Source organism: Phyllobates terribilis, unplaced genomic scaffold (assembly GCF_046119375.1).
Source record: "Phyllobates terribilis strain yellow unplaced genomic scaffold, ASM4611937v1 Scaffold_348__1_contigs__length_1988982, whole genome shotgun sequence".
Lineage (NCBI taxonomy): Eukaryota > Metazoa > Chordata > Amphibia > Anura > Dendrobatidae > Phyllobates > Phyllobates terribilis.
The window spans coordinates 1,691,614-1,979,971 of NW_027363108.1; the positions used below are offsets into that span (position 1 = coordinate 1,691,614).

The following is a 288,358-nucleotide window of genomic DNA, read 5'->3' on the forward strand; positions in this document are numbered from 1 at the left end:
CTCGCTTAAGACTTCACCTTGGGTGATATGGACACCCGGTTATGGAAACGCCGTGACCTCTACAGACTAAAGCTTCTTGTAAATATGTTATTGTATTATTGTTATACCCTGCATTTATGTTTCTTTAAAAATGTGTTTAGTCCCGGAGTACTAAAGTTTACTAGGGGGGAATGTGGCACCCCAGGGGTCTGGTTGCCACAGTAATAGAAATATTATGTCTGAGAACAAGTGGGAGGTTTCTCTGGTCAGGAGCCCTAAGCATGCAACACTGCCCACCCAGACCTGGGAGGGAAGGAATCTGCCCTTATAAACTGGGTCTGGGGCAGGATTAGGTGAGTCAGAGCCTGCAGAACAAGCAGAGCAGTCAGAGCCTAGTAAGTGAAGTCCCAGACAGAGACGCAGTCAGGTCTGGAGGACAGCAGACACAGGGAAAGCAAGAACTAGAAGATCTGTAGGAGCAGGAGCGAGTGCCAGAGGCTGGAAGCTAGATAGCTCGCCTTGGCTGAAGACACTAAACCCGGACACGGAGTCCGAGGCTGTGGGGACATCCAGGTCCAGCAGCAGAATCCAACCGGCAGGGGATTCCATGTCCTCTGGCCATAGAAGCCCGGAGGCACGGTCACAAGCAAGGGACCAGCACCGCCATCCAGGAGCGGAGGCTAACAGAAGACCTCAAGTCACCGGCCATACGGGTGAGCACCACACGGTATACTCAGGGACGTGGGCTACTTCTACCCGCACACAACAAGGTAGCCAGGAAAGAGTGCAGATAGACGAGGAGGCCTACAACTCCACCTGGCCAGGGGAAGATCCTGCTAGCTCTCAGACTGACCAGGCCTCTACTGCTAGCCAGTACTCCCGGGAGGGTCTGCTTTATACCATCAGTAAAGACCCTGAACTGCACCACACGTCTCTGTGTTTCATTGCCGCACCAGCACCATTAGTACTGGGACGCTCACACCATCACTCCCATCATCCACACTAGCTGCCCTGAGGCAATACTTCTCCCGTGGGGAGTTATCCCATACTTGGCTGCGCATACAACATCAGCCTCAGCGGTCTGCAGCGCAGCAGCAGTCCCCAATGACCGCAATCCACGGGTGGCGTAGTCGGACATTTGTTATTGCACTGAGACTGCCACTGGTTTGACCGCCCTGGGCACGGACCGGGTCACAGCCATGGAAGACTACAACCCCCAGAGATCCGGCTCCGGGTATCCCCTGCACAGCACAGGCCCAGCGGGCGCGTCACAATCACTGATATCAAACGATTCCTGTAACTGTCAATGAGACTTCTGCACCTCTCGACGGGTATTTTGGCCCACTCCTCATGAGCAAACTGCTCCAGTAGTTTCGTGTTTGAAGGTTGCCTTTTCCAGACGGCATGTTTCAGCTCTTTCTAAAGATGCTCAATAGGGTTTAGGTCAGAGCTCATAGAAGGCCACTTCAGAATAGTCCAATGTTTTCCTCTTAGACATTCTTGGGTCTATTTAGCTGTGTTTTGGGTCATTATCCTGTTGCAAGAATCATGACCTGTGACTGAGACCAAGCTTTCTGACACTGGGCAGCACATTTCTCTCTAGAATCCCTTGATCGACTTGAGATTTCATTGTACCCTGCACAGATTCAAGACATCCTGTGCCAGATGCAGCAAAGCAGCCCCAAACATAACAGAGCCTCCTCCATGTTTAACAGTAGGGACAGTGTTCTTTTATTGATATGCTTCAAGGGGTTGTCCACTACTATGGAAAATAGCCCAATGTATTTTTATGATGAACAGAAGCTTCTTTGTAATTACCTTCCTCTGCTGTTTCTGCCTGTGAGCAACGCTATCACTGGCCACTCACAGGCAGCATGTGACCCCCGCTGAGGTCTTGTCAAGTGAGGTGTGACTTAGCGCTGGGATCCCTGCGGTGGCTGCTGGGTTGTGGGCAGGGTTACCCCCGCGTCACACTCTGCATCCACCACTTGCTTTCCCAATGAATGGGGAGAGGGAGAGCACGCGGTGGATGCCGGGTGTGATGCGCGGGGTAACCCCGCCCACAACCCAGCAGCCACCATGGACCGCAGAAGAGGGACCCTCGGCTGCAGCCTGAACTTGTCAGCGCCGACTGCAGCTGGGGGTCACGTGATGCCTGTGAGCAGCCAGTGATAGCGCCGCTCACAGGCAGCAACAGCAGAGTAAGGTATTTACAAAGAAGCTTCTATTCATCATAAAAATACATTGGACTATTTTCAATAGTAGTGGACAATCCCTTTAATTTTTCTGTCCGTGAACATAGACATCTGTCGATGGGACATTCTCCCATTAGTTTTGTGGCTTGTCAGCATGTAGTTTGGCAAATTCCAGTCTGGCTTTTTTATGACTTTTTTTTCAACAATGATGTTCTCCTTGGTCGTCACCCATGAAGTCCACTTTGGATCAAACAACGACGAATGGTGCGATCTGACACTGATGTTCCTTAAGCTTGAAGTTCACCTTTAATCTCTTTAGAAGTTATCCAAGGCTCTTTTGTTACCATTCGTATTATCCGTCTCTTTCATTTATCATCAATTTTCCTCCTGCGGCAACGTCCAGGGAGGTTGGCTACAGTCCCATGGATCTTAAATTTCTGAATAATATGTGCAACTGTAGTCACAGGCATATCAAGCTGCTTGGAGATGGTCTTATAACCTTTACCTTTAACATGCTTGTCTATAAATTTCTTTCTAATCTCCTGAGACAACTCTTTCCTTTGCTTCCTTTGGTCCATGTTGAGTGTGTTACACACCATGTCACCAAACAGCACAGTGAGTATCTGTAACCCTATATACAGGCCCACTGGCTGATCATAAGATTGTAGACACCTGTGATGCTAATTAGTGGACACAACTTCATTTAACATGTCCCTTTTGTCACATTATTTTCAGGGGTACTATCATTTCTGTCCAGGCCTAATTCAAACGTTTATTTTTTTTTTGAATTCTGTGGAAGCAGGGTTGAAAAGCAATGACTGACTTTCATTTGCTCATTTTCATAGATTTTTAATTTATTATTACTTTTGTCAGATTAAAGTTATTTCTGAGACCATTGTGGGTTTTTCTTTCATTAAACGAGGGGTACCAACAATTTTGACCACGTGTGTATATAAGGATAAGAGCATTTATTGTACAGTTTGTGGCCACCACTAGCTGGTCACTAAATTGTTATTTGTACCTGCTGTGTGTTTGGCTGCATGTCCAGACAATTGGTTTTGGAATACTGGCACTATTCTAATCACCTACTGGTCACTGAGGTGACCTACCTCATCTCTGTTGATATTTGTTATTGGCGTTTTTAGGAGATTTTTATTGAGGTTTTTTAATCAATTCTAATAAAAATATATTTTTAATTAGTCCAATTACTGCTTTTCTTGACTTAAATCTGTTTGGGCATCTACCCCTTGCTTTTTTGACTATATTTTATGCATCATAGATACAGTCATTACATTAGTAGACACATAATTACCGCCCTTGTATTTCAGTTTGCTTCATATTGTGGCAGCCGTGGATCATAAAAATGAGAACTGACATATACAACTACCTGAGTGCTATAAAATAAAGACACAAGGAGACAGAGCATTAATTTTAAACATTTTATTAAATAAAATGTTTACCCCTACCTAAAGCCAATGATCCAGAAGAAGGCAAAAAACCTGGACACGTTCAGCCAATGTGTGTCACAGGGAAAAAATTCCTTCTTGACCCCGAGAAAAGGCGATCAGTTCAAGAACCCTGGACCAAGGCCATACTACAACTAACTAACTGATATATAGAGCAATGACTCGTTTCCGGAGAGCAGATCTTCTTTGTCCTGGTAACACGCCTCACCTCTCCTTATCAGATCGGACTCTGAGCTTATAGCTTGTCTACGTTGATCTCCTCTGTAAAAATACAGAACACTATCCCCCACAAACACTAACCCCCACAAACACTACCCCCCACAAACACTACCCACCACAAACACTACACCCCACAAACACTACACCCCACAAACACTAGTCCTTCGGATACAGACATAGGGCAGTTATATCATATCAGGTCCCTTATACAATTAGGTTAGACAGCAGACACCTATGTAATATGATGTCATGATGCACTGATTCCAGAATTAGATCTATATAATCAGTAAATAATGACCTCATAAGACAACAAATATTATCTACAGACATATTAAATGATTAACACTTAATAATCCCGTGGCTCTTGTTAGATTCTTCAGTCTTCTTTCCAGGATCCAGATATTCTTCCTGGTAAGAAAAAAAAATAATACAAGACGGATCAGGCAAAGACCCATAGAAAATCGGTCATATATATATATTGTACTTTATGCCCCCTTTTCTTTGTATTTTTAAATTTTGATGTAGATACTTAAAATAGTGCAAAAAGATTTAATTTAAAAAAAATTGTGGAAAATGTATATATATGTAAAATAAAGAGTAAAATAAATAACTATATGTCCCCCAATGTATCTACACCAACCTCTCTCCCATGTGGGGGAATAAGGGTAGATTTTTTTTGCCTCAAAAATCTAAAATTAAAGTGACAGAACCACCACCAGCAATCTGTGCCAGCCACAGATACCACTGGAACTGTCACTGACCAAAGTAGCTTCTGTAGTGTCTCCATCTGAGGTGCCATCTTGTTACTGACCTCTGTGATAGCCCCAGGGATGTCCCCATGTTTGCTGCATAGAACTCTCAGTGTCCAACATTCCGCTGTGTGACCTCACAAAGAACCTTCATCACCCAAGTCTAGAGATTCTGCCAGCAAGGACTGGAGAAAGCTAGAACCTTACAGCCACAATCTGTAGACTTGGAGGATCGATGTCCATGTTGGCGCTAAGTTCACTAACAAATCCCTGTAAAGTTTCTCATTTACCTGTATCCTCAATCCAGGAACTTCCAATCTCCTCGTCTCATCTCCTGAAATGAGAATCTGTGTCCTCGATCCTGGATCCTCTGCTCTCCTTGTCTTCATCTCTTGAAATGAGCATTTGCCCCTTGAACACCCGTTTATATAGACCCACAGTCATTGTGACATCATGCTGTGAGGTAACAATGGCCTCCTGGATTTGATGATGTCACATATGACCATGAATGATATCTCCATAGGTATTAATTAATATTAATAACAAGTAGTAATAATATGGCAGATCACATTGGTTAGCATCAAGGCTGGAGGAGCAGGACGAATAAGGAAAAGTTCCCAAAAGTAAAATGCATTTACTGCGACTGCAAAAAATAAATAACTTTATATTACTTCAAATTTAATTAAATGCTAGGCTCTATGACAACACTACACTGTTACCATAGGAACAAAGACCTATAGCCCATAGCAACCAGTCCAATTCCAGCTTTAGTGTATTTAAGGCCTGAAATCAAGAACATTGAGTGTTTTGTTTGCTGGTGATACATCTAGCAATGGACAAATGACAGGTAAGAGCAGAAATCATTGTCTATGAGAGAAACCATTCCCATTGTTACACATTTTCACACATTTTGTAGGTGCAGGAACTATGGACATTCCAGTTTTTGTGAAACAACAACTCCCAGCATTCACAGGATAAATATGAACAAAAGTTCAAGAATTGCTTTTTATTTCTTTCATGACATTCGCCGTGCGGTATAAGCAGGGCAGGCTCCAGGTTTTCGTGGGCCCTGGGCGAAAGAGCCTCAGTGGGCCCCTTTATCACATACCACGATTCATGACGCACAGATGCCACAGAAAAATATATATATAATACAATGCCGAAGATTTCACTTCTTACATTACATGACCGATATCTATTGTAAATTCTACAATAGCTCAGAAACCAGAGAATCGCTGCATACAGAATACTGGCCCCCATAAAATGCTCCATACAGGATATTGGCCCCCATATAACGCTCCATACAGGATACTGTCCCCCTTATTACAATCCTACAGGATACTGGCTCCCATATAACACTCCATACAGGATACGGTCCCCATATAACGCTCCATACAGAATACTGGCCCCCATATAACGCTCCATGCAGGATGTGCCACCATATAATGCTCCATGCAGGCTGTGCCCCCACATAATGCTTCATGCAGACTGTTCCTATCACATAATACCTCATGCAAGCTGTTCCCACCACATAATGCCCCACGCAGGCTATTCCCCCCTTATAATACCCCATGCAGGATGTCACCCCTCTTATAATGTCCCATGCAGGATGTCACCCCGCTTATAATGCCCCATTCATTATGTCACCCCCCCTTATAATGCCCCATGCAGGATGTCACCCTCGCTTATAATGCCCCATACATTATGTCACCACCCCCATATAATGCCCTATGCAGGATGTCACTTCCCCAATGTAATGTCCCATGCAGTATGTCACTCCCCCCATATAATGCCCCATGAAGAATGTAACTTACCCCCCTTTGAATGCCCCATACAGGATGTCACCTCTCCCCCCTCTTATAATGCCCCACGCAGGATGTCACACCCCCCTCCCTTATAATGTCCCATGCAGGATGTCACTCACCCCCCTTATAATGCCCCATGCAGGATGTCACAGCATCCCCCCTTTTAATTCCCCATGCAGGATGTCACACCCCCCCTTATACTGCCCCATGCAGGATGTCACCCCCCCTTCCTTATAATGCCCCATGCAGGATGTCACACCCCCCTCCCTTATAATGCCCCATGCCTCCATACATTAAAAAAAAATAATCAAATACTCACCTCACTTCTTCTCACCTGCTGCCGCTGCTCTGAACTCCAGCGTCGCCGGCGTCTTCCCACTCTGCGCTGTGATGGCTCAGGAAAGAGCGCGGTGAAAAGATGTCACCGCACCCTCTGACCTGAGACATCACAGTGCAGCAGCCGCGAAGAGACTGGAGCGGCTGCGGAGGAACGGGGACAGATAAGTGATGAGCCGCAGGCTGTAGGGGCCCTGAGGCCATGAGCAAGCGCGGGGGGAGCGGGCGCTGACACCGCTCTCCTCCTCTCACAGGTCCCATAGCGCGGCACGGTGCTAGACGGCGAGTGGGCCCCCCCCCCCGCCTGCTCAGGGCAGCGGCACTTGCCCGTGTGCGCCAGGTGCTGACGCCAGCACAGGGTATAAGTGATATGATGACTTTATTCTGTAGGTCAGTTCGATTACAGCGATACCAGATTAATATAAGATTTTTAATGTTTTCCTGCTTTTGCACAATTAAAACATTTATTTTTGGGTACATAATATTTTATTGAACCCTTTTTATTCAGCAGTATGCATAACATAGCGCCATACACTCATCCTACTATTCTGGATCAACATTGGACCAATTTTTTATACGCTAGTATGACTCCAGCCTTAAGTTTCCAAACTGATAGCCCTATAAGAGATCACTTTATTGAGCTCTGTCCAGTTTGCCTTATATACCGTATTTTTTGGACCATAAGACGCACTTTTTTCCCCCAATTTATGGGGGTGCGTCTTATGGTCTGAATATACTGTTTCGTGATGTGGAGGCGGCTGGGGTTGCGGCAACGACGGGGGCTGCAGCAGCTGGGGTGGCGATGGAATTGTGTTACCCAGTAACGGGCGGTGGCAGCAGCATGCTTGTGGGCGCAGCCATGAATTCACTACGTTCACACTAGACATCAGGAGGTGGGCGGTCTCAAGTCCAGATCGCGCGCTGCAATGATGTTACAAAGAGGCAGGGCCGGGGCAACACAGAACAGCACAGCGCGCAGTCATCACCGACCCTGCCTCTTTGTAACGTCACTGCAGCGCTTGATCAGGATGAGAGGCCGCCCACCTCCTGATTTCGAGCATGGCCATAGTGAATTCATGGCTGTGCCCACAAATATTCTGCTGCCGCCGCTCATTACTGGGTAAATTCGCTCCATCGCTGCCACAGACCCCTCCGCTGCCACAGCCTCCTCCGCTGCCACAGCCCCCTGCCGCCACAGCCCCCTCCTGCCACTGCCCCTTTCAGCCCCAGACGCCTCCGCTGCCACAGCCCCAGCCCCCTCCTGCCACAGCCCCCTCCGCCGCCACAGCCCCCTCCGCTGCCCCAGCCACCTCCGCTGCCACAGCCCCAGCCGCCTCCGCTGCCCCAGCCCCAGCTGCCTTCACTGCCCCAGCCACAGCCCCCTCCGCCGCTGCAGCCCCAGCTCCCTCCACCTCCGCTGCCACAGCCCCAGCCGCCAGCACTGCCACAGCCCCAGCCACCTCCGCTGCCACAGCCCCAGCCGCCTACATTGCCAAAGCTGCCTACACTGCCACAGCCCCCTCTGCAGCCCTGGCTCCCTCCGGCTCCACTGCTACAGCCCCAGCCGCCTCCGCAGCCCCAGCCGCCTCCGCTGCCGCAGCCCCAGCCACCTCCACTGCCACAGACCCAGCCCCCTCTGCAGCCCCAACCGCCTCCGCCCGCTGCCACAGCCCCAGCCACCTCAGCTGCCACAGCTCCCTCCGCAGCCCCAGCCACCTCTGCTGCCGCAGCCTCCAGCCAGTGTGACCCCGCTCCTTGCCTATCGTGGGTCCAGAATGAGAGGCAAGCATTATAATGTAGAAGTAAAATATAAAGTAAAGTGAAAAAGCACATGACATAAAACATTGTACTACTCCTGTGGTAAACTATAACTCCCAGCATGCCATAAGAGCTGATGGACTTGCTGGAAGTTATAGTTCTCCTCAGAGCAACCACATGACAAATATGTGGTGAACTATAACTCCCAGCATGGCAAAAGAGCTGTAGGACATGCTGCGAGTTATAGTGCCCCTCAAAGTCAACCACAATACCTGTGGGATCTTAAAGAGGACATACCATACATGGCTGAATACAGCCAGTACATGATACAAGCAACCAGTGGATCGAGCAGCATACTGGCTGTATGACTTCAGCCACATTTGTTTTTTGGCGTTTCTTCCTGCGTGTGTGTACAGTTAGACCACTCAGTCATTGACAGCAGGAGAGGAGAAGCCAAAGGACGGTATGTTTTCCTCTGCCGCAGCATTTCAGACGGAAGACTGAAACATACCATATCAGCCTTACGTCGTACATCCGGTGTCTGATACATTCTGCCTGATCCACGGGCAGCATGCATCAGCTATCGCAATCCAAAAAAGTTTTTTTTTCTCTATTTTCCACCTCTAAAACCTTGGTGCGTCTTATGGTCCGGTGCGTCTTATAGTCCAAAAAATACGGTGCTTCCTGCTGACATCAACTGATAGACCTGTATGAGAATGTTAGGACAGGTCTGGGCATGTACGTTGGAATATTTCCAATATATAATGCATTAATATTATAAGTGAATAGGCTTTGCATGTATAACTTAAAATATAAACGTGTCAGGTAAATTCGGAGTTCATGTTTGGAATCAGCGCATTCAATTTAGTGTAAATCACAATAAATCAAAATATTTCTCTCTTAGTAGCAAAATCATTGTTGACATGCACTTACTTTTCTAATGTGGTCACTAATCATTAATACAATAACCTTAGCAATCCAGATAATAGATTATCTGCATGAAGATGGGGTGCCTAAAAGTTTAAAGAAACTCCAGAAGGAGATCAACTTGCCTCATTATCTTTTTACGAATACCTACAACTTAGGCACACATAATGGACCCAGTCAACCACGACAAAGGATGTTAATACACAATCACTTTATCACAGATATGATCATATCTGTGAACCACACACATGGTTTAATTTCTACTAAATATTAACAACTTCGGTGACCTTGCATAGATGAGAACCCTCTGACAGTTAAAGGTTTATTCTCATCTCCAAGATCATAACTCAAAGTGTATTAGGTGTAATAATAATATTAGCAAATTCCTCAAATTATAAATGTAGTATAGTTCTTCTGATTCACTATGTTGCTTACCCCATGCACAGATCATTGCAACATCTTAGGTATCCATGTGTCACGCAAGATGTGGAAAAAACCTACTGCAACACAAAGGCAAGAAGGAAAGGAAGTCCAGATTCTAGGGAAAGGGGGGAAGTGGAGACCTCCTAGGTTGATCTATCATAACCATGTATTCCCTAACCTCCTTGTATTGGCTTTTCACCAATCGCCGCACATGTGCCTTGCCCTGTCTTTCCCTGGCATATGGATAAGGCTACGGAAGGGAGGAGATGAGCACTAGTTGATCTCAATTAATCACTATAGACAACAGAAGTAGACAAACAGGGGGAAATTACTTAGCTTTAGACGAACTCCAGACAAATTCGCACACGTTCTCAAGCTCCAAACAGCAAAAAGTACTGCTCTTGCTAAAGCCTTCACAAGTTGTAATGAATACACAGCAGATATTTATACAGCCAGGCAGGGTGTTAATTAGCGAGAGGAAGGTAGCCGCTGGGTCCTAGAGACAGAGTCTAAGAAAATGTCTGTAAAGCCAAACAGGAGGAGAGCGGACCCTTCCCGCGAGGGCTCACAATCTACAAAGGATAGGTGAGGATACAGTAGATGAGGGTAGAGCTGGTCATGCAGCAGTATGGTGCAAAGAAGGTTACTGCAGGTTGTAGGCTTGTCGGAAGAGGTGGGACTTCAGGTTCCTTTTGAAGGTTTCCAAGGTAGGCAAGAGTCTTTTATGATTGGATAGAGAGTTCCAGAGTAGGAGGGATGCATGGGATAAAGTTTGTGTGCGATTGTGGGAAGAGAAGAGAAGAAGTCCTTTTTTTGCGAAGTCCAGTTCTGATGAGAATTTCTTAGTTACCTCTATTTGCTACTTAAGAGCTTCCTTTTTAGGGTGCCAACCACCATGTGAGGTAGGGGACAATATAGAATAGGGAGAGAGTAGGGAATAATAGACACTTTCCTTCCCAGTTTTTTCCAAATACTGCAGGTTGGTGGTATCACCCTACTAGCTTAGCACATGTAGGGTATCCATGCATGTGTATCTGTATCATTTCTTGACCCTAATGGGAAGCTAAGTGCCTAATCTCATTCTTGATCTAGACCCCCCTGACATAACTAATAAATAATGGTAAAATATCTTTGCCCAATCATTTTCTTGTTCTATACCCCATTAATATATATAACTGTGATGTACCTCTGAGACCATCGGCCTCTTTAGAGTACCACTGTGTGTTTATAAAAATATCAGGGTATATCCCATTTGTTTAGAGTGATCCGTGACCATGTGTCTTCTTGGGGGTTTGAAGGAGCAATAAAAAATATGTGTCCCTTCACGTGGATCTCCATTTTCCAGCTGCAAACCATATAGCAGGGCATGCGTCTGAAGCACACCTGTTTATCCCGCATCACAACATGCCTGAGGAGCAGAATATACAGTCGGTACGGAAAGTATTCAGACCCCTTTAAATATTTCACTTTGTTTCATTGCAGCCATTTTATAAGTTTTAAAAAGTTCATTTTTTTTCTCATTAAAGTACACTCTGTACCCCATCTTGACTGAAAAAAAAAACTGAAATGTAGAAATTTTTACAAATTTATTAAAAAAAACAAAAGCTGAAATATCACATGGTCATAAGTATTCAGACCCTTTGCTCAGACACTCATATTTAAGTCACATGGTGTCCATTTCCTTGTGATCCTCCTTGAGAGGGTTCTACTCCTTGTGCGGTAGCGCTATTCATCTGTTATGTTCTGCTACCAGAGCTAAGGAAAGAGAGGAGATCTGTCCCTACGATAGAACTCAGCTGAATCCCTACGATGTAACAGGGAACATGATCCTGCGATCAGACCTGCTAAAGTCCTAAGCTAGTCTGTACGGAGACCTATAGATGTGGGGAAGGAATCCCTACAAGTACTAAGGACTGGGAGGAAAATGGGACACCTCCTAACAGAAATAGTAGCAGACAGACGAACAAACAAAATATATAGAACATAGAGGTCCGTAGACCAAGCAAACTAACAGAGTTAGATACAGAGCACAGGCTAGCTAGAATGTAGTTATACAATGAAGTCCAGCAAAGCCAGAAGGGCGGAGCAGGATTAAATAGGCCAACAAGGTCATGTGACCAGCAAAGGAAAAAACCTAAGAGCAAGGTTCTAACAGTACCCCCCCTTCTAAGAGGATCCTCCGGATCCCCTAGGACCAGGCTTATCAGGAAATCTCCTGTGAAACGCTCTGATAAGTGTGGACGCGGAAACATCATCCGACCTCACCCAAGAGTTGTCCTCGGGTCCGAAACCTTTCCAGGCCACAAGATACTGCAAACTACCTCTATACCGTCTAGAGTTAAGGATGCGAGAAATTTCATATTCCCCGTCCTCCACCACCGGAGGAACAGAGGCAGAGGCGTCACAATCCGATACAACCGCTTTTTTCAACAGAGAGACATGAAATACCGGATTAATTCTCCAGGAGGTAGGAACTAGAGATGAGCGTTGTTCTACTCGAACTGTTCGCCAATCTCAAATTCGAGCTGTTTTGGGCGGTGTTCGAGCCGTTCGGCGAACACGAACAATTTGAGAAAAATTCGGCTGTTCGAGGTTATGTTCGATAACTGTTCGTGCACCAAAATCATAACTGGATTTTTTCTCAGTAATGATGAAAATTAATGTTAATACGCAGTTTGAGTGTACAGCGGGGTGGGGGGAGGGGCAGGGGATGGATCTCTGCAGGAACAATGAAGATCTCCATTTTTTTTTCTCTTTCCCGCATTTACAGTGGGGAGGTGCAATCTGTCAGCCTATCAGCAGCGCACACACGGAGCGAAGTGCTTTTTTTCACACAAGCAAGGGCATGTGTCATTGGCAGTGTATGTCACATGTCCTTGCCCTATAAGACCAAGCCATTTTCCCCGTCGCCACCATTTTCTCACTGCTGCAGCTGCGTGTTAGACGGCACCGCTGTTGCTGTGTGCGCTATACCTTGTTAATTTCAAGCCAATTTTCGCACAAATATACAGATAGCTTGGGAGTAGGGAATAGTTGTGATTGCAGTCCTTTTAAGGACTAGGTTACAGCATTTCCTACGACTTTTATCAGGCAGGTCTGTGCTCTTAAATAGATAGGTTGTGGGAGTAAAGACTAATTGTAATTGCAGTCCTTTTCAGGACTAGGTTACATCAGTTCCTATCAGTTTTTGCCAGGCAGGTCTGTGCCAGTGCTGTGCAAGTTTTTTTCACAGCATTTGGCTGAATCTAGCAAAGCTAATCCTTTTTGGCCTATTGCAGAGTGTGTTAGTCAGTGGAGTAGCCTATCTGTGTTGCAAGATATACCACCTGTGTATAGAATACCAATTTTTTTACTGCACCTAGTGAAGTAAAATCTTTTGGGCATAGCATCATTCTATTAGTCGATTTATACTGACCTCCATCAGGTTGCAAACTGAATCTAATTTTTTTCTGCATCTAGCTCTGAAAAGATATTTGGCCTTCTAGCAGTGTGTGGGACTTGTTCTATTAGTCCACCTATACTGACCTCCATCAGGTTGCAAACTGAATATATTTTTTTCTGCATCTACCTCTGAAAAAATATTGGGCTTCTAGCTGTGTGTGGGACTTGTTGTATTAGTCCATCTATACTGACCTCCATCAGGTTGCAAACTGAATATATTTTTTTCTGCATCTACCTCTGAAAAAATATTGGGCTTCTAGCTGTGTGTGGGTCTTGTTCTATTAATCCATCTATACAGACCCCCATCAGGTTGCAAACTGAATATAATTTTTTTCTGCATCTAGCTCTGAAAAAATATTTGGCCTTCTAGCAGTGTGTGGGACTTGTTCTATTAGTCCACCTATACTGACCTCCATCAGGTTGCAAATTCAAAATAATTTTTTGTATGCATCTAGCTCTGAAAAAATATTTGGCCTTCTAGCAGTGTGTGGGACTTTCTCTGTTAGTCCATCTATACTGACCTCCATCAGGTTGCAAATTAAAAATAATTTTTATCTGCATCTACAGTACATCTGAAAAATATTTGGGCTTCTAGCTGTGTGTGGGACTTGTTGTATTAGTCCATCTATACTGACCTCCATCAGGTTGCAAACTGAATATATTTTTTTCTGCATCTACCTCTGAAAAAATATTGGACTTCTAGCTGTGTGTGGGTCTTGTTCTATTAATCCATCTATACAGACCTCCATCAGGTTGCAAACTGAATATAAATTTTTTCTGCATCTAGCTCTGAAAAAATATTTGGCCTTCTAGCAGTGTGTGGGACTTGTTCTATTAGTCCACCTATACTGACCTCCATCAGGTTGAAAACTGAATATATTTTTTTCTGCATCTACCTCTGAAAAAATATTGGGCTTCTAGCTGTGTGTGGGACTTGTTGTATTAGTCCATCTATACTGACCTCCATCAGGTTGCAAATTGAATATAATTTTTTTCTGCATCTAACCCAGCCAATAGTTTTGGCCTAATACCACAGTTTGGCCACTCAGCTCTGCTCGGTTACCATCCATTGTTTTTTTGTGCAAACAACTCCAGAGTTGTGAATTAGTTAACCACCAAAATGAGTGGAAAAAGGCCTGCTGCTGGTGGAAAGGGGAATAGGCGTGTTGGGAAGGGGAAAAAAGGTTGTGTCCATGGGGTAGGTGTTAAAGCAACAGTAACATCTGCAGAAGAAAGACCATCTTCCAGCCAAACTAAAATGTCTACTTCTTTTAGCGGACAATGTGATAAGATCCCTTTCTTACGGCCACGCCAATCGCTACAAATTCCAGATGAGGCACAAAAACAGCAGGTGCTTCAACGGATATCAAGTGCTCCTTTAAGTGGGCTCTCCTCCACATCAACTTCAATATCACAAATACTCCAGTCCTCAAAGGTGTCACCCCAATCGCACTTGCTTCCTCATAGCTCCCAAATCTCCAGCTGCCCGTCTGAGTATGAGGTAGAACAGATGGTTGAGTCTGCAGAGCTGTTTACTCATACTATAGCCTGGGAATCAGAGGTCGACTCCAGCGCTTCTGTGAATCCAGACGAGGAAATGATCTGAACTGATGCCCAGAATCTTTATGAGTCGGATCCAGGACCAGACGCAGAAGGTTCTGACCATAATGTAGACCCTCATTCCCAAACTGTAACTCCTGTTGGTGGAGACAATGAGGAAGACGATGATAAGACTCAAATACCTGATTGGAGCGACAACTTTAGTTTTTTGTCAGGGCAGGAACAGGTTGGCTCTGAGGACGACGGGTGTGATAACGCACAGGGTGATGATGATGAGGTTGGAGATCCCACTTACTGTCAACCCACAGTCAGCCAAGAGATGAGGTCAGCAGAGGAGGTGGAGGAAGATGCTAGTGACGACGAGGTCAGGTTGCGCCTTCCTGGACAGAGACGTAGTACTGGAAGCACGTCAACAACTGCATCCTCAAACACAACTCTGCCTCTCACCACAAGTCGTGGTGGCTCTTCAGGTCGCATGGGTGCTAAGCCTTGCATAGCCTGGGCATTTTTTCAGATCGATAAAGATGACCCAACTCGTGTTATCTGTAACATTTGGCAGCAAAAGCTAAGTAGAGGCCAAAAAATACATAGTTTGAGTACTTCATGCATGAACCGGCACATGTACATGAAGCATAAGTTGCAGTGGGAAGCTCAGTGTGCTACAATGCGGCCTAGCCGGCCGGGCCAACCACCGTCTGCCATATCTTGTGCATCCGCGGCCTCTTCATCCTCTGTGACTGGGGGGACAGCAGTCACACCTGTTTTGGGGCGCAGACCTGCCACCTCTTTACCCGCAACAGCCAGCGTGATTGGCAGGTCATCATTTTCTTTGGAGGTGGGAACACCAGCTGGTGTTGAGCACTGTCCGACATCGATAGCACCACCTTTGGATCAAGGCAACCTAACATGTCCGCCTGCATCTTCCTCACAGACCGGCAGTTTGCCGGGGACACCCTTATCAACCCCGTCTAAGCACAATAGCCAGCCCTCGGTCCCTCAGATGTGGACAAGTAAAAGACCATTTCCTCCTAGCCATGAGAAAGCTAAGAGGTTGAATTTCACCATCTGCAAGCTCTTGGCTACAGAAATGCTGCCTTTCCGCCTGGTGGACACAGAGGATTTTCGAGACCTTATGTCCGTCGCAGTGCCCCAGTACCAGATGCACAGTCGGCACTACTTCTCAAAGAAAGGTGTGCCTGCGCTCCACCAGCATGTCGCACACAACATCACCGCTTCTTTGAGAAACTCTGTGTGTGACAGGGTGCATTTCACCACAGACACTTGGACGAGTAGGCATGGACAGGGGCGTTACATGTCGCTGACTGGGCACTGGGTAACTATGGTGACAGCAGGACAAGGGGCTGCTGTCCAAGTCTTGCCGTCCCCACGAGTTGTGCGTCAATCCTCTTTATGTCAAAGTTCCTCCACTGCTTCTGCCTCCTCAACCTCCTCTCGGTCTTCCACCTGCACCCAAAGCCTGTCTGGTCATGCCACAAGCTTTCTAACTGCGCAGAAGGGATCCTGCACACCTCCTTACTATGCTGGCAGTAGGGCTCAACGTCATCAGGCGGTTTTTACATTGAAATGTCTGGGAAATGTGAGTCAAACAGCTGAGGAGTTGTGGTCAGCTCTGGAGAACCAATTTCATGAATGGTTGTCTCCACTGGACCTGAAACCAGGGAAGGCCGTGTGCGACAATGCTGCAAACCTGGGTGCGGCCCTTCGCCGGGGCAATGTCACACACGTGCCTTGTATGGCTCACGTGTTGAACCTGGTTGTCCAGCAATTTTTAGCCCACTATCCCAGACTAGATGGCCTTCTGCAGAGGGCACGGTCGCTGTGTGCTCACTTCCGCCGTTCGCATCCCGCAGCTCAGCGACTTACATCTCTACAGAAGTCGTTGGGCCTGCCACTTCACCGGCTAAAATGCGATGTTCCTACCCGGTGGAATTCAACTCTGCACATGTTGCAGCGACTGTGGCAGCACCGACAAGCCCTGGTGCAATACGTTCTGACGTATAGCCTGGGCCAACGAGATTCAGAGGTGGGGCAAATCACGCTGGAGGAGTGGTCTCAGATCAGGGACCTATGCACCCTTCTGCACAGTTTTGAAATGGCGACGAAGATGTTTAGTGCTGACGATGCCATTATCAGCATGACTATTCCGGTGATTTACATGCTGGAGCACATGTTAAACAGAATTCGGAGTCAGGTGGTGGCACAAGAGGAGGTGGAGGAAGTAGAGGAGGAGGAGTTGTATGCGGAAGGGCTAACATCTGCAAGGTCCAGACGGTCGGCAGCACCAAGGCGGCAGGCATGTGAGGGTGGGGGAGATGGTTTTACCAGGGCGCATGGTGGCAGCCAAACTAGTGAGGAAGGTGCAGGAGCCCAGGAAGAAGTGGAGGACGAACTGATGGAAGACTCATCAGATGAGGGAGACCTTGATCACATTTCTGTTGTGCGAGGTTGGGGGGAGAGGACAGAGGAAGGAAGCATGATTGTTACCTCGCCACCAACACAACAGGGACTTGGTGCTCCTGGATGCGCAACACACATGAGTGCCTTCTTGCTGCACTACCTGCAACATGACCCTCGAATTGTGAGAATTAGAAATAATCCTGACTACTGGGTTGCCACACTGTTAGATCCCCGGTACAAAAGTAAATTTGCAGAAATTATTCCTGCCATAGAAAGGGATGCATGCATGCAGGAGTATCAGCAGAGACTGTTGCAGAATCTTACATGTGCTTTTCCACAAAATACCAGTGGTGCACGTAGTGAATCTCACAGTTCCAACTTGCCAACCGTGGGACCGTCAAGTGTTCAGCACTCAAACCGTAACAGAACCACAGTATCTGCTGGTAACATCAATTTTGCGGAATCATTTCACCACTTTTTTAGCCCATCCTTTGCAAGGCCACAGGAGACAAGAAGTCTGACACATAGTCAACGCCTAGAGACGATGGTACAGGAGTATCTCCAAGTAAACATTGAAGCCACGACTGTGTCACTGGACCCTTGCTCTTTTTGGGCTTCCAATCTGGATAAATGGCCGGAGCTAGCCACTTACGCCTTGGAGATCTTGTCATGCCCCGCAGCCAGCGTTCTGTCTGAACGTGTGTTCAGCGCTGCTGGTGGTGTGCTGACAGATAAGCGCACGCGGCTCTCCACTGATAATGTAGACAGACTCACGTTCATAAAGATGAACAAATCATGGATCCGAAACGACTTTTCTACCCCTGTGTCATCCTGGGGAGAGTAAAAGCTTGATGATTGGTTAAAATCACCCTACCAACCGTTTTAAGCTTTCAAATTACTAATCATGTTTATCTGTATCTTGACTGGAAAATAATTTGGGCTTTGTAGCAGTGTGCAGCACTGATCCTATTAGGCCATCTATACTAAAGCTTCACCAGATTTAAAATTAAAAATAATTTTTAGCTGCATCTAGCCCGGAAAATAATTTTGGGGCTCCGAGATGCGCAAGACACATAAGTGCCTTCTTGCTGCACTACCTGCAGCATGACCCTCATATTGTCAGAATTCGAAGTAATCATGACTACTGGGTTGCCACACTCTTAGATCCCCCAAACTTTTCGATCAACCTTTTCATTTTAATAAAGACCAAAAAAATGGTCATTTTTGAAATTATAAGCATTAGCAGGTTGTTAGAAACTGAAATCAAACAGTTTTCAACTCAAAACTTTATTCTAGGTGATGTTACATTTTCACATAGGACCCCTTGTTCGAAAGGAGCTTCTGAACTCTCTCATCCATTGAATTTGTCAGGTTTTGGATGGTTTCTGCTTCAATTGTTTTGCATGAGGACAGAATACCCTCCCAGAGATGTTGCTTAGATGTGAACTGCCTCCCGCCATCATAGACACTCCTTTTAATGATGCTCCAAAGGTTCTGAATGGGGTAGAGGTCAGGGGAGCATGGGGGTCACACCATAAGTTTGTCCCCTTTTATGCCCATATCAGCCAGAGATGCAGATGTTTTATGTGCAGCATGAGATGGTGCATTATCATGCAGAAAAATGATCTTGCTGTGAAATACACGGTTCTTCTTCTTGAACCATGGCAGGAAGTGCTGTTTGAGAAAATCCACATACATTATGGAGTTCATCTTTAGCGCCTTCAGGGATCCTAAAGGGGCCGACAATCTCTCTCCCCATGATTCCAGCCCAAAACATTACTCCACCTCCTCCTTGTTGGCGCTGTAGCCGTGTTTGCGTGGGGTGTCCATCAACCAGCCATCCTCCACTCCATCCATCTGGACCATCGAGCGCTGCACGGCACTCATCCGTGAACAAAACTGTTTTGAAATCAGTCTTCATGTAATGTTTGGCCCACTGGAGCCGTTTCTGCTTGTGTGAAGTGGATAGAGGAGGTCGACAGGATGGCGTATGCACAGCTGCAAACCTCTGAAGGACCCTGCATCTTGTTGTTCGGGGGACGTTGGAGGCACAAGCAGCTTCAAAAACTTGTCTGCTGCTATGACAAGGCTTTTTTGCCGCTGCTCTTTCAACCTGACGTAATTGCCTGTAGGAAAGAGTCCTCAATTTGCCCTTATCAGCACGCACACGTGTGTACTGTGAATCAGCTACATACTTCTTGATTGCCAAGACACTTCATCCTGATCATCGCACAATGTTGATTGTAGTCATGCCTTGACCTAAACACTCCACAATTTGTTGCTTCTCAGCAGCCGACACATCCTTTTTCTTTCCCATTTTGGCAGAAAATGTAGGCTGCTTAATAATGTGAGAGAGCCTTCTTAAGTAGTCTTGCCTTTCATTGGACACACCTGCCAAACTAATTAGCACAGGTGTCTGCAATTGCTTACAGTGATATAAAGAGCCCTGACACACATCACCATCAATGAGTTTAACTGACAAACAAACAAATTCTTCCCTTATCACTCCTAAACACTTTTTGCATAATAATTTGGAACGCAGTGTACATGTGCTTTTCCACAAAACACCAGCGGTTCACGTAGTGAATCTTACAGTTCTAACTTGCCAACCGTGGTCTGTATGGAGTTGTTCAATAAAGGGCCCAAAATTAAGATAACATAGATGGGAGAGGTCTCTATGAATAGAAATTCCTAAGTATTTGATACCCTGTGAGGGACAGGCAAAGGGAAAGTTGGACTGGATGGAATCCTATATGGATTTGGGGAGGGAGACATCGAGGGCCTCAGACTTCGCTGCATTGATTTTAAAATTTGACCATGTAACAAAGTGATCTATTTCAGCCATAACAGCATGGATGGATATATGTGATTGAGTGATATATACTAGGACATCATCAGCAAATAGAGAGCACTTGTACTCGGTGCCTCCCACCTCAATCCACCTAATATTGGGGTTATGGCGACACTAGGATGTATAAGAGAGGGGACAGAGGACATCCCTGCCTTGTCCCATTGGTGATTGTGAAAGGTGATGAAAATGTTCTGACGCACCCCCTGGGCCTTGGGACACCCGGAGCCGGACCCTTTTTGGTGGATGCTGGTGGTTGTAGTCTTCGTGGCGGCGACCCGGTTCCGTGGCTCAGGGCGGTCAAACCAGTGGCGGAACTATTTATGTGGTTTTGATGTTTAAATGTACGACTACGCCACCCGTGGATTGCGGTCAGAGTGAACCGCAGCTACAGGGCAGACCGCTGAGGCTGGTGTTGTGGGTGCAGCAGAGCGTAGCATAACTCCCCACGGGAGGAGTATAGCCTCAGGGCAGTGTATGCGGAGGATGGGGGTGATGGTGCAGGGCAGCAGCAGTAACGACACGGAGTCAGTGATGCAGTTCAGGGCCTTTACTCACAGTTCTTATTATCCAGACCACGTCTGCAGGTAACGGCTGCCCACGTCGTGCTGTGCTCACCAGGTGAGGGGCTCAGACAACTCCCAGATAACTTTGGAGCACTTCACAGGACCCCCTTTGTGTGTCCTTTGTCTGGCCTTTCTTACCAACACTTCTGTCCGGCTGCCTCGGGCCTCCTCTTGGTAAACTTGGCGCCAGTTTCCCTGACCCTATGTGGTGCCTTCCTAGCGGGTGTAGCGAGGGGCTGCGCCACATAAAATGTCAGAGCCTCCGGTTTCTAGCTGAGGGTCGTTTCCTGCCTCCACTAGTTCGGGGACCGGTCTCCCCCTTTGGCCTGACCCCTCCACGCAGGTGGATTCGGGCGTGCGGTGGCGACTCGCCTGTCCGCACTCCTGGGATCCCTTCATTCCTCGTTCCTGGAGCCTTCTCCGCTCCTCTTCCTTCCTTCTCCCTCTTCCAGGCCTGGGCCTCTGTTACTAGGCCCGCCTCCGGAGCAGAGCTCATGCAGAGCCCCTGCTCCCTGCCACTTCTGCTCAGACTTCTCTGCACTGAACTAAGATGGTGCCCACCTTTTATACTCCCTTCTCAATGCACCCAGGAACTGCTTCCTCCCTGCTCCTGCACTACCGGGTTCCCCTTCCTCAGTGTTCCCTCCCCCCACTCCAGCCAGGGACAGGGACTGTCGTGCCCATCTCAGGGGCATATTGGTCGCCCTGCCCCATGGCAATGTGGTGTAATGCATGCAGGTGTCGGGTCCTGATCCACACTCCATCCTTACCTGAGAGTGAGATATCACACCTCTGGGTGAGGTGCAATACGTCTGTAGCAACCGAGCCCTCAGGGTGCTACAGTTCCATTTATCTTCAGCCTAGGTGACGTATTGTGATACAGGGCCGTGATTTTTGCTATAAAAGGGTCCCCTAGACCCCTACCCCAAGCTTTTTAAGAGAATCATATATGGCGTGCCAGGAGACTCTATGGAATGCTTTCTCAGCATCCAACGAGAGTATCTAATTACAAATTTTTAACTGCATCTAGCCCAGGAAATACTTTGTGCCTAGTAGCAGTGTCTGCTAGTCAGTGGATTATCCCGGCTGTTAAGCAAGCTACACCACCTGTAGTTTGGACACTTAATTTTTTCAAAGGAAATGCTTCGGGACCACGGGATACTCAGTGAAGAGCATCAGGAGGCACCCCAAGGCATAGGGGCTGGGACTGGCAGTAGGATGCCTTGCGGTGGACAGCCGAGCTCGATCCTTATAAAAGCTTTTTAACTGCAGCAGCTTTAGTGGACGCTACTGAAGCTGGAATTACGCGGCTGCTGGCATGAGACTTGCCCTCCAATAGATCCTTGTAAATGGATTTAAAGTGTATTCATTCAAATTAGAGAGACAATTTAAATTAAAAAGCTTAGAGCTGCCTCCACCACAGGGGGGCTCGCTCGACCCACCAGCGGACAGGCACCAGTATTGGGAGAGGGGGGCTAGCCGTCAGGGTTCACCGCGGCTCTGGCACAAACCCGGCGACACGGAGGTGGCTCGGACAGGAGCGGACTGAACGTGTCGGCTTCTCACTTTTTGGATTTTAGAAGGGCATGACATGCCTATATCTGTGTCTCCCCCTCCTTTTACTCCTCCACCTCTTTTCTTTTCGCATGACTATATGTACTTGTCACTTTTCCATGTGTTAGTTGTGTCTTCTGAGCAGTTTGTCAGCTTTTGGACACCTTTGAAGGTGTTTTCTATGTGTTTCTATGTGTTTTTGTTTGCCTGCCATTGGTTTTAACGGTGTTCGAAGGTGTTCGACGAACAGTTCAACGAACAGTTCGGTAAACACACGGGTGTTCGACGAACCGAACCGAACTCGAACACTACGGGGGTGGCTCAACACTACTCTTGAAGCTCATCAAGAGAATGCCAAGAGTGTGCAAAGCAGTCATCAAAGCAAGTGTGAGGTCTTATTTTGCAGGATGAGCTGTACTTATAAATGACACCATTCATTTACCACATAGTACTAGAAAACGGGAAAAAAATTCCAAGTGCAGTAAAAGTACGAAAAACAAAAGCCTGACATTGTTTTTCTGGGAACGGTTTTAATGGCGTACATTGTGTGGTAAAAACGACCTGGTAATAGGATCCTACTCCACAGTGTGATTACAGCAAGACCAAACTTCTCCATTAGTTTTGGCAAAAGAAAAAAACTTTTTTTGATTGTGTCACCATTTTTCCTGAGACCCATAACATATTCATTTTTCAGGTTGATGGAGCTGTGTGGGGGCTTATTTTTTGAAGGGCAAGAGGACTTTATTGATAACATTTTGGGACTATTAGAAAATAGTTACTTATCTGGTGGGGACCACCTATGTGAATATTGTCCAGTTCTAATCGGACTCTATTTAACTTAACATTTTGAGACACATATGACATGGTCATCGCTTCTTACAGGATTTTCTGCAGTATTGTGGCGAACGAAAAAATGCAATTTTGGCTTTTTGAATTTTTCCCTGTCTTTACTGATCAGGTTTTTTTTTTTATAGATTGTATTCCTCTGGAATAGATCATACCACAAATGTGTATATTTTTATTATCTTTATTTTTAGTGGGAGGTGAGTTCAACGTGTGGGGTTTTAATATATATATATCTATATAGGTTCTTCAAAGTAGCCACCTTTTGCTTTGATGACTGCTTTGCACACTCTTGGCATTCTCTTGATGAGCTTCAAGAGGTAGTCACCGGAAATGGTTTTCACTTCACAGGTGTGCCCTGTCAGGTTTAATAAGTGGGATTTCTTGCCTTATAAATGGGGTTGGGACCATCAGTTGTGTTGTGCAGAAGTCTGGTGGATACACAGCTGATAGTCCTACTGAATAGACTGTTAGAATTTGTATTATGGCAAGAAAAAATCAGCTAAGTAAAGAAAAACGAGTGGCCATCATTACTCTAAGAATTGAAGGTCAGTCAGTCCGAAAAATTGGGAAAACTTTGAAAGTGTCCCCAAGTGCAGTTGCAAAAACCATCAAGCGCTACAAAGAAACTCGCTCATATGAGGACCGCCCCAGGAAAAGGAAGACCAAGAGTCACCTCTGCTTCTGAGGATGAGTTATCCGAGTCACCAGCCTCAGAAATCGCAGGTTAACAGCAGCTCAGATTAGAGACCAGGTCAATGCCACAGCAGACACATCTCTACAACAACTGTTGAGAGGAGACTTTGTGCAGCAGGCCTTCATGGTAAAATAGCTGCTAGGAAACCACTGCTAAGGACAGGCAACAAGCAGAAGAGACTTGTTTGGGCTAAAGAACACAAGGAATGGACATTAGACCAGTGGAAATCTGTGCTTTGGTCTGATGAGTCCAAATTTGAGATCTTTGGTTCCAACCACCGTGTCTTTGTGCGACGCAGAAAAGGTGAACGGATGGACTCTACATGCCTGGTTCCCACCGTGAAGCATGGAGGAGGAGGTGTGATGGTGTGGGGGTGCTTTGCTGGTGACACTGTTCGGGATTTATTCAAAATTGAAGGCATACTGAACCAGCATGGCTACCACAGCATCTTGCAGCGGCATGCTATTCCATCCGGTTTGCGTTTAGTTGGACCATCATTTATTTTTCAACAGGACAATGACCCCAAACACACCTCTAGGCTGTGTAAGGGCTATTTGACCAAGAAAGAGAGTGATGGGGTGCTACGCCAGATGACCTTGCCTCAACAGTCACCAGACCTGAACCCAATCGAGATGGTTTGGGGTGAGCTGGACCGCAGAGTGAAGGCAAAAGGGCCAACAAGTGCTAAGCATCTCTGGGAACTCCTTCAAGATTGTTGGAAGACCATTTCCGGTAACTTCCTCTTGAAGCACATCAAGAGAATGCCAAGAGTGTGCAAACCAGTCATCAAAGCAAAAGGTGGCTACTTTGAAGAACCTAGAATATAAGACACTAGATGGTGGCCCGATTCTAACGCTTCGGGTATTCTAGAATATGTATGCGGCCGACCGGGCGTAATTAGCAGAGCGGTGTTTAAATTTGGCGCAATAATCGCTGATTGGTCGCAGCCGGCAACCGCGACCAATCAGCAAAGCTGTGTTTAAATTTGGCGGCAATATCGGTGATTGGTCGCGGGCGGCGGCCGGGACCAATCTGCGAACCGTGTTAGTGAGGACTGGAGAGCATGTTTAAATTTGGCGCCAATCTCGCTGATTGGTCGCGGTCGCCCGGTGGCCGCGACCAATCAGCAGAGCGGCGTTTAAATTTTCCTTCCATATCGCTGATTGGTCGCGGGCGTTGACCGTGACCAATCAGCATCATATTAGTGAGGACCGGGGAGCGGCGCTGCTTGTGCGGCTACTTCCGCTGCGAGAAGCCGGGAGATGAGCGACTGCTCGCAGCAGAAGCATCCCAACCGGCGGCGCCGCTCCCCGGTCCTCCGTTCAGCTAGCGGCCGGGAGATGAGCGCCTCGCGCCAGTCATCTCCCTGCTGCATCGCCGCTGACCTCCGTGCGGCAGATGAGCCGCTAACGGCCGCCATCTTTTTCTCAAATCCCGCGTCGCAGATTGGCAGCGGCCGGACCAATCAGCGACGCGGGATTTCCTGGACAGACAGACAGACAGACGGGATAAGACGATTATATATATATAGATATAGATATTTTCAGTTGTTTCACATTTTTTTGTTACGTATATAAATCTACATGTGTTAATTCATAGTTTTGATGCCTTCAGTGTGAATGTACAATTTTCATAGTTATGAAAATACAGAAAAATCTTTAAATGAGAAGGTGTGTCCAAACTTTTGGTCTGTACTGTGTGTGTGTATATATATATATATACACAAACACACAGTACAGACCAAAAGTTTGCACACACCTTCTCATTTAAAGATTTTTCTGTATTTTCATGACTATGAAAATTGGAAATTCACACTGAAGGCATCAAAACTATGAATTAACACATGTGGAATTATATACTTGACAAAAGTGTGAAACAGCTGAAAATATGTCTTATATTCTAGGTTCTTCAAAATAGCCACCTTTTGCTTTAATGACTGCTTTGCACACTCTTGGCATTCTCTTGATGAGCTTCAAGAGATAGTCTTCCAACAATCTTGAAGGAGTTCCCAGAGATGCTTAGCACTTGTTGGCCCTTTTGCCTTCACTCTGCGGTCCAGCTCACCCCAAACCATCTAGATTGGGTTCAGGTTTGGTGACTGTGGAGGCCAGGTCATCTGGCGTAGCACCCCATAGCCCTTACACAGCCTGGAGGTGTGTTTGGGGTCATTGTCCTGTTGAAAAATAAATGATGGTCCAAGTAAACACAAACAGGATGGAATAGCATGCCGCTGCAAGATGCTGTGGTAGCCATGCTGGCTTAGTATGCCTTCAATTTTGAAAAAATCCCCAACAGTGTCACCAGCAAAGCATGCCCACACCATCACACCTCCTCCTCCATGCTTCACGTTGGGAACCAGGCATGTAGAGTCCATCCGTTCACCTTTTCTGCGTCGCACAAAGACACGGTGGTTGGAACCAAAGATCTCAAATTTGGACTCATCAGACCAAAGTACAGATTTCCACTGGTCTAATGTCCATTCCTTGTGTTCTTTAACCCAAACAAGTCTCTTCTGCTTGTTGCCTGTCCTTAGCAGTGGTTTCCTAGCAGCTATTACACCATGAAGGCCTGCTGCACAAAGTCTCCTCTTAACAGTTGTTGTAGAGATGTGTCTGCTGTGGCATTGACCTGGTCTCTAGTCTGAGCTGCTGTTAACCAGCGATTTCTGAGGCTGGTGACTCGGATAAACTTATCCTCAGAAGCAGAGGTGACTCTTGGTCTTCCTTTCCTGGGGCGGTCCTCATGTCAGCCAGTTTCTTTGTAGCGCTTGATGGTTTTTGCAACTGCACTTGGGGACACTTTGAAAGTTTTCCCAATTTTTCGCACTGACTGACCTTCATTTCTTAAAGTAATGATGGCCACTCGTTTTTCTTTACTTAGAATTTACATTATGGTAAGAAAAAAGCAGCTAACAGTCTATTCAGTAGGACTATCAGCTGTGTATCCACCAGACTTCTGCACAACACAACTGATGGTCACAACCCCATTTATAAGGCAAGAAATCCCACTTATTAAACCTGACAGGGCACACCTGTGAAGTGAAAACCATTTCCGGTGACTACCTCTTGAAGCTCATCAAGAGAATGCCAAGAGTGTGCAAAGCAGTCATCAAAGCAAAAGGTGGCTACGTTGAAGATATATTGATGATATTTTCAGTTGTTTCACACTTTTTTGTTAAGTATATAATTCCACATGTGTTAATTCATAGTTTTGATGCCTTCAGTGTGAATGTACAATTTTCATAGTCATGAAAATACAGAAAAATCGTTAAATGAGAAGGTGTGTTCAAACTTTTGGTCTGTACTGCATATATATATATATATATATATATATATATATATATATATATATATACAGTGCCTACAAGTAGTATTCAACCCCCTGCAGATTTAGCTGGTTTGATAAGATGCAAATAAGTTAGAGCCTTCAAACTGCAAACGAGAGTAGGTTTTATGAACAGAAGCATAAATCTTACAAACCAAAAAGTTATGTTGCTCAGTTGAATTTTATTAAATTTTAAACATAAAAGTGTGGGTCAATTATTATTCAACCCCTATGTTTAATATTTTGTGGAATAACCCTTGTTTGCAATTACAGCTAATAATCGTCTTTTATAAGACCTGATCAGGCCGGCACAGATCTGTGGAGTTATCTTGGCCCACTCCTCCATGCAGATCTTCTCCAAGTTATCTAGGTTCTTTGGGTGTCTGATGTGGACTTTATTCTTGAGCTCCTTCCACAAGTTTTCAATTGGGTTAAGGTCAGGAGACTGACTAGGCCACTCCAACACCTTGACTTTTTCCCTCTTGAACCAGGCCTTGGTTTTCTTGGCTGTGTGCTTTGGGTCGTTGTCTTGTTGGAAGATGAAATTACGACCCATCTTAAGATCCTTGATGGAGGAGCGGAGGTTCTTGGCCAAAATCTCCAGGTAGGCCATGCTATCCATCTTCCCATGAATGCGGACCAGATGGCCAGGCCCCTTGGCTGAGAAACAGCCCCACAGCATGATGCTGCCACCACCATGCTTGACTGTAGGGATGGTATTCTTGGGGTCGTATGCAGTGCCATCCAGTCTCCAAACATCACGTGTGTGGTTGGCACCAAAGATCTCGATCTTGGTCTCATCAGACCATAGAACCTTGAACCAGTCTGTCTCAGAGTCCTCCAAGTGATCATGAGCAAACTGTAGACGAGCCTTGACATGACGCTTTGAAAGTAAAGGTACCTTACGGGCTCGTCTGGAACGGAGACCATTGCGGTGGAGTACGTTACTTATGGTATTGACTGAAACCAATGTCCCCACTGCCATGAGATCTTCCCGGAGCTCCTTCCTTGTTGTCCTTGGGTTAGCCTTGACTCTTCGGACAAGCCTGGCCTCGGCACGGGAGGACACTTTCAAAGGCTGTCCAGGCCGTGGAAGGCTAACAGTAGTTCCATAAGCCTTCCCCTTACGGATGATGCTCCCAACAGTGGAGACAGGTAGGCCCAACTCCTTGGAAAGGGTTTTGTACCACTTGCCAGCCTTGTGACCCTCCACGATCTTGTCTCTGATGGCCTTGGAATGCTCCTATGTCTTTCCCATGTTGACCATGTCTGAGTGCTGTTCACAAGTTTGGGGAGGGTCTTAAATAGTCAGAAAAGGCTGGCAAAAGAGATCTTTAATCCACACATGTGAAGCTCATTATTCTTGGTGCCTGAACTACTTCTTAATACTTTAGGGGGACCAAACAGAATTCTTGTGGTTTGAGGGGTTGAATAATAAATGACACTCTGAATTAACTTTTAACGTTTTTAAAAAAAAAAAAAAAAAAAAAAAAAATTTGCTGCAGTGCATTTCCCACTTCCAGGCTGATCTACAGTACAAATGTCACAATGCCAAGTTAATTCCGCATGTGTCAACCAGCTAAATCTGCAGGGGGTTGAATACTACTTGTAGGCACTGTATATATATATATATAAATATATTCCTGCTCAAATAACACATCCTAGATCGGAAAAACACACTACAGGCTGATCCAACTTTGATGTAATGTCCTTTAAACAATTCAAAATGAGGCTCAGTATTGTGTGTGGCCTCCACGTGCCTGTATGACCTCCCTACAAAGCCTGGGCATGCTCCTGATGAGATTGCGGATGGTCTCCTGTGGGATCTCCTCCCAGACCTTGACTAAAGCATCCGCCAACTCCTGGACAGTCTGTGGTGCAATGTGACGTTGGTGGATGGAGCGAGACATGATGTCCCAGATGTGCTCAATCGGATTCAGCTCTGGGGAACAGGCGGGCCAGTCCATAGCTTCAATGCCTTCATCGTGCAGGAACTGCTGACACACCCCAGCAAGAAATGCCACCCCACACCATTACTGACCCACTGCCAAATCTGTGAAGAGCACAGGGAGCCAGTGGCGACTTTGCCAATCCTGGTGTTCTGTGGCAAATGCCAAGCATCCTGCATGATGTTGGGCTGTGAGCACAACCCCCATCTGTGGATGTCGGGCCCTCATACCACCCTCATGGAGTCGGTTTCTAACCGTTTGTGCAGACACATGCACATTTGTGGCTGGCTGGAGGTCATTTTGCAGGGCTCTGGCAGTGCTCCTCCTGTTCCTCCTTACACAAAGGCGGAGGTAGCGGTCCTGCTGCTGGGTTGTTGCCCTCCTACGGCCCCCTCCACATCGCCTGGTAGCGTCTCCAGCCTCTGGACACTACACTGACAGAGACAGCAAACCTTCTTGCCACAGCTCTCATTGATGTGCCATCCTGGATGAGCTGCACTACCTGAGCATCTTCTGTGGGTTGTAGAGTCCGTCTCATGCTACTACGAGTGTGAAAGCACAACCAACATTCAAAAGTGACAAAAACATCAACCAGAAAGCACTGGTACTGAGATATGGTCTGTGGTCCCCACCTGCAGAACCACTCCTTTATTGAGGGTGTCTTGATAATTGCCAATAATTGCCATCTATTGTCTATTCCATTTGCATAACAGCATGTGAAATTGATTGTCAATCAGTGTCGCTTCCTAAGTGGACAGTTTGATTTCACAGAAGTTTGATTTACTTGGAGTTTTATTCTGTTGTCTAAGTGTTCCCTTTATTTATTTGAGCAGTATATATCTATTTATTCTAAAAAAATTACTGCAGCGTTCATGCTATTTATTACGACTCAGTTAACTTTGTGACTAACTATACAGCATCAAAAATACCAAAAAGCTTAAATCTCCAATGGAAACCGATAGCATCAGTGAGAACACGGCCTAAGCGTAATCTATAGGGAGAGGAGGTCATTATTCACTCCAGTTTCCTGTGGCCCCTCTGGCGTAGAGGTTGCTGCACGGTAGACTGCATTATGTGTTAAAGAGGAAAAACACTTTTAGTTAGCGGGATGGGGGTCAATAGTGGCACTCTGTCAGTTGAGGATTGCTCCCAATATCTGGTTGTGTTTCCTGAGAAGAGGCCAGAAGAGGTCAGAAGAGGACAGAAGAGGACTTACTGCACCTTAAGATCCCTAGGGGGAAAGGGATGGCCAAAGGCCAGAAAAGACAACAATTGACCCTACAGCAAAAAGGAAGAAGCAGAACCAGACCAACATCCGCCATTACATCAACTGTTATTTGAGAGGAAAGAGGAACATCATGGGGACCTCTCTGCCAATAACATCATACGGCAATACCGGCTGGTAAGTATAAATCCACCAAAGTAATAATAGCAGGAAAGTAGTAATACTGTAGGTATAGGGCAGTATTAATAGTGATAGGAAAGAGGAATAATACTGTAATAAGATAGCACAATGTTAATAACCATATCAAATAGTTAGATTTATAAAAACAAATTAAAATAACTCCAGTAGTACAATAATTAGTGTAATATTATATAACTTGTAATAACATTATTAGGTTTGATCTGGGGTCCTAGGACTGATCGCCTTTTCCCGGGGTCAAGAAGGAATTTTTCCACTGTGACACAAATTGGCTGAAGGTGTCCTGGGGTTTTTGCCTTCTTCTGGATCAACAGCTTAGGCATAGGGATTTTAGTAATACCATTATCAGAATCACAAGAATAATAAAAAAAAAATTGAATTTAAATTTCTTTAATTAGTTTTATAAGTTACAATTAATTGCATTAATGCAATAATAATAAATAGTAAAAATGGTGGTAATAATAATAATACAAAAAACTATTCCCAGTTACTAAGTTAGTGTAGTGTTAGTGTAGGGACCCATCTGAAGAGGTCGCCTTGATGTTGGCAGATGGGCTCGCACAATTTGCTCAAAATGTGCGCTAAGAACCTCATATTTCTATTTACAGGAGATCTAGCAATAATACCATTCAGGAGATAGATATCTGTGTACACACATTTTGTTATATACTTTTGTGCAGCACACCGTGCAGGTATACAGGTACAAGGCGATAGTGTTACAGTGATAATATAACTCAGTCTTAAGGATAAAATGCTGATAACTACAGATCCTGGAAACACATTCGAAACTAGACCTTGTAAGTAACTGGTTCCCAGCTAGTGGTGAATATGTATAGGGCAGTCCGGTACCAAGACCTGCTCTATAGGACACATTATCATCAGGCAGGTCGTGTCAGGGCTCTTCCAAGATCTTAGTAACAAAGAACTCAGATACATAATGTCTGGAAACACATCAACACCCATAAGCGAGAGTGTGCCACAACAGCAGCATAACTCCAAAATACATGTGAAACAGGAGACAAATGGAGCTTTTTAAATGCAAATAGAAAAATTCTTTATTAAATACATATTTGTATTTTAATGTACTTTACATGACTTTTTACAATCAAGTGTGGTTAGAGGAGAACAGACACTCTGATGAGTAACCAGCCAAGGGTAGTGAGGGTATAGATATATTAAAGTGCAAAATTGTATAAAAGTTCATAAACGCACAAGTCCACATATAGAGCAAACTGGCACAGGAAGAACCTTTTAAATATATGTAACCTGTAGAGAGGGGCAGACAATGCTGCTAAATGCCTCACGAATGGCCAGAGCCAAGCAGCAAAAACTAGTAACCCTTATAAGGTAGAGTGCCAAGGATGTCACTGAAATTGGACTTATGGTAAGTCACTTACCCAGAGGCTGGAGACCCCCCCCAATGGGATGGAAAAGGTGCCGTTGCAGCTTCCCAATGCGCGTTTCGTGTTGACCGTGCGTTGCTTTTTCAAGGGAAGGTACTAGAATTGCCCCTCTAGGACCTTCAAGTAACCGTAACAACCGGTCACATCGAATGTCATGTGACCGGCTACAGTCCAATGGCACTGCTTAGAAAGGCGCATGTGCGTCCGGCAGGCCATGACCCCCCGCCGCACTCCCAGCGGTCAAGCCCGCAATGTGCGCACACCGCAGACAGTCAGCCGAGCCAGCTGCCGCAGTGCGCGCGCGGGCATAGAGACACCGAGAGGTGGCAGGGGGACGCGACCCCAGGAGGAGCATGCGCTCCACAGCGCCACCAATGGTAAGCAAACAAGAAAATTATCCATGTAGTGTAGTTATACTGACAGTGCATAACCAACCTGAACCCCATAAATATTAAAGGTGGAACGAATAAACAAAAACAAATAAGAAGAACATCAATTTTTAATTTGTTCTACAAAAGGGGGAGGAGACAGGTGTCAATCTTGAACATTTATCCAAGAAGAATGGTTTATGTCCCACCTCAGAAACGATCATCCCAGAGGTGATGTGCATTGTAGAATATGATACTAAGATGCTTGCAAAGGCCAATAATCGGAGACAAAAAAGGATCCTAAATAAAATACATATTACAAAAATTAATATAAACCCTCATAAAGAACCAATATATAAAATGGGGCAGTAACACAGACAAAGCAAACACCAAATCCACAAATGACAAAAAATGAGAATTGAGAAAAAGAAAAAAAGGGGGATAAAATAAAACCCTAAAAGAAAATATGGGGTAGGAGGGGTTAAAGAAAGGGGAAACAGAACTGAAGCAGAAAAAAAGGGAAAAGCAGGGGAAATAACATAATAACAAAATTGGACAATTCTTTAATCCTTAAGAAAACAAAGAGGTCATCTAGAGGAAAGAGGCAAAACTAAGACTCATTGAGGCCCTTGGGGGCCATGGTGTCAAGCGTAACGATCCATCGTGCAAGAAGTTTTTTTTTTATTGCCACCTCTTATCCCAAGGTGTATCAAATCGTTACCCCTAATCATGAGGGATCGAGGGTCGCAGTTGTGGAATTCTTTAAAATGACGGGGAATCGTTTTAAGTTTCGAGGCATCGGTCACATGCCTCGCCGCATTAATGTCCCTAACGTGTTCGCGGACCCTGACTGAGTTCTCTGGAGGTGAGTCCCACATAGATGAAGCATAATAGATCACATTGCTGCTACTACACAAGATCCAATGTAGGCTCTTAAATTGTCGGTCACCTCCAGCAGAGTCAAAGGTCTTGCAGCGAAGTACATTCGTGCAGGCCAGGCAGTGGCCACAGGGGTAGCACCCCAGTGTGGTTTTGAAGGATGACAAAAACATACTGTTAGGAGGAACATAATGGCTCCTGACTATAAGATCGCTTAAATTGCGAGACCTTCTGGGTGTCAGACGGCTGCTCACCCAAGTGGTGAGCCAGACATGGTTCCGCACTCAGGATAGGCCAGTGTTTCATTAAAATTGCCCGCATATTATTCCACTCGCTATTAAATGTGGAAATAAAACGAATTTTGTCTTTCCCCGTGTCCTTTCTTCTACGTTGGTATAATAATTGGGATCTTGGGGTTGTTTTAGCCCTGGCATATCCTCTCTTGATAAAATGACGGCTATAGCCACGTTGTATAAATCGGGTCTGGAGGTCCTTTGCCTGTGCCTCAAACAGTTGGTTGGAGTAACATATCGGCTTCACCCGGAGGAACTGTCCAACCTGGATGGACCTTATGGTGGCGGGATCATGGGCAGCCGAAGCATGAATAAGAGCATTGACTGCTGTTGTTTTTCTAAAGAGGTCAGTCTGGACAGACGACAGAGAGTCGACTCCAAGGCTGACGTCCAAGAAATCAATTTTCGTTGAGTGGTATTTATATGTTAAACGAATGTTTAAATTGTTTTGAGTTAGTCTGTTCATGAAAGTCCAAAGCTGCTGCGCCGTACCTTTCCACAAAAACAAAATATCGTCAATATACAGGTGCCAGCACAGCACATGGTCAGTGACCCACACCCCCTCGCCACCAAAGATGTGTCTCTCCCATGAACTCAAGAAGAGATTGGCATACGAGGGGGCGCAGGCCGCACCCATGGCCGTACCGCGCCTCTGCAGGTAAAACAGGTTTTAAAAGTAAAAAAAATTGTGGTAAGTATAAAGCGCAGCAGCTCAAGGATAAACCCGCACAAAGGGCCGTCCAGGTCGGAGGCACCCCGGAAAAGGCGGACAGCCTACAAAACCAACATCATGTTCAATGCAAGTATATAGTGTCTCCACATCAGCAGTGACAAAAAGAGTATTATCATCCACAAAGATGCCGTCAAACCTAGTAAGGACGTCCGTCGTGTCATTGATAAATGAGGGCAAGGTCTCAACCAGAAGCAGCAAGATCTGCGGCAGAAGTGTGGCTGAATAACAGTCCTGCTCCTGCCTCAGCCGCCGACAGAGGAGCCAACCCTGATCCTGGCAGCTTAATCCATTGTATGACACAGTAGGGGGCTTCCACAGCATTTAGGCACTTTAGACAGGAGAGATCATGGTGCCGATGAGTTTTTATGGCAGCCGAGATCTAACAATGGACCCCATGACGGACATCTTACTGCTCCTATTAGACCCCGGCTGTGAAAAGGTCTATGAGGACACCGGTCAGACTTATGTCGCCTGCTCTGCACATATTAGAAATACCTAGGGCTGATTAGTTTGCCATTTGTAAATCTGATCCAGCAGCGCTGGGCTACCACTGACGTGATCAGGGCTATTGAGCTCCTAGATTGGGCAGAGGAGTTCAGTCTTCAGAAGGAGCTGGCCGAGGAGAGCGGAGCAACTTGCATGGGGCTGCTGCACAAGAAGCAACTCACAAAGTGGAAATTTACCCGGAGACGCGGTGCCCGGGCTGTGATCTGTCATGCAGGCTGCATAGTCGCTGCCTCCTAGGACCAGAACTTCACCCCTAACAGGCACAGCAGAGCTCGGGCAGCTGCAAGAGAACAGAGAGCAGCTGGTTAGTAACTGCTGCGTCTCCTGCAGCTCAGATAAGAGCCGTACAGAGCGGGGGTTCAGTAATTATGAATACGGGAAGTGTCTGCCCCTCACATGCCCTATATGGGGCCTCCAGAGGTAAAGTCTCCCCTGTAACCAGCGCTTCCTCCCACCTTCTCTGCTGGCATGCTCCATTGCTTAAAGGGGATGTCTGAAGAAAACAAGTTATCACTTACCCACAGGCTTGGTGATTACTTACTGATCGTGCGGTCTGACCGCTGCGAACTATCATCTGATCGGGAAGGAGTGGAAAGTCATGGATCAACTGCAGCTCCATTCATTCTCTATGGGGCTCCGGAAAAGCCGAGCTCAGCGCTTGGACGCCACATAGGGAATGAATGGAGTGGATCCTGGAGTAATAACATGTCCTCCTCTCCTCAGCTTTCTGTCTGTGTAAGTGGCTCAGCCCTTGTCTCCCCTTCTGCACTGGCTTCTGTGCTGATCCCTGTGGACTTTCTCCTATGAGGAAGAGGAAACCCCTCTGCCCTTCTGCTCTCAGAAATGCTCCGGAAATGCTCCGGACTTTTTCCTGAGCGTTTCTGCATCTCCCTGGCAGAAAAAACGCATGCGGATTTTACATGCGTTTTTCCTGCCAGGGACAAGCGCAAGTGAACCGTTTTTCACATGCATTTCCACATGTGGGTTGTCAAGCGCTTTCCAAGCGATTTTAGCATCACTTGGAAAGTGCTTGAAAACTTGGTCACACTATATAAATCCATGCAACCGGCATGGATTTATATAGTGTGACCAAGTTAATAGTTGAAAACAAATATTATAAATGGTAAAAAAAAACAAAAACCAACATTATACTTACCTCCACTGCGTCCGGTCTCTTGTACGTCTCGCGGTGGTGTGAAAGGACCTTCCATGACGTCATTTAGTCATGTGACAGGTCACGCGACCGCCGACGTCAGCGGTCGCGTGACCCGTCACATGACTAAATGACATCATGTCAGGTCCTTTTAGACCATCGTGAGCCGTACAAGAGACCGGACGCAGCAGAGAAAAGACCGGGGGCCATCAGAAAGTAAGTATAATGTATTTTTTTATTTTAAAATTATTATTATTTTTTTTTTTCTACAGGCACCATGGTACCTGGGGCTGGAGGAGAGTCTCCTCTTCTCCAGACCCGGGTACCATCCGCACATTGAATCGCTTAATGTCCGCATGTGCACATGTAGTCATCGGATATTAAGCGATTCAATGCAAGTCAATGGTGCCGAAAACGCCGCGATTACGCAAAATAATAGGTAGTGCTGCAGATTTTTCTGCACTGATAATCCACAGCGGAAATCTCTGCAGCATGTGCGCAGCACATGCGGTTTATCATTGGGGAACATTGCAGACCTTCTACCAAGCGTTTTTTTAAGCGTTTCTGCAGCAGAATTGCCGCTGCGGAAATGCTTAAAAACAGCATAGTGGGCACCCACCTACCACAGGATTGTGCAGCGTAAACCAAGGTAGTCCAAGGACCACAGGAGAGGGCAAGCCCTCTAGCACATAACAGTCAATAACTTTTGAGTGCAAGGCCCCTACCTGTAGATGTAGCACACGAACGACAAGAGTAAAATAGCCCTAGCTCAAGGGTGCAGAGTCAATGGCGATTATGGGTGTTGATCTAGAAAATTGATGAGGTTTGATGTCCTGATTGAACTTAGAATCGATCAAACTAATCCCCGCCCCACTGTCAAAAAAGTCAGAAATTACCACCATACTTTTGCCAAGATGGATCTTGAACGGTAAAAAAAATTGTGACCTACCCAGAGAGGAAATAAGTACACCCCCGAGTTACCAATTCCCCCCGCAACTCGGGCACCTTAGTTTTCTGGTGGGTGTTTAGGAAAAGCACACACACACGCACACACACACACACATACATACATACACACACACACACACACACTCACTCACCATCCGCCGACTCCATTCCTCCTGCCTGCTCTGACTTCTCCATTGCAGCACTGCAGGCCGGGCGCGCACTGCGTGACGTCAGAGCTAGGAGACACGGCTGCACACAGGGCCGTGTCTCATAGCAGTGACGAGGCCGGGCCAGCACAGGGAAGTTAACTGCTGCAGTGCTGGCCCGGCCGATGAAGAAGTAGCGGCGGCAGCTGCTGGGGGAGTGGTCCAGGGCCCCCCCTCCCGCCACTGCTACCGGTATGTGCCGCGGCAGCCCGCACATATAATGAGGGCAATCCGGCATTAGACACCCCGCCCGGAGCCGCGGGCCCACTGCAGGCTCGGGGCCCCGGGCGGTAGCCCGGATTGCCCTCATTATAATCCGCCTATGCTCATGACACTCCACAAACAAATCTCTCCTAAAGGTTCTAGGCACAAACAACCTCCCATGGGGAGTGTTAGATGGGGCATCATCTTGAGCTTTCAGAATCCCATCTTTCAAAACGAAGTCCAATGCCGCCACCACAACTCCTTTCTGTAAAATGCTCTACTCCTCCTCGGCACCAACCGTAGGAGAAAAGCTGCGAGATAAAGCATCGGCTTTAACATTCTTAGTACCAGGGATATAAGTAACAGAAAAATTAAACCGAGAAAAAAAAAGTGCCCACCTAGCTTGACAGGCATTCAAGCGCTTGACAGCATCCAGATAGATCAAATTCTTATGATCTGTGAAAACCTGAATAGGAAATCTAGCACCTTCCAAAAAATTACGCCAATGTTCAAACGCGAGCTTAATAGCCAGCAACTCCTGATTTCCAACATCATAATTCAGTTCGGTTTCCGAAATTTTTTTCGAAAAAAATGCACAAGGATGTACTCCATCCCTGTTCTCCTGAGACAAAACTGCACCGACCCCCACCGATGAAGCATCGACCTCGACCAAAAAAGACTTGGTCTCATCAGGCTGCATAAGGATAGGGGCGGAACTGAACCTCTCCTTGAGATACACAAATGCTTCAATGGCCTCAGTAGTCCACTGGACCGTATTCGCACCTTTCCTGGTGAGTTCGGTCAGAGGCTTAACAATTACAGAAAAATTCTTAATGAATTTCCTGTAATAATTGGCGAAACCCAAAAATCTCTGTATAGATTTCAAACCAATAGGACTAGGCCATTCATGCACAGCCTGAACCTTCACCGGGTCCATCTCAAAGCCCTCGCTGGAGACAATGTAGCCCTAAAAACTCTTGGCATTCTCTTGATGAGCTTCAAGAGGTAGTCACCGGAAATGGTCTTCCAACAATCTTGAAGGAGTTCCCAGAGATGCTTAGCACTTGTTGGCCCTTTTGCCTTTACTCTGCGGTCCAGCTCACCCCAAACCGTCTCGATTGGGTTCAGGTCTGGTGACTGTGGAGGCCAGGTCATCAGGCGTAGCACCCCATCACTCTCCTTCTTGGTCAAATAGCCCTTACACAGCCTGGAGGTGTGTTTGGGGTCATTGTCCTGTTGAAAAATAAATGATGGTCCAACTAAATGCAAACCGGATGGAATAGCATGCCACTGTAAGATGCTGTAGTAGCCATGCTGGTTCAGCATGCCTTCAATTTTGAATAAATCCCCAACAGTGTCACCACCAAAGCACCCCCACACCATCACACCTCCTCCTCCATGTTTCATGGTGGGAACCAGACATGTAGAGTCCATCCGTTCACCTTTTCTGCGTCGCACAAAGACACGGTGGTTGGAAACGAAGAACTCAAATTTGGACTCATCAGACCAAAGCACAGATTTCCACTGGTCTAATGTCCATTCCTTGTGTTCTTTAGCCCAAACAAGTCTCTTCTGCTTGTTGCCCGTCCTTAGCAGTGGTTTCCTAGCAGCTATTTTACCATGAAGGCCTGCTGCACAAAGTCTCCTCGTAACAGTTGTAGAGATTTGTCTGCTGCTAGAACTCTGTGTGGCATTGACCTGGTCTCTAATCTGAGCTGCTGTTAACCTGCGATTTCTGAGGCTGGTGACTCGGATAAACTTAACCTTAGAAGCAGAGGTGACTCTTAGTCTTCCTTTCCTGGGGCGGTCCTCATGTGAGCCAGTTTCTTTTTAGCGCTTGATGGTTTTTGCAACTGCACTTGGGGACACTTTCAAAGTTTGCCCAATTTTTCACACTGACTGACCTTCATTTCTTAAAGTAATGATGGCCACTTGTTTTTCTTTACTTAGCTGCTTTTTTCTTGCCATAATACAAATTCAAACAGTTTATTCAGTAGGACTATCAGCTGTGTATTCACCTGACTTCTGCACAACACAACTGATGGTCGCAACCCCTTTTATAAGGCAAGAAATCCCACTTATTAAACCTGACAGGGCACACCTGTGAAGTGAAAACCATTTCCGGTGACTACCTCTTGAAGCTCATCAAGAGAATGACAAGAGTGTGCAAAGCATTCATCAAAGCAAAAGGTGGCTACTTTGAAGAACCTAGAATATAAGACATATTTTTAGTTGTTTCACACTTTTTTGTTAAGTATGTAATTCCACATGTGTTAATTCATAGTTTTGATGCCTTCAGTGTGAATGTACAATCTTCATAGTCATGAAAATACAGAAAAATCTTTAAATGAGGTGTGTCCACACTTTTGGTCTGTACTGTAATATATATATATATATATATATATATATATATATATATATATATATATATATATTGTAATGCAGCGGCTTGCGGCATTACTGTAGTGGTCCAGGGAGTGTGTTTTGACTGACCATGTACCTCCCCCTCAGGTGACTGATCACATGACTGTGACTGACATCATCACAGGTCCTGTGTGCACAGAAGGATATATAAATCCTGCTGGTTTGAAACAGAGCAGAGTGTGAGGCCTAGTGTGGCCTGAAGAGAGAGCCAGGTCTGGTGAAGCCTGGTGAAGCCTCATGTAGTCCTGGAGGGCGAAGGCTGGATCCCTGGGTGTGTGTGGGATGCCAGTAGCCTTGGACGGAGTGAGGCCTGGTGAGGCAAGAAGACTCGTCCTTGTGTATGGGACTCTACTAGCCTGAAGGCAAAGGCTGGATCCCTGGGTTTGAGGATACCAGGAGCCTTGGAAGGCAAGAAGCAGCTGACACCAGACAAAGGTAAAGCGGTGTGTTATATGGACATTTGTGGCGCCCTGCTACGCATTGGTGCCACAGATCCCAGAGGGGTGCATGGACAGATTTCTCCACAAGAGGTCCTTACAGCATACACACACCTCCATACTACCACCTCAGACCACCAGAGGGAACCCAGATAGGGATATAAATACGGAGGGTGGAGTTAGGCAGCTCAGAACAGAGTTCCTGCTCAGAGTCAGAGAGAGACAGTTCTCAGTCAGTTTCTAGTTCAGACTCAGTGAACTCAGAAAGCTCAGAATAGTGAGCCTAAGGCGTGCCGACGCCACAAGAGCGGTGAAGAAGCAGCCAGCCAGCTGCTAGTGTGTAGCCTAGTGAGGGCCCCGAGTAGGCTGAAGGCTAGTAGAGTGGGTAGCATTGGGGGCAGAGGAGCTTTACCAGCTCACCCCAGAAAACATATACCAGACACCGGGTCCGCGTCTACAGGGCCATATATTCCCCTGTAGAGACAACCGGAATCCCCTGGAAGACTTCAGGTCCCAGGATCACCCAAGAGCTGATACGTACCAGAGCCAGGAGACGCGAAGGCCCCTCAAGTAGGGAGTGTGGACTCCAAGAGAAGGCCCTACAACAAGGTCAGCCGGTGCAGGACAGAGAACAAGTTAGGCCTAGCTCCAGGCAGGTCAGAAACTTACCAAGCAAAGGCAAGAAACAGGTGGCCCTTCACCAGCTCACTGGGGAGAGTCCTGATATGCACCCCTCACCCTACAGTGCTCCGGATTGTGCCTTGAATACCACCAGTAAAAGGTACTGAAGTGACTATCGTGTGTGTCCCTGTTCTTACTCTGACCTGGCTGGGTCCCCTCTGTCCTGCAACCCTTGCTTCCACTCTGCCCTGAGGCCCTGCTCCACCTGTGGGGGAGCCATACCATCTTAGCTGCCAGAACACTGGCCTCAGAGGACTGCTGCAGCGCTGGTGGTCCTCACCAGAAACCACAGGTGGTGTCACGAACTTTCATTATCCCCTTTTTTAGAAGAGACCCCAGGGTACGGGCCCGGGAGCTGACTACCGCGACATCCCCTAACACCAGGCATCAAGGCCCGGGCGCCGAGTCGTCCCCATCCCCTGGGTGCTACATGCTCTTGAAACTGGCGTGACGAACAGGATTGCGTGCCCGCGGCAACGGAGGAAGTTGTGCCCGTTGCCACCGGGTACTGTGCACCTTTAACAATAAACTGTATATTGACTGTGGCGAAGATTGCCGCCATTGTTACGTCACCACGCAAGAAGAAGGGCGTAACCGCGGAAAACTTGGAGGCATACGTGGAGAAGCGCGCGAAGCCCGAGACACGCCCCACGCACTGACGCAGCGTCAGGTCCTGGCAGGAAGCCCCAGCGAGCGCTCTGACGGAGGACATAAAGTGACGCAAGGTCCTAGCGAAAGACCGTCACCTGTGGAGCTGCGGCCTACAGAAAAGAAGGTAGGCCACGGTTCGCTAGGGGGACGCCAGGATGTCGCAGCAGCAGCCAGACTCCGGGGCCCAGGCTGACAGCCCCGATAACCCACCCGCGGGCACCGCCGCGCAAGACGGAGCAGCCGCTCCATCACCAGGGCCTGTAGCCCCTATCGTACCCATGACCCTACCGTACATACCTTGAGCGAAGTGGCTCCCCCAGTGTAGCGGCAAACCAGACACCCTGTCTGGATTCAAGCGGAAATATGCAGCACACTGGACATGTACTCTATAACGGGCAAACAAAGAGCCTCTGTTGTTTTGGGACAATTGACGGGTGCTGCGGAGAGGGAAGTAGAGACTTGGTCGGCCGCAGACCAGGAGTCAGTGTCCGCCATCTTTAAAAAGCTACAGACTGTCTTTGAGGACCGCACTGAGACAGACCTCCGGATGAGGTTCTACAACTGCTCTCAGAAACCGGAGGACAGTGTTCGGGACTATGCCTGCCGTTTACAAGGGGCCCTGCGAGCTCTGAAACAGGTTAGTCCAACCAGCATAACTGATGAAAGTAAAATGCTAAAAGAACAGTTTGTCCGGGGGCTGAGGTCCCAAGAGGAGAGCAGGACTGTGCGTTGGTGGTCCTTGGATCATCCAGATGCTACCTTTGACACCCTTAAGAACATGGCTATAAAGGGACTGCAACCCCTGGAAACAGCAGATACTGCTATCCAACGTTACCAGGGTAGGGCCACTCCAACGCCCGTAGCATCCACCTTTTCCCTGCTGGCCACTGAAGCCAAAGTGCAAGCAGCACCCCCTAGTGAGCTGGACAGTCTGCGCTCAGAAGTGTGCCAGCTGACTAAAAACCTGGCCACTGTGATGAGTGCCCTGCAGCTACGGATGGAGCCTGAGACGGAGGGAAGGATCCTGCTAGCCGACTGCCCTGAGGATGTCCCCTGGATGAGAGGGAGGAGGAGGATGCCGCCGCCCCGGAGGAGGACAACGCCGCCCCGGAGGAGGACAATGCCACCCCGTGGAAGGACCAACAACCAGCGCCACCCTCAACGAGAGTTTGTCTGCCACCGCTGCCAGAAGGCAGGCCACACAGTGCGCAATTGTCCTTTAAACAAGCAAACCCTGGGTCCGAGGGCCAACACCCAGGAATAGACTCAACAGGCCCCTCAGACTGGCACAGCAGGTTCGTGGGAGGAAGACCTTTCCTGTCCACAATCCTGGACAGCATTGCGATACCTGCCCTGCTGGACACTGGATCTCAGGTAACCATAATGCTTGATGCCCTTTACAAGAGATTCTGGTCCATGGACAATCTCCAACCTCCAGATCCAGATCTCTCCGTTTATGCCTCCAACGGCCTCCCTCTTAACCAAGTTGGGGTTAAGGATGTGGCGGAAAAGGTGGGGAGAGTGGAGCTGAAGGACCAGGGACTCATTGTAGTAGAGACTATCTCTGATGAGAATGGACTGTATATGGTACTAGGCACTAACATTGTTGGTAACTGTTTGGAGGAAGTGTTGTTTTTGCTCCAACAGCTCGCTAACGCTGCCAGACCCGGGCTTGAGGAGAGTGATCCAGAAAGAGATCCGAGCCCTGATGCACCAGCAGCAAGTAAAGCTATCCGGTGGTGAGATTGGTAATGTGCGGGTAACAGACCCGATACCCATTGTGATTCCCCCAATGAGTGAAATGCTTATTTGGTGTAGAGCAGCATTAGGTCTCAAAGGAGAGAGCTACCAGGCGGTAGTAGAATCCCTTAGCTCAAAGCACAGACCTACACTCTTAACTGCCAGAGGGGTAGTGGATGTACGCAATGGGAGGGTGCCCATCCGTCTTCTCAACTATGGGGAAGACGAGGTCAGATTACCACGTTATGCCACTGTTGCCAAGTTACACGCTGTAAATAACAACTCCATTCACATGGTGGAGTCCTTAACCTCCCCAGACCAAGTGGAGGATAATGACCCGGCAACCCAGGTGGAGGATTGGTGTCAACAGATCCATGTTGGGACAGACACCATGCCTGTGTCATGGTACATAGTTTTCCCTGTCCTGCATTTCTGTATAAAATGTCATGATGTGATGTAAGTACCCATGGCCTTTCCCAGATCTTTGTTCCTCAACCATAATTTAACTTGGGCTTGTGTCAACACCGCTAGAGGACTCCCCATTGTTCTCTTAAGCAGGGGGAGAACTCACAGTACACATCTTTATAGACACATCGGAGCCATGCCATGGACTAAACCATCGACTAGGAGGGGGGAAACCTCTCCTCCCCAACCCTTGGGCTGTTCCCGGTAGCCCAAGACAATGGACTTATGCGTGACCAGTGTTGTGCTGGGAGATCTCTGGAGGAAGAAGAGTGGGGGCTCTTAGCTGCGGCAAGACCTCATGCCCATTGGTGATTGTGGACTTATTATGGACCTTAGGAATAACATGGATTTTTGATTTGGTATGCTGCCCGCCTTAATAAACCCCGTTGGATCGTTCTTAGTCCGGTGGTCTCTTCTTGCTCTGCCGCATACCCCGTCACAGCCTGCCCACGAGAAACAGGGGGTACACCGGGTGGTACAGGAATACGCACAGGTATTCTGCAAGCACCCACCCATCAAAGAAAGTTACAGGCCTATACCTCCAGCACACTACTAGAAAGCCAAGGAGATGTTGCATGACATGAAGAAGGCAGGGGTAGTAAGGGATAGTTGTAGTCCCTGCCCAGCTCCCCTAGTGCTAGTCAGGAAGAAGGACGGAAGCATGTAAATGTGTGTAGATTACAGACAAGTAAATCGCGTTACACATAAGGATGCATACCCTTTACCACGTATAGAGGAATCCCTGGCTGCCTTGTAGTCTGCAAATTATTTTTCCACCCTTGACCTCACTAGTGGGTACAGGCAAGTAGCTGTGTCTGAGGAGGATCGGAAGAAGACAGCCTTCACCACCCCGATGGGAATCTGCGAATTCAACAGTATGCCGTTTGGACTCTGCAATGCCCCCGGAACATTCCAGAGATTGATGGAGTGCTGCCTGGGACACCGCAACTTCGAGACAGTGTTACTATACCTGGATGACGTGATAGTGTACTCCAAGACGTATGAGGACCACTTGAAGCACCTGGCCTTAGGTATTTGAGTTGCTGTCCCGGTATGGGATGAAGCTGAAGCCCTCAAAATGCCACCTGCTCAAGAGAAAGGTACAGTACCTGGGGCACATTGTCAGTCCAGAAGGAGTAGCACCAGACCCGGAGAAGGTCACTGCCATCCAGAAATGGCCAGAGCCGAAGAACCTCAAGGAGGTGCGTCAGTTCCTGGGACTAGTAGGATACTACCGGAGGTTTGTGAAAGATTACATCAAGAAAGCAGCGCCTCTGCAAGACCTCCTGGTAGTACAGTCCCCCAAAGGCAGAAATCCCCCGTTCCACTGGGGTAAAGAGCAAGCTGAATTATTCAAAGAGATGAAGGAGATCCTGACTGGCGAAGAGATCCTAGCCTACCCTGACTACAGCCAACCATTCCTGCTGTATACTGATGCCAGCAATGAAGGATTAGGAGCTGTCCTAAGTCAGAAGCAGAATGGGCAAGAGAAAGTGATCGCATACGCAAGTAGGAAGCTCCGTCCGACTGAGAGGAACCCAGAGAACTATAGCAGCTTCATGTTAGAGTTCCTGGCCCTGGTCTGGGCCATCACTGAACGGTTCAAGCACTACTTAGCCTCCAGCAAGTTCACTGCCTACACTGACAATAACCCCTTGACCCATCTTGAAACAGCCAAGCTAGGAGTCATGGAGCAACGGTGGATGGCTCGGCTGTCAAACTACCAATTCACAATAAAGTACCGGGCGGGCCGCAAGAATTCCAACGCCGATGCCCTGTCTAGGATGCCTCACCAGTCAGACACTGAAGAAGAAGTCGATGACCAGGAAGAGATTGAACTACCTGCCTTTCACCGGAATGGGATGATCCACGAGCAACGAGCCTCCATGTGGCAGCATGGAAGACGTTAAACCCTTTGCCTCACCACAGCTGGAAAGAGACCCAGGACAGCGACCCGGTTGTCAGCCGTATTAAGGAGCTGATAACCCAAGAAGGTTCCTCCCTGGAGTAGGATGCATCTCTTCAAGCAAAACAGCTCTGGATCGGGAGAAGCTGTGCCGGATGTATGTCAACCCAAAGACCCATGAGATGGTATGACAGATAGTGGTCCCCAAGACAGACATCTGTGACGCCCTCCCTGAGCGAAGGGTTTACTCGGTACCAGGCCAATGTATGTTGGTGGTGGGATGTCGTCGTGGCCGTGACCCGATCCGTGCCCAGGGCTGTCACATGAACAATGGGCTTATTTGAGTAGTAAAGTTTGACTACGACACCTGTGGTGTCTGGTGAAGGCCACCAGCACTGCAGCAGTCCTCTGAGGCCGGAGTTATGGCAGCGGTGTTGGTATAGCTCCCCACAGGTGGAGCTAGGCTTCAGGGCAGAGTTTGTGGAACAGTGTGGAGGGAATGGTGGGTGCGGTGCCGCTCAATAAAGACAGATGGAGGCAGTAGATGAAGTCATCCCGGTCTTTTACTCACGTTAATGAATGGGGCAGCTGCAAAGCTTCACTCTGCCTCTTGCGGCGCGCTGAGGCCACCAGGTAGGGGTTCGGCATTCTACGGGTAGATCAGGAGCACCTATCAAGACCCCGCTCCAGAATGTTCCTTTTTGGTAGTAAGTTCTCCCACTGAGTCCTTTCCTGACAGTATGTGATGTGAACGTGGTGTAAGGCTGGGTCCCACTGGATAAACGCAGGTGGTGAGTTACAGGTGGCGACTCCGCTCCGTCTGTATCCCCATGGGAAACCTCTCAGCCTCCGGACTTCTCCAACAGTGACATAAAGTACAAAGTCAGATATCGGGGGCCGGTCACCCCTTTTGCGGCAGGAGTCCCTCTGACTAGGCCAGAGTGAAGAATACAGGTGGCGGCTCTGCTCCATCCGTATCCCCCTGGGATCCTTTTGCTTGTGGAGCCTCTCTCCTCTGCTCCCCTCCAAGGCCTTCTTAGTTCAGGACCCTGACCAGGGTAGAGTGCTCTAGTTACCTCCACCCTGCCCCTCGTCTCAAGGCCAGAGAGCGAGGGCCGTGACTCTTCAGCCAGCTACAGACACTTGCTGAGCCCCAACTGAAGAACTCACAATCAAAGACCTTGAACTTAAGATAGCTGGCTATTTTATATGCTCCTATTAAGTGCTTCAGTAAGTGTGTCCTCCACCCTCACAAACTACATGGTTCCCCCTCACTTTGGTTCTCCCCATCTCCACTATCCTGGCCCGGGGCAGCACCCTGGTGCTATATGGCCCCGTACAGAACTGGAGTGGTGTAGTGTTGAATGCGAAGGTGGGGTCCTGTGTGATGCTCCATCCTTACCTGTAGGAGGAGATACCACACCTCTTTATGAGGTGCAGTACCTCTGTGGCAACCAAACCCTCAGGGGCGCCACACATCCAGATGGTGTTGGAGGCCTACCGCGATCAGGCGGGACACTTTGGCTGGAAAAAGCTAGAGACCCTGCTGAATTGTCGATTCTACTGGGTGGGAATGCGCAGCTCCATTGAGAGGTGGTGCCGAAACTGTGGACCCTGTAGCCTCAGAACAAAAGACTACAGCAGTCAGAAGGCTCCCCTGCACCCCATCAAGACGACTCGGCCCTTAGAGATTGTGGCCCTGGACCATGTCAAGCTGGCACCCAGCAGGTCAGGGTACTCCTATGCCCTGACCATGGTGGATCACTACTCACGTTTCCTGGTGGTCGCCCCCGTCAAAGACCTGACGGCAGAGACAGCAGCAAAGACGTTCCAAGCGTATTTCTGCAGACCCCATGGATACCCTGAGCAGGTGCTGACGGACCAAGGCCCGGCCTTTGAGGCCGAGCTGTTCAAACAGTTCTGCCATCTGTATGGGTGTAAAAAGATAAGAACTACACCGTACCACCCCCAAGCCTATGGTCTCTGTGAAAAGATGAACAACATCGTCATCGACCTGCTGAAGACCTTACCACTTGAGGAGAGAAATCAGTGGCCAGACCTACTACCTGACCTGGTAGATCTGTACAATCACATACCTGTAAGTTCCACCAATTGCACTCCAGCCTATCTCATGCGAGCAAGACCAGGAAAGTTGCCTATGAACCTGGAGCTTGGTGTTGTAGAACCAGAAGCAGATGTAACCACTGAGGACTGGGACACGTCCAGACAGGAGCAGTACAGAAGAGTGTCGAATACAGTCTCACTCGGGTGAGAGACAAGCAGGAAGCCCAATACAATAGAGGTGCACCAGCAGAACCCTTCACACCTGGAGAGGTAGTGTTAAAAAGAAAGAGAAGAAACCACAAACTTGATGACCAGTGGGAGAGAGAACCCTACACTGTGTTGAATTCAAGATTTGATTATAAAAAGACTTGTCTGATTAGCAAAGATGGGGGAAGAACAACTGCAACGATATCTAGAGACCACCTGAAGTTGTGTCCAGACCTGCTAAAGCCCCAAGAAGAAGTGCCGCTTATCATACCGGAGGAGCCTAAAGAAGCAGTAATACGCACTGAATTAGGAGATTTCCCGGCAGATTGGCCTCAACTAGAAGGAGCATTGATAATACCTGTGCTCCACTTCTTCCAACAGCCAGAAGGTCTGTGACGCCTCGCTTCCTGGCCCTACCCTGAGAGATGGGGGTACTCGGAACCGGGCCTCCTGGTGTACGGTGGATGCAGTCATGGCCTAGGCCCGGTCCGTGCCCAGGGTCGTCACAGTAAAAATAAGGGCCAGGAGGGACGGTGGTAATCGAGTGGATGTAATGACTACGCCACCTGTGGGGCCTGGTGATTCGCCACCAGCGCTGCGGCAGTCTTCTGAGGCGCGATGTCGTGGCAGCAGAAGATGGTACTACTCCCCACAGGCGGAGCAGGGCCTCAGGGCAGAGAAGACGGATCAGGGGGGTCGTAGTGGGTAGTGCGGTGTGGTGTGGCGCTGAAATGAGGAACCGGAGGCAATGGATGCAGTCTTCCAAACTTTACTCTCGTTGTTAGGTGTCAGCTGCAAGGCTTCTCCTTGCTCCTCACGGCACGCTGCGGCCACCAGGAAGGGGTTCAGCACACTCCGGGTAGTTCGGGTGCATCAATCAGGACCCCCTGCACCAGAGTGTTCCTAGACCTTCCCACTAGGTCCTCTCCTGTCCGTATGTGGTGCGTGTTACAAGGCTGGGTCTCCCTCTGGCTATACACAGAACAAGGGTATGTGTGGCGACTCCGCTCCGTCCGTTACCCGGCGGGATCCTCTAAGCCTCCGGGCTTTTCTGACTAGGACATGAAGTAGCAAAGCCAGATATCGGGGGCCGGTACCCCTTTTGCTGCAGGAGTCCCTCTGACTTGGCCAGAATAGTGAGGACAGGTGGCATATGCCGCTCCGTATGCATCCCCCTGGGATCCTTTTGCCTGTGGAGCTTGTCTCCTCTGCTCCCCTCCAGGCCTTCTTAGGTAGGGACCTTGACCGGGTAGAGACAGCCTTTAACTCTAGCCCGCTCCTCGCCTCAAGGCCAGAGAACGAGGACCATGTATCTTCAATCAGCTGCAGGTTCCACCGGAAAGCCACGTTCAGTGATGAAGACCACAATCAAAGGACCATGAACCTAAGATGGTCGATGATTAAATATGATTGAATGAGTTCAACCGGGCGCCACATTCCCCCCTGGTGAAACACAGCACGTCCGCGGGCTGAAAAGAGAGCAAAGCATTGGTATAGACTTTTTAAATTTTTGCTTAACAGTAAAACCATCTTCCCTTTATGGGAGGCTCAATTCTTCAACGTTGCAATAATATATATACAATATAAATATAGAAAAATATTAAGTGACAGTTCTGTAGAAAACATTGTAGAATAGAGTCAGTTCAGCAGCATGAGGGACCTGTCCCAAACCCTAAACGTAGGCCCTGGGGTGGCTGCAGGGCATGGAGATGCTGGGTTGGACCTCCAGGAGAGCCACTGCAGACAGGTTTTGCTTCCGAGGTCTGAGGTAGTAGTAGAGCGGTCTTGCATAAAACCAATAGGGAGCACCTAAAGAGATGCAGAGCTATTTACAAAGTGAGTCTGTCTACTGCTTAGTGTCCGCAGGGACAAATGTCTCTTTAAACCAGGAGGAAAAACAAAATAACAACTTAAAACAGTAACTTAGTCAACAGGGAAGTACATCCTCCGGGGCTGCTCAGAAACGGTATCCCCACTTAGGAAAAGGCTCATTCTTGCCACCTGAGCCTGACCGGTCCTCTGTGGGCAGGGGAGCGGGGGCATCCCCTTTGAACACCCTGTGGACGTCCAGGGCGTACTACCCACGCTCCCTGTGGTGGCGGGTGTAGGACACCAAGTCGCCCGGGTAGAGGTTCCGGTCAGGGTGGCCTTGCTCCAGTTGTGGCTCGACGTCCCGCCGATTCACGAAAATGTCCCGGTGGAACTGGGAGCTGCGAATGAAGCCCCATCCGGCCTCCTGGTGGAATCTGACTATCAGGCCTTCCTCCCGGGGGCTTGGACGGGTGGCCTCTGCCTGGCAGGCCTGTGACTTTGAGGCCTTGGTCCGCACCTCCAGGCGCTCACAGCGGACCTCTGTTTGGCGTCGCTCTTTATCAAATTGGAGGAGCTGCCTTCTGCACATCTCCTCCCTCCTCCGCGCTGCAGCCCGGGTCTCCTGGGGAAGCCCATCAGGTCCCCCCCCCTGGTTGTCCCAGGCCATCTCTTCTGCCGCCGGGCAGGTGACCAGGGGCGCGGGTAGCGGCGTCAGCAGGGGTTGCTGCTGGTCCTCGACCAGTACGGACCAGTCCGGGTTGGAGCTGGGAGTCTCCTCAGTAAGGGCAGGAGGTTGGCCGGGAGTCGGGAGACACAGCAGGCCTCCGGTGGTGGCGGTAACTTGGGCCTCCAGCTCCGGAGCTAGAAGCTGCTCCCACTGGATGGCGCCCGGGGACAAGGGTGCCGGCAGGATACTCAGGAGAGGTACAGTACGCCCTGCGCCTGGGACAGGGATTTCTTGCTTACCCGCTCCTGGGCTGCACGAGGCCTCCTGGGTTTCCTCTGTCTGGGCTATGGTTCCGCTGGACAGGCTTGCAGAGCTCTGGTGGCGGGCCCAAATCATGCGGAGCACCTCCTCTCGCCACTCTCCAGAGACCAATCGTTGCGCCTCTGCGATCCTCCTGGTGAGGTCCTGCGCTTCCTCGCGGAGGAACTCGGCTTCCTCCGGGGTCAAGTGGATTCCTCCCATGCCACGGAAGGTAGCAGCTTGTGGGCCAGCGCTGGAGGTTTCGGGAGAAATCTCCTCGGCGGCGTCCATCACTGCTGCAGGGTGCGGCGAGTCTCGGATTGTTGCGGCCACACCTCGTTGTTGCCTTCGTCTCCTCCTCTTTTCGGGGCGGCTGGCTGACAGGCACTCCCAGGGACATCCCATCTGCTTTGATGGACATTACCTTGCGGAGTGTCTCCACTGCAGGGGGCGGTCTGCACTTCAGAGTCCCTCTGACTAGGCCAGAATAGTGAGGATAGATGGCGTATGCCGCTCCGTCTGCATCCCCCTGGGATCCTTTTGCCTGTGGAGCTTGTCTCCTCTGCTCCCCTCCAGGCCTTCTTAGGTAGGGACCTTGACCGGGTAGAGACAGCCTTTAACTCTAGCCCGCTCCTCGCCTCAAGGCCAGAGAACGAGGACCGTGTATCTTCAATCAGCTGCAGGTTCCACCGGAAAGCCACGTTCAGTGATGAAGACCACAATCAAAGGACCATGAACCTAAGATGGCCGTTGATTAAATATGATTGAATGAGTGTAACCTAAAGTGCGTCCTCCACCCTCACCCACTACATGGTCCCCCCTATCTTTTGGTTCCCCCCATGTCCTCTCTCCCGGCTGGGGCAGCACTATGGTGCCTTAAAACCCCCCTCAGGACAGGAGTGGTGTAGTGTTGAATGGATGGCTGAGTCCTGAGAGGTGCTCCACCCTTACCTCAGAGAGGAGATACCACACCTCAGTCTGAGGTGCAGTACCCCTGTGGCGACTGAACCGTCAGGGGCACCACAGACCCTCCACAGCAAGTTGAACCTTTAAGTGCTGCAGAAGAGCCAGCTCCAGAAGAATCCCCGGGTGAAGGATCCCCGGCAGGAGAAGAGCAAGAAGGCCCAGCCAATGCTACACTTGCCAGGCCCAGAGAGAGGTTAAGGCAGATTTACAATTCCATCACATGTAGAGCAAACCGGGTAGCTGAAAATACAGATACCACACAGGCCACTGCACTACGCAGATAAACACGTAACACGAGAGGTCAACCCCCTATCAAATATACTGAATAGTTAAACTTCTGACAAGTGTAGATAGTTACCTCTGGGGTATTGTATAATATTGTATTATATTATATTGTGTGTCATATTGTGTCTTTTCCTATGTATGCATATTAACTTATATTTTTCCCTAATGGACAATTCAAGTGATATGGACACTTACCCCATTTACTTCCCATTACCCGTATGGGTACTTAAGAACTCTGTGGCTGAGGACTTTGTGCAGCCCAAAGACTTTTGCCTGTAAATATTTGCACTCCCTGGAGTGCCCCTTTGAGCAACCTCTCCGGAAGAGACTTGGACTTTCAAGGTTGCTTATTGCCCTGTATATATCTATTTATTACTTACCTATGTTTATATGCAATGTTTAAGAACTGAGCCTCCCATAAAGGGAAGAATTGTTATGGTTATTGTTATTGTTTATAAAATTTACTTCAGCCCGGGAGTGCTGAGCTTTGCTAGGGGAAAATGTGGCGCCCTGCTACGCATTGGTGCCACAGATCCCAGAGGGGTGCATGGACGGATTTCTCCACAAGAGGCCCTTACAGCATACACACACCTCCACCCTACCACCTCAGACCACCAGAGGGAGCCCGGATAGGGATATATATACGGAGGGTGGAGTTAGGCAGCTCAGAACAGAGTCCCTGCTCAGAGTCAGAGAGGGACAGTTCTCAGTCAGTTTCTAGTTCAGACTCAGTGAACTCAGAAAGCTCAGAATAGTGAGCCTAAGGTGTGCCGACGCCGTAAGAGCAGTGAAGAAGCAGCCAGCTAGCTGCTAGTGTGTAGCCTAGTGAGGGCCCCAAGTAGGCCAAAGGCTAGTGGAGTGAGTAGCATTGGGGGCAGAGGAGCTTTACCAGCTCACCCCAGAAAACATATACCGGACACCGGGTCCGCATCTACAGGGCCATATATTCCCCTGTAGAGACAACCCGGAATCCCCTGGAAGACTTCAGGTCCCAGGATCACCCAAGAGCTGATATGTACCAGAGCTAGGAGACACGAAGGCCCCGCATGCAGGGAGTGTGGACTCCAAGAGAAGGCCCTACAACAAAGTCAGCCGGTGCAGGACAGAGAACAAGTTAGGCCTAGCTCCAGGCAGGTCAGAAACTTACCAAGCAAAGGCAAGAGACAGGAGGCCCTACACCCGCTCACTGGGGAGAGTCCTGATATGCACCCCTCACCCTACAGTGCTCTGGATTGTGCCTTTAATACCACCAGTAAAAGGTACTGAAGTGACTATCGTGTGTGTCCCTGTTCTTACTCTGACCCGGCTGGGTCCCCTCTGTCCTGCAACCCCTGCTTCCACGCTGCCCTGAGGCCATGCTCCACCTGTGGGGAGCCATACCATCTTAGCTGCCAGAACACTGGCCTCAGAGGACTGCTGCAGCGCTGGTGGTCCTCACCAGAAACCACAGGTGGCATCACGAACTTTCATTATCCCCTTTTTTAGAAGAGACCCCAGGGTACGGGCCCAGGAGCCGACTACCGCGACATCCCCTAACACCAGGCATCAAGGCCCGGGCGCCGAGTCGTCCCCATCCCCTGGGTGCTACGTGCTCTTCAAACTGATATAGTTACTTTGCTGAAGGCTGTAACTTGAGCCAAGTGAGCATGTCTGCCACTGGAAAGGTCTCCTGGATGTTATGTGTATAACCATGCCGGTGAGCCACTGAGATGGACTATGTTATGTGCAGTTATGAAGTGTAATAAACTTCTGGATGTCGTGTTACTGGAAAACGTGGCATGTATGCTTTAATTGACCCGGTGAAGCGAGTGTCCCCCAGCGGGATGAATAGCGCTACTGTGACACCCCAGGGGTCTGGTTGCCACAGTGATAGAGATATTACGTCTGAGAGCAGGTGGGAGGTCTCTTGGTCAGGGATCCTATGCATACCACACCTCCTGCCCAGTCCTGGGAGGGGAAGAACTTCCCCTATATAAACCTAGGGCTGAGGCAGGGTGAGTGAGTAGAGAAGAAGTAGAGACAGAGAAGAGAAGCAGATCTAGGAAAAGAACATCAGGAGCTCTGTGGGAGCAGTGCTATAAGGAGTCAGGGGCTGGCAGCTGCAGAGCTCGCCCTGACTGGGAAGCTATCACCGGACCCGGAGTCCGAGGCTGTGGGGACTAATCTTTACCCAGCAGCAGAAACCGCCCGGCAGGGGATTTCAGGTCCTCTGGCCAAGAAACCCGAAGGCACGGTCACACACGTGGGACCAGCACCGCCGTCGTGGAGCGGACGCCACTAGAAGGCCCCGAGTCACCGGCCACACGGGTGAGCACCACACAGTACACTCAGGGACATGGGCTACTTATACCCGCCTCTAGCAAGGTAGCCAGAAGAGTACAGTCAGTTTGGGAGGCCTACAACTCCGCCTGGCCAGGGGAGATCCCATCTGCTCAAGGACTGACCAGGCCCCGTTCGCTAGCCAGTACTCCGGGGGGGTCTATCTTTATCACCAGTAAAGACCCTGAACTACACCGCATCGTCTCTGAGTGATTCCTGCTCCCCCATCATCCACGTCGGCTGCCCTGAGGCCATACCCCTCCCGTTGGGGGTGATACTATCACGCTGCACAATCCTTCCACCGGCCTCAGCGGTCTGCCCTGCAGCGGCAGCTCCTTCGCTGCATTCAACGGGTGGCGTAGTCGTCCAACACCTACCGCTAATACAACGCTACTTAGTCTGACTCCCTGGGCACGGACCGGGTCACCGCCACGAGACTACAACCCTCAACAGATCCGGCTCCGGGTAAGCTCCTGCATTCGCAACGCTGTGCGACACAGGCCCAGGGGTGCGTCACTACCTTACATGAGATTATATATATAATCTCATGTAAGGTAGCGCTATTCATCCCCCAGTAGCGTTGGACGGAGTGAGGCCTGGTGAGGCAAGAAGCCTCGTCCCTGTGTATGGGACTCTACTAGCCTGAAGGCGAAGGCTGGATCCCTTATATACATACAAATGTACCATACACATGAAAAAAATAATAAGACATACTCATCATATCGTTATATGCATACTCATACTCACTTAGCGCTTGTCAAAAAACACTCCTAAAGTGAGCTTTCACTCAATAAAAAAGACTAAAGTTTGTAGTGCATTTAATATTTAACTTTTGTCTTTTAGGTTACAGATGAAAAAATGCAGAAAAAAATGTTAAATAAGAAAACTTGCTGGTTGCTGTCCACTATGCTGATAGCGCATTGTCACAGCATGGGTTGCAAGTGACGCGCCCCCTGGGCCATGTTGTTAGGGATACCCGGAGCCGGATCAGATGGGGGTTGTAGTCTCCGAGTGGCTGTGACCCGGTCCGTGCCCAGGGTGTCAAACTCAGTGTGCGGCAGTCCTGGTAGTTGTTGTTTCTGTGTCGACTACGCCACCCGTTGATTTGCGGTCAAAAGGCCGCCGCTGCAGGATGGTCCGCTGAGGCTGGTGGTGTGTGTGCAGCTGTGGTAGTATAACCCCCAACGGGAGGGGTATAGCCTCAGGGGGTCAGACGTGGAGGATGGTGGTTGTGAAGGTGCAGCAAGGAGACTCAGAGGCATAAAATGCAGTTCCAGGGTTTTACATACTGGTGTTGCTCGGGTCACTGTGTACAGCAGTGACCACCCAAGCCGTGCTGCGTCCACCAGGTGCGGGACTCGGTCAACTCCCGGGCAATTCCGGAGCGTGGTCCTGAGCTCCTTTCTGACTCTCCCTTCCTCTGGCCGTTCCCACCAGGGATCCACTTTTGGCCGGCTCCCTCGGGTCTCTTGGTGGTCAAGCCTCCTCTGGGCTCCCTGACCCTATGCTTGGTATGCCTTTCTAGTGGATTTGGTGAGGGTCGTGGCAGATCCTGCCCACGACCTCCGGTTCCTGGCTAAGGTGTGCTGTAGCCTCCGCCAGCTTGGGATCCGGTACCCTTTTGCCGACCCTTCACCCTTTTGTCCTTATTCTGGGATCTTGGGGTCCCCTCTCGTCCTGCGCCTCTGGGTCTCTCTTCCTTCTCCTCTGCTCTGCTTCTCAGGCTCTCAGACAGACTGTCTGACTGACTCACAGGCTGACTGACTGACTGACCCTGATCTAAGATGGTTCCCACCTTATATACTCCCTCTATGTGTGAGCTCAGGTGACCAGCACCCAATGAGCTCCTAGCTTTACCCAGGCTGCTCCCCCTATCTGCCCCTACACTACTGGGATGTTCCACCCCCCTCCCACTCCAGCCGGGGACAGACGCTGTCGTACCTGCACATATACTGGTGGGAGTACCGTTGTTCTGTCCCCCGGAAATGGGATGTATGTAGTGCATGCAGCCTACTAGCTCAGTTCCACACTCCATCCTTACCCGGGAGTGGAATACCACACCTCTGGGTTGAGGTGCAATACCCCTGTAGCAGCCGAATCCTCAGGGTGCTACACAAGCACCAGGACAAGACAAGTATGTCCCCCCCTAACTATGAACCATCAGCACTCCTTGAGTCCTTTCCAAAAGCCCAGTATTGCACATGTATTGCAATTAAAGGAAAATACTGATGTAATTATACTTTGCATTTTTATCTCTTAATTTTTTTCTACTTTTTGCTGAAATCAGATCTCAAATTTTAAAAATATAAAACTTTATACATTATTTTATTTGATTGCTTTTTATTTTCTTATTATATTTTTTATGTAACAATTTTATTACATTAGCCTTATTCCTAACCCTAACCATAATCCTAATCCTATCCTTAACCCTATTCCTAACTTGATCCCTAACCCCAGCATTAAGCCTAGCTCAAGCCCTAACCATAAGCCTAATCCTAAACCAGTCCCTTGCCTTACTTGTAACACAAGTTCGGGTGAGAAAAAATGTAAAACTATAAACGCAGCTCTAAGTAATAAATGAAGACAGTATTGAGCGGCAAAGCGAATGCCCAACCAACACTACTTATGCAGAGCACAGAAGAAGAGATGAGTTTGCCATGAGCGGCTGCTGCTCTCTACATAAGCAAAGATGGAAATTACAATGCTTATTATAATGAAATGAGCTTTATCATATAAGTTTCTGCCTATGCAGAGCACAACAGCCTATGTCAAACTCATCTCGAGTGCTTCACTCTACATAGGCAGAGACTGAGACAACAGAAACTCAGTAGCGAATGAATGAACATTGGTTATATGCACTGCACATGATTATAGCTGTCTCCAATAATTAGCTGCTCATTTCCTTTCATCTTGATCACTGCTTATACATAGCACTGAAGTCGAAATGAGTTTATCATAGACTTTTGCGCTCTGCATAGGCAGCAATCAAAACAAACATTATTGCACTTAGCCTTATCATTTCAGCCGCTGCTTATGTTGAGTACAGGAGTGGATTAGAAACTCATTTTGCTTGCTTTGTTCGCAGCCACTCGATGCAAATAAAGTAGAGCTCTCAACTCTTTCTCAATAAATACAATGGTCAGATATTTAGTTCATTGATTTTCATGTGGATAAATAATACAGCATATTGTTAAAATGGGCCCTAAAATCCTAAAATTATCTGTGAGATAATACTGAAGTGATGGAAAATAGAAAAAATAAAGTTTAAATCAACTAATTAAAAACAGTAGAACAGAAACAGATTTAATTTTATTACAACCCTTGTATCAAACTGATACAGTCCAATACTTATACTGTAGCATACACCTTGGAATCTTATTGGTCAGTTACTGATCACATGACCAGTGCCATCCAGGTGCCCGTGCGCTCAGTTGACAGTTGAGGAAAGTGACAGTTGAGGAGTTGACTGGTGATAGTGAAGAAGCTGTCTAGGATTGTGAGCAAAACGTTAATATGGAGAAAGAGGAGGTTGAAGGGAGGAAGAGAGTGAGGAAAAGAAGACATTTGGACTCATCGGCTGATGAGGAGTCTTCAATCAAAAAACCCCAAATGAAGGGAAATAAGAGGAAGAAACCAGACTCAGGACGGAAGATGTTTCCCACCCCAGAAATGGAGCGAGTGGATGAAGACGTCATTGCCCAGAGTGAAGAACTGAAGAAGAGAAGACATTTGGACTCATCGGCTGATGAGAAGTCTTCAATCAAGAAGCCCAAAGTGAAGGGAAAAAAGAGGAAGAAACCAGACTCAGGACGGAAGATGTCTCCCACCCCAGAGATGGAGCGAGTGGATGAAGACGTCATTGCCCAGAGTAAAGGACCGAAGAACAGAAGAATCAGCCTGGACTGTTCAGAGGAAGGAAAGACACCATCAATCCAGGCTAATAGCCAGAAGAAAGAAGACGTGGGAGGCTCAGGTAAGTAGAGAAATGTAACTAATAATTATAAGGAACATTATTGTACATGTTTATACCTCCACATGTAATCCAGGGATAAAGTCAGCAAAATGATTCCAAATCTACCTTTATAATGAAAAATTATCAAAAACAGTTTTATATTAGAGCAGATGATTACAGGGGTTGTAGGCAGTTTACCAATACAAAGTGGTCAGAGTTATCTGTTCCCAAATCATGGTGAAATGTTCTTATCATTGTGTAATGTTCAGGTTCAGTGCTGATGAGATTTACCACAATACATGGAAACTGCTGACACCTTTTTAAAGGGAATCTGTCAGAAGTTTTTTTTACCCTATCTGAGAGCAGCATGAAATAGGGACAGAGACTACTCATTGGGCTACATGGTATAATTTTGATAAAATCACAGTTTTATCTGCTACCGATTTACCAGTTCTCTGAATGCTGAGCTCTGCATAACCCTGCTAACAACACTACGCGGAAGCTTTCTGCATGTGTACCCCATGCATAGGAAGAAAGCTCCCGATCAGTGGTGGGGGGCGGGTTATACATAACTCATGAATATGGATGACTACCTGGCAGCAGTCCTCTAGAGATAATCTCCTGCTGATAAAGCTGTGATTTTATCAAAGCTTCAGTAAGCAGCCCAATAAGTGACACATTTATCTCTATATATTATATATCTATACAGTATATCTCTATATACTGTATATTATAGCTCAGATTACTTGTCAAAACCTTGGAGACATAGTCCCTTTAAATGCCGCAGTGCCTGAAATAAAATAAAAACACATACCTCCTGGACAGTTATGCCAAATTACTTTTTATTTTTTTCTGGACAGCTTATCAAACAATCATGGACGGACAATATTTTGACAGACACATTGGAAAACCATAATAAATCATTACGATTATAAGCGACACATGTCTACAGCCCATAATTCTGATAATAACATCAGCTGCTTTATCTGTACACTGTAAAATAATGACAATTACAGTCAAAATAATCTGTATAAGTTTCTTCAAAAAAATCATGGGCACCTTACTTTTTTTTACGAACAGGTCTAAAAAAGTGTCCTATTTTTTAAGGACAGTCCTGGAATTTCTGGACGGTTGGCAACTCTGCTCCTGCAATGGCGCTATTCCAACGTTGTTGGCGCTGAGGAAAATATGAAGTGTTTTTACTTTATTTGTTGCACTCTAGCATTTCAGAGGAGGTTGACCAGTAGAGGAAAACCCCTTAAGTGACTCTCTCTGCAGAAAACTGTCCCAAAAGTTGCCAAATTTGTGCAAATGTTAGAATATTGCAATCTCCTTCTCTACTCCCCTCTTATCTCCTCTTCCCACAATCGCATACAAGATTTCTCCCGTGCATCCCCCCTACTCTGGAACGCTCTACCCCAACATATCAGACTGTCGCCTACCGGGAAACCTTCAAAGGAACCTGAAGACCCTCCTCTACTGACAAGCCTACAACCTGCAGTAACCCTCGCTCCACCATACTGCTGCGCGACCAGCTCTACCCTCACCTACTGTATCCTCACCCACCCCTTGTAGACTGTGAGCCCTCGCGGGCAGGGTCCTCTCTCCTCCTGGACCAGTCGCCGACTTGTATTATTCAAGATTATTGTACTTGTCTTTACTATGTATACACCATCTCACATGTAAAGTGCCATGGATTCAATGGCGCTATAATAATAAATAATAATAATAATCCTAGTGATAATTGTAGAGGATTGTCCATCTCTTAGGAGGTTTATTTCATGAGCATTGCAGTTTCTCCTCAGCACCATACGCCGTACATTTAGAAATTCTTGTGTACCTGCTGTAGCGGATGTGCCATGTCTGCGTTATCCGCCATATTGAGGTCTTCTCCTATATGGTTCCTGTAATGCAGACCACATCATCCATATTGCTAGATTCTCATCAATTGTCCTTGATGCCATCTCCTGACAGCAGTGGTGGATCAGTGACATAGAGCTGCAGTCCCCTGATGTATAATGCAGAGTCTCAGAGCCTCATTTATCAAACGGTTCATTACATTGTCTTTGTTGTCCATAGCAACCAACCAGAGCTCAGCTTTCATTTCTCAACCTGCTTTGGTAAAAGGAAAGCTGATCTCTGATTGGTTGTTATGGGCAAAATACTCACTCCTACTGTAAGGCTGTGTGCACACGTTGTGTTTTTGCTGCGTTTCTTTTCAGTGCAGATTTGTCACAAAACCTGAAGAGTTTCCTGATGCCAGCAAAATGAATGAGAATCCTGAAGTCTCATGCACACGTTGCTTTTTTGTGACGTAACCCCTTCACGTCGCAGATAATTTCCGTTTTTGTGCTTCCATTTTTCCTCCCTTTCTTCCCAGAGCCATAACTATTTTTCTGTCCACACTTGCGTATAAGGGCTTGTTTTTTGTGGTACTAGTTTTACTTCTGAATGAGACCATTCATTTTACCACTAGTGTACTCGAAAATGGGAAACAATTCCAAATGCAGTGAAATTGTGGAAAAAACGCAATTTGGACATTGCTTTTTGGGAATTGTTTTCATGGTGTACCTTTTGTAGTAAAAATTTCCTTGCAGTATTATTCTCCTCATCAATGCAATTACAGCGATACCCAACACATCCAATTTTTTTAGGGGTGAAAAAAAAATAAAAATTATGGGTTGTCGTCATTTTCCGAGACCACTAACATTTTGATTTTTCAGTCGATGGAGCTGTCTGATGACTTTTTTTGCGATGTAAGAAGACATTGTTATTAATACCATTTTGTGATCAATGTCACTTTTTTGATCGCTTGTTACAGCATTTTTTGTGGAATTGCAGAGACTAAAAAAATGAAACCACATATGTGTATTTTTTATTTTAATCTCTTTACTTTCAATGGGGGAAAGAGGTGATTTGAATTTTTATTTTATTTTTTTTTATTTGACCAACTAATAGCATATCAAACAAAGGGTGAATAAATATTATTTCCATATAAAACCCTTAAAATGTAACCTTAATTAAAGATAATTACAATTATCCATAGAAACAAATATTCCGAAGATCAAAGTGAAAAATAATAAATGTGCAAAACTAGTGATATAAAAATACAAAAGTATATGGATGATACACAATATACTGTATCAATGGGAACTAGTCTGCTCCTTTTGTCACCTATGATGACCCTTCCTGACCGCAAGGCTTGGCACCCTAAAATATAGTACGACAATGACGCCCCACTCACAAGTCGTCTATCCCTCAAAGTACCTATAAGTGTAATCAACAGTGAGCAATAGATAAGGGCACCTTGGCGTCAGAGGATTACAGCGGGGGACACTTAGGACAGGTGAGTACATGGATTTTATTATTTTATTCTTGTTATAGGAGGAGGGGGATGAGTATGCACTCCATGCTACATACAGGGAATACCAATTACAAAATGTCCATATATGATAAATTGCATAAAATAATATTATACATTATATGATTAAATTTAAAATGCATATACGAAATCTTAATGTCATAACTTCATTGACCCCACTGAATAATATCAATATAATTTTATTTTTAATAAATATAGACCAAAAAAAGGATATATTGCACAAACAAGTATTATATTAAGTCTAAAGATTTAATGCTTAGATTATATATACCTATGTGCAAAAAAACTATTGTTCATCCAATGGATATAACCCAAGAAATATGCATAATGCATGTTATATATAAGTCTGCATGTCCAAACGTAATTCCACTGTTAATGCACAAAAATCTGCTATTTATAAAATGGATTTTATCCAAAAAATGCATTGTGCATGTTATATATATGCATGTGCATATCCATATATATTTAAATTATTTACGCAAAAATACAAATGTATGTATGTAAGGAACTATACATATCCAAACCACATGGTGAACAGTAAAAGTGATCACCATGTAATATCAAATGTCATAATGCAAAAAATAATCAAAGAGCAATAAGATCATAGTAAGTTTCATTTGTGCATATGAATAGGTACTGACCAGAGGCACATCATCACCCCCTCCACCTGCTCCAACGCACGTTTCGCTACCGCTTCATCAGGGAGTGAGGTGGAGGAGGAAGGGGCGATGTTTTATAGGGGGATTACAGCTGTGGTTACTTACAAATCAAGGGTGCCATGTTACCAGGCTCCATTACTGTCCCTCGCGTCCAGATAGCTGTCCTGTCTGCGACCGGATGTGCATCACCGAAGCGCGACCAAAGGTCGCAGTTCAATGACCAGACCCCAGTATCGGGCGCGAGAGCACACCGGAGCATGCGCAGTGTGGCGCACAGCAACCCTGCAGCCATAGTAGAAAAGGCCAAAAGTGTGGGTCAACATCAAAGCCGAAATATAATGAGAATAGCAAAATAGAACTGTATGAAATACAGAAAAAGATCTCTATATAATATAGTTAATGTGCGCACACACAATATTATGCCATATATAATGTGTATATGTCAAAGTGTATAAACACACTATAAACTCTCACCATGTATATGATACAGGTGAATAATTTGCTTAAATACTCTGTGCAGCACATGCGTAATATAACACACAGCGCCAGCGCAGCCAGGGTAAATCAGAGCAAAGATGGAGACAAAAAACCATAATAAAGTATGACTGTATGTATTAAAATGTTGATTCTTGTACGAACCCACAAAAATATGACATCTACAAATGAATATATCTAATTACCTTGTGTATGTATAGAGGTAAATGAATATACTAGCAGCTATTTATATGTGATAATTTAATATCCTTAATTCAATGTATAAGTGTATGTAAGTGATAGTTATATATGTGTATATACGAAAATTAAAAAAGCATAAAATATAATAAGAATATATATATGAAAAAGAGACGTGATCATGATAGAGAGGATAATACAAAAAATATATATCCAATGTTATACTTAGTGACGGAATTCATGTGAAACTGTATGGCTGTTTGGGCGATGATGATGATACAAAGAGTCCTCCAGTCTGAAAGAGATAATAAAAATTAGTATCCACATATATCCCATAAAAATACCTCCACAAACTCATAAACTACCATTTATATATACAATAAAACTAATAATACATGTATATATTATATTATTCAATCAAATCCACTATGACTATATAAATTATATGATTCGATTGATAATAAGGACAAGACACTGAAGATGAGAATATACCAAAAAATCCAAGTGTATATGTAGCACCCTGAGGATTCGGCTGCTACAGGGGTATTGCACCTCAAGCCAGAGGTGTGATATTCCACTCCCGGGTAAGGATGGAGTGTGGAACTGAGCTCAGTTAGCTGCATACACTACATACATCCCATTTCCGAGGGACAGACCGATGGTACTCCCACTAGGTATATGTGCAGGTACGACAGTGTCTGTCCCTGGCTGGAGTGGGAGGGGGGTGGAACATCCCAGTAGTGTAGGGGCAGATAGGGGGAGCAGTCTGGGTAAGGCTAGGAGCTCATTGGGTGCTGGTCACCTGAGCTCACACATAGAGGGAGTATATAAGGTGGGAACCATCTTAGATCAGGGTCAGTCAGTCAGTCAGTCAGTTCAGCCTGAGGAGAAGCCGAGCAGAGGAGCTCAGCCAGGAGGGCTGACAGGGAGCTGTGGCTCCTGCTGGGCCCAGCTCCAGGGCCAGGCTTGTAGTGGAGGAGGAAGAAGAAAGGCCCAGAGACGCAGAGCCAGAGGGAACCCTGAGATCCCAGAATTAAGCCAAAAGGGTGAAGGGTTGGCAGAAGAGGGCACCGGATCCCAAGCTGGCGGAGGCAAAAGTAACCCTTAGCCAGGAACCGGAGGTCGTGGTCAAGCTTTGCCACGACCCTCACCACATCCACCAGGAAGGTACACCAAGAGTAGGGTCAGGAAAGCCAGAGAAGGTTTTGCCACCAGGAGGCCCAAGGGAACCGGACAAAGGTGGATCCCTGGTGGGGACGGCCAGCAGAGAGAGAAAGAGAAGGGAGCTCAGGACCACGCTCCGGAACTGCCTGGGGGTTAGCCGAGTCCCACACCTGGTGAATGCAGCATGGCTCGGGTGGTCACTCAAGGCCAGAGTGACTGAAGGAACACCAGTGAGTAAAAACCCTGAAACTGCATCTCACGTCTCTGACTCTCCTTTCTGCACTATCACTACCCCCATCATCCGCACCAGCTGCCCTGAGGCCATACCCCTCCCGTTGGGGGTTATACCACCATCGCTGCACCCATACTACCGGCCTCAGCGGACTGTTCTGCAGCGGCGGCCTTGTGACCGCAAATCAACGGGTGGCGTAGTCGACACTTAACAACATCTACAAAGACTGCCACACACTTAGTTTGACACCCTGGGCACGGACCGGGTCACCGCCACGAGGACTACTACCCCTGTCAGATCCGGCTCCGGGTATCCCCTGAACATGGCCCAGGGGGCGCGTCATATACTTAAAGAAAACTCGAAAAACCCCACTGTTCGTTTAAACCTCTGAGGGTCATACTTCTTCGAGTGGTGATCCATTTACATTCAATCTGGGCCAGTTTTTTGGCTAGATTTTCCCTCCTAATCCCAGGATACAGATGGTCAATCCCTTTGACACGTAAGAGATGCCATTGATGAGGGTGGCAATCCCGAAAGTGTCTCGCCAAAGGTTTAAGTTTAGAAATAGCACCCACCTCATCTTGAGAAATTTTCTCGCTGCTCTAATATGTTTGATGTGTTACAAAGTACGTACCCTCAGCTCCTGAGTTAACATATCAATATACAAGAGTCCACAGGAACATGTGGCTTGGTAGATGACCATAGATGTTCTACAATTGATGAAATGCAGGATCTTGTAAATCTGCTCACCCATCGAATCCTGAAAGGTATCTGTTTTTTCAATATATCTGCCCACTTTGCAGTTGCCACACTTCCATGTGCCCCATTTGGGGCCCTTTGAGGCAAAGATATATGAAGACGTATCATGTACATGATGATTATGAACCAATATATCACGTAGTGTCTTATTACATTTAGCCGTAATAAATGGACGATTTGATAGAAAAGGAATTATTGTCTGATCCTGTTGGAGAATTGGCCAAAATTTGGAGATGATATTGGTCATCTCCTTCCACCTTGAATGATAATTCTTGATTGATCGAACATGCCCATAAGATTCCTTTTTCCTTTTAGTAATGAGAAGAGATTGTCTATTGGTGTGTTTGGCCCGATAGTAGGCCTGTTGAATATTTTACATTTTGTTCCCACGATGTAATATCACATGCCTGCTCTTCAAAAGCTTTGTCTTGGTCACAAATACGATGTGCCCTAATAAATTGCCGGTCGGTATTGCCCGTATTACATGTGCCAGATGTGATTTGGCATGCAAGAAAGCATTGACACTTCTTGCAATAAATATTTGTATGCAACTGTCCATGGTCATCAACACGAATATCCAAATCCAGAAAATCACTTTTCTTTAGCTCAATGTGATGGGTTAGTTTAATATTCCATGCATTTGTCATTGAGATGTTTTAAGAATTTTTCAAGTTCCTCACAGGAGCCCTGCCAACTAAACAACACATCGTCTATGAATCTCATCCAAGATATCACTGATGCCAATGACTTATGTTCAATGTTTTGGATGTATTCACGCTCCCAAAATCTCAAGAAGAGATTGACGTAAGACAGAGGCATATCTAGGTGGGGCGCAGTCGGTTCGATGTGTCTTCTTTGCCGGCGGCTGCGTTCTGCCACCCCCCGGACTGGGAGTCGGCAGTTCTCTGAGCAGAGACCGCGCTCAGAGTAGCTGCATTGTGCCGGCTCCCAGCGCTGAAGCTCTGACCTCAGGTCATGTGATCACGCTGCTGATGTCGCTCGCCGGTGGGCAGCTGCAGAGGCGGCCATTGGTGAAAACTGCTCTGTGCTTCAGAGCTGAAGACACCGAAGATGGAATGGAAGTGAAGATTCATTGTGGGGGGTGATTTATAGTATGGCTGACGGCTGATTTGCTGTGGGGGGTGATTTATGCTAAGGCTGGGGGGGTGATTTACTATAGGGGGTGATTTATGCTAAGGCTGGGGGGTGATTTACTATAGGGGGTGATTTATGGTATGGCTGGGGGGTGATTTATGGTATGGTTAGGGGGTGATTTACTATTGGGGGTGATTTATACTATGGCTAGGGAGTGCCATACTATGGGGGTTGATTTATGGTGTTGCTAGGCTGTGATTTACTATGGAGGTGACAAAGGGTATGCTGGAGGGTGATTTATGACATGGCTGGGGCAAGATTTACTATGGGGGGAGATTTATTGTATGGCTGGGGGAAAATTTATTGTATGGGTGGGGGGATTTACAATGGGGGGTGATTTATGGTATGGCTTGGGGGTGACTTACTATGGAGGGTGATTTATAGAATGACTAGGGGTGATGGGCGGCACGGTGGCGCAGTGGTTAGCACTGCAGCCTTGCAGTGCTGGGGTCCTGGGTTCAAATCCCACCAAGGACAACATCTGCAAGGAGTTTGTATGTTCTCCCCTTGTTTGCGTGGGTTTCCTCCGGGTTCTCTGGTTTCCTCCCACACTCCAAAGACATACCGATAGGGAATTTAGATTGTGAGCCCCGATGGGGACAGTGACAATAATGTACTGTATGTAAAACGCTGGGGAATGTTAGTGCTATATAAAAATAAAAAGATTTTAAAAAAAGAAGATTATTTACTATGAGGGGGGGGGTGATTTACTATAGGGGGTGATTTTTGGTATGGCTAGGGTGTAATTTACTATTGGGGGTGATTTATTGTATGGCTGTAGGGTGATTTACTATGGGGGGTGATTTACCATGGGGGTAATTTACTATACAGGGTGATTTATGGTATCGCTGAGGGGTGATTTACTATAGGGGGTGATTTATGGTATGGATTGGGGGTGATTTACTTTGGGGATAATTTATGGTATGGCTTGTGGTGATTTACAATGGGGGGTGATTTACTATAGGGGGTAATATATGGTATGGCTAGGGGAAGATCTGTGGCATGGCTAGGGGTGATTTACTATGGGGATGATTTATGGTACGGCTGGGGGATGATTTACTATAGGCAGTGATTTATGGTATGGCTGAGAGTGATTTACTATGAGGGGTGATTTATGGTATGGCTGAGAGTGATTTACTATGAGGGGTGATTTACTATAGAGAGTGATTTTTGGTATGGCTAGGGGTGACTTAATATGGGAGGTGATTTATGGTATGGCTGTGGGGTGATTTACTATGGGGGTGATTTACCATGGGGGAGTGATTTATGGTATGGCAGGGGGTGATTTACTATAGGGAGTAATTTATAGTATGGCTTGGGGGTGATTTATAATATGACTGGGGGTGATTTACTATAGAGGGTGATTTTTGGTATGGCTAGGGGTGACTTAATATGGGAGGTGATTTATGGTATGGCTGTGGGGTGATTTACTATGGGGGTGATTTACTATGGGGAGTGATTTATGGTATGGCAGGGGGTGATTTACTATAGGGGCTAATTTATAGTATGGCTTGGGGGTGATTTATAATATGACTGGGGGTGATTTACTATAGGGGAAGATTTATTGTATTTATGGGGGAGATTTATTGTTTGGCTGGGGGCAATATACTATGATGGGTGATTTATGGTATGGCTGGGGGGTGATTTACTATGGGGGTGATTTATGGTATGGCTGAGTTGTGCTTTACTATAGGGAATGATTTATGCTATGGCTGGAGGTCATTTATGGTATGACTAGTGGTTGATTTACTAAGGGGATGATTTATGTTATGTCTTGGGGGTGACTTATTAGGGGGGGTGGTTTATGGAATGGCTAGGGGTGATTTAATATGGGAGGTAATTTAGGCTATGGTTGGGGGGATGATTTACTATAGTGGTTGATTTATGGTATGGCTAGGAGGTGATTTATTATGGGGGGTGATTTATGGCATGGCTGGGGAGTAATTTACTATGGGGGGTGATTTATGGTATGGCTAGGGGGTGATTTACTATAGGGGGTGATTTATGGTATGGCTGGGGGGGGGATTTATTATGGGGGGTGATTTGTGGTATGGCTAAGGGGTGATTTACTATAGGCGATGATTTATTGTATGGCTGGGGGATGATTTACTATGGGGCGTGATTTATGGTATGCTTGGAGGTAATTTACTATGGGGGTGATTTATGGCATGCTTGGAGGTAATTTACTATGGGGGTGATTTATAATATGGCTGGGGGTGATTTACTCTAGGGGATGATTTATGCTATGGCTGGGGGGGTGATTTACTATAGAAGTGATTTATGGTATTGGCTGGAGGGTGATTTACTATGGGGGGGATTTATGGTATGGCTGGGGGGTTATTTACAATAGAGGGTGATTTATGTATGGCTCGGGGGTGATTTACAATAGGGGTGAATTATGCTATGGCTGGGGGGTGGTTTACAATAGAGGGTGATTTATGGTATGACTAGGGGGTGATTTACTATGGGGGTGGTGATTTATGCTATGGAGGGGGAGGTGATTTAATATAGGAGGTGATTTATGTTATGGCTAGGGGGCGATTTACTATGGGTGGTGATTTATGGTATGGCTAGGCGGTGATTTACTATGGGTGATGATTTATGTTATGACTGAGGATTGATTTATGGTATGACTGAGGAGTGATTGATGGTATGGCTGGGGGGTGATTTATGGTATGACTGTGGGGTGATTTATGGTATGGCTGGGGGGTGATTTACTATGGGGGTAATTTACTATTTAAGGTCATTTATGGTATGACTGGGGGTTGATTTACTATGGTGGGTGATTTATGGTATGGCTGGAGGGTGATTTACTATGAGGGGTGATATATGGTATGGCTGGGGAGGTGATTTACTATAGAGGGTGATTTATGCTATGGCTGGGGGGTGATTTACTATAGGGGGGTTATTTATGGTATGACTGGGGCTGATTTATGGTGTGTCAGGGGAGCAGGGCCGGCTCCAGGTTTTTCTGGGCCCCGGGCGAAAGAGTCTCACTGGGCCCCTTTAACACATACCATGATTCATGATGCAGAGATACGGCGGAGAAATATACATATATAGTACAATGCAAAGATTTCACTTCTTACATTACATGAGTAATATCGATTGTAAATTCCACAATAGCTCAGAAACCGGTGAATCGCTCCACACAGAATACTGTCCCCCATATAACGCTCCATACAGAATACTGGCCCCCATATAAGGCCCCATACGGAATACTGGCCCCCATATAAGGCCCCATACGGAATACTGGCCCCCATATAAGGCCCCATATGGAATACTGGCCCCCATATAAGGCCCCATAAGGAATACTGGCCCCCATATAAGGCCCCATACGGAATACTGGCCCCCATATAAGGCCCCATACGGAATACTGGCCCCCATATAAGGCTCCATGCGGAATACTGACCCCCATATAAGGCTCCATGCGGAATACTGGCCCCCATATAAGGCTCCATGCGGAATACTGGCCCCCATATAAGGCTCCATGCAGAATACTGGCCCCCATATAAGGCTCCATGCGGAATACTGGCCCCCATATAAGGCTCCATACGGAATAGTGGCCCCCATATAAGGCTCCATACGGAATACTGGCCCCCATATAAGGCTCCGTACAGAATACTGGCCCCCATATAACGCTCCATACAGGATACTGGTCCCCTTATAAAGCTCCATACAGGATACTGGCCCCCATATAACGCTCCATACAGGATATTGGTCCCCTTATAAAACTCCATACAGGATACTGGCCCCCATATAACGCTCCATACAGGATACCGGTCCCCATATAACGCTCCATACAGGATACCGGTCCCCTTTTAACGCTCCATACAGGATACTGGTCCCCATATAATGCTGCATGCAGGCTGTTACCCCCCACATAATGCCCCATACAGGCTGTCCCCCCCTTATAATGCTCCATGCAGGCTGTTACCCCCCCCCCTTATAATGCACTATGCAGGCTGTTCCCCACCTTATAATGCCCCATACAGGCTGTCCCCCCCTCTTTATAATGCCCCATGCAGGATGTCACCCCCCCTCTTTATAATGCCTCATGCAGGATGTCACCCCCCCTCTTTATAATGCCTCATGCAGGATGTCACCCCCCCTCTTTATAATGCCTCATGCAGGATGCCCCCCCCCTTTCTTTATAATGCTCCATGGAGGATGCCACCCCCTCCCCCCCTTTCTCTTTATACTGCCCCATGCCTCCATACATTAAAAAAAAAAAAATCAAATACTCACCTCCCTTCTCCTCACCTGCTACCTGCTGCCCGCTGCCCGCTGCTCGGGTCCGAACTCCAGCGTTGTCAGCGTCTTCCCGCTCAGCACTCCCTGTGACGGCTCAGGGGAGGGCGCGGTGTAAAGACGTCACCGCGTCCTCTGACCTTAGACGTCACAGGGAGCGCAGAGCAGGAAGACAGCTGATCTGCGGAGGCACGGGGAGAGGTAAGTATCCAGCTGCCGGGGCCCTGAGCAAGCGGCGGAGAAGGGCGGGCGCTGACACCGCTCTCCTCCGCCCATAGCCCAGCGGGGTGCGCGACCGCCAGTGGGCCCCTCTGCCTGCTCAGGGCCCCGGCATTTGCCCGGGTGCGCCGGGTGCTGACGCCGGCCCTGCAGGGGAGGATTTACTATGGGGGTGATTTATGGAATGGCTGGGGGGTGATTTATGGTATTGCTGGCGGGTGATTTACTATAGGGGCGTGATTTATGGTATGGCTGGGGGGTGATTTATGGTATAGCTTGGGGGTGATTTACTATGGTGGGTGATTTATGGTTTGGCTGAGGGGTGATTTATAATATGACTGGGGTGCTTTACTATAGGGGATTATTTATGATATGGCTAGGGTGTAATTTACTATTAGGGGGTGATTTATAGTATTGCTGGGCAGTGATTTATGGAATGGCTAGGGGTGATTTACTAAGGGGGTGATTTATGATATGGCTGGGGGGTGATTTACTATGGGGGTGATTTATGGTATGGCTGGGGGGTGATTTACTATAGTGGGTGATTTATAGTATGGCTTGGGGTGACTTAATATGGGGGGTGACTTATGGTATGACTGATGGGTGATTTATCGTGTGGTTGGGGGTGACTTACTATTGGGGTGATTTATGGAATGGCTATGGGTGATTTACTATGGGAGATGATTTATGCTATGGCTGGGGAGGTGATTTACTATAGGGGGTGATTGGTGCTATGGCTGGGGGGGTGATTAACTATAGGGGGGTGATTTATGGTATGACTAAGGGGTGATTTATGGTATGGCTGAGTGGTGATTTACTATGGGGGTGATTTATGGTTTGGCTGGGGGTGATTTACTATAGGAGATGATTTATGGTATGGCTGGGGGGTGATTTACTATGGGGGGTGATTTACTATGGGGGGTGAATTACTATGGGGGAGTGATTTATGGTATGGCTGGGGAGTGATTTACAATGGGGGTGATTTATGGTATGGCTGGGGGTGATTTATGGTATGGCTGGGGGGTGATTTACTATAGGGGGTGATTTATAGTATTCCTGGGGGGTGATTTACTATGGGGGTGATGTATAATATGACTGAGGGTGATTTACTATAGGGGATGATTTTTGGTATGGCTAGGACGTAATTTACTATTGGGGGGGAGATTTATTGTATGGCTTGGGGGTGACTTTCTATGGGGGTTGACTTATGCTATGGCTGGGGGGGGTGATTTACTATGGGGGGTGATTTATAGTATTCCTGGGGGGTGATTTACTATGGGGGTTATTTATAATATGACTGAGGGTGATTTACTATAGGGGATGGTTTTTGGTATGGCTAGGACGTAATTTACTATTGGGGGGGTGATTTATTGTATGGCTGGGGGGTGATTTACTATGGAGGATGATTTATAGTATGGCTGGGGGGTGATATACTATGGGGTGATTTATGCTATTGCTGGGGGGGTGGATTTACTATAGGGGGGTGTTTTATGGTATTGATGGGGTCATTTATGGTATGACTAGGAGGTGATTTACTATGGGCATGATTTATGGTATGGCTTGGGGGTGACTTTCTATGGGGGTTGACTTATGCTGTGGCTGGGGGGGTGATTTACTATGGGGGCTGATTTATGGTATGCTGGGGGGTGATTTACTATGGGAGGTGATTTATAGTAGGGCTGGGGGGTGATTTACTATGGGGGGTGATTTATGGTATGGCTGAGTTGTGATTTATTATAGGGGATGATTTATGGTATGATTGGGGGGTGATATACTATGGGGGTGATTTATGCTATGGCTTGGGGGGTGATTTATGCTATGGCTAAGGCTGATTTACTATGGGGGTGATTTATAATATGACTGGGGGTGATTTACTATAGGGGATGGTTTTTGGTATGGCTAGGACGTAATTTACTATTGGGGGGGTGATTTATTGTATGGCTGGGGGGTGATTTACTATGGAGGATGATTTATAGTATGGCTGGGGGGTGATATACTATGGGGTGATTTATGCTATTGCTGGGGGGGTGGATTTACTATAGGGGGGTGTTTTATGGTATTGATGGGGTCATTTATGGTATGACTAGGAGGTGATTTACTATGGGCATGATTTATGGTATGGCTTGGGGGTGACTTTCTATGGGGGTTGACTTATGCTGTGGCTGGGGGGGTGATTTACTATGGGGGCTGATTTATGGTATGCTGGGGGGTGATTTACTATGGGAGGTGATTTATAGTAGGGCTGGGGGGTGATTTACTATGGGGGGTGATTTATGGTATGGCTGAGTTGTGATTTATTATAGGGGATGATTTATGGTATGATTGGGGGGTGATATACTATGGGGGTGATTTATGCTATGGCTTGGGGGGTGATTTATGCTATGGCTAAGGCTGATTTACTATGGGGGTGATTTATAATATGACTGGGGGTGATTTACTATAGGGGATGATTTATTGTATGGCTAGGGAGTAATTTAGTATTGGGGGTGATTTATTGTATGGCTGGGGGGTGATTTACTATGGGGAGTGATTTATGGTGTGGCTGGGGGGTGATTTACTATAGGGGGTGATTTATGATATGGCTGGGGGGTGATTTACTAGGGGGGTGATTTATGGTTTTGGCTGGCGAGTGATTTACTATGGGGGGTGATTTATGCTATGGCTGGGGGGTGATTTACTATGGAGGGTGATTTACTATAGGGGGTGATTCATGATATGGCTGGGGTGATTTACTATAGGGGGAGATTTATTATATTTAAGAGGGAGATTTATTGTTTGGTTGGGAGTGATATACTATGATGGGTGATTTATGGCATGGCTGGGGGGTGATTTATGATATGGCTGGGGGAAGATTTACTATGGGGGGAGATTTATTGTATGGCTGGGGGAAGATTTAGTGTGGGGGATGATTTATTGTATGGGTGGGGGGGATTTACAATGGGGGGTGATTTATGGAATCACTAGGGGTGACTTACTATGGGGGGGTGATTTATGCTATGGCTGGGGAGGTGATTTACTATAGGAGGTGATTTCTAGTATGGCTAGGGGGTGATTTACTATGGGAGGTGATTGATGGTATGACTGAGGGGTGATTTATGGTATGGCTGGGGGATGATTTACTATGAGAGGTGATTTATGGTATGGCTGGGGGATGATTTACTATGAGGGGTGATTTATGGTATGGCTGGGGGATGATTTACTATGAAGGGTGATTTACTATAGGGGGTGATTTATGCTATGACTAAGGGGTGATTAACTATGGGGATGATTTATTGTATGGCGGGGGGATGATTTACTATGGGGGTGTTTTATGCTATGGCTGCGGGGTGATTTACTATGGGGGTTATTTATGGTATGGCTGGGGCTGATTTATGGTATGGCTAGGGGTGATTTCCTATGAGCGGTGATTTATTGTATGGCGGGGGGATGATTTACTATGGGGGTGATTTATGTCATGGCTGCGGGGTGATTTAATATGGGGGTTATTTATGGTATGGCTGGGGCTGATTTATGGTATGGCTAGGGGTGATTTCCTATGAGGGGTTATTTATTGTATGGCTGGGGGATAATTTACTATGAGGAGTGATTTACTATAGAGGGTGATTTATTTTATGGCTAGTGAGTGACTTACTATGGGGGGGTGATTAATGGAATGGCTAGCGGTGATTTACTATGGGGGGTGATTTATGGTCTGGCTGGGGGGTGATTTACTATGGGGGTGATTTATGGTATGGCTGGGGGTTGATTTACTATGGGAGGTGATTTATGGTATGGCTGGGGGATGATTTACTATGGGGAGTAATTTACTATGAGGTAGTGATTTATGGTATGGCTGGGGGGTGATTTACTATGGGGGTGATTTATGGTATGGCTGGAGGGTGATTTACTATAGGGGTGATTTATAGTATGGCTGGGGGGTGATTTACTATGGGGGTGATTTATGCTATGGCTGCGGGGTGATTTACTATGGGGGTTATTTATGGTATGGCTAGGGGTGATTTCCTATGAGGGGTAATTTATTGTATGGCTGGGGGATGATTTACTATGAGGGGTGGTTTACTATAGAGGGTGATTTATTTTATGGCTAGTGAGTGACTTACTATGGGGGGTGATTTATGGTCTGGCTGGGGGGTGATTTACTATAGGAGGTGATTTATGGTATGGCTGGGGAGTGATTTATGGTATGGCTGGGGAGTGATTTATGGTATGGCTGGGGGGTGATTTACTATGGAGGTACTTTACTATAGAAGTTGATTCATGTTATGGCTGGGGAGTGATTTATGTTATGGCTGGGGAGTGATTTATTGTATGGCTGGGGGGTGATTTACTATAAGGGGTGATGTACTATGAGGGGTGATTTACTATAGAGGGTGATTTATGGTATGGCTGGGTGCTAATTTATGGTAAGGCTGGGGGGTGATTTACTATAGGGGATGATTTATGGAATCGCTGAGGGGTGATTTACTATGGGGGGTCATTTATAATATGGCTGGGTGTGATTTACTCTGGGAGGTGATTTATGGTATGGCTGGGGGCAGATTTATGATATGGCTGGGGGGTGATTTAGCATAGGAGATGATTTATGGAATGGCTGAGGGGTGATTTACTATGGGGGGTGATTTATAATATGGCTGGGGGTGATTTACTATAGGGGGTAATTTATGGTATGGCTGGGGGAGATCTATGGTATGGCTAGGGGATGATTTACTATGGGGGTTGATTTATAGTATGGCTGGGGGTGATTTACTATGGGATTGATTTATGGTATGGCTGGGGGATGATTTACTATGGGATTGATTTATGGTATGGCTGGGGCGAAATTTACTATGGGGAGTGATTTATAATATGGCTGGGGGTGATTTACTATAGAGGATGATTTATGGTATGGCTAGGGCGTAATTTACTATGGGGGGTGCTTTATAGTATGGCTGGGGGGTGATTTACTATGGGGGTTGATTTATAGTATGGCTGAGGGGTGATTTACTATGGGAGTGATTTATGGTATGGCTGGGGGGTAATTTACTATGGGGGGTGATTTATAATATGGCTGGGGGTGATTTACTATAGAGGATGACTTATGGTATGGCTAGGGCGTAATTTACTAGGGGGGGTGATTTATGGTATGGCTGGGGGGTGATTTACTATGAGGCGTGATTCATGGTATGGCTGGAGGGTCATTTATGGTATGACTAGAAGGTGATTTACTATGGGGGGATTTAAGGTATGGCTGGGGGTTGATTTACAATCGGGGGTGATTTATGGTATGGCTTGGGGATGACTTACTATGGGTGGTTATTTATGGAATGGTTAGGGGTGATTTATGCTATGGCTGGGTAGGTGATTTACTATGGGTGGTGATAGATGGTATGACTGAGGGGTGATTTATGGTATGGCTGGGCGATAATTTACTATGAGGGTTGATTTATGGTATGGCTGTGGGATGATTTACTATAAAGGGTGATTTACTATAGGGGGTGATTTATGCTATGATTAAGGGTTGATTAACTATGGTGGTGATTTATTGCTTGGCGGGGGGGTTGATTTACTATGGGGGTGATTTATGGTATGGTTGGGGGTGATTTATGGTATGGCTGGGGAGTGATCTATGTTATGGCTGGGGAGTGATTTATGGTATGGCTGGGGGGTGATTTACTATAAGGGGTGATGTACTATGAGGGGTGATTTACTATAGAGGGTGATTTATGGTAGGGCTGGGGAGTGATTTACTCTGGGAGGTGATTTACAGTATGGCTGTGGGGTGATTTACTATGAGGGGTGATTTATGGTCTGGCTGGGGGGTGATTTAGTATAGGAGGTGATTTATGGTATGGCTGGGGGTGATTTACTATGGGGGTAATTTACTATAGAAGGTGATTCATGGTATGGCTGGGGAGTGATTTATGGTATGGCTGGGGGTGATTTACTATAAGGGGTGATGTACTATGAGGGGTGATTTACTATAGAGGGTGATTTATGGTATGGCTGGGGGGTGATTTACTCTGGGAGGTGATTTATGGTTTGGCTGGGGGCTGATTTATGGTATGGCTGGGGGGTGATTTACTTATAGGGGATGATTTATGGAATGGCTGAGCGGTGATTTACTATGGGGGGTGATTTATAATATGGCTGGGGGCGATTTACTATAGGGGTGATTCATGGTATGGCTAGGGGGTTATTTATGCTCTGGCTGGGGGGTGATTTACTATAGGGGGGCGATTTATGTTATGGCTGGGGGGAGATCTATGGTATGGCTAGGGGGTGATTTACTATGGGGGGTGATTTATAGTATGGCTGGGGGGTTATTTACTATGGGAGTGATTTATGGTATGGCTGGGGGGTAATTTACTATAGGGGGTGATTTATAATATGGCTGGGGGTGATTTACTACAGAGGATGATTTGTGGTATGGCTAGGGTGTAATTTACTATGGGGGGTGATTTATAGTATGGCTGGGGGGTGATTTACTATGGGAGCGATTTATGGTATGGCTGGGGGGTGATTTACTATGAGGGGTAATTTATGGTATGTCTAGAGGGTGATTTACTATGGGGGTGATTTATGGTATGGCTGGGGGGTGAATTACTATAGAGGGTGATTTATGGTATGGCTAGGGGTGATTTACTATGGGGGTGATTTATGGTAGGTCTAGAGGGTGATTTACTATGGGGGTGATTTATGGTATGGCTGGGGGGTGAATTACTATAGAGGGTGATTTATGGTATGGCTAGGGGTGATTTACTATGGGGGTCATTTATGGTATGTCTAGAGGGTGATTTACTATGGGGGTCATTTATGGTATGTCTAGAGGGTGATTTACTATGGGGGTGATTTATGGTATGGCTGGGGGGTGAATTACTATAGAGGTTGATTTATGGTATGGCTAGGGGTGATTTACTATGGGGGTGATTTATGGTATGTCTAGGGGTGATTTACTATGGGGGTGATTTATGGTATGGCTGGGGCGTGATTTATGGTTTGTCAGGGGGGATTTACTATGGGGTGATTTTTGGTATTGCTAGGGGGTGATTTACTATGGGGGTAATTTATGGTATGGCTGGGGGGTGATTTACTATGGGGGGTGATTTATAATATGACTGGGGGTCATTTACTATGGGAGGTGATTTATATTATGGCTGGGGGTGATTTATAGTATGGCTGGGAGGTGATTTACTATGAGGGGTGATTTATGGTATGGCTGGGGGGTGATTTATAGTATAGCTGGGATGTGATTTACTATGAGGGGTGATTTATGGTATGGCTGGGGGGTGATTTACTATGGGAGGTGATTTATAGTAGGGCTGGGGGGTGATTTACTATGGGGGGTGATTTATGGTATGGCTGAGTTGTGATTTACTATAAGGGATGATTTATGGTATGATTGGGGGGTGATATACTATGGGGGGTGATTTATGCTATGGCTTGGGGGGTGATTTATGCTATGGCTGGGGCTGATTTACTATGGGGGTGATTTATAATATGACTGGGGGTGATTTACTATAGGGGATGATTTATTGTATGGCTAGGGAGTAATTTAGTATTGGGGGTGATTTATTGCATGGCTGGGGGGTGATTTACTATAGGGAGTGATTTATGGTATGGCTGGGGGGTGATTTACTATAGGGGGTGATTTATGATATGGCTGGGGTGATTTACTAGGGGGGTGATTTATGGTTTTGGCTGGCGAGTGATTTACTATGGGGGGTGATTTATGCTATGGCTGGGGGGTGATTTACTATGGAGGGTGATTTATTTTAGGGGGTGATTCATGATATGGCTGGGGTGATTTACTATAGGGGGAGATTTATTATATTTAAGGGGGAGATTTATGGTTTGGTTGGGGGCGATATACTATGATGGGTGATTTATGGCATGGCTGGGGGGTGATTTATGATATGGCTGGGGGAAGATTTACTATGGGGGGGAGATTTATTGTATGGCTGGGGGAAGATTTAGTGTGGGGGATGATTTATTGTATGGGTGGGGGGGATTTACAATGGGGGGTGATTTATGGAATGACTAGGGGTGACTTACTATGGGGGGGTGATTTATGCAATGGCTGGGGAGGTGATTTACTATAGGAGGTGATTTATATTATGGCTAGGGGGTGATTTACTATGGGAGGTGATTGATGGTATGACTGAGGGGTGATTTATGGTATAGCTGGGGGATGCTTTACTATGAAGGGTGATTTACTATAGGGGGTGATTTATGCTATAACTAAGGGCTGATTAACTATGGGGATGATTTAATGTATGGCGGGGGAATGATTTACTATGGGGGTGTTTTATGCTATGGCTGCGGGGTGATTTACTATGGGGGTTATTTATCGTATGGCTGGGGGTGATTTATGGTATGGCTAGGGGTGATTTCCTATCAGGGGTGATTTATTGTGTGGCGGGGGGATGATTTACTATGGGGGTGATTTATGGCATGGCTGCGGGGTGATTTAATATGGGGGTTATTTATGGTATGGTTTGGGGTGATTTATGGTATGGCTGGGGGATAATTTACTATGAGGGGTGATTTACTATAGAGGGTGATTTATGGCTAGTGAGTGACTTACTATGGGTGGGTGATTAAGGGAATGGCTAGCGGTGATTTACTATGGGGGGTGATTTATGGTCTGGCTAGGGGGTTGATTTACTATGGGAGGTGATTTATGGTATGGCTGGGGGATGATTAACTATGGGGAGTAATTTACTATGGGGGAGTGATTTATGGTATGGCTGGGGGGTGATTTACTATGAGAGATGATTTATGGTATGGCTGGGGGATGATTAACTATGGGGAGTAATTTACTATGGGGGGTGATTTATGGTATGGCTGGGGGGTGATTTACTATGGGGGGTGATTTATGGTATGGCTGGGGGGTGATTTACTATGGGAGGTGATTTATAGTAGGGCTGGGGGGTGATTTAGTATGGGGGGTGATTTATGGTATGGCTGAGTTGTGATTTACTATAGGGGATGATTTATGGTATGATTGGGGGGTGATATACTATGGGGGGTGATTTATGCTATGGCTGGGGCTGATTTACTATGGGGGTGATTTATAATATGACTGGGGGTGATTTACTATAGGGGATGATTTATTGTATGGCTAGGGAGTAAGTTAGTATTGGGGGTGATTTATTGTATGGCTGGGGGGTGATTTACTATGGGGAGTGATTTATGGTATGGCTGGGGGGTGATTTACTATAGAGGGTGATTTATGATATGGCTGGGGGGTGATTTACTAGGGGGGTGATTTATGGTTTTGGCTGGCGAGTGATTTACTATGGGGGGTGATTTATGCTATGGCTGGGGGGTGATTTACTATGGAGGGTGATTTACTATAGGGGGTGATTCATGATATGGCTGGGGTGATTTACTATAGGGGGAGATTTATTATATTTAAGGGGGAGATTTATTGTTTGGTTGGGGGCGATATACTATGATGGGTGATTTATGGCATGGCTAGGGGATGATTTATGATATGGCTGGGGGAAGATTTACTATGGGGGGGAGATTTATTGTATGGCTGGGGGAAGATTTAGTGTGGGGGATGATTTATTGTATGGGTGGGGGGGATTGACAATGGGGGGTGATTTATGGAATGACTAGGGGTGACTTACTATGGGGGGGTGATTTATGCTATGGCTGGGGAGGTGATTTACTATAGGAGGTGTAACGGGTCTGGGAGGCGGAACCTCTGAGCTACTATACAAGGGGGCAGCCCTTGTAAGAGAGCGGGTGGCAGTCTCTGGATGAACGGACAGGGAGATACGGCAAGTGATCAGGGCAGTCTCTGGGTAAAGGGTAGGTACGACCTGTGATGGCAGAGCCTCCGGGTAGGCTAGCGGGCAGATGGTAGATGTGTGCTCCCAGGTGAGCAAGCGAGAGTCTCTGGAATAACAGGTGGTCACGGCACGTGACGGCGGAGCCTCCGGGCTGGCAAGCAGGCAGGTAACGGAGAAGCGCTCCCAGGTGAGCGGGCAAGAGTCTCTGAAGTAGCTGATGGTCACAGCACGTGACAACGGAGCCTCCGGGCTGGCAAGCAGGCAGGTAACGGAGAAGCGCTCCCAGGTGAGCGGACAAGAGTCTGAAGTAGCTGATGGTCACAGCACGTGACAACGGAGCCTCCGGGCTGGCAAGCAGGCAGGTAACGGAGAAGCGCTCCCAGGTGAGCGGGCAAGCTGGTCCATAGACAGACTGACCGGGGTTGTAAGGCAGACCGTCGGACCTCAGGAAAGTAGGCAGGTAGCTGATGTGCGCTCCCAGGTGAGCGGGCAGGCTGGTCCTTTAGACAGACTGACAGGAGTAGTAAGGCAGACCGTCGGACCTCAGACTGGCAGACAGGTAACAAGTATTCAGGCAGGAATCAGGCAGGTAACTGGCAGGAAACTGAGGGCTGAAGCACAGGTGAGACACAGGTGCAAACAACATTGCTCGGGCACCTCCATTTTGGAGGAGGTGCCTTATATATGATGAAGTCCTCCGGCCATTGGCCGGGGACTCCTTAGGACGGCGCGCGCGGCCCCTTTAAGAGGAGGGGAGCGCGCGCGCGCGCGCCCTAAGCACAGGGGCCGGGAAGGAGCGCGCGCTGAGAGCAGAGCGGGAGGAGGACGCCGGGAAGGAGCGCGCGCTGACAGCAGAGCGGGGAGAGGACGCCGGGCACGGAGCAGAGCGGTGAGGGGAGCAGCGTCCCTGCCTAGCAGAGGGCAGGGACGCCAGCGCTACAGTACCCCCCCCTTTAGGCCCCCCCTTTTTTAGGCCAGACAGAAATTTAGCTAGGATGAGAGGGGCATGGATGTTCTCCCGGGGCTCCCACGTTCTCTCCTCAGGACCAAACCCCTTCCAATCTACCAGAAAAAAGGTCTTTCCTCTTACCCTTTTGGTGGCAAGAATGTTCTCTACCTCAAACTCGTCCACAGCAGAAACCGGAGCAGGAGGCGTACCTGTAGACTTGGAAAAAGAGTTAAGTACCACAGGTTTGAGGAGAGATACATGGAAGGAGTTAGGGATCCGTAAGTTGGCCGGGAGTTTCAATTTATAGGCCACCGGGTTGATCTGACTGATGACCTCCAGTGGGCCGATGAACCGAGGCCCTAACTTATAGGAAGGGATCTTGAGCCGGACATATTTGGACGAGAGCCAGACTTTATCCCCAGGACGGAATTGAGGAGGGTCCAGACGTTTTTTGTCAGCGTGTCTTTTGATACGCTCGGAAGACTGAAGGAGTGCGGATCGGGTACTCTCCCAAATGGAGGAAAATTTGCTAACGAGAGATTCCGCAGCCGGGTTGTCCACCGAGGTGGAGACAGGAAAAGGAATCCGAGGATGCTGACCAAAGACTACAAAAAACGGGGATTTGGAGGAGGATTCGCTCTCGTGATTATTGTAAGAGAACTCGGCCCATGGTAGGAGATCCACCCAGTCAGAATGGTGGGCATTAACGAAGTGCCGGAGGTAACTGGTCAGGTTCTGATTGATCCGCTCCACTTGACCATTGGACTGTGGGTGGTAAGCGGAAGAGAAGTCCAGGGAGACGTCTAGTAGTTTACAAGTGGCTCTCCAGAAGCGTGAGGTGAACTGTACCCCACGATCCGACACGATGTGGAGGGGCAGGCCATGAAAACGGAAGATGTGACGAATAAAGTCTCTAGCTAGCTCGGGTGCAGACGGGAGGCCTGGCAGGGGAACGAAATGAGCCATCTTGGAGAAGCGGTCAGCGACCACCCAAATGACCGTACAACCGGCAGAGAGTGGGAGGTCAGTTATGAAGTCCATTGCAATATGCTGCCAGGGGGCAGCAGGTACTGGGAGCGGAAGGAGGCGACCGGCTGGCAGATGTCTCGGAACCTTGTTGCGGGCGCAGGACACACAGGCAGAAACAAAGTCTATTACATCCTTGTGCAGGGTAGGCCACCAGTAGTGCCGGGAAATAAGCTGGAGGGTCTTCTTCTGACCAGCGTGGCCAGCCAGTTTAGACGAGTGACCCCAGTGAAGGATCTTCTCCCGATCAGGTACTGATACGAACGTCTTTCCGGGAGGAAGACGATTTAGACTCACGGGAGCCACCTGCATTACTCTGGCGGGATCGATGATGTGTTTCGGATCTTCCTCGAGATCAGATACCAGAAAGGATCGAGACAAGGCGTCCGCCTTGACGTTTTTGTCAGCCGGGCGAAAATGAAGGACAAAATCAAAACGAGCAAAAAACAAGGACCACCGGGCTTGGCGCGGGTTAAGTCTCTGGGCATGCTGGAGATAAGCCAAGTTCTTGTGGTCAGTGTAAATTATTACCGGGTGAAGAGCCCCCTCAAGCAGGTAACGCCACTCCTCCAATGCCAGTTTGATGGCCAATAACTCTCGATCTCCTATGGAATAATTGCGCTCTGAGGAGGAGAAGAGTTTAGAGAAGAAGCCGCAAGTTACCATCCTCCCGGAAGAAGATTTTTGAGTAAGAACCGCTCCAGCTCCAGAGGAGGAGGCGTCCACTTCCAGGAAGAACTGCTTGTTGCCGTCCGGGCGATGCAGCAGCGGGGCGGAAGAGAAGGCCTGTTTTAAGGAAAGAAAGGCTTCTTCTGCTTCGGGCGGCCACTCTTTGGGATTAGTACCCTTACGGGTGAGCGCGGAAATTGGGGCAGTCCGGGAAGAGAAGTGTGGTATGAAGAGGCGGTAGTAGTTGGCGAAGCCCAGGAACCGCTGAATGGCCTTCAGCCCCTCCGGTCGAGGCCATTTCTCGATGGCAGACAGTTTCTCTGGATCCATTCGTAGGCCGGTCTGAGAAATAATGTAGCCCAAAAACGGAAGCGAGGTCTGCTCAAAGAGGCACTTCTCGTATTTAGCGAAGAGGTGATTCTGCCTGAGCCTGAGCAGGACCTGACGAACGTCCCTCCGGTGAGTCTGGAGATCCGGAGAGAAGACCAAGATGTCGTCCAGGTACACCACTACGCAGGAGTAGAGAAGGTCCCGGAAGATGTCATTGACCAACTCTTGAAAAACGTCAGGAGCGTTACAGAGACCAAAGGGCATTACCAGGTATTCATAGTGGCCGTCCCGGGTGTTGAATGCCGTCTTCCATTCATCCCCTTGACGGATACGAACCAGGTTGTACGCCCCACGGAGGTCTAGTTTGGTGAAGATTCTAGCCCCCCTCAGACGATCAAATAATTCTGGAATGAGCGGAAGGGGGTACTTATTCTTCACCGTGATCTGGTTTAGGCCTCTATAGTCTATACAGGGACGGAGAGAGCCGTCCTTCTTTTTAACGAAAAAGAAGCCTGCTCCCGCCGGGGAGGTAGATTTCCGGATGAATCCCCTGGCCAGATTCTCCTCAATATATTCGGACATCGACCGGGTCTCAGCAGCGGATAAAGGATAAATACGCCCACGGGGAGGAGTAGTACCGGGTAACAGGTCGATGGGACAGTCGTATGGTCTATGAGGGGGTAATGTCTCTGCCTCCTTTTTATTAAAGACATTAGCATAAGACCAATAAGGAATTGGAAGTCCAGGTAGATTAGCTGGGGTAGGAGAGGGACGGACGGGATGGACGGGAACCAGGCAGGTCTTATGACAGTCTTGTCCCCAGCGAAGGACTTCTCCGGTTTGCCAGTCAAGCACGGGTGCATGTCTCTGGAGCCAAGGCAGACCTAGCAAGAGGGCGTGAGAGAGTCCAGGCAGAACATGAAAGGAGATACTCTCAGAATGCAGCATTCCCACCTGCAGAGTAATGGATTCGGTGATGAGTTGGATGGGGCGTGGTAAGAGCCCCCCATCCACGGCAGCCACAGACAAGGGTACAGCCAGAGGTTTGGTGGGGATGCGGTATTTCTCTACCAGGGACTGTGAAATAAGATTCCCGGCTGCTCCAGAGTCCAGTTGGGCTAGTTCGAAATAACGGTTCTCCCCGTAGACGATTGAAACTGACAACAGCAGGGATGGAGAGGATTTATTCTTGTCTAGGTGGACCTCTCTGAGCGAACCTAGACACAGGCGTTTCCCGACCTTTCCGGGCAGGCACGGATCTGGTGCTCCTTACTGCCACAGTAGAAGCAGGTCCCCTCGGCACGGCGTAAGTCCTGACGGGTCTTGACCATCTTGGTCTGGTCGACCTGCATAGGCTCAGGAGGGTGTACCTGGTTAGAGACAGAAGGAGTGACGGGTTTCTGAAAAGTAGGAGCTAGACGTGGTAACCTCCTCTCACGGGTGACCTCTCTGGCACGCTCCTGGAACCGTAGGTCAATCCGGGTGGCAAGAGTTATTAAGTCATCGAGAGTGGTAGGAGTGTCCCGACCGGCAAGTTCATCTTTAATACGGCCGGACAGACCCACCCAGAAGACGGAAACCAGAGCGTCGTTATCCCAGGTCAGCTCCGAGGCAAGGGTACGGAACCGTATGGCATATTGGCCCACGGTGAGACTCCCCTGACGGAGGCGTAGCAACGATGATGCAGATGAGGTCTTCCGTCCGGGTTCGTCGAAGACTTTCCGGAAAGCCGTGAGAAAAGCAGGCAAGTTGGACACCAGGGGGTCTCCTCTCTCCCATAGAGGATTTAGCCAGGCCAGGGCCTCCCCGGTGAGATGGGACATGATGAAGGCAATTTTGGCCCGGTCGAAGTTAAACTGGTAGGACAAATGTTCAAAATGCAGGGTGCACTGATTTAAGAAGCCCCGAGCCTGGACGGAGTCGCCTCCGAAGCGAGGAGGTGCAGAAAGCCGGGGTCCGGGGTAGGATACCATGGTATTAGTGGGCAGCGGAGCTGCCGGATTGCAAGATATGGCACTGGCGGAGGTTGTTGGTGGATCAGACAGAGTGTTCAGGCGAGTATTAACATTCCGCAGGTGACCCAGGATGGCCTCCTGTTGGGACCTCTGACGGGACAGTTCAAGACAGAGGTCCGAGAGCGAGGGAGCTTGGGTGCCACCGGGTTCCATGGCCCGAGCAAACTGTAACGGGTCTGGGAGGCGGAACCTCTGAGCTACTATACAAGGGGGCAGCCCTTGTAAGGGAGCGGGTGGCAGTCTCTGGATGAACGGACAGGGAGATACGGCAAGTGATCAGGGCAGTCTCTGGGTAAAGGGTAGGTACGACCTGTGATGGCAGAGCCTCCGGGTAGGCTAGCGGGCAGATGGTAGATATGTGCTCCCAGGTGAGCAAGCGAGAGTCTCTGGAATAACAGGTGGTCACGGCACGTGACGGCGGAGCCTCCGGGCTGGCAAGCAGGCAGGTAACGGAGAAGCGCTCCCAGGTGAGCGGGCAAGAGTCTCTGAAGTAGCTGATGGTCACAGCACGTGACAACGGAGCCTCCGGGCTGGCAAGCAGGCAGGTAACGGAGAAGCGCTCCCAGGTGAGCGGACAAGAGTCTGAAGTAGCTGATGGTCACAGCACGTGACAACGGAGCCTCCGAGCTGGCAAGCAGGCAGGTAACGGAGAAGCGCTCCCAGGTGAGCGGGCAAGCTGGTCCATAGACAGACTGACCGGGTTTGTAAGGCAGACCGTCGGACCTCAGGAAAGTAGGCAGGTAGCTGATGTGCGCTCCCAGGTGAGCGGGCAGGCTGGTCCTTTAGACAGACTGACAGGAGTAGTAAGGCAGACCGTTGGACCTCAGACTGGCAGACAGGTAACAAGTATTCAGGCAGGAATCAGGCAGGTAACTGGCAGGAAACTGGCAGGTAACTGACAGGAAACTGGCAACGGGACCTGAGGGCTGAAGCACAGGTGAGACACAGGTGCAAACAACATTGTTCGGGCACCTCCATTTTGGAGGAGGTGCCTTATATATGATGAAGTCCTCCGGCCATTGGCCGGGGACTCCTTAGGACGGCGCGCGCGGCCCCTTTAAGAGGAGGGGAGCGCGCGCGCGCGCGCCCTAAGCACAGGGGCCGGGAAGGAGCGCGCGCTGAGAGCAGAGCGGGAGGAGGACGCCGGGAAGGAGCGCGCGCTGACAGCAGAGCGGGGAGAGGACGCCGGGCACGGAGCAGAGCGGTGAGGGGAGCAGCGTCCCTGCCTAGCAGAGGGCAGGGACGCCAGCGCTACAGGAGGTGATTTCTAGTATGGCTAGGGGGTGATTTACTATGGGAGGTGATTGATGGTATGACTGAGGGGTGATTTATGGTATGGCTGGGGGATGATTTACTATGAGGGGTGATTTATGGTATGGCTGGGGGATGATTTACTATGAAGGGTGATTTACTATAGGGGGTGATTTATGCTATAACTAAGGGCTGAATAACTATGGGGATGATTTAATGTATGGCAGGGGAATGATTTACTATGGGGGTGTTTTATGCTATGGCTGCGGGGTGATTTACTATGGGGGTTATTTATCATATGGCTGGGGGTGATTTATGGTATGGTTAGGGGTGATTTCCTATGAGGGGTGATTTATTGTATGGCGGGGGGATGATTTACTATGGGGGTGATTTATGGCATGGCTGCGGGGTGATTTAATATGGGGGTTATTTATGGTATGGTTGGGGGTGATTTATGGTATGGCTAGGGGTGATTTCCTATGAGGGGTTATTTATTGTATGGCTGGTGGATAATTTACTATGAGGGGTGATTTACTATAGAGGGTGATTTATTTTATGGCTAGTGAGTGATTTACTATGGGGGGTGATTTATGGTATGGCTGGGGGGTGATTTACTATGGGGGTGATTTATGCTATGGCTGCGAGGTGATTTACTATGGGGGTTATTTATGGTATGGCTACGGGTGATTTACTATGAAGGGTGATTTATGGTAAGGCGGGGGGATGATTTACTATGGGGGTGATTTATGGTATGGCTGGGGGTGATTTCCTATGAGGGGTGATTTATTGTATGGCTGGGCGATGATTTAATATGCGGGGTGATTTACTATAGAGGGTGATTTATTTCATGGCTAGTGAGTGACTTACTATGGGGGGTGATTTATGGTCTGGCTGGGGAGTGATTTATGGTATGGCTGGGGAGTGATTTATGGTATGGCTGGGTGGTGATTTACTATGGAGGTAATTTATTATAGAAGTTGATTCATGTTATGGCTGGGGAGTGATTTATGGTATGGCTGGGAAGTGATTTATGGTATGGCTGGGGGGTGATTTACTATAAGGGGTGATGTACTATGAGGGGTGATTTACTATAGGGGATGATTTATGGAATCGCTGAGGGTTGATTTACTATGGGGGGTTATTTATAATATGGCTGAGGGGTGATTTACTCTGGGAGGTGATTTATGGTATGGCTGGGGGGTGATTTAGTATAGGAGATGATTTATGGAATGGCTGAGGGGTGATTTACTATGGGGGGTGATTTATAGTATGGCTGAGGGGTGATTTACTATGGGAGTGATTTATGGTATGGCTGGGGGGTAATTTACTATGGGGGGTGATTTATAATATGGCTGGGGGTGATTTACTACAGAGGATGATTTATGGTATGGCTAGGGCGTAATTTACTATGGGGGGTGATTTATGGTATGGCTGGGGGGTGATTTACTATGAGGCGTGATTCATGGTATGGCTGGAGGGTCATTTATGGTATGACTAGATGGTGATTTACTATGGGGGGGATTTAAGGTATGGCTGGGGGTTGATTTACAATGGGGGGTGATTTATGGTATGGCTTGGGGATGACTTACTATGGGTGGTTATTTATGGAATGGTTAGGGGTGATTTACTATGGGGGGGTGATTTATGCTATGGCTGGGGAGGTGATTTACTATGGGTGGTGATAGATGGTATGACTGAGGGGTGATTTATGGTATGGCTGGGGGATGATTTACTATGAGGGGTGATTTATGGTATGGCTGGGGGATGATTTACTATAGGGGGTGATTTATGCTATGATTAAGGGTTGATTAACTATGGTGGTGATTTATTGTATGGTGGGGGTGATTTACTATGGGGGTGATTTATGGTATGGTTGGGGTGATTTATGGTTTGGCTGGGGAGTGATTTATGTTATGGCTGGGGAGTGATTTATGGTATGGCTGGGGGGTGATTTACTATAAGGGGTGATGTACTATGAGGGGTGATTTACTATAGAGGGTGATTTATGGTATGGCTGGGGAGTGATTTACTCTGGGAGGTGATTTATAATATGACTGGGGGTGATTTACCATAGAGTATGATTTATGGTATGGCTAGGGCTTAATTTAGTATTGGGGGTGATTTATTGTATGGCTGAGGGGTGATTTACTATGAGGGGTGATTTATGGTCTGGCTGGGGGGTGATTTACTATTGGGGGTGATTTATAATATAACTGGGGGTGATTTACTATAGAGTATGATTTATGGTATGGCTAGGGCTTAATTTAGTATTGGGGGTGATTTATTGTATGGCTGAGGGGTGATTTACTATGGGGACTGATTTTTGGTATTGATAGGGGGGATTTACTCTAGGCAGTGATTTATGATATGCCTGGAGGTGACTTACTATGGGGGTTGATTTATGGTATGGGTGAAGGGTGATTTATGGTATGGCTGGGGGGTGATTTACTATGAGGGGTGATTTATGGTATGGCTGGGGGATGATTTACTATGAGGGGTGATTTATGGTATGGCTGAGGGGTGATTTATGGTATGGCTGGGGGGTGATTTACTATGGGGGGTGATTTATGGTATGGCTGGGGGATGATTTACTATGAGGGGTGATTTATGGTATGGCTGGGGGGTGATTTACTATGGGGGGTGATTTATGGTATGGCTTGGGGGTGATTTACAATGGGGAGTGATTTATGGTATGACTGGGGATGATTTATGGTATGGTTGGGGGGTGATATACTATATGGGGGTGATTTATGGTATGGCTGGGGGGTGATTTATGGTATGGCTGGGGGTGATTTATGGTATGGCTGGGGGTTGATTTACTATGGGCGGTGATTTATGGTATGGCTTGGGGATGACTTACTATGGGTGGTTATTTATGGAATGGTTAGGGGTGATTTACTCTGGGAGGGTGATTTATGCTATGGCTGGGGAGGTGATTTACTATGGGTGGTGATAGATGGTATGACTGAGGGGTGATTTATGGTATGGCTGGGGGATGATTTACTATGAGGGGTGATTTATGGTATGGCTGGGGGATGATTTACTATGAAGGGTGATTTACTATAGGGGGTGATTTATGCTATGATTAAGGGTTGATTAACTATGGTGGTGATTTATTGTATGGTGGGGGTGATTTACTATGGGGGTGATTTATGGTATGGTTGGGGTGATTTATGGTTTGGCTGGGGAGTGATTTATGTTATGGCTGGGGAGTGATTTATGGTATGGCTGGGGGGTGATTTACTATAAGGGGTGATGTACTATGAGGGGTGATTTATGGTATGGCTGGGGGATGATTTACTATAGGGGGTGATTTATGCTATGATTAAGGGTTGATTAACTATGGTGGTGATTTATTGTATGGTGGGGGTGATTTACTATGGGGGTGATTTATGGTATGGTTGGGGTGATTTATGGTTTGGCTGGGGAGTGATTTATGTTATGGCTGGGGAGTGATTTATGGTATGGCTGGGGGGTGATTTACTATAAGGGTTGATGTACTATGAGGGGTGATTTACTATAGAGGGTGATTTATGGTATGGCTGGGAAGTGATTTACTCTGGGAGGTGATTTACAGTATGGCTGGGGGGTGATTTACTATGAGGGGTGATTTATGGTCTGGCTGGGGGGTGATTTACTATGGGGGGTGATTTATAATATGACTGGGGTGATTTACTATAGAGTATGATTTATGGTATGGCTAGGGCTTAATTTAGTATTGGGGGTGATTTATTGTATGGCTGAGGGGTGATTTACTATGGGGACTGATTTTTGGTATTGATAGGGGGGATTTACTCTAGGCAGTGATTTATGATATGTCTGGAGGTGACTTACTATGGGGGTTGATTTATGGTATGGGTGAAGGGTGATTTATGGTATGGCTGGGGGGTGATTTACTATGAGGGGTGATTTATGGTATGGGTGAAGGGTGATTTATGGTATGGCTGGGGGGTGATTTACTATGAGGGGTGATTTATGGTATGGCTGGGGGATGATTTACTATGAGGGGTGATTTATGGTATGGCTGGGGGGTGATTTACTATGGGGGGTGATTTATGGTATGGCTTGGGGGTGATTTACAATGGGGAGTGATTTATGGTATGGCTGGGGGGTGATTTACTATGGGGGGTGATTTATGGTATGGCTGGGGGATGATTTACTATGAGGGGTGATTTATGGTATGGCTGGGGGGTGATTTACTATGGGGGGTGATTTATGGTATGGCTTGGGGGTGATTTACAATGGGGAGTGATTTATGGTATGACTGGGGATGATTTATGGTATGGTTGGGGGGTGATATACTATATGGGGGTGATTTATGGTATGGCTGGGGGTGATTTATGGTATGGCTGGGGGTTGATTTACTATGGGCGGTGATTTATGGTAGGGCTGGGGGGTGATTTATGGTATGTCTGGGGGGTGATTTACTATAGGGGATGATTTATGGTATGGCTAGGGCATAATTTTGTATTGGGAAGATTTATTGTATGGATGGGGTTTGATATAATATGGGGAGGTGATTTATGGTATGTCTTTGGGGTGATTTACTATGGGAGATGATTTATGGTATGGCTGGGGGTGATTTACCATGAGGGGTGATTTATGGTATGGCTGGGGGGTGATTTACTATGGGGGGTGATTTATGGTATGGCTTGGGGGTGATTTACAATGGGGAGTGATTTATGGTATGACTGGGGATGATTTATGGTATGGTTGGGGGGTGATATACTATATGGGGGTGATTTATGGTATGGCTGGGGGGTGATTTATGGTATGGCTGGGGGTGATTTATGGTATGGCTGGGGGTTGATTTACTATGGGCGGTGATTTATGGTATGGCTTGGGGATGACTTACTATGGGTGGTTATTTATGGAATGGTTAGGGGTGATTTACTCTGGGGGGGTGATTTATGCTATGGCTGGGGAGGTGATTTACTATGGGTGGTGATAGATGGTATGACTGAGGGGTGATTTATGGTATGGCTGGGGGATGATTTACTATGAGGGGTGATTTATGGTATGGCTGGGGGATGATTTACTATGAAGGGTGATTTACTATAGGGGGTGATTTATGCTATGATTAAGGGTTGATTAACTATGGTGGTGATTTATTGTATGGTGGGGGTGATTTACTATGGGGGTGATTTATGGTATGGTTGGGGTGATTTATGGTTTGGCTGGGGAGTGATTTATGTTATGGCTGGGGAGTGATTTATGGTATGGCTGGGGGGTGATTTACTATGGAGGTAATTTACTATAGAAGTTGATTCATGTTATGGCTGGGGAGTGATTTATGTTATGGCTGGGGAGTGATTTATTGTATGGCTGGGGGGTGATTTACTATAAGGGGTGATGTACTATGAGGGGTGATTTACTATAGAGGGTGATTTATGGTATGGCTGGGAAGTGATTTACTCTGGGAGGTGATTTACAGTATGGCTGGGGGGTGATTTACTATGAGGGGTGATTTATGGTCTGGCTGGGGGGTGATTTACTATGGGGGGTGATTTATAATATGACTGGGGTGATTTACTATAGAGTATGATTTATGGTATGGCTAGGGCTTAATTTAGTATTGGGGGTGATTTATTGTATGGCTGAGGGGTGATTTACTATGGGGACTGATTTTTGGTAATGATAGGGGGGATTTACTCTAGGCAGTGATTTATGATATGTCTGGAGGTGACTTACTATGGGGGTTGATTTATGGTATGGGTGAAGGGTGATTTATGGTATGGCTGGGGGGTGATTTACTATGAGGGGTGATTTATGGTATGGCTGGGGGATGATTTACTATGAGGGGTGATTTATGGTATGACTGAGGGGTGATTTATGGTATGGCTGGGGGGTGATTTACTATGGGGGGTGATTTATGGTATGGCTGGGGGATGATTTACTATGAGGGGTGATTTATGGTATGGCTGGGGGGTGATTTACTATGGGGGGTGATTTATGGTATGGCTTGGGGGTGATTTACAATGAGGAGTGATTTATGGTATGACTGGGGATGATTTATGGTATGGTTGGGGGGTGATATACTATATGGGGGTGATTTATGGTATGGCTGGGGGTGATTTATGGTATGTCTGGGGGGTGATTTACTATAGGGGATGATTTATGGTATGGCTAGGGCATAATTTTGTATTGGGAAGATTTATTGTATGGATGGGGTTTGATATAATATGGGGAGGTGATTTATGGTATGTCTTTGGGGTGATTTACTATGGGAGATGATTTATGGTATGGCTGGGGGTGATTTACCATGGGGGTAATTTACTATACAGGGTGATTTATGTTATGACTAGGGGTTGATTTACTATGGAGGTGATTTATGGTATGGCTGTGGGGTGATTTACTATAGGGGGTGATTTATGATATGGCTGGGTGTGTGATTTACTAGGAGGGTGATTTATGGTATGGCTGGGGGGTGATTTACTTTGGGGGGTGATTTTTAGTATGACTGGGGGGTGATTTACTACAGGGGTTGATTTATGATATGGCTGGGGGTGATTTACTATAGGGGGAGATTTATTGTATTTATGGGGGGAGATTTATTGTTTGGCAGGGGGCGATATACCATGATGGGTGATTTATGATATGGCTGGGGGAAGATTTACTATGGGGGGAGATTTATTGTATGGCTGGGGGGAGATTTATTGTATGGCTGGGGAAGATTTAGTGTGGGGTAAGATTTATTGTGTGGGTGGGGGGGATTTAGTGTGGGGGGAGGGTGGGGAAGATTTTGTGTGTGGGTGATTGGTGCGGACACAGAATGGGGAGAATGGGTGCGTACACAATATGGGGAGCGAAAGAGGTGAATGTATACGGACACATCATGGGGAGCGAGGGTGATGTGTGCAGACACAGTATGGGGAATTGGGGGTGTGTGTGAGGGTAAATATATGAGGTGACAGTATGGTTAGCAGTGGGATGTGAGAGAAGACAGTATGAGGAGGAGGGGGAAATAATGGGTGGAGAAAAGTGAGAGTGGACACAGAATAGAGACTGAGTAGTGTTGGGGGTATAGTATGGGGGGACAGTGTAAGGGCACAGCCAGGAAGGGACAGAAAGTCAAGGAGGGGGAGTGTGATGAGGGGGCACAGTATAGACACTGGGTCCTATAGGGGGGACACCGTGTGAGAGGGCAGTGTGAAGCGGAGGCCCAGTATGGTAAGGGGAGGGCAATGTGGAGGACATGTAGCATAAGAGGGGCACTGTGGGGGTGATATTTTGTGCAGGGAATATAGTGAGGGGCAATTATTTATTCAGGGGTTCAGCGTAGGGCAGATATTTTTATTCAGGAGCATCTGCTATCTTTAAGGGCATTGTGTGGGGATGTGCTGCAGAAGACCGGAGAAGATGAAAGTCTACAGAGACCAGCTGTGGATGAGAAAACTCATCATGGCGTTTGGTCAAGATGAAGAAGAAAGAACGATTCCAGAGACAACGTCATCTATCAGGTACCTGGATGTAAATGTTTTTTGTGATACTGACTAATTCTCATATTTTTATTTGTTAGAAGCATTAAAGGGGTTATTTAAGTTTGTGATGAGTCTGCAGTCATTCTATGTTACTGCAGACTTCTGACTTCTCACAGTGCGCACTGCACATTATCAGGATTCTCTCGTGCCGGCGATTTGTATACTTGCGGTCAGATGCCGACTAAACATGTGTAGCACCCTGAGGATTCGGCTGCTACAGGGGTATTGCACCTCAACCCAGAGGTGTGATATTCCACTCCCGGGTAAGGATGGAGTGTGGATCTGAGCTCGGTAGGCTGCATGCACTACACACATCCCATTTCCGAGGAGCAGACCGACGGTACTCCCACTTAGAAATGTGCAGGTACGACCGAGTCTGTTCCTGGCTGGAGTGGGAGGGGGGTGGTACATCCCAAGTAGTGTAGGGGCAGATAGGGGGAGCAGCCTGGGTAAAGATAGGAGCTCATTGGGTGCTGGTCACCTGAGCTCACACATAGAGGGTGTATATAAGGTGGGCACCAACTAAGAACAGGGTCAGTTGCAGAGAGAAAGTCAGGAGCGGAGGAGAAGAGAGACCCAGAGTGAGAGAGGAGAGAGAGAGACCCAGAGGGGGAACCAGAAGAAAAGGACTCCAAGAACCCAACTTAAATCCCCGGGTGAAGAGTCGGCACAGGGTACCGGAACCCAAGCTGGTGGGGGTAAAAACACTCCCCAGCCAGAGACCGGAGACCGTGGGCAGCGTTTGCCACGGTCACCCACCACATCCACCACGAAGGCATACCACAAGGAGGGTCAGGGAACCCAAGGCCAAGGGTCTCCCAACAGAAGGCCCGAGGGAGCTGGACCTGGGTGGATCAATAGTGGGGACGGCCAGAGAAAGGACTGAAGGAGAGCTCAGGGTCACGCTCCGGACTTATTTGGGAGTTGGCTGGATCCAGAACCTGGTGGACGCAGCACGGCTCGGGAGGTCACTCGAAGCTGGAGTGACCAGAACATCAGCAGTGAGTAAACATCCTAAACTGCATAACCCGACTCTGTCTCTGATTGCCGTCTGCACTGCATCACCACAACTCCCATCCTCTGCACCTGATCCCCCTGAGGCTATACCCCACCCGTTGGGGGTTATACCACCAAAGCTGCACCTACACCACCAGCCTCAGCGGACCCTGCTGCAGCGGCGGCCACAGTGACCGCAACACAACGGGTGGCGTAGTCGACAATAAAGAACTTATAACATCTGTATGACTGCCACATACAACTGAGTTTGACACCCTGGGCACGGACCGGGTCACAGCCACTCGGAAGACTACAACTCCCACCTGATCCGGCTCCGGATATTCCCACTAACGAATATGGCCCAGGGGGCGCGTCACATGCGTGGCCTCACTCAATGACAACGAATTGAGCGATGCCGGACACGTCTAATCGGAATGTGGCCAGACATGTACAAATCACATACTTGTTCAAGGCAGAATCCTAAAAGTGTGCAGTGCATGTGCTGTGAGAATTCAGAAGCATGCAGTCACATAGAGTGACTGCAGACTTTAATCTCAAACCTGGACAAGCCCTTTAATTATACAATGAAGACTTGTAGCCAATCCTAACTGTGTGTAATATACTCGCTGTCAGGATTCAGCTCTGCTTGCAGCTGCCAGCAGCCATCACATGGATACCTCACTCATATGCGATTTTCATACTTACAGTCATGTGACAACTCGCTTCTCTTTCTGGTTCTCTCAGTTTTTCACTGAACATTGAGAGAATTAGGCAGAACAGCTCATCAGCACGTGACTAAGTGTGCAAATCGCATATGTGCTTGGGGGGAGGGGGGCGCCAAACTGAACTGTTACCCCGGGTGCCAGAAAGCCTAGATACACCTCTGTGGAAGATGAGGCCCAAGCGCCCATTGCCACTTCTCTCTTCTGTAGGTAATAGTGACCTTTGAATACAAAATAATTATGTAACAAAACATATTCCAAAAGAATCATGAGAAAATCCACAAGAGATTCATCCAAACGCAGTCTGATAGCAAAAACCTAGTAGAGGATAATCCATATTCATGTGAAATTCAAGTATATAATGATTCTACATCACGTGATGAGAAACATATCCAAATCAATATGAATATTATCCAATCTCTGTTAAACTTCTGTACTGTCTTTGATGAAAGATGGAAGTTCCATAGCAATAGGTTTTAGATAGTAATCCAAGAATCTAGAAATTGGTTCAGATAGACTCCCATTGCCGGAGACAATGGGGCGTCCCGGAGGGTCTTGAAGACTCTTATGGACCTTGGAGAGCAAGTGTAGGGTGGGAACAGAAGGTTCGTCCACCCGTAATATGATAACAGCGGGATTGAATAAATATCATAACATATCAATGATACTAGTCATCTCCTATTGTCCTCTAGGATGACCCTTCCTGACCACAGGGGTTGGCACCTTCGAATTTGTACAACAATCAGGCCTGGCGCCAGCACCCTGTGTACCCGGGCAAGTTCCGAGCCCTGAGCAGGCGGGGGGGGGCCCACTCGACTTCGGGGCACCCTGCTGCACTATGGGACCCGTGAGCGGAGGAGAGTGCTTACTCAGGGCCCCGGCAGCCGGCACAATACTTACCCCTTTCCGTGCCTCCGCAGCAGCTCCAGTCTCTTCCGCGTACTCTGACTGTGATGTCTCAGGACAGAGGGCGTGGACACACAGTGACATCTTTCCACCGTGCCTTCTCCTGAACCGTCACAGCGGGAAGATGCCGGCAACGCTGGAGTCCAGAGCTGAGCAGCGGCAGCAGGTGAGAAATGAGGTGTGTACTTGGGGCATTATAAGGGGGGGTGACATAATGCATGGGGCATTATAAGTGGGGGGTGACTTAATGCATGGGGCATTATATGGGGGGAACAGCATGCATGCGGCATTATAAGGGGGAACAGCCTGCGTGGGGCATTATGTGGGGGGGACAGCCTGCATGAGGCATTATATAGGGGGAACAACCTGCATGGAGCTTTATGTGGGGGCACAGCCAGCATGGAGCGTTATATGAGGGCCAGTATTCTGTATGGAGCATTATATGTGGACCAGTATCCTGTATGGAGCATTATAAGGGGGCCAGTATCCGTATGGAATGTTATATTGGGGCCAGTATTCTGTATGGAGCATTTTATGGGGGCCAATATTGTATGGAGCGATACACCGGTTTCTGAGCTATTGTGGAATTTACTATAGATATCGCTCATGTAATGTAAGTGAATTATTTGGCCTTGTACTATATATACAGTATATATTTCTCTGCGGTATCTGTGCATCATGAATCGTGGCATGTGTTAAAGGGGCCCACTGAGACTCTTTCGCCCAGGGCCGACAAAAACTTGGAGCCCGCCCTGACGACAATGAAGCCTCCACTCACAAGTCGTCTATCCCTAAAAGTTCCTGAACACCAATAGAGAGGGATAGCACAGGGCTAGTAGTATGATAGTAACAGGATTATAAATATATATATATATATATATATATATATATATATATATATAAATCATCCACTGTAACCACATAGAAACAATGTCTGCAGGGTATGAAAACAATATATAATATAAGACTAAGAGACAATCTCGAGTCCAAAATATGCAGAAAGGTCAGCAAGGCAGCAATATAATATTGAATATGCTTCAATGTCGATATACAGTGGGTACGGAAAGTATTCAGACCCCTTTACATTTTTCACTCTTTGTTTCATTGCAGCCATTTGGTAAATTCTAAAAAGTTCATTTTTTTATCATTAAAGTACACTCTGCACCCCATCTTGACTGAAAAAAAACAGAAATGTAGAAATTTTTGCAAATGTATTAAGAAAGAAAAACTGAAATATCACGTGGTCATGAGTATTCAGACCCTTTGCTCAGACACTCATATTTAAGTCACATGCTGTCCATTTCCTTGTGATCCTCCTTGAGATGGTTCTACTCCTTCATTGGAGTCCAGCTGTGTTTAATTAAACTGTTAGGACTTGATTTGGAAAGGCACACACCTGTCTATATAAGACCTCACAGCTCACAGTGCATGTCAGACCAAATGAGAATCATGAGCTCAAAGCAACTGCCCAAGGAAGTCAGAGACAGAATTGTGGCAAGACACAGATCTGGCCAAGGTTACAAAAGAATTTCTGCATTACTCAAGGTTCTTAAGAGCACAGTGGCCTCCATAATCCTTAAATGGAATACGTTTGGGACCACCAGAAGTCTTCCTAGACCTGGCCGTCCAGCCAAACTGAGCAATCGTGGGAGAAGAGTCTTGGTGAGAGAGGTAAGGAAGAACTCCAAGAACACTGGGGCTGAGCTCCAGAGATGTAATAGGGATATGGGAGAAAGTTCCAAAAAGTCAACTATCACTGCAGCCCTCCACCAGTTGGCCCTTTATGGCACAGTGGTCCGACGGAAGCCTCTCCTCAGTGCAAGACATATGAAAGCTCGCATAGAGTTTGCTCAAAATCACATGAGGGGCTCCCTGACTATGAGAAATAAGATTCTCTGGTCTGATGAGATGAAGATAGAACTTTTTGGTGATAATTCTGAGCAGTATGTGTGGAGAAAACCAGGCACTGCTCATCACCTGCCCAATACAATCCCAACAGTGAAACTGTCACGGGTGTGTTGCCACGAAGATCGTCACGAGTACACAGCCTGACTTCTCGCAGCTGACTTGTTGGTGCTTTGTGTTTCTCGGCAGTGAGGGAGTTAATTCTCTCTCTCTCTCTGGGCTAGATGAGGTCCAGCCTCGCCCAGCTGCAATCAATACTTCTGTAGTGAGACTCCTTCATATACCTGCTGGTCTGTTTGGGAGGTGTCGGTGAAAGCATTTCATGCAGACTGACAGAGCGGATCGTGGTGTTTGGAGTTGCTGAGATAAGTGTATTTGGAAGTGTTTTTTCCCTTTCCTCGCTTTATCATTTATCTCCTTTCCCGTTGGTTTTCCCTCTGTTGTAGTTGAGAAGTTGTTTGTATGCAAGGTGGTTTTGGTTTTTCCCTTGTACTGTCTCGTTCGTCTAAATACTGTGTTTGGGCATATTATTTCTTGTTCCCTTTGGTTGTGATCGGGGTCCTTCTCAGGACTAGATTACTGAGGTGCAGGGATCTTCAGGAGGTAGGGGTTACGCTGGCGGCCTGGACCTCTGTACCTTTAACAGTACCTCCAGGTTGAGGGATTAGTCAGGGCCCCAGCTTAGGGTCAGCTTAGGCCCCCTACCTCCAGTATACAGAGACAGCGTGACATTTTCACCGACCCACTTAGTTTTTCTCTAGCTACTATGGATCCAGTAGCCGGTCTAGCTCGGCAATTGCAGAGTTTGTCCATGGAGCTGGCGGACGTTAGGTCCAAGGTTTGGCATCCTCAGGAGCAAGCCGGACCAGAACCTAAAGTAGCTCTCCCTGACAGGTTCACTGGGGGGCGGGACAAGTTTTTTGTTTTCCGGGAGGCATGCAAGTTGTACTTTCGGCTGCGGCCTCGGTCATCGGGGAGTGAAGAACAAAGGGTGGGAATTGTCATCTCGCTCCTACAAGGGGACCCACAATCTTGGGCGTTCTCTCTTCCCCCGGGTTCCCCGGCTCTCCAGTCAGTGGATAGGTTTTTCGCTGCCCTGGGACTCGTATATGATGACCCAGATCAGATCTCCCTTGCTGAGTCTAAGTTACGTAGGATCCAGCAGGGAGATCGTCCGGCGGAGGAATTCTGTTCGGAGTTCCGTAGGTGGGCCACGGACACCCAGTGGAATGACCCGGCTCTTAGGAGCCAGTTTTGTCATGGTTTATCCGACAAATTACAGGATGTGTTGGCACAGTATGACTCTCCCGTGTCTCTGGAAGCCGCTATGGCCCTCGCTATTCGCGTGGACAGACGGCTTCGGGAGAGGTGCGGGATAACTCTACCCCCTGTGATGACTCCACCTCCTACAAGGTCCCCTCATATGGTGGTTCCCCTGGTCAGTCCAGAGGAGCCTATGCAATTAGGAGGGACATCATTTCGGGGGAGGGGACCGGTGGTGCGCCATAAGGCAGGAAGGTGTTTCTTCTGCGGGAGAAAGGGACATTTTATTGGGGGGTGTCCATCCCGTCCCTTGCAGAGTGAAGAGTCGTCGGAAAACTGTTGATCCCAGGTTGTGTGGTGGACGGCAATCTGGGAGTAGGTATTTCGTCCCTAGGTTCGTCTCAGTTTCTCGTACCGGCGGAGGTGGTGGTGGGTACGAGAACTGAGAGGATATCTGTTCTTCTGGATAGTGGGGCCGGGGCTAATCTGGTTGATGCTCGGTTTGCCCGGGTTCAAGGTATGCGGTTGAGTGAGTTGGCTAAACCCATCCCCATATTCTCGATCGATGCCAGGCCTCTCGGGCAGGGAAGTTTTTTGCAAGTTGTGCATGACGTAAAACTTCAAGTGGGGGCAATACATAAAGAACTGTTGTCTTGCTACGTGTTGGAGGGTCTTCCCACTCCTATTGTGTTGGGCCTTCCTTGGTTAGCTAAGCATAACCCGGTTATTAATTGGCAAACCAGGGAGATAAGCCAATGGAGTAAATTCTGTAATAAAAACTGCATGAACACGGTCATTGGTGCGGTTACTCCTTGGGTCTTACCTCCATTTCTGGCGGACTTTGAGGATGTATTCTCGGAGAAAGGGTGTCAGGAACTACCTCCTCATCGCGTGTATGACTGTTCTGTAAAACTGCTCCCTGAGGCCAAGTTACCTAAAGCTAGGTTGTATAACCTTTCTGGTCCTGAGAGGCAGGCCATGAAGGATTATATCTCAGAAAGTCTGGCTAAGGGGCATATTAGACCTTCATCTTCACCGGTGGCTGCGGGGTTCTTCTTTGTTAAGAAGAAAGATGGAGGCCTACGCCCTTGCCTGGATTTCCGTGAACTTAATCGGATTACGGTCCGAGATCCGTATCCGCTCCCACTTATTCCCGATCTCTTTAATCAGATCGTGGGCGCCAAATGGTTTTCTAAGTTGGATCTCAGGGGGGCGTACAATCTGATTAGGATGAAGGAGGGGGATGAGTGGAAGACGGCGTTTAACACTCCGGAGGGGCATTATGAGAACCTTGTCATGCCATTCGGTCTGACTAATGCCCCGGCGGTGTTCCAACACTTTGTTAATGACATTTTTCGCCGCTTGGTGGGACAGTTTGTTGTCATATATCTGGATGATATCCTAATTTACTCGCCGGATCTGGTGTCTCATCAGGAGCACGTTAGGCAGGTGTTACAGATCTTGCGGGATAATAAACTGTATGCCAAGTGGGAAAAGTGTGTGTTCGCCGTACAGGAACTCCAGTTTTTAGGCTTCCTGGTTTCAGCGTCCGGTTTTCGTATGGACCCTGGGAAAGTGCGGGCAGTTCTTGAGTGGGATCGGCCAGAGAATCTTAAGGCACTACAACGTTTCCTGGGGTTTGCTAATTATTACCGGAAGTTCATTCGTAATTTCTCGTCCATGGTTAAGCCTCTCACTGACATGACTAAAAAGGGGACGGATTTTTCTAGGTGGTCTGACAAGGCTTGTCAAGCATTCTCCTCTTTGAAAAAATGTTTTGCCTCGGCGCCCATACTCATTCAACCTGATGCGTCTCAGCCATTCATTGTAGAGGTAGACGCTTCCGAGGTAGGGGTGGGAGCAGTATTGTCACAGGGTTCGTCCCCTGGTAAGTGGCATCCGTGCGCCTTTTTCTCTAAAAAATTGTCGTCCGCTGAGAGGAATTACGATGTCGGCAATAGGGAACTCTTGGCCATTAAGTTAGCTTTTGAGGAGTGGCGCCATTTTCTGGAGGGGGCAGTTCATCCGGTCACCGTCATCACCGATCACAAGAACCTGCTATATCTGGAGTCCGCGAAACGTCTGAATCCCAGACAAGCTAGGTGGTCATTGTTTTTTACCAGGTTTAATTTTGTCGTTACATATCGTCCTGGGTCAAAAAATGTAAAGGCGGATGCCTTATCTCGTAGTTTCCCGGGGGCCGGGAATACGGACGACCCGATTCCTATCCTTCAGGAGGGGGTGGTGGTTTCGGCAGTATGCTCTGAGCTGGAGGAGGAGGTATTGGAGGCTCAGGGGGACGCCCCTGTTGGACCTCCAGGGAGATTGTTTGTTCCAGATCAGTTGCGACAAAAGGTGATCGAGGCACACCATAACTCAGTTTTTGCAGGACACCCGGGGAGTAAAGCAACTGTGGATCTCCTCTCGCGTCGGTTTTGGTGGCCTAATTTACATAAGGAGGTGGTAACTTTTGTCGCGTCCTGTGGGGTTTGTGCGCGCTCTAAGACCTCACATACCCGTCCGTCTGGGGCCCTCTTACCTTTGAAGATCCCGGAGCGTCCTTGGACTCATCTGTCTATGGACTTTATTACGGACCTCCCTCCGTCTTCGGGTAAAACGGTCATACTCGTTGTAGTGGACAGGTTCAGCAAGATGGCACATTTTATCGCTCTTCCGGCTCTCCCTAATGCTAAAACTCTTGCGCAGGTGTTCATTGGGAGATTGTGAGGCTTCACGGGGTACCCTCCGAGGTGGTGTCTGATCGGGGGTCTCTGTTTGTGTCTAAGTTCTGGAAGGCGTTTTGTGCACGGCGGGGGATGCAGTTGTCATTCTCATCGGCTTTTCATCCTCAGACCAATGGTCAGACGGAACGTATGAACCAGAGCTTGGAGACATATCTCCGGTGTTTTGTGTCAGAGAACCAGGAGGACTGGGCTTCTTTCTTACCTCTGGCAGAGTTTGCTCTTAATAATAGGCGGAGCGAGTCCACTGGTAAGTCCCCGTTTTTTGGGGCATATGGTTTTCACCCCCAGTTTTGTACTTTCAGTGGGGGGGGCTCTTCGGGGGTTCCTGAGGAGGAACGATTTTCCTCATCACTCGCTTCAGTATGGAGAGGGGTGCTGAAGAATCTGAATACTATGGGGAACCGATACAAACGTATGGCTGATAGGAGGAGAGTGTCTGGTCCGGACCTAAGTGTGAACGATCGGGTATGGTTGTCTACCAGGAATATAAAACTTAAGGTTCCCTCCTGGAAACTGGGTCCCAGGTTCATCGGGCCGTACAGAATCAGTTCTATTATTAATCCGGTGGCATTCCGTCTTGACCTCCCCCCTACGTTTAAAATTCACAACGTGTTTCACAGATCATTGCTTAAGAGGTATGTGGCGCCGGTGGTACCGTCACTTTTACCTCCCCCTCCAGTGGTTGTCAATGGTAACTTGGAGTTCCAGGTATCGAGGGTCATTGATTCACGCTTTAATCGTCGGTCCCTTCAGTACCTGGTTCATTGGAAGGGGTATGGTCCTGAGGAGAGGATGTGGGTTCCTGCGTCGGATATTAACGCAGACCGATTAGTTCGGGCCTTCCACACGACTCACCCGGATAAACCTGGCCCTGAGGGTCCGGAGGCCCCTCGTAGAAGGGGGGGTACTGTCACGGGTGTGTTGCCACGAAGATCGTCACGAGTACACAGCCTGACTTCTCGCAGCTGACTTGTTGGTGCTTTGTGTTTCTCGGCAGTGAGGGAGTTAATTCTCTCTCTCTCTCTGGGCTAGATGAGGTCCAGCCTCGCCCAGCTGCAATCAATACTTCTGTAGTGAGACTCCTTCATATACCTGCTGGTCTGTTTGGGAGGTGTCGGTGAAAGCATTTCATGCAGACTGACAGAGCGGATCGTGGTGTTTGGAGTTGCTGAGATAAGTGTATTTGGAAGTGTTTTTTCCCTTTCCTCGCTTTATCATTTATCTCCTTTCCCGTTGGTTTTCCCTCTGTTGTAGTTGAGAAGTTGTTTGTATGCAAGGTGGTTTTGGTTTTTCCCTTGTACTGTCTCGTTCGTCTAAATACTGTGTTTGGGCATATTATTTCTTGTTCCCTTTGGTTGTGATCGGGGTCCTTCTCAGGACTAGATTACTGAGGTGCAGGGATCTTCAGGAGGTAGGGGTTACGCTGGCGGCCTGGACCTCTGTACCTTTAACAGTACCTCCAGGTTGAGGGATTAGTCAGGGCCCCAGCTTAGGGTCAGCTTAGGCCCCCTACCTCCAGTATACAGAGACAGCGTGACAGAAACATGGTGGTGGCAGCATCATGCTATGGGGTGTTTTTCAGCTGCAGGGACAGGACGACTGGTTGCAATTGAAGGAAACATGAATGCAGTCAAGTACAGAGATATCCTCTTCCAGAGTGCTCTGGACCTCAGACTTGGCCGAAGTCCAACAAGATAATGACCCTAAGCACACAGCTAAAATAACAAAGGAGTGGCTTCAGAACAACTCTGTGACCATTCTTGACTGGCCCAGCCAGAGCCCTGACCTAAACCCAATTGAGCATCTCTGGAGAGACCTGAAAATGGCTGTCCACCAATGTTCATCATCCAACCTGACAGAACTGGAGAGGATCTGCAAGGAAGAATGGCAGAGGATCCCTAAATCCAGGTGTGAAAAACTTGTTGCATCATTCCCAAGAAGACTCATGGCTGTACTAGCTCAAAAGGGTGCTTTTACTCAATACTGAGCAAAGGGTCTGAATACTTATGACCATGTGATATTTCAGTTTTTCTTTTTAATAAATTTGCAAAAATTTCTACATTTCTGTTTTTTTCAGACATGATGGGGTGCAGAGTGTACTTTAATAAGAAAAAAAAATGAACTTTTTAGAATTTACCAAATGGCTGCAATGAAACAAAGAGTGAAAAATTTAAAGAGGTCTGAATACTTTCTGTACCCACTGTATATACAAGATATTACATCTCACAAATATGCCCATTGATTCATATGTAAATTCTTAGCCCTTGACCTCAAACGAGAAGTTATCCTGAACTCAGATAGAAGTCACAGACATCTGTTGTCTTCTGCTATGCGCTGCGCACATACGGTGCATAGCAGTGACGTTCAAAGGCCGCCGGCCAATCAAAGCCGCACGCGTCAGCGTTCGGCCACTGATAGGCCGGCGGACATTGAACGTCACTGCTACGCGCCGGGCGCTGATGTCAGTGCGCAGCGCATTGCAGTGATCTGAAGAGGCCTCTGGCCGGCGGGCTGCAGCCAGCGAGCAGCCTCTGATCGGTCGGCTGCCCTGTAGAAGACCACACCGACATGAAGCTGCAGAGGACGTGGGGAGCACAGGAAGGTATTTTTATTTTAATGAATGGGCAGGGTAGTGAGTGAATGGGGGGGGGGTGATTCTATGTAGGGGCACATGATGGGGAGAGAGATGCTATATAGGGGCACATGATGGGGAGAGAGATGCTATATAGGGGCACATGATGGGGAGAGAGATGCTATATAGGGGCACATGATGGGGAGGGAGATGCTATATAGGGGCACATGATGGGGAGGGAGATGCTATATAGGGGCACATGATGGGGAGGGAGATGCTATATAGGGCACATGATGGGGAGGGAGATGCTATATAGGGGCACATGATGGGGAGGGAGATGCTATATAGGGGCACATGATGGGGAGGGAGATGCTATATAGGGGCACATGATGGGGAGGGAGATGCTATATAGGGGCACATGATGGGGAGGGAGATGCTATATAGGGGCACATGATGGGGAGGGAGATGCTATATAGGGGCACATGATGGGGAGGGAGATGCTATATAGGGGCACATGATGGGGAGGGAAATGCTATATAGGGCACATGATGGGGAGGGAGATGCTATATAGGGGCACATGATGGGAAGGGAGGTGCTATATAGGGGCACATGATGGGGAGGGAGATGCTATATAGGGGCACATGATGGGGAGGGAGATGCTATATAGGGGCACATGAGGGAGATGATGCTATATAGGGGCACATGAGGGAGATGATGCTATATAGGGGCACATGAAGGAGAGGATGCTATATAGGGGCACATGAGGGAGAGGATGCTATATAGGGGCACATGATGGAGATGATGCTATATAGAGGCACATGAGGGAGAGGATGCTATATAGGGGCACATGAGGGAGTGGATGCTATATAGGGGCACATGAAGGAGATGATGCTATATAAGGGCACATGAGGGAGATGATGCTATATAGGGGCACATGAGGGAGATGATGCTATATAGGGGCACATGAGGGAGATGATGCTATATAGGGGCACATGAAGGAGATGATGCCATATAGGGGCACATGAGGGAGAGGATGCTATATAGGGGCACATGATGGAGATGATGCTATATAGAGGCACATGAGGGAGAGGATGCTACATAGGGGCACATGAGGGAGAGGATACTATATAGGGGCACATGAAGGAGATGATGCTATATAAGGGCACATGAGGGAGATGATGCTACATAGGGGCACATGAGGGAGAGGATACTATATAGGGGCACATGAAGGAGATGATGCTATATAGGGGCACATGAGGGAGATGATGCTATATAGGGGCACATGAGGGAGATGATGCTACATAGGGGCACATGAGGGAGTGGATGCTATATAGGGGCACATGAGGGAGACGATGATATATAGGGGCACATGATGGGGAGGGAGGTACTATATAGGGGCACATGATGGGGAGGGAGGTACTATATAGGGGCACATGAGGGAGATGATGCTATATAATGGCACATGAGGGAGATGATGCTACATAGGGGCACATGATGGGGAGGGAGATGATGCTACATAGGGGCACATGAGGGAGACGATGCTATATAGGGGCACATGTTGGGATGGGAGGTGCTATATAGGGGCACATGAGGGAGATGATGCTATATAAGTGCACATGAGGGAGATGATGCTACATAGGGGCACATGAAGGAGATGATGCTATATAGGGGCACATGATGGGGAGGGAGGTGCTATATAGGGGCACATGAGGGAGATGATGCTATATAGGGGCACATGAGGGAGAGGATGCTATATAGGGGCACATGAGGGAGATGATGCTATATAGGGGCACATGAGGGAGAGGATGCTATATGGGGCACATGAGGGAGAGGATGTTATACAGGGGCACATGAGGGAGATGATGCTATATAGGGGCACATGAGGGAGATGATGCTACATAGGGGCACATGCGGGAGTGGATGCTATATAGGGGCACATGAGGGAGACGATGCTATATAGGGGCATATGATGGGGAGGGAGGTGCTATATAGGGGCACATGAGGGAGATGATGCTATATAAGGGCACATGAGGGAGATGATGCTACATAGGGGCACATGAAGGAGAGGATGCTATATAGGGGCACATGAGGGAGATGATGCTATATAGGGGCACATGAGGGAGATGATGCTATAAAGGGGCACATGAGGGAGTGGATGCTATATAGGGGCACATGAGGGAGACGATACTATATGGGGCACATGAGGGAGAGGATGCTATATAGAGACACATGAGGGAGATGATGCTATATAGGGGCACATGAGGGAGATGACGCTACATAGGGGCACATGAGGGAGATGATGCTATATAGGGGCACATGAGGGAGAGGATGCTATATAGGGGCACATGAGGGAGAGGATGCTATATAGGGGCACATGTTGGGATGGGAGGTGCTATATAGGGGCACATGAGGGAGATGATGCTACATAGGGGCACATGAAGGAGAGGATGCTATATAGGGGCACATGAGGGAGAGGATGCTATATAGGGGCACATGAGGGAAATGATGCTATATAGGGGCACATGAGGGAGAGGATGTTATATAGGGGCACATGAGGGAGAGGAGGCTATATGGGGCACATGAGGGAGATGATGCTATATAGGGGCACATGAGGGAGATGATGCTATATAGGGGCACATGAGGGAGATGATGCTATATAGGGGCACATGAAGGAGATGATGCTATATAGGGGCACATGAGGGAGAGGATGCTATATAGGGGCACATGAGGGAGAGGATGCTATATAGAGGAACATGAGGGAGAGGATGCTACATAGGGGCACATGAGGGAGTGGATGCTATATAGGGGCACATGAAGGAGATGATGCTATATAAGGGCACATAGAATCATAGAATCATAGAATGGTAGAGTTGGAAGGGACCTCCTGGGTCATCTGGTCCAACCCCCTGCTCAAAGCAGGATTCACTAAATCATCTCAGACAGATGTCTGTCCAGCCTCTGTTTGAAGACATCCCTTGAAGGGGAACTCACCACCTCTCGTGGCAGCCTGTTCCACTCATTAATCACCCTAACTGTCAAAAAGTTTTTTCTAATATCTAATCTGTGTCTCCTCCCATTTAGTTTCATCCCATTGCTTCTAGTCTTTCCTTGTGCAAATGAGAATAAAGATGATCCTTCTACAATGTGACAGCCCTTGACATATTTGTAGACAGCTATTAAGTCTCCTCTCAGTCTTCTTTTTTGCAAGCTAAACATTCCCAAATCCTGCAACCGTTCCTCATAGGACATGGTTTGCAGACCAGTCACCATTCTGGTCGCTCTTCTCTGAACTTGCTCCAGTTTGTCTATGTCTTTTTTAAAATGTGGTGCCCAAAACTGTACACAGTATTCCAGATGAGGTCTGACCAAAGAGGAGTAAAGACCAATAATGACTTCACGTGATCTAGACTGTATGCTTCTGTTAATACATCCCAGAATTGTATTTGCCTTTTTTGCTGCTGCATCACACTGTTGACTCATGTTCAGTCTATGATCTATTAGTATACCTAAGTCTTTTTCACATGTACTGTTGTTTAGCTCTATTCCTCCCATTCTGTATATGCTTTTTTCATTTTTATTGCCCAGATGTAGTACTTTGCATTTTTCCCTGTTAAAAACATGAGGGAGATGATGCTATATAGGGGCACATGAGGGAGATGATGCTATATAGGGGCACATGAGGGAGATGATGCTATATAGGGGCACATGAAGGAGATGATGCTATATAGGGGCACATGAGGGAGAGGATGCTATATAGGGGCACATGATGGAGATGATGCTATATAGAGGCACATGAGGGAGAGGATGCTACATAGGGGCACATAAGGGAGAGGATACTATATAGGGGCACATGAAGGAGATGATGCTATATAAGGGCACATGAGGGAGATGATGCTACATAGGGGCACATGAGGGAGAGGATACTATATAGGGGCACATGAAGGAGATGATGCTATATAGGGGCACATGAGGGAGATGATGCTATATAGGGGCACATGAGGGAGATGATGCTACATAGGGGCACATGATGGAGACGATGATATATAGGGGCACATGATGGGGAGGGAGGTACTATATAGGGGCACATGATGGGGAGGGAGGTACTATATAGGGGCACATGAGGGAGATGATGCTATATAATGGCACATGAGGGAGATGATGCTACATAGGGGCACATGATGGGGAGGGAGATGATGCTACATAGGGGCACATGAGGGAGACGATGCTATATAGGGGCACATGTTGGGATGGGAGGTGCTATATAGGGGCACATGAGGGAGATGATGCTATATAAGTGCACATGAGGGAGATGATGCTACATAGGGGCACATGAAGGAGATGATGCTATATAGGGGCACATGATGGGGAGGGAGGTGCTATATAGGGGCACATGAGGGAGATGATGCTATATAGGGGCACATGAGGGAGAGGATGCTATATAGGGGCACATGAGGGAGATGATGCTATATAGGGGCACATGAGGGAGAGGATGCTATATGGGGCACATGAGGGAGAGGATGTTATATAGGGGCACATGAGGGAGATGATGCTATATAGGGGCACATGAGGGAGTGGATGCTATATAGGGGCAAATGACGGAGATGATGCTATATAGGGGCACATGAGGGAGATGATGCTATATAGGGGCACATGAGGGAGATGATGCTACATAGGGGCACATGCGGGAGTGGATGCTATATAGGGGCACATGAGGGAGACGATGCTATATAGGGGCATATGATGGGGAGGGAGGTGCTATATAGGGGCACATGAGGGAGATGATGCTATATAAGGGCACATGAGGGAGATGATGCTACATAGGGGCACATGAAGGAGAGGATGCTATATAGAGGCACATGAGGGAGATGATGCTATATAGGGGCACATGAGGGAGATGATGCTATAAAGGGGCACATGAGGGAGTGGATGCTATATAGGGGCACATGAGGGAGACGATGCTATATAGGGGCACATGAGGGAGACGATACTATATGGGGCACATGAGGGAGAGGATGCTATATAGAGACACATGAGGGAGATGATGCTATATAGGGGCACATGAGGGAGATGATGCTATATAGGGGCACATGAGGGAGATGATGCTATATAGGGGCACATGAGGGAGAGGATGCTATATAGGGGCACAAGAGGGAGAGGATGCTATATAGGGGCACATGTTGGGATGGGAGGTGCTATATAGGGGCACATGAGGGAGATGATGCTACATAGGGGCACATGAAGGAGAGGATGCTATATAGGGGCACATGAGGGAGAGGATGCTATATAGGGGCACATGATGGGGAGGGAGGTGCTATATAGGGGCACATGAGGGAGATGATGCTATATAGGGGCACATGAGGGAAATGATGCTATATAGGGGCACATGAGGGAGAGGATGTTATATAGGGGCACATGAGGGAGAGGAGGCTATATGGGGCACATGAGGGAGAGGATGCTATATAGAGGCACATGAGGGAGATGATGCTATATAGGGGCACATGAGGGAAATGATGCTATATAGGGGCACATGAGGGAGAGGATGTTATATAGGGGCACATGAGGGAGATGATGCTATATAGGGGCACATGAGGGAAATGATGCTATATAGGGGCACATGAGGGAGAGGATGTTATATAGGGGCACATGAGGGAGAGGATGCTATATAGGGGCACATGAGGGAGAGGATGGTATATAGGGGCACATGAGGGAGTTGATGCTATATAGGGGCACATGAGGGAGAGGATGCTATATAGGGGCACATGAGGGAGAGGATGCTATATGGGGCACATGAGGGAGATGATGCTATATAGGGGCACATGAGGGAGATGATGCTATATAGGGGCACATGAGGGAGATGACGCTACATAGGGGCACATGAGGGAGAGGATACTATATAGGGGCACATGAGGGAGAGGATGCTATATAGGGGCACATGAGGGAGAGGATGGTATATAGGGGCACATGAGGGAGTTGATGCTATATAGGGGCACATGAGGGAGAGGATGCTATATAGGGGCACATGAGGGAGAGGATGCTATATGGGGCACATGAGGGAGAGGATGCTATATAGAGGCACATGAGGGAGATGATGCTATATAGGGGCACATGCGGGAGATGACGCTACATAGGGGCACATGAGGGAGAGGATACTATATAGGGGCACATGAGGGAGATGATGCTATATAGGGGCACATGAGGGAGATGACGCTACATAGGGGCACATGAGGGAGAGGATACTATATAGGGGCACATGAGGGAGATGATGCTATATAGGGGCACATGAGGGAGAGGATGCTATATAGGGGCACATGAGGGAGAGGATGGTATATAGGGGCACATGAGGGAGTTGATGCTATATAGGGGCACATGAGGGAGAGGATGCTATATAGGGGCACATGAGGGAGAGGATGCTATATGGGGCACATGAGGGAGAGGATGCTATATAGAGGCACATGAGGGAGAGGATGCTATATAGGGGCACATGTTGGGATGGGAGGTGCTATATAGGGGCACATGAGGGAGATGATGCTATATAAGGGCTCATGAGGGAGATGATGCTACATAGGGGCACATGAAGGAGAGGATGCTATATAGAGGCACATGAGGGAGAGGATGCTATATAGGGGCACATGTTGGGATGGGAGGTGCTATATAGGGGCACATGAGGGAGATGATGCTATATAAGGGCTCATGAGGGAGATGATGCTATATAGGGGCACATGAGGGAGAGGATGCTATATAGGGGCACATGAGGGAGAGGATGCTATATAGGGGCACATGAGGGAGAGGATGCTATATAGGGGCACATGTTGGGATGGGAGGTGCTATATAGGGGCACATGAGGGAGATGATGCTATATAAGGGCTCATGAGGGAGATGATGCTACATAGGGGCACATGAAGGAGAGGATGATATATAGGGGCACATGAGGGAGAGGATGCTATATAGGGGCACATGAGGGAAATGATGCTATATAGGGGCACATGAGGGAGAGGATGCTATATAGGGGCACATGAGGGAGAGGAGGCTATATGGGGCACATGAGGGAGAGGATGCTATATAGGGGCACATGAGGGAGATGATGCTATATAGGGGCACATGAGGGAGATGACGCTACATAGGGGCACATGAGGGAGAGGATACTATATAGGGGCACCTGAGGGAGATGATGCTATATAGGGGCACATGAGGGAGAGAATGCTATATAGGGGCACATGAGGGAGAGGATGGTATATAGGGGCACATGAGGGAGAGGATACTATATAGGGGCACATGAGGGAGATGATGCTATATAGGGGCACATGAGGGAGATGACGCTACATAGGGGCACATGAGGGAGAGGATACTATATACGGGCACATGAGGGAGATGATGCTATATAGGGGCACATGAGGGAGAGGATGCTATATAGGGGCACATGAGGGAGAGGATGGTATATAGGGGCACATGAGGGAGTTGATGCTATATAGGGGCACATGAGGGAGAGGATGCTATATAGGGGCACATGAGGGAGAGGATGCTATATGGGGCACATGAGGGAGAGGATGCTATATAGGGGCACATGAGGGAGAGGATGCTATATAGGGGCACATGAGGGAGATGACGCTACATAGGGGCACATGAGGGAGAGGATACTATATAGGGGCACATGAGGGAGAGGATGCTATATAGGGGCAAATGAGGGAGAGGATGCTATATAGGGGCACATGAGGGAGATGATGCTATATAGGGGCACATGAGGGAGATGATGCTATATAGGGGCACATGAGGGAGATGATGCTATATAGGGGCACATGAGGGAGAAGATGCTATATATGGGCACATGAGGGAGAGGATACTATATAGGGGCACATGAGGGAGATGATGCTATATAGGGGCACATGAGGGAGAGAATGCTATATAGGGGCACATGAGGGAGAGAATGCTATATAGGGGCACATGAGGGAGAGGATGCTATATAGGGGCACATGAGGGAGTTGATGCTATATAGGGGCACATGAGGGAGAGGATGCTATATAGGGGCACGTGAGGGAGAGGATGCTATATGGGGCACGTGAGGGAGAGGATGCTATATAGAGGCACATGAGGGCGATGATGCTATATAGGGGCACATGAGGGAGATGACGCTACATAGGGGCACATGAGGGAGATGATGCTATATAGGGGCACATGAGGGAGAGAATGCTATATAGGGGCACATGAGGGAGAGAATGCTATATAGGGGCACATGAGGGAGAGGATGCTATATAGGGGCACATGAGGGAGTTGATGCTATATAGGGGCACATGAGGGAGAGGATGCTATATAGGGGCACATGAGGGAGAGGAGGCTATATGGGGCACATGAGGGAGAGGATGCTATATAGGGGCACATGAGGGAGATGATGCTATATAGGGGCACATGAGGGAGATGACGCTACATAGGGGCACATGAGGGAGAGGATACTATATAGGGGCACATGAGGGAGATGATGCTATATAGGGGCACATGAGGGAGAGAATGCTATATAGGGGCACATGAGGGAGAGGATGGTATATAGGGGCACATGAGGGAGAGGATACTATATAGGGGCACATGAGGGAGATGATGCTATATAGGGGCACATGAGGGAGATGACGCTACATAGGGGCACATGAGGGAGAGGATACTATATACGGGCACATGAGGGAGATGATGCTATATAGGGGCACATGAGGGAGAGGATGCTATATAGGGGCACATGAGGGAGAGGATGGTATATAGGGGCACATGAGGGAGTTGATGCTATATAGGGGCACATGAGGGAGAGGATGCTATATAGGGGCACATGAGGGAGAGGATGCTATATGGGGCACATGAGGGAGAGGATGCTATATAGGGGCACATGAGGGAGAGGATGCTATATAGGGGCACATGAGGGAGATGACGCTACATAGGGGCACATGAGGGAGAGGATACTATATAGGGGCACATGAGGGAGAGGATGCTATATAGGGGCAAATGAGGGAGAGGATGCTATATAGGGGCACATGAGGGAGATGATGCTATATAGGGGCACATGAGGGAGATGATGCTATATAGGGGCACATGAGGGAGATGATGCTATATAGGGGCACATGAGGGAGAAGATGCTATATATGGGCACATGAGGGAGAGGATACTATATAGGGGCACATGAGGGAGATGATGCTATATAGGGGCACATGAGGGAGAGAATGCTATATAGGGGCACATGAGGGAGAGAATGCTATATAGGGGCACATGAGGGAGAGGATGCTATATAGGGGCACATGAGGGAGTTGATGCTATATAGGGGCACATGAGGGAGAGGATGCTATATAGGGGCACGTGAGGGAGAGGATGCTATATGGGGCACGTGAGGGAGAGGATGCTATATAGAGGCACATGAGGGCGATGATGCTATATAGGGGCACATGAGGGAGATGACGCTACATAGGGGCACATGAGGGAGATGATGCTATATAGGGGCACATGAGGGAGAGAATGCTATATAGGGGCACATGAGGGAGAGAATGCTATATAGGGGCACATGAGGGAGAGGATGCTATATAGGGGCACATGAGGGAGTTGATGCTATATAGGGGCACATGAGGGAGAGGATGCTATATAGGGGCACATGAGGGAGAGGATGCTATATGGGGCACATGAGGGAGAGGATGCTATATAGAGGCACATGAGGGAGATGATGCTATATAGGGGCACATGAGGGAGATGACGCTACATAGGGGCACATGAGGGAGAGGATGCTATATAGGGGCACATGAGGGAGATGACGCTACATAGGGGCACATGAGGGAGATGATGCTATATGGGGCACATGAGGGAGATGATGCTATATAGGGGCAAATGAGGGAGAGGATGCTATATAGGGGCACATGAGGGAGATGATGCTATATAGGGGCACATGAGGGAGATGATGCTATATAGGGGCACATGAGGGAGATGATGCTATATAGGGGCACATGAGGGAGAAGATGCTACATAGGGGCACATGAGGGAGAGGATGCTATATAGGGGCACATGAGGGAGAGGATGCTATATAGGGGCACATGAGGGAGAGGTTGCTATATAGGGGCACATGAGGGTGATGATGCTATATAGAGGCATATGAGGGAGATGATGCTATATAAGGGCACATGAGGGAGATGATGCTATATAGGGGCACATGCGGGAGATGACGCTACATAGGGGCACATGAGGGAGAGGATACTATATAGGGGCACATGAGGGAGATGATGCTATATAGGGGCACATGAGGGAGATGACGCTACATAGGGGCACATGAGGGAGAGGATGCTATATAGGGGCACATGAGGGAGAGGATGCTATATAGGGGCACATGAGGGAGAGGATGGTATATAGGGGCACATGAGGGAGTTGATGCTATATAGGGGCACATGAGGGAGAGGATGCTATATAGGGGCACATGAGGGAGAGGATGCTATATGGGGCACATGAGGGAGAGGATGCTATATAGAGGCACATGAGGGAGAGGATGCTATATAGGGGCACATGTTGGGATGGGAGGTGCTATATAGGGGCACATGAGGGAGATGATGCTATATAAGGGCTCATGAGGGAGATGATGCTACATAGGGGCACATGAAGGAGAGGATGCTATATAGGGGCACATGAGGGAGAGGATGCTATATAGGGGCACATGAGGGAGAGGATGCTATATAGGGGCACATGAGGGAGAGGATGCTATATAGGGGCACATGTTGGGATGGGAGGTGCTACATAGGGGCACATGAGGGAGATGATGCTATATAAGGGCTCATGAGGGAGATGATGCTACATAGGGGCACATGAAGGAGAGGATGCTATATAGGGGCACATGAGGGAGAGGATGCTATATAGGGGCACATGAGGGAAATGATGCTATATAGGGGCACATGAGGGAGAGGATGCTATATAGGGGCACATGAGGGAGAGGAGGCTATATGGGGCACATGAGGGAGAGGATGCTATATAGGGGCACATGAGGGAGATGATGCTATATAGGGGCACATGAGGGAGATGACGCTACATAGGGGCACATGAGGGAGAGGATACTATATAGGGGCACATGAGGGAGATGATGCTATATAGGGGCACATGAGGGAGAGAATGCTATATAGGGGCACATGAGGGAGAGGATGGTATATAGGGGCACATGAGGGAGAGGATACTATATAGGGGCACATGAGGGAGATGATGCTATATAGGGGCACATGAGGGAGATGACGCTACATAGGGGCACATGAGGGAGAGGATACTATATACGGGCACATGAGGGAGATGATGCTATATAGGGGCACATGAGGGAGAGGATGCTATATAGGGGCACATGAGGGAGAGGATGGTATATAGGGGCACATGAGGGAGTTGATGCTATATAGGGGCACATGAGGGAGAGGATGCTATATAGGGGCACATGAGGGAGAGGATGCTATATGGGGCACATGAGGGAGAGGATGCTATATAGGGGCACATGAGGGAGATGATGCTATATAGGGGCACATGAGGGAGATGACGCTACATAGGGGCACATGAGGGAGAGGATACTATATAGGGGCACATGAGGGAGAGGATGCTATATAGGGGCAAATGAGGGAGAGGATGCTATATAGGGGCACATGAGGGAGATGATGCTATATAGGGGCACATGAGGGAGATGATGCTATATAGGGGCACATGAGGGAGATGATGCTATATAGGGGCACATGAGGGAGAAGATGCTATATATGGGCACATGAGGGAGAGGATACTATATAGGGGCACATGAGGGAGATGATGCTATATAGGGGCACATGAGGGAGAGAATGCTATATAGGGGCACATGAGGGAGAGAATGCTATATAGGGGCACATGAGGGAGAGGATGCTATATAGGGGCACATGAGGGAGTTGATGCTATATAGGGGCACATGAGGGAGAGGATGCTATATAGGGGCACATGAGGGAGAGGATGCTATATGGGGCACATGAGGGAGAGGATGCTATATAGAGGCACATGAGGGCGATGATGCTATATAGGGGCACATGAGGGAGATGACGCTACATAGGGGCACATGAGGGAGATGATGCTATATAGGGGCACATGAGGGAGAGAATGCTATATAGGGGCACATGAGGGAGAGAATGCTATATAGGGGCACATGAGGGAGAGGATGCTATATAGGGGCACATGAGGGAGTTGATGCTATATAGGGGCACATGAGGGAGAGGATGCTATATAGGGGCACATGAGGGAGAGGATGCTATATGGGGCACATGAGGGAGAGGATGCTATATAGAGGCACATGAGGGAGATGATGCTATATAGGGGCACATGAGGGAGATGACGCTACATAGGGGCACATGAGGGAGAGGATGCTATATAGGGGCACATGAGGGAGAGGATACTATATAGGGGCACATGAGGGAGAAGATGCTATATGGGGCACATGAGGGAGATGATGCTATATAGGGGAAAATGAGGGAGAGGATGCTATATAGGGGCACATGAGGGAGATGATGCTATATAGGGGCACATGAGGGAGATGATGCTATATAGGGGCACATGAGGGAGATGATGCTATATAGGGGCACATGAGGGAGAAGATGCTACATAGGGGCACATGAGGGAGAGGATGCTATATAGGGGCACATGAGGGAGAGGATGCTATATAGAGGCACATGAGGGCGATGATGCTATATAGGGGCACATGAGGGAGATGACGCTACATAGGGGCACATGAGGGAGAAGATGCTACATAGGGGCACATGAGGGAGAGGATGCTATATAGGGGCACATGAGGGAGAGGATGCTATATAGGGGCACATGAGGGAGAGGTTGCTATATAGGGGCACATGAGGGTGATGATGCTATATAGAGGCATATGAGGGAGATGATGCTATATAAGGGCACATGAGGGAGAGGATGCTATATAGGGGCACATGATTGGGAGGGACAGGATGCTACGTAGGAGTCCATGATGAGGGGGGAGAAGATGGTAATATGTGGTCTGATCATAGTGTGACGGTATTTGTCCCCTTCTATGTGGTATTATTGGTCTTGGTATAGGAGTTTACGTTGTGTTTGGAGGATTCACTTGTTCTCTCTCATATCAATAAGTATAAGATCCTTTATTTTCAATAGAGATTAATTACATTGACATTTAACCCCTCCCTGTCCTGTGTCTATTACACAATAGCAAATATGCACTTAGAGAGGTTCTCCAGTGGAAACACATAATCGCTTATCCTAAGGCCACATTCACACGTTCAGTATTTGGTCAGGATTTTACATCAATATTTGTCAGCCAAAACCATGAGTGGGTGATAAATACAGACGTGGTGACGTGATTCTATTATACTTTTCCTCTGATTGTTCCTATCCTGGTTTTGGCTTACAAATAAGTGATGAAAAAATTCTGTGAACGTGACCTAAAAGTTATTGATTGGTGGGGGTCTGACTGCTGGGACCTGCACCTATCTGCAGAATGTAAAGTTTTTCTCCCCATTAGACTGGAGCTCATGGGCAACTCGACCACCGATCCATTCATTCCCTCAGTGGCTGCGAGCTCTGCTCTTGTTTTTTTCTGGAAGCCCCAAAGAGAATAAATGGAGCTGCGGTCAGATATCCCACATGCAGCTCCATTTTAAAATGGACATAAAAGTGTCCTGTCAGGGATAAAAGTTCCCCATTCTTCAGATCGGTGCGGTTTCCAATGGTCGGATTCCACCGATCAATAAGATATCTCCTACCTAACCTGTGAATTGGTGATAACTTGTTTTCATCAAAGAACCCCTGTAATATAAACTACCAGAATTGTACATCCCAGTTATAATGATGCACAGTAGATGTGCAGGAGCTGCCTGTGTTTTACAGGCGACGCTCCACTATAACAGGGGTAACGGATAACAGGTATTTGCATATAGCTGTAGGGTGGGTCCTTAGAGTCAATTTTCCCTGTGGGCCCCAGACACCCTAGTCCGACCGTGCGCATGTTTCACCCCCACCCTATCAAATGCCCTCGCACTGGTCGACTGCAGGTGTCTTGTTCTAGTGATCATGAGGGTCCCAGAAAAGGTGATAAGTAGAGAATGGATAATTTATTCAAGTGAAGTTGAATTTTACAAAAATCAGTATTCTTTTCCATATTTTTGTAGCTTGTAGGAATTCAGCAAAATGGTGGCCACCATCTTGTTGAACTGTACAGGGGCGACAAAAGGTTAAAAAACGAATGTCTCTGCTACTCATTCTCTCCCGTACGGTCCTCAACACCTCTACTTACCATCAACGTGCACTGACGCCTCTTCACACTAGGTTGGGAGTAGACCCTGGATGTCCCTGTGTCTGAAAGTCCTGGTCTAGAGCGCTCATCGTAAGATCGTGGCGCATGTCTTAACATCATGACTTGCTTCGTGACTCTAGACCAGAACTTCCAGCTGCGAGTAGGCCCGGGAAATTCCTTCGCACATGCAAGGACATCCCAGGCCTAGTCACGGCCAGAAGTCCTGTCTTAGTGTGAAGATGACCGGATTCCATCAGTGCACTCTGGTGGTAAGGAGCAGCGACAAGGACCTTGCGGGGGACAGAGAGCAGGAAAGGTGAGAAGTGAGGTGAGTATTAGTTTTTTGGGTTCTTTTTTTCTACATCTTACCTTTACTATGCTTTGGGAGTCTTTCCACACCCCAGTACTCCAGAGCTTAATAAAGGAAATTGAATTTGAGGAGTATAAATTCACTGTAAATCGAATGTCCTGGTAAAATCTATGCGATTTGTCGCTAGTGATAAGTGTCATTATGGAAAAACCCTTTAAATGTTCATATTGTTCAACCTAATCACAACCAAGTGTATAATGGAAATGGAATTATTTTATGACTTCTCCTCTTTAACAGACAAAACTATGTCAGATTGATTACATGAATACTAAGTTTCTTACTAATAAAATCCATTAAGACAATTTATAAAATGAAGTACAAGCTTTACTTAGAACAGAAGATTTCCTCAGTCTAAATAATGTCCTGTAAATGTTAGATTTATTGTAATATTTCCTATTTTTCTCCCCTGATAGGATGCAGCGGTGTTCGGCCATCCAGCTCCAGCACAATCTCTCATTCCATCAAAGAGAGATTATTATTCCACCATGTGCTCGGCATCGGAAGCTTTGGAAAGGTCCTGATGGCGGAAGATACTTTAACCCGCCAAGAATTTGCTATTAAGATCATCAGCAAAAGAGCCCTGCTAGCCGGAGGTGATAGGCTGGATGTCATGGTGGAGAGGCGAGTTCTTCAGCTGGCATCTGGAAGCCCCTTCCTCGTCCACGCGGACTTTGGATTCCAGACCAAGGTAGAATTGTGACTACTTAGTGGCCACTTCTCTTATGTTGATGACCTATTTGCCTAAATAGGAGCTATCCTGCTGTACCAGGAGCGACCACTAAACCTTGTTTGCTCTGTACACTGTTTACATCCGGCTTTTGGCAGAGATGGTAGCAGCTGATCGGACCCCCACAAAACTGATATTAATGACCTATTCTAAGGATAGGTACATCATAAGAGTGGAAAACCCCTTTAACAAATGTCACTGCATGCACTACAAGCTTCACTGCTCAATGGACAATACCTCTGCCAGGGACAAACTCTACAGAGGTGATGTACGGGGTATTAATGTTCAGAGCAAAATGGTTCTGTATAATCTTGAATGTGGCTAAGCTGAAATACCAGGCGCAGCTCATGGGCAGAAATACTTTTTTTCTGGAAGAAAAGCAAGTCTTTTTCCTAACCTGAACAACCCCTTTATCCCCATAAAGAAGGAGCAGAGGCTGTAAGAGAGCAGCAATTTTCATTTTTTTTTTCATCTCTGCAGTCTTAGGCTGCGTGCCCACTATGCGTTTTTCAAGCATTTTTGCCGCAGAATTTCCACAGCGAAAACGCTTAAACGCTTGGTTATACGTGCCCCATGGTCCCCAATAATAATCCGCATGTGCTGTGCATGTCCATTAATTTTGCGGACACGCAGCGTAATTGCCGCCATTGACTTGCATTGAATCGCTTAATATCCGTGTCAGCACATTTGCACACACGGATATTAAGCGTTTCAATGTGCGGATGGTACCCGGGGCTGGAGAAGAGGAGACTCTCCTCCAGACCCGGGTACCATAGAACCTGTAAAAAAAAAAGAATTTAAAATTAAAAAAATAAAGATCATACTCACCTTCTGATGTCCCCCGGCCTCCTCAGCGATGCGCCCGGTCTCTTGCTCGCCTTGCGGTGGTGTGAGGACCTGTCAAATGACTCAATGACGTAATCGCAGGTCCTTTCACACTACCGCGAGACACCGGGGAGACCGGACGGAGCGGAGAAAACACCAGGGGCCATCGGAAGGTAAGTATAATCATTATTTTTTATTTTTTACCATTCCTATTCTTTTTTTTAACTATTACTTGGTCACAATATATAAATCCATGCCGGTTGCCTGGATTTATATAGTGTGACAAAGTTGTCAAGCACTTTCCAAGTGATGCTAAAATCGCTTGGAAAAGCGCTTGATAACCCGCATGCAGAAATGCATGGAAAAATGCTTGACAAACTCTTCTACCTGGCGGGAAAAACGCATGTAAAATCCGCATGCATTTTTCCTGCCAGGGAGAAGTGGAAAAAATATGCAGCATTTCTGCATCATGGGCACATAACCTAAAAGTGCAACTTTTCTATACTTCTATCACTATAGCTGTTTGAAAGTCTATATTTAATTTTGCATGACGTGTTGTATTTTTAATTGCACCATTTTAGAGTGCACATATTGTACTGGATAACATTTATTCATTTTCTAGGGTTGGATTGAAAAAAATAGCAAGTATGTTAGTATTTTGGGGGTTTTATGCTACTTACATAATATGTTAACTTTATTCTCAGGGTCTTTAGGATTATGGAAAAAACTGATTTATATAATTTTTATGTTTTGCTACATTAACATAGTGAAAAAATAAAACCAAACAAAAAAACAAACAAATATTTTTTGTGTTGCTGTTTTACAAGACTCATTGCTTTGTTGTTGTTATTAACATAGCTGTTTTTTTCTGCATAGCCTGGACTTTACTTTAGTATTAGGGTATGTGCACACGATGCAGAAATGAAGCAGAAAATTTCTGCATCATTTCTGCATCTCCCTGGCAGAAAAAACGCATGCCGATTGTGCATGCGTTTTTCCTGCAGAATACATGCGGATCCACATGCAGATCCACATGCGTTTCCGCATGCAGATTGACAAGCGCTTTCCAGGCGATTTTAGCATCACCTAGAAAGTGCTTGACAACTAGGTCACACTATATAAATCCATGCAAACAGCATGGATTTATATAGTGTGACCCGAGAGAGTGTATATACTTACCTCCGATGGCCCGCGCTGTCCTGCTTTACAAAGTTCCCGGCTGCCGGCAACTTTGAATTGAAAGACCTGCCGACATCAGCGTCACGTGACCCGTCACATGACTCTGACGTCCGCGCAGGTCCTACAACTCACTGCAAGTGCCGGGAACCAAGCGGGAGCGCTGTGCGGGCCGACAGAAGGTAAGAATACATTTATTTTTTATTTTATTCTTTTTTTTACAGCTTTTTTAATGGTACCTGGGTGTGGATGAGACTCTCCTCTCCTCCACACCCGGGTACCATCCGCATATTAGAACGCGCCAATAGCGCAAGTACAGATGCTGTCTTGCGGAATTGGCGCGTTCTAATGCAAGTCAATGGCGGCGAAATCGCCGCGTTTCCGCAAAATTAATTGACATGCTGCGGATTTTTGACCGCAGCGTTCACGCTGCGGAAAAATCCGCATCATGGGCACAGCACATGCGGATTTCCATTGGGGAACATTGCTTCCCTTCTACCATGCGTTTTTCATGCGTTTCCGCGGCGTTTACGCAACTGCAAAAACGCCGCGGAAACGCATGAAATACGCATCGTGTGAACTCAGCCTTATTATAAAGTACACAGGACTTTATAACTGTCTTTTAGGCTAAGTGCCCACGATGCAGAAATGCTCCGGATTTTTCCTGAGCGTTTCTGCATCTCCCTGGCAGAAAAAACACATGCGGATTGTACATGCGGATTTTACATGCGTTTTTCCTGCCAGGGACAAGCGTATGTGAAGCGTTTTTCACATGCGATTTCGCATGCGGGTTGTCGAGCGCTTTCCAAGCGATTTTAGCATCACTTGGAAAGTGCTTGACAGCTTGGTCACACTATATAAATCGATGCAACTGTCATTGATTTTTATATAGTGTGACCAAGTTAGTTAAAACAAAGAATAAAAATGGTAAAAAAACAAACAAAAACATATACTCATCTTCCGATGGCCCCCGGTCTCCTTATCCGATGCGTCCAGTCTCCCCGGTGTCTCGCGGTTGTGTAAAAGGACCTTCCATCTTCCATGACGTCATTTAGTCATGTGACAGGTCACGCGACTGTCAACGTCAGCGTGGGAGCCAGGACGCATCGCTATGGAGACCGGGGCCCATCGGAAGGTGAGTATAATGTATTTTTTTATTTTAAATTCTTTTTTTTTTGCAGGTACTATGTTACCCGGGTCTGGATGAGAGTCTCCTTTTCTCCAGACCCGGGTACCATTCACACATTGAATCGCTTAATATCCGCATGTACACATGTAGTCATGCGGATATTAAGCGATTCAATGCAAGTCAATGGCGGCAAAATCGCCGCGATTCCGCGAAATAATTGGCAGTGCTGCGGATTTTTCGGCAATGATAATCCGCAGCGGAAATTTCCGCAGCATGTGCACAGCACAAGCAGATTATCATTGGGGAACATTGCAGACTTTCTACCAAGCGTTTTTTAAGCGTTTCTGCTGCGGAAATGCGTAAAAAACGCATAGTGGTCATACAGCCTCATTCCACTTTTTGGGAAACAGAATGCACAGAAAACAGCTACTGTATAGCAGCTTTATACAAAACAGAGAGATAACATTATGTCCTTGATTCATCATTGCCTTTACGTCTGTTTTTTGTCTGGTTTTGCCCCTTCTTTTGTTTGAACTCAATTCTTCACTTTATTAGCGCCTTTTTTGAAGTCTATTTTATATGAGCTTGCCTGCTTTTCCACTTTTTTTTGCCAGAGTTTAGTGATTCCAGATGATTTTATCTAAATCATCAATTGTGAAGTCGCAAATATGACACAGCCTTCATTTCAGTCCCCCTTGGCGTATTTTTTGAGAAAGCCAGTTTTTTGGCCAAATTTTTGGGCCAATTTGCAATTTGTGTGATTTTTGAGGCCAAAAAGTTGCAAAAACAGTTCAAGGCAGAAACAAGACTATTTTTGACTTTTCACCAAATTCTTTAATCGTGTGCGCCATTTTGAAGAATTTAGCACCAAAATCAGCAACAAATACGGCAAGACAAGACAGGAAAGTGATTAAAAAAATGCAAATTATGAATCTGGGCCTATGTATCAATCAAGGTGAGGGAAGGAATAAGTGTACAACAACGGGAAGAATAGGGGGAGCCCAACAACTAGGGCAAGGAGGAGTGGAGACCCCTATGCAGATCTAATATCACCCTGCCTACCCTATCGTCCCTATATAGGTTCTGCACATATCGCTGAGCAGGAACCTGAGCCCTGAATGTCCCTAGAGCTAGGCCCTAGATAGGGAGGGGACAGGGTGAGCACTAGTCAGGCCCCACTACAAACTAAAGACAACAAGGTAAACAAACAAAGGGGATACAATTAGCTTGAGCAGACAGCAGAAAGATAACACCAACTGTCCCCCAAGAGCACCAAAAATGAGATTGGCTGACTGCTAGTACTCCAAGCCTGTACAGAGGTACATAGTGCCATCACTGGCGAGTCTCTGGAGAAACTGAGAGTTTTTAACTACCAAGCAAGGGTGTGTCAATCAGCAGCAGAAGGTGGAGGTCGCTGCTGGGTCCTGAAGGGCGAAGGATATAACTATACTGCAGAGATGAGAGGATTAAGAAGGTGTCTGCAATGCCAAGCGCAGTGACCTTCTACAGCTGGATCCAGAGCGACTGTCTGTCACACCTGACACATCCGTGACACTATGTCTATAATTAAATGAAAAATAATTATTACCAAACATTGGTTGAAACAAGAATTTCTAAATTTATTAATATATTCTATATCATGGTTTAGAATTTTATGGGTCGCAGCAGTTAAACCACCTTTTTATTGAGTGACTACATATCTTTGCAATATACTTTAACTTTCTTGGATGGAAACCCCCTTAAAGTACTGAATTGTGTATTTGCCTTTACTGTATAATAAATGAGAATGTTCCATGTTACAGATGAATGTTTTTCTTGGTATGGAATTCATGAGCTGCGGGGACTTTTACCAACTTCTACACAGGAAGGGGCCGCTTGACATCACCAGTGCCAGGTAATGTGTTAAAGGAGTTGTCCGGTCTCAGAAGAAAAGTCAGCAATCACTCTACATGATGGCAGACTGCCAAATCGTGTAAGTGTGCAATGCCCATACATAGAGTGACTGCAGACTTTTCTTCTGAGACCAGATAACCTCTTAAAAAAACCCTCTAAGTTACGTTGTATATAAAAGGGCAGTTAGATACTGTAGGTCACAGTGTTACTTCCACTCCTGACATGTCAGGTCCTGACTCCTGAGATTTTCTCTACTTCTGAATGTGGAAATACTTTATAACAGTCAAGAGCTCAGATTCATTCTCATTGTTGTGTAAAGTATCTGAAATGAAAATGCTTAGAATAATGAAAGAAAATTGTCCAATGACAGAATAATATAGAATGATGCTCCTATTGACTAATATCAATTCCTAAGTTTACTATTTATGGGATCTGATACTTATTAATTTTCTCCTTGTCAGATTTTATGCCGCCGAACTAGTGTGTGGGATCCAGTTCCTCCATTCTAAGGGCGTCATCCACAGGTAATGTAGTCAGTGTGAGGGTATGTGCACACGATGCAGAAATGAAGCAGAAAATTTCTGCATCATTTCTGCATCTCCCTGGCAGAAAAAACGCATGCAGATTGTGCATGCGTTTTTCCTGCAGAATACATGCGGATCCACATGCAGATTCACATGCGTTTCCGCATGCAGATTGACAAGCGCTTTCCAGGCGATTTTAGCATCACCTGGAAAGTGCTTGACAACTAGGTCACACTATATAAATCCATGCAAACAGCATGGATTTATATAGTGTGACCCGAGAGAGTGTATATACTTACCTCCGATGGCCCGCGCTGTCCTGCTTTACAAAGTTCCCGGCTGCCGGCAACTTTGAATTGAAAGACCTGCCGACATCAGCGTCACGTGACCCGTCACATGACTCTGACGTCCGCGCAGGTCCTACAACTCACTGCAAGTGCCGGGAACCAAGCGGGAGCGCTGTGCGGGCCGACAGAAGGTAAGAATACATTTATTTTTTATTTTATTCTTTTTTTACAGCTTTTTTAATGGTACCTGGGTGTGGATGAGACTCTCCTCTCCTCCACACTCGGGTACCATCCGCATATTAGAACGCGCCAATAGCGCAAGTACAGATGCTGTCTTGCGGAATTGGCGCGTTCTAATGTAAGTCAATGGCGGCGAAATCGCCGCGTTTCCGCAAAATTAATTGACATGCTGCGGATTTTTGACCGCAGCGTTCACGCTGCGGAAAAATCCGCATCATGGGCACAGCACATGCAGATTTCCATTGGGGAACATTGCTTCCCTTCTACCATGCGTTTTTCATGCGTTTCCGCGGCGTTTATGCAACTGCAAAAACGCCGCGGAAACACATGAAATACGCATCGTGTGAACTCAGCCTGAGGCTGGGTCACACCAGCGTATATTCTCTCCAAATCGGGCATGCTGCGATCGGTCCGAGGAGAAAATCGGACATGTACACGGGCCCATAGAATAATATTGGTCAAAGTGCTATCCGATGTTTTGTCAGATCACACTCTTTCCAAAAATACGGTCATGTGTACAAGCCCTTAAAGCTTGGCTGCACTCAGCTCCTAAACCCTGGTGATCCGCAGACTGATGTCCTGTAACTGGGGTCTAGTAGTCCTATCTGGTATCACTGTCTGGAAGCTGCAGCTGAGCGGCCGTCACATATAATACAATGATCCCTACAGTGATACAGTTAGGGCATACTGTAAAGGAGTTCTCAAATGAGGAAAGTGCAGCAGGAAGAGAAAATATGTTTATTCACGAATGTCATCATATGACCACCGATATAAGGACACTTACTTTATACTCAGGTTACTTTTATTTTTTCTTTCAGAGACCTAAAGCCCGAGAACATCCTGGTGGCTGATACGGGCCACATTAAGATCACGGATTACGGTCTCGCACTTGAAAACATGCATGGAGACCGAACAGCCACCGGTTTCGCTGGGACCATGGGTTACATGGCTCCTGAGGTGAGAATAGAATGTTTTTATTTTTTGTGTTTATAAGGTCTTTGGATACTTTCACATTGATGAGCTTTATTTAGGCTAGTTCATCAATATAAAATCATTGGGGGACCGATCACACTGATTAGCTGTTCTTATCTCTGACTGCAACCTGATGTAATCAGAGCAGAACATCGCACCTCTGTACTGTATATTGGTCAGGACCGAGATCTGTAGATCAGTCCGTGTTCATTTCAGTAGGGGCTAATATGTAATACCAGCAGCTGCCACTAACCAGTAAACGGAGCTGTGACCTCTGTTTATTCGTTATTTTCAACCACCGGCGGAGGAGATAACAGCTAATCAGTGGGACTGCCGGGTGTTCCACCAATCTTATATTGATGACCTGTTCTGATCAACAATATAAAAGTAACCCCTTCATGACATATGGCATACATGTTGGTCATATGTCATGTCCCTGCCTTTGATGCGGGGTCGCACGCCGAGCCCGCATCTTTTCCGGCTGATGATGGCTGATTTAATTGGAGATTGTGATTTTAACTATACATAGCAGTGCATCAGCAATCAGACAGTCGCAGCTTTAATTCCCCTAAAGAGACTAATAAATACAGTAAAAAGTAAAAAATGTTTTTACAAACATGAGGAAACTAAAAAACACAGAAAAGTTCAAATCACCCACCCATTTGCCCCATTAAAAATAAAAAAAACATTAAAAAAGTAAAAATACACATATCTGGTATTGCTGTGTTGGTAAAAGTCCGATCACTCTGCAACATTTTAATAAAATGCAATAAGAGGTGATCAAAACATTGTATCTACCTCAAAATGGTATCAGTAAAAATTTAATCACGTTTAGTATCTGCGTAATTGTACTGACCTCGATAATCATTTTGCCAGATCAGATTTATAGTGAACATGCTAAATAAAATAAAATGTAAAAAAAAATATTGAAATTGAACTTTTTTTGCAATTTTAATACATTTGATTTTTTTTTTACCACTTTCAAGTGCATCACATGATAAAATCAATGGTGTCCTTCAAAAGTACAACTCGTCCCGCAATAAACAAGCCCTCATATGGTTATGTAGATAAAAAATAAAGCTATTGTAAGAAGGGGGCGAAAAAATGAAAAATCACCCAGGGTGAAGAGGTAAAAGTCTGAGCCAGTAATACACTGAGCTGAGTGTTGTGTGTGCCATCACAATCATACAGATTACATTCATTCTGATTTTTAATAACCTTTATTAATTTAATTTATGGCGCATAATTATGAGAGATACTTTTTGTCTCTTGATTAAGTAATAAGACTTCCTGTCATTTACTGTAGAATCACATAATAATATGAGTGACATATAAGTACGGTGACATACAAGAGGTAGCACTACTAATAATGCTTCTCTATGGCAGATCCTGGACATGGAGGAGTATAACGCCGGAGTAGACTGGTATTCGTTTGGAGTCATCTTAAACGAAATGCTGACCAGTGAGTGTAATTACCATCCAACACTCTTTGATGAATCTTCCTCCGGCGCCAAGGACATCATTGAACAGCTCCTCCAGGAAGATCCTGTCCAGCGATTAGGAGTCAATAGTAACATCCGAGAACACCCCTTCTTCCAGCGAATCGATTGGGTCTCAGTGGAAGCCCTTAGGATGGCCCCACCATACATCCCTGTAGTAAGTGAATGTACAGAATTGTTACATGGATCTGAATAAGATACTCTCCCACAAGCTTCCACGCTTTGGGCTCTGTGATACATTATGTTTAAGGTCAGGGTTGGAAAATGATTTAGACAGCGCTAATCTTTACATTACTATTATAGACGACTGGGCTGGTTGGACTATTTAATTTATTAGTGTGCATATCTAGTCTATAGTATTGTACTTCTTTCAGACTCTTGCAGGTTATATGCAAATAAATAACTAGTCATATGTTCTGTCAGGTGCAAGCCATTTAATCTGGCAAAGCATTGCAAAGGGATCTGCAGCTGTAGCTAAAGAAGAAGATTCTTGGCTAAAAATAAATTTAAATGAGCTCTCCATAAGGACCAGTTCACAAAATTTTGATAACTTTTCAGGCAAACCTGGAAGTGCATCTAAAGAAGATTAGTTTACATTTTTCAATAATAATTCTCCTTTTTATAGTCTCCACTGGTGATTTTGACTAGAAGAAAAAATAAAACAAAAAATATGAACACATTTTTTAAAAACAAATGACTGATGGAGCTAGACCAATTTGGAAAGAGTCTGTTAACAGGTCAAAGTGTTCAGAGTTGAAGTAATAAGTACAGATTGTACTTATTTAGAAACTTCTCGTACTACCTGCACATAATTCTGCATCCTATGCATGATGAGACAGAAGTATGATTGGTCATAGAGATGATTAGTGGCACTGCAGCTCTTTGAAGTGACTCGACTGGAGCTGCAATACTCATGGTGCTGGTGTTGTCTCTAAGATATTTTATTTACATTTGAAAACATTCATTTAATATTGAGCCATTTTTTTCAATACTTCAAGTCAAGACTGTTTTGATTAGTCACCAAGTTCACCATTACTTTTTTCTGTATCTTTTCTATAGCCAACTAAGCCTAAACCCAGATTCCGTGCTTTTAAGCTTGACAAGATCCAAGCGGCAGAGGCTGCATTATCTATAACACCAAAGGACCAGGCCATGTTCAGAGGGTTTTCATTTGTCAACTAGAAAACCCTCAACAAGACACCAGCTCAATAATCTCAGAGCAAGCTGTGTACCTGAGCTTCCAGAAGACCATGGAGAGAAGACCAGAAGATAGGACGTCCAACATCATCAGGAACCTCCACATAGATATATCTATAAATGATAAGTGTAGGTAAATATAAGAAAGGATAAGTATAGGTAAATATAAGTAAGAAAATATAAGTAAGGATAAGTGTAGGTGCAAGAGGATAAGTATAGGAAAAAAATAATAAGTCTAAGTAAGATAGAATAACTATAGGTAAGTATTGGTAAGAAAGTATAAGTATAGGTAAATATAGGTAAGAAAGAATAAATATAGGCATCTATAAGTAAGAAAGTATAAGTATTGGTAAGAAGAAAGGATAAGTGTAGACAAAAAAGGATTTAAAATAGGCAAGAAGGTATATTTATAGGTTAAAAAGGATAAGCATATGTAAGTATAGGTAAAGAAGAATAAGTTTAGATAAAAAAGGATAAATATAGGCAAAAAACGAAGCATAGGTAAGTTTAGGAAATAAAAGGATTAGTATAGATAAAAAAGTGTAGGTAAGATAAGTATAGGTAAAAAAGGATAAGAATAAGTAATGAAGAAGTATATTTAAAATTTAATAAAAAAAGATAAGTATAGGTAAAAGAGGAGAATTATAAGTGGGAAAGGATTAGAATAGGTAAAAAAGGATAAGTGCTGATAAAAAGGGATAAATATATTTAGCATTCAATAAAAAATAAAAAAGGATAAGCATAGTTAAGTAAAGTATATGTAAGAAAGGATAAGCATAGGTATGTAATAAGTATAGGTAAACCCCAATTCCCAAAAATCGACCAGTGTAGTGTGCCCTTGGTTAGACATAAGCATTAAAGGTTAGACATAAGCATTAAATAGCCTAGATATAAAGATAAGATAGACATATATGTGTTAGATTCATATAAAATATTCCATGTAAAGGTGTGACAGGGTCCCATCCAGAGCTGACACTGCAGTGAACCAGGGACTAGCCGATCGCCACTGCTTGGGATCAGGAAGGAATTTTTCCCCACACATGGGGTTGTTTTGCCTTCCTCTGGTTCATATACTTTTTATGCAGTAAATCCTTTAAATGGCACTGGATGAAAAATGTAACTAAATTTGATAATAGATGAGAATAAAAATAAATTAATAAACTCTATTCATTGTGTCTGTGTCTTCTTTATATTCTATTCATTCCGCTGTGACTAATTTAATTTTTGACTGCTGTAGTGAATATGCACATGGCAAGGAATTTAGAGTTAATTCAACTTTTTTTTTGTGGGGAGTTGGGTCACATGATCTCGCTGCCGATTCTTTCCCATCATGACAGTGATGTTATGGCCATCTGTCATATGGCTTTCCCGAACTAATGTCACTGCCCCAATATGCACCACATCATCAACCACATGTTGTACATGAGTTACGTGCATGCTGCTAGGTTTAGATTGGGGTGAGACAGGTCTCATGAATTCTTGGAATCCTGGGATAACAGTTACTCAGAGCGTCCATACATTGCAGCTTTCTCAGGCATAAGATGTATTCACTTGCTGGCACAGACACACTTGACAGAGTCCTCATGATCAGGTGAACAGTAGAATTTAATATAGAAGCACAGCCAGTACAAATCAAGTCCTTCTTCAACATTAAACAGCTTCTTCACAAAGGCACAGAAATCAACAGCATTCTTTATAGTACAGTGAGATGGAGGAGGGGGGAGGGTTTGGTGAGGGAGATGATCCCTGTGACACAATTCCTTCCAGTCTTTATCTTCTTGCCCGATGATAGACTTCCTCAGCTAGCAGTACAATGTGATTCTGACCTTTTCCCAGCTTCACTCTGTACTGGAATCTTGATCCATTATGGTTCACTTGCCTGAACTTCTGTGAGAGACAGATCACACACCACTCATCCCTTTGGTTGCTGCCAGAATAGTAAACAAGTTCCCCACAATCGCCCTGGGGATCTGCTAACCACTCCCTGTTTCCTGTGACTGTGTTAACCCCTCTAGTTGCTGGATGCTTCTGAAGCAAACCACTTCCTGTCCCTGTGATTGTGTTAACTCTTCTAGTTGCTGGATGCTTTTGAAGCAAAAGCACTACTTCACACATGGGATAGGGCTAACATCATCAGCTACTGCTCTGTAACCCCAGTATAGTCTCCTCCACTAAATTCCCTGCATATCACAGTTCATGTTGAGAACGGTCATATTCCTTAGTCACTGTACTTACCCCACAGTCGCTCCAAACTGTGCACCATTTCAGTAGCCTCCAGCCCATCACATATGGAAAGGTGGACCTGGTGCAAGGGGATGTAATGGGAATCTATAATATAACTCTGCAAGTGTCCCTCTGTCTGAAACCTCTATAGACTGCGCATGCGTGATGTGCAGTCTGGCTCCAGACAGAAGAACGCATAGAGCCGTTACAGGTAAGAGGAGTGTATGGCACTGGAGATCACGGTATGAGTGGACACTGAACGAATACCGCGATCTCCGGCGCCATACTTACATATTTACCTGACCGGGAAGAGTGTTGCCGCGGTGCCTCTCTTCTCGCCGGACACCGTGGCAAGAGTGAAGGAGTCGGCGTATGCGCATAGCGCTATCCGGCGCCATTTTACTGAAGACACATTTGCAGTGTGTCTTCAGCAAAATGGCGCTGGACAGCGTGGTATGGGCATGCACATACTCCGGCGCTCACTCCTCCCCTGGCCTCCAGCAGAACATGACACTGCAACACTGGAGAACAGGGAAGAAAGGTGAGTATAAGTGTTTTTTTTGTATGTGTGCAGCGTGAAAGGGATGAGGGGTGCCATACATACCCGGATTGGGGTGTGAGGGGGCCACACATACCAGGATTGGGGGATGAGGGGTACGATACATACCAGGATTGGGGAATGAGGGGACCATGCATACCAGGATTGGGGGTTGAGGGGTACCATGCATACCAGGATTGGGGGATGAGGGGTACCATGCATACCAGGATTGGGGGATGAGGGGTACCATGCATACCAGGATTGGGGGGTGAGGGGTGCCATGTATAACAGCATTGGGGATGAGGAGTACCATACATACCAGGATAGGAATGTGGGGTACCATGCATACCAGGATGATGGATGGGGTGCCATGCATGCCAGGATGAGGGGTACCATGCATACCAGGATGAGGGGTACCATGCATACCAGGATGAGGGGTACCATGCATACCAGGATGAGGGGTACCATGCATACCAGTATTGGGGGTGAGGGGATGATGCATACCAGGATTGAGGGGTGAGTGGACCATGTATACCAAGATTGGGGGATGAAGGGTACCATGTATACTAGGATTGGGGGATGAGAGGGGCCATGCATACCAGGATTGGGGGTGAGGGGTGCCATACATACCAGTATTGGGGGGTGAAGGGTGCCATGCATACCAGCATTGGGGATGAGGAGTACCATACATACCAGGATAGGAATGCGGGGTACCATGCATACCAGGATGATGGATGGGGTGCCATGCATACCAGGATGAGGGGTACCATGCATACCAGAATAGGGATGAGAGGTACCATGCATACCAGAATCGGAATATGTGGTGCCATGCATACCAGGATTGGGGGATGAGGAGTGCCATGCATACCAGGATAGGGATGAGGGGGCCATACATGCCAGGATTGGTGATGTGGGAGCCATGCATACCAGGATGAGTGGTTGGGTGCCATGCATATCAGGATTGGAGGATGAGGAGGCCATACATACCAGCATTGGAGGATGAGGGGTGCCATACATACCAGAATTGGGATGTGGGGTACCATGCATACCAGGATGAGGGATGGGGAGCCATGCATACCAGGATGAGGGATGGGGTGCCATGCATACCAGGATGAGGGATGGGGTGCCATGCATACCAGGATGAGGGATGGGGTGCCATGCAAACTCGGATGAGCGGTACTATGCATACCAGAATAGGGATGAGGGGTACCATACATACCAGGATAGGAATGCAGGGTACCATGCATACCAGGATTGAGGGATGAGGAGGCCATACATACAAGAATTGGGATGAGGGGTGCCATGTATACTAGGATGAGGGGTACCATGCATACCAGAATAGGGATGAGGGGTACCATGCATACCAGGATTGAGGAATGAGGAGGCCATACATACCAGAATTGGGATGAGGGGTGCCATGTATACCAGGTTGAGGGGTACCATACATACCAGAATAGGGATGCGAGGTACCATGCATACCAGGATGAGGGATGGGGTGCCATGCATACCAGGATGAGGGGTACCATACATACCAGGATAGGGATGAGTAGTGCCATACATACCAGGATTTTGGATGAGGGGTACCATGCATACCAGTATTCGAGATGAGGAAGCCATGCATACCAGGATGAGGTATTGGGTACCATACATATCAGGATTGGGGATGAGGGGTGCCATGCATAACAGGATTGGGGATGAAGGGTGCCATGCATACCAGGATTGGGGATGAAGGGTGCCATGCATACCTGGATTGGGGATGAAGGGTGCCATGCATACCAGGATTGGGGGTGAGGGGTGCCATGCATACCAGGATTGGGGATGAGGGTGCCATGCATACCAAAATTAGTGGTGAGGGGTGTCATGCATACAAGGATAGGAATAAGGCGTGCCATGCATACCAGGATAGGGATGAGGGCAGCACATAACAGGATGGAGGAACAGGATTGGGGAGCACAAATACCAGGATGGGGGCAGCACATACCAGCATGGGAGACCATATATTAATAAAAAAATGCTCACCACCCGGGCGTAGAACGGGCTCAATAGGTAGTAGAATATATTAGTGCAGCAAGAAAGGTATTCTGTGGTTATAGATGGAAAAAGGAGGTATAGTGGTGGGATAAAGATGATGGGAATGGAATACCACAATGTAAAGTTATAATTATGGTAAACTGAACTGGCAACATGACTTCAAACCTGAAAGCCAATGAGAGGCATGTGCCCAGGATAATGGTACCAGAAAAAACATCAAATCAAGAGAAAATGCATTGAAATAACTTTCAACACAAAAACATTTCAGGCTAAGAATTTCTTAACTCATAGAAAACCCCTTTAAGCATTAAACAGTCTAGTAAAAGGGTATTTCCAACATAAATAGTTATTGCCTATCCACAGGATATGTCATCACTGTCTGATAGATGCACTCCAATTTACTATGAATAGAAAGATGATCGTGCATATTCGTGGTCTTCTTAATTGATTTACATGGGAGTTACGGAAAAAAATATAAAAGCAGGAGAGGGAACACCCATTCTGAAAAAAAGGTGTGGAGTACAAATGTGAAAACGGCATTTGTCAGACATTTATGGCATATTCTATGGACACAACTGTCTAAGATGGGAATACACCTTAAGAGTGGATCTGTTAGTCATGTCTTTTAAAGCTGATGAGACTGGTGTGCTTACCATGTAAATCAATATCAAAATGGCTGTCTAATTCTGAAATTTAAAACAGCATTTTATGAGTCCAGCTAGACCTAGACTCATAAAAACTCATTTTCAAATTAGGCAGGAAAGCTTTCATATAGCATCATACAGCCTGTCTTAAAATGATATTCAAAGTCTAAGATAATGTATTCAGAATGTATCACGAAATTTGGTGACAGGTCCACTTTAACTTCTTTTATTTACTCCTTTTCCAAGTATATTTATGTAAAATTTTATGCCAACACTTCACGTAGCCTTCCTCTTGACACTGAAGTAGTTAAACCTCTCTGAACTGTTGTTAGGCCAAGCTAAGGGGTTCGCTTCAGTGGTTCAGTCAGTAGAGTAGAGGGGGAACTTAGTGCCCTGATCAAGCCTTGAGTGTTATAGAGCTTGTTCCTGGCATAATTCCTTGTGGGCTGCAGTACCTGTAACCAGCCACAAGATGCCACTGTCCTGGGTGCAGATGTCAGGTTGAGTCAGCTAGCAGTGTTACAGGCAGTGATGGGGTTAATGCTGTCTGATGGCAGCCCACAGAGGGTGGGCACATTAGGAAAATCCCTGCTTAGTTCCAAGAAGCAGGAAGTGATGGGCCAGAAAGAGTTAGGACAGTGAACTGTACGGGCAGCCTAACTATATGGTGGCTGCTAGGGTAGACGGGAGCTCCATACCCTCAGACAGTGGGATCACCAGTGCAAAGGTCTCCCTGCGCAACAGTCCTGTTAGCCGGCCGGAGAAACTCAACAGAGATATTGAGGACCCGGGGCACTTCTAGTCTGCAGGTAGCAGAGGAAGATAAATAGGACTCCAGGCTAAGACGTGGGGGAGATATCAGATCCAGAACACTGTTGGTATTGCAGAAGAGTCTCTTGGGCTAGAGATAGAGTCACAGAGACGCTTCACTCAAAGAGAGAACCAGGGCTGAAGATGTTGCTGTAACGGGTCTGGGAGGTGGAACCTCTGAGCTACTATACAAAGGGGCAGTCCTTGTAAGGAAGCAGGTGGCTCCCAGGGAAGGCGGGCAGGTAGTCACGGCAAGTGACAGGGACAGTCTCTGGTTAGAAGGGCAGGAGGATACGGCAAGTGACAGGGACAGTCTCTGGGTTGAAGAGCAGGAGGACACGGCAAGTGACGGGGACAGTCTCTTGACAGACGGGTGGTCACGGCCTGTGACGGCAGAGCCTCCAGGTAGGCTAGCAGGCAAGTAGCAGATGTGTGCTCCCAGGTGAGCAGGCGAGAGTCTCTGGACAAGCAGGAGGTCACGGCAAGTGACGGCAGAGCCTCCAGGTAGGCTAGCAGGCAGGTGGCCGATGTGCGCTCCCAGGTGAGCGGGCAAGAGTCTCTGGACAGGCAGGTGGTCACTGCACGTGACGGCGGAGCCTCCAGGTAGGCTAGCAGGCAGGTAGCAGGTAAGCGCTGCCAGGTGAGTGGGGAAGAGTCTCTGGACAGGCAGGTGGTCACGGCACGTGACGGCGGAGCCTCCAGGTAGGTTAGCAGGCAGGTAGCAGGTGAGCGCTCCCAGGTGAGCGGGCAAGAGTCTCTGGACAGGCAGGTGATCACAGCACATGACGGCGGAGCCTCCAGGTAGGCTAGCAGGCAGGTAACAGGTGAGCGTTCCCAGGTGAGCAGGCAGACAGATCCATAGACAGACTGGCAGGGCTGGTAGGCAGACTGTCGGACCGCAGGTAGATAAGAAACAGGCAGGAATCTGGCAGGTGACTGGCAGGTAACGGGACCTGAGGGCTGAAGCAGAGTTGAAAGGCATTGTAACAACATTGCTCGGGCACCTCCATCTTGGAAGAGGTGCCTTATATATGGAGAGGTCCTCCGGCCATCGGCCGGGGACTCCTTAGGGCGGCGCGCGCGGCCCCTTTAAGAGAGGGGGAGCGCGCGCGCGCCCTAAGCACAGTGACCGGGGAGGAGCGCGCGCTGCCAGCAGAGCAGGAGGAAGATGCCGGGCACGGAGCGGAGAGGTGAGGGGAATAGCGTCCCTGCCTAGCAGGAGGCAGGGACGCCGACGCTACAGTTGCCAGTGCCTGTGAGGGAGATAATAACCTGTCGGGCCTTATCCATTATATCTGCCTGTAAATATTGTACATATTCCTCTTCCCCAAGTAAAGTCACAGTTATGGTTATGAACATCGTATCCTCTGAATTTATTGCTGCCCTGGTCCCAGAAGAGAAATGCCTGGAGACAGCCATGATCGGATGGCTTGAAGTAAGTGGAGAGCACCACATACACAGCAACACTTCAGAGGGAGGACACGTATTGTCTGTAGGGTGCCAGAGCGAGCAGGGTCTACAGCTCGCCCACGACTACCTCGCTGAGGCACCCTACATTTGGCGAAGTCGGCAGGATGTGAGCTCCTCGCATGAAGAAAACGGGGAAGAGCCGACGAAGAACACTGAGGAGAAAGTGTTGGAAGACATGCGGCCCAAGATGGCGGCCCGAAGCATGGATTCCAAGATGGTGACAGTGGCGGTAAAGTCTAGGAGAAGAACCCCCTATCGTGGGAGTGGACGTCACCGGAGAGCATGAAAAGATGTCCAGCCCCTACGAGTTCTGGCCCAAAGAAGGATGGGCCCAGCAGTGAAGATGCGTCCCAGAATGGGACGTCCAGTGAAGAAGAGGGCGCGGCACAAAACGAAGTCCGGCCCAGTGAGTACCAGCGCGCCCAGAAATTGGGCACGGCTGAAGGCGGAGCTGCTGACAGTTAGGTGTGACGCGATGGTCGCATCAGAAGGCCAGCCCAGAAAGAGGAGGAGTTGGACGCGCAGGACGCGCGTCATCAGCGAGCGACCAGCACCATTTTCGTCCCAGCGCATGTTATGATCTGCTACAAGCACTAAGGAAAGACAGGAGATCTGTCCCTACAATAGAACTAAACTGGATCCCTACGATGTAACGGGGAACCTGATCCTGCGATCAGACCCGCTAAAGTCCTCGGCTAGTCTGTACGAAGACCTATAGATGCAAGCGAGGGATCCCTACAAGAACTAGGGACTGGGATAAAGTTGGACACCTCCTAGCAGAAATTGTAGCAGTAAAAGACAAACACACAACATAGAACATAGAGGTCAGAAGACCTAGCAAAACTAACAGAGAAAGGTAACAGAGTACCAAGCTAGCTCAAGAGTAGAAAATACAATGAAGTCCAGCAAGGCCAGGAGGGCGGAGCCGGAGTAAATAGGCAAAAATGGTCATGTGACCAGCAAACTAGAAAAAACCTAACAGGAGAGTTCTAACAGCGCATGAGAGGTAAGGAGCTGGGGACGATATCAGTTGTGATGACACACCGTGTTTACGAGCCAAGAGCCCAGCCTGTATTGAGAATGAGCATTGGCGGTGATGATGAAGAGATGGAAGGCATGAGCGGTGAGAGTCAATATGGGGACCCGTATGCAGTGGACGAGTACTGGCGGGGACTTGGAGTCTTTTGTCTGCCCTGGGGACCTGATCACCGCGATCAAGTAGTTCCAGACATATTACCATTCCCAGTTATTGTGGCTCAGCCTAAATGGAGGCACTCAGCGTACACCGCTCCAGGGACTGGAGCGTCCATGACCTCTCTAGAATACCAAGAAGAGGTGTGTCCCACTGCAGAAGTTATGCAAGCCTCAGCTCCATCCTGTTCAGTAAGGCCGGACGCAAGCCAGCAACTATTGCATGCTGCTCAGTTGCCAACCCAAAAAAGCTGCGGTGAATTCCTCAGTAGCATAGAGCGGTGGTATGCTGAGGGGAGGAAGATGGTAGAGGAGCTTCAGGAAGGACTTTGGGCCTTGACTTCACTCTGGGAGTCTGATGCAGATGTGCAGGTAGTTCCAGTGATAACTTCAGCTGGAAGTGGCTTGGTTCTGCCTGAGAGGAGTCTGGAAGAAAATGGAGAAATTCTGTGAGACACCTGAGCAGTGACCAAGGTGCCCTCTGGGCAGTTGCAGTTACTCGATTCATCCAGCAGGCTATTTTGAGGGGTCGAGTTTCGAGGAACCCCTAGTTAAAGGTTGAAGACCAGTCGAGTCTCAGGAAACGAAGTTTAAGGCGCCTCGCCTTTGTTATTCTAGGAAGGACTGTTGATACCTTCTTGGCCAGAAGGCCTGTGTGTTTTCTCTTTCTGAAAAGGAATCAGAGGGACTGTTTGAGATACCCTCGAGGCCAGGTGGGCCTGTAGTAGCAGCAGACAGTTGAAGGTTGGTTTGCGCCTTTTTCTGCTGGAATTTGCAACGCTGAGGCACACCTTGATGATGGCTATCTTCTAAACCTAAGAGACTTGCGGCCTAGCGGGAAGAACCGGTGACCCCCACTAAGGCCAAGAAGAGAGAGACTCACGGGGTGTTCCCTGTGACCGTGTGCCTCAGAATGCAGCCTTCAAAGGAGATTGAAGGCTATTAGTGGGTGACTTGTCTTAAAAAATATGGACATGAACATTGCGTTTCCAGGGTCCTTACCAAGAAGGACCAGTATTGTTGAGCAAGAGTCAAGTGTTATAACAATGGACTGTCCTGAATTTCAGTTCCGGGGCCCTTAACCGAGAAGGGCCGGTCTCCTTCCCAAGAAGAAGACTTCAGGACCAGTCTTGTAGTAAAATGTTTTAGTAATATAGTAATGTGATATGATGCCATAAATGCTGATCTGTATTGATTGTTTAGTGTGGTCGGGGACGACCAACATTAAAGTGTGGGGGAATGTAATAGTGGGGAAGGATGTAGCCTTCCTCTTGACAATGAAGTAGTTAAACCTCTCTGAACTGTTGTTAGGCCAAGCTAAGGGGTTAGCTTCAGTGGTTCAGTCAGTAGAGTACAGGGGGGACTTAGTGCCCTGATCAAGCCTTGAGTGTTATAGAGCTTGTTCCTGGCATAATTCCTTGTGGGCTGCAGTACCTGTAACCAGCCACAAGACGCCACGGTGATATTGAGGACCCGGGGCACTTCTAGTCTGCAGGTAGCAGAGGAAGATAAATAGGACTCCAGGCTAAGACGTGGGGGAGATATCAGATCCGGAACACTGTTGGTATTGCAGAAGAGTCTCTTGGGCTAGAAATAGAGTCACAGAGATGCTTCACTCAAAGAGGGAACCAGGGCTGAAGATGTTACCAGTGCCTGTGAGGGAGATAATAACCTGTCGGGCCTTATCCATTATATCTGCCTGTAAATATTGTACATATTCCTCTTCCCCAAGTAAAGTCACAGTTATGGTTATGAACATCGTGTCCTCTGAATTTATTGCTGCCCTGGTCCCAGAAGAGAAATGCCTGGAGACAGCTGCGATCGGATGGCTTGAAGTAAGTGGAGAGCACCACATACACAGCCACACTTCAGAGGGAGGACACGTATTGCCTGTAGGGTGCCAGAGCGAGCAGGGGCTACAGCTCGCCCACGACTACCTCGCTGAGGCACCTTACACATAAATTATTTATTCTGATGGTGAGTGGTATCTGGAGGTTTGGTCCATGGTGGGTAATAGATACAGTATACATCACAGGAGGGGCTTCTGCTACTGCTGTGGGTGGGACCGGAGGGCAGAGTACGCCGATACCATCCACAAAGTAGGATGTAATCATTTATTTTATGCACCGCAGCATTAAGTAGTGCCGGCAGTCAGCACAGAGCGCTGTGATCCCCGGCCCAAGCACTGCAGTCCCCAGGAACCTGCCCGGGGGAAGGAGAAAAGGAAATCTTGGGCCGTAAATGGCCTGCGAGCTGATGGTTCCCCACCACTGCCCTAATACATCATTTGGAGAGGGGTTGCCTTATTTTTAAAATCCCAGTAATGTATGATGTAAATGAAATATAGTGTTAAATAGTGTATATAACCAGGTCTTCATTGTACTCTGGAGTTTGTTTTTGCCATGATTCTACATTTTCTGAACCCTGGAAATATACAATTGCTGCAAAACATAGTAAAGTAGCCCAAAAGATAAAAAAAGCCAGCTAACCCATCATTTCTACAACTGTTGTAGGGCATACTGGTTTTACACTTTCTGTTTTTAGTCAGAGTAAAGGCAGCCATACACCTTAGATAGATGTCAGTGAAAGGGAATCTGTCACCAGGTCTTTGCTTCCCCATCTAAGAGCATTATAATACAGGGACAGAGAAGCTGATTCTAGTGATGTATCACTTACTGCGCTGCTTATTGCAGTGGATAAAATCACAGTTTTATCTGCTGCAGATCTATCAGGTCTCTGAATGCTGAGCTGTGTATTACCCCGCCCACACCACTGATTGCCAGCTTTCTGTGTACACTGTGCATAGGCAGAAAGCAGCAGCCAATCAGTGGAGTGGCCGGGGCTATACACAGCTCATGAATGTTGAGGACTACGTGGCAGCAGGTTTACTAGTCTTCTAGTGATAATCTGCTGAGAACTCCATAATTTTATAAAAACTACAGCAAACAGCCCATTCCATCACTGGAATTAGGGTCTCTGGTCCTACATTATGCTGCTGTCAGATTAAATGATAAAAGTCTGGTGACAGATTCCCTTTAAACACTTCTTTGATTGACAGTTATCATCACTCACTAGTCCCCCATATGCATGCACTCCTGGAGCGGACAAGCGTGCACTTGTACAGCTGAACATGAGAATAAGCCGCTGCCAAGGTCTTCAGGATTATTTTGTCTCCTGTGAAAAGGAAAGATTCTGCATGCTGAAATCCAGCGCACCCGATCCGTATTTCCTACAGTATCTGTCATCGATGGAAATTATATAGCCTGCAGGTATGGGCTCATTAATATTATTTTCCCAATTGTAGAGGAAATTAATACAAATGTCATCTAAGTTTCTTCTTAATATTTAAAGAACTCATGTCTCATTTTTTTGATTGATGAGTCATTTTGTTGCATTAGTCATTTAGATCGTTCTCAGTTAGCAGCTCATGAGGAACCCCTGCCCCCTTTACAAGCCCCTCATCAGCCGCTGAGATAAACATACTTTTGATTACTGGTGAACAGACAGATTAGAAAACTAGTTAAATGGCCTGTGCATTACTTTATTTATACTTTAAAACTGGGTATACTGGATTTAAAATAATATAAATATATATATATATATATATATATATATATATATATATATATATATATATATATATATATATATATATATATATATATATATATATATATATATATATAATGAAAAAATAGATATTCAACTACCTGACCCCTGCCATTTCTCCACCCTGCTGACTGCGTATCTTGCTGTAGAGCCACTGCAGACAGTCAGCAGCCACTGACTGAATGTCAATGTTGCAGCCAATCTGAACCAGGAAGAAACAGGGGATCTGTATGGGTAGGTCTGTGAAGGAGCGGTCTTGTAGTTGAGTATCTATTTATTTTCTTCATATTTTCAGACCACAATAGGCTTATTTTTAAAAAATAAAACTATATAGAAGACAACCTGTAGCATAGTGAGATAATCCAAGTGGTTCCAACTTTTTGTGACTTGCTTGTTGTGGTTGTGTGGCACCCCAGGGGTCTGGTTGCCACAGTGGTAGAAATACCATGTCTGAGAGCGAGCATGGGTTTTCCTGGTCAGGAGCAATACTGCATGCCACACCTCCTGCACCAGTCCAGGGAGGGGAGGAACCTGCCCTTTATAAACTGGATCTGGGGTGGTGTTAGGGAGTCTAGTTCCAGAGGAAGGGACAGAGCAGCAGCAAGGAGCTCTGTAGGAGCCAGGAGCTGAAGGCCAGGGATTGGAGCTGATAGAGCTCATCCTGGCAGAAGACGCAGAGAACCGAACACCGGAGTCCGAGGCTGTGGGGATATCTACATCCAGCAGCAGAAACCACCTGGCAGGGGATTTCAGGTCCTCTGGCCATAGAAAGCCCGGAGGCTCAGTTACACGCAAGGGACCGACACCGCCATCGAGGAGCGGAAGGAACCAAAGGCCCCAAGTCACCAGTCATACGGGTGAGCACCACACGGTACACTCAGGGACGTGGGCTACTACACGACTACAGCAGGGTAGCCAGGAAGAGTGCAGTCAGACGGGAAGGCCTATACCTCCACCTGGCCAGGGGGACTCTTGTTCGCTCACAGACTGACCAGGCCTCTAATGTTAGCCAGTACTCCCGGCAGGGCCTTCTTCATCACCAACAGTAAAGACCCTGAACTGCACTGCACGGACTCTGAGTCATTTTTGCTGCGCCCACGCACCACAACACTCACCGTCTATAGACGCTGCCCTGAGGCTATACTCCTCCCGTGCGGAGTTATACTACCCTCTGCTGCGCACACAACATCGGTCTCAGCGGTCTGCCCCGCAGCGGTGGTTCTCAGTGACCGCAATCCACGGGTGGCGTAGTCAGACAATTAAACATTACCCTGAGCCACGGGACCGGGCCGCCACCACGGAGACTACAACCCCCAGTATTACACAGAGACCCAGCTCCAGGTGTTCCCCTACACACACGGCCCAGGGGGTGAGTCATTTGCGGTATACTAGAGGTCGTAATGCGATCTTTGGCTATGAAACCTGGGTTATGGTCAAAGTCATCAAGTAGCACCAGCCTTAGTAATGCCTAAGGATCTGAAACTTTCCTGGTGATATCCTCTATTGCATTCAGGTTCTTTTATTTTTTTATATAGAATTATATTTATAGATTACTTCTAGCTTCTATGAAAGTAATTAGAACTGCCATATACTACCAGGTGTTACGGATCCGGGTGGTGGAACCTCTGTGTTAGCGGTGCAAGGAGGGACCAGAGGGGCGTAACTGTGTATCAACTCGGACTGACTGGGGTCGTATGGCGGCTCAATCGACTCTGTGACCAGAGAAGGACCGAGCAGAGGGACCAGGTGCTACTCTGGGCCAGACCTTGTATGAGAGCAGGTGACTCCCACGGGTCAGAAGGTAGGGACTGACCGGTACAGCGGATGAACACGGCAGGCGGGCTTGACTGGTGATCCGGGTAGACAAGCTGGTGGCACAAGAGGTTGCAGGCAGGTGCTTCCAGGTAAGCGGGCTGGCAGGCACAGCAGGTAACAGGCAGGTGCTTCCAGGTAAGCAGGCTGGCAGGCACGGCAGGTAACAGGTAGGTGCTTCCAGGTAAGCAGGTGGGCAGAGCCCATAGACAGACTGGCGGACTGGACTGTAGACAGACTGTCGGGCAGAAGGGGGGTCAGGCTGGCGGACAGGACTGGTAGTCAGACTAGCAGCGGGACCTGAGGGCTGAAGCAGAGGTAAGTAGACAGAGCTACAACCTTGCATGGGCACCTCCATATTGGAGGAAGTGCCATTTATAGGGGAAGTCCTCCGGCCATTGTTCGGGGACTTTTCAGGACGGCGCACGAGGCCCCTTTAAGAGAGAGGGAGCGGGCGCGTGCGCCCTAAGCACAGAGCGGGGAAAGCTGCATGCACCAGCAGCAGCTGCAGGGAGGCCGGAAGACGCCGGAGCAGGACCATGGCGGTAAGAGTGACGGCGTCTCTGCCGGGCAGGAGGCAGAGACGCCGATGCTACACCAGGTATGACTCTGAATGAATGAACTGTAGGCAAAAACCTGGTGAACAACTAAATTGGAGCATGTCACTTGTGATGAAAGCCCAGACCAACTACATTATATTAGATACTAATCCTAATTTTCTGCCTATTTCTGAATTGCACGTGCATAAACTGTAATACATTCATATGTGAACAAGTCTCATTTAGTGATGAGCGAGCATGCTCGCTACTGATCGGTACTCGCCCGAGCATCTCACTGCTAGAGATGCTCGGCGCTCGCCGAGTATTTCCTGACTTGCTCAGCGGGAGCTCGGGCCCCCTCTCTGCATGTTTGGCGCTCCTTAGAGAGACAATGAACATGCAGCAATTGTCTGCGACACACTGTAATGCCACAGCCTTGTTGGTTGTGGCATTACAATGATTGGTTGGCCGCACAGAGTCATCGGGTCTATATCAGACCTTGTGCCGCCATGCTCGTCACAGTCACTGCATCATGCAGTGTAGGGAGAGGTGAGCTAAGGAGAGATTTGCTTGTTTCTTAGTTAGTGTAGTTATACCACCATATATTATACACATATCCATCTCTACTAACAGTCCTTCTGAGGACTAATCCAGCTGCATAGATATCAGTGCTAGGCAGGCAGGCAGTGTATGTGGCAGATTACAGTGCATATAGAAAGAGGGTCCATTCCAGTTCTGTCTGCTGCTGGTGCTTTTACAGATATTTCTAGAAATAGCTCCAGGTATCAGGGGCCAGGATTATTTTTTTTGGGATCTTAATCCTCATTATTTGCTTAAAAAGCAATCCAGAGAATACCATTTTTCTGCTCCATTTCCTTGTTGGCACTGCAGAATACAGCCAGATCCTTTCCATAGTACAGTGCTAAAAATCCATCTACTTAAAACTGTGGATTGTCCATAACACGGATCACATATAAGTGCGCTGAAAATTCTGCCATTTCTGGCCTCCATTGAAATTTTCCTGCAGTGTGTCAGTGAAGTTATTGACACGAGGTTGCTGTTAAAAATAGTTACCTACAGGTCAGCTATTTAAAACTGTGGTTTTCCGTCACACATATCACATATCGCTGTGGTTGATATCCAGCCATTTGTAGTGAACGTGGAAAATATTGTCCTCCATTTAAAATGGGCAAGTAGCTTGGCAAGGGATGGGGAAGTGGACGTGATGTTGATGATGGTGCATGCAGAGGACGAGGCTGAGGCCGTTGGCTAGCTGAAATTGTGCCACAACAAACATCCACATCTTCTCGCTCGACCTTCCTGTCCCAATTAATAGGGGACCGCAGAACACCACTATTGAACACAGAGCAGTGTGAAAAGGTTATTGGTTGGATAGCAGATAATGCTTCACTTTGCCACCACCACAACCACGCTGTCTTCCACACAGTCAAGTCTCAGTATACGTGAGTCTGGACCGCATATTCCTCACCCTGCTCCTCCTTTCTCACACCATGCAGAGCGCCCGGAGACAACTGATCCCACACTTGGACACTCCGAAGAGCTGCTCACTTTTCAATTTATAGATTCGGGCCTCTCACCTGGTCCACTTGAAGCGGGGCAAGAGGAGATTGCATGTAGCAATGCCCAAATATTTGAGCAGCCACGGTGGGAAACTGTCACAAGAGGTGGACGATGATGAGACACAATTGTCAGAAATTTAGGAGGAGGACCAGGGTGCGGAAGTGAAAGACGAGGTGGCGGATGATATCATAACTGACCCAACCTGACAGGGGGACATACAGAGTGAGGACAGCAGCACACAGGGGGAGAGAGGCATAGCACCCCAACAGGCAGGAAGAAGCAGTGTGGTGGCAGCAGACAGAAGGCGGGCAACCGTTCCTTGTAACATCAACTCAACGGAAGTTGCCAGTACAATTGTTAGGTCTTCCCGAGTCTGGTTGTTTTTCAATGACACTGCTGATAAACCCAAAAAGGTCATTTGCACCACCTGCCAGGCCAGCATCAGCAGGGGTAGCAAAGCTACCAGCCTGACCACCACCAGCATGATCAGGCATATGGCAACAAAGCACCCTAAGTGGGCTGAACCTCAGGGTCCAGGAACAGTGTCTGTGGGTGGCACCACTGCTTCTGACTCGCCCCCTGGGCCGAGAGGCACCCGGAGCCGCGCTTCTGGGGGGTTGTAGTATCCGTGGCGGTGACCCGGTCCCGTGGCTCATGGTGGTTAGGCCAATGACTGTATTTTGTGGGGTTTTAGGTTAATTGTCCGACTACACCACCCGTGGATTGTGGTCAGGGTGTACCGCCGCTGCGAGGCAGTCCACTGAGGATGGTGTGGTGTGCGCAGCAAAAGATGGGATAACTCCCCACGGGAAGAGTATAGCCTCAGGGCAGGGAATGTGGATGATGAGGGTGATGGTGCACGGGAGTCCCAGTACTAGTAGTGCTGTATGAGGTGGGAAAGCAGGAATGACTCAGAGTCTTTGCAGTGCAGTTCAGGGTCTTTACTGATGATATTAAGGCAGACCCTCCCGGGAGTACTTGCTAGCATAAGGGGCCTGGTCAGTCTGCGAGCAAGCAGGAATTCCCCTGGCCAGGTGGAGTTGTAGGCCTCCCCGTCTATCTGCACTCTTCCTGGCTACCTTGCTGTAAGCGAGTGGAAGTAGCCCACGTCCCTGAGTATACCGTGTGGTGCTCACCCGTATGGCTGGTGACTTGGGGCCTTCTGGTAGCCTCCGCTCCTCGATGGCGGTGCTGGTCCCTTCTTTGTGGTTGAGCTTCCGGGCTTCTATGGCCAGAGGACCTGGAATCCCCTGCCGGCTGGTTTCTGCTGCTGGGTGAATATATGTCCCCACAGCCTCGGACTCCGGTGTCCGGTACTTGGATTCTTCTGCCAGGGCGAGCTCTGCTCAGCTCCAGCCCCTGGTCTTCAGCTCTTGGCTCCTACAGAGCTCCTGCTGTAACTCTCCCTCTCCAGGCTCTGACTCCCTAATCCCGCCCCAGACCCAGTTTATAAGGGCAGATTCCTCCCCACCCAGATCTGGGCAGGAGATGTTGCATGCTTAAGGGCTCCTGACCAGAGAAACCTCCCACTTGCTCTCAGACGTAATATTTCTATTACTGTGGCAACCAGACCCCCGGGGTGCCACACTTCTTCTGCTGTTGTGCATGCAAGTCAATCCTCTGTCCATGGCACATGCGAAGATGCTTCCTAGCCTTCACCTGTTGTTGCACACTCTCAACTAGCACCATCAGCAAGCATGTCCATGTCCTTGTCCCAGCTCAGAATTCAGTTGTCCCTACCATAGTCCTTGGAACGCAAGTGTAAATACGCAGCCAATGCCCCACAGGCCACACTACTAAATTCACACATTTCGTGACTGCTTGCGCTCGAAATGTTGCCTTTTAGGCTTGTGAAGACGGAAGTTTTCCGCAACCTGATGGCGGCGGCCGTCCTTTGGTACTCGGTCCCCAGCCGCCACTATTTCTCACAGTGTGCCATCCCCACATTACATGAGCATGTGTCCCTCAACATTAGCCGTGCCCACAAAAAAGCAGTTACTGGGAAAGTCCACCTAACCACGGACACGTGAACAAGTGCTTGTGGGTAGGGACGGTACATCTCACTGACAGCACACTGGGTTAACATAGTGGAAGCCGGGACCCAGTCAGACTTTGGGACGGAACACGTCCTCCCGACGCTGAGGATTGCGGGCCCTGGGTCAATCAGGGTTGCCCCCACATTCTACAGCTCTTGCACCTTCTCCTCCTCTTCAGCATCCATCTCTGAAATTACCACATCAGTCGCAAGATGGAAGCACTGCAGCATTGCTTGGGCCAAGCGGCAGCAGGATGTGCTGAAGCTAATATGCTTAGGTGACAAACCACCCAACACTGAAGAGTTGTGGACAGCTCTGAAAGAGCAGGCAGATCTGTGGATGACACCGCTGAACCTACAGCCAGGCAATGTCGTGTGTGACAATGGCTGGAACCTGGTGGCAGCTCTGAGGCGAGGCGAGCTCACACACGTACCATGCCTGGCTCAAGTGCTTAACCTCGTGGTTCAGCGGTTTCTCAAAACCTACCCGGAACTGCTGGATCTGCTTGTCAAAGTACGCCGCCTGTGTGCCCATTTTAGAAAGTCATCTACAGCTTCCGCTGCCCTTGCCGTGTTTCAGCAGCGTTTGCAGTTTCCAGCTCACCGACTGATGTGTGATGTCCCCACGCATTGGAACTCTACATTGCAGATGTTGGAAAGGATTTGCGAGCACAAGAGGGCAGTTGTTGACTACCAGCATCAACAAGGCCATCGGTATTCAGTTCAGACTCCACACATAAGACCTGTCAAAAATATGTACCATCCTCCAAAACTTTGAGGACTCCACCAAGATGGTGAGCGGTGATGATACCATAATTAGCATCACCATCTTGCTTCTCTGTCTTCTGAAACTCTCTGCTCACAATCAAAGAGGATGCATTGCAGGTGGAGCATGATGAGATGGAGCAAGGAACCATACAGGGTGATTACACACAGCCCAGCCTCACCTCATCCCAATGTGTACTGGGTGAAAATGAGAAAGATTAGGAGGAGGAGCTAATTTCATGCTCTATAGATGGTACTACCTGCACAACTGTCATACCGTCTGTTTAGCGTGGATGGCCTGAGGACATGGAGGAGGAGGAGAGCATGGTCAGTCGTCCTCTTGGTGAGGACACAGAAGTCTTGCCTGTTAGCAATCTGGCATGCATGGCTGAGTTTATGTTACACTGCCTTTCCCATGACCCTCGCGTTTTCCAAATTTTGGATGACAGTCATTACTGGTTAATGACACTTCTAGACCCATGCTACAATGAGGACTTTCTATCTCTAATTCCCAAGGCGGGCAGGTCTACTAAAATGGGGCAGTACCAGAAGGCCCTTGTTGCGGAATTATTAAAAAAATTCCCATCTGAAAACGCTGGCAGTAGAGGTCACAGTTCATTGGCAACCAAGGAGTACAGACGAGAGAGACACAACTCCAATCCAGCAGAGGCAGGGGAACACTGCCAAAGTTCTGGGACAGTTTTTTCAGACCCTCCCATCTTACAGGCCTTGAGGCGCGGGGTACTCTCACAAGGAGTGCAAAGTTTGGGAAGATGATGAGGGAATACCTTGCTGACCATACCAACGTCCTCCGTGATTCCTTTGTGCCTTATAATTATTGGGTATCCAAGCTGGACACGTTGCATGAACTGGCTCTCTACGCCTTGGAGGTCCTGGCCTGCCCTGTCGCTAGCATTTTGTCAGAGCTGGTTTTTAGTGCCGCTGGTGGAATTATAACTGATAAACACATCCGCCTGTCAACTGAAAATGCTGACAGGCTGATTCTTATAAAAATGAACAAGAGCTGGATTGGGCCAGACTTCTCAACACGACCGAATGATAGCTAGCAGTGTAACATAAACTCAAATCCAGTGTCTTTTTTTGGGAGGTCTATTCCCATGCACCTCTTCACACCTATACATGGGTATACGCTTCCTGATATTGTCTATTTGCTCTTGTTCTCTGCCTTCTCCTCATCCTCTATCACCATAACATTCACCACCATATCTACCATATCACCTCCTCTACGTGTCTTGCAAGTTCCTCCAAATTTGTGGCAACTTTTGCATTCACTGCTTAGGAAAACACTATGGGAAACACACGTCCTAATAATAGGAACATTGTTTTTAGGAGGCTCTTTGACCTCTACGTCTCTTGCAAAGGGCATTGGAGTGCCTCCAAATTTTTAGCAGCTTTTGCATTCACTGCATAGGAAAACACTATGGGAGACCCACTTCCTAATAAACATTGTTTTTAGGAGGCTCTTTGACCTCTACGTCTCCAAGGGGCATTGGAGTGCCTCCAAATTTTTGCCAGCTTTTGCATTCACTGCATAGGAAAACACTATGGGAGACCCACTTCCTAATAAACATTGTTTTTAGGAGGCTCTCTGGCCTCTACGTCTCTAGCAAGGGGCATTGGAGTTCCTCCAAATTTTTGGCAGCCCCTCCAATAACTGTATAGGAGACCCACTCGTTAATAATGGGAACAACAAAGCATAGCCGGCTGATGGCTCTCTAATAATAGCGAGGGCCGACTGCTGGCCCTATAAAAATAGGCTTTGGGACTTTCAGAGTCCAAAAATGAAACAGGATGTGTCTGATCATGTCTCACACACCACATGGCCAATGTTAAAATGACATTTCCCGGTGAATGCATATGTCTTGGTTGAAAGCAATGCAAAAGTGCAAAAACGCATCAAAAACGCTACATGTGAACATAGCTTAAGGTGTGGAGGAGCATTTTGTTTTTGGTTATTCATTTTGCCTTATATACAAGTCATTTTCCTGGAAAGGATGTTCCTTAACATATTTCCCAGGAAAATCCATTTTGGTTTAGTTTTGTATGTTTTATTGTGAGTCCGTAAAAGTGGCGTAATAGCTCTGACAACATTGTTGACAGCAGTGACATGGGAGTCAGAAATGCTTCCAGGTGTCTTCCCCATGCTGTTCCCATGTCATTTGAGCACTGTTCCCATCAATTTGTGCAAGTTTTAGGCCCTCTGCAGACCGCTGGGGGTAGTCACCGGAAAAATGCTTGAGTTTATATTGGGCTCATTGCTCTGGTCGAGCACCCGAGCATTCCAATTTGCTGGACCCGAGCATCGAGCACCCGAGCATTTTAGTGCTCACTCATCACTAGTCTCATTCCAGAAAAATCTCTGTCATAAGTGCCTCAGTTATAATACAAATAAAGGGACATGGGTCATTGCAGGTTTTGCTACATACGTAGTGATTTTTGTGCCTTTTTTTCCTGCTGCTTTTTAGCGACGTCTTCTACAGGTGTCCACACCAAAATACTCAATAACAATTTTGTCTTATTGCATTTTTTTGCTGCATTTTCCTCTTTATTTGAATCAGCATTTTCAATGCATTTTTGGTACAGAAAAACTGCACAACTGCAAAACTCAACTGTGTTTTTTTCAAGATCCCCATATATGACTGTAGAGAAAAAATGCACCAAAATATGCACATTTCAGCTGAGGTTATAGATGTACAGTGGGCAGTTTTCATGAAATTGTATTCACTTTGCTTGGACCGTTAAGGATATTTTTTTTTTTGTGGGAACATGACCTAACGGGATTGTTCCCTGGTAAACCACACAGGCATCTTAGACATGGCTTGTTTATTCCAGTAGGGTTTCCCACCTGCAGTAAGACACAACCATGATAGGTATCACTATGAGCGTCTTCTATGGATTAGTATAAATTACAGTGGCGTGTAAAAATTTGGGCACCCTTGGTCAAAATTACTGTTATTGTGAACAGTTAAGCAAGTTGAAGATGAAATGATCTCTAAAAGGGCTAAAGTTAAAGATGACACATTGCATTTGTATTTTAGGAAAAAATATATATTTTCATCTTTTACATTTTAAAAATTACAAAAAGGAAAATGGGTCAATGCAAAAGTTTGGGCACCCTGCATGGTTAGTTCCTAGTAGCACCCCCTTTTGAAATTATCACAGCGTGTAAATGCTTTTTGTAGCCAGACAAGAGTCTTTCAATTCTTGTTGGAGGGCACTGGCATATGGCCCATAGTGGCAGACTACGCTGCTGCTATGGGGGCCGTGAGACAGGGGGCCCAGGAGTCAGTAGAAGGTATCCACCTCTGAAAAAGTTGTGTTGTTCTGCACAAAGGATGCCTCACTGTCTGCTCTGTTAGAGAAGGAGAGGAGGTTCTAGCCTCCAGCAGAGCAGAGAGGCTGCTTACAGCATGGCCACTGCTCTCTCTGCCCACCCCTCTGTATATTATAGCGCCGCTCTCCCCCTCCAGCCCTGTAATCAGGGGCGTACATAGGAATCATGGGGCCCAGTAGCAGAAGTTCTAACTGGGCACCCCACCTCCCCCAAAAAATATAAATAATTGTGGGGGTCACAGAAGAGTAGATCTCACAACTTTCCATCCTTTACATAGTAATTTTCCTCCTGCTGAAGTACTAGATTCCTCTTTTCTTGCCCCATAAAGTGTGATCCCAACAAAAGTGCACCCCAAACACAGTATGATGTCCCCATGGTGAATTCCTTCACACGCGCAGTATAATGACCCTACTGTACCCCACCTCAACTCACAGAGCAAAGTTTGCTGACCCCAACACAGTATGATTTCCCAACTGTGACCCCCTAGAGCTAGAGATAATGGTACATAATAAGGGAGGGTGTTATACATAATAAAAGAGGAAACTATATAACTAAGGACGAAGCTATACATAATAAGTGAGTACACTATATACTAAGGGAGTATGCTATACATAATAAGTGAGTACACTATATACTAAGGGCGTATGCTATACATAATTTGGCTACATTCCTGCATCTGTGTGCAGTGTCGGTGTGCTGCCCGCTTTTACAGACTCATTGAGCATGTCCTATTCTAATCCTCAAATTCGGATCTGAACAGAACATTATCTGACCCTCACAGATCTCATTCTCAGATCAGTGATTTTCATGGATGTGTGAATGGATTTATAAAACTGTACGAGTCCGTGGACCATCCGATGAAAAAATCTGGCAGCACACGAACATTTCACACAAATGTGAGAATGCAGCCTAAGGGATTTTACAGACAACATTATCACTCCAAGTCAAACAGTGCAGATACAGAATAATATTTACATCCAGGCACTTACCGCTGACGTCTCATATGATCAGAGTCTGTTTCTGCTGCTTCTTCTCCATCTGGTCAGACCTTCATGTCGACATCTCCCAGCCACGACTCATCTTGTCACGATGATCTCCAGCCTAGAAAATAACAAGGTCACATATATTGTATACATACATGCTCCCCTGAATACAGATATGTACCACCCACCCATTAATATACTATTAGCCACTTAGTAATCAAAATATAACGTGATAAGCAGCACTATGCTCGCCATTAACTATAATCTCCGCCGCCCAATTATATCAATTATTCAGTCTCTGTGACTCAATTAACTGAAAGGTTACGTTCACACGGAAAATATATAAGGCTTTACAGTACCAGTAAAGTGAAACCCCCATCATTGCTCTCTCCCAGCACCCCCATCATTGCTCTCTCCCAGCACCCCCATCATTGCTCTGTCCCAGCACCCCCATCATTGCTCTGTCCCAGCACCCCCATCATTGCTCTCTTCCAGCACCCCCATCATTGCTCTCTTCCAGCACCCCCATCATTGCTCTCTCCCAGCACCCCCATCATTGCTCTCTCCCAGCACCCCATCATTGCTCTCTCCCAGCACCTCCATCATTGCTCTGTCCCAGCACCCCATTATTGTTCTGCCCCAGCACCTTCATCATTGCTCTCTCCCAGCTCCCCCATTATTGCTCTCTCCCAGTACCCCCATCATTGCTCTCTCCCAGCACCCCCATCATTGCACTCTCCCAACACCATCATTGCTCTGTCCCAGCACCTCCATCATTGCTCTGTCCCAGCACACCCATCATTGCTCTGTCCCAGCACACCCATCATTGCTCTGTCCCAGCACCTCCATCATTGCTCTCTCCCAGCACCCCCGTCATTTCTCTCTCCCAGCACTTCAATCATTGCTCTCCTAGCACCCCATCATTGCTCTCCCAGCACCCCATCATTGCTTTCTCCCAGCACCCCATCATTGCTCTGTCCCAGCACCTCCATCATTGCTCTCTCCCAGCACACCAATCATTGCTCTGTCCCAGCACTCCCTTCATTGCTCTGTCCCAGCACCTCCATCATTGCTCTCTCCCAGCACCCCCGTCATTGCTCTCTCCCAACACTTCAATCATTGCTCTCCCAGCACCCCATCATTGCTCTCCCAGCACCCCTGTCATTGCTTTCTAACAGTACCCCGTCATTGCTCTGTCCCAGCACCCCTATCATTGCTCTCTCCCAGCACCAACGTCATTGCTCTCTCCCAGCAACCCGTCACTGCTGTCTCACAGCAACCCCCGTCATTGCTCTCTCCAAGCACCATCATTGCTCTCTCCCAGCACCCCCACCATGGCTCTCTCCCAGCACCCCATCATTGCTATCTCCCAGCATCCCAATCATTGCTCTCTCCCAGCAACCCGTCATTGCTCTCCCCATTGCCTCTATTCCCATCATTGCTCTCCTCAGCCCCCAGCCCCATCATTGCTTTCCCCATTCCTCCCCAGCCCCACCATCCCATCATTGCTTTCCCCAGCCCCATCATCCCCATCATTGCTCTCCCCAGCTGCATCATTGCTCTCCGAAGCCCAATCAGCCCCATCATTGCTCCCCCATCCCCATCAGCTCCATCATTGCTCTCTCCAGCCCTATTATTGCTCTCCCCAGCCCCATCAGTCACATCATTGCTCTCCCCATCTCCATCATTGCTCTCCCCAGCCACATCATTCCTCTCGCTAACACCTACAGCCCCATTATTGCTCTCCCCAGCCCAATCAGTCCCATTATTGCTCTTCCTAGCCCCACCATCCCATCATTCCTTTCCCCAGCCCCATTATTGCTCTCTTCAACCCCACCGTCCCATCATTGCTCTCCCCAGACCAATCAGCCCAATTATTGCTCTTCACAGCCCCAGCAGCCCCATCATTCCACCCCCAGCCCCATTATTGCTCTCCCCAGCCCCACCATTCCATCATTATTCTCCCCAGCCCCACCATGCCATCATCGCTCTCCCCGCCCTATCATTGCTCTCCCAAGCCCCATCAGCCCCATAATTGCTCTCCCCAGCCCCACCAGCCCCATCATTGCTCTACCCAGCCCCATGATTGCTCTCCCCAGTCCCATCAGCCCCATTATTGCTCTCCCCAGCCCCATCAGTCTCATCATTGCTCTCCCCAGTCCCATCATTGCTCTCTCTAGCTCCCAAAAGCCCCATTATTGCTCTTCCCAGCCCCATCAGCACAATCTTTCCTATCCCCAGCCCCGTTATTGCTCTCCCCAACCCCACCATCCCATCATTGCTCTCCCCAGCCCAATCAGCCTCATTATTGCTCTTCCCAGCCCCACCAATGATGGGATCATCATTCCTTTCCCCAGCCCCATTATTGCTCTCTTCAACCCCACCGTCCCATCATTGCTCTCTCCAGACCAATCAACCCCATTATTGCTCTTCACAGCCCCATCATTCCACTCCCCAGCCCCATCAGCCACATTATTGCTCTCCCCAGCCCCACCATTCCATCATTCCTCTCCCCAGCCCCAATATTGCTCTCTCCAGTCCCACCATCCCATCATTCCTCTCCCCAGCCCCATTATTGCTCTCCAAAGCCCCACCATGCCACCATTGCTCTCCCCAGCCCCATTATTGCTCTCCAAAGCCCCACCATGCCACCATTGCTCTCCCCAGCCCTATCATTGCTCTCCCAAGCCCCATCAGCCCCATCATTGCTCTCCCCAGCCCCATCAGCCCCATTATTGCTCTCCTCAGCCCCATCAGTCTCATCATTGCTCTCCCCAGCTCCATCATTGCTCTCCCCAGCTCCATCATTGCTCTCCCCAGCTCCATCATTGCTCTCCCAGCCCCATCATTGCTCTCCCTAGCCCCTATAGCCCCATTATTGCTCTTCGCAGCCCCACCATCCCATCATTCCTTTCGCCAGCCCCATTATTGCTCTCCTCAACCCCACCATCCCATCATTGCTCTCCCCAGACCAATCAGCCCCATTATTCCTCTCCCCAGTCCCACCATCCCATAATTGCTCTCCACTACCTCCCTTCCCCAACGTTTCAGTAAAACAAAACGAAAAACAACAACTTACCTCAGCTCGGTCCCCTGCAGCATCCTCATGGTTGCGGCAGTATTCTGCCTAACCCAGGAGCGCCATGCATGATGCAGAGTGTACTTTAATGAGAAAAAAAGGAACTTTTTAGAATTTACCAAATGGCAGCAATGAAACAAAGAGTGAAAAATTTAAAGGGGTCTGAATACTTTCCGTACCCACTGTACATCCATGTGCAATCATCTGCAGGGAGGGTAAGTCCATGTGTAATGTGTGGGTATATACGGTATTTATATGTATGTATGTGTAATATGTTTGTATATAGGTGTGTTATATGTCATCTCTATGTATTTGTGTACATACTAGATGGTGGCCCGATTCTAACGCATCAGGTATTCTAGAATATGTATGCGGCCGACCGGGCGCGACTAATCAGCGAAGCAATATTTAAATGGGTTGTGCACTACTTTAAATTAACCCCCCAATGTATCCCCCCGGGGCCCCTAATGAATTTTGTAATTATGTCATGTTGTCAATACTGCTTGTGACAACATCACTGACCACGCACAGCCAGCACGTAATTCCCCCGGCTGCAGCCGGCTCTTGCTTCCGCTTACATCACGACTATTTGCTGCTGCAGCCAGGGGTCTCCTGTTCCGCGTACCACGGTGAATGACTGACTGTGGGTGGGGTTATCCCCCATCGTGTCACACCCAGCATCCACTGCGCGCTCTGTCAATGAATGTGCGTGCTTGATCTCCCGACGGTGGCCTGTGTGTTTCAAATCCGGCGCCAATTCGTGGCCAGGCTGCCGCAACCAATCAGCAGAGGGGTGTTTAAATTTGGCGCCAATATCGACAATCGGCGAACAGTGTAAGTGAGGACCGGTAACCTCCATGCAGCTACCGTCAGTAGATCAGCGGCTAAGGCCGCTGATATCCCGACGGCAAGAGTGAAAGGAGGACCGGGGAGCGGCGCCGCCTAGGCCGCCGGTCGGGGTACTTCCGCTGAGAGCAGCTAGCGCCGATCATCTCCCGGCTGCATCGCCGCTGACCTCCATGCGGCAGGACGGCCGCCATCTTGTTCTGAAATCCCGTGTCGCTGATTGGCCGCGGCCGGACCAATCAGCGACGCGGGATTTCCTGGACGGACAGAAAGACAGGATAAGCCGATTATATAGTAGATGTGTATGTGATGTCCATGTATTTATCTGTGGTACATCCATGTATTCTCCTGTGTTCATATGTAGCATTTCAGCTCCATTAAAACTTTGAGAAAGACCTGGTGTGGTGGGGCTGAAGTGCCACATATAAACATACAAGTGAATAAATACATTTTATGATGTCTGTGGTGCAGCACGCCCTAAAGTGAACCTGACATGATACATGCTGCTCCATCCACAGGCTCCGGCTGCTCCATCTGGCAGGATGATCTCAGCCAGCAATGTTTTACTCTGAAACGTGGCGGAGTTTCAGATAAAAACATACTTTAAAAGCCACAATGGAACTAGCCGCACGGTAGACTAGTTGGACAGACGTGACCCGATGGCTTTTCCCACCCGCTGCCAGTGACTGACCGGTCTCTCAATCATGCATGCAGTAATACTGGCAACTTGTCAGTCACTGGCAGCCGGTGGGGAGAAGCCGCAGAGTTATGTCTGTCTGATTCATCTGTGGCGCCCTGCTGCGCATTGGTGCCACAGATCCCAGAGGGGTGCATGGACGGATTTCTCCACAAGAGGCCCTCACAGCATACATACACCTCCACCCTACCACCTCAGACCACCAGAGGGAGCCCGGATAGGGACGTATATTTACAGAGGGTGGAGTTAGGCAGTCAGTCTGCTGCAGCCAGTGAAGTGCTAAGGTCAGTTCAGACTCAGGTAGCTCCAGTTAGTGAGCATAAGGCTTGCCGACGCCATGACAGCGGTGAAGCGCAGCAAGCCTGCTGCTAGTCTGTAGCCTAGTGAGGGCCCCGAGTAGGCCGAAGGCTAATGGAGTGAGTAACATAGGGGGCAGAGGAGCTTTACAAGCTCACCCCAGAAAACATATACCGGAAACTGGGTCCGTGTCTACAGGGTCCAATATCCCCTGTAGAGACAACCGGAACCTCTGGAAGACTTCAAGTCCCAGGTTCACCAGAAGCTAATACGTACCAGAGCCAGGAGTCACAGAGGCCCCGCTACCAGAGAGTGTGATCTCCAACCAAAGGCCCTACCACAAGATCAGTCAGTGCAAGACAAAAAACAAGTTAGGCCTATCTTCAGGCAGGTCAGAAACTTACCAAGGAAAAGGCAAAGTACAGGAGGCCCTACACCCGCTCACTGGGGAGAGTCCTGATATGCACCCTTCACCCTACAGTGCTCCGGAACGTGCCTGAAATAACACCAGTAAAGGTACTGTAGTGAACTGTGTGTTTGCCTATCCTTCTTCCGACCCGGCTGGGTCCCCTCTGTCCTGAACCCCTGCACTTATGCTGCCCTGAGGCCCTGGTCCACCTGTGGGGAGCTACAACATCTAAGCTGCCAGAATACCGGCCTCAGAGGACTGCTGCAGCGCTGGAGGTCCTCACCAGACACCACAGGTGGCATCACAAACTTTCATTATCCCCTTTCTTTTAAAAGAGACCCCAGGGTACGGGCCCGGGAGCCGACTACCGCGACATCCCCCAAGACCAGGCATCAAGGCCCAGGCGCCGAGTAATCCCCATCCCCTGGTCATTACATCTCTCTTTCCTGGCGTCACGAACAGGATATCGTGCCCGCGACAATGACAGAGTGTTGTGCCCATTGCCACCGGGTACTGTGTGCCTTTAATAACGAACTGTATATTGAACTGTGGCGAAGATCGCCGCCATTGTTATGTCACTGCGCAAGAAGAAGGGCGTTACCGCAGGAAAACTAAGAAGCGTACCTGCAGTAGCGCGCAAAGTCTCAGACCCGCCCCACGCAGGTCCTGGCAGGAAGCCCCAGCGAGCGCTCTGACGGAGGACGCAAAGCGACGCAGGGTCCTAGCTAGAAGACCGTCACATGCGGCGCTGCGGCCTACAGAAAAAAAGGTAGGCCACGATTCACTAGGGGGGCGCCACAATGTCGGAGGAGCAGCCCGACGCCGGGGCCCAGGTTAACAGCCCCGATAATCCACACGCGCGCAATGCCGCGCAGGCCGAAACAGCCGCTCCATCAGCAGGGCCTGTAGCCCCTGTCATGCCCATGGCCCTACCGTACGTCCCTGGAGCGAAGTGGCTCCCCCAGTACAGCGGCAAACCAGATACCCTGTCTGGATTCAAGCGGAAAATATGCGGTATACTGGACATGTACTCTATGACGGGCAAACAAAGAGCCGCTGTAGTTTTGGGACAATTGACTGGTGCTGCGGAGAGGGAAGTAGAAACTTGGTCGGCCGCAGACCAGGAGTCAGTGCCCGTAATCTTTAAAAAGTTACAGACTGTATTTGAGGATCGCACTGAGACAGACCTCCGGATGAGGTTCTACCACTGCTCTCAGCAACCGGAGGACAGTGTTCGGGACTATGCCTGGCGCTTACAAGGGGCGCTGCAAGCTCTGAAACAGATTAGTCCAACCAGCATAACTGATGAAAATAAAATGCTAAAAGAACAGTTTGTCCGAGGGCTGAGGTCCCAAGAGGAGAGCAGGACTGTGCGTTGGTGGTCCTTAGATCATCCAGATGCCACCTTTGACACCCTTAAGGACATTGGAAAAGTAATAAGGTAACACCAGCTCACCTGAACAATGACGTCCTGAAGCAAGGTGCAATGAACCATTCAAAGTAGTTCCACAGTATAAGGAGAAAGGATTACCAGCTTCATGAATAGTTCAAAAATAGGTTTCTTTATTGTGAAAAAAGCTCTGTAAAAACAGATTCCATAGTCACATAGTGTAGCCAGGGCAACACGTTTCGAACGCTAAAGATGCATATGTGTTTTCTTCTTTGTCATGTGATTGTTTTTACTATGCATATACTCTGCAAATTGGTTTTATATTTTTTGTATGCAAATTTATGTATCATGTGACTTCCATTTTGTATGCGATTGGTGAACAATGGTTTATATACCATGGGTATGCCATTTGCAAGCCGGTCTTGACAAAGAACGCATCTTTAGCGTTCGAAACACGTTGCCCTGGCTATACTATGTGACTATGGAATCTGTTTTTAAAGAGCTTTTTTCACAATAAAGAAACCTATTTTTCAACTATTCATGAAGCTGGTAATCCTTTCTCCTTATGCTGTGGAACTACTGCGAATGGTTCATTGCACATTGCTTTAGGACGTCATTGCTCAGGTGAGCTGGTGTTACCTTATTACTACTCCATTGTTGAACTTTATCACCGTGCACTCCAGATAACTAATTCTAAGTTGGAAGAAATTATGCTTATTTAAGCTTATTTTTTTGGACATTTAAAAAAAAACTGAGTTTTTTTTTTTTCCTTCACTAAGACGTCTTGTAATAGTCCAAATATGACTGATATAAATGAAAATAGAGTTCGCAAAGCAGTGGAGGTATTTTCATTGGACACAAATTCCAGCAGTAGTTTACCAACAAAATTATCTGATGAATTTCATGACATAGAAAAATTAATTATGAGTGAAACAAAAATATGGTGGGATCACAAAACCCTCGAAAATTATGTTTCTAAAAACATGATACCTAGAGGACTTCGTTTAAAAAAAGTACCAACTACAGTTTATTCCCCTGCTTTTGTCAACAAGTGGAATCAAGCACTTTCAGACTGTTCTATAGTGCTGATCAAACTGATTATTGCGGAGGAAGAACTAAAATTGTCAAAATTAAATACTGATATTAAATCCCTAAAAAATTCACTCAAAGAGCGTTTTGATAAAACTATTTTTGAAAACAAAATGCAAAACATATATGTCAATGTCTCAAAGTTAGAAGAAGTTATTACTTTGAGAAAAAAAATCTAAATTCATCAGAGATAATAATGACTACCAGCTGGATCAGGTGTATGAATGGGGAAGGTGGGAAAAAGTCCACACACCCAGATCAATACTAAAACGTACACCTTCCTATAATTGTAAAAAACTCCACAGAAATCACATGTCAGTTTTAGTTCATTCGATCCAGATATATCGGATGGTAACACTAATGACTCAGATTCCAGTCACTTAACTAAGGATTTTTCCTATTACCAGAATATAAAAAAACGCAGAAGAAACGCAAACGAGGTGGACGGAAACATTCCAAGCACCTCAAGAATGACTTCTCGCTACAGAAAGTAACATGTGATTCATCCCCTACAAAGAATTTCCTGAATTTATCCAAACACCAGCTCACAAGTGAACAAATACAAGTTCTATCCTATGGACTGAATTTTGCACCTGATAGAAAATTTGATCTCTTTGGGACCTTGAAAGATGTCAATAAATTTGTAAGAAACCTGACGGTAAAAAGACATTTTTTGATGAGACTGAATCTGCACCTAACAATATAGATCATGACAAAATAACCAATGAATTTCGGACTCTTAATTTTCAGGAACAATCAGCATTACTACACCTTCAAGATTTGGAAAAAGAAAATTGCTCTCCACAACCTAGCACCAATTCAGCAGAGTTTTTTTCAGGGCGGAATCCTTTTTTTTATCCTATACAATCAAGAACGGGAGCAATGGATAAATTTCAGTAAACTATTCAACGTGAACTAAAAAAATCTCCATATGCAGGTGGAAAATAACAGCTCAAAAAGTAATTTGAACAAAAAACAAATGAAGGCATTACAGGAACTAAAACGGATGGAGGATATCATTATTAAGATGTCAGATAAAGGCGGACTAGTAGTAGTTATGGATGCAGACATGTATCACAACCAAATGTTGGAGCTTTTCTCTGATACAACTACTTACACAAAGGTTCCATCAAATCCCTCCACAGATTACAAAAATAATAACCCATGCTACAATAAACGAAGGCTTTGTTTTAGGGGTTATTACAGCTAAACAAAAAGACTTTCTCAATGTTGAGCATCGCATATGTGGCACCCCAGGGGTCTGGTTACCACAGTAATAGAAATATTATGTCTGAGAGCAAGTTGAGGTTTCTCTGGCCAGGAGCCCTAAGCATGCAACACGGCCCGCCCAGACCTGGGAGGGGAGGAATCTGCCCTTATAAACTGGGTCTGGGGCGGGATTAGGAGAGAAAGAGTTCAGTTCCAGACACTGGGAAAGTTACAACAGGAGCTCTGTAGGAGCAGGAGCGAGTGCCAGAGGCTGGAAGCTAGAAAGCTCGCCTTGGCTGAAGACACTAACCCGGACACGGAGTCCGAGGCTGTGGGGACATCCAGGTCCAGCAGCAGAATCCAACAGGCAGGGGATTCCATGTCCTCTGGCCTTAGAAACCCGAAGGCACGGTCACAAGCAAGGGACCAGCACCGCCATCGTGAAGCAAAGGCTAACGGAAGGCCCCAAGTCACCGGCCATACGGGTGAGCACCAAACGGTATACTCAGGGACGTGGGGTACTTCTACCCGCATAGAGCAAGGTAGCCAGGAAAGAGTGCAGATAGTCGGGGAGGCCTACAACTGCACCTGGCCAGGGGAGATCCTGCTTGCTCACAGACAGACCAGGCCCCTACTGCTAACCAGTACTCCCGGGAGGGTCTGCGTTATACCATCAGTAAAGACCCTGAACTGCACCACACGTCTCTGTGATTCCTTGCCGCACCAGCACCATTACTACCGGGACGCTCACACCATCACTCCCATCATCCACATTAGCTGCCCTGAGGCAATACTCCTCCCGTGGGGAGTTATCCCATACTCGGCTGCGCAAACAACATCAGCCTCAGCGGTCGGCAGCGCAGCAGCGGTCCCCACTGACCGCAATCCACGGGTGGCGTAGTCGGACATTGTTATTACTTAAGACCGCCACTGGTTTGACCGCCCTGGGCACGGACCGGGTCACCGCGACGGAGAACTACAACCCCCAGCGATCCGGCTCCGGGTATCCCCCTGCACAGCACAGGCCCAGGGGGCGCGTCAACTTTGGCGTAGTCGGCAGGATTTCGTGCACGCAACCACCGGGTACTGCGTGCCTGAAAAAGACTTTTGAACTTACCTGTGATGAAGTTTCCCGCCGTCCGGAGTAGTTTCCCGCCATCCAGAGCCGATTCCCGCCATCAGACGCCATCTTGGACCATTTCCCACCATCTTCTGCCTTCTTCCCGCCATCCGCGGCTGCTTCCCGCCTTCGGATGCCATATTCGGGACGCCGCACGGGGAGAAGAGGGGCGTGGACGCCGAAAGCGCGCGAGATCCGAAGCTCCGCCCCACACTCCGACGCTGCGCAAGGTCCTGGAAGGGAGGAAGAGCGACGCTGACGTCATCGGAGCGCGACGCCAGGTCCTCAACCCCGACGATCGACTGTGGAGCCGCGGCCTACGGAAGAAGAGCATCGCAAGGTAGGCCACGGTCCACTAGGGGGGGAAGGAGGATGTCGGACACCGAGGGGAGCTCCACTGCCACAGCCACTGCCAGCGCAACCGCTGCAGCAGTCATGCCATTCACCATGCCCTATATCCCGGGGGCAACCTGGCTACCCCAGTACTCAGGAGAGTCACATACCCTGAGTGACTTTAGGGAAAGACTTGATAGCCTCTTCCAGGTATACCCCCTCACAGAAGAGCAAAAAGTGAGCATTCTGGTGGCCCAGTTAATCGGGGCAGCCCAAAGGGCGGTAAAGTCCTGGTCACCTGGGAAGAAGAGGACTGTCAGAGATACTAGCCCGGCTGAAAGACACGTTTGACACCCGCACCTCAGCCGAGATAAAACTAAGATTTTATGGGTGCAAATAACGGGCACATGAAAGTATAAGAGACTATGCTCTAAACCTACAAGAGGCCCTGAGAGCCATTAAGCAGGCAGACCCTGACAGCGTGGGAAATAAAGACAAGCTGTTGACCGAACAATTTATAGAGGGTCTACTGTGCAATGCCCACCGAACCCAGTTGCGGGCAATGGCCTTACAGGACCCTGACCTGGACTTTGCACAGTTCAAGGACAGAGCCATCTGGGTGCTCCGAGAACCGGCACCAGGTGGTGCTGTGACCCACAGGCGCCCTGCTATCACTTATCACCAGGAGACGGCGCCCTTGTCTGCAGGGCCTGTGGGAGCTGATGCGCAGGCTTTAAACAGTGACCCGGCTACAGACCTGCACCATCAGGTCCAAGAGCTGACTAAGAGCGTTGCCGCGCTAACCAGAACTGTGCAGTCTTTACAGGTCTGTTCTCCAGGAAAGATCCAGCTGGCATCCGGACAGGAGGACGTCCCGTGGCGCCGACTGAGGAGGACCCCACCGGCCAGAGGAAGACCCAGCGACAGGTACAATGAGGACGGACGACCCATCTGCCGCCGCTGCAATCAACCCAGACATATGGCAAGGTACTGTCATTTAAACGGGCACAACCTGGGGTAGAGGGCCAACCCCCAGGCATAAGATCATCAGGCCCATCGAACTGGCATGACAAATACCTAGGGGGACGTCCGGTCTTGCCTGTGGTACTGGATGGCATTCCTATGAGTGCCCTACTAGACACTGGGTCACAGGTGACCACCATCCCGTACGTGCTCTTTAAGCATTACTGGAATGACTCGGACATAACCCGCTACCCAGATGACGACCTGAGCATTATCGCCAGCAATGGTCAGCCCGTGCCACAGATAGGATTTAGGGAAATGACCATCAAGGTCGGTAAAATTGAACTGCCGGCACAAGGACTGATCATTGTGGACATTGACCGGCGCGAGAGTCACCCAAAAATCACCCTAGGTACTAACGTAATTGAAAACTGTCTTGCAGAGGTGATTCTTATTTTGCAGCAGGTTGCCAAGAACGCCAGTTCCAGTCAGCAGCGTGTGCTCCAAAAAGAGATCCGGGCACTGATGAAGCGGCAACAAGTGGAACTATCTGGTGGTGAGATAGGTAGCGTGAGAATGTGTGACCCGTTCCCTATTGCCATGCCCCCAAAAAGTGAGATGATGATTTGGTGCCGGGCAGCTATTGGTCTAAGAGGTAGAGACTACCAAGCAATGGTAGAACCCATCTACTGAGACAGTAGGCCCACCATTTTGACAGCACGGGGGGTGGTCGATGTACGCCATGGGAGGGTGCCCGTCCGCATCATCAATATCGGGGAGAGAGAAGTATACCTGCCCCGGTATGCCACGCTAGCCAAATTGTTCACCATAAACCAGAATTCTGTACAGGCCGTGGAACCCTTGCCTCCATTTCAACCAGAGGAAGGTAACGGCTCTAAGAAACCAATGGAGGACTGGTGTCAGCAACTGCATTTGGGTACTGACTCCACTCCCTCACACCAAAAACAGGGAGTCTATCGGGTGGTTCAAGAGTACGAGAGAGTGTTTAGTAAACACCCGCTAGACTTCGGGCGAGTAGAAGGGGGTAGAACATCACATCCCCACGGGAGACCATCCTCCCATAAAGGAGAGATACCGACCCGTACCCCCTGCACACTATCAACACGCCAAGGGGATGCTAAAAGACATGAAGGAGGCTGGGGTAATTAGGGACAGCTGTAGCCCCTGGGCAGCTCCACTAGTCTTAGTGAAAAAGAAAGACAACACCATGAGAATGTGTGTAGACTACAGGAAGGTCAACCGTATCACACACAAAGATGCGTACCCGTTACCAAGGATAGAAGAGTCCTTAGCTGCATTAAAATCTGCTAACTTCTTCTCTACTTTGGATCTCACTAGCGGGTACTGGCAGGTTCCTGTAGCAGAGGCGGACCGGGAGAAGACCGCATTCACCACCCCGATGGGACTCAGCGAATTTAACTGTATGCCGTTCGGGTTCTGCAACGCACCAGGAACCTTCCAACCGTTGATGGAATGCAGTCTGGGACACCGGAACTTCGAGACGGTCCTATTATACCTGGACAATGTCATCGTCTATTCCAAAACCTATGAGGACCATCTGGAACACCTGGCAGAAGTGTTTGAAGCCCTGGCAAACTATGGCCTAAAAGTAAAACCCTCAAAGTGTCACCTACTGAAGCCAAAGGTACAGTACCTGGGACACGTGGTGAGTGCTGACGGAGTAGCCCCCGACCCTGACAAGATCACCGTGATTAAGGACTGGCCAATACCATCCAGCATAAAGGAAGTGCGGCAGTTCCTCGGGTTGGTAGGCTACTACCGAAGATTCATTCCCGGTTTTACCAAGAAGGCAGCTCCTATGCAAGACCTCCTGATAGGCCAGTCCAGGAAGGCCAAAAACCAGAAGCCACCCTTCAAATGGGAAAAGCTGGAAGAGGAGTCGTTCGGCCAGCTGAAGATGGCCCTCACGGGGGATGAAATCCTGGCGTACCCCGATTACAGCCAGCCCTTTATCCTCTACACGGACGCAAGCAACATCGGGCTAGGAGCCGTACTGTCCCAGATCCAGTAGGGGAGAGAACGGGTAATTGCTTACGCCAGCCGAAAACTGCGACTCACGGAAAGAAACCCGGAGAATTACAGCTCGTTCAAGCTAGAGTTCCTGGCAGTGGTGTGGGCAGTAACCGAACGTTTTAAGCATTACCTTGCCTCTTCCAGGTTCACCGTGTACACGGACAACAACCCGTTGACACACCTGGACACTGCAAGACTGGGTGCCCTGGAGCAGAGATGGATGGCCCGCCTGTCCAATTTTGAGTTCACGATCAAATACCGGGCAGGACGCTCCAATACCAACGCGGACGCCCTGTCCAGGATGCCAAACCTACCGGACGAAGGTGAGGATCCAGAAGAATTGGAAGAGATCGAACTCCCTGCATTTCACCGTCATGGGATTACCCAGTATTCCCACCGTGTAAGGGGCCAGCGATCCGCTACGTTCAACCCCTTACCCCACTACAACTGGGCGGAGACGCAAGACAGTGACCCCGCAGTCCGTCTGGTGAAGGAAATGCTGACCCAGGCTGACGCCCGCCTAGACCCGGACGCTCCGGAAGAGACCAAGCAACTGTGGACGGAGAAGAGCAGACTGTTCCTCTACAAGGAGAAGTTGTGCTGCAGAATGGTCAATTCCCGGACACATGAGCTGATCTGGCAGGTGGTGGTACCGAGACGGGACGCAGCTATGGTGCTGGAGGCCTACCACAATGGGGCAGGGCACTTCGGATGGAAGAAGCTGGAGTTCCTGCTGCGTGAACGGTTCTACTGGATAGGCATGAGAGGAGCCATTGAGAGATGGTGTAGAGACTGTGGCCCGTGCAATCTAAGAAGAAGGGACCGTGCCAGCCAGAGGACTCCCCTGCAGCCCATCATCACCAGGCAGCCGCTGGAACTGGTCGCTCTGGACCATGTTAAACTGGCTCCAAGCAGAAGCGGGTATGTCTACTCCCTAACCATCGTGGATCGCTACTCCCGATTCTTAGTGGTGGTCCCCGTCAAAGACTTAACAGCACAAACAGCAGCTAGAGCCTTCCAGCTGCACTTCTGCCGCCCACACGGGTACCCGGACCAAGTGCTGACGGACCAAGGACCAGCCTTCGAAGCGGAGGTCTCCCAGGAGTTCTGCAACCTGTATGGCTGCAAGAAGATAAGAACAACGCCCTATCACCCCCAAACCAATGGACTCTGCGAGAAGATGAACCAGGTGGTGATACATCTGCTAAAAACATTGCCCCTGGAAGAACGCAGTCTGTGGCCTGAGAAACTGCCCGATCTGGTGGACCTGTATAACCACATCCCGGTAGGTTCCTCCAACTGTACCCCGGCTTACCTAATGCGAGCAAGACCTGGTAAGCTGCCTCTTGATCTGGATATGGGAGTCCTGATACCCGAGGACACCTCACCAGAGACAGACTGGGATACAGAACGGCAGCAGCAGTACCGGAAAGTACAAGAGAGCGTCGAGCGAAGTCTCTGTCAATCAAGAGAAAGGCAGGAGAGGACTTATAACCAACATGCTCCCGCTGTTCCCCTGGTACCTGGAGAGCAGGTCTTGAAAAGAAAAAGGCGGCTCCATAAGTAGGACGACCAGTGGGAAAAGGACCCGTACACCGTACTGCCCTCAAGCCACAATAATCCAAAGGTATACGTCATCAGCAAGGATGGAGGAGAGACCACAGCCACTGTCTCCAGAGACCACCTGAAAAAGTGCCCCGAGAAGTTGCAAAGCACGGATGAAGATCAGGAAGACCCTCAACCCGTAGAGGAAAAGGAGGAAATGATCACCACTGTACTCGGAAACTTTCCCCGGTCCCGGACACAAGTAAACAACGCTATCGTGGTGCCCGTCCTCACCTTTCTCCAGCCAGCCCCTCAAGTGCCTACAGAAGACCAGGTAGAGCTGGAAGAGCAGCCGGCCCAGGAGGCAGAAGAATCCATACCAGCAGCCCAGGAGAATCAACCCTCTGCTAGTAGTGAGCCTGCCGTGCCCCTAGTGAGCCAAAGAGTGCGCAGACAGCTGCCCAGCTTACCCATAACACCTCCTACACCCTGTAGTGCAGGACCAGTTAGTGAGCTCCGTAGGTCCACTTGAGTCACTAGAGGTCAGATGCCCGCTCGCTGGAAAATCTAAACTAATGCACTGTGAATTTATCTGTTAACTGTTTATGGTTTTTGTTGTTGCCTGTTACTAATTATGTTTCTCAGTTACCCTGCAGATTTATTTGGACTAACAGGTTATGGACACTGGATAACCGGAACAGTTTTGTAGATAGTTGCACCTTGGTGCCTCTTGCGAAGACGGCCGTGGAAAAGAAAACCTGTCTGGCGTGGCCTACTTGTGGCCCAAAGTAGCTAGCTCCAGCATTGCAGCCACGCCCAAGGCCAACGCAAGGGGTTTGCTTTGGACAGGTCCCCTACTTCGCTTAAAACTTCACCTTGGGTGATATGGACACCCGGTTGCGGACACGCCGTGACCTTTAAAGAACTAAAGCTTCTTGTAAATATGTTATTGTATTATTGTTTATACCCTGTTATTATGTTTTAAAAATGTGTTTAGTCCCGGAGTACTAAAATTTACTAGGGGGGAATGTGGTACCCCAGGGGTCTGGTTACCACAGTAATAGAGATATTATGTCTGAGAGAAAGTGGGAGGTTTCTCTGGTCAGGAGCCCTAAGCATGCAACACGGCCCGCCCAGACCTGGGAGGGGAGGAATCTGCCCTTATAAACTGGGTCTGGGGCAGGATTAGGAGAGAAAGAGTTCAGTTCCAGACACAGGGAAAGTTACAACAGGAGCTCTGTAGGAGCAGGAGCTTGTGCCAGAGGCTGGAAGCTAGAAAGCTCGCCTTGGCTGAAGACACTAACCCGGACACGAAGTCCGAGGCTGTGGGGACATCCAGGTCCAGCAGCAGAATCCAACCGGCAGGGGATTCCATGTCCTCTGGCCTTAGAAACCCGAAGGCACGGTCACAAGCAAGGGACCAGCACCGCCATGGTGAAGCGAAGGCTAACGGAAGGCCCCAAGTCACCGGCCATACGGGTCAGCACCACACGGTATACTCAGGGACGTGGGCTACTTCTACCCGCATAGAGCAAGGTAGCCAGGAAAGAGTGCAGATAGTCGGGGAGGCCTACAACTCCACCTGGCCAGGGGAGATCCTGCTTGCTCACAGACTGACCAGGCCCCTACTGCTAACCAGTACTCCCGGGAGGGTCTGCTTTATACCATCAGTAAAGACCCTGAACTGCACCACACGTCTCTGTGATTCCTTGCCGCACCAGCACCATTACTACCGGGACGCTCACACCATCACTCCCATCATCCACATTAGCTGCCCTGAGGCAATACTTCTCCCGTGGGGAGTTATCCCATACTCGGCTGCGCAAACAACCTCAGCGGTCGGCAGCGCAGCGGCGTTCCCCACTGACCGCAATCCACGGGTGGCGTAGTCGGACATTGTTATTACTTAAGACCGCCACTGGTTTGACCGCCCTGGGCACGGACCGGGTCACCGCCACGGAGAACTACAACCCCCAGCGATCCGGCTCCGGGTATCCCCCTGCACAGCACAGGCCCAGGGGGCGCGTCACATGCTACCACTTTTATATGGTTTACCCAAGACACATAAGGGCATCAATCCCCCCCCCCAGTGAGGCCAATCATTTCTAATATTAATTCTGTTACAGAGCATCTTGGTAATTGGATAGATACATTATTTCAACCGCTAGTGCAGAGATCTGCAGGTTTTCTTGATTCAAGAGACGTTCTGGACCAATTAACAAATATCACATGGCAGGAGGGATATACATGGTTGGGGTGTCATGCAGTGTCTTTGTACACAAGTATACCATATGATGTCGCTCTGCAAGCATTGGATTTCCATCTTAATAGGTATAGTAATTATACCTTGGATTTAATTAATTATCTTTTGTCTTGTACACAATACCTTATGACTAACAATTTTATTATGTACAATCAGGAATTTTATCTCCAATGTAGAGGAGTATCCATGGGATCTAGCTATTCCACATCTTTGGCAATATGGCAATGTCACATTGGGAATATGTTGCATTGTACACCTTCGCCAATCCATGGGCTCGTGATGTTTTCTGGTATGGCAGATACATCGATGATTTGATCTGTATTTGGAGTGGGGATGTGTCTGCCATACCATAATTCATCAAGTATTTAAATAACAATGAATTCAATCTTTCTTTCACTTACACCTTTGATTCTAAGTATATATCATTTCTTGATCTAAAATTGGAGATTCTTGACGGTTCCATCACTACTTCCACATTTTCCAAACCCATATCTGGGAATACCATTCTACACGCCAAAAGCGGACATCCGCGCCATACTATAAAAGCTATACCTGTGGGGGAACTGACAAGAATTAAACGTAACTGTAACAATGCAAATAAATTGGAGGAAGAATTCATCAGGTGTAAAAATAAATTGAAATCTAGGGGTTATCCGGATTGGTCTTTAACCCCTTTACCCCCGAGGGTGGTTTGCACGCTAATGACCAGGCCAATTTTTACAATTCTGACCACTGTCACTTTATGAGGTAATTACTCTGGAACGCTTCAACGGATCCCCCTGATTCTGAGATTGTTTTTTTCGTGACATATTGTACTTCATGATTGTGGAAAAATTTCTTCGCTATCACTTGCGTTTATTTATGAAAAAAATGAAAATTTGGTGAAAATTTAGAAAATTTTGCAATTTTCAAAATTTGAATTTTTATGCCCTTAAATCAGAGAGATATGTCACACAAAATAGTTAATAAATAACATTTCCCACATGTCTACTTTACATCAGCACAATTTTGGAACCAAATTTTTTTTTTGTTAGGGAGCTATAAGGGTTAAAAGTTGATCAGCGATTTCTCATTTTTCCAACAAAATTTACAAAACCATTTTTTTAGGGACCACATCACATTTGAAGTCACTTTGAGAGGTCTTTATGACAGAAAATACCCAAAAGTGACACCATTCTAAAAACTGCACCCCTTAAGGTGCTCAAAACCACATTCAAGAACTTTATTAACCCTTCAGGTGCTTCACAGGAATTTTTGGAATGTGGAAGAAAAAAATGAAGATTTAACTTTTTTCACAAAAATGTTACTTTAGACCCAATGTTTTTTATTTTCGCAGGGGTAACAAGAAAAAAATGGACCCGAAAATTTGTTGTGCAATTTCCTCTGGGCACGCAGATACCCAATATTTGGGGAAAAAAACACTGTTTGGGCGCACGGCAGGGCTCGGAAGGGAAGGAGCGCCATTTGACTTTTTGATTGTAAAATTTGCTTGAATAATTAGCGGACGCCATGTTGCGTTTGGAGAGCCCCTGATGTGCCTAAACAGTGGAAACCCACAAGTGGCCCCATTTTGGAAACTAGACCCCCCAAGGCACCTATCTAGATGCATAGTGAGCACTTGGAACCCCTAGGTGCTTCACAAATTGATTCGTAAAAATGAAAAAGTATTTTTTTTTCCACTTTTTCATTTTTACGAATCAATTTGTGAAGCACCTGAGGGTTCCAAGTGCTCACTATGCATCTAGATAAGTGCCTTGGGTGGTCTAGTTTCCAAAATGGGGTCACTTGTGGGGGAGCTCCAATGTTTAGGCACACAGGGGCTCTCCAAACGCGACATGGTGTCCGCTAACAATTTGAGCCGATTTTCCATTCAATTTGTTAGCGGACACCATGTCGCGTTTGGAGAGCCCCTGATGTGCCTAAACAGTGGAGCTCCCCCAAAAGTGACCCCATTTTGGAAACTATATCCCTCAAGGATTTTATTAAGGGGTATAGTGAACATTTTGAACCCAGAGGTACGACACAGAATTTGATAACATTAAGTCATCATATTGAATAAGTTGTCATTACTCTTGAGCGCAAGTGCTCGCTACTTGAGTTTGCATCGGGTACTCAGGTATGCACCATGTATCACGGGTGCTCAAGTGAAATGCTTGAGTCCCCGCCCACATGTTTCACGGTTATTAGACACCCCAAAAAAAACATGCGGGGATCGCTCGTGCATGGCAGGCAATCCCCGCGAGGTTTTTTTGGCCGCGAAGCATATGGGGCGGAGACTCGAGCACCCGCGATACTCAGTGCATACCCGAGCACCCGATGCAAACTCAAGTAGCGAGCACTTGCGTTCAACAATAGTTGCCATATCGTCATCTTTTTTTTTTTTTTTTTTTTTTTTTAACTTTTGAAAAAAAAAACAACCCCAACCCTAACATTAGCACAACCCCAACACCAGCCCTAGCGTTTATTTTTTACGACGTTCCTCGTGCGGTATAAGTGATGAGATTAATTTATTCTTCGGGTCGGTGCGATTACAGCGATACTAGAATCATATCGGGTTTTTATGACTGACAGCTGTCACACACTAAAAAGGCACATATTTTGTAAAATCTAGTTTTTGCATTGCCATATTTTGGCCTACAGAGTCATGTGATGGCTTGTTTTTTGCGGGACAAGATGACGTTTTCAGTGGTACCATTTTTATTTATATTCGTCTTTTTGATCGCGTGTTATTCCATTTTTTGGTTGGCGGTATGATAAAGCATTATTTTTTGCTTCGTTTTTTTTTTTTTTTTTTTTTTTTTTTTTTTACCGTGTTCACTGAAGGCGTTAACTAGTGGAACAGTTTTATAGGTCAGGTCGTTATGGACGGGCGATATCAAATATGTGTACTTTTATTGTTTTTTTGCTTTTTTTTCATAATAATATTTATTGATGGGTACAATATATTTTTATTTTTAGTGGATTATTTTTTTATTTTTTTTTTAATATTTTTACAATTTTTTTTTTTTTTTTTTTTTCACTTTCTGGGAGGTTTTTTACTTTTTTACTTTGTCCCACTATGGGACTTTCACTTTTTTTTCTATGATCGCCTGCATGGCACAGGAATGGAGCACCATCCCTGTGCCATGCAGGCTGTCAGCGCTGGACAGGGAGAAGATAGTTTGGAGATGCACTGAACATGTCCAAAAAATCTCCCTGCTGTCTGGTGACCCGGATGTTGTCATGACGACATCGGGTCGTCATGGCAACATCCTGGAAGCCACGGCAGACAGAGCTGGAGGCGAGTATCGGCGATCACCTCCCCTTGCCACAGCAATGCTGCGATCGACTTCGATCGCAGTATTGCGGGGGTTAATGTGCCGGAAGCGGTGTGGGACTGCTCCCTGCACATAGTAGTGGGTGTCAGCTGTGACAATCAGCTGACACCCGGCGGCGATCGCGCCCGCACAGCCTGTGTGCGCGCGCGATCGCGATGACGTACTACTGTTCCATTATAGCGAGTAACTTTTCTATGCATATGTGATTTCTTCTTTGTCATGTGATTGTTTTCACTATGCATATACTCTGCAAATTGGTTTTATATTTTTGTATGCAAATTTATGTATCATGTGACTTCCATTTTGTATGCGATTGGTGAACAATGGTTTATATACCATGGGTATGCTATTTGCAAGCCGGTCTTGACAAAGAACACATCTTTAGCGTTCGAAACGCATTGCCCTGGCTACACTATGTGACTATGGAATCTGTTTTTAAAGAGCTTTTTTCACAATAAAGAAACCTATTTTTGAACTATTCATGAAGCGGGTAATCCTTTCTCCTTATGCTGTGGACCCTTAAGGACATGGCTATCAAGGGACTGAAACCCCTGGAAACAACAGATACTGCTATCCAACGTTACCAGGGTGGGGCCACTCCAACGCCTGCAGCACCCACCCTTTCCCCGCTGGCTGCTGAAGCTAAAGTGCAGGCAGCGCCCCCTAGTGAGCTGGACAGTCTGCGCTCAGAAGTGCGCCAGCTGACTAAAAACTTGGCCACTGTGATGAGTGCCCTGCAGCTACGGACGGAGCCAGAGACTGAAGAAAGGATCCTGCTAGCCGACAGCCCTGAGGATGTCCCATGGATGAGCAGGAGGAGGAGGACAACGCCGCCCCGGAGGAGGACAACGCCACCCCGTGGAAGGATCAACGACCAACGACACCCTCAAAGAAAGTTCATCTGCCAACGCTGCCAGAAGGCAGGCCACACAGTGCGTAACTGTCCTTTAAACGGGCAAACCCTGGGGCCGAGGGCCAACACCCAGGAGTAGACTCAGCAGGCCCCTCAGACTGGCACCACAGGTTCGTGGGAGGAAGACCTTTCCTGTCCATTATACTGGACGGCATTGCGATACCTGCCCTGCTGGACACTGGATCTCGGGTAACAATCATGCCTGATGTCCTCTACAAAAGATTCTGATCCATGGACGATCTCCACCCCCCAAATCCAGATCTTTCCGTACAGTCATGGCCAAAAGTATTGAGAATGAGATAAATAGTAATTTTTCCAAAGTTTACCGCTTCATTTTTTGTAATGGCAATTTGCATATACTCCTGAATGTCAAAGAGTGATCAGCTTAACAGCAATTACTGTACTTGCAAAGTCAATATTTGACCAGAAAATGAACTTTAACCCCCAAAACACAATTCAACATCATTGCAGTCCTGCCTTAAAAGGAGTAGCTAACATCGTTTTAGTGATTGATCCATTAACACAGGTGTGGGTGTTGATGAGGACAGGGCTGGCGATCAATCAGTCATGATTAAGTAAGAATGACATCACTGGACACTTTAAAAGGAGGCTGGTTCTTGGTATCATTGTTTCTCTTCAGTTAACCATGGTTATCTCTAAAGAAACACGTGCAGCCATCATTGCACTGCACAAAAATGGCCTAACAGAGAAGAGTATCGCAGCTACAAAGATTGCACCTCAGTCAACAATCTATCGCATCATCAAGAACTTCAAGGAGAGAGCTTCCATTGTTGTCAAAAAGGCTCCAGCGCGCCCAAGAAAGACCAGCAAGCGCCAGGACCGTATCTTAAAACTGTTTCAGCTGCGGGATCGGACTACCAGCAGTGCCGAGCTTGCTCAGGAACGGCAGCAGGCTGGTGTGAGTGCTTCTGCACGCACTGTGAGGCGGAGACTCTTTGAGCAAGGGCTGGTTTCAAGGAGGGCAGCAAAGAAGCCACTTCTCTCCAGAAAAAACATCAGGGACCGACTGATATTCTGCAAAAGGTACAGGGAGTGGACTGCTGAGGACTGGGGCAAAGTCATTTTCTCTGATGAATCCCCTTTTCGATTGTTTGGGACATCTGGAAAACAGCTTATTCGGAGAAGAAGAGGTGAGTGCTACCACCAGTCTTGTCTCATGCCAACTGTAAAGCATCCTGAAACCATTCATGTGTGGGGTTGCTTCTCAGCCAAGGGAATCGGCTCACTCACAGTCTTGCCTAAAAACACAGCCATGAATAAAGAATGGTACCAGAATGTCCTCCAAGAGCAACTTCTCCCAACCGTCCAAGAGCATTTTGGCGCCCAACAATGCCTTTTCCAGCATGATGGAGCATCTTGCCATAAAGCAAAGGTGATAACTAAATGGCTCATGGAACAAAACAGAGATTTGGGGTCCATGGCCTGGAAACTCCCCAGATCTTAATCCCATTGAGAACTTGTGGCCAATCATCAAGAGACGGGTGGACAAACAAAAACCAACAAATTCTGGCAAAATGCAAGCATTGATTATGCAAGAATGGACTGCTATCAGTCAGGATTTGGTCCAAAAGTTGATTGAGAGCATGCCAGGGAGAATTACAGAGGTGTTGAAGAAGAAGGGGCAACGCTGCAAATATTGACTTGCTGCATTAACTCATTCTAACTGTCAATATAACCTATTGGTACTCATAATATGTGTAACGGGTCTGGGAGGCGGAACCTCTGGGCTACTATACAAGGGGGCGGTCCTTGTAAGGGAGCGGGTGGCGACCAGGCAGGCAGTCACGGCAAGTGACCGGGGCAGTCTCTGGGTGAACGGGCAGATGGTCACGGCAAGTGACCCGGGCAGTCTCTGGGTGAACGGGCAGATGGTCACGGCAAGTGACCCGGGCAGTCTCTGGGTGAACGGGCAGATGGTCACGGCAAGTGACCGGGGCAGTCTCTGGGTGAACGGGCAGATGGTCACGGCAAGTGACCGGGGCAGTCTCTGGGTGAACGGGCAGATGGTCACGGCAAGTGACCGGGGCAGTCTCTGGGTAAAGAGTTGGTACGACCTGTGGCGGCTGATGGTAGACGTGAGCTCCCAGGTGAGCAGGCGAGAGTCTCTGGATAAACGGGTGGTCACAGCATGTGACGGCGGAGCCTCCAGGAAGACCAACAGACAGGCGGCAGATGAGCGCTCCCAGGTGAGCGGGCAGAAGTCTCTGGACAGGCGGGTGGTCACAGCACGTGACGGCAGAGCCTCCAGGTAGGCTAGCAGACAGGCAGCAGATGAGCGCTCCCAGGTGAGCGGGCAGGAGTCACTGGACAGGCAGGTGGTCACAGCACGTGACTGCAGAGCCTCCAGGTAGGCTAGCAGGCAGGTAGCAGATGTGCGCTCCCAGGTGAGCGGGCAAGCTGGTCCTTAGACAGACTGACAAGAGTAGTAAGGCAGACCGTCGGACCTCAGGCTAGCAGGCAGGTAGCAGAGTATCAGGCAGGAATAAGACAGCAGGCTGGCAGGAATCTGGCAGGTATCTGGCAGGTAACTGGCAACGGGACCTGAGGGCTGAAGCAGAGTAGTGAACAGTGCAACAACATTGCTCGGGCACCTCCATTTTGGAGGAGGTGCCTTATATATGGTGAAGTCCTCCGGCCATTGGCCGGGGACTCCTTAGGACGGCGCGCGCGGCCCCTTTAAGAGGGAGGGAGCGCGCGCGCGCGCGCCCTAAGCACAGTGGCCGGGAAGGAGCGCGCGCTGCCAGCAGAGCGGGAGGAGGACGCCGGGCTCGGAGCAGAGAGGTGAGGGGAACAGCGTCCCTGCCTAGCAGAGGGCAGGGACGCCGACGCTACAGTACCCCCCCTTTAGGCCCCCCCTTTTTTAGGCCAGACAGAAATTTAGCAAGGATGAGAGGGGCATGGATGTTCTCCCGGGGCTCCCACGTTCTCTCTTCAGGACCAAACCCCTTCCAATCTACTAGAAAAAAGGTCTTCCCTCTTACCCTTTTGGTGGCCAGAATGTTCTCTACCTCAAATTCGTTTTCAGCGGAAACCGGAGCAGGAGGCGTGCCTGTAGACTTGGAAAAAGAGTTAAGTACCACAGGTTTGAGGAGAGATACATGGAAGGAGTTAGGGATCCGCAAGTTGGCCGGGAGTTTCAATTTATAGGCCACCGGGTTGATCTGACTGATGACCTCCAGAGGACCGATGAACCGAGGCCCTAACTTATAGGAAGGAATCTTGAGCCGCACATACTTGGATGAGAGCCAGACCTTATCCCCTGGACGGAATTGAGGAGGATCCAGACGTTTTTTGTCAGCATGTCTTTTCATACGCTCGGATGACAGAAGGAGTGCGGACCGGGTACTCTCCCATGTGGAGGAAAATTTGTTAACAAGAGATTCCGCAGCCGGATTGTCCACCGAGGTGGAGACGGGAAACGGGATCCGAGGATGCTGACCGAAGACTACAAAAAACGGGGATTTGGAGGAAGATTCGCTCTCGTGATTGTTGTACGAGAATTCGGCCCATGGCAGGAGATCCACCCAGTCAGAATGGTGGGCATTAACGAAGTGCCGGAGGTAACTGGTCAGGATCTGATTGATCCACTCCACTTGACCATTAGACTGTGGGTGGTAAGCGGAGGAGAAGTCCAGGGTGACGTCTAGCAATTTACAAGTGGCTCTCCAGAAACGAGAAGTGAACTGTACCCCACGATCCAACACGATGTGACAGGGCAGGCCATGAAGACGGAAGATGTGGCGGATAAAGTCTTTAGCCAGCTCGGGTGCAGACGGGAGGCCTGGCAGGGGAATGAAGTGAGCCATCTTGGAAAAGCGGTCAGCGACCACCCAAATGACCGTACAACCGGCAGAGACGGGAAGATCAGTTATGAAGTCCATCGCTATATGCTGCCAGGGGGCAGCAGGTACTGGCAGAGGAAGAAGGCGACCGGCTGGCAGGTGTCTCGGAACTTTGTTGCGGGCACAGGACACACAGGCAGAAACAAAGTCTATTACATCCTTGCGCAGGTTAGGCCACCAGTAGTGCCGGGAAATAAGCTGGAGGGTCTTTTTCTGACCGGCGTGGCCAGCTAGTTTAGACGAATGACCCCAGTGTAGGATCCTCTCCCGATCAGGTACCGATACGAACGTCTTACCGGGAGGGAGACGATTTAGACTCACGGGAGCCACCTGCATTACTCTGGCGGGATCGATGATATGTTTAGGTTCTTCCTCGAGATCAGATACCAGAAAGGATCGGGACAAGGCGTCTGCTTTGATGTTCTTGTCAGCCGGGCGAAAATGTAGAACAAAATCAAAGCGAGCAAAAAACAAGGACCACCGGGCTGGGCGTGGATTAAGTCTCTGGGCATGCTGGAGATAAGCCAAGTTCTTGTGGTCAGTGTAAATTATTACCGGATGAAGAGCCCCCTCGAGTAGGTAACGCCACTCCTCCAATGCCAGCTTGATGGCCAATAACTCTCGGTCTCCTATGGAATAATTGCGCTCTGAGGAGGAGAAGAGTTTAGAGAAGAAGCCGCAAGTTACCATCCTCCCGGAAGAAGATTTTTGAGTAAGTACAGCTCCGGCTCCAGAGGAGGAGGCGTCAACCTCCAGAAAGAACTGCTTGTTGCCGTCCGGACGATGCAGCACCGGGGCAGAAGAGAAGGCCTGTTTTAAGGAAAGAAAGGCCTCCTCTGCTTCGGGCGGCCACTCTTTGGGATTAGTACCCTTACGGGTGAGCGCGGAAATTGGGGCAGTCCGGGAAGAGAAGTGCGGTATGAAGAGGCGGTAGTAGTTGGCGAAGCCCAGGAACCGCTGAATGGCCTTCAACCCCTCCGGTCGGGGCCATTTCTCGATGGCAGACAGTTTCTCTGGATCCATTCGTAGGCCGGTCTGAGAAATAATGTAGCCCAAAAACGGAAGCGAGGTCTGCTCGAAGAGGCACTTCTCATATTTAGCAAAGAGGTGGTTCTGCCTGAGCCTGAGCAGGACCTGACGAACGTCCCTCCGGTGAGTCTGGAGATCCGGAGAGAAGACCAAGATGTCGTCCAGGTACACCACAACGCAGGAGTAGAGAAGGTCCCGGAAGATGTCATTGACCAACTCTTGAAAGACGGCAGGAGCGTTACAGAGACCAAAGGGCATTACCAGATATTCATAGTGGCCGTCCCGGGTGTTGAATGCAGTCTTCCATTCATCCCCTTGACGGATACGGACCAGGTTGTACGCCCCACGGAGGTCCAGTTTGGTGAAGACTCTAGCCCCCCTCAGGCGATCAAATAATTCTGGAATGAGCGGAAGGGGGTACTTATTCTTCACCGTGATCTGGTTAAGGCCTCTATAGTCTATACAGGGACGGAGAGAGCCGTCCTTCTTTTTTACGAAGAAGAAGCCTGCTCCCGCCGGGGAGGTAGATTTCCGGATGAATCCCCTGGCCAAATTCTCCTCAATATATTCGGACATCGACAGGGTCTCAGCAGCGGACAATGGGTAAATACGCCCACGGGGAGGAGTAGTACCGGGTAACAGGTCGATAGGACAGTCGTATGGTCTATGAGGGGGTAATGTCTCTGCCTCCTTTTTATTAAAGACATCAGCAAATGACCAATAGGGAATCGGAAGTCCAGGTAGATTAGTTGGGGTAGGAGAAGGACGGACGGGATGAACAGGAACCAAACAAGTCTTATGACAGTCCTGTCCCCAGCGAAGGACTTCTCCGGTCTGCCAGTCAAGCACGGGTGCATGTCTCTGGAGCCAAGGTAGACCTAGTAAGAGGGCGTGAGAGAGTCCAGGCAGAACATGAAAAGAGATGCTCTCAGAATGCAGCATTCCCACCTGCAGAGTTACGGATTCGGTGATGAGTTGGATGGGACGTGGTAAGAGGCCCCCATCCACAGCAGCGACAGATATTGGTACAGCCAGAGGTTTGGTGGGAATGCGGTATTTTTCTACCAGGGACTGTGAGATAAGATTCCAGGCCGCTCCAGAGTCAAGTTGGGCTAGTTCGAAATAACGATTCTCCCCGCAGATAATAGAGACTGACAGTAGCAGAGATGGAGAGGATTTATTCTTGTCTAGGTTGACCTCTCTGAGCGAACCTAGACACAGGCGTTTCCCGACCTCTCCGGGCAGGTACGGATCCGGTGCTCCTTACTGCCACAGTAGAAGCAGCTCCCTTCGGCACGGCGTAAGTCCTGACGGGTTTTGACCATCTTGGTCTGGTCGACCTGCATAGGCTCAGGAGAGTGTACCTGGGGAGAGACGGATTTCTGAAAAGTAGGAGCTAGACGTGGAAACCTCCTCTCACGGGTGACCTCTTTGGCACGCTCCTGGAACCGTAGGTCAATCCGGGTGGCAAGAGTTATTAGGTCATCGCGAGTGGTAGGAATGTCCCGACCGGCAAGTTCATCTTTAATACGGCCGGACAGACCCTCCCAGAAGACGGATACCAGAGCGTCGTTATCCCAGGCCAGCTCCGAGGCAAGGGTACGGAACCGTATGGCATATTGGCCCACGGTGAGACTTCCCTGACGGAGGCGTAGCAGAGATAATGCGGATGAGGTCTTCCGTCCGGGTTCGTCGAAGACTTTCCGGAAAGCCATGAGAAAGGCAGGCAAGTCGGACACCAGGGGGTCTCCTCTCTCCCATAGAGGATTTAGCCAGGCCAGGGCCTCCCCGGTGAGATGGGACATGATGAAGGCAATTTTGGCCCGGTCGGAGTTAAACTGGTAGGACAAAAGTTCAAAATGCAGGGTGCACTGATTTATGAAGCCCCGAGCCTGGGCGGAGTCGCCTCCGAAGCGAGGAGGTGCAGAAAGCCGGGGTCCGGGGTAGGATACCATGGTATTGGTGGACAGCGGAGCTGCCGTGTTGCGAGTCATGGCACTGGCGGTGGTTGCTGGTGGAGCAGTCAGAGTGTCCAGACGAGAATTGACATTCCGCAGGTGACCCAGGATGGACTCCTGTTGGGACCTCTGACGGGACAGTTCATGACAGAGGTCCGAGAGCGAGGGAGCTTGGGTGCCACCGGGTTCCATGGCCCGAGCAAACTGTAACGGGTCTGGGAGGCGGAACCTCTGGGCTACTATACAAGGGGGCGGTCCTTGTAAGGGAGCGGGTGGCGAACAGGCAGGCAGTCACGGCAAGTGACCGGGGCAGTCTCTGGGTGAACGGGCAGATGGTCACGGCAAGTGACCGGGGCAGTCTCTGGGTGAACGGGCAGATGGTCACGGCAAGTGACCGGGGCAGTCTCTGGGTGAACGGGCAGATGGTCACGGCAAGTGACCGGGGCAGTCTCTGGGTGAACGGGCAGATGGTCACGGCAAGTGACCGGGGCAGTCTCTGGGTGAACGGGCAGATGGTCACGGCAAGTGACCGGGGCAGTCTCTGGGTGAACGGGCAGATGGTCACGGCAAGTGACCGGGGCAGTCTCTGGGTGAACGGGCAGATGGTCACGGCAAGTGACCGGGGCAGTCTCTGGGTGAACGGGCAGATGGTCACGGCAAGTGACCCGGGCAGTCTCTGGGTGAACGGGCAGATGGTCACGGCAAGTGACCCGGGCAGTCTCTGGGTGAACGGGCAGATGGTCACGGCAAGTGACCGGGGCAGTCTCTGGGTGAACGGGCAGATGGTCACGGCAAGTGACCGGGGCAGTCTCTGGGTAAAGAGTTGGTACGACCTGTGGCGGCTGATGGTAGACGTGAGCTCCCAGGTGAGCAGGCGAGAGTCTCTGGATAAACGGGTGGTCACAGCATGTGACGGCGGAGCCTCCAGGAAGACCAACAGACAGGCGGCAGATGAGCGCTCCCAGGTGAGCGGGCAGAAGTCTCTGGACAGGCGGGTGGTCACAGCACGTGACGGCAGAGCCTCCAGGTAGGCTAGCAGACAGGCAGCAGATGAGCGCTCCCAGGTGAGCGGGCAGGAGTCACTGGACAGGCAGGTGGTCACAGCACGTGACTGCAGAGCCTCCAGGTAGGCTAGCAGGCAGGTAGCAGATGTGCGCTCCCAGGTGAGCGGGCAAGCTGGTCCATAGACAGACTGACAAGAGTTGGAAGGCAGACCGTCGGACCTCAGGCAATCAGGCAGGTAGTTGATGTGCGCTCCCAGGTGAGCGGGCAAGCTGGTCCTTAGACAGACTGACAGGAGTAGTAAGGCAGACCGTCGGACCTCAGGCTAGCAGGCAGGTAGCAGAGTATCAGGCAGGAATAAGACAGCAGGCTGGCAGGAATCTGGCAGGTAACTGGCAACGGGACCTGAGGGCTGAAGCAGAGTAGTGAACAGTGCAACAACATTGCTCGGGCACCTCCATTTTGGAGGAGGTGCCTTATATATGGTGAAGTCCTCCGGCCATTGGCCGGGGACTCCTTAGGACGGCGCGCGCGGCCCCTTTAAGAGGGAGGGAGCGCGCGCGTGCGCGCCCTAAGCACAGTGGCCGGGAAGGAGCGCGCGCTGCCAGCAGAGCGGGAGGAGGACGCCGGGCTCGGAGCAGAGAGGTGAGGGGAACAGCGTCCCTGCCTAGCAGAGGGCAGGGACGCCGACGCTACAATATGATTGCAATTATATTTCTGTATGTGATATAAACAACAGACAAACACTAATAAAAACCAGAGGCCAGCAGATCATGTAAAAATATAATTTTGGTGTCATTCTCAAAACTTTTGGCCATGACTGTATATGCCTCTAACGGCCTCCCCCTTAACCTGATAGGGGTTAAAGATGTGGCGGTAAAGGTGGGGAGAGTGGAGCTGAAGGAGCAGGGACTCATTGTAGTAGAGACTATCTCTGATGAAACTGGACTGTATATGGTACTAGGCACTAACATTGTTGGTAACTATTTGGAGGAAGTGTTGTTTTTGCTCCAACAGCTAGCTGACGCGGCCAGACCGGGGTAGAGGAGAGCACTCCAGAAAGAGATCCGAGCCCTGATGTACCAGCAGCAAGTAAAGCTATCCGGTGGTGAGATTGGTAATGTGCGGGTAACAGACCCGATACCTATTGTGATTCCCTCAATGAGTGAAATGCTTATTTGGTGTAGAGCAGCAATAGGTCTTAAAGGGCAGAACTACCATCCGGTAGTAGAACCCCTTAGCTCAGAACACAGACCTACACTCTTAACTGCCAGAGGGGTAGTGGATGTATGCAATGGGAGGGTGCCCGTCCGTCTTTTAAACTATGGGGAAGACGAGGTCAGATTACCACGCTAAGCCACTGTTGCTAAACTACATACTGTAGATAACAACTCCATTCACACGGCGGAGTCCTTAACCTCACCAGATCAAGTGAAGGATAATTACCCGGCAACCCAGGTGGAGGATTGGTGTCAACAGATCCATATTGGGACAGACACCACGCCTGCCCACCAGAAACAGGGGGTACACCTGGTGGTACAGGAATACGTGCATGTATTCAGCAAGCACCCACTTGACTTTGGGAGGATTAAAGGGGTACTACACCATATCCCCACAGGCAACCATCCACCCATCAAAGAACGTTACAGACCTATACCACCAGCACACAACCAGAAGGCAAAGGAGATGTTGCACGACATGAAGAAGGCAGGGGTAGTAAGGGATAGTTGTAGTCCCTGGGCAGCTCCCCTAGTGCTAGTCAGGAAAAAGGATGGAAGCATGAGAATGTGTGTAGATTACAGACAAGTAAATCGCATTACACATAAAGATGCATACCCTTTACCATGTATTGAGGAATCCCTGGCTGCCTTAAAGTCTGCAAATTACTTCTCCACCCTTGACCTCACTAGTGGGTACTGGCAAGTAGCTGTTGCTGAGGAGGATCGGGAGAAGACGGCCTTCACCACCCCGATGGGACTCTGCGAGTTCAACAGTATGCCGTTTTGACTCTGCAACGCCCCCGGAACGTTCCAGAGATTGATGGAGTGCTGCCTGGGACACCGCAACTTCGAGACTGTACTACTATACCTGGATGACGTGATAGTGTACTCCAAGACGTACGAGGACCACTTGAAGCACCTGGCGGAAGTATTTGAGTCGCTGTCCCGGTATGGGATGAAGCTGAAGCCCTCAAAATTCCACTTGCTAAAGAGAAAGGTACAGTACCTGGGGCACATTGTCAGTCCAGAAGGAGTAGCACCAGACCCGGAGAAGGTCACTGCCATCCAGAAAAGGCCGGAGCCGAAGAACCTCAAGGAGGTGCGTCAGTTCCTGGGACTAGTAGGATACTACCGGAGGTTTGTGAAAGACTACACCAAGAAAGCAGCGCCTCTGCAAGACCTCCTGGTAGGACAGTCCCCCAAAGGCAGAAATCCCCCATTCCATTGGGGTAAGGAGCAAGCTGAATTGTTTAAGGAGATGAAGGAGATCCTGACCGGCGAAGAGATCCTAGCCTACCCTGACTACAGCCAACCGTTCCTGCTGTATACTGATGCCAGCAACGAAGGATTAGGAGCTGTACTGAGTCAGAAGCAGAATGGCCAAGAGAAGGTGATCGCCTATGCAAGCAGGAAGCTCCGCACAACCGAGAGTAACCCAGGGAACTATAGCAGCTTCAAGTTGGAGTTCCTGGCCCTGGTCTGGGACATCACTGAACGGTTCAAGCACTAGTTAGCCTCCAGTAAGTTCACTGCCTACACTGACAATAACCTCTTGACCCATCTTGAAACAGCCAAGCTAGGAGCCATGGAGCAACGGTGGATGGCTCGGCTGTCAAACTACCAATTCACAATTAAGTACCGGGCGGGCCGCAAGAACTCCGACGCCGATGCCCTGTCTAGGATGCCTCACCAGTCAGACACTGAAGAAGAAGTGGATGACCTGGAAGAGATTGAGCTACCCGCCTTTCACCGGAATGGGATGGTCCACGAGCAACAAGCCTCCAGTAGGCCGCGTGGTAAGACGTTAAACCCTTTGCCTCACCACAGCTGGAAAGAGACCCAGGACAGTGACCCCGTTGTCAGCCGTATTAAGGAACTGATAACACAAGAAGGTTCCTCCCTGGAGAAGGATGCATCTCTTCAAGCAAAGCAGCTCTGGAACGAAAGAAGCCGGCTGTTTATCTATTGTACGGCAGCGCTAGTCATCATACTGGGGTTACTCGCTTCGCTGCGTCAATCAATGCACACGTGCAATGTCTTTACGTATTTTCTCACAATGCTGCAGTTTATTACTTCATAAGCCACAGTTCGCCGGGTCCAACTCCGTGGCATGCCGACACACATTAACACAATGTTCATGAGCCAAGTGGCACACAGGCCCACTTGCACCAGGTTACAGCTTACGGCAAGGTAAAAATAGCAATGTTCATATCACAATGTCCATATAGCACAGGGTATTACCTTTACCGGGTTTAGCTGCTGCAGTCCATTACGCTTGCCACCACTGTGGCTTTGTGGCTTCCCAGTTAGGGGTCTCTTGCGGTCTTCCCCTCGTAGGCTACTGGTATGTCTTCCACACTTGACATCCAGCCTGCGCCTTTCAGGGTTCCTCAACAAGCCGGCTCTTCTCCAAAGGCGACAGGCATCCACGCACAGGATCCGGGCTCGGCCATTCAGGCTGCCAGGCTTCACGCTCGGCCTCACTAGGCCTCTCAGAAACGGTGTCCCACACACACGGAGCACAGGCCTCACACCGAACACACCTGTCTCAAATCACCAGGGTTTATATATCCTGTGCACAGACACCCACATACTGACAGGACCTTGCTGATGTCACAGTCATGTGATCAGTCAGCTGTGTGTATAGGTCCTGTGTGCTGTCCCAGTCATGTGTACAGAGCTTTACTGTGCATACAGGACCTGTGTGATGTCACAGTCATGTGACCAGTCAGTTAAAGAGGAAGGTACATGGTCAGGTAAAACACATCCTGGACCTTTTACAGTAATGCTAGCAAGCTGCTGCATTACACTATCGAGAGAAGCTGTGCCGGAGGTACGTCAATCCCAAGACCCATGAGATGGTGTGGCAGATCGTAGTGCCCAAGACAGACATCCAAATGGTGTTGGAGGCCTACCATGATCAGGCGGGGCACTTTGGCAGGAACAAGCTAGAGACCCTGCTGAAGTGTCGATTCTACTGGGTGGGAATGCGCAGCTTCATTAAGAGGTGGTGCCGAAACTGTGGACCCTGTAGCCTCAGAAGAAAAGACTACAGTAGCCAGGAGACACCCCTGCAACCCATCAAGATGACTCAACCCTTGGAAATCGTGGCCCTGCACCATGTCAAGCTGTCACCCAGCAGGTCAGGATACTCCTATGCCCTGACCATGCTGGATCACTACTCCCGGTTCCTGGAGGTCGCCCTCATCAAAAATCTGACGGCAGAGACAGCAGCAAAGACATTCCAAGCGTACTTCTGCAGACCCCATGGATACCCTGAGCAGGTGCTGACGGACCAAGGCCCAGCCTTTGAGGCCGAGCTGTTTAAAGAGTTCTGCCATCTGTACGGGTGTAAAAAGATAAGAACTACACCGTACCACCCCCAAACCAACAGTCTCTGTGAAAAGATGAACAACATTGTCATCGACCTGCTGAAGACCTTACCACTTGAGGAGAGAAATCAGTGGCCAGACCTACAACCTGACCTGGTAGATCTGTACAATCACATACCTGTGAGTTCCACCAATTGTACTCAAGCATATCTCATGCGAGCAAGACCCGGAAAGTTGCCCATGGACCTGGAGCTTGGTGTGGTAGAACCAGAAGCAGATATGTCCACTGAGGACTGGGACATGACCAGACCGGAGCAGTACAGAAGAGTACAAGCCTGTGTCAAAGACAGTCTCACTCGGGTGAGGGACAAGTAGGAAGCCCAATACAACAGGGGTGCACCAGCCGAACCCTTCACACCAGGAGAAGTGGTGTTAAAAAGAAAGCGGAGAAACCACAAACTTGATGACCAGTGGGAGAGAGAACCCTACACTGTGTTGAATTCAAGGTTTGATAACAAAAAGACCTGTCTAATCAGCAAAGATGGAGGAAGAACGACTGCAACGGTATCTAGAGACCATCTGAAGTTGTGTCCAGACCTGCTAAAGCCCCAAGAGGAAGTGCCTCCCATCATACCGGAGGAGCCTAAAGAAGCAGTAATACACACTGAATTAGGAGATTTCCCGGCAGATTGGCCTCAACTAGGATGAGCAGTGATAATCCCTGTAATCCACTTCTTCCAACAGCCAGAAGACCCTCCACAGCAAGTAGAACCTGTAAGTGCTACAGAAGAGCCTGCTCAAGAAGGATCCCCGGTTGGAGCAGAGCAAGAAGGCCCAGCCAACAGTATACTTGCCAGTCAGAGAGAGAGGTTAAGGCAGTTTTACAATCTAGTCTCACATAGAGCTGGTAGGGCAACTGACAATGCAGACACTGATACCATGCAGAACCCCACACTACGCAGATCAACACGTAGCACGAGAGGTCAACCCCCTGTCAGGTACAGAGAATAAAGTAGAAACTCTGACAGTATAGATAGTTGCCCCTGGGGTATTGTATAGTATTGTGTATTATACTGTGCATGTATTTATTGATTCATGTGGTTATTAACTTGTATTTTTTTCCCTTGAAAATGTACAATTTAAGTGAAATGGACACTTTCCCTTTTATTTGCTTCCCATTACCCGTAAGGGTACATAAGAACTCTGTGGCTGAGGACTATGTGCAGCCCAAAGACTCTGCCTTGTAATTAGTTGCGCTCCCTGGAGTGCTCCTTTAAGTAACCTCACAGGAAGAGACTTGGACTTTCGAGGTTGCTTATTGCATTGTGCATATGTACATATTTATTCGTGTTTTATATGCAACGTTTAAGAAACCGAGCCTCCCATAAAGGGAAGATTTGTTATTGTTACTTTTATTGTTTATAACATGTGCTTCAGCCCGGGAGTGCTGAGTTTTGTTAGGGGGGAATGTGGCGCCCTGCTGCGCATTGGTGCCACAGATCCCAGAGGGGTGCATGGACGGATTTCTCCACAAGAGGCCCTCACAGCATACATACACCTCCACCCTACCACCTCAGACCACCAGAGGGAGCCCAGAGAGGGACATATATATACAGAGGGTGGAGTTAGGCAGTCAGTCTGCTGCAGACAGTGAAGTGCTAAGGTCAGTTCAGACTCAGGTAGCTCCAGTTAGTGAGCATAAGGCGTGCCGACGCCATAAGAGCGGTGAAGCGCAGCAAGCCTGCTGCTAGTCTGTAGCCTAGTGAGGGCCCCGAGTAGGCCGAAGGCTAGTGGAGTGAGTAACATAGGGGGCAGAGGAGCTTTACAAGCTCACCCCAGAAAACATATACCGGACACCGGGTCCGCGTCTACAGGGTCCAATATCCCCTGTAGAGACAACCGGAATCCCTGGAAGACTTCAAGTCCCAGGTTCACCAGAAGCTAATACGTAACAGAGCCAGGAGTCACAGAGGCCCCGCTACCAGGGAGAGTGATCTCCAACCAAAGGCCCTACCACAAGATCAGCCGGTGCAAGACAGAAACCAAGTTAGGCCTAGCTTCAGGCAGGTCAGAAACTTACCAAGGAAAAGGCAAAGAACAGGAGGCCCTACACCCGCTCACTGGGGAGAGTCCTGATATGCACCCTTCACCCTACAGTGCATCGGAACGTGCCTGAAATAACACTAGCAAAGGTACTGAAGTGAACTGTGTGTTTGCCTATCCTTCTTCCGACCCGGCTGGGTCCCCTCTGTCCTGCACCCCTGCACTTACGCTGCTGTGGCTCCCTGCTGCGCAATGGAGCCACAGATCACTGAGGGGTGCATGGACGGATTTCTCAACATGAGGCCCTTACAACATACACACAGCTCCACCCTACCACCTCAGACCACCAGAGGGAGCCCGGATAGGGACATATATAGGGCACTGGAGGGTGGAGTTAGGCTGTCTGAGAGGAGCTCCTGCAGAAGTTAGACTGCAGTGAAGCTCAGTTAGGTCTAGTTCAGTTCCTGCTCACAGTCAGAGCAGAACAGTTCTCAGTCAGTTTCTAGTCAGACTCAAGTAACTCAGGTTAGTGAGCCTAAGGTGTGCCGATGCCATAAGAGCGGTGAAGAAAGCGCCAGCTAGCTGCTAGTGTGTATAGCTTAGTGAGGGCCTCGAGCGAGGCCGAAGGCTAGAGGAGTGAGTAGCATTGGGGGCAGAGTAGCTGTACAAGCTCACCCCATAAAACATATACCGGACACCGCGTCTACAGGGCCCTATATTCCCCTGTAGAGACAACCGGAGACCCCTGGAAAACTTCAGGTCCCAGGATCACCCAAGAGCTGATACGTACCAGAGCCAGGAGTCACGGAGGCCCCGCAAGCTGGGAGTGTGTACTCCAAGAGAAGGGCCTACCACAAGGTCAGTCGGTGCAGGACAGAGACAAAGTTAGGCCTAGCTCCAGGCAAGTCGGAAACTTACTACACAAAGGCAAGAAACAGGAGGCCCTATACCCGCTCACTGGGGAGAATCCTCAGATGGACCCTTCGCCCTACAGTGCTCCGGAATGTGCCTGAACTTCTTCCACCAGTAAAATGTACTGAAGCGAACTGAGTGTGTTTGCCTATCCTTCTTCAGACCCGGCAGGGTCCCCTCTGTCCTGCATCCCTACATTTTCGCTGCCCTGAGGCCCAGCTCCACCTGTGGGAAGCTACACCATCCAAGCTGCCCTAACATTGGCCTCAGCGGACTGCAGCAGCGCTGGTGATCCTGACCAGACACCACAGGTGGCGTCACGAACATTCTATAAACTTCCTTTACCCGGTGGCATCACGAACATTCTATAAACTTCCTTTACCCCCCTTTTAGGAGTTTCACCAGGGTACGGGCACGGGAGCCAACTACCGCGACATCCCCCAAGGCCAGGCAACAAAGCCCAGGCGCCGAGTCATCCCCATCCCCTGGGCTTGACAACTCTAACTGGCGTCACGAACAGGATTGCGTACCCGCGACAATGGAGGAAGTTGTGCCCGTTGCCACCGGGTACTGTGCGCCTTTAACAATAAACTGTATATTGACTGTGGCGAAGATTGCCGCCATTGTTACGTCACCGCGCGAGAAGAAGGGCGTAACCGCGGGAAACTTGGAGGCGTACCTTAAAAATCCCGCGAAGTCTCAGACACGCCCCACGTACTGACGCAGCGTCAGGTCCTGGCAGGAAGCCCCAGCGAGCGCTCCGACGGAGGACGTAAAGCAATGCAAGGTCCTAGCGAAAGACCGTCACCTGCGGAGCTGCGGTCTACAGAAAAGGTAGGCCACGGTTTGCTAGGGGGGCGCCAGGATGTCACAGCAGCAGCCCGACGCCGGGACCCAGGTTGACAGCCCCGATAACCCACCCGCGGACGCAGTCGCGCAGGACCGAACAGCCGCTCCATCACCAGGACCTGTAGCCCCTGTCGTACCCATGACTCTACCGTACATACTTGGAGCGAAGTGGCTCCCCCAGTACAGCGGCAAACCAGACACCCTGTCTGGATTCAAGCGGAAAATATGCAGCATACTGGACATGTACTCTATGACAGGCAAACATAGAGCCGCTGTTGTTTTGGGACAATTGACTGGTGCTGCGGATCGGGAGGTAGAAACTTGGTCGGCCGCAGACCAGGAGTCAGAGTCCACAATCTTCAAAAAGTTACAGACTGTCTTTGAGGACCGCTCTGAGATGGACCTCCGGATAAGGTTCTATCACTGTGCTGAGAAACCGGAGGACAGTGTTCGGGAGTATGCCTGCCGTTTACAAGGGGCCCTGCGAGCTCTGAAACAGGTTAGTCCAACCAGCATAACTGATGAAAATAAAATGCTAAAAGAACAGTTTGTCCGAGGGCTGAGGTCCCAAGAGGAGAGCATGACTGTGCGTTGGTGGTCCTTGGATCATCCAGATGCTACCTTTGACACCCTTAAGGACATGGCTATAAAGGGAAACAGCAGATACTGCTATCCAATGTTACCAGGGTGGGGCCACTCCAATGCCCGCAGCATCCACCTTTTCCCCGCTGGCCGCTGAAGCCAAAGAGCAAGCAGCGCCCCCTAGTGAGCTGGACAGTCTACCTTCAGAAGTGCGCCAGCTGACTAAAAACCTGGCCACTGTGATGAGTGCCCTGCAGCTAAGGACGGAGCCAGAGAGGGAGGGAAGGATCCTGCTAGCAGACTGCCCTGAGGATGTCCCCTGGATGAGAGGGAGGAGGAGGACGCCGCCGCCCCGGAGGAGGATGCCACCGCCCCAGAGGAGGACAACGCCGCCTCGAAGGATTACAACGCCGCCCCGTGGAAGGACCAACAACCAACGCCACCCTCAACGAGAGTTTGTCTGCCACCGCTGCCAGAAGGCAGGCCACACAGTGTGCCATTGTCCTTTAAACGAGCAAACCCTGGGTCCAAGGGCCAACACCCAGGAATAGACTCAGCAGGCCCCTCAGACTGGCACGGCAGGTTCGTGGGAGGAAGACCTTTCGTGTCCATAATCCTGGACAGCATTGCGATACCTGCCCTGCTGAACACTGGATCTCAGGTAACCATAATGCCTGATGCCCTTTACAAGAGATTCTGATCCATGGACAATCTCCAACCCCCAGATCCAGATCTCTCCGTTTATACCTCCAACGGCCTCCCTCTTAACCTAGTCGGGGTTAAGGATGTAGCGGTAAAGATGGGGAGAGTGGAGCTGGAGGACCAGGGACTCATTGTAGTAGAGACTATCTCTAATGAGAATGGACTGTACATGGTACTAGGCACTAACATTGTTGGTAACTGTTTGGAGGAAGTGTTGTTTTTGCTCCAACAGCTCTCTAACGCCGCCAGACCAGGGCAGAGGAGAGCGCTCCAGAAAGAGATCCGAGCCCTGATGTACCAGCGGCAAGTAAAGCTAACCGGTGGTGAGATTGGTAATGTGCGGGTAACAGACCCGATACCCATTGTGATTCCCCCAATGAGTGAAATGCTTATTTGGTGTAGAGGAGCGATAGGTCTCAAAAGGACAGAGCTACCAGGTGGTAGTAGAACCCCTTAGCTCAGAGCACAGACCTACACTCTTAACTGCCAGAGGGGTAGTGGATGTACGCAATGGGAGGGTGCCCATCCTCTTCTCAACTATGGGGAAGACGAGGTCAGATTACCACGTTATGCCACTGTTGCCAAGTTACACGCTGTAAATAACAACTCCATTCACACGGCGGAGTCCTTAGCCTCACCAGACCAAGTGGAGGATAATGACCCAGCAACCCAGGTGGAGGATTGGTGTCAACAGATCCATATTGGGACAGACACCACGCCTGCCCACCAAAAACGGGGGGGTATACTGGGTGGTACAGGAATACGCACAGGTATTCAGCAAGCACCCACTTGACTTTGGGAGGATTAAAGGGGTACTACACCATATCCCCACAAGCAATCATCCACCCATCAAGGAACGTTGCAGGCCTATACCACCAGCACACTACCAGAAAGCCAAGGAGATGTTGCACGACATGAAGGCAGGGGTAGTAAGGGATAGTTGTAGTCCCTGGGCAGCTCCCCTAGTACTAGTCAGGAAAAAGGATGGAAGCATGAGAATGTGTGTAGATTACAGACAAGTAAATCGCATTACATATAAAGATGCATACCCTTTACCACGTATTGAACCCTTTACCACGTATAGAGGAATCCCTGGCTGCCTCAAAGTCTGCAAATTACTTCTCCACCCTTGACCTCACTAGTGGTACTGTCAAGTAGCAGTGGCTGAGGAGGATCAGGAGAAGACGGCCTTCACCACACCAATGGGACTCTGCAAGTTCAACAGTATGCCGTTTGGACTCTGCAATGCCCCCGGACCTGGATAATAATAATAATAATTTTTATTTATATAGCGCCAACATATTCCGCAGCACTTTACAATTAAGCGGGGACATGTACAAACAATAAATTCAATACAGGTGAGACACTTTAACAGTAACATCAGGGGTGAGGTCCCTGCTCGCAAGCTTACATTCTACAAGGAAATGGGGGGACACAATAGGTGGAGAGTGCTTGTTATATCAGGTCAGGCAATTATAATAAGTCGGGATTGTCATATAAAGCTGTATGATCTGGTCATCAGCCTGTATGTTTAAGTGCAGTACTCAATTACCGGGTGCAGTTATGTGCATGGAGGGTATAAAGAAGGATGAACAGTGGGGAGTGATAGTGTACTCCAAAATGTATGAGGACCACTTGAAGCACCTGGCGGAAGTATTTGAGTCTCTGTCCCGGTATGGGATGAAGCTGAAGCCCTCAAAATGCCACCTGCTCAAGAGAAAGGTACAGTACCTGGGGCACATTGTCAGTCCAGAAGTAGTAGCACCAGACCCGGAGAAGGTCACTGCCATCCAGAAAAGGCCGGAGCCGAAGAACCTCAAGGAGGTACATCAGTTCCTGGGACTAGTAGGATACTACCGGAGGTTTGTGAAAGATTACACTAAGAAAGCAGCGCCTCTGCAAGACCTCCTGGTAGGACAGTCCCCCAAAGGCAGAAATCCCCCATTCCATTGGGGTAAAGAGCAGGCTGAATCATTCAAAGAGATGAAGGAGTTCCTGACTGGAGAAGAGATCCTAGCCTACCCTGACTACAGCCAACCGTTCCTGCTGTATACTGATGCCAGCAATGAAGGATTAGGAGCTGTCCTAAGTCAAAAGCAGAATGGCCAAGAGAAAGTGATCGCATACGCAAGTAGAAAGCTCTGCCCGACAGAGAGGAACCCAGAGAACTATAGCAGCTTCAAGTTAGAGTTCCTGGCTCTGGTCTGGGCCATCACTGAAAGATTCAAGCACTACCTAGCCTTTAGCAAGTTCACTGCCTACACTGACAATAACCCCTTGACTCATCTGGAAACAGCCAAGCTAGGAGCCATGGAGCAACGATGGATGGCTCGGCTGTCAAACTACCAATTCACAATAAAGTAACAGGCTTGCCACAAGAATGCCAACGCCGATGCCCTGTCCAGGATGCCTGACCAGTAAGACACAGAAGAAGAAGAAGTGGATGACCTGGAAGAGATTGAGCTACCTGCCTTTCACCGGAATGGGATGATCCACGAGCAACAAGCCTCCAGGAGGCAGCGTGGAAAGACGTTAAACCCTTTGCCTCACCACAGCTGGAAAGAGACCCAGGACAGTGACCCGGTTGTCAGCCGTATCAAAGAACTCATAACCCAAGAAGGTTCCTCCCTGGAGAAGTATGCGTCTCTCCAAGCAAAACAGCTGTGGAACAAGAGAAGCCGGCTGTTTATCTACCATGAGAAGCTGTGTCGGAGGTACGTCAATCCAAAAACCCATGAGATGGTATGGCAGATAGTGGTCCCCAAGACAGACATCCAAATGGTGTTGGAGGCCTACCATGATCAGGCGGGGCACTTTGGCAGGAACAAGCTAAAGACCCTGCTGAAGTGTCGATTCTACTGGGTAGGAATGCGCATCTCTATTGAGCGGTGGTTCCGAAACTGTGGACCCTGTAGCCTCAGAAGAAAAGACTACAGCAGCCAGAAGGCACCCCTGCAACCCATCAAGACGACTTGACCCCTGGAGATCGTGGTCCTGGACCATGTCAAGCTGTCACCCAGCAGGTCAGGGTACTCCTATGCCCTGACCATGGTGGATCACTACTCCAGGTTCCTGGTGGTCGCCCCCGTCAAAGACATGACGGCAGAAAGAGCAGCAAAAACGTTCCAAGCATATTTCTGCAGACCCCATGGATACCCTGAGCAGGTGCTGATGGACCAAGGCCCGGCCTTTGAGGCTGAGCTGTTCAAAGAGTTCTGCCATCTCTACGGGTGTAAAAAGATAAGAACTACACCGTACCACCCACAAACCAACAGTCTCTGTGAAAAGATGAACAACATTGTCATCGACCTGCTGAAGACCTTACCACTTGAGGAGAGAAATCAGTGGCCAGACCTACTACCTGACCTGGTAGATCTGTACAACCACATACCTGTGAGTTCCACCAATTGCACTCCAGCATATCTCATGCGAGCAAGACCAGGAAAGTTGCCCATGGACCTGGAGCTTGGTGTTGTAGAACCAGAAGCAGATGTGACCACTGAAGACTGGGACAGAACCAGACAGGAGCAGTACAGAAGAGTACAAGCCTGTGTCGAAGACAGTCTCACTCGGGTGAGAGATAAGCAGGAAGCCCACTACAATAAAAGTGCACCAGTAGAACCCTTCACACCAGGAGAAGTGGTGTTGAAAAGGAAGCGAAGAAACCAAAAACATGATGACCAGTGGGAGAGAGAACCCTACACTGTGTTGAATTCAAGATTTGATAATAAAAAGACTTGTCTGATTAGCAAAGACGGGGGAAGAACGATTGCAACGGTATCTAGAGACCACCTGCAGTTGTGTCCAGACCTGCTAAAGCCCCAAAAAGAAGTGCCTCTCATCATCCTGGAGGAACCTGAAGAAGCAGTAATCCATACTGACTTAGGAGACTTCCCGGCAGATTGGCCTAAAATAGGAGGAGCAGTCATAATCATAATCCCGGTACTCCACTTCTTCCAACAGCCAGAAGACCCTCCACAGGAAGTTGAACGTGTAAGTGCTGCAGAAGAGCCTAGTGCTGCAGAAGAGCCAGCTCAAGAAGAATCCCCGCATGAAGGATCCCCGGCAGGAGAAGAGCAAGAAGGCCCAGCCAATGGTGAACTTGCCAGGCCCAAAGGGAGGTTAAGGTAGTTTCTCAATACCATCACTAGTAGAACAAACCGGGTAGCTGACAATACTGATACCACACAGACCACCGCACTACGCAGGTCCATACATAGCACAAAAGGTCAACCTCCTGTCAAGTACACTGAGTAAAGTAGAAACTCTGACTAATGTAGATAGTTGCCCCTGGGGTATTATATAGCATTGTATTGTACAATATTGTATTATCTTGTATATTGCCATGTGTTTATTGATTTATGTGCTGACTAACTTATATTTTGCCCCCTAATGGACAATTCAAATGATATGGACACTTACCCCATTTACTTCCCATTACCCGTATGGGTACCTAAGAACTCTGTGGCTGAGGACTATGTGCAGCCCAAAGACTTTTCTTGTGAATATTTGCGCTCCCTAGAGTGCCCCTTTGAGCAACCTCTCCGGAAGAGACTTGGACTTCTAGGTTGTTTATTGCAATGTATATATATATATATTTATCCATGTTTTGTTATGCAACATTTAAGAAAATGTGCCTCCCGTAAGGGAAGATTGTTATGCTATTGTTGTTTTATTGTTTCATAAAATGTGCTTCAGCCCGGGAGTGCTGAGTTTTGCTAGGGGGAAATGTGGCGCCCTGCTGCGCAATGGAGCCACAGATCCCTGAGGGGTGCATGGACGGATTTCTCCACAAGAGGCCCTTACAGCATACACACACCTCCACCCTATCACCTCAGACCACCAGAGGGAGCCCGGATAGGGACATATATAGGGCACTGGAGGGTGGAGTTAGGCAGTCATAGAGTAGCTCCCGCAGAAGTTAGACTGCAGTGAAGCTCAGTGAGTACTAGTTAAGTTCCTGCTCACAGTCAGAGCAGAACAGTTCTCAGTCAGTTTCTAGTCAGACTCAAGTAGCTCAGGTTAGTGAGCCTAAGGTGTGCCAAGGCCATAAGAGCGGTGAAGAAGCAGCCAGCTAGCTGCTAGTGTGTATAGCCTAGTAAGGGCCTCGAGCGAGGCCGAAAGCTAGAGGAGTGAGTAGCATTGGGGGCAGAGGAGCTGTACAAGCTCACTCCAGAAAACATATACTGGACACCGCGTCCGCGTCTACAGGGCCCTATATTCCCCTGTAGATACAACCGGAGACCCCTGGAAGACTTCAGGTCCCAGGATCACCCAAGAGCTGATACGTACCAGAATCAGGAGTCACGGAGGCCCCGCAAGCTGGGAGTGTGTACTCCAAGAGAAGGCCCTACCACAAGGTCAGCCGGTGCAGGACAGAGACAAAGTTAGGCCTAGCTCCAGGCAGGTCAGAAACTTACTACACAAAGGCAAGAAACAGGAGGCCCTATACCCGCTCACTGGGGAGAATCCTGATATGCACTCTTTGCCCTACAGTGCTCCGTAATGTGCCTGAACTTCCACCAGTAAAATGTACTGAAGCGAACTGAGTGTGTTTGCCTATCCTTCTTCAGACCCGACTGGATCCCCTCTGATCCTGCATCTCTACATTTACGCTGCCCTGAGGCTCAGCTCCACCTGTGGGGAGCTACACCATCCAAGCTGCCCTAACATCGGCCTCAGCGGACTGCCACAGCGCTGGTGATCCTCACCAGACACCACAGGTGGCGTCAAGAACATTCTATAAATTTCCTTTACCCCCCCCTTTTAGGAGTTTCCCCAGGGTACGGACCCGGGAGCCGACTACCGCGACATCCCCCAAGGCCAGGCAACAAGGCCCGGGCACCGAGTCATCCCCATCCCCTGGGCTCGACACTGCTCTGAGGCCCTGCTCCACCTGTGGGGAGCTACAACATCTAAGCTGCCAGAACACCGACCTCAGAGGACTGCTGCAGCGCTGGTGGTCCTCACCAGACACCACAGGTGGCGTCACGAACTTTCATTATCCCCTTTCTTTTAAAAGAGACCCCAGTATATGGGCCCGGGAGCCGACTACCGCGACATCCCCCAAGACCAGGCATCAAGGCCCGGGTGCCGAGTAATCCCCATCCCCTGGGCATTACACATCCACTGTGCGGCTCAGTCCCCAACAGCTTTCAAAATACGTTCTTCTTGTAAACACCGCAGGGTTCCAGAGTCAGACATACCTGGCTCAGATCATACAGCCCGTGCCTGATACCTGCTGCCCGTGGATGATGGGAGTCAGCTGTCAGGTTGCATTTGAAGGTGTAATGCAAAATAATGAAAGCACTGTACCCCAGCAATAAGACATGTCCATTAAAGAGATTATCTGGTAAAGGGTTTTCATGAGGGCTTAGGGTATGTGCCCATGATCTGGAGTAGCAGCGGTTTGGACGCAGCTCACCTACACTGTGTCCAAACTGCTGCGTTGTACAGTAGAAGGACAGTGGATGGATTTATAGAAATCCCATGCCCACTGTGCTTCTATTTGCTGCTGCGTAAACTCACCAGTGGTGCAGCTTTACGAGCCGCAGCATTTTAATGTCACATGTGGATTTACCTGCTGGCTCGGACACAGTGAAAATACGCTGTGTCCAAAGCGCTGCTGTAGCCGGATCGTGGGCACATACCCTTTGATTTTGTAAAAATAAAAACAACAAAATTAGTCTTAGGCTGTGTGCACACGATGTGTTTTTAATGTGTTTCCGCAGCGTTTATGCTGCGCTCAAAAATCCGCAGCATGTCCATTAATTTTGCGGAAACGCGGCATTTTCGCCGCCATAGACTTGCATTAGAACGCGCCAATACCGCAAGACTGCTTTTGTACTTGCGTTATTGGCGCGTTCTAATGTGCGGATGGTACCCGAGTGTGGAGAAGATGAGACTCTCCTCCACACCCAGGTACCATTAAAAAGCTGTAAAAACAAGAATAAAATAAAAAATAAGATATATTCACCTTCCGACGGCCCCCGGTCTCCTTCCCTCTGCTTACGTGCAAGACTGAAGGACGTCACAGTCGGTGACGTCACAGTCATGTGACCGCAGGCCCTTCAGCGCAGTGTCTCGCGATATCCCGGCAGCCAGGAACAAGCCCGGCAGCACACGCCGGGCCATCGGAGGGTAAGTATAGCTTTATTTTTTTATTTTTAAACATTCTTTTACGGTCACACTATATAAATCCATGCCGGTTGCATGGATCTATATAGTGTATAGTGTGACCTAGTTGTCAAGCACTTTCCAGGTGATGCTAAAATCGCCTGGAAAGCGCTTGTCAATCCTCATGCGGAAACGCATGTGAATCCGCATGTATTCCGCAGGAAAAACGCATGTACAATCTGCATGCGTTTTTTCTGCCAGGGAGATGCAGAAATGATGCAGAAATTTTCTGCTTCATTTCTGCATCGTGGGCACATAGCCTTACACACCTGCAGTCACCCTCCTTGATTCAGTGCAGACTGATCTGTGATAAGTCACAATAATGTCACCGTTCTACCAGACACAGGAGCACTGCAGCTTGTGATAGGCCGCAACGGTCAGGTAACTTGAACTGCATGCATCTTATGCTCACACTAGGGATCCAGTCTCTCTGCCCTTGTCCATATGTATGTCACTTGACAAATGGTAAGGTTTTTAATATTAGAGTTAGGACTGTCCCATAAGGGTTGCTGTGAAGTGGCGGGATGGCTTTCACATTATTTTGATCAAAATTATGTTAACTAAATACCCTTTATTATTTATCATTATTTTTTCACTGTGCGATTTATACATTTACTTTCAGTTATTTGGGTATTTTTCTTGTCTTTGGTTTCTCTCCGTTTAATGGCCTTGTGTGAACATGCATTTACATTTTGCATGCACATCTACTTACGTTTCAGTTCAGACCTTCAGGTTTTTTCTATGCATCCCAAGCTGTAGCAGTCGTGTGTCTGGTAAAACAGTGTCATAATTAATGATGTTGCAGACCATAGGGCTGTCTGCACTGAGTCCAGGAGGGGGACAGTAGCTGAGTATGATTTATTTTGTTATTTTTACAGAATCTGGCCTCCAGGCAATGAGCACTTTTGCCTGGACAACCCCTTTAATAAATGTATAGATACTCATCTTCCTAACTCCTGGCAGCTTTAATGTCACATTCCCTGATGCTTTTGTTTACAATTGCTGCAGAAATCTCACCCCAGATGCCCCATGTGACATCTCCAGCCAATCACTGGCTTCATGGTCTTGAGCCTTAAACCACTGACATGCTGCAAAAGACACTTAGGGCGTCCAGGTTGTGTGATCTGCAGCCCATGTAAATAGAATCATCAGTGACATGGCACTGGAGATCTGCAAACGATCAGTATAGGGCAGCAGGAGAAGCTGAACACCATATGTACAACGTATTTGGCTTCCCATCATGGAAGGAGCGCATAACAACATATGTCTCATCTACTTCCTGACCCACAACGATCTGTATGATCAGAAGTGGAGGCTTAAAGTGATGTGTACTTTTCTATACACTTCCAGAACATTGTTATCATATAGGTCTAAGGTGGACTCTGAGAATTAATATCACTGGTGGGCCCTATATACCCCAGTCCGACAGTGAATAAAATGGTGCAACAGGGATCTGTCTGATCCTTTCTCTACCATTCAGCTTGTATGTCTGAGTCCCAGCACAGCAGGCACAATTACATCACAAGATGGAGCCTGCTGCACAGAGCCTCAGTTCACGCGAATGGAGCAGCACAACAGTGGAACGTGGCTAGGTGAGTGATATTTTTTTTATCAGTCAGTACTTATAGGGCCATCATACTCTGTGGTGATGGGGACCATTGTGGGAGCGTTCATGTGTGTTTGGGGAAATTGTACTGGTAGGGCCATTATACTATATGAGGTGATATGGCGGTCTCATTATGTGGGGGTATATACTGTGGGGACATCATACTGTTTTGGAGTTCATGTGTGTTTGGGAGAATTCATTGTTGGGTGGGGGTATCATTCAGTGTGCTGGATGCATTCTTAGAGACATTATACTGTATGGAGCCTCAAAAGGTGTATTGTAGTGAGTGAAAACAGTAAGGGGCTTAAGAAGGAGCAAAATGGGAAGTGAGAGTTGCGTCTGGCCATAACTGTCATGATAACCTGAATAATCGCAGATTCAATCTTTTTCTTTTCATTAGGGATCCCTTTCAGCTCAGTCTCCTCTTTACTCTATTTCACTTCATGGGGCAAGACGGAAATAATGCTCCCTTGGATTGTTGGTCTACAGACTGCTGAATCAGAGCAGGACAATTTTGGGAGCAGCTGTACAGTTCAACAGATGAGACCTTCTGGTAAATGACATTATACAGATTGTCAAGTCTGGTCCTGAGAACCTCTGAAGGAGGGTCCTGCACAGCTTCTTTCTTTTCAAAGCAAAACAGATGGGACCAACCATGACTGGTCCTTCTATTACCAAGTGCACCATAACTGCCCCGTCGTCTCCCTGCATGGTATGTATGCCTTGTCGATTGTTCAGTGGCTTCATAAAAGTTACCTGCTTCAATGGTACAATATTTCACTTCCACTTCTAATATTGCAGGCTATGTTCATATCCACTGGCCAGAGAGGCAAAAACAAGAATCCGGACATGCATAGGTGATAATCTTGTTGTTGGTGGAGGGATAACCCTTTTAAATGATGTTTAGAAACAAACTAGGAGTGTCTAACTGAGCACATTTTTTATTTTAAATTTAATTAATTTGGTTAAAAGAATGGTCATGTGAAAAGATATTTTATTATTACCCTTGTGGTTTTAGTTTGGAAATTTGAAAGAAGTGTGAAAATAATGCCCTCAAAAAATAAAAAAAAATGTTTAGGCCTTGTAGTTATGCCTTAAAGCTTTGATTTGTTGGTGGTGGGCGGGTGAGGGTAGAACGTTTGTTATCAAACTGGTTCATGGTTAGAGGATGGGGGACATTGTTACAGAAAGGAATTAGGATGGGAGATATTATTATCATTATAGAAAGAGACCCAGTATGGGGGACATTATTACAGGAAGAGGCCAGGATGATGAACATTATTACAGTGAGACCCGAAGTTCAATGCATTGAAAACCATGGGAAGTGTGGAGGCTCCACTTCCTGCAGCAGCGACCCAACCTTCTCGGACCCCGATCCACCACAGTTTCCCTCCCCCCGGTAAGCTATCATAAAAGCAGACTATAAGATGAACCACCATTTTATTAAAAATATTTTTTTCCTATTTTCCTTCTCAAAATTTGGGGTGCATCTTATAACCTGCAAAATACAGTATATACTAAAAATAGCTCTAATGTTCATGAAAATGAATGCAAGTTTGTTGCTGATGTAAGGAGGCTAATGGTCACGTAGACGATGGGAGGTATGTATCACAGAGATGGCTGGTCTCTGTAATGTAACCCAGAGTGCTTTCTCTAGTGCACGCATGCACTAAGAGGACTAATTGGTGCACCTGGGAGACGGGTTACGGGTTGTTAGGAGAGAATGGGCGGCTCTAGCAACCCACATACCTCACCTCTGGGTGTGGTTAACAGCCTATAAAATGGAGGCTGTTTGGCACATGGGCTGTGTTTGGAGGGAGAAGGTCTCCTGTTTGTTGTCTCCAGACTGAGCTGAGTGCTGGACCAGAGAACCAGCCTGTGTGACCATAGGTCTGGTTTACCAGAGACTTTGCTAAAGGACTGTCTTACTTTTGCTTTTGCCTGGACTAAAGGCTGTTTGTTTGCATTTTTCTTTTCACAGTTCATGAAGCCAATAAACCGCTACGGACATTTAAAGAAACATGCCTCCTTTTTGCCTGTCATCGCACCTGAGTGAGTACAATCCCTACACTGTGTGTCAGTGTTAAAACCTTTATGTAAGACTTAGGCTATGTTCACATGTTCCATTTTTGCTGCGTTTTTTTTTCTGCAGGCAAAACCTGCTCTCTTGGCAGTAAAGAAGGTGTTTACAAAAAGCAGGCTTTGCTGGATTTTTTTTGCTGGATTTTTTAGGATCCCAAAGTTCAGCTTTGCTTCCACCACTGAAGCATGAACACAGAGTACCAATGCAAGACATGTGTGAAAACATAAAACCACTTTTGGAAAAAAGTGCAATTTGATCAAATTATTTATTTGAAAAAGATCTTTATGTCTGAAAAGATAGTGACTATTCTAGCTGTTATGCTCACGCCCGGACTGTTTGGCGTGAACGTGGTTAGTGGTCCCACTGGGCCACGAACCGAGGAGCTCCTGGAGGGGCATGACTAGGGGCCTCGCCAGATCTGACCACAGATGCACGGCGGCTTAATTGACTCCGTGGTCTGAGGAGGAACGAGGGAGGTGGCCCAGGTGCTACTCCAGGTCAGACCCTGATCACACAGCTGTTGACCCACACCGGGGAATGCAGGAACAGGCAGGTAAGGCTGGTATACAGACAGGCAGCTACTGGCAGGTAGGTAAACAGGTTGGATAGTGACCAGTACAGACTGGGATACAGGAACGGAGGCGCAGGTGCCGAGGACAAGCAGAGCAGAGCGGAGCTGCAGGTGCCGAGGACAAGCAGAGCCGCAGGTGCCGAGGACAATCGGAGCAGAGCTCTGTTCACATGGAACAGACTGGCAAACACAGTGTGGCGCCCAGCTGCGCTTGGAGCCACAGATCCTAGAGGGGTGCATTAATGGATTCCTCCACAAGAGGCTCCCATAAACATTAACACATCTCCACCTTCCACCTCAGACCAGCAGAGGGAGCCCGTTAGGGATATAAATAGGGAAGGTGGAGCTAGGCAGAGAGAGTCTGAAGTGCACAGTGAGTGAAGAGCTGTGTGTGAGAAGAAGCACGCAGGTTGCTGTGTGAGGCAAGTTAGGCCTCCAGCGGTCCTGAAGCCCAGTCCAGACTCAAGGAGCTCAGGTTAGAGCCCAAGGCATGCCGACGCCGTAAGAGCGGTGAAGCGCGGCAAGCTGCCGTGAGTGTGAGTAGCCTAATGAGGGCCCGAGCATGGCCGAAGGCGAGTGGAAAGTGAGTAGCAGTGGGGGCAGAGGAGCTTAACCAGCTCACCCCGAAGCATATACCGGACACCGGGTCCGAGCTTACCGGGATCTCTATGACCCAGTAGGACATAACTGGAATCCCTGGAGAACTACAGGTCCCAGGATCACCAGAGAGCTGATACGTAACAGAGCCAGGAGACCCATAGGCCACGTAAGCTGGGAGCGTGCACTCCAAGAGAAGGCCCTACCACAAAGTCAGCCGGTGCAGGACGGAGACAAAGTTAGGCCTAGCTTCAGGCAGGTCAGGAACTTATTACGAAGAGGCAAGAATCAGGAGGCCCTATACCCGCTCCCTGGGGAGAATCCTGAAATGCACCCTTCACCCTGCAGTGCTCCGGGATGTGCCTGAAGTTCCATCAGTAAAAGGTACAGAAGAGAACTGTGTGTGGCTGCCTGTCTTTCAGTAGTCCCTGCTGGGTCTCTTCTGTCCTGCATTCCCCCTCTCCATATGCTGCCCAAAGGCCCAGCTCCACCTGTGGGGAGCTATACCAACAAGCTGTCTTATCACCGGCCTCAGCGGACTGCTGCAGCGCTGGTGATCCTCACCAGATACCAAAGGTGGCGTCACGAACTCATATAATTATCCATCAACCCGCTTTTAAAGAGAGGCCCAGGGTACGGGCCCGGGAGCCGACCACCGCAACATCCCCCAAGGTCAGGCCTCAACAAGGCCTGGGCGCCAGGTCCTCCCCATCCCCTGGGCGCGACATTCTCTTAGAACACAGGAGGTAGGGAAACAGGACAAGCAGAACCAGATACACACAAGGTACTTGCTATGAAGTATTGAGTGGACCCAAAACTCAAACACAGAAGTACAGAGATGAGTAGGAGTTAGGTGCTGGTTCAGACACTGCAGGAAAAGGGACAGAGACAAACAGGTAACTGGCTAGGACACAGTTCAGACAGGAACTGACACAGGAAAAAGATACAGGAACGAGCCTGGGCATTCAGCCCCCAGTGTGGCGGTAATAGACTAGAAGTCACAGATACAGGTAACAGGCCTGGTTACTCAGCCCCCAGGGTGGCGGAAACAGAGGCTGGGGACGCATTAGGACTGCGCACACTGTAACTTTAAGAATCAGGAAGTGCCAGCGCCGCCGCCCTAAGCCAGCAGACAAGAGACATGCACACAGCAGGTAGACGAGCATAGTGTGCAGCCTGGACTGGTAGGTAAGTTGGCGGTCTTGCATGGTGGGAGATGGTAAGCCATGCCAGCACGCTGCCAGGGATGTTAAACTAGCTTTTGTGAACAAAAAAAGCTCATATGAGTTCATGAAAAAATACACAATTACAAATGTAACAGCCGGAGGGAGGTGAATTGGTTGGAAATATTTTCCTTTAGACATTGGCAAAGCATTGAGATTGTAGGACACTGTTTACTTTCACCCTTTGGTAAGCCCTTGAGTTGCTCAGGTATTGTTCAATTTAACACCTTGGTGAGCCAATGATTCCTTTCACATATCACTAATTTAATTAAGCTGTACTAATCCTAATTGCAATGCTCATGTTAGGACATCAAGACATCATGATTTAAACTTGGGAAAATCACAAAAATAAATGTATTTCACATAATGCTGTACCCGCTTTTTTCACTAAAAACGCTGCAAAACCTGATACTTGCTTTTTTTTTGCTGCATTTTTGCACTTACTAATTGCTTTCTTTTAGGAGAAAAAACGCTGCAAAAATTCAGAAAAAAGTGACATGCTGCCTTTTTTTTGAAAAACGCAGCAGTTTTCCAATGCAGTCAGGAAAAAAAATCTTATGTGTGTGCATAAGATTTCAGAAATCTCGTAGCTTTCTGCTGGTACTGTAAAATGCAACATATAATGTTACATAAATTTTCATTAAAAAACACAGCAAAATCGCAACGTGTGAACATAGTTTTAATTGGCACTGGTAGAAACATTGGGTTAGATCAGGTGTGAGCAATTAATTTTTCCTGGGGCCACATGAGACACCGTGACTTGTGGAGGGCCGAGCCAATAGGCTGAAATTAATTCATACTTAATTCTGAATTAATTCAGAAGACATCCCCCTATACAGTATGAGCATGCACACAGCCCCCCTACTAGGGCCGCTGATCTCCCGACGGTAAGTGTGAAGGGAGGACCGCGGAGCGAGACCGCCGGTCGTGGTACTTCTGCTGCGAGCAGCCAGGAGATGACTGGCTAGCACCGGTCATCTCGCGGCTGCGTCGCCGCTGATCTCCTGATGGTGGCCTGCGTGTTTCAAATCCGGCGCCAATTCGCGGCCAGGTTGCGCCAGTCGCTAGGCTAGGGCCGCTGATCTCCCAACGGCAAGTGTGAAGGGAGGACCGGGGAACTTCTGCTGTCATGACCTGCAACATGAACTAAGGAAAGATGGGGAAGGCTGTCCCTACAATAAGACTAAGCTGAATCCCTACTATGTAGCGGGCTGTCTGTTCCTAGCAAACAGACCCACCTTAGTCCTCCGCTAGTCTGAACAGAGACCTATAGCATTAAGGAAGGGTTCCCTAAAAGAACTAAGGACTGGGACAAAAATGGGACACCTCCTAAACAGAGAAGTAGTTGCAGAACACAAAAATACAAACTGACAAAAAGGTACTAAAGGTCCCAGAAGGACCAAGTGAGCTGCCAGATAGGCACAGAAGCACCTGGCTAGAGAAGCAGTCAAAAACTGAAGTCCAGCACAGCCAAAAGGGCGGAGCTGGAATATAATGGCAAATGGTCACATGACCGCAAAACACAGGAAGGAAAAGAAAACAAACAGGAGGGTTCTAACAGTATCCCCTCTTTATGAGGATCCTCCAGATCCTCCAGGCCCAGGCCTATCCGGAAACCTCCTGTGGAAAGCTTTGACAAGTCTAGGGGCAGAGACATCATCCGCCCTTACCCAGGAGTTATCCTCGGGACCGAAACCCTTCCATGCGACGAGATACTGCAATCTCCCTCTATGCCATCTCAAATTCAGGATACGAGAAATTTCATATTCGCCGTCTTCCACCACAGGAGGAACTGTGACAGTGGCATCCCTATCAGATACACTACCGTTCAAAAGTTTGGGGTCACCCAGACAATTTTGTGTTTTCCATGAAAACTCATACTTTTATTTATCAAATGAGTTGCAAAATAATTAGAAAATATAGTCCAGACATTGACAAGGTTAGAAATAATGATTTTTATTAGAAAGAATAATTTTCTCCTTCAAACTTTGCTTTCGTCAATGAATGCTCCCTTTGCAGCAATTACAGCATTGCAGACCTTTGGCATTCTGTTAATTTGCTGAGGTAATCTTTAAAAATTTTACCCCATGCTTCCTGAAGCCCCTCCCACAAGTTCGATTGGCTTGATGGGCACTTTTTGCGTACCATATGGTCAAGCTGCTCCCACAACAGCTCAATGGGGTTGAGATCTGGTGACTGTGCTGGCCACTCCATTACAGATAGAATACCAGCTGCCTGCTTCTTCCCTAAATAGTTCATGCATAATTTGGAGGTGTGCTTTGGGTCATTGTCCTGTTGTAGGATGAAATTAGCTCCAATCAAGCGCTGTCCACAGGGTATGGCATGGCGTTGCCAAATGGAGTGGTAGCCTTCCTTATTCAAAATCCCATTTACCTTGTATAAATCTCCCACTTTACCAGCACCAAAGCCACCCCAGACCATCACATTACCTCCACCCTGTTTGACAGATGGCGTCAGGCACTCTTCCAGCATCTTTTCAGTTGTTCTGCGTCTCACAAATGTTCTTCTGTGTGATCTAAACACCTCAAACTTTGATTTGTCTGTCCATAAAACTTATTTTGCAATCTTCCTCTGTCCAATGTCTGTGTCCTTTTGCCCATATTAATCTTTTCCTTTTATTAGCCAGTCTCAGATATGGCTTTTTCTTTGCCACTTTGCCCTGAAGGTCAGCATCCTGGAGTCGCCTCTTCACTGTAGACGATGACACTGGCCCTGTTTGTGCTCTCCTCTGAAGGGAGTAGTACACATTGTTGTAGGAAATCTTCAGTTTCTTGGCAATTTCTCGCATGGAATAGCCTTCATTTCTAAGAACAAGAATAGACTCTCGAGTTTCACATGAAAGTTCTCTTTTTCTGGCCATTTTGAGAGTTTCATAGAACAAACAAATGTAATGCTCCAGATTCTCAACTAGCTCAAAGGAAGGTCAATTTTATAGCTTCTCAAATCAGCCAAACCGTTTTCAGCTGGGCTAACATACTTGTGCAAGGGTTTTCTAGGGTTTTCTAAACATCCATTAGCCTTCTTACACAGTTAGCAAACACAATGTACCATTAACACACTGGAGTGGTGGTTGTTGGAAATGGGCCTCTATACACCTATGTAGATATTGCAATAAAAACAAGACGTTTGCAGCTAGAATAGTCATTTACCACATTAACAATGTATAGAGTGTATTTCTGATTCATTTAATGTTAGCTTCATTGAAAAAAAATGTTCTTTTCTTTCAAAAATAATGAAATTTCTAATTGACCCCAAACTTTTGAACGGTAGTGTACATCAACCTTTTTCAACAAGGAAACATGAAACACAGGATTAATCTTCCAGGAAGTAGGGACATCCAACCTAACAGCAGACGGGTTAACCACCTGAAGCACCTTAAATGGCCCCACAAACTTAGGACCCAATTTTTTAGAGGGAATCCTCATCCGCAGGTTCTTTGAGGACAACCAAACCATGTCACCCACAGTAAACAAAACCTCCTTACGTTTTCTGTCAAAATACTTTTTGGACTTCTTGTTAGCCTCTTGAAGGTTGCAACGTACATTAGTCCAAACTCTCTCCAAATCACCAGAAAAATTCTCCTCCTCCGGCACCGCCGACCCCAATTTGGAGAACAAACCAAAAGATGGATGTCTCCCAGTACAACAAAAAAAGGAGAACACCCAGCAGAGGAGGATGTATGGTTGTTAAGAGCAAATTCTGCGAGAGGCAGAAACTCAGACCACACCTCTTGATTGTCTGCCACAAAACAACGCAAAAACTCTTCAATATCCTGGTTCTTTCTTTCAGTCTGTCCATTAGACTCAGGATGATACCCAGACGAAAATGACAAATGGACTCCCAACCTGTCACAAAAAGCACGCCAAAAGCGAGCCACAAACTGAGGTCCTCTATCAGAAACAATATCCGTGGGAACGCCATGGAGCTTGACAATCTCCTTAACAAACGCCTTAGCGAGTGTCTTGGCGCAGGGCAACTTAATGAATGGAACCAAATGACACATCTTACTAAAACGGTCCACGACCACCCAGATGACAGTGAAACCTTCGGACACAGGAAGATCAGTAATAAAATCCATTGTGAGATGCATCCAAGGCGCACTAGGAAACTCCAGAGGGCAAAGCAACCCCGCAGCAGGGGTATGTGAAGCCTTTGACCTGGCACACACAGTACATTGACGCACCCACTTGATGACTTCCTTCTGCCATCCAGGCCACCAAAAACTGCGACTTATAAGTCTCTTAGTCTCAGAAATTCCTGGATGACCTGCCAACCGAGACTCATGACCAGGGGTGGATTAAGAGTAGCAAGGGCCCTGGGCAGTTTAGAAGTCGCGGGCCCCCCCCACACACACACACACCTGATTTATCACGTGACATGTCACATGATCCCCTGTGATAGATCATGTGATAGTTCACGGGAAATTAATTTGGCACAATATTAATTGTGCTGCCCCATCAGAGCAGCACAATATAGGGGCAGATGCCCTGTTTCCAGAGATGTGTCACTTTTTCAGCTGCTTGTTGTCATTTTGAGAAAATCACCATTTTATCTGCTGCAGATCTAGCAGCTCTCTGAATGCTGCGCTCTGTATAGCCCCACCCACACCACTGATTGGCAGCTTTCTGCCCATGCTCAGTGTACACAGAAATCTACTGATCAGTGATGGGGGTGGGGTCCTACAGAACTTACTAGTCATCTAGTGATAATTACCTTCTGACAAATCAATGATTTTATCAAAACAACACGAAGCAGCCCAGTAAGTGACACATTACTGGAATCAGTGCCTCTAACCCTACATTATGCTGCTCTCAGATTAGGTGGCAAAAACCTGATGACAGATTCCCTTTAAAGGAGCAGTAAACACAAAAAAAAGTTTGCATTAAAAAAATACAAGCCATTTGTGAAATTAACTTTTTTTCATTGTTAACCACTTCGCACCAGAGCCTGTTTTTGCCTTCGTGACCGGGCCAATTTTTTCAATTCTGACCACTGTCACTTTATGAATTAATTACTCTGGAACGCTTCAACGTATTCCCCTGATTCTGAGACTGTTTTTTCGTGACATATTGTTCTTCATGACAGTTGTAAAATTTCTTTGATATAACTTGCGTTTATTGGTGAAAAAATCGGAAATTTGGCGAAAATTTTGCAATTTTCAAACTTTGAATTTTCATGCCCTTAAATCAGAGAGATATGTCACACAAAATAGTTAATAAATAACATTTCCCACATGTCTACTTTACATCAGCACAATTTTGGAACCAAAATTTTTTTTGTTAGGGAGCTATAAGGGTTAAAAGTTGACCATCGATTTCTCATTTTTCCAACAAAATTTACAAAAACATTTTTTTTAGGGACCACATCATATTTGAAGTCACTTTGAGGGGTCTTTATGACAGAAAATACCCAAAAGTGACACCATTCTAAAAACTGCACCCCTCAAGGTGCTCAAAACCACATTCAAGAACTTTATTAACCCTTCAGGTGCTTCACAGGAATTTTTGGAATGTGGAAGAAAAAAATTAACATTTAACTTTTTTCACAAAAGTGTTACTTTAGACCCAATTTTTTTTATTTTCACAGGGGTAACAGGAAAAAATGGACCCAAATTTTTTTTGTGCAATTTCTCTTGAGCGTGCTGATACCCCATATGTGAGGGAAAACCACTGTTTGGGCGCACTGCAGGGGTCGGAAGGGAAGGAGCGCCATTAGACTTTTTGAATGTAAAATTTGTCTGAATAATTAGCAGACGCCATATTGCGTTTGGAGAGCCCCTGATGTGCCTAAATAGTGGAAACCCCCCACAAGTGACACCATTTTGGAAACTATACCCCTTAGGGAACTTATCTAGATGTGTGGTGAGCACCTTGAACCCCAAGGTGCTTCATAGAAGTTTATAATATTGAGCTGTAAAAATAAAATGTTTACATTTTTCCCACAAAAACGTTTTTCATCCCTTAATTTTGTATTATCATAAGGGTAATTGGAAAAATTGCACCATGAAATTTGTTGTGCAATTTCTCCTGAACACGCTGATACCCCATATGTGGGGGAAAACCACTGCTTTGGTGTACGGCAGGGTTCGGAAGAGAAAGGAGCGCTATGTTGGCTGGGATAGGCAGCAGACACCATGTCACATTTGAAGAGTCGCTGACATGCCGAAACAGCAGAAACCCCCACAAGTGACCCCTTTTTGTAAACTACACCTCTCAAGAAATTCATCTAGGGAAGTAGTGAGTATTTTTTAATTTTTAAATTTATACCATTGGGCAGTGAAAAAAGCATAATTATATTTTTACCACAAAAAAATGTTTTACTCTCAGATTTTACATTTTCACACAGGGCAACGGGTAAAAATGGTGCCGAAATGTGTCACACAATTTCTTCTAAAAGTGTCAATACCCCATATGTGGCTGTATCGTACCGCTCAGCCATACGGCGAGATCTGGGGGGGAGGAGTGCTATTTGACAATTGGAGAACAAATTATTGTAGAATAGGCATTTGGATTTGGGAGCACAAAATTTTCTGAATTTCTTTTGGGGGGGCAAGGGCCATTTCGCTTTTCCAGAGCCTTTCTGCTACCAGTAACTTGGAAGTCCCTTATATTTTTAACAGATGATGGACCTGAGTGGGGATTAGCTTTTTTTGAGGACTGAGTTGAAGCTTTTATTGGGAACATTTTACGTAACATTTATCCGGCGCTCTAGGCTGAGCACTTACATCGGGGTTTCCATCTAAATTTCCAAGTGATGTAATTCAGATGAAACCCCTGCCGGATCCATTCACTGTAATGAGGCAGCAGAGTTACTCTGGACTCTGTCTGGCCTCTGTTTAGCGGTGTCCTTTTTTTTCAGAAGTGCACAAAACTGTGGCCAACCGCACTTTTATGCACGCCTAAAACAAATGACACCGTGGGATCACAGGCCAGACAGCGTCCACAGTGGCCTATCCTATATCTGCCTCATTACAGGGAATCTTCCGTCATGGGTTCCGGCTGAATCACGAATTTCAGAGATTTATACGGAAACTCTGGTGTAAGCGCTCAGCGCAGAGCACAGGATAAATGTGAGCAGAGCCTTACTGCGATCTTTGGGAGACATAATAAACAAATCAGTAGCAGGTGAAGAATTTGTTTTATTTATTTTTTACGCCGTTCCTAGTGTGATATAACTGATTAGATTACTTTATTCTTCAGGTCGGTGCGATTACAGAGATACCAGATTTATATCGGGTTTTTATGACTGACAGCTGTCACACACTAAAAGACGCTTTTTTTTGCAAAATCTAGTTTTTGCATCACCATATTTTGAGAGCTATAATTTTTCCATATTTCGGCCGACAGAGTCATGTGACAGCTTGTTTTTTGCGGGACAAGTTGACATTTTTATTGGTACCATTTTTATTGGTACGTGACATTTTTTGATCGCTTTCTATTCCGTTTTTTGGGAGGTAAAATTAACAAAAACAAACAATTCAGGAATGATTTTTTTGAGGTTTTTTTTATGCCATTCTGCGTGTGGTAAAGTGATCAGGCAGCGTTATTCTTCGGATCAGTACGTTTACAGCGATACTACACTTACTGTATTTTTTTTTTATGTTTTGGCGCTTTTACACAATAAAACAATTTTATAGGAAAAAAAATTTTTTTGCATTGCTTTATTCTGAGCGCTATAACTTTTTTACTTTTTGGCTGATGGAGCTGTATGGCGGCTTTTTTTTTGCAGAACAAGATGAAGTTTTCAGCGGTACCATTTTTATTTCTATTTTGTTTTTTGATCGCATTTTTTTCCACTTTTTGTTTGGCAATATGATGAAAAAGCATATTTTTTTGCTCCGTTTTTTATTTATTTTTATTACGGTGTGCACAGAAGGAGTTAATTAGTGTGACACTTTTATAGCTCGGGTTGTTTTGGACGCGGCGATACCAAATATGTGTACTTTTTTTGGTTTTGTAAAAATATACGGATTTATTGGTTTAATATTTTATTTATTTATTTTGTGATTTTTTTTTAATAGTTTAAAAACTTTTTTTTTACATTTTTACTTAGTCCCTGTATGGGACATTAATTTTTATTTTTCTGATCACTGATCTCATGTAATGTAATAGACATATATTACATTAAATGAGATCTTCGCTGACTGTGTCACAGTCAGTCTCCTGCCTGGCTTCAGCTGCAGGCTGAGCCAGGCAGGACACCATATATGGCAGAGCTGGAGGCGGTCATGTGACCTCCAGCTGCCATAGCAACGCCAGGTCCTGGAAGGTATCAGGGGTCGTCGGAGAGGTAAGTAAGACGACCCCCTCTCCTCCTTCTATCTTCTATAAGCCGCGATCACTATAGATCGCGGCATATAGAACATAGCAAAGGGTTAACATCACTGGGACCTGATCCAATCAGGTCCCGATGATGTTCCCTGTCAGAGCTAACGCTCTGCACCGGAATCGCAGCGCTTGCAGGACCCTGGGGGGTCCTGAGCGCTGCGAGACCACCCACCGTTTTTAAACGTCGGCGCTGCACAGAGCCCAGCAAGCGCCGACGTTTATCTACAGTGGGCGGTCGGGAACCGGTTAATTTACATTTGACTGTATCTTCAACACTTTTGTCAGCAGGTCTTATTACAGACTCTGAATAGGGCAGCTCTCTCCCTCTCCCTCAGCAGAAAGTCACAGCATGGTTAAAAAACGGGATCTTTTATGATTTTCTCATAATAAATAAAAAAGGACATGCAAGTCCTCCAAACTATTTTCCGTTTCTCTATAGGGGAGGTCCTAAATCTTTCTTGTTCTTTAGTTGATCACATGTCAAAAAAGGCAAAGCATTTACTATGAACTCGCCTAAAAAAATATACACTTGGAGAGTAATATCATCATCTGCATGTAAATATTCCTGGACTCTAAGGGCTCGCTCACACTGTCGTATAACACGGCCGAATGCTATGTGAGGTTTTATCGGATAGGATTCGGCCCTATGTTATACTATGGGACAGTGCAGATCTGCGATTATTGGCATGAGAAAATAATCTCATTCGATATTCGGACCATGTGCACCCATACAAGTCTATGGGTGCACGTAAAACATTGGACTGCACTCGGATGTCATCCAAGTGCAGTCCGATGAACACTCACAGAGACTATGGAGAAGATGGAGAAATTAAGTTCTCCATCTTCTCCATATCTGTGCTGCGAGAGAATCAGATCACACTCAGTTGAAACTCTGACAGAGTTTGAGCCGAGTGTCATTAGCATAATTGGCCCTATTCTCTTGCATGAGAGAATATATGGCTTAGTGAGTGGACCCTAAAACTGAATAGTAGTGACGGACAGGCACCTCACAAGCGGCATCCATGTAGTTCTCAGATGTCATGTAGGTAGGGCTTCATTCCATGGGGTAGGGCTTAATTTCAAGGTATGTAAAAAAATGGACTTCAAATAAAAATTAAATGAACACAAAAAGCACTAATTGAATTATTTTTTTCGTATTTATGTTTGCAGCCCCTTTAAAAACCCTTTGAGGACCAAGGCACATATATGTCCCATAGTTTTAAACTGGAAAAAAATTTGATTGAATAAAATTTAAGGTCCTCCAAGGTTTAAGTAGGTCATAAATTCATATGAATACTTGCTCATACAATTGCACATGCCAAAAGATGAAGAAGAACAGAATCAAAAATATGACATTAAGTGGAGCACTTACAGGTATTCAAGGTGAAAGAGACCAGCAAAGGCATCATCTCGAATGACAGTAAATGAGTTAGAATTCAGAAAGCTGAAAATGAAGACAGCAGGTTAGAAGCGAACCAGACTTTATGGTGCTCAGAATTAGTCAAGCAGAATTTATTGACTGCTCTTGCAAAGCACCGAGACTCCCGCTGTGTATAGATGGCTACGTGCGGCCTCCCACTGTGTATAGATGGCTACGTGCGGCCTCCCGCTGTGTATAGATGGCACCGTATAGATGGCTACGTGCGGCCTCCTGCTGAGTATATGTGTATAGATGGCTACGTGTGGCCTCCTGCTGAGTATAGATACCGCACGGCACCCCCCCCAGAGACAGCAGGAGGCCGCATGGTCCCATCTATACTCAGCAGGAGGCCGCACGTAGCCATCTATACACAGCAGGGGGCCGCACGGCGCCATCTATACACAGCAGGGGGCCGCACTGCGCCATCTATACACAGCAGGGGGCCGCACGGCGCCATCTATACACAGCAGGGGGCCGCACGGCGCCATCTATACACAGCAGGGGGCCGCACTGCGCCATCTATACACAGCAGGGGGCCGTATTGCGCCATCTATACACAGCAGGGGGCCGCACGTCGTCCCCCCAAGAGACAGCAGGAGGCCGCACGGCACCAACTATACTCAGCAGGGGGCCGCACGGCGCCCTCTATACACAGCAGAGGGCCGCACGGCGCCATCTATACACAGCAGGGGGCCGTATTGCGCCATCTATACACAGCAGGGGGCCGCACGTCGCCCCCCCAAGAGACAGCAGGAGGCCGCACGGCACCAACTATACTCAGCAGGGGGCCGCACGGCGCCCTCTATACACAGCAGAGGGCCGCACGGCGCCATCTATACACAGCAGGGGGCCGCACGGCGCCCCCCCCAGAGACAGCAGGAGGCCGCACGGTGCCAACTATAGTCAGCAGGAGGCCACATGTATGCAGTCACGCACACACACAAACATATACATACACGCATAAACACATTTGAAACACAAAAATACATATAAACAGACATCACACAATGATATCTGCGCACGCACGCACGCACGCACGCACACACTTTCTGCCGAACTACAGTTGGACCAACAGAACAAGATGCCACACCCAACAGCATGGGTTCCTCAGTTAACTCAAACCTAGGTGCCCTTGACCCCAGGCCCCCTGGAAATTGGAGTGTCTCCTTATGTCTCTGGCAAAGACGGCGGTTAACACACAAACGCCTCTTCAAAAAACCAACACCTCAGACTCCAGAACTAGGCAGCATAAATCTAACACTGGGAATTCCAGAATGCCAGAGGCGAGCATATATAGGAGAGGGGAGAGGCCAACACTGAACAGCTGGAAAGCTCTAGCAGCTCTCAACTGAACAGATTAACCTTTGCACTGCTAGCAGAAACCTTCACGGTTTAATATGATAGTGAAGTGCTTCTAATCAGTGCAGGAGCTCAGACGCCGCAGACTTCTGGCCCCTCTAGTTACGGTAAACCCGTGGTACCTGGATTCCAGCGATGTGTCACTTACTGAGCTGCTTGATGCAGTGTTGATAAAATCCCTTTATTAGCTGCAGATATTCTGCCTATGCACAGGGCACACAGAAAGCTGTCAATCAGTGGTGCGGGTGGGGTTATATATAGAGCTCATGAATGTGGAGGACTACATGGTAGCAGGTTTACTAGTCCTTGAGTGATAAAACTAAAACAAGCAGCCAGTTATTGAGACATGGCTGGAATCAGAGTCTCTGTCTCTATATAATCAGAATCTAATAAGAGTATAGATGCAAGTGTACAATAAATCTGGAACAATAAAGAAGTAACAGTATATCATAAATTATATCTACCTTACAGGTAGCATATGCATTATAATTATATACAACGTCACTAAGAAAAAGTACCTAATTTGCGTCGACCACCAATAATACACCTTGGCATGCAGAAAGGGACCTTGAAACTTCATAGCTAAAATCAACATGACCCTACAAAAGTACAAAAACTTTAAAAGGGAAAACATGTTGGACAAATATGGATTGATGGATACAAGGCGCATTCTTAAATAACCATATTTAAATGTGAGGGGAGTCATTTCGTATGTAGATGGACAAAGAATGCTGAGCGTGTGAAACATGTTGCTATGTTGCATAAGTTTTTCACTTGAACCTTGTGGATTAATGGACTTTTAAAGATGAAATAATGAAGATGGATTTTATGGAGCTGGAGTTCCTTTTCTTTTTCCTGTGATTTACACACGTGAGGCCACACGATCTCCGGGCTTCAGCACGCCGAGAGCCGCTGTGGGTGAGCTGGGTTTTTTTTTTCTATAGCATTCTTAAATAGGCTGTGCCAAGATCCCAACTTTATGGCTATTCTGTACGGGTGTGACAACCGGGACCTCCAATGATCAGAAGAACTGATGTCTCACATCCCCTTTTTTAATGGAGTGGTGCCATTGTCTACGGGACAGATGGAGATAGCTGAGCTGTGAATTCGGCCATCTTCGGCAGCCCATTAGCCTTTGAGTGGAGCAGCAGTGCACACGCTCATCTGCCAATCCATGGGCGTAATATGGCTCGTGCACCTGATTTCCTGTGATTGGGAGTCCCAGAGATGGGTCCCCCAGCAATTAGCAAGCAATCTGTTCTGTGGATAAGTGATAAGTTGTAATCTGAGAGCAAACTCTTTCAATGTTAAAATATTGGATAGCTCTTATGGGCGTCTATAAAAAAACAAAAAAAAAAAAAAAAAAAAAAAAAACAGTGTTATATCTACAGCAGGGGTCTCAAACACGCGGCCCGAGGGCCGCATGCAGCCCCTGAGGCTGCTTAGTGCGGCCCCCAGGCACCGGAGCCCCGGTAATGATTGCGGCCTGGTCCTGAGGGCCGCTTAAGTCAGTGATTCTTTTCAGTTGAATGTTCTACAAGTTAGGGACCAGCATGGACACTTACTACAAGATGAGCACCAGGATGGGCACATTACTACAAGATGAGGACCAAGATGGGCACATTACTACAAGATGAGTACCAAGATGGGCACATTACTACAAGATGAGGACCAGGATGGGCACATTACTACAAGATGAGGACCAGGATGGGCACATTACTACAAGATGAGGACCAAGATGGGCACATTACTACAAGATGAGGACCAGGATGGGGGACATTACTACAAGATGAGGACCAGGATGGGGGACATTACTACAAGATGAGGACCAGGATGGGGGACATTACTACAAGATGAGGACCAGGATGGGGGACATTACTACAAGATGAGGACCAGGATGGGGGACATTACTACAAGATGAGGACCAGGATGGGGGACATTACTACAAGATGAGGACCAGGATGGGGGACATTACTACAAGATGAGGACCAGGATGGGGGACATTACTACAAGATGAGGACCAGGATGGGGGACATTACTACAAGATGAGGACCAGGATGGGGGACATTACTACAAGATGAGGACCAGGATGGGGGACATTACTACAAGATGAGGACCAGGATGGGGGACATTACTACAAGATGAGGACCAGGATGGGGGACATTACTACAAGATGAGGACCAGGATGGGGGACATTACTACAAGATGAGGACCAGGATGGGGGACATTACTACAAGATGAGGACCAGGATGGGGGACATTACTACAAGATGAGGACCAGGATGGGGGACATTACTACAAGATGAGGACCAGGATGGGGGACATTACTACAAGATGAGGACCAGGATGGGGGACATTACTACAAGATGAGGACCAGGATGGGGGACATTACTACAAGATGAGGACCAGGATGGGGGACATTACTACAAGATGAGGACCAGGATGGGGGACATTACTACAAGATGAGGACCAGGATGGGGGACATTACTACAAGATGAGGACCAGGATGGGGGACATTACTACAAGATGAGGACCAGGATGGGGGACATTACTACAAGATGAGGACCAGGATGGGGGACATTACTACAAGATGAGGACCAGGATGGGGGACATTACTACAAGATGAGGACCAGGATGGGGGACATTACTACAAAATGAGGACCAGGATGGGCACATTACTACAAGATGAGGACCAGGATGGGCACATTACTACAAGATGAGGACCAGGATGGGCACATTACTACAAGATGAGGACCAAGATGGGCACATTACTACAAGATGAGGACCAGGATGGGCACATTACTACAAGATGAGGACCAGGATGGGCACATTACTACAAGATGAGGACCAGCATGGGCACATTACTACAAGATGAGGACCAGCATGGGCACATTACTACAAGATGAGGACCAGGATGGGGGACATTGCTACAAGATGAGGACCAGGATGGGGGACATTACTACAAGATGAGGACCAGGATGGGGGACATTACTACAAGATGAGGACCAGGATGGGCACATTACTACAAGATGAGGACCAGGATGGGCACATTACTACAAGATGAGGACCAGGATGGGCACATTACTACAAGATGAGGACCAGGATGGGCACATTACTACAAGATGAGGACCAGGATGGGCACATTACTACAAGATGAGGACCAGGATGGGCACATTACTACAAGATGAGGACCAGCATGGGCACATTACTACAAGATGAGGACCAAGATGGGCACATTACTACAAGATGAGGACCAAGATGGGCACATTACTACAAGATGAGGACCAGGATGGGCACATTACTACAAGATGAGGACCAGGATGGGCACATTACTACAAGATGAGGACCAGCATGGGCACATTACTACAAGATGAGGACCAAGACTGGGGACATTACTATAAGAAATTGGTTAGAATTACTATATGGTGCTAATTGTGAGAAAAAAAAAATCACTGTATGTGGCCAATTAGGGGGCACAAAAAGTAAATACAAATTGTAAAAACTGTAAACTTGTAAAAACTATAAAACTGTACCATAGGCCATAAAATGAATGCCATTTAAAAGAATAAAATAAAAAAAAAAAAAACAATGGTCAAAAAATAATCAAAAGGTGTATAGAAAAAACAATATGGTATCATTAAAAATGTCATATCATCCTGCAAAGAATGCGGCCCTTCAAATTCACATTTTTTCTATGTGTGGCCCATATAGTTAGCCGAGTTTGAGACCCCTGATCTACAGGGTGGGCTATTTATAGGATACACCTAAATTAAATGGGAATGGTTGGTGATATCAACCTGAAACAACGGATACTGGAAGCCTGTGCTAGCATTTCTTCTGCGATGTTGCTATCAGTGTGTCAAGAGTGGGAGAAGAGGGCTGCATGGACAATCCAACACAATGGGCAGCACTTTGAACACATTTTATAAGTGGTCATAAACTTGTAGAAAACTCATGAAAGAATAAAGTTACCTTAAAACCAAGCACACCATTGTTTTTCTTATGAAATTCTCAATAAGTTTGATGTGTCACATGACCCTCTTCCCATTGAACAAAATAAAGTTGGATCCAAAATGGCTGACTTCAAAATGGCCACCATGGTCACCACCCATCTGGAAAAGTTTTCCCCCTCCCATATACTAATGTGCCACAAACAGGAAGATGATATCACCAACCATTCCCATTTAATTTAGGTGTATCCATATAAATGACCCACCCTGTAAATTAATTATTATTATTATTATTAGAGCAGCTGCTGCATTTTGTATAACTCATTCAGTATCTGAACATCCGCAACAAGACCACAGAGAAACAAATCAAGAAGAAACGTCACACTCACCGGAGTGTGGATCAGGTTCAGGAGATACTTCTTTCCCTGGTAAGTGTAAAGCAGAGACGCAGTCTGGGCCTTCACCGTAATCCCGGCTCCCTCTCCACCTGCAGCTTGGCCAGAACTTGCTTATTGGAGGCGGCTTTTGGAATACACCCTGAGGGAAGGAGCGAGACACCAGAATCCACACTGTTAGCTCGTGGTGGCAGTGTCCCCCTCCATAATAGTCTGTCAATGGTAGCTTGTTTCTGTGTTTTATATATGTATTTTAGGTGTGTAAACCCTCTTCATGTGTACAGCAGCCTGGAATGAACGCTGCTTAAAAAAATAAACAATAGAGTAAGGCCTCATTCAGACCACAGTGATTTCTCTTGTAGGTAAAAAAAAAAAAAAAAAAGACCGATTTTCATCAGCTTTGTTTTGCATCCGAGAAGTTCTAAACTTTGATTTGGATCAAAATCCGACAGGTCAACGTGTTTCGGTGAAAAATACGCGGCCCGCAGAAATATGTGAACAGCCCTAGACTATAATAGATATGAGCTCTGTGAAAAACAAGGATAGAGCTCGTACGAGATCCAACATTTCATTCTATAAATCTACATAAATAATTAAGTAATGTGCCAAATTGCTTTTTTTTTTGTTTATGTTCTGCGTGTACGGAGGGAAAGTTCCCAGTGCTAGTGTCTATGGTGCTCCATTAGGCTAGGGCTACCTTGTGACTAAGTGTGGCGCTACTGATTGAGCAATAGCTCCAGTTCAAAGCAACACACTAATTTTAAAAGGAAATCTTCTAAACCTCAGATGTGGGCATGCAGGCCTTTGAAATGTAAATCTAAACCAATGGACACTTTTATATCTTCTATCTGTTGCTGCACTTCTAAGTAAATAGCATTTTGGTTCACATGCAAATAAGGAGTTAAGTCTCTGTCTCCTGAGATTATCTCCCACATCAAGCATCAGTCTCTTTAGGCTACGTTCCCATTGCTTTTGGTGAGTTTTCGATGTTGCAGATTTTCTACAGCATTCCTGCACCTATTAAGTAAAATTGGTTACTTGTTTTTTTTTTTTGCTTTAAATCTGTAACATCAAAAACTCACGAAAGCTCATGGTGGGAACTTAGCCTCAGGTGTCAATGATAGCTCACAGTTTTTTGGAACGTCAGGCACCAGGCAAGGAAAATCAGACAGTGAGCTATCAATCAAGATAAAGAGGCTGGTGCTGGGCAGGGAAGCAACCTTGGAAGGCTGAGGCTCGGTAAGTGCTCCGTTACACCCAGAGCACTCAAATGCAGCAACAGATAAAAGATATAGAGGTGTCTATGGATTTAGCTTTCCAAATCCTGCATGGTCATGAATGGGAATAGGAGGGAGGGGTATATTAATTAATCATTAGCGCTACAAAAATTTTCACTTCAAGCATCAGTAAAACAGAGGCCAAAAACGAATCCTTAGAGGCATCTGGTAACTATTAGTGATGATCGAGAGTGTTCTATCAACCCCTTCGGCGAGCACGTTCGGGTGCTCGCTGAATATTTTGGCATGCTCGAAATTTCTTTTAAGGTCGCCGTGCCTGCAAGTGCCACGGCTGTTAGACAGCGTGCTCGCCGAAGAGGTTAATAGAACACGCTCGATCATCACTAGTCACTATACATTAGTATACCATAAAAAACAACAACATATTACATAGTGAATAACACAGACAGTGAAAGTAAAAAATAGTTTTCCAGCACACGATGTAGAAAAATTAGAAAAAGCCTTTATTTAATCCATCGTTAAAAAATACAATTCCAACAGAGATAAAAGCATGTGTAAGGCTTCCGCGTTTCGGATCATATTTGACCCTTAGTCATAGCATAAAGTACTGAATAAATGTTGCACTTTTCAAGGAAAACAGTCAAGGGAGCTGCCAAGGGTAACACCCACCAAAATCAGCTGTGATATTAGCTCACTAATTCAAGGCTAGCAGTGATCTAAACACTAGTATAACCCTATACTACATCCATCCTCTACAAACATATTACAATGTGAACTGTCACTTAGTAATGCACTAATTATTTGATCACTTTTTACCCAAGTTTTTTATATATATGAATTCATTGAATAAACAATTGATGCACTATTTAAATATATATGTAACAATAAGAGCTTCTAAAGATATCATTACCTATTTTCTAAAAATTATTGTTCTAACATTTGATTTCAAGGGCATACTTTTCCCCCAAAAAAATAAAATAATATATCTCTATTTTAAAACCATATGAGAATGGCTGGAAATTATTACAAAACGTAATTAGCATGCTTTGTTTTGTATACTATTGATTATAGAGTCCCCTAGATTGATCACAAAAAATAAAAAAAATAAAAAATGTATTTAATAAATTCCTCAATTTGTTCCAACTTTTTTAATATAGATACATCAATTCATGTCTTAGATTTAGTCCTGCTGGGTGTCTGGTATTTAGTTTTAGAATCTATCGAGCTTCAGTCATCTGGAGTAATTTAACCCTATCTCCACCTCGCCGTGGAGCAGAAACAAATTCCAAAGCACTTACTCGCAGGCTACTTAAATCCCCCTTGTGTTCATTCAAAAAATGTTTGGAAGCCTCCGAAAGACTGCGGGTAGTGACATTGTTAATGTCATAAATGTGCTCCGACAGTCTTTTTCTTACACTGCGGCTTGTAGATCCCACATATTGTTTTCCGCATATCGTGCAAAAAATGATATAAACCCAGTGGTCAGTAGCACAGTTCATGAAAGTCTTAAGATTAAATACTTGACCCTCATTACTTATGACAGACTTGTTATTATTTATCATGAATTTGCATAAACCACATGACTTCTACCCGCATCTAAATGAGCCCTTAGTGGACCACCATGTACGACCTATTTTGCCTGTATTTTCTCTGAGTTCACTCAGGGAGATTACATTTCCTATTGTCAGGGATTTTTTTGGAACAAATTTACAACCATTTTTTAAATGAGTCCACTAAGGGCTCATTTAGATGCGGGCAGAAGTCATGTGGTTTATGCAAATTCATGATAAACAATAACAAGTCTGTCATAAGTAATGAGGGTCAAGTATTTAATCTTAAGACTTTCATGAACTGTGCTACTGACCACTGGGTTTATATCATTTTTTGCACGATATGCGGAAAACAATATGTGGGATCTACAAGCCGCAGTGTAAGAAAAAGACTGTCGGAGCACATTTATGACATTAACAATGTCACTACCCGCAGTCTTTCGGGGGCTTCCAAACATTTTTTGTATAAACACAAGGGGGATTTAAGTAGCTTGCGAGTAAGTGCTTTGGAATTTGTTTCTGCTCCCCGGCGAGGTGGAGATAGGGTTAAATTACTCCAGATGACTGAAGCTCGATGGATTCTAAAACTAAATACCAGATACCCAGCAGGACTAAATCTAAGACATGAATTGATGTATCTATATTAAAAAAGTTGGGACAAATTGAGGAATTTATTAAATACATTTTTTATTTTTTTTTTATTTTTGTGATCAATCTAGGGGACTCTATAATCAATAGTATACAAAACAAAACATGCTAATTACATTTTGTAATAATTTCCAGCCATTCTCATATGGTTTTAAAATAGAGATTTTTTTTTATTTTTTGGGGGGAAAAGTATGCCCTTGAAATCAAATGTTAGAACAATAATTTTTAGAAAATAGGTAATGATATCATTAGAAGCTCTTATTGTTACATATATATTTAAATAGTGCATCAATTGTTTATTCAATGAATTCATATATATAAAAAACTTGGGTAAAAAGTGATCAAATAATTAGTGCATTACTAAGTGACAGTTCACATTGTAATATGTTTGTAGAGGATGGATGTAGTATAGGGTTATACTAGTGTTTAGATCACTGCTAGCCTTGAATTAGTGAGCTAATATCACAGCTGATTTTGGTGGGTGTTACCCTTGGCAGCTCCCTTGACTGTTTTCCTTGAAAAGTGCAACATTTATTCAGTACTTTATGCTATGACTAAGGGTCAAATATGATCCGAAACGCGGAAGCCTAAGGGTATGTGCACACGATGCAGAAATGAAGCAGAAAATTTCTGCATCATTTCTGCATCTCCCTGGCAGAAAAAACGCATGCAGATTGTGCATGCGTTTTTCCTGCAGAATACATGCGGATCCACATGCAGATTCACATGCGTTTCCGCATGCAGATTGACAAGCGCTTTCCAGGCGATGTTAGCATCACCTGGAAAGTGCTTGACAACTAGGTCACACTATATAAATCCATGCAAACAGCATGGATTTATATAGTGTGAACCGAGAGCGTGTATATACTTACCTCCGATGGCCCGCGCTGTCCTGCTCACTCCGTTCTCCCGGCTGCCGGCAACTTTGAATTGAAAGACCTGCCGACGTTAGCGTCACGTGACCCGTCACATGACTCTGACGTCACCGCAGGTCCTACAACTCACTGCAAGTGCCGGGAACCAAGCGGGAGCGCTGTGCGGGCCGACAGATGGTAAGAATACATTTATTTTTTATTTTATTCTTCTTTTTACAGCTTTTTCAATGGTACCTGGGTGTGGAGGAGACTCTCCTCTCCTCCACACCCGGGTACCATCCGCACATTAGAACGCACCAATTACGCAAGTACAAATGCTGTCTTGCGGAATTGGCGCGTTCTAATGCAAGTCAATGGCGGCGAAATCGCCGCGTTTCCGCAAAATTAATTGACATGCTGCGGATTTTTGACCGCAGCGTTAACGCTGCGGAAAAATCCGCATCATGGGCACAGCACATGCGGATTTCCATTGGGGAACATTGCTGCCCTTCTACCATGCGTTTTTCATGCGTTTCCGCGGCGTTTACGCAACTGCAAAAACGCCGCGGAAACGCATGAAATACGCATCGTGTGAACACAGCCTTACACATGCTTTTATCTCTGTTGGAATTGTATTTTTTAACGATGGATTAAATAAAGGCTTTTTCTAATTTTCCTACATCGTGTGCTGGAAAACTATTTTTTACTTTCACTGAGGATTTTTCTCCCAGATGGGGATGGACTAATTCCGAGCACCGAGATCATGGAAAGGAGGACTGGCAGGCTGGGCCAGGTGAGCTGAAGATCTTTTTCTTACTTGCTGAATAACACAGACACTACTCAATACAGCAGGGTTGAGAGGTATTTTGTGGGACAAAATTACAGCATTTTTGAAAGACACCATTCACTTTACTGTGCAAGATATAGAAAACAAGGGCAATGAATTCTAAATAAAGTGAAATGGTGCAGAAGGAAAAAACAAAAACATTTTACTGCTTTTAAAAAATTCTAAACTTTGCAAACAAATTGTTTGGCTTGTGTTTCAATTTTCTAAGACCCGTTTTTAATACTTACCATTTTGGGGAAGAACTTTTTGATTGCTCCATCAAATGAATAGTCGTTACTTACCGGTAACGACGATTTTTCAGAGACCATGACAGCACCACGAGAGAGGGGATCCGCCCACCAAGGAGAGGAAACCTACAGGCTTAAAAGGGCGTCACCTCTCTCCCGCCTCAGTTTGGATTACAGAGCATTGAGAGGACCGCCAGGTTAATGAACACAGCAAACCATCACAAAATTGCCATACCACACGACACCTATTGAGTGTGAGATTATAATTAATAAAAGGGGAGTGCTCCCACAAACGTGAAGGGAGGGAATGTAAGGGTGCTGTCATGGTCTCCGAAAAATCCCATTACCGGTAAGTAACTTACGATTTTATCGGTCGACCATGGCAGCACCACGAGAGAATTACAGAGATGAAGTAATCTATTGAAGGACCACAGCCTGGAACACTTCTCCTAGAGGTGAGGTCAGCCGATATACCCATAGCTAACATATATAGTGTCTATGGAATGTAGAGGGACAGGACCAGGTAGCAGCCCTACATATGTCTTCTGTTGAGACACCTGTCTTCTCAGCCCAGGAGGTCGCCACAGCCCGGGTGGAATGAGCCTTCAGCCCTTCTGGCACTTCCTCGTCGCTAGATGTATATGCTAGAGAAATGGCCTCCCTATTCCATCTAGCTATGGTGGACTTCGTGACTTAAGACCGTTTCCTAGCCCCTTGGTAGGATATAAACAACGAGTTATCTTTTCTAAAGCTTTTGGTAACTGAAAGGTACCTAACCACACATCTCCTCACTTCTAAAGTATGCAACTCCACCTCTTTCTGGTTACTAGGATTTGGACAAAAGGAGGGTAGGAGGACTTCCTGAAGTCTGTGGAAACGAGTGGCTACCTTAGGGCGAGAGAGTGATTTTTAGACCAGATCCTGCCTATCATCCAGAACTTGAGTAAACGGCGGGGCCATAGACAGGGCCTGGATGTCACTAATGCTCCTGGCCGAGGTTAAAGCTATTAACAAAGTGGTCTTAAGGGAGAGGGATTTAAGGGTTGCTGACTCTATTGGCTCAAACGGCGAGCTAGTCAAGGCCTTTAGAACCAAATTTAAATCCCAGGGAACCAAGCTGCTTTCAATAGATCTAGATCTAAAAGCTGCCTTAATGAACAGACAAACCCAGTAGTTACCCGCTAGATCACAGCTATATAGGGCACCCAAGGCAGAAACCTGAACTTTAAGGGTGCTGGTGGATAACCCTAGTTCATGACCTTTTTGTCAAAACTCCAAGATGTTTCCTATTGGCGCCCCCCCATCAACCCCAGAACCAGAGAAAGACAAAAACTTTCTCCAAGTTCTGGCATAAATATGGGTTGCAACAGGTTTTCTGCTGTGCATCAGGATGGTTTCTAGACCTTGGGAAAAACCTTTCCGATTTAGCAGTGTCCTTTCAAGTTCCACACCGTCAAGTGGAGGCCAGTTGCTTGAGGATGGAATATCGGACCCTGGAGAAAGATACGGAATCTCTGGAAGAACCCAAGGATCGGAGATGGACATGCTCCTCAGGCATGAGAACCAGGGCCTCCTGGGCCAAAAGGGTGCGATCAGCAGAACCCTGGCCTTGTCCTCCCTGATCTTTCTTATGACCATGAGAAGAAGAGCCAACCAGGGTGGGGGAGGCATACGCCAGGCTGAAATCCCAATGTATCAGGAGAGCGTCCACAGCTAGGGGATTTAGGGAACACAAGATCTTTGTCTTCCGATTTAGTTTTGTGGCAAACAGATCTACCTGACAGGAGGCTATTTGGGTAAAAATTCCTTGATTTAGTTCCCATTCCCGTTGCATCAGAGGATAGCAGCTTAGGAAATCTGCTCTGGTGTTTTCTTTTCCCCTTATATGGAGGGCCATCAGGGAAAGGAGGTGACTTTCTGTAATCTGGAAGAGATGATCTGTCCCTTTCATCAGCTATCTTGACCATGTACCCCCCTGGTGGTTCACATATGCTACCGCAACTAGGTTATCCAAGAGGATCTTTACATTCTGGCCCTGAAGGAAAGGTAAGAAATTATTCACCGCATTGTCTACCGCCAGAAGTTCTTTTGCATTGGAGGAGAGACCCTTTTCGATATCTGACCAGGTCCCCTGGGCTACCATGTCTCCCAGACGGGCTCCCCACCCTCTGGGACTCGCATCTGCAGTAATTGTTCTAGTGACCATAAGAACACAGGGAACCCCTCGAGATAGGTTAGGCTCATCCTGCCACCACTATAAAGATTTTACTGACCGGGGTGATAAGGACATCTTCCCTTCCAAGTGCCCCTTAAGAGAAACTTCATTATGTAGCAGATCCCACTGTAGAACCCTGGAATGGTATTGTGCTCACAGAACCCCTGGGAAGCACGATGTCAGGGTACCCAACAGGTACAATGCACCTCAAAGGGACCTGACAGAATTTGCTATGGCTTTCTTCACCTGGCCCCTCATTTATTGCATTTTAGCTTCCGGTAGGTAGCAGTCTTGAGATTCATAATCCCCAAAAAGTGCTGAACTGTCGAGTAATCTGGATCGTGTGCTCGCGATTCAGGACGAAATCCGTGACACAGTGATGGCAGGGTGAGATATTGCGTGATCGCCCCGGTGTCGTCTGAGGAATCCCTGACGCTGCGCATTAAAAAGAATATTGCACAGTGACAAGATCCTGCTGAGCAACTGAGAGTTGGAATTGACAACCGACACATGCGCAGAGTAGCAAGGACTAGCCCAGCCCCTGAAACAGGCATCACTGATGACGCTTCATTCAGGGTGCGGAAAGAGGCAGCAGCAGTGACCGCAGCCTCTGCTCCCTGATCGCGTCCGTCTTCATATCCCAGGATGCACTGGGGATTTTCAAACTAAATCTTATCAAACAGGAAGTTAGTAAAAAAAACAAATATATACACACACACATACAAACACACCTCAGTTAAATAAATTCAGATTAACTTTTAATTAAAGTATATTAGAAAAGCAATTAGATTATTAAATTAAATAGAGATTTAGAATTAAATCAGTGTTGGTTTCAGACAACCCCTTTAAATTGTCAATTGAAATAAAAACTTTTCCCCGTTGTATTAATAAGGCAGTGATTCCAACTGTATTACCACTGGGAGACCCCCAACTCACACTCCTATTTCCCGAGTGCCTTCCATGCCAAGCTTGGTTATGGAGGCTTTGGATTACAATCCATACTGTTCAGCACAGATCATGCTTCTTACAGTGGTGGCCAAAAGTATTGGCACCCCTGCAATTCTGTCAGATAATACTCAGTTTCTTCCTGAAAATGATTGCAATCACAAATTCTTTGGTATTATTATCTTCATTTCATTTGCTTGCAAGGAAAAACACACAAAAGAGAATGAAGCAAAAATCAAATCATTGATCATTTCACACAAAACTCCAAAAATAGGCCAGACAAAAGTATTGGCACCCTCAGCCTAATACTTGGTTGCACAACCTTTAGCCAAAATAACTGCGAACAACCGCTTCCGGTAACCATCAATGAGTTTCTTACAATGCTCTGCTGGAATTGTAGACCATTCTTCTTTGGCAAACTGCTCCAGGTCCCTGATATTTGAAGGGTGCCTTCTCCAAACTGCCATTTTGAGATCTCTCCACAGGTGTTCTATGGGATTCAGGTCTGGACTCATTGCTGGCCACCTTAGAAGTCTCCAGTGCTTTCTCTCAAACCATTTTATACTGCTTTTGGAAGTGTGTTTTGGGTCATTGTCCTGTTGGTAGACCCATGACATCTGAGGGAGACCCAGCTTTCTCACACTGGGCCCTACATTATGCTGCAAAATTTGTTGGTAGTCTTCAGACTTCATAATGCCATGCACACGGTCAAGCAGTCCAGTGTCAGAGGCAGCAAAGCAACCCCAAAACATCAGGGAACCTCCACCATGTTTGACTGTAGGGACCGTGGTCTTTTCTTTGAATGCCTCTTTTTTTTTCCTGTACACTCTATGTTGATGCTTTTTGCCAAAAAGCTCTCCTTTTGTCTCATCTGACCAGAGAACATTCTTTCAAAACGTTTTAGGCTTTCTCAGGTAAGTTTTGGCAAACTCCAGCCTGGCTTTTTTATGTCTCGGGGTAAGAAGTGGGGTTTTCCTGGTTATCCTACCATACAGTCCCTTTTCATTCAGACGCCGACGGATAGTACGGGTTGACACTGTTGTACCCTCGGACTGCAGGGCAGCTTGAACTTGTTTGGATGTTAGTCGAGGTTCTTTATCCACCATCAGCACAATCTTGCGTTGAAATCTCTCGTCAATTTTTCTTTTCCGTCCACATCTAGGGAGGTTAGCCACAGTGCCATGGGCTTTAAACTTCTTGATGACACTGCGCACGGAAGACACAGGAACATTCAGGTTTTTGGAGATGGACTTGTAGCCTTGAGATTGCTCATGCTTCCTCACAATTTGGTTTCTCAAGTCCTCAGACAGTTCTTTGGTCTTCTTTCTTTTCTCCATGCTCAATGTGGTACACACAAGGACACAGGACAGAGGTTGAGTCAACTTTAATCCATGTTAACTGGCTGCAAGTGTGATTTAGTTATTGACAACACCTGTTAGGTGCCACAGGTAAGTTACAGGTGCTGTTAATTACACGAATTAGAGAAGCATCACATGATTTTTCAAACAGTGCCAATACTTTTGTCCACACCCTTTTTTAGGTTTGGTGTGGAATTGTATCCAATTTGGTTTTAGGACAATTCTTTTTGTGTTTTTTCATTGAAGACAAATTAAATGAAGATAATAATACCAAAGAATTTGTGATTGCAATCATTTTCAGGAAAAAACTGAGTATTATCTGACAGAATTGCAGGGGTGCCAATACTTTTGGCCACCACTGTACACTGTGTTCCAAATTATTATGCAAATAATATTTTCTCAGATTTTCCCAAATTACCTATATGAATTGCAGTCATTGTATTTTTCCACTCAAATAACTATTAGAGCACAATTGAAAGGTTTTTGTACAAACTGCCTATGATAACAGTATATTTTTAAAAAAATAAAAAACTCAAACTGCATGTTCCAAATTATTATGCACAGCAGAGTTTAACCTTTTCATTTTAATAAAGAACAAAAAAATTGTCATTTTTGAAATTATAAGCATTAGCAGGTTATTACAAACTGAAATCAAACAGTTTTCAACTCAAAACTTTATTCTAGGTGATGTTACATTTGCACATAGGACCCCTTGTTCGAAAGGAGCTTCTGAACTCTCTCATCCATTGAATTTATCAGGTTTTGGATGGTTTCTGCTTTAATTGTTTTGCATGAGGACAGAATACCCTCCCAGAGCTGTTGCTTAGATGTGAACTGCCTCGCGCCATCATAGACACTACTTTTGATGATGCTCCAGAGGTTCTCAATGGAGTTGAAGTCAGGGGAGCATGGGTGCCACACCATAAGTTTGTCCCATTTTGTGCCCATAGCAGCCAGAGATGCAGATGTGTTATGTGCAGCATGAGACGGGGCATTATCATGCATGAAATGATCTCAATGGTCCAGATGGATGGAGTGGAGGATGGCTGGTTGATGGACACCCCATGCAAACACGGCTACGGCGCTAACAAGGAGGAGGTGGAGTAATGTTTTGGGCTGGAATCATGGGGAGAGATATTGTCGGTCCTTTTAGGATCCCTGAAGGGGTAAAGATGAACTCCATAATGTATGTCGAGTTTCTCAAACAGCACTTCCTTCCATGGTTCAAGAAGAAGAAGCGTGCATTCCGCAGCAAGATCATTTTCATGCATGATAATGCCCCGTCTAATGCTGCACATAACACATCTGCATCTCTGGCTGCTATGGGCATAAAAGGGGGCAAACTTATGGTGTGGCACCCATGCTCCCCTGACCTCAACTCCATTGAGAACCTCTGGAGCATCATCAAAAGTAGTGTCTATGATGGCGGGAGGCAGTTCACATCTAAGCAACAGCTCTGAGAGGGTATTCTGTCCTCATGCAAAACAATTGAAGCAGAAACCATCCAAAACCTGACAAATTCAATAGACGAGAGAGTTCAGAAGCTCCTTTCGAACAAGCGGTCCTATGTGCAAATGTAACATCACCTAGAATAAAGTTTTGAGTTGAAAACTGTTTGATTTCAGTTTGTAATAACCTGCTAATGCTTATAATTTCAAAAATGACAATTTTTTTGTTCTTTATTAAAATGAAAAGGTTGAAAACTCTGCTGTGCATAATAATTTGGAACATGCAGTTTGAGTTTTTTATTTTTTTAAAAATATACTGTTATCATAGGCAGTTTGTACAAAAACCTTTCAATTGTACTCTAATAGTTATTTGACTGGAAAATTACAATGACTGCAATTCATATAGGTAATTTGGGAAAATCTGAGAAAATATTATTTGCATAATAATTTGGAACACAGTGTATGTCTTCACCCATCCCCCAGAACACAGCCCTGTATTACAGCGTCCTTCAGGCTTTGTCCAATTATTTTCTCCAAATTAGTTTGCCGATCAGTGGCAAGAGGCTGTTGAGCTACTCAATCTCCTTGTTCCTTTGGAAAATTGGCACACTCTTGCATATAACAGTAGAGAGCGGCCAAATCTTACGGAGACACTGGTAGATCGCAACGCAACATGAAGAAAGCAGATGTTCATCAGTGAACTTGGAACATAACAGCTCCCTTCAGCTGCTCGTAAAACTCGGCCCTTTAATCTGGGCCCATTAACTCCCTACACTATGTGTGCTGGAGCCTGCTTCTTCGGGTCCTACATCACCATCACTTCGGGGACATATAGATCCCATCCACGACCTGTCCGGCAGCAATCTTACAGTGTGCTGCACTGAGTTAGACCAGAATTGAACCAGAAGATAACTGAAGGTAACTGCACAGCCATAGTAAAAAATGTTTCTCTTGGTTTTCACTCTCACCACTATAGTCCTACACGTTCTACTAACCCTTCTCATCCATACACCTAGTAATGAAGCGGTCATCTCTCCCTCCATCTCACCTCCTCAGATTTGTTCCTCAACATACAATCCTCTGTCTCCAAACACAGACAGCCACCTCACGCTCTCCTGCTCCCACTAATATCACTTTCTCTGCTCCTCCTCACTGCTGGCGATATCTCTCCAAATCATGGCCCTCCTCACCACATCCTCACAGTCACTTCTACCTCTCATCCACAATCTATCAAATTTCCGCAACCTTTCTAACCCTATACCTATTGCCCATCCCCCGCTTCACCAATCCCACTAACAGGAGCTCTATGGAACGCTGGCTCTGTCTGCAACAAACTTTCCTACATCCATGACCTTTTCATTACTAACAAACTTTCCTTCCTTGGCATCAATGGTATCTGACTCACCCCCTCTGACATGGCCTCTTCAGCTGCACTTTCATACGTTGGATTCCACCTTTCCCACACCCCTCGCCCCATCGGCAAGCATGGCAAAGGAGTTGGTTTTCTCCTGTCAGATAACTCTACTCTGCTGCCCGACTAATCCACCTGTCCCCCCGCTATTCCCTGGCCTCTCCCCTCTGTCAATCCCTTCACTGGCTCCCCATTATCCAGAGACTCCAGTTGAAAACGCTAACCTTGGAATACAAAGCCATCCACAACCTGTCTCCTCCATATAACTGTGACCTAGTGTCCCTGTACTTACCTGCACGCAACCTCCGATCCTCACAAGATCTTCTCTACTTACCTCTTATCTTCTTTTCCCACAATCGCACACAAGATTTCTCCCGTGCATCCCCCCTACTCTAGAACTCTCTACCCCAACATATTAGACTGTCGCCTACCGTGGAAACCTTCAAAAGGAAGCTGAAGACCAACCTCTTCCGACAAGCCTATAACCTGCAGTAACCACTGCTCCACCATACTGCTGCACGACCAGCTCTACCCTCACCTACTGTATCCTCACCCATTCATTGTAGAATGTAAGCCCTCACGGGCAGGGTCCTCGCTCCTTCTGTACCAGTCGGTGATTCGTTTTTGTTTAAGATTATTGTACTTGTTTTTTGCTATGTATATCCCTTTTCACATGTAAAGCTCTATGTAATAAATGGCACCATAATAAATAACTTAATAGGGGGGAGGTTAATTTGCTGTTTAGACTTCAGGACTCCGAAGAAAGTCCAGCAAGTCCCTGTATCACCTCCTACATAGATTCAGCTATGGAATTGGTTCAACACCAGTGCAGAGCTTGCTCAAGAATGGCAGCAGGCAGGCGTCAGTGCTGTTAGGGGCATATGGAAGAATGAATGTCCGGAGAAGAAAAGCTGAGCGCTACTTTGAGTCCTGTGTTATGCCAACAGTAAAGCACCCCGAGACGAGTCATGTGTGGAGTTATCCATCATCAAAAGGGAGTGGGTTCACTCACAATTTTGCCTAAGAACACAGCAGGAGCATTTTGGTGATTAACAATGCATTTACCAGCATGACGGAGAATATGTCACAAGACAAAAGTGACAACTAAGTGTCTGGGTAACTGACATTTTGGGTTCATGGCCAGTAAACTCTCCAGATCTCAATTTGATTGTGGTCAATCCTCAAAAAGCAGGTGGACAAACAGAAATGTATGTAGTCAGCTCCAAGCACTGATTAGACAAAAATTGTCCGTCGTCAGTCAGGATTTGGCCCAGCAGCCGATATCCAGCTGCCAGGGCGAAGGGAACAAGTCTTGAAAAATAAGGGTCAACACTGTGAATATTGAATCTTTCCATAAACTTGATGTATTTGTCAATAAAAGTGTAAAACTTATAAAATGCAGATAATTGTACTACAGTAACCACAGAAACATCTGACTAAAAGATCTAAAAACACTGAAGTGAACACCACAATTGTGTATCAGTCACAAGACTTTTGGCCACGACTGTACATAAAGTGACACAAAACAAGATACAAGACATAGATAAAAAAAAATTCTCCATCTCTTCCATTACGTCAATCCATGAAAAATGGGACTGCACTCAGATGTCATCTGAGTGCAGTCCGATCTTATCCAAGGACTCATTAACTCGCATGGCCGAGCGCGATCCGTATATTAGATGAAACTCAAGCATAGTGATTTTTGTCCTCGGACAGACTGTCTATGGGGCCGTGCACATGTCTGATTTTTCTCCTTGGACAAACACTGGTCAGAGTGCGATTCAATGTTTTGTCAGATCGCACTCCGACCGAAGACACGGTTGTATGCACCTGCCTTAACATTTCAACGCTAACAATAGTGATCTCAGCAAGGACTGCTGGGAGATTTCAGCTCAGAAGCCTGCAGATCTCTGAACGCAGCTCTAGACTATAACACTGGCTGTAACTCAGGATTAGTAATCGATACCTTTTTCGAAAGTTACACAATAAACTATAATAAATTACTCTCATGTAAACACAAATTCTAAAGGAGAACTCCAACACTAAGATATTAACTTAAGGACGAATTCACACATCCGTGGTGGGACGAGACCACCCGGCCCGACCCTCCGGACCTGATCCATGCCTCATCTATTCCTAGGAGATAATCACAGATCAGCACTGGTGACCCCGCGGTTGTCAGATCTGAGCTCGGTCCGTGGAGCACAGATGTGTGAATTCAGCCTTACATAAGTTTTCCCAGAGTAGAAAGCCAGAGCTGTTGGATTACAGCGCCACCCCTGGGCACAGGCTGTGTGTGGCATTACAGCTCAGCACCTGTCACGTCACTAGACCAGAGCTGTAGTACCAGACACAACCTGTGGCCAGGACTGGCGCTCTGTGGTCCTTTTCCTCCTGGACAAACACTGAGCAGAAAAACACAGAATCCGGGAACCTCCAAACATGGCAGAAATCGCTAAGTTCTAACAGTGCATCATGGGCAGAGCTCCAGCCATACTGTCAGTGACTGGAAACCTGGTTTATAGTCCAACTGCTGAGAGGTGAGAGGCTGCGGCTCCCTGTAATCCCCGGCTCTGACCCGTCACCGACCATTGCTGCTATACAGCAGTCTATGTGCCGCTCTCTATAGTGCAGAGGACTAACCACATCCACAGGAAGCCAGGCTGCCCCCCCAGGAGCTCAGTGTGGGGTGCGCAGTCATCCGCCATGTCTCCCACCACGGTAAACGCTAGAATGTATTAACTCCTTCCAGGTCTGGCGTCATTTCCGGGGGGCGTGTCCTGACTGCATTATGGGCGTGTTCTAGTTTAGCGCCAGACTCCATAGTCTCAGGCAGAGAGACACAGCTGCCGGTGAAGCTGCAGGAGGAAGTCAGTGTTGTGGGCTCTGGAGGGATGCTGCGGGTTTGTGGGGGCTCTGGGGGGGATGCATGCTTGGGGCTCTGTGGGGGCTAGTGGTGGCTATGTGGGGACGGGCTCTGGAGGGATGCTGGGGGCATGCTGCGGGCTCTGGGGGGATGCTGGGGGCTCTGTGGGGACATGCTGCGGGCTTTGTGTGGCTGGTGAGGGCATGCTGCGGGTTTCTGTGGGGAGATGCACGCGTGGGGGTGCTATGCTGCTGGCTCTGGGTGCTATGCTGCTGGCTCTGGGTGCTATGCTGCTGGCTCTGGGTGCTATGCTGCTGGCTCTGGGTGCTATGCTGCTGGCATGCTACGGCTCTGTGGCAGCTCTGGGGGCATGCTGCAGGCTCTGTAGAGGCTCTGGGGGATGCTGTGGGTTTGTGGGGGCATGCTATGGGCTTGTGGCTCTGTGAGGGGCATGCTGCGTGCTCTGTGGGTGCGTCACAGAAGTTTATAACATAAAGACGTGAAAAAAAAAATCTCAAAATTTTCTTTTAGCCCCCAATTTTTTATTTTCACAAGGTTAACAGGAAAAAATGGACCCCAGAAGTTGATGTGCAATTTCTCCTCAGCAAGCCAATACCCTATATGTGGCAGAAAACTACTGTTTGGGCGCACGGCAGGGTTCGGAAGGGAAGGAGCGCCATTTGACTTTTTGAATTCAAAATTTGCTGGAATAATTAGCGGACGCCATGTTGCGTTTGGGGAGCTCCTGATGTGCCTAAACAGCGGAAACCCCCACAAGTGACCACATTTTGGAAAATAGACCCCTCAATGAACTTATCTATATGTGTGATGAGCACTTTGAACCCTCAGGTGCTTCACAGAAGTTTATAACATAGAGACGTGAAAAAAAAAATCACAAAAATGTATTTTTAGCTCCCAATTTTTTATTTTCACAAGGGTAACTGTAGAAAATGGCCTCTCATTTTGTTGTGGAATTTCTCCTGAGTACGCCAATACCCTACATGTAATTGGCAACTACTTTTGAGGCACAGTGCAAAGGCCAGAAAGGATAGAGCACCATATTATAGTATAGATTTTATTGTTATGGTTTGAGGGTGCCATGACCCACTAGAAGATCCCCTGAGGTGCCGTAACAGCAGATTTCCCCATAAATGACCCCATTTTACAAACTACACGTCTCAATGAACTCATCTAGGGGGGCAGTGATCATACTGACACCAAGGGTGTGTCACAGAATTTTATTCCATTGGGCAGTGAGGAAAAAAAAATTACATTTTTACCGCAAAAATTTTGTTTTAGCCCAAGATTTTACATTTTCACACTGGGATAATGGATAAAAATGGCACCAACATTTGTCCCATAATTTCTGCTGAATGTGGTAATACCTCATATGTGTCTGTACAGTAATGCTTGGCCATACCGCGACACTCGGGAGGGACGGAGCGCTGTTTGCCTGCTGGAGCGCAGATTTTCCTAGAATAGTTTGCGGACTCCATATACCGAAACCCCTAAATGCTAGAAGAGCAGAATCCCCCCTCAAGTGACCTCATTTTGGAAATAATACCCCTGCCAAACATGTGGACACTAAATGTGGTTTAGACACACTGCAGTGCTCAGAAGGGAGGGGGGATGTGGATTTGGGAGCACAGAATTTGCTGAATTTCTTTTGGGGGGTCATACCAGTAATTACTGAACAGTGTTCTATGATAACACTTCCTGGCACAAGTAATTCTCACACCCAGTACCAGTAATTACTGATCGGTGTACTATGGTAACACTTCCTGGCACAAGTCATTCTCACACCCAGTACCAGTAATTACTGATCGGTGTACTATGGTAACAGTAATTACTGGTATTAGGAGTGATAGTGACTTGTGCCAGGCAGTGTTATCATAGTACACCGATCAGTAATTACTGGTATTAGGAGTGATAATGACTTGTGCCAGGCAGTGTTATCATAGTACACCGATCAGTAATTACTGGTATTAGGAGTGATAATGACTTGTGCCAGGCAGTGTTACCATAGTACACCGATCAGTAAAGACTGGTATTAGGTGTGATAATGACTTGTACCGGGCAGTGTTACCATAGTACACGGATCAGTAATTACTGGTATTAGGAGTGATAGTGACTTGTGCCAGGCAGTGTTATCATAGTACACCGATCAGTAATTACTGGTATTAGGAGTGATAATGACTTGTGCCAGGCAGTGTTACCATAGTACACCGATCAGTAAAGACTGGTATTAGGTGTGATAATGACTTGTACCGGGCAGTGTTACCATAGTACACGGATCAGTAATTACTGGTATTAGGAGTGATAGTGACTTGTGCCAGGCAGTGTTATCATAGTACACCGATCAGTAATTACTGGTATTAGGAGTGATAATGACTTGTGCCAGGCAGTGTTATCATAGTACACCGATCAGTAATTACTGGTATTAGGTGTGATAATGACTTGTGCCAGGCAGTGTTACCATAGTACACCGATCAGTAATTACTGGTATTAGGAGTGATAGTGACTTGTGCCAGGCAGTGTTACCATAGTACACCGATCAGTAATTACTGGTATTAGGTGTGATAATGACTTGTACCGGGCAGTGTTACCATAGTACACGGATCAGTAATTACTGGTATTAGGAGTGATAGTGACTTGTGCCAGGCAGTGTTATCATAGTACACCGATCAGTAATTACTGGTATTAGGAGTGATAATGACTTGTGCCAGGCAGTGTTACCATAGTACACCGATCAGTAAAGACTGGTATTAGGTGTGATAATGACTTGTACCGGGCAGTGTTACCATAGTACACCGATCAGTAATTACTGGTATTAGGAGTGATAGTGACTTGTGCCAGGCAGTGTTATCATAGTACACCGATCAGTAATTACTGGTATTAGGAGTGATAATGACTTGTGCCAGGCAGTGTTACCATAGTACACCGATCAGTAATTACTGGTATTAGCAGTGATAATGACTTGTGCCAGGCAGTGTTATCATAGTGCACCGATCAGTAATTACTGGTATTAGGTGTAATAATGACTTGTGCCAGGCAGTGTTACCATAGTACACCGATCAGTAATTACTGGTATTAGGAGTGATAATGACTTGTGCCAGGCAGTGTTACCATAGTACACCGATCAGTAATTACTGGTATTAGGTGTAATAATGACTTGTGCCAGGCAGTGTTATCATAGTACACCGATCAGTAATTACTGGTATTAGGTGTGATAATGACTTGTGCCAGGCAGTGTTACCATAGTACACCGATCAGTAATTACTGGTACTGGGTGTTAGAATGACTTGTGCCAGGAAGTGTTACCATAGTACACCGATCAGTAATTACTGGCATTATGTGTAATAATTAGTGTTGAGCATTCCGATACTGAAATATCGGGTATCGGTCGATATTCGCGGTATCGGAATTCCGATACTTAATTCCGATACTTTTGCAATATCGTATACCAGAATCGGAAGTTCCCATAATGCCCTGAGCCATTTTCATTTTATTCAGCCAATGAGGATCCTAAGAAGTGTGGGCACATCCTGTTAGGCATGTAGGCATCTTAACTAATGGCATGGCTGTTATTGACTGCTGAAATGATGTCATGATGCACTATAAAAGCCGCCGCCGCCGCCATTTTGAGCTCACTCTGCTGTGAATTCAGTTAGGGATAGGACGCTGTTGTTCTGAGGGACAGTTTTAGCTACCTATTTGGTCTATTCTGCTTTACCCAAGCTACTTTATAAATCGCTGTGCCTTGCAGTGCTAGTGCACAGTTCTCTGTACTGTTCACCGCTGTCTACAAGGTCTGGTGTGTGAGTGCAGCTCACCCTGTAGTGTGTGCTTCAACCACGTCTGGTTGTAGTGCACTAAGTGTGTGTCACTGCCTCATACATTGTCCTTTTTTGCCAATTCATAATTTTTCCTGATTTCTCCTATTAGTGTGGTGGTTCCATCCGTATTCAGCTAAATTGATTCCAAACACACTATATAGGAGTAGTTAGAGGAGCCTTTCTGCAGCATTGGGCCCTGCAGCCCCAGCCAGATTAGTATTAGCCTATTTTTTGCAGCCTCATCTATTGCATTGTAGGTTACCTTCCTACATTGTAATAGCTACAAAAAGTTTGTGATACTATCGTTATTACATCTTTAGGCACATCCAGTGTCTTTTTGTGACAAAAAAAACTAAATAAAGTTCACCAAACACTCCACTTTACAGTTGTGTAGGCCACATTAGCTCATATTAAAGTCTAGTCCACACGTTATAAAATTAGTGTTTCTTATACCTGTTAGCAGCTGTTCAGGAATAAGCACACTAAGCCCTTAGTACTTTTCTGCCTATCTTTTTCAGTCTACCAAGATGAAGAAGGCAGGGAGTAAGGCATGTGGTCGTGGGCGTGGGCGTGGAGTTTCTGCAGGGAGAGGACGTGAGGATTCTGTGCCTGCAGGGAGAGGACGTGGGGATTCTGTGCCTGCTGCGGGCACCAGTGACTCAGCATCCCCCAGTTTTACCAGGGAACAGTCCTTTATGCGCAGCTTTGTAGGAGCTAGCTGTACCCCACTGCTGCGGGAGGACCAAATTGAAGCCGTTGTCGGATGGATGGCAGCTAACGCATCGACTTCAATTAGTTCCAGATCCTCTCAGGTCCTGAGCACTGAAGAGCACCCATCTGTCTCTTCACCACCTGCCAAATTGCCCAGGCAGTCAGAGAGCCCTGGACAGGAGCCATCTCTACTTTTGTTCTCTGAATCTCTTGGCTTGGAAAGAGGGGGCCAGCCAAGCAGAATTTGAGAATTTGAAGAAGAGGTAGTATGCAGTGATGCGCAACCGTTTTGTCTCTCTGAATCTGAAGAGGCGGGTGGGCCAGTGCCTATGGTCAGCAGCACACCTCAGTACGCATCTGATGATGAGACTCAGGTGCCACTTTCTAGTGCGTACTGTGCTGTCGAGACTACCCAGGTGAAGCAGTTGTTTGAAGAGGGTGGTGTAGATGATGAGGTCCTTGACCCATCATGGCGTGAGGGACAGGAAGGTGGTGGGAGCAGCTCTGAGGAAGAGATTCCCCAAACAGCCCAAAAAGGAGGGAGAGGGAGGGGGCAGACTTGGTTGCCTGTAGCCTCCATTTCGGCACCCATTAGGAGCATGGCTCTTCCAAAATCCAAAGCGGGCGCTCCCAAGCCTTGCAGTGCCTGGTCCTTTTTTGACACAGTTGCAGATGACATTTGCTTTGTCAAATGCAAGCTGTGTAATCAGAAGGTGAAAAGAGGGAAAAGTGTCAGCAACCTCAATACCACAAATATGTGGAAACATGTGCGGACCAAGCACGTGGTGGAGTTACAAAAACACACTGAAGACCTAGGCCAACCTACAGCGCCACCTGCCACCTCTTCAGCTCGTGTTGTAGCCTCTTCCTCCAGCTCACACACAGCTGGTTCGGCTTCCTCACAGGATCGCCATGGAAGAATCTCTGGCACTGTTGTACAGAGACACAGTGTAATTCCACCCACAGCACCACTTTCCCAGTCATCCTCACACTCCCAGGCCAGTCTACAGCCATCGTTAGCACAGGCATGGGAGAAAAGGCGCCCATACTCGGCAAACCACCCCAGAGCACAGGCTCTGAATGCTGGCATTGCTAAACTACTGGCCCTTGAAATGCTATCATTCAGGCTGGTGGAGACTGACACCTTCCGTAACTTTATGGCATTGGCAGTCCCACAATACAACATGCCCAGCCGCTTTTATTTCAGCAGGCAAGCTGTCCCTGCCCTGCAACATCATGTGGAGGGAAAAATTAAACATGCGCTACAAAACGCCGTCAGTAGCAAGGTCCACCTGACCACCGATGCGTGGACCAGTAAGCATGGACAGGGACGATACCTTTCCCTCACTGCCCATTGGGTAAATGTTGTGGAGCCGGGTACAGATCTTGAGAGTGGCGCTGTACGTGTTCTGCCAACTCCAAGGATTGCAGGAATCCAGTCTGTACACATTGACTCCTCCTCATACTCCAGTTCCTCTGAATCAGCGCTGCAGGAGCCGTCACGGTCTACCTCCACATTGACCCGTGAACGGTTACCTGTTATGATGACCGATATGAGCACAGCCGTGGCCAAACGTCAACAGGCCGTATTAAAATTAATTTCTTTGGGGAATCGAAGGCACATAGCGCAGGAGCTCTGGAATGCCATCAAGCAGCAGAGCGACGTGTGGTTTGTGCCAGCGAATCTCCAGCCAGGCATGGTAGTGTGTGACCATGGCCGAAATCTGGTGGCAGTTCTGGGCCTAGGCAACCTCACTCACATCCCATGTCTGGCACATGTGCTCAACTTGGTCGTGCAGAGTTTTTTGAGGGACTATCCGGATCTTGATGCACTGCTTCACAAGGTCCGCATAGAGTGCGCTCACTTGCGGCGTTCCAGCAACGCAAGATCACGCATTGCAGCTCTGCAGCGCCGATTACGTCTTCCGGAACATCGCATCATATGTGACCTACCCACCAAGTGGAATTCAACGTTACATATGTTGGAGAGGTTGTGTGAGCAGCAGACAGCAGTAATGGAGTACCAGCTGCAGCAGGCGCAAACAAGTCGCAGTGCGCGCTGTTCACACTTCACCACCACTGAGTGGGCCTCTATGAAGGACATTTGCCACGTTTTGCGTGCCTTCGATTATTCCACGCGGATGGCGAGTGCAGATGATGCACTAGTCAGCATGACTATCCCCCTTATCTGCCTGCTTGAAAAAACACTGCAAGCACTAAGGGACGAGGTTTTGGAAGAGGTGGAGGATGAGGAGTCACAAATGCCATCTGCTTCTCTACAGTCTGCGCAACGTGGTTCCTCACAAAGGCCTAGGCAGGGGACACTTTGTGAGGAGGATGAGGAGGAGTCAATGGATGAGGAAGACATCTGTCCAGAGGAGGGAGGTACACAATGCTCTAGTAGTCAGTATCTAGAGCGAGGGTGGGGTGATGCAGAGCAGGCAGAGATCACGCCTCAAGCAGGGGACAGCGTTTCTTGGCCAGTTGGCAGTCTGCAGCACATGGTTGATTTCATGCTGCAGTGCCTGAGAAACGACCGCCGCATCGCCCACATTCTCAACACGGCTGATTATTGGGTGTCCACCCTCCTAGATCCTCACTACCGGGACAACTTACAAAGCCTCATAACACCGTTGAACCGGGAGCGTAAAATGCGGGAATACCAAGACGCACTGGTGCATTCCATCATGTTCTCCATTCCAACCGAGAGCAGTGCTGCTAGTGCTTTACAAAGCAGCTCAGTGCGTCGAGGCAGTGGAGGAAGCTCTGCACAAAGAGGGAGCAGAAGCAGCGCCTCAGCACAAGGCAAGACCACTATGGCCGAAATGTGGCAAAGTTTTGTGTCCCCGCCGCCACAAATGTCTACACCATCACAGATGGCTCCAGTCAGCAGGAGGCAACGTTTCTGTCAGATGGTGACAGACTACATGTCTTGCCCTCTTAGTGTACTCCCAGACGGCTCTTCTCCCTTCAAGTTTTGGGTCTGTAAGCTGGATACAGGCCAGAGCTTAGTCAGTATGCATTGGAGGTGCTGGCTTGCCCTGCTGCTAGTGTATTATCGGAACGCGTCTTTAGTGCCGCAGGTGGTGTACTAACAGACCGTCGCATGCGACTATCCTCCGATAACGTTGACCGGCTTACTTTTCTCAAAATGAACAAGGCCTGGATCTCTCATGAATTTGCCAGTCCTCTTCCAGAATAAATAATTGGTTGGCAACAGTATCCAGGTCTCCTGTTGTGTTCATGTTTCTACCACCTGAACTGTAATCCCTGAGCTCCAACACCGCCAGTTGGCGCTCGGAAGTGCCGTCTGCACAGTCAACACTTGCTGCCGTGTTATTGGGGTTCAGTAACGTCAGCTGTTCCCCTGCTGTGCGGACGGCAATTTCTCCTGCTCTGTCCACATTCTCACTACTACAGATTTTAAAGTTGCTCCAATTACACCTCTGGCTCCTCTGTTTTCAGTATTATCCCTGAGCTCCAACACCGCCAGTTGGCGCTCGGAAGTGCCGTCTGCACAGTCAACACTTGCTGCCGTGTTATTGGGGTTCAGTAACGTCAGCTGTTCCCCTGCTGTGCGGATGGCAATTTCTCCTGCTCTGTCCACATTCTCACTACAACAGATTTTAAAGTTGCTCCAATTACACCTCTGGCTCCTCTGTTTTCAGTATTATCCCTGAGCTCCAACACTGCCAGTTGGCGCTCGGAAGTGCCGTCTGCACAGTCAACACTTGCTGCCGTGTTATTGGGGTTCAGTAACGTCAGCTGTTCCCCTGCTGTGCGGACGTCAATTTCTCCTACTCTGTCCACATTCTGACTACTACAGATTTTAAAGTTGCTCCAATTACACCTCTGGCTCCTCCGTTTTCAGTATTATCCCAGAGCTCCAGCACCGCCAGTTGGCGCTTGGAAGTGCTGTCTGCACAGTCAACACTTGCTGCCGTGTTATTGGGGTTCAGTAACGTCAGCTGTTCCCCAGCTGTGTGTCCGGCAAATTCTCCTGCTTTGTCCACATCCACTGTACTACTGATTTAAAACTTGCTCCAATTACACCTCTGGCTCCTCTGTTTTCAGTATTATCCCTGAGCTCCAACACCGCCAGTTGGCACTTGGAAGTGCCGTCTGCACAGTCAACACTTGCTGCCGTGTTATTGAGGTTCAGTAATGTCAGCTGTTCCCCTGCTGTGCGGACGGCAATTTCTCCTGCTCTGTCCACATTCTCACTACTACAGATTTTAAAGTTGCTCTAATTACACCTCTGGCTCCTCTGTTTTCAGTATTATCCCTGAGCTCCAACACCGCCAGTTGGCGCTCGGAAGTGCCGTCTGCACAGTCAACACTTGCTGCCGTGTTATTGGGGTTCAGTAACGTCAGCTGTTCCCTTGCTGTGCGGACGGCAATTTCTCCTGCTCTGTCCACATTCTCACTACTACAGATTTTAAAGTTGCTCCAATTACACCTCTGGCTCCTCTGTTTTCAGTATTATCCCTGGGCTCCAATACCGCTAGTTGCTGCTCAGAAGTGCCGTCTGCACAGTCAACGCTTGCTCCAGTGTTATTGGGGTTCAGTAACGTCAGCTGTTCCCCAGCTGTGTGTCCGGCAAATTCTCCTGCTTTGTCCACATTCACACTACTACAGATTTTAAAGTTGCTCTAATTACACCTCTGGCTCCTCTGTTTTCAGTATTATCCCTTGGCTCCAATACCGCTAGTTGCTGCTCAGAAGTGCCGTCTGCACAGTCAACACTTGCTCCAGTGTTATTGGGGTTCAGTAACGTCAGCTGTTCCCCAGCTGTGTGTCTGGCAAATTCTCCTGCTTTGTCCACGTCCACTGTACTACTGATTTAAAACTTGCTCCAATTACACCTCTGGCTCCTCTGTTTTCAGTATTTACCCTGGGCTCCAATACCGCTAGTTGCTGCTCAGAAGTGCCATCTGCACAGTCAACGCTTGCTCCAGTGTTATTGAGGTTCAGTAACGTCAGCTGTTCCCCAGCTGTGTGTCAGGCAAATTCTCCTGCTTTGTCCACATCCACTGTACTACTGATTTAAAACTTGCTCCAATTACACCTCTGGCTCCTCTGTTTTCAGTATTTACCCTGGGTTCCAATACCGCTAGTTGCTGCTCAGAAGTGCCGTCTGCACAGTCAACGCTTGCTCCAGTGTTATTGGGGTTCAGTAACGTCAGCTGTTCCCCAGCTGTGTGTCCGGCAAATTCTCCTGCTTTGTCCACATTCACACTACTACAGATTTTAAAGTTGCTCCAATTACACCTCTAGCTCCTCTGTTTTCAGTATTATCCCTGGGCTCCAATACGGCTAGTTGCTGCTCAGAAGTGACATCTGCACAGTCAACGCTTGCTCCAGTGTTATTGGGGTTCAGTAACGTCAGCTGTTCCCCAGCTGTGTGTCCAGTAAATTCTCCTGCTTTGTCCACATCCACTGTACTACTGATTTAAAACTTGCTCCAATTACGTCTCTGGCTCCTCTGTTTTTAGTATTTACCCTGGGCTCCAATACCGCTAGTTGCTGCTCAGAAGTGCCGTCTGCACAGTCAACGCTTGCTCCAGTGTTATTGGGGTTCAGTAACGTCAGCTGTTCCCCAGCTGTGTGTCCGGCTAATTCTCCTGCTTTGTTTACATCCACTGTACTACTGATTTAAAACTTGCTCCAATTACACCTCTGGCTCCTCTGTTTTTAGTATTATCCCTGGGCTCCAATACCGCTAGTTGCTGCTCAGAAGTGCCGTCTGCACAGTCAACGCTTGCTCCAGTGTTATTGGGGTTCAGTAACGTCAGCTGTTCCCCAGCTGTGTGTCCGGCAAATTCTCCTGCTTTGTCCACATCCACTGTACTACTTATTTAAAACTTGCTCCAATTACACCTCTGGCTACTCTGTTTTTAGTATTTACCCTGGGCTCCAATACCGCTAGTTGCTGCTCAGAAGTGCCATCTGCACAGTAAATGCTTGCTCCAGTGTTATTGGGGTTCAGTAACGTCAGCTGTTCCCCAGCTGTGTGTCCGGCAAATTCTCCTGCTTTGTCCACATTCACACTACTACAGATTTTAAAGTTGCTCCAATTACGCCTCAGGCTCCACTCTGTTTTTAGTATTTACCCTGGGTTCCAGCACCGCCAGCTGTTTCCCAGCAGTGTCTTTGGCACGAGTACTCCCTCCTGCCCAGCCTGGTTCCAGCACGCCAGCTGTTTCCGGGTAGTGTCAACGTCACTTTGCCTCCAGTGCGTTGTCCTGTCGTGTTGCGGTCGGGTTAGCCGACTCTATGGTGCCTGCAGTTTAAGTGACTCCTATGTGGGCTGCGGGATCTGGCAATGAAGTTTGGTTCCATAGTGCCAATAGGACAAGCACCCCCTGTAGGACTGTGGGTTTTGGTAACTGCGGCCGGCTCGCGGCCTTGAAACTTTTTTTTACATGGGTACCTTCTGCTACCCATCCGGGTTCCAGTACTGTCAGCTGGTTCTCGGCAGTGCCTTTGGATTAGGTGCCTCCTTCTCGGTATTCAAATTCCACCAATGTCTGCTGGTCCTTGGAAGTGCTTTCTGGCACAGGTACCTCCTGCTTAGTAACTGAGTTCCAGTACCGTCAGCTGGTCTTCGGTAGTTCCATTGGCTCTTGTACCTTCTGCTACCCATCCGGGTTCCAGTACCGTCAGCTGGTTCTCGGCAGTGTCTTTGGCACGGGTACTCCCTCCTGCCCAGCCTGGTTCCAGCACACCAGCTGTTTCCAGGTAGTGTCAACGTCACTTTGCCTCCAATGCGTTGTCCTGTCGTGTTGCGGTCGGGTTAGCCGACTCTATGGTGCCTGCAGTTTAGGTGACTCCTATGTGGGCTGCGGGATCTGGCAATGAAGGCTGGTTCCATAGTGCCAATAGGACAAGCACCCCCTGTAGGACTGTGGGTTTTGGTAACTGCGGCCGGCTCGCGGCCTTGAAACTTTTTTTTACATGGGTACCTTATGCTACCCATCCGGGTTCCAGTACCATTAGCTGGTTCTCGGCAGTGCCTTTGGATTAGGTGCCTCCTTCTTGGCATCCAAGTTCCACCAACGTCTGCTGGTCCTTGGTAGTGCTTTCTGGCACAGGTACCTCCTGCTTAGTAACCGAGTTCCAGTACCGTCAGCTGGTCTTTGGTAGTTCCTCAGCCTTCTTGTACCTTCTGCTACATTTCCAAGTGCAAGCTTTTTGAAATTGTTCTTGGTAATCACTCTGGATCTCCCTGATGAGGACCCTGAAGACGAGGACCCTGAAGACCAACCTGAAGAAGACGAGGACCCCGAAGACAACGACCCTGAAGACGAGGACCCTGAAGACCACCCCGAAGAAGACGAGGACCCTGAAGACGAGGACCCCGAAGACGACGACCCTGAAGACGAGGACCCCGAAGAAGACGACGACCCTGAAGACCACCCCGAAGAAGACCAAGAAGATGACACTGAAGAAGTTGACCAAGAGGACAAAGAAGAGAAGACAACCACCAAGATACAGAAGAACAAGAGACAGAAAACCAAGAAGCAGAAGTACAAGAAGCTGCAGAACAAAAAGCGGAAGAACATTAAGCATAAGACTAAAAATCAGAGCAAAAGATAATATCTAAATTATAAGCAGAAGATGACTAAGCAGTTTAGGGGGGCGAGTCCGTTCCTCCTCGTGGTGCCCCTGGAAAAGACCTGCTGCTGCAGGTAAAACTGAACGCGGACAAATCCTGTTGTAAATCTTTTGTGACGGGCAGAACAAAAGGTGTAATGTCCAACCTTTTATAGATAACAACTACAGGAATGCCTGTCACAAATAAGAATATGATGAAGAAGAAGAATATGAAGAAGATGAAGAAGTAGAATATGAAGAATGTAAAAAAAAAGAATAATACGAAGAAGGTGAAGAAGAAGAAGATGAAGAAGGTGAAGAAGAAGTGGATGAAAAAGATGCTGAGGATGATGAAGGAGAAAGTGTGGGAGAAGTAAAAAAGAAGGTGAAGAGCATGGAAGTAGTGAAACATAAATATCTGACAAAATATAAAAATACTTAACATAGTCAATATTTCCGTAACTCAGAACGTCTTAAAAAAAATATTAATTCCAGAAAGGGGCTGGAGGCAGGGCAACCTAGAAGGAAGCCCCACATGACCGGGATGGGCCAGCAGGGTGTAATTTGAATCCCAATAATTGGGATTGGGTAGAGGTCAGGAAGGGCGGGCATTGGGACGGGGGTGGAGATGGGGGAAGAGAGGTATAAGAAGCAAAAGTGCGGGAAACGGTTAGTCCAGAGGAGAAGAGCATAGGAAAAAGTAACAGAGGAACACTTTAAAAAAAAAAAAAAATCTTATCTTAATTCCAAATCGTTTGGGACGCTTCTCTGGCTGTCATGGAGTCTGTGGAGTCCCTTGTCGCTAGGTTGAGGGAGACAGCAAGATCCAGGCGAGGAGGATGGCTCGAGGCCCAGCTGTCCGGTCTGCTGGGGAATGCAGGTGAAGAAGAATCCACGTCGGGATCAGGAAGAACCGCCAGGAGGATGCGGCCACCCGAGAGGCTCTCCCCGGAGATGGTGGGTACGGGCCGCAGGCGCAGGCTGCGGAGCCCCTCAGGGGACCCTGCGTCTGGTGACCATGCCGGCGGAACCCCCCGCCAGCGTTCACGCCGCGGCAGGAATCTGCCCAGCCGCCCTGCTGGCTCCAAAAGTGTCGGGTTGCGGTCCAGGAAGATGGTGCCCCGCTCCGTTGTGGAAGGAAGGCCCATGCTGCAGACGCGTCATCCAGGGGGCGGGGCCTCACCGGAAGGGCGGCCCACGTCACTTCCGCCCCAGGAAACAGACGGCAGGAACGACAGGCCTATCAGCGGCGGGCGCGCGGACACGCCCCCCGCTCCAAGATCCCGCGGCAACGTGCGGAGCGGGAAATTCAAAAGACGGAGCACCAGCGCTACTGCAGAGGCGGATAACGGAGGGAACACTAGCGCGGCAGGCACACCTGGCGAGGTACCTGTCGGGGTGCCTGCTAGACAGACCAGCAGGGGAAGGATGCAGCAGAGGCACACGGGCAGGCAGCAATTCCAGGACCTCCTGCCTGGCCCAAGTCACACCAGGCAGAGGGATGAGGCGGCAGGCAGCAGCATGGGGTTGCCTGGCAGTTTTTCGCTGTCTGACACCGATCGGGCCAGGGAGTCCGGATCTGTTAATCAAGACCGTACATGGATGGCGGTGAGGACCGGCGCAGAGATGAGTGGAGGACGAGCGGCTGGGACATCAACATGGGCTCGGGTCCCCCCTGGTGACGTGGAGGCCAGGGGCGCGGGCCCTGAGCGCATGGAGGCGGGCGCATTGGACTTCGGTGGAGATCAAGGCGAAGCAAGGAATCGTCAGGACTCGGGGCGTATGGCTGGCGGGGACACAGCACCCGTGCAGCTCGGTGAGTATGCATCTATGTATGGTTTGTCGCCCGCGGGGTGTTTAGCGGACGGGGTGGGGGATAGGCAGTTGGCGGGCCCCAGCGGGGGAAATGTTAGAGGAGGTAGTGGGTCTGATGTATGCGGGATTAGGGATATGTTGGTTAACATGTCGCGCATTCTGGCCAGATTAGAAGGCGGTGGGGCTTATCAAGTGGGGTTGTCATCAGCGGGGGCTTGGGTACATAGTCAAGTGGCGCTGTCACAGGACGGGAGCGAATCGGCCAGGTCAGCGGCGGTGGCAGCCGGGATACCGTCTGGGGTGTCGGTGTGTGTGCAGACGGAAAAGGAGAAAGGGGATACCGTAAAACTGGATGATAGGGCGAAAGGGGAAGTATATGTGTGTTTTGAGGGGCCGTTAGGGGCGCATTTAAAAAAAGAGGTTAAGGAAAAAATTTGGCGGGATGAGTATGTGGAAATTTTTTCCCTTCTTCCATTGGAAAAGTTTAACCTGGATAAGGGAAAAAAGGACGACAGTAAGAAAGAGGAGGAAGAAAAGCGCAGGTGGAGGTTGATTCCACAGACGTTTGTTAACTGGTTACAAGCTTTTGCGATAATGGCTAGCGTTATTGGGGAAAAGGCTCCTGATAATTGCTCAGGGCTGTTTTGCTACTTGGACGCCATTGGGGAGGCTCATAGGACTTATGGGGGTCAGGCATGGTTACGGTATGACGAGCATTTTCGTCAGAGGAAGGCAGTTCGCCCGGAGATTAGATGGGATCAAAAGGACATTGGATTGTGGCTGAAGGTTATGGCCCCAGTGAGGTATGGGCAGTCCTTTCACGGGAGCAACAGTGGCGGGAACCAATCAGCAGGACATGGGGGAAACCGTCAGGGGGCACAAAGCACTAAGAAAGAAGCGGGAACTTGCTGGCAATTCAACGATGGCCATTGCAAATATGGGAGCTCCTGTAAATTTAAACATGTGTGCTCCCATTGTAGTGGAGGGTCACACGGAGCAACAAAATGTTTTAAAAAGGGTAAGGGAAAGCCGACAGTGGGTACCGGTCAAGGGGGTGACTCCAGTGAGGGGGCACACGATGGCCCCCTTTCTAAGTAGGTATCCGGATCAGTTGAAGGCTAAGGTTATTTCGGACGGTTTTTTGGAAGGTTTTAGAATACCTCTTCCTGAGCACGAGGTCCCCGTTTCAGTAAAAAATTTGTTGTCTGCCTCCCTTCATCCTGATGTGGTCAGTGTGAAATTGGCTAAGGAAGTGGAGTTGGGCAGGATGCGGGACCGTTTCAGGACTTACCTAGTAGCAAAGTGATTTTCTCGCCACTGGGGGTTGTGCCCAAAAAAGAGAGGAATAAGTTTCGGTTAATTCAGCATTTGTCGTACCCGAAGGGGCTCTCGGTGAACGATGGCATTGCACAAGAATTGTGTTCAGTTGAATATACTTCATTTGATGCTGCAGTGCAATGGGTACTGCGATATGGGTCAGGATCGTTGCTAGCAAAAACGGATATCGAGTCGGCTTTTAGGTTGCTGCCAGTTCACCCGGATAGTATCCCGTTGTTAGGTTGTTTTTGGAATGGGGCATATTACGTGGATAGGTGTTTGCCAATGGGTTGTGCAATTTCGTGTTCTTTGTTTGAAACGTTTAGTACATTTTTGGAATGGGTTGTGAAGGACCTGGCATCAGTTAAGTCAGTCATTCATTATTTGGATGATTTCTTGTTTATAGGCCCTCCGCAATCGTTGTTGTGTAGGAATTTATTAGGTACTATGGTGTGGGTGGCAGAGCATTTTGGCGTACCATTGGCTGAAGAAAAGACAGAAGGCCCTTGCACAACCATAAGTTTTTTGGGCATTGTAATTGATACAGAAAGAATGGAGTGTCGGTTACCGGAGGACAAATTGATTTTGCTCAAGCAGGAGGTTGATAGAGTCGGGAGGTTGCGCACGGTGACCCTGAGGGAGTTGCAATCGCTGTTAGGGCGACTGAATTTTGCATGCTGGATTATGCCAATGGGCAGAATATTTTGTCGCAGGTTGTCAGGCGCGACAGCAGGAGTGCGGGCCCCCCATCATTTTATTCGGCTAAATAGGGAACACAAGGAGGATCTAAAGGTTTGGAAGCTGTTTTTGGAAAGTTATAACGGCAGGTCATTAATCCAGCAGGAGTTCTTAAGCAGCTTTGATTGTGAGATATTTACGGATGCGGCAGGAGGTGCTGGTTATGGGGCCTATTGGAAAGGGAGGTGGAGTGTTGGAGTATGGCCGGGCGAGTGGACGGAGAAGGGTCTTACGAAGAATTTGGCTTTTTTGGAATTGTTTCCCATCGTTGTTGCGGTTACTATTTGGGATGAGTGTTTTGCCAACAGGAGAATTCGGTTTCATTGCGACAACATGGGAGTGGTGTCTGTCATCAACAGCTTGTCTGCCTTGTCCCCGCCTGTGATTAGGCTGCTGAGGGAACTAGTTCTTTGTTGCCTTAACTTGAGCGCTTGGATTACAGCAGTACATGTTCCAGGTGTGCAAAATACCATAGCAGATGCCTTGTCTCGTTTTCAGTGGGACCGTTTTCGGGCGCTAGCACCAGAGGCCGAGGATGCGGGACAGGAATGCCCTTCGCATTTGTGGCAGCTGGTTATGGAAGAGCAGGACGTTTAATACAGGAGTCCATTGCAAGGCAGACTTGGGCATCATAAGAGGCATCATGGCGAGTATGGCAAAGCTGGATTTTGCAGTGGGGTGGCGTGGAGAGTGAGGGAGATAGAGAGATGGAGGTGTTGTTTCTTGTGGGAAAGGCAGCGGAGAGCGGATGGTCTGTTTCAAAAGTTAGTAAATTTGTTGCAGGATTGGCATTCGGTTTTAGATTACAGGGGTTAAAAGATGTTACAAAATCGTTTTTAGTGAAACAAGCAATTAAGGGCTTTAGGAGGGGAAGTAAAGTGTTAGATAAACGAAGACCGGTGACTTTTAGTATTTTAGAGCAGTTGGGTTTTGCGTTGGATAAGATCTGTTGTTCGGTTTTTGAAGCCACACTGTTTAGGTTGGCTTTTTCATGGGCGTTTTTCGGCGCACTAAGATTAGGTGAGTTGGTGGCACCAAGTAGGAATAAGGTTGGGGGTTTGTTTGCCGAGGACGTGAGCGGTCGGGACAGGTGCATTGAATTCTGGATCAGGAGGGGGAAGACGGATCAATTGGGCAGAGGCAAGCCAGTGGTATTGGGGGAAGTTGATGGATCGTTTATGTGTCCTAGGAGATGTTTAATGGCTTATTGGCAAGTCTGGTCGGGACGTAAGGGCCCATTATTGTGTCATAAAAATGGTGAGTTTTTGTCTCGTTTTCAATTTATTGCAGTGTTTAAGAAAGGGATCATAGAATTGGGCCTTAGCCCTGAGGTTTACGGGTCTCATTCGTTCAGAATCGGTGCGGCGTCAGAAGCGGACGGTTTGGGTTTAGGAAAGGATGTGATAAAACGCATCAGGAGGTGGAGTTCAGATCGTTATCTGTCCTATGTACGGCATTAGGTGTGCAGGCTTATGTTTTATCTGGTCAGAAGTGAATACAATTCTTTGGTTGTCTTTTTGCAGGTGGCATCCCGTTATTAGTCTGGATTCTCGGACACTCTTTCGTTCATTGGGGGGCCGAACGGTAGGCAATTGGGTTTTAGCAGGGAGCAAGCGGTGGTTCGGTGGCTGGGTTTTCGAGGGATGGTATGGAGAAGGGTGCTGTCTGAATTCCATAAGGCGGCTCGTTTGGACCGGGCGCCGGATATTTTGCTAGTGCATTTGGGGGGGAATGATTTGGGGTCTCGGCCGGTTAGGGAATTGATGAGGGATATTCGGATTGATTTTTTAAGGTTGTGGACATCTTTTCCGGGGGTGTTAACGGTTTGGTCTGACATTGTACCGAGGAAAAAATGGAGGGAGGCTAGATCAGTGAAGGGCATTAACAGGGTACGAGTTAAGTTAAATAGGGCCATAGCAGCGTTTGTCGGTAGGAACGGGGAAATAAGTGTTCGGCATCTTGATCTTGAGGCGGGGGTTGGAGAATTTTGGGCTAAGGATGGCGTACATCTGAACGATGTTGGAATTGATTTGTGGACATTGGCTATACAGGAGGGGATTGAGAGGGCCATGGCGGTGTTGGGGCGCTCACAAGCCTGAGGTGGTCAGGGCTGTTCGTTTGTGGCGGGGGGTGGGGTTCTTGGAGTTGGCACAGAAGTGTCGGTGGAAAATTATTTGAATTTTACAGGCAGTGCCTTGATTAAGCGGGGTGATCTGGCATCTGGTTTTTGGGGCTCTGGACGGGGTTTTACCCTGGGAGCTTTTGGTGCCCTCGAGCTGGTGATGGACGGCTGAGGGTAACACGGTGGTTCAACTTCGGTTTAGTTTTGCCAGATCAATTTTTAACTCCAAGAACCCTCCCTTCTTATTTATTTCATAATAATGTATATATGTTAATGTTGTTTGTTAATAAAATGGCCGCTGTGGCCAAATTTATCCAAAGAAAATTACAGGTGCAGTGTTTTTATTTGTAAAGTATGTAAGTGTGGTAAGATGGGGGTGGAGGCATATGAACAGTGGAACCCGGGTTGGCCGTATACGGTCATGCTATTCCATTTGATTGGGCTAAACCTCTATGCCTTTATTGTCTCCCCCACCTCCCCCAATACATTCTACATTATTCTTAGTTGTTTTCCTTCATGTAGAATTAACCTACAAGGAAAGAAAGGGTTTATTTTCATTCCGATATTTCTGTCCCATTGACTTGCATTGGTTTCCGGTATCGGAATCGGCGATATCCGATACTTTTTGGGTATCGGCCCGATCCAATCCGATCCGATATTTCCCGATATCGGAAGGTATCGCTCAACACTAAATACCAGTAATTACTGATCGGTGTACTATGGTAACACTGCCTGGCACAAGTCATTATCACTCCTAATACCAGTAATTACTGATCGGTGTATTATGGTAACACTGCCTGGCACAAGTCATTATCACACCTAATACCAGTAATTACTGATCGGTGTACTATGATAACACTGCCTGGCACAAGTCATTATCACACCTAATACCAGTAATTACTGATCGTTGTACTATGATAACACTGCCTGGCACAAGTCATTATCACACCTAATACCAGTAATTACTGATCGGTGTACTAAGACAACACTGCCTGGCACAGTCATTATCACTCCTAATATTAGTAATTACTGATCGGTCTACTATGATAACACTGCCTGGCACAAGTCATTATCACTCCTAATACCAGTAATTACTGATCGGTGTACTATGGTAACACTGCCTGGCACAAGTCACTATCACTCCTAATACCAGTAATTACTGATCGGTGTACTATGGTAACACTGCCTGGCACAAGTCATTATCACACCTAATACCAGTAATTACTGATCGGTGTACTATGGTAACACTGCCTGGCACAAGTCATTATCACATCTAATACCAGTAATTACTGATCGGTGTACTATGATAACACTGCCTGGTACAAGTCACTATCACACCTAATACCAGTAATTACTGATCGGTGTACTATGGTAACACTGCCTGGCACAAGTCATTATCACTCCTAATACCAGTAATTACTGATCGGTGTACTATGATAACACTGCCTGGCACAAGTCATTATTACACCTAATACCAGTAATTACTGATCGGTGTACTATGATAACACTGCCTGGCACAAGTCATTATCACACCCAATACCAGTAATTACTGATCGGTGTACTATGATAACACTGCCTGGCACAAGTCATTATTACACCTAATACCAGTAATTACTGATCGGTGTACTATGGTAACACTGCCTGGCACAAGTCACTATCACACCCAATACCAGTAATTACTGATCGGTGTACTATGATAACACTGCCTGGCACAAGTCATTCTCACTCCTAATACCAGTAATTACTGATCGGTGTACTATGGTAACACTGCCTGGCACAAGTCATTATCACTCCTAATACCAGTAATTACTGATCGGTGTACTATGGTAACACTGCCTGGCACAAGTCATTATCACTCCTAATACCAGTAATTACTGATCGGTGTACTATGGTAACACTGCCTGGCACAAGTCATTATTACACCTAATACCAGTAATTACTGATCGGTGTACTATGATAACACTGCCTGGCACAAGTCATTATTACACCTAATACCAGTAATTACTGATCGGTGTACTATGGTAACACTGCCTGGCACAAGTCATTATCACACCTAATACCAGTAATTACTGATCGGTGTACTATGGTAACACTGCCTGGCACAAGTCATTATTACACCTAATACCAGTAATTACTGATCGGTGTACTATGATAACACTGCCTGGCACAAGTCACTATCACACCTAATACCAGTAATTACTGATCGGTGTACTATGGTAACACTGCCTGGCACAAGTCATTATCACACCTAATACCAGTAATTACTGATCGGTGTACTATGGTAACACTGCCTGGCACAAGTCATTATTACACCTAATACCAGTAATTACTGATCGGTGTACTATGATAACACTGCCTGGCACAAGTCATTATTACACCTAATACCAGTAATTACTGATCGGTGTACTATGATAACACTGCCTGGCACAAGTCATTATCACACCTAATACCAGTAATTACTGATCGGTGTACTATGGTAACACTGCCTGGCACAAGTCATTATTACACCTAATACCAGTAATTACTGATCGGTGTACTATGGTAACACTGCCTGGCACAAGTCATAATCACACCTAATACCAGTAATTACTGATCGGTGTACTATGGTAACACTGCCTGGCACAAGTCATAATCACACCTAATACCAGTAATTACTGATCGGTGTACTATGATAACACTGCCTGGCACAAGTCATTATCACACCTAATACCAGTAATTACTGATCGGTGTACTATGGTAACACTGCCTGGCACAAGTCATTATTACACCTAATACCAGTAATTACTGATCGGTGTACTATGATAACACTGCCTGGCACAAGTCATAATCACACCTAATACCAGTAATTACTGATCGGTGTACTATGTTAACACTGCCTGGCACAAGTCACTATTACACCTAATACCAGTAATTACTGATCGGTGTATTATGGTAACACTGCCTGGCACAAGTCACTATTACACCTAATACCAGTAATTACTGATCGGTGTATTATGGTAACACTGCCTGGCACAAGTCATTATCACACCTAATACCAGTAATTACTGATCGGTGTACTATGGTAACACTGCCTGGCACAAGTCATTATCACATCTAATACCAGTAATTACTGATCGGTGTACTATGATAACACTGCCTGGTACAAGTCACTATCACACCTAATACCAGTAATTACTGATCGGTGTACTATGGTAACACTGCCTGGCACAAGTCATTATTACACCTAATACCAGTAATTACTGATCGGTGTACTATGGTAACACCGCCTGGCACAAGTCATTATCACACCTAATATTAGTAATTACTGATCGGTCTACTATGATAACACTGCCTGGTACAAGTCACTATCACACCTAATACCAGTAATTACTGATCGGTGTACTATGGTAACACTGCCTGGCACAAGTCACTATCACTCCTAATACCAGTAATTACTGATCGGTGTACTATGGTAACACTGCCTGGCACAAGTCACTATCACTCCTAATACCAGTAATTACTGATCGGTGTACTATGGTAACACTGCCTGGCACAAGTCATTATCACACCTAATACCAGTAATTACTGATCGGTGTACTATGGTAACACTGCCTGGCACAAGTCATTATCACTCCTAATAACAGTAATTACTGATCGGTGTACTATGATAACACTGCCTGGTACAAGTCACTATCACACCTAATACCAGTAATTACTGATCGGTGTACTATGGTAACACTGCCTGGCACAAGTCATTATCACTCCTAATACCAGTAATTACTGATCGGTGTACTATGGTAACACTGCCTGGCACAAGTCATTCTCACTCCTAATACCAGTAATTACTGATCGGTGTACTATGGTAACACTGCCTGGCACAAGTCATTATCACTCCTAATAACAGTAATTACTGATCGGTGTACTATGGTAACACTGCCTGGCACAAGTCATTATCACTCCTAATACCAGTAATTACTGATCGGTGTACTATGGTAACACTGCCTGGCACAAGTCATTATCACACCTAATACCAGTAATTACTGATCGGTGTACTATGGTAACACTGCCTGGCACAAGTCACTATCACTCCTAATACCAGTAATTACTGATCGGTGTACTATGGTAACACTGCCTGGCACAAGTCATTATCACTCCTAATACCAGTAATTACTGATCGGTGTACTATGGTAACACTGCCTGGCACAAGTCATTATCACACCTAATACCAGTAATTACTGATCGGTGTACTATGGTAACACTGCCTGGCACAAGTCATTATCACTCCTAATACCAGTAATTACTGATCGGTGTACTATGGTAACACTGCCTGGCACAAGTCACTATCACTCCTAATACCAGTAATTACTGATCGGTGTACTATGGTAACACTGCCTGGCACAAGTCATTATCACACCTAATACCAGTAATTACTGATCGGTGTACTATGATAACACTGCCTGGCACAAGTCATTATCACACCTAATACCAGTAATTACTGATCGGTGTACTATGGTAACACTGCCTGGCACAAGTCATTATCACACCTAATACCAGTAATTACTGATCGGTGTACTATGGTAACACTGCCTGGCACAAGTCATTATCACTCCTAATACCAGTAATTACTGATCGGTGTACTATGGTAACACTGCCTGGCACAAGTCATTATCACTCCTAATACCAGTAATTACTGATCGGTGTACTATGATAACACTGCCTGGCACAAGTCATTATCACTCCTAATACCAGTAATTACTGATCGGTGTACTATGGTAACACTGCCTGGCACAAGTCATTATCACACCTAATACCAGTAATTACTGATCGGTGTACTATGGTAACACTGCCTGGCACAAGTCATTATCACACCTAATACCAGTAATTACTGATCGGTGTACTATGGTAACACTGCCTGGCACAAGTCATTATTACACCTAATACCAGTAATTACTGATCGGTGTACTATGGTAACACTGCCTGGCACAAGTCATTATCACACCTAATACCAGTAATTACTGATCGGTGTACTATGGTAACACTGCCTGGCACAAGTCATTATTACACCTAATACCAGTAATTACTGATCGGTGTACTATGGTAACACTGCCTGGCACAAGTCATTATCACTCCTAATACCAGTAATTACTGATCGGTGTACTATGGTAACACTGCCTGGCACAAGTCATTATCACTCCTAATACCAGTAATTACTGATCGGTGTACTATGGTAACACTGCCTGGCACAAGTCATTATCACACCTAATACCAGTAATTACTGATCGGTGTACTATGGTAACACTGCCTGGCACAAGTCATTATCACACCTAATACCAGTAATTACTGATCGGTGTACTATGGTAACACTGCCTGGCACAAGTCATTATCACTCCTAATACCAGTAATTACTGATCGGTGTACTATGGTAACACTGCCTGGCACAAGTCATTATCACACCTAATACCAGTAATTACTGATCGGTGTACTATGGTAACACTGCCTGGCACAAGTCATTATCACACCTAATACCAGTAATTACTGATCGGTGTACTATGGTAACACTGCCTGGCACAAGTCATTATTACACCTAATACCAGTAATTACTGATCGGTGTACTATGGTAACACTGCCTGGCACAAGTCATTATCACTCCTAATACCAGTAATTACTGATCGGTGTACTATGGTAACACTGCCTGGCACAAGTCATTATCACACATAATACCAGTAATTACTGATCGGTGTACTATGGTAACACTGCCTGGCACAAGTCATTATTACACCTAATACCAGTAATTACTGATCGGTGTACTATGATAACACTGCCTGGCACAAGTCATTATCACTCCTAATACCAGTAATTACTGATCGGTGTACTATGGTAACACTGCCTGGCACAAGTCATTATCACTCCTAATACCAGTAATTACTGATCGGTGTACTATGGTAACACTGCCTGGCACAAGTCATTATCACTCCTAATACCAGTAATTACTGATCGGTGTACTATGATAACACTGCCTGGCACAAGTCACTATCACACCTAATACCAGTAATTACTGATCGGTGTACTATGATAACACTGCCTGGCACAGTCATTCTCACTCCTAATACCAGTAATTACTGATCGGTGTACTATGGTAACACTGCCTGGCACAAGTCATTATCACACCCAATACCAGTAATTACTGATCGGTGTACTATGATAACACTGCCTGGCACAGTCATTCTCACTCCTAATACCAGTAATTACTGATCGGTGTACTATGGTAACACTGCCTGGCACAAGTCATTATCACTCCTAATACCAGTAATTACTGATCGGTGTACTATGGTAACACTGCCTGGCACAAGTCACTATCACACCTAATACCAGTAATTACTGATCGGTGTACTATGGTAACACTGCCTGGCACAAGTCATTATCACACCTAATACCAGTAATTACTGATCGGTGTACTATGGTAACACTGCCTGGCACAAGTCACTATCACACCTAATACCAGTAATTACTGATCGGTGTACTATGGTAACACTGCCTGGCACAAGTCATTATCACTCCTAATACCAGTAATTACTGATCGGTGTACTATGGTAACACTGCCTGGCACAAGTCACTATCACACCTAATACCAGTAATTACTGATCGGTGTACTATGGTAACACTGCCTGGCACAAGTCATTATCACACCCAATACCAGTAATTACTGATCGGTGTACTATGATAACACTGCCTGGCACAGTCATTCTCACTCCTAATACCAGTAATTACTGATCGGTGTACTATGGTAACACTGCCTGGCACAAGTCATTATCACACCCAATACCAGTAATTACTGATCGGTGTACTATGATAACACTGCCTGGCACAGTCATTCTCACTCCTAATACCAATAATTACTGATCGGTGTACTATGGTAACACTGCCTGGCACAAGTCATTATCACACCCAATACCAGTAATTACTGATCGGTGTACTATGATAACACTGCCTGGCACAAGTCATTATTACACCTAATACCAGTAATTACTGATCGGTGTACTATGGTAACACTGCCTGGCACAAGTCACTATCACACCCAATACCAGTAATTACTGATCGGTGTACTATGGTAACACTGCCTGGCACAAGTCATTATCACTCCTAATACCAGTAATTACTGATCGGTGTACTATGGTAACACTGCCTGGCACAAGTCATTATCACTCCTAATACCAGTAATTACTGATCGGTGTACTATGATAACACTGCCTGGCACAAGTCAATATCACACCTAATACCAGTAATTACTGATCGGTGTACTATGATAACACTGCCTGGCACAGTCATTCTCACTCCTAATACCAGTAATTACTGATCGGTGTACTATGGTAACACTGCCTGGCACAAGTCATTATCACACCCAATACCAGTAATTACTGATCGGTGTACTATGATAACACTGCCTGGCACAGTCATTCTCACTCCTAATACCAGTAATTACTGATCGGTGTACTATGGTAACACTGCCTGGCACAAGTCATTATCACACCCAATACCAGTAATTACTGATCGGTGTACTATGATAACACTGCCTGGCACAAGTCATTATTACACCTAATACCAGTAATTACTGGTCGGTGTACTATGGTAACACTGCCTGGCACAAGTCACTATCACACCCAATACCAGTAATTACTGATCGGTGTACTATGGTAACACTGCCTGGAACAAGTCATTATTACACCTAATACCAGTAATTACTGATCGGTGTACTATGGTAACACTGCCTGGCACAAGTCATTATTACACCTAATACCAGTAATTACTGATCGGTGTACTATGGTAACACTGCCTGGCACAAGTCATTATTACACCTAATACCAGTAATTACTGATCGGTGTACTATGATAACACTGCCTGGCACAAGTCATTCTCACTCCTAATACCAGTAATTACTGATCGGTGTACTATGGTAACACTGCCTGGCACAAGTCATTATTACACCTAATACCAGTAATTACTGATCGGTGTACTATGATAACACTGCCTGGCACAAGTCATTATCACACCTAATACCAGTAATTACTGATCGGTGTACTATGATAACACTGCCTGGCACAAGTCATTATCACTCCTAATACCAGTAATTACTGATCTGTGTACTATGATAACACTGCCTGGCACAAGTCATTATCACACCCAATACCAGTAATTACTGATCGGTGTACTATGATAACACTGCCTGGCACAAGTCATTATTACACCTAATACCAGTAATTACTGATCGGTGTACTATGGTAACACTGCCTGGCACAAGTCATTATTACACCTAATACCAGTAATTACTGATCGGTGTACTATGATAACACTGCCTGGCACAAGTCATTTTCACTCCTAATACCAGTAATTACTGATCGGTGTACTATGGTAACACTGCCTGGCACAAGTCATTATTACACCTAATACCAGTAATTACTGATCGGTGTACTATGGTAACACTGCCTGGCACAAGTCATTATTACACCTAATACCAGTAATTACTGATCGGTGTACTATGATAACACTGCCTGGCACAAGTCATTATCACCCCTAATACCAGTAATTACTGATCGGTGTACTATGGTAACACTGCCTGGCACAAGTCATTATCACACCTAATACCAGTAATTACTGATCGGTGTACTATGATAACACTGCCTGGCACAAGTCATTATTACACCTAATACCAGTAATTACTGATCGGTGTACTATGGTAACACTGCCTGGCACAAGTCATTATTACACCTAATACCAGTAATTACTGATGGGTGTACTATGGTAACACTGCCTGGCACAAGTTATTATTACACCTAATACCAGTAATTACTGATCGGTGTACTATGATAACACTGCCTGGCACAAGTCATTATCACACCTAATTCCAGTAATTACTGATCGGTGTACTATGATAACACTGCCTGGCACAAGTCATTATCACACCTAATACCAGTAATTACTGATCGGTGTACTATGATAACACTGCCTGGCACAAGTCATTATTACACCTAATACCAGTAATTACTGATCGGTGTACTATGGTAACACTGCCTGGCACAAGTCATTCTCACTCCTAATACCAGTAATTACTGATCGGTGTACTATGGTAACACTGCCTGGCACAAGTCATTATCACACCTAATACCAGTAATTACTGATCGGTGTACTATGATAACACTGCCTGGCACAAGTCATTATCACACCTAATACCAGTAATTACTGATCGGTGTACTATGATAACACTGCCTGGCACAAGTCATTATTACACCTAATACCAGTAATTACTGATCGGTGTACTATGGTAACACTGCCTGGCACAAGTCATTATCACACCTAATACCAGTAATTACTGATCGGTGTACTATGATAACACTGCCTGGCACAAGTCATTATTACACCTAATACCAGTAATTACTGATCGGTGTACTATGATAACACTGCCTGGCACAAGTCATTATCACACCTAATACCAGTAATTACTGATCGGTGTACTATGGTAACACTGCCTGGCACAAGTCACTATCACACCGAACACCAGTAATTACTGATCGGTGTACTATGATAACACTGCCTGGCACAAGTCACTATCACACCTAATACCAGTAATTACTGATCGGTGTACTATGGTAACACTGCCTGGCACAAGTCATTTTCACTCCTAATACCAGTAATTACTGATCGGTGTACTATGGTAACACTGCCTGGCACAAGTCATTATTACACCTAATACCAGTAATTACTGATCGGTGTACTATGGTAACACTGCCTGGCACAAGTCATTATTACACCTAATACCAGTAATTACTGATCGGTGTACTATGATAACACTGCCTGGCACAAGTCATTATCACACCTAATACCAGTAATTACTGATCGGTGTACTATGATAACACTGCCTGGCACAAGTCATTATTACACCTAATACCAGTAATTACTGATCGGTGTACTATGGTAACACTGCCTGGCACAAGTCATTATTACACCTAATACCAGTAATTACTGATCGGTGTACTATGGTAACACTGCCTGGCACAAGTTATTATTACACCTAATACCAGTAATTACTGATCGGTGTACTATGGTAACACTGCCTGGCACAAGTCATTCTCACTCCTAATACCAGTAATTACTGATCGGTGTACTATGGTAACACTGCCTGGCACAAGTCATTATCACACCTAATACCAGTAATTACTGATCGGTGTACTATGATAACACTGCCTGGCACAAGTCATTATCACACCTAATACCAGTAATTACTGATCGGTGTACTATGGTAACACTGCCTGGCACAAGTCATTATTACACCTAATACCAGTAATTACTGATCGGTGTACTATGGTAACACTGCCTAGCACAAGTCATTATTACACCTAATACCAGTAATTACTGATCGGTGTACTATGGTAACACTGCCTGGCACAAGTCATTATTACACCTATTACCAGTAATTACTGATCGGTGTACTATGATAACACTGCCTGGCACAAGTCACTATCACACCTAATACCAGTAGTTACTGATCGGTGTACTATGGTAACACTGCCTGGCACAAGTCATTATTACACCTAATACCAGTAATTACTGATCGGTGTACTATGGTAACACTGCCTGGCACAAGTCATAATCACACCTAATACCAGTAATTACTGATCGGTGCACTATGGTAACACTGCCTGGCACAAGTCATTATTACACCTAATACCAGTAATTACTGATCGGTGTACTATGGTAACACTGCCTGGCACAAGTCATTATCACTCCTAATACCAGTAATTACTGATCGGTGTATTATGGTAACACTGCCTGGCACAAGTCATTATTACACCTAATACCAGTAATTACTGATCGGTGTACTATGGTAACACTGCCTGGCACAAGTCACTATCACACCTAATACCAGTAATTACTGATCGGTGTATTATGGTAACACTGCCTGGCACAAGTCATTATCACACCTAATACCAGTAATTACTGATCGGTGTACTATGGTAACACTGCCTGGCACAAGTCATTATTACACCTAATACCAGTAATTACTGATCGGTGTACTATGGTAACACTGCCTGGCACAAGTCACTATCACACCTAATACCAGTAATTACTGATCGGTGTATTATGGTAACACTGCCTGGCACAAGTCACTATCACACCTAATACCAGTAATTACTGATCGGTGTATTATGGTAACACTGCCTGGCACAAGTCACTATAACACCTAATACCAGTAATTACTGATCGGTGTACTATGATAACACTGCCTGGCACAAGTCACTATCACTCCTAATACCAGTAATTACTGATCGGTGTACTATGGTAACACTGCCTGGCACAAGTCATTATTACACCTAATACCAGTAATTACTGATCGGTGTACTATGGTAACACTGCCTGGCACAAGTCATTATCACACCTAATACCAGTAATTACTGATCAGGATACTATGGTAACACTGCCTGGCACAAGTCATTATTACACCTAATACCAGTAATTACTGATCGGTGTATTATGGTAACACTGCCTGGCACAAGTCACTATCACTCCTAATACCAGTAATTACTGATCGGTGTACTATGATAACACTGCCTGGCACAAGTCATTATCACACCTAATACCAGTAATTACTGATCGGTGTATTATGGTAACACTGCCTGGCACAAGTCACTATCACACCTAATACCAGTAATTACTGATCGGTGTACTATGGTAACACTGCCTGGCACAAGTCACTATCACACCTAATACCAGTAATTACTGATCGGTGTATTATGGTAACACTGCCTGGCACAAGTCACTATAACACCTAATACCAGTAATTACTGATCGGTGTACTATGGTATCACTGCCTGGCACAAGTCACTATCACTCCTAATACCAGTAATTACTGATCGGTGTACTATGGTAACACTGCCTGGCACAAGTCATTATTACACCTAATACCAGTAATTACTGATCGGTGTACTATGGTAACACTGCCTGGCACAAGTTATTATCACACCTAATACCAGTAATTACTGATCGGTGTACTATGGTAGCACTGCCTGGCACAAGTCATTATCACTCCTAATACCAGTAATTACTGATCGGTGTACTATGATAACACTGCCTGGCACAAGTCACTATCACACCTAATACCAGTAATTACTGATCGGTGTACTATGATAACACTGCCTGGCACAAGTCACTATCACACCTAATACCAGTAATTACTGATCGGTGTACTATGGTAACACTGCCTGGCACAAGTCATTATCACTCCTAATACCAGTAATTACTGATCGGTGTACTATGGTAACACTGCCTGGCACAAGTCACTATCACAACTAACACCAGTAGTTACTGATCGGTGTACTATGGTAACACTGCCTGGCACAAGTCATTATTACACCTAATACCAGTAATTACTGATCGGTGTACTATGGTAACACTGCCTGGCACAAGTCATTATTACACCTAATACCAGTAATTACTGATCGGTGTACTATGGTAACACTGCCTGGCACAAGTCATTATTACACCTAATACCAGTAATTACTGATCGGTGTACTATGGTAACACTGCCTGGCACAAGTCATTATTACACCTAATACCAGTAATTACTGATCGGTGTACTATGGTAACACTGCCTGGCACAAGTCATTATCACACCTAATACCAGTAATTACTGATCGGTGTACTATGATAACACTGCCTGGCACAAGTCATTCTCACACCTAATACCAGTAATTACTGATCGGTGTACTATGGTAACACTGCCTGGCACAAGTCACTATCACACCTAATACCAGTAATTACTGATCGGTGTACTATGGTAACACTGCCTGGCACAAGTCATTATCACTCCTAATACCAGTAATTACTGATCGGTGTACTATGGTAACACTGCCTGGCACAAGTCATTATTACACCTAATACCAGTAATTACTGATCGGTGTACTATGGTAACACTGCCTGGCACAAGTCATTATTACACCTAATACCAGTAATTACTGATCGGTGTACTATGGTAACACTGCCTGGCACAAGTCATTATTACACCTAATACCAGTAATTACTGATCGGTGTACTATGGTAACACTGCCTGGCACAAGTCATTATCACACCTAATACCAGTAATTACTGATCGGTGTACTATGATAACACTGCCTGGCACAAGTCATTCTCACACCTAATACCAGTAATTACTGATCGGTGTACTATGGTAACACTGCCTGGCACAAGTCACTATCACACCTAATACCAGTAATTACCGATCGGTGTACTATGGTAACACTGCCTGGCACAAGTCATTATCACACTTAATACCAGTAATTACTGATCGGTGTACTATGGTAACACTGCCTGGCACAAGTCATTATCACACTTAATACCAGTAATTACTGATCGGTGTACTATGGTAACACTGCCTGGCACAAGTCATTATCACACCTAATACCAGTAATTACTGATCGGTGTACTATGGTAACACTGCCTGGCACAAGTCATTATCACACTTAATACCAGTAATTACTGATCGGTGTACTATGGTAACACTGCCTGGCACAAGTCACTATCACACCTAATACCAGTAATTACTGATCGGTGTACTATGGTAACACTGCCTGGCACAAGTCACTATTACACCTAATACCAGTAATTACTGATCGGTGTACTATGGTAACACTGCCTGGCACAAGTCACTATCACACCTAATACCAGTAATTACTGTTCGGTGTACTATGGTAACACTGCCTGGCACAAGTCATTATCACTCCTAATACCAGTAATTACTGATCGGTGTACTATGATAACACTGCCTGGCACAAGTCATTATTACACCTAATACCAGTAATTACTGATCGGTGTACTATGGTAACACTGCCTGGCACAAGTCACTATCACACCTAATACCAGTAATTACTGATCGGTGTACTATGGTAACACTGCCTGGCACAAGTCATTATCACTCCTAATACCAGTAATTACTGATCGGTGTACTATGATAACACTGCCTGGCACAAGTCATTCTCACTCCTAATACCAGTAATTACTGATCGGTGTACTATGATAACACTGCCTGGCACAAGTCACTATCACTCCTAATACCAGTAATTACTGATCGGTGTACTATGGTAACACTGCCTGGCACAAGTCATTATCACTCCTAATACCAGTAATTACTGATCGGTGTACTATGGTAACACTGCCTGGCACAAGTCATTCTCACTCCTAATACCAGTAATTACTGATCGGTGTACTATGGTAACACTGCCTGGCACAAGTCATTATCACTCCTAATACCAGTAATTACTGATCGGTGTACTATGATAACACTGCCTGGCACAAGTCATTCTCACTCCTAATACCAGTAATTACTGATCGTTGTACTATGGTAACACTGCCTGGCACAAGTCATTATCACTCCTAATACCAGTAATTACTGATCGGTGTACTATGATAACACTGCCTGGCACAAGTCATTCTCACTCCTAATACCAGTAATTACTGATCGGTGTACTATGATAACACTGCCTGGCACAAGTCATTATCACTCCTAATACCAGTAATTACTGATCGGTGTACTATGGTAACACTGCCTGGCACAAGTCATTATTACACCTAATACCAGTAATTACTGATCGGTGTACTATGATAACACTGCCTGGCACAAGTCATTCTCACACCTAATACCAGTAATTACTGATCGGTGTACTATGATAACACTGCCTGGCACAAGTCATTATTACACCTAATACCAGTAATTACTGATCGGTGTACTATGATAACACTGCCTGGCACAAGTCATTATCACACCTAATACCAGTAATTACTGATCGGTGTACTATGATAACACTGCCTGGCACAAGTCATTATTACACCTAATACCAGTAATTACTGATCGGTGTACTATGGTAACACTGCCTGGCACAAGTCACTATTACACCTAATACCAGTAATTACTGATCGGTGTACTATGATAACACTGCCTGGCACAAGTCACTATTACACCTAATACCAGTAATTACTGATCGGTGTACTATGGTAACACTGCCTGGCACAAGTCACTATCACACCTAATACCAGTAATTACTGATCGGTGTACTATGATAACACTGCCTGGCACAAGTCATTATTACACCTAATACCAGTAATTACTGATCGGTGTACTATGGTAACACTGCCTGGCACAAGTCACTATTACACCTAATACCAGTAATTACTGATCGGTGTACTATGGTAACACTGCCTGGCACAAGTCACTATCACACCTAATACCAGTAATTACTGATCGGTGTACTATGGTAACACTGCCTGGCACAAGTCATTATCACACCTAATACCAGTAATTACTGATCGGTGTACTATGGTAACACTGCCTGGCACAAGTCATTATCACACCTAATACCAGTAATTACTGATCGGTGTACTATGGTAACACTGCCTGGCACAAGTCATTATCACACTTAATACCAGTAATTACTGATCGGTGTACTATGATAACACTGCCTGGCACAAGTCATTATCACACTTAATACCAGTAATTACTGATCGGTGTACTATGATAACACTGCCTGGCACAAGTCATTCTCACACCTAATACCAGTAATTACTGATCGGTGTACTATGGTAACACTGCCTGGCACAAGTCATTATCACACCTAATACCAGTAATTACTGATCGGTGTACTATGATAACACTGCCTGGCACAAGTCATTATCACACTTAATACCAGTAATTACTGATCGGTGTACTATGATAACACTGCCTGGCACAAGTCATTCTCACACCTAATACCAGTAATTACTGATCGGTGTACTATGGTAACACTGCCTGGCACAAGTCATTATCACACCTAATACCAGTAATTACTGATCGGTGTACTATGATAACACTGCCTGGCACAAGTCATTCTCACTCCTAATACCAGTAATTACTGATCGGTGTACTATGATAACACTGCCTGGCACAAGTCATTCTCACTCCTAATACCAGTAATTACTGATCGGTGTACTATGATAACACTGCCTGGCACAAGTCATTATCACTCCTAATACCAGTAATTACTGATCGGTGTACTATGGTAACACTGCCTGGCACAAGTCATTATTACACCTAATACCAGTAATTACTGATCGGTGTACTATGATAACACTGCCTGGCACAAGTCATTATCACTCCTAATACCAGTAATTACTGATCGGTGTACTATGGTAACACTGCCTGGCACAAGTCATTATCACACCTAATACCAGTAATTACTGATCGGTGTACTATGATAACACTGCCTGGCACAAGTCATTATCACTCCTAATACCAGTAATTACTGATCGGTGTACTATGGTAACACTGCCTGGCACAAGTCATTATCACTCCTAATACCAGTAATTACTGATAGGTGTACTATGATAACACTGCCTGGCACAAGTCATTCTCACTCCTAATACCAGTAATTACTGATCGGTGTACTATGATAACACTGCCTGGCACAAGTCACTATCACTCCTAATACCAGTAATTACTGATCGGTGTACTATGGTAACACTGCCTGGCACAAGTCATTATCACTCCTAATACCAGTAATTACTGATCGGTGTACTATGGTAACACTGCCTGGCACAAGTCATTCTCACTCCTAATACCAGTAATTACTGATCGTTGTACTATGGTAACACTGCATGGCACAAGTCATTATCACTCCTAATACCAGTAATTACTGATCGGTGTACTATGGTAACACTGCCTGGCACAAGTCATTATCACACCTAATACCAGTAATTACTGATCGGTGTACTATGATAACACTGCCTGGCACAAGTCATTATTACACCTAATACCAGTAATTACTGATCGGTGTACTATGGTAACACTGCCTGGCACAAGTCATTATTACACCTAATACCAGTAATTACTGATCGGTGTACTATGGTAACACTGCCTGGCACAAGTCATTATTACACCTAATACCAGTAATTACTGATCAGTGTACTATGATAACACTGCCTGGCACAAGTCATTCTCACACCTAATACCAGTAATTACTGATCGGTGTACTATGGTAACACTGCCTGGCACAAGTCATTATTACACCTAATACCAGTAATTACTGATCGGTGTACTATGATAACACTGCCTGGCACAAGTCATTCTCACACCTAATACCAGTAATTACTGATCGGTGTACTATGATAACACTGCCTGGCACAAGTCATTCTCACACCTAATACCAGTAATTACTGATCGGTGTACTATGATAACACTGCCTGGCACAAGTCATTATTACACCTAATACCAGTAATTACTGATCGGTGTACTATGATAACACTGCCTGGCACAAGTCACTATCACACCTAATACCAGTAATTACTGATCGGTGTACTATGGTAACACTGCGTGGCACAAGTCACTATCACACCTAATACCAGTAATTACTGATCGGTGTACTATGGTAACACTGCCTGGCACAAGTCATTATCACTCCTAATACCAGTAATTACTGATCGGTGTACTATGATAACACTGCCTGGCACAAGTCATTATCACACTTAATACCAGTAATTACTGATCGGTGTACTATGGTAACACTGCCTGGCACAAGTTATTATCACACTTAATACCAGTAATTACTGATCGGTGTACTATGATAACACTGCCTGGCACAAGTCATTCTCACACCTAATACCAGTAATTACTGATCGGTGTACTATGGTAACACTGCCTGGCACAAGTCATTATCACACCTAATACCAGTAATTACTGATCGGTGTACTATAACACTGCCTGGCACAAGTCATTCTCACTCCTAATACCAGTAATTACTGATCGGTGTACTATGATAACACTGCCTGGCACAAGTCATTCTCACTCCTAATACCAGTAATTACTGATCGGTGTACTATGATAACACTGCCTGGCACAAGTCATTATCACTCCTAATACCAGTAATTACTGATCGGTGTACTATGGTAACACTGCCTGGCACAAGTCATTATTACACCTAATACCAGTAATTACTGATCGGTGTACTATGATAACACTGCCTGGCACAAGTCATTATTACACCTAATACCAGTAATTACTGATCGGTGTACTATGGTAACACTGCCTGGCACAAGTCATTATTACACCTAATACCAGTAATTACTGATCGGTGTACTATGGTAACACTGCCTGGCACAAGTCATTATTACACCTAATACCAGTAATTACTGATCGGTGTACTATGATAACACTGCCTGGCACAAGTCACTATCACACCTAATACCAGTAGTTACTGATCGGTGTACTATGATAACACTGCCTGGCACAAGTCATTATCACACTTAATACCAGTAATTACTGATCGGTGTACTATGGTAACACTGCCTGGCACAAGTCATTATCACACTTAATACCAGTAATTACTGATCGGTGTACTATGATAACACTGCCTGGCACAAGTCATTCTCACACCTAATACCAGTAATTACTGATCGGTGTACTATGGTAACACTGCCTGGCACAAGTCATTATCACACCTAATACCAGTAATTACTGATCGGTGTACTATGATAACACTGCCTGGCACAAGTCATTATCACACTTAATACCAGTAATTACTGATCGGTGTACTATGATAACACTGCCTGGCACAAGTCATTCTCACACCTAATACCAGTAATTACTGATCGGTGTACTATGGTAACACTGCCTGGCACAAGTCATTATCACACCTAATACCAGTAATTACTGATCGGTGTACTATGATAACACTGCCTGGCACAAGTCATTCTCACTCCTAATACCAGTAATTACTGATCGGTGTACTATGATAACACTGCCTGGCACAAGTCATTCTCACTCCTAATACCAGTAATTACTGATCGGTGTACTATGATAACACTGCCTGGCACAAGTCATTATCACTCCTAATACCAGTAATTACTGATCGGTGTACTATGGTAACACTGCCTGGCACAAGTCATTATTACACCTAATACCAGTAATTACTGATCGGTGTACTATGATAACACTGCCTGGCACAAGTCATTATCACTCCTAATACCAGTAATTACTGATCGGTGTACTATGATAACACTGCCTGGCACAAGTCATTCTCACTCCTAATACCAGTAATTACTGATCGGTGTACTATGATAACACTGCCTGGCACAAGTCACTATCACTCCTAATACCAGTAATTACTGATCGGTGTACTATGGTAACACTGCCTGGCACAAGTCATTATCACTCCTAATACCAGTAATTACTGATCGGTGTACTATGGTAACACTGCCTGGCACAAGTCATTCTCACTCCTAATACCAGTAATTACTGATCGTTGTACTATGGTAACACTGCATGGCACAAGTCATTATCACTCCTAATACCAGTAATTACTGATCGGTGTACTATGGTAACACTGCCTGGCACAAGTCATTATCACACCTAATAACAGTAATTACTGATCGGTGTACTATGATAACACTGCCTGGCACAAGTCATTATTACACCTAATACCAGTAATTACTGATCGGTGTACTATGGTAACACTGCCTGGCACAAGTCATTATTACACCTAATACCAGTAATTACTGATCGGTGTACTATGGTAACACTGCCTGGCACAAGTCATTATTACACCTAATACCAGTAATTACTGATCGGTGTACTATGATAACACTGCCTGGCACAAGTCATTCTCACACCTAATACCAGTAATTACTGATCGGTGTACTATGGTAACACTGCCTGGCACAAGTCATTATTACACCTAATACCAGTAATTACTGATCGGTGTACTATGATAACACTGCCTGGCACAAGTCATTCTCACACCTAATACCAGTAATTACTGATCGGTGTACTATGATAACACTGCCTGGCACAAGTCATTCTCACACCTAATACCAGTAATTACTGATCGGTGTACTATGATAACACTGCCTGGCACAAGTCATTATTACACCTAATACCAGTAATTACTGATCGGTGTACTATGATAACACTGCCTGGCACAAGTCACTATCACACCTAATACCAGTAATTACTGATCGGTGTACTATGGTAACACTGCGTGGCACAAGTCACTATCACACCTAATACCAGTAATTACTGATCGGTGTACTATGGTAACACTGCCTGGCACAAGTCATTATCACTCCTAATACCAGTAATTACTGATCGGTGTACTATGATAACACTGCCTGGCACAAGTCATTATCACACTTAATACCAGTAATTACTGATCGGTGTACTATGGTAACACTGCCTGGCACAAGTCATTATCACACTTAATACCAGTAATTACTGATCGGTGTACTATGATAACACTGCCTGGCACAAGTCATTCTCACACCTAATACCAGTAATTACTGATCGGTGTACTATGGTAACACTGCCTGGCACAAGTCATTATCACACCTAATACCAGTAATTACTGATCGGTGTACTATAACACTGCCTGGCACAAGTCATTCTCACTCCTAATACCAGTAATTACTGATCGGTGTACTATGATAACACTGCCTGGCACAAGTCATTCTCACTCCTAATACCAGTAATTACTGATCGGTGTACTATGATAACACTGCCTGGCACAAGTCATTATCACTCCTAATACCAGTAATTACTGATCGGTGTACTATGGTAACACTGCCTGGCACAAGTCATTATTACACCTAATACCAGTAATTACTGATCGGTGTACTATGATAACACTGCCTGGCACAAGTCATTATTACACCTAATACCAGTAATTACTGATCGGTGTACTATGGTAACACTGCCTGGCACAAGTCATTATTACACCTAATACCAGTAATTACTGATCGGTGTACTATGGTAACACTGCCTGGCACAAGTCATTATTACACCTAATACCAGTAATTACTGATCGGTGTACTATGATAACACTGCCTGGCACAAGTCACTATCACACCTAATACCAGTAGTTACTGATCGGTGTACTATGATAACACTGCCTGGCACAAGTCATTCTCACTCCTAATACCAGTAATTACTGATCGGTGTACTATGATAACACTGCCTGGCACAAGTCATTATTACACCTAATACCAGTAATTACTGATCGGTGTACTATGGTAACACTGCCTGGCACAAGTCATTATTACACCTAATACCAGTAATTACTGATTGGTGTACTATGGTAACACTGCCTGGCACAAGTCATTATCACACCTAATACCAGTAATTACTGATCGGTGTACTATGGTAACACTGCCTGGCACAAGTCACTATTACACCTAATACCAGTAATTACTGATCGGTGTACTATGGTAACACTGCCTGGCACAAGTCATAATCACACCTAATACCAGTAATTACTGATCGGTGTACTATGGTAACACTGCCTGGCACAAGTCATTATTACACCTAATACCAGTAATTACTGATCGGTGTACTATGGTAACACTGCCTGGCACAAGTCATAATCACACCTAATACCAGTAATTACTGATCGGTGTACTATGATAACACTGCCTGGCACAAGTCATTATCACACCTAATACCAGTAATTACTGATCGGTGTACTATGATAACACTGCCTGGCACAAGTCATTATCACACCTAATACCAGTAATTACTGATCGGTGTACTATGATAACACTGCCTGGCACAAGTCACTATCACACCTAATACCAGTAATTACTGATCGGTGTACTATGGTAACACTGCCTGGCACAAGTCACTATCACACCTAATACCAGTAATTACTGATCGGTGTATTATGGTAACACTGCCTGGCACAACTCATTCTCACTCCTAATACCAGTAATTACTGATCGGTGTACTATGATAACACTGCCTGGCACAAGTCATTATCACTCCTAATACCAGTAATTACTGATCGGTGTACTATGGTAACACTGCCTGGCACAAGTCATTATTACACCTAATACCAGTACCGTATATTCCGGCGTATAAGACGACCTGGTGTATAAGACGACCCCCCTACTTTCCTGTTAAAATATAGAGTTTAGGATATATTCACCGTATAAGACTACCCCTTTTCCAACGCATACCAAACACCGGTAAAAATTAAAAAAAAACAGATTTGAATTTAACATGGTCCTTTTTTAATTTAAATTCTTATGACATGCAGGTATATAGCAGGAAAACTGTCACTCATAAACATATTAAAATAGGGGGGACCCCACGTCATTTTTTGGGGGGGTCCCCCATTCTAATAGCTAGTAAAGGCTAGGTATTCAGCTGGGGGCTGATATTAGTAGCCTGGGAAGCTCCGTGGGTATTACCCCCTTCCCAGGCTTCAAACATCTGCCCCAGCCGTCTGCTTAACCTCCGCTAGAGACTATAATGATGGTGGATCCCACGCCAATTTTCTTTTTAAAAAATCCTTTATTTTAACACTAAATGACAATTGAGGGGTTAATAAAGATGCAGTCCCTAAATTATTATTAATTTTGTAATTAATTTTTCCCAAAATTGTTGACGTGGGCTTCGCCATATTTTTGTGTCCAGCCAGGTACAGCAGGCAGGAACGGGCTGCCCCCAACCACCAGCTGCCTATTTGTACCTGGCCGGACACAACAATATAGGGAAGCCCTTTTTTTTTTAATTATTTCATGAAATAATTAAAAAAAAAAGACGTGGGGCTTCGCCCTATTTTTGTGTCCAGCCAGGTACAACTAGGCAGCTGGGGGCTGGAATCTGCAGCGCAGGGAGACCCAAGCTTTCTGGGCCCCCCCCCGCTGCAAATTGCAGTCCGCAGCCACCCCGGAAAATGGCGCGTTCATAGAAGCGCCATCTTCTGGCGCTGTACCCAACTCATCCAGGGCCCTGGTGCGGTGGCTCACTGGGTAATAAAGGGGTTAGGGCCAGCTTGGCATTATCAGCTGGCCCTAAGCCCGAAATTCATGGGGTCACGCCAATATTAGACATGACCGCCATGAATTTCTAGTAAAGTAATTAAAAAAAACACAAACACCCAGAAAAAAGTCCTTTAATTGAAATAAAGACACAATTTTTTAATGTTCTAAATTAAACCATACTTACCATCACGCCCATTCCAGCTGAAGCCAACGATCTCCTGCAATAAAAGAAAAATAATAAAGCAACATCATCCTTACCTTTCCATGGTTCCCAGGACCGGTCCAGCTCTGCTACATTCACATGACAGGCTGCACCGCAGCAGAACGCTGCCGTTCAGCTTGCCATGCGGCAGACACTGAGAAGCGCAGGCATGCTTGTGCTCCTCAGTGTCTGACTGTGACGGCATCCAGATGAGCCGAGATCATGTCCAATGAACTCGGCTCACCTCATGCACGTCACTGACAGCGTGGGAAAATTCTCCTGCTCCCCGCATGCGCAGTAGAAGTTTCCCACGCTGTCAGTGACGGACGTCCAGGAGGTGAGCTGAGTTCATTGTCGGCTCATCTGGATGCCGTCACAGTCAGACACTGAGGAGCGCAAGCAAGCCTGCGCTTCTCAGTGTCTGCGGGATGACAGGCTGGATGGCGGCGTTCTGCTGCGGTCCAGCCTGTCATCTCGATGTAGCAGAGCTGGAGCTGTCCTGGGAACCATGGAAAGGTAAGGATGAGGTTGCTTTATTATTTTTCTTTTATTGCAGGAGATCGTTGGCTTCAGCTGGAATGGGCGTGACGGTAAGTATGGTTTAATTTAGAACAATAAAGGATTGTGTCTTTTTTTCAATTAAAGGACTTTATTCTGGGTGTTTGTGTTTTTTTTAACTTTGACTATGGGGTTAGTAATGGGGGTGTCTTATAGACGCCTCTCCATTACTAACCTGGGCTTGATGTCAGCTGGCATTATAAGCTGACATCAACCCCAACCCTATTACCCCCTGCCACCGCACCAGGGCAGCGTGGAAGAGCGAGGCTAAGTGCCAGAATTGGCGCATCCTATGAATGCGCCATTTCTGGGGCGGCTGACGGCTGGTGTTTCTAGCCTGGGAGGGGGCCAATATTCATGGCTCCCTTCCTGGGCTATTAATATCAGCCCCCAGCTGTCTGCCTAGCCTTTGCTAGCTATTAAATTAGGGGGGACCCCACGTCATTTTTTTGGGGGGGTCCCCCATTTTAATAGCTAGTAAAGGCTATGTATTCAGCTGGGGGCTGATATTAGTAGCCTGGGAAGCTCCGTGGGTATTACCCCCTTCCCAGGCTTCAAACATCTGCCCCAGCCGTCTGCTTAACCTCCGCTAGAGCCTAAAATTAAGGGGAACCCCACGCCAATTTTTTTAATAATAAATCCTTTATTTTAATACTAAATGACAAGTACAGTAACCAACACTATCACTGTACTTCATATATATGTGACTGACATGTTTCTATCTATCTAATCTATGTGTGAAGCTCTATTCTGTCTGTTATAAATTGTCGGGTACAGATGCTGAATTGCCGGACGGCTTTTTTAAAGAGACGGTGCATGAAAACACTATTATTTGTTTTAATAAATCCTTTACACTAAATGACAAGTACAGTAAGCAACACTGTCACTGTACTTCATATATATGTGACTGACATGTTTCTATCTATCTAATCTATGTGTGAAGCTCTATTCTTTCTATTCTAAATTGTCGGGTGCCGGCTTATGCCGCTGCTGAATTGCCGGCTTTTTATATATTGTCACAGAAGCGATGCGAACTTCCCTGCTCCGGACACAGCGCAGCGCTTCTGTGACAAGTGAAAGCTGTCGGCACAGAAGCCCTGCGCTGTGTCCGGAGCTGGGAATACGCAGCGATGTGTCAGTTTCAGCACAGAAGCGCTGACTGTCTGGACCTACCGCCGCCGTATTTTAACTCCCTCCACCTTATATTAACTCCGACATGGCAGGGATACGGCCACGGCAGCTTATTAACACCCCCAGAGTATCCCCGCATGTCAATTTCTGAAAGTTTAAAAGCATTACCGGCGTATAAGACGACCCCAGACTAGACAGAAGATTTTTCAGTCTTCAAAAGTCGTCTTATACGCCGGAATATACGGTAATTACTGATCGGTGTACTATAACACTGCCTGGCACAAGTCATTCTCACTCCTAATACCAGTAATTACTGATCGGTGTACTATGATAACACTGCCTGGCACAAGTCATTCTCACTCCTAATACCAGTAATTACTGATCGGTGTACTATGATAACACTGCCTGGCACAAGTCATTATCACACCTAATACCAGTAATTACTGATCGGTGTACTATGGTAACACTGCCTGGCACAAGTCATTATTACACCTAATACCAGTAATTACTGATCGGTGTACTATGATAACACTGCCTGGCACAAGTCACTATCACTCCTAATACCAGTAATTACTGATCGGTGTACTATGATAACACTGCCTGGCACAAGTCATTATTACACCTAATACCAGTAATTACTGATCGGTGTACTATGGTAACACTGCCTGGCACAAGTCATTATTACACCTAATACCAGTAATTACTGATCGGTGTACTATGGTAACACTGCCTGGCACAAGTCATTATTACACCTAATACCAGTAATTACTGATCGGTGTACTATGATAACACTGCCTGGCACAAGTCACTATCACACCTAATACCAGTAGTTACTGATCGGTGTACTATGATAACACTGCCTGGCACAAGTAATTCTCACTCCTAATACCAGTAATTACTGATCGGTGTACTATGATAACACTGCCTGGCACAAGTCATTATTACACCTAATACCAGTAATTACTGATCGGTGTACTATGGTAACACTGCCTGGCACAAGTCATTATTACACCTAATACCAGTAATTACTGATTGGTGTACTATGGTAACACTGCCTGGCACAAGTCATTATCACACCTAATACCAGTAATTACTGATCGGTGTACTATGGTAACACTGCCTGGCACAAGTCACTATTACACCTAATACCAGTAATTACTGATCGGTGTACTATGGTAACACTGCCTGGCACAAGTCATAATCACACCTAATACCAGTAATTACTGATCGGTGTACTATGGTAACACTGCCTGGCACAAGTCATAATCACACCTAATACCAGTAATTACTGATCGGTGTACTATGATAACACTGCCTGGCACAAGTCATTATCACACCTAATACCAGTAATTACTGATCGGTGTACTATGATAACACTGCCTGGCACAAGTCATTATCACACCTAATACCAGTAATTACTGATCGGTGTACTATGATAACACTGCCTGGCACAAGTCACTATCACACCTAATACCAGTAATTACTGATCGGTGTACTATGGTAACACTGCCTGGCACAAGTCACTATCACACCTAATACCAGTAATTACTGATCGGTGTATTATGGTAACACTGCCTGGCACAAGTCATTATCACTCCTAATACCAGTAATTACTGATCGGTGTACTATGGTAACACTGCCTGGCACAATTCACTATCACACCTAATACCAGTAATTACTGATCGGTGTACTATGGTAACACTGCCTGGCACAAGTCACTATCACACCTAATACCAGTAATTACTGATCGGTGTACTATGGTAACACTGCCTGGCACAAGTCACTATCACACCTAATACCAGTAATTACTGATCGGTGTACTATGATAACACTGCCTGGCACAAGTCATTATCACTCCTAATACCAGTAATTACTGATCGGTGTACTATGATAACACTGCCTGGCACAAGTCATTCTCACTCCTAATACCAGTAATTACTGATCGGTGTACTATGGTAACACTGCCTGGCACAAGTCATTCTCACTCCTAATACCAGTAATTACTGATCGGTGTACTATGATAACACTGCCTGGCACAAGTCATTATCACTCCTAATACCAGTAATTACTGATCGGTGTACTATGGTAACACTGCCTGGCACAAGTCATTATTACACCTAATACCAGTAATTACTGATCGGTGTACTATGATAACACTGCCTGGCACAAGTCATTATTACACCTAATACCAGTAATTACTGATCGGTGTACTATGGTAACACTGCCTGGCACAAGTCATTATAACACCTAATACCAGTAATTACTGATCGGTGTACTATGATAACACTGCCTGGCACAAGTCACTATCACACCTAATACCAGTAGTTACTGATCGGTGTACTATGGTAACACTGCCTGGCACAAGTCATTATCACTCCTAATACCAGTAATTACTGATCGGTGTACTATGGTAACACTGCCTGGCACAAGTCATTATCACTCCTAATACCAGTAATTACTGATCGGTGTACTATGGTAACACTGCCTGGCACAAGTCATTATCACTCCTAATACCAGTAATTACTGATCGGTGTACTATGATAACACTGCCTGGCACAAGTCATTATTACACCTAATACCAGTAATTACTGATCGGTGTACTATGGTAACACTGCCTGGCACAAGTCATTATCACTCCTAATACCAGTAATTACTGATCGGTGTACTATGGTAACACTGCCTGGCACAAGTCATTATTACACCTAATACCAGTAATTACTGATCGGTGTACTATGATAACACTGCCTGGCACAAGTCATTATCACTCCTAATACCAGTAATTACTGATCGGTGTACTATGATAACACTGCCTGGCACAAGTCATTATTACACCTAATACCAGTAATTACTGATCGGTGTACTATGGTAACACTGCCTGGCACAAGTCATAATCACACCTAATACCAGTAATTACTGATCGGTGTACTATGGTAACACTGCCTGGCACAAGTCATAATCACACCTAATACCAGTAATTACTGATCGGTGTACTATGGTAACACTGCCTGGCACAAGTCAATATCACACCTAATACCAGTAATTACTGATCGGTGTACTATGGTAACACTGCCTGGCACAAGTCGTTATTACACCTAATACCAGTAATTACTGATCGGTGTACTATGGTAACACTGCCTGGCACAAGTCACTATCACACCTAATACCAGTAATTACTGATCGATGTACTATGGTAACACTGCCTGGCACAAGTCATTATTACACCTAATACCAGTAATTACTGATCGGTGTACTATGGTAACACTGCCTGGCACAAGTCATTATTACACCTAATACCAGTAATTACTGATCGGTGTACTATGATAACACTGCCTGGCACAAGTCATTATCACACCTAATACCAGTAATTACTGATCGGTGTACTATGGTAACACTGCCTGGCACAAGTCATTATTACACCTAATACCAGTAATTACTGATCGGTGTACTATGGTAACACTGCCTGGCACAAGTCATTATTACACCTAATACCAGTAATTACTGATCGGTGTACTATGGTAACACTGCCTGGCACAAGTCATTATTACACCTAATACCAGTAATTACTGATCGGTGTACTATGGTAACACTGCCTGGCACAAGTCATTATTACACCTAATACCAGTAATTACTGATCGGTGTACTATGATAACACTGCCTGGCACAAGTCATTATCACACCTAATACCAGTAATTACTGATCGGTGTACTATGGTAACACTGCCTGGCACAAGTCATTATCACACCTAATACCAGTAATTACTGATCAGTGTACTATGGTAACACTGCCTGGCACAAGTCATTATCACACCTAATACCAGTAATTACTGATCGGTGTACTATGGTAACACTGCCTGGCACAAGTCATTATCACTCCTAATACCAGTAATTACTGATCGGTGTACTATGGTAACACTGCCTGGCACAAGTCACTATCACACCTAATACCAGTAATTACTGATCGGTGTACTATGGTAACACTGCCTGGCACAAGTCATTATCACTCCTAATACCAGTAATTACTGATCGGTGTACTATGGTAACACTGCCTGGCACAAGTCACTATCACACCTAATACCAGTAGTTACTGATCGGTGTACTATGGTAACACTGCCTGGCACAAGTCACTATCACACCTAATACCAGTAGTTACTGATCGGTGTACTATGGTAACACTGCCTGGCACAAGTCATTATTGCACCTAATACCAGTAATTACTGATCGGTGTACTATGGTAACACTGCCTGGCACAAGTCATTATCACACCTAATACCAGTAATTACTGATCGGTGTACTATGGTAACACTGCCTGGCACAAGTCATTATCACACCTAATACCAGTAATTACTGATCGGTGTACTATGATAACACTGCCTGGCACAAGTCACTATCACACCTAATACCAGTAATTACTGATCGGTGTACTATGATAACACTGCCTGGCACAAGTCACTATCACACCTAATACCAGTAATTACTGATCGGTGCACTATGGTAACACTGCCTGGCACAAGTCATTATTACACCTAATACCAGTAATTACTGATCGGTGTACTATGGTAACACTGCCTGGCAAAGTCATTTTTACACCTAATACCAGTAATTACTGATCGGTGTATTATGGTAACACTGCCTGGTACAAGTCACTATCACACCTAATACCAGTAGTTACTGATCGGTGTACTATGATAACACTGCCTGGCACAAGTCATTATTACACCTAATACCAGTAATTACTGATCGGTGTACTATGGTAACACTGCCTGGCACAAGTCACTATCACACCTAATACCAGTAATTACTGATCGGTGTATTATGGTAACACTGCCTGGCACAAGTCACTATCACTCCTAATACCAGTAATTACTGATCGGTGTACTATGGTAACACTGCCTGGCACAAGTCATTATTACAGCTAATACCAGTAATTACTGATCGGTGTACTATGGTAACACTGCCTGGCACAAGTCATTATTACACCTAATACCAGTAATTACTGATCGGTGTACTATGGTAACACTGCCTGGCACAAGTCATTATTACACCTAATACCAGTAATTACTGATCGGTGTACTATGGTAACACTGCCTGGCACAAGTCATTATCACACCTAATACCAGTAATTACTGATCGGTGTACTATGATAACACTGCCTGGCACAAGTCATTCTCACACCTAATACCAGTAATTACTGATCGGTGTACTATGATAACACTGCCTGGCACAAGTCATTATTACACCTAATACCAGTAATTACTGATCGGTGTACTATGGTAACACTGCCTGGCACAAGTCATTATCACTCCTAATACCAGTAATTACTGATCGGTGTACTATGATAACACTGCCTGGCACAAGTCATTATTACACCTAATACCAGTAATTACTGATCGGTGTACTATGGTAACACTGCCTGGCACAAGTCATTATCACTCCTAATACCAGTAATTACTGATCGGTGTAATATGATAACACTGCCTGGCACAAGTCATTATCACACTTAATACCAGTAATTACTGATCGGTGTACTATGGTAACACTGCCTGGCACAAGTCATTATCACACCTAATACCAGTAATTACTGATCGGTGTACTATGATAACACTGCCTGGCACAAGTCATTACTACACCTAATACCAGTAATTACTGATCGGTGTACTATGGTAACACTGCCTGGCACAAGTCATTATCACTCCTAATACCAGTAATTACTGATCGGTGTACTATGATAACACTGCCTGGCACAAGTCATTATTACACCTAATACCAGTAATTACTGATCGGTGTACTATGGTAACACTGCCTGGCACAAGTCACTATCACTCCTAATACCAGTAATTACTGATCGGTGTACTATGATAACACTGCCTGGCACAAGTCATTATTACACCTAATACCAGTAATTACTGATCGGTGTACTATGGTAACACTGCCTGGCACAAGTCATTATCACTCCTAATACCAGTAATTACTGATCGGTGTACTATGATAACACTGCCTGGCACAAGTCATTATTACACCTAATACCAGTAATTACTGATCGGTGTACTATGGTAACACTGCCTGGCACAAGTCATTATCACTCCTAATACCAGTAATTACTGATCGGTGTAATATGATAACACTGCCTGGCACAAGTCATTATCACACTTAATACCAGTAATTACTGATCGGTGTACTATGGTAACACTGCCTGGCACAAGTCATTCTCACACCTAATACCAGTAATTACTGATCGGTGTACTATGATAACACTGCCTGGCACAAGTCATTATCACACTTAATACCAGTAATTACTGATCGGTGTACTATGGTAACACTGCCTGGCACAAGTCACTATCACACCTAATACCAGTAATTACTGATCGGTGTACTATGGTAACACTGCCTGGCACAAGTCATTATCACTCCTAATACCAGTAATTACTGATCGGTGTACTATGGTAACACTGCCTGGCACAAGTCATTATCACTCCTAATACCAGTAATTACTGATCGGTGTAATATGATAACACTGCCTGGCACAAGTCATTATCACACTTAATACCAGTAATTACTGATCGGTGTACTATGGTAACACTGCCTGGCACAAGTCATTCTCACACCTAATACCAGTAATTACTGATCGGTGTACTATGATAACACTGCCTGGCACAAGTCATTATCACACTTAATACCAGTAATTACTGATCGGTGTACTATGGTAACACTGCCTGGCACAAGTCATTATCACACCTAATACCAGTAATTACTGATCGGTGTACTATGATAACACTGCCTGGCACAAGTCATTATCACACTTAATACCAGTAATTACTGATCGGTGTACTATGATAACACTGCCTGGCACAAGTCATTATTACACCTAATACCAGTAATTACTGATCGGTGTACTATGGTAACACTGCCTGGCACAAGTCACTATCACACCTAATACCAGTAATTACTGATCGGTGTACTATGGTAACACTGCCTGTCACAAGTCATTATCACTCCTAATACCAGTAATTACTGATCGGTGTACTATGATAACACTGCCTGGCACAAGTCATTCTCACTCCTAATACCAGTAATTACTGATCGGTGTACTATGATAACACTGCCTGGCACAAGTCATTATTACACCTAATACCAGTAATTACTGATCGGTGTACTATGGTAACACTGCCTGGCACAAGTCATTATTACACCTAATACCAGTAATTACTGATCGGTGTACTATGATAACACTGCCTGGCACAAGTCATTCTCACACCTAATACCAGTAATTACTGATCGGTGTACTATGGTAACACTGCCTGGCACAAGTCATTATTACACCTAATACCAGTAATTACTGATCGGTGTACTATGATAACACTGCCTGGCACAAGTCATTCTCACACCTAATACCAGTAATTACTGATCGGTGTACTATGATAACACTGCCTGGCACAAGTCATTATTACACCTAATACCAGTAATTACTGATCGGTGTACTATGGTAACACTGCCTGGCACAAGTCACTATCACACCTAATACCAGTAATTACTGATCGGTGTACTATGGTAACACTGCCTGGCACAAGTCACTATCACACCTAATACCAGTAATTACTGATCGGTGTACTATGGTAACACTGCCTGGCACAAGTCATTATCACTCCTAATACCAGTAATTACTGATCGGTGTACTATGATAACACTGCCTGGCACAAGTCATTATCACACTTAATACCAGTAATTACTGATCGGTGTACTATGGTAACACTGCCTGGCACAAGTCATTATCACACCTAATACCAGTAATTACTGATCGGTGTACTATGATAACACTGCCTGGCACAAGTCATTCTCACACCTAATACCAGTAATTACTGATCGGTGTACTATGGTAACACTGCCTGGCACAAGTCATTATCACACCTAATACCAGTAATTACTGATCGGTGTACTATGATAACACTGCCTGGCACAAGTCATTCTCACTCCTAATACCAGTAATTACTGATCGGTGTACTATGATAACACTGCCTGGCACAAGTCATTCTCACTCCTAATACCAGTAATTACTGATCGGTGTACTATGATAACACTGCCTGGCACAAGTCATTATCACTCCTAATACCAGTAATTACTGATCGGTGTACTATGGTAACACTGCCTGGCACAAGTCATTATTACACCTAATACCAGTAATTACTGATCGGTGTACTATGATAACACTGCCTGGCACAAGTCATTATTACACCTAATACCAGTAATTACTGATCGGTGTACTATGGTAACACTGCCTGGCACAAGTCATTATTACACCTAATACCAGTAATTACTGATCGGTGTGCTATGGTAACACTGCCTGGC

The 288,358-nt window shown here is 46.9% G+C and overlaps 1 long non-coding RNA gene across 2 annotated transcripts; it reads right to left on the reverse strand.

The window, feature by feature from the left end:
• Positions 1–62,913: 62,913 nt before the first annotated feature.
• On the reverse strand, positions 62,914–237,097 carry LOC141222236 (uncharacterized). 2 transcript variants are annotated; one of them, XR_012290074.1, is made up of 6 exons: positions 236,965–237,097; positions 221,575–221,722; positions 153,843–153,954; positions 130,286–130,364; positions 129,031–129,205; positions 62,914–63,058 (listed from the first exon to the last, which is right to left on the reverse strand). It is a non-coding gene; the product is annotated as an uncharacterized lncRNA (long non-coding RNA). The 2 variants fall into 2 exon arrangements; XR_012290073.1 differs by lacking the exon at positions 62,914–63,058 and having other exon boundaries at positions 127,028–129,205.
• Between the last annotated feature and the right edge of the window lie 51,261 nt (positions 237,098–288,358).